The following is a 288358-nucleotide window of genomic DNA, read 5'->3' on the forward strand; positions in this document are numbered from 1 at the left end:
AAATAATCAAATAAGTGCCTTTTCTTTGAATTGGCCAGATGAACTGCTTGCTGAATTTTTGACCCACATGCCACACTGCCTCCAGGGAAGTCTCTTGCTGATGCGAGGAGAAAAGCAAAAGGAAAAAACCTGAACCATTTATCGGCGGAGAGCCGGATTAGAACTGCCTCGCCTACAAGGAACAAATCGAGCAGTCGTCCAAAAGATGGCTTCATTTGCAACCAAGCCATGATAAAAAACGTTTATGAAGAAATATGGGTGAAAATACAGCAACTCTCATATACTGGAGTATTTAAGAGATTAAAAACATGAGATTAAAGATCTGTAATTAATTGATCTAATTAATTTCTTTTAATCTTATCTAAAATTTGTGAAAACCCCCAATCAGTTTATTTTTTATTTTACAACACATTGGGTTATTACAATAACATTGGGTTATTTTTGCAGATAAAATGATTGATATGTAAATGATTAAAAAAAAACAAAACGTGTCATTTATTTCCTTGAACAGATGCAATTGTACCATTTACCTTCTGGTGTATGAGACTTGTCCTTAGTGCTGGATGCAACCTTATTTTTCACCATCAAGAAGAATGCTGCTGTCTTTCTAGCAAAAATAATTCAAAATCAACATTAAAATATGTTATTACAATAACATTGGGTTATTGTTGCAGATAAAATGATTGATACTGTATCTGATTACAAAAAAAAAAGTGTCATTTATTTCCTTGAACAGATGCAATTGTACCAATTACCTTCTGGTGCATGAGACTTGTCCTTAGTGCTGGATGCAACCTTATTTTTGACCATCAAGAAGAATGCTGGTGTCTTTCTAGCAAAAATAATTCAAAATCAACATTAAAATATGTCCAACCAGTCCATTGTATATTTGCCAGGTGTTCTTGAGTTTAGCTTGGCAAAAAGCTTTGGGATAGCTTACTACATTAATGCCTTTGTTGCTAATGTTAGCTGTGGCAGCAGTTGCAGCTGGATGCTTTGCATTTATGTGGTAGGCTAAACCTAAACTGCATCTGTGGTAAGCCATTTCATTCTAAATGTATATCTCTCTATATCTTTAGTAATCATGCTGTTGGGTGTGTTTTTAAAAATTTAATTTCCAAACTCAAATGCTCTTCCATTTTCACGTTTTCCTTCGCCCTTCACACCCACATCAGGAGCCTATCAGGTTATGCCAAACACGATAGCCAATCAGAGTCCACTTCAGTGGTTTGATTGACATGTTGACAACTCAAGCACAAGATCCGTGACGCATGAAAATGGACGTAACCATCATACAGAAAAGTTTGAGATTAAAATTTAGAATCGCACAACGCAAAATAACACTTTACCTATGACTGCAATTAATAGATGACAATTATACTTTTATTTTAACACCCTTAGTATAAACTTATTCATACCGGCAAATAAAGCTTTTCGCTGCTGTTGAATAAAGCATTTCAGTGGTGGTCTCATGCAATAAAGTTATTTTTGCCCTCATATTTTTCAGCTCACCTTATTTAACTGATGGGGGCTTTTCATTTCCTACAATAGCAATTCTTGGAATTGGGTCAAGAACTCAGGGACACGTGGAAGACAGTAATCTTATTCTAAAAAGAAACCTGAAATGAAAATCCTTGAAGCTTTGTGAAAGACAAAAAAAAAGAATAATGGTGAATATAAATGCATAGCCAGAAGTATAGGATGAAGAAAACCCCAAATCATCCAATTGCTGGTAAAGTCACTTTGCGTCACATTTCCTCCACAATTGACAATGACGGTTTTGACTGAATGGTATAACTCATGACTTAGAAATTACTTTCCTCAGTTTTTGACTTTTCCAAGCTGTACTCAAGTTCCAGGTTAATTAAACGGTCATAATTGGGAAAATAATGAAGGGGGGCAAAGGGGAGCGTTTTCATGGAAACTGGTCTAACCTTTCTTGACAATTGTTTGCCCAAGAATCATCAATTAAAGCGGTTTAAATGTACGAGCAGTCAAAGATAATCTCACGATCATCGTTTCATTTAATAAAACGTCTAGATTTTGGGAGCTGTAAAAGCAGGAAACACCAGTGTATCGCTGGCAGATAGACAGCGCCGCATCTGTGTTTTAGGGTCTCTTTATGGCTTGTCTATAAGAGAATTTATTGCTGATCATCTTATGGCTCTGTGGGGTCTTAAACACGCTATCTTTTGGAACATTTACTCTTTTATGAGCTTATACGCTGCCTGCGGTTGTTGGCGGACAAGTCTGAAAAAGATTTCTGCACCCAGGTTTCATTGCACAGTTGGTCACCAGAGCCATCTTAGACCCAAACACCCGGAGGACACCAGACGATGAATGGATTGGCTTGTGGGGTTTTATCGCCAACATCGCAGTCGATGATATTTAAGGTTTGAGGGGAGGAAAACGATCTTCCATCTTATCAGTCTAATGAAGGGCAATGAAGAAAGCCAACCGAGATCATCTGGATTCAGATGATGACATGCAGATGCGCTTATAAGTTTACATACCCTCTTGGCAAAGTTAGAGAGAGTGTAAAGTTATGAGCACAATAACATATCAACTAGTTTGACGTGCAGTTCTGCTCATTTTTACACACCTCAAGGGGGCATACAGTAGTGCTCATTAAGTTAGGGGTATTTAAACTTTTGAGCACAATCTACTATATCCCACAACATACCACCCGTTGGAATGTAATTGTGCTCACATTTACATGCCCCAAGGGGGTGTGGACTTGTGAATGCAATATACAGGCTCTGCTAGTCTATATACTCGAGGGGTATTTAAACTTATGAATACATCTATATATTAACTCTAATCAACACTAGATGGAAGACATACAGTTGTGATACTGACATATTCTGAAGTTATGTCAACTTATGGGCACAATATAGTAATTTAAAATGATGAGCACAATTATACATCATTATTTGTCAGACATTTGTATTCATGTTGACATACCCCTAGGATATGTAAACCTATGGGCACAACCTACTATATGCCACAACATACCACCCGTTGGAATGTAATTGTGCTCATGTTTACAAGCCCCACGGGTGTGTAGACTTATAAACACAATATACAGGCTCTGCTAGTCTATATACTCGAGGGGTATTTGTACTTATGAGCAATATCTACTATATCCCACAACATACCATCCACTGGAATATAATTGTGCTCGTTTACATGCCCCACTGGTGTGTATACTTATGAACACAATATACAGGCTTGGCTAGTCTATATACCCTAGGGGTATTTAAACTTATGAGCACATCTATATATTAACTCTAATCAACACTAGATGGAAGACAAACAGTTGTGATACTGACATATTCTGAAGTTGTGTCAACTTATGGGCACAATATAGTTATTTAAAATGATGAGCACAATTATACATCATTAGTTGTCAGACATTTGTATTGATGGTGACATACGCCCAGGAGACGTAAACCTATGGGCACAAAATAAAGCTTTGCTCATGTGTACATACCCTAAGGCAGGTGTGTCCAAACCCGGTCCTCAAAGGCCGCTACCCTGCATGTTTTTGAGTTTTCTGAATTGAATCAGCTGCGAAAACATCAAAAAAAGTACAGGATAACGGCCCCCGAGGACATGCCTGCCCTAAGGGTATATACACCTATGAACACAACATACTCGTAGGCCAAAACCTAGTTGTTCTCATGTTTACATCACCCCAAGGGTATGCAATGAAGGCAACTGTATACATCACCATTCACTATTAGTTGTCACTGTTGTGCTACTACGTGTACATACTCCAAATGTATGTAAACAAATGAGCACAGCTGAAAGAAAGCTCAATAAGGTCTATCTGACTAAGTACACACCATCACAATGCCATCCCAAGTAGTTTGGGTTGGGATAAATAAAAAAAAATCACTTTGGAGTCTGCGGAGTGAGAGAATTATTAATCTTTATTGACAGCTTGGATCAGTCACAGAAATACAAGGCCACACTAGAGATGAGGGGGAAGTATAAAAATTAAAATATAAAGGAAAGGTGCGTTCTGGAGTTGAACAGTAAAGGTGATGGATGTGAATACTGAATATCCTTCATAGAAGGAGCATCACGACCTTTGGATAAGTTCCAACTTTTAGAGACTGCGAAAGCAATACAACAAATGCATTTGAGAAGTGAAAAAAAAAAAAAAAGAACCGTATGATCCATCATCTGACACTGAGCCACTTTGTCGGGTAGGCGGTCCAAGTAGATAGCTCGTCTTCAATGGGTGACTTTGGACAATCTGACTCTCAAAGATGAACCAATCATAAACAAAAGGCGCTGAAAGAGACTCCAACTGAGTAATCTCCTGGAAATTGTTGAGTGTTGTCAGTTAGTTGATGGCCAAGATGTTTTCAGGACGTAGGAGGTTGGAAAACCTTTGATGAGGCCAGCATGGCACGTACTTTTGCCATTAGGTCCTAAACACAGCGTGACAAACAAAACAAGGTTCTTGTCAGTGAGGGGGGAGGGGAAAAAAACAAAACAAAACAATGTCTTGAATAGCCATGGCGGGCTCTAATGATGGCAAAATAATGATGTGCTTCTGGGGTTGGCTTTGACCTTTTTTATGCATGTTTTCTATTGCTCTGCTTAAAACTGCTCCCTATTGACGCTTTCCCGCTGGCAATATCTTGTATTGTTTAAAGTATGTACGTGTGTAGTGACATAAACTACTGCAGGTCGATGCCATAACATTGTAAAATTTGAAGATACCGTACATTCCACCCAACGCTCTCAAATAAATAATGGACAAAAAAATAAGCACTCATGCTAACGTGTTAGCTTACCCGCTTGCTTTGTCTTAGCCTTGGATGCTTTATGACTGTATTCCACAATCTTCATTTTGCTGCAGTGGTCCATTTTCTTGCTGCACTCATATCTTTCTAACCACAATAGCTTTGTTAAAAAGTAAATAGAAATGATGTGCCTCCCTCATCATTTTTCTATTGTTAACTGAACTCTACTAAGCCCTGATATTTTTTTTTTGGAGGGAGTGGGCAGTGTGGTTGTCAAAAGAAAGAAAATGTTCTTTACAATGTTACATGTGCACACAGTTGTCTAAAATCAGCATTCCGATTAATGATGTCTTGTGAAATATGGATGAAGTTGCAAAGTTTAGTCATTTTTATTTGTAATATTAAAAAAATTGTGTACAGTAATCCTGAAATAAAATCCTTAAAATGAACCCCAAAAGCTCATGACATCAATTTACAAAGACAAAAACAAAGGATACTTTCAAAATTATACTGTGCTATAAACTTAAGATCTTGTTTCAATTTTATTCATTTAAAAGCCAGTTCAAGTTGTTTTGTTAGTTTCCGTAAACTATGGCAACTTTTGCCTTGATCAAAACATCAAAAAAATAAAAAATAATTGTCAAAATACAGACTGAAAAACGTTTTTTTACTGCTGAAAAAGGGTAAAAGTGTTGTAACTTTTTAAAGGAAGGTTAGCTGTATTCAATAATAAATACCGTGCAAAATGTTCAGACAATAATAATGAACACTGATTAGTAATTAATTAAAACAGTTGATTAGTAATCAATTAACCAAAGTAATCAATCACCTACGATCAGCCATTTTTAGCCCATTCTTTAGCAAAATCGGGTGGAGGGACAAGTACCCGGGATGCAAAGTCTGCACTCTTAAACGTAAAAACACACTTTGGAATTGGATGTTAAAACACCGTTTTATCCATGGATTAAAAGCGGTCTGCTAAAAAGTAAAGATTGGTAAACAAATGCAAGGGACATCATCTAATGATGTTCTGTATGCATGATGGGAATTCATACAGAGTTCTCCACAGTTTGAACAGAGTGACCGAGGGCAAGCGTATATCTTCTACGGCCTGTGACCAAAACGAGTTCGACATCCCTAATGTGGGTGCTCTCTCGTCCACCAAGTTTGAATTGTCCTTGGTTGTTGTTTTCCCACCTTCGCCTGGCTCTGCGCAAACTCATTTAATAAGAAGCTGAGAGACCTCCTTCAGCACCAAGCTTTGCCGAAGCAAACCGGGGCTTTACCAGCTTAGATTGAAAGGGCAGAACTGCTCATATTACAAACGTGCAAAGCACTTTGCACGACCGATGAGCGATATGTTTTTACAGCTGTTGTACGGTTTCTTTCTTTCGGAATGCACTTCCTGCCTTTCGTTAGGCACACGCATCATATCCCTGGACCCTTCTATAGATGGGCACGATACCCCCCCCCCCCCCCGGTCAACGAACGTCTTCGCTTTGCGCTTTCACTCCCTTTCTCCGGGGATGTGCGAGCTCCCATCTCGGGAGTGATTCATTCGCACATGGACAAATATCCACCCCTGAGCTCTGCCGAAAGACGAGACAAATTAACAGCTGTAATCACAGAGGGTGTGGAACTGTCACATCACATCGCTCAAAAGGCCATTTCATTTCACTTTTGCCCCCCCAGTGACTGGAAATGTACACTAAACACACACTTTTCAGTGATGTCTGGCGCTGACATGGTTGCCTATGCAGCGCCTGTAGCCACACTTTCTTCCTCCCAGCGTGAGAGCTCGCTGTCGAGGAGTGCGCGAGTCAGGCCACCAGCCTCTGTCAGTTTGCCATAAAGAGCAGCTAGCAGGCTTTTATATTCTCATTCCTTATTCTGCCTTTGATTATCATTTCGCCTACGCCTGCAGCTAGTGCCGCCTCGACAGTTGTCTCATGTCGCGCTTCAACCTTCTTGGTCAGTTACTGGAAGATGGCATTTTTCTTTGCTTGAAGGAATTGCTTAAACTATCTTGACTCAATTTAAGGCAATTAGTGAGACCTAACAAGAGATTATTAGCATAAAAGTCAGAGGTCACAAACATGGTGCTCACAGGCAAGTAGCCAGTAGCCAGAGACGTGACGTAAGGATTTCTGAGTAATAATGTAAAAGGGATCAGTGAAAAATGTGTAAATGGGCACTGTTGCACTGTAGTATATACCGTATTTTCCGCACTATAAGGCGCACCTAAAAGCCTTAATTTTTTTTCATAAAGCTGAGGGTGCGTCTTATAATCAGGTGCGCCTTATATATGGATCAATATTGAGATTGGGATTCGTAGATGGGAAACGAATTGATAAAGTAAGCTAAAATATATATATGTCTTTGTGATTTCCATCCATTTCAGAACATTTTGACATTCAAAACTGAAAGATCGTGTTCAACCTGCTAACTAAAATGGGACGTGAACGCCGTCTACCGGCGATTGTGCACTGGTAAAGTTGTTTCCAAGATTCAAATTTACAGTGGAATAATTAACATCAAATGCTCTCTGTCTGTCCTGGTTGAAAAACCAAATCGACTAGAATTGGCGTATAGTCATCAATGGCAGTGAATGGGCGCTGACCCCTGATAAGGATCAAAATCCTTTAGGGGAGGGATACGGTGGGGAACTTAAGTCTAGATCTGCAACAATTGCCTGATTAGTCGAAAATTCCACTAATAATTTGAAATCAAGTCCTGTTTTTTAATAAAAAGACAAAAACAACATCTTTTTAATGTGATTGAACAATTAACTGACAAAATGATCAACACATTAATCCCTTATAAATAATCATTAGTTGCACCCCTACTTGAATTATTTTGAGGCAGAAGAAGCACACACTTTCCACTAAACCGATTGCCAATAGAAGTAAAGACAAGACATATCTAAGAAAAATGTTCAAGGCGTGTTAAACCGGAGAGAAAAAAAAAAAAAGTAGATTTTGAAAGTGAACAACAGAGGCTCATAGAAAGGCGCTTTTCTTTGCGTGGTTTATGTCACTATGCATCCAGTTCTGTCCGAAAGGCACCGGGGAACAAATGTCAGCTCCTGTTTTGAGTCTCTGATGTGCTAATTTAGTGGAAAGGCAATGTGGAATGGGAGCGAGAAAAGTGAGGTTTCTTTCGGGTACGCTTGCACAATAACAACCTAGACTCACTTTGTGATAACGACGCATAGTTTGTACACTGGCCTGGTTCCTTCTCAACTCATTAAAATCCTGTCAGAACAGCACTGCCTTTACAAAACATTTTTTTTTTTGTATTGAACAACCTAGCCTTGAACCCGGCTATGTCGGCGATGAAAACACGGTAAATTAAAAAAAATATATAGCATGTCAGGCAAAATGCTGCAGGACGGTTGCTTAACACTACGTATGAAACGACGCAACAGCGGTGAGGACGAACAGACGGGAAGGCAGCGACAAACCCGACGGCGACGAGGCGGGACGAGACGACTAGCAACAAGGCTATTAGACGGCCTTGAATAATTCAGGGTGTGTTTGTAAGAATCACAGGTGGGGGTTTAAGTTGTAATAAGTGGCTGTGACGACAATCACTCGGCAGAGAACAGCGGGGGTTTGGCAGCCGTGGTGCCAATACGGGCAAGAGGAGCCCTGAGTTGGCAAACCAAAATAATCCGGCATTCCAATTTATATCCTTCCGCAATCGCACAATACATTTTTCTTTCAGGAACGATATGTGCGGACGCATCCGATTATGGAAAGCAGCTTGATGAGGGCCATAAATTTGACACTGTAATGTTAAACAGGGCGGAGCGGGGAGAGAGTGTTGACCAAGGTCACAGTATATTTGGGAGAGTGAGAGCACGATTACACTGACTAATGTGTTGTGCTTTCAGAGGAGTACTACAGTGAAGCAAACACACAGGCGACACACAACCCGGTGAGTCTAGGCTACACTTTGACAATTTAAAAGAAGCCCATTTCTATTAGTGTGCTTTGGACCTCTTATTTGGAGTGCCCAAAGCTGTAATGCGCATCCAAAAACACTGCACAGGTTTTCCTCCTAGGAATACTCCAAATTTGGGAAGTGTCACTCATCATTCTTCATGATCAACATATTCTACTGATGATTAAGATTTATATGAAGTTTCACACCAATTGATTTAATCAAGCCAAGTGAAAATCCTATTCATGTTAAGGAAAAATGATACCCTCTAAAGCCCCTATTCCACAAATGGGCGGACGGTGGTTAGTGTTCACCGTCTCTTTTGATCTCCTCGGGATTTGATCAAGGTCCCCAAAATGTCATCTGTACTGCTCACGTTGCACAGTAATTTTGAGCACGTTCACTATTTCAATGCAAAAAGAGCAACATCTGGCAACCTTTTGTGGACATTTAACGACCTTGCACAAACCCAAAGGAAATCAAAAGAGCTGCTACCTTCAGACACTCACCAGAATTCTTCCTCTGTGGGATAGGGGCCTAAGACATTCTGATAGTCTAAATGATACAGAAGCTTTTTCTTTTTCATATGTGACACGAAAAACAAGTGTTCCAGAAACTCTTAAGAATGCCTCAGAAGAATTGCGACCTTTAACGAACCCTGACAAATCCCTGACATCAATGCGCAATCGCTAACTCAGTATTTGCAGATATTTACATCCCGGGCGAATGGGGGCTTTAGTCAAACAGTTGAGCCAATAAGTTTTGTTTTTGATGCTGGAAAATAATCGCCTATAGGGCTAAACGGTCACCATCGTAAATATTTATCAACTGCATATTATGAGTTTTATTTGTTTGAGCTAATTCAGTGTGAGCCACTTTCACTTCTTCATCCTAACCACTTAAATAAAAACAGTCAGTAGCGAAATGTAAACAATCATGAGGTGCAATTCACTATCGATCTGAAATGGAAAAAAACAAAAAAACAAAAAACAAAACACCACAGCTTTGAAGTGAAGAAGCACATTATGACTCGGCAATCTTAACACTTCATGAACCATTTGGAAGAAGACATGTTGAGCAACCTTAGTGGCATATTTTATGGAACATTTTGTTTGATCTCTGAATTTCACTTGGAAATGTTCTGTTGTACTACTGTCCGACATTGGTTGGCATTTTTTTTAGTATCTGAAAAATATTTTCTTTACTCCTCAATGATAGCTGAATGATGACAAATCCTAATTACTGTCATTTCTAGGCGATATCAGATGACCCTCAGCTCAACCTAACCCTGAAATTTAGGGTTGGACGTGTTTATGTTTTAAGTAATGAGCACAATACCTGAGTAATTTTGGTCTGAACAGCAGATACTATGGAGGACGAAACGGGCTCTTTCTCCTGAGAAGCACCCCTGCAGAGACAAGAGGACAAGTGGTGTTCCACAAACGCAAAACCAGAACATAGAGGAAGAGAAAGGAACCAATCAGGTTAATGGGAGGAGTCATACAATATGCATGACATGTTCTAAAATGTTCAAAGCAACACAGAAATCTGGAACAGTGAAATGAGGAGACAAATAATAGAAAGGGAAGTATCTGCCTGCAGGTAATCAACCAACAAACATCAGATATCGCTTCAACTGTGGTCAACATTGCTCAGAATATCACTATGCAAGCGATAAAAGTGAAATATTACATTTTATTTCTGTAGAAAGAGAGAGAGAGAGAAAATGTTTTGATAGATGAGCGAGGAAATTAGACAACAGTCTTACCTGGACAGGACCAGACTGGAGGCCGGGCTTGAAGATGGTGACAAAGCTCTATTGGGTGATGGGTAAGGTGAAACAGAGGAACCTGTGATCTTTTTGGTTCCTAAGGATATGGAACTCTTCCTTTTTACAAGAGGAGACCTGTGTGAAATAATTGTGACAAATAGAGGGCTCTTAAGCCTTTTGAATGCAGACAGCAATAATTCATCTAGGAAAGGGGGCTGGGTTTCTATGTTCAGCAAACCGGCTTTTTAAATTAATGCTGGAGAAAACTGCCAGCTCCATTTTACATCAAAATTTTGGTAGCATGTCGACAAAAGCACATTACGCACAGTACATGCACTAATAATAGTTGTCTGTCAAGCATTCCCATTATTTCAGTAAAACCTTGACAAAAAATATTAAAAATTAATACTGAACATCTGCTCATGACAGTGCTCCCCACTCTCCAGAAAAGGGGAAGATGTCTACCACTGTGCCAAGGGCATACCTTCATAAATACTACATATAAAACACTCTTATTCGTTTGACATTTGTGGATTCATGGAATGTTGTTGACAAGAGCTGATCTGTTTTTTTTTTTTTTTTTTTTGATGAAATAGAGCTGAGGGGGTTGTATGAGTGACTTTCAATTGAGCCACATGTATGATTGAAAGGTGCCTTAATTGCTTAAACAAGCATAACATTTTCTTTATTAGTGCAGAAGGTATTCAATGCGTGTTCCACAAATGTGGGAACATTAAGTAAATTAATGACCTGCCCAATAGGGTCATACCTCAAACTCCCATTATGATCGTGGGAGGTGGATTGGTTCATTGAGAATAAAGTGACACTCAAATGCCATTTTTCTATTGCACAGTACTGGCTCAGCTTTATTTAGCTCAGTTTGGGGTGGTTACTTTTCCACAATTAAAACAAACAAACAAACAAAAAATAACTGTAAAACAATCATGCTGTACTAGGTTAACAAAATAAGGGAGTTGTTGAGATTTAAAACTAAACCAATTTCAGGGATATCTTTTTTTTGAACACTCAATACCTGCTTTTGTATGGTAGGTCTATTGTTTGTAGTGTTTGCTAGTGTTGTTGCATGGTGGCTTGTTGAGCTGATTGGCCTGTAATCAATGTTACAAACAGGCCTTGAGCAATTACCATCCAGGTTTCTACACAGTTTACCGTCCTTTTCCAAACACTGAAGCTTGTCAGGGTAAAATACCCCCGCATGGCCTGCTTACTTATTTCAGGCAGGGAATGATAAGGTATATTTGCAGGCAGTGACAGAAGTGTATCATTGTCTGTAAACGGGACACCCAAGGCTACGTTTGTACAATTGATTGCGTCTATTGATTTACTGTTGAATTTAGCATGAAGCAAGTTTCCCCTTCGAATTAATTTGATGTGATTGTTACAAAAGCAAGTCAAGGGGTAGATCAGTGCAGACTCTGCACAATGATTAATTACCTTTCACACTTCAGGTGTCTAACAGTCAATCACCTGATGAAACAAAGGCTTTCTCATGAGTAAACATGTAGCAAAGCATTACTTTCAATGTTGTATTTAGTCTACAAATGTCTTGAAGCTGCTAAAAGGATTTTTATTAGCTTAAATTTAAATGAGATGTTTGGACTGTTGGGGACATGGGTACAGCCAACTTATTTCCGATAAATGGAAGAGTGTCTCTCATTCCCTTTCAGCAAAAGAGAGGTGCAGAGCGAGAACTGACTTGCTGGAGTCCACGCAGGAGAAGGATATGCAAAAGGTGTATTTTAAAGAAAAAAAAAATCATCATGCCTTTGTTGTGAAAGGAATGAGAACGTCAAACGACGTATACTCAATTTTGAACTTCCATCACTGGGTATACAGGGAGCTATGTAATAAATTGCTCAGGAAGTGCTCACCTGGATTTTGAATGCTCCCTGGGCAGGCTGGAGCTGCTGCTGTGATGATGGGATTCTCGATCCCTGACATCATGTCTCCGTTCTGGTGATGGACCCTCCCGGCCCCTTCTACTAGGCGAATGTGAGCGGGATCTTGTCAGACACACAAATAAAAGACAGCATAAGATAGAGCTAAGAGAAACTCAGGACTGAAAAATATCCCCTAATGGTGTGATTAGGTGGCAAAAAATAGGTTGGGAGGAAGAAGGAAACCTAATATGTCTTTTCAAAGTGTTATGTCATTTGTTTTGAGAAGGTGTTGGTACATAAGGAAGAAAACACAAACGACTTATTGTGTGTGTCTTTATTTAATACAAATAAATGCCTCAGTCAGCCGGAAAAAAAAAAAAAAAGTGGTAGGAGACACCTCAGGATCAACGGCTCCACGTTGTTTTAGATTTACACTCTGCAACTAGAATTTAGCTTTGCTATTTCTAATCATTTTAAAATTACAGTGCATTTTATTTTGTTGTAAAAATGACTTTTAATTGCTTGGCTGGGTCTGGAGTGTGTACCCATCAAATGTAAAATTACACAGTCACATACAGTATACAGAGCCTGTATAAGTCAAATGATTAATAAAAGTTGTATGTTTAGTTTAATATGCACAAATGTAAATGGATCTTTTGATTTTCAAATTTGTCTCGCTTTCCTGGCTGCTTCCTTGAACCTCAAATTGAGGTTGGCATTTTTTCCCCGCAGATTTCCTGCAGGGAAGGAAGTTATACTTTGTCTTCAGTCATAAGGTTGGGACATACAAGATGAAACGTTGTCAGGATAGAATTATGCAATGCGTAGAAAGAAAAACTTGAACAATTATTTAAACGGGACCGTTTGGGAGTGGAAGTCATTAGGAACATGAGAAGGTTGGGATGTGGGTCATTTTCAGTGGGAAAGGAGAGGACTTTTTTGTTTGTTTATTTTTAACTATGGTTTAGGTCACGAGTCTAGTCTAGTCTCTTCCAACAAAATGAGTAAATTAGCTAATTGGACTTTTCAATCTTTTTTTAATTTTCTGACAAAAAAGTCAATACATTTAGTCATTGTTTAGTCCTTGGAAATGCATTCTTATTAAGTTATTGCATAATTTAGTCAGGAAAAAGGTCATTCCGTGATTAATGTTAAAGTTCACATTGAAGATGAAACCTATTTGGACAGAACTGATTTGACATTTGAACTTGAGATCGTGTTTTGGATCCCATTTGAATTGATAAAAGTTAAAACAGCATGGAAAGGGTAAAAATTTTATATAGACACTTACCGTGACCTGCGCGACCTCCTGTTGGAACTGGAAAAGGAGTGTCTGCTCTTTGACCTTGACATAGATCTTGACCGTGACCTCCTTTTGTGTTTTTTCTTCTTTTTGTCCTTTTCCCTATCCTTGTCTCTATGTCTGTCTTTCTCATGCTCTCGATCTCTGCGTCTCTCGCGATCACCATCTCGGTATCTGCCTTTTTTAGAGTCTCTGTCTGCGGCTCGGGATGAGTAGTGTGATGAGGACGGCGAATCCCTGCTGCGACGGCTTCCTCGGCTCTCTGTGTGAGACCTTTGATCTTCTCGATAGGCAGGTGTTGTGGAGGACATTTGCGACAGCGGCAGATCAGACAGCGCAGAAAGAGCCTCTTGCATCTATAAGCAGAAAAAGAGCATCTTTTTGAGGCACAATTCCACTGAGGTCTTTTAATAATTATTCCAAAGGTACAAAAAGAATTTTCATTGATTGAATTCAACAGACTCTTTGTCAATTTGATGTTAGGGAGAGTAAAGGAATTCCCAAAAGCCTTATTTCTTTGTATACAATCAATAAAAGGGCCATCCATTCAGCGAGACGCAAGACATTAGAGTAAATGGAAGGCTAGGCATGAAAGAGTGTACACAGTGGATAGACGTTATTCCAGAGCAGTATTAATGTTTAGAGAAGCAGTAAAATCTGTAGAAGAGTGAAAGACATGGTAAGAGGCAAACTTGGTTTGGGAAGTAGTGTTTTTAGACCATTATCTATTTGAGCATACTAGTAGGGTAGCTCCAATGAGTCCAAAAATAAACCACTCAGAATACATAATAAAAATTGTTGGAAAAAATGGGTGCACAAGTTTGAATATATTTTGCCCACAGACTTTCTAGATAAAACATACTAGCTTAAAGCATACATATATTCACCTCAACATTTTAGTAAGTGATGATAGACATTCCAAAATTTCCCAACTTGGCAGGGCAGAGCCCTCTAAACTTTGATGACCGTGCTCAACTGCGGAACTATTTATTTATTTAACCTCACTATTCTGTATCAGTACAAGGAGGAATGACTAACTGTTGTTTATTTATTCCTTGAATGGGAATCAAATCGTCTTTTGAGCCAAAATCCTAATTCTCTTGCAAATGCTATTACCCCAAGTGAGCTCTGTAAAATTGGTATTACTCTAATTGAAAACCATTGTTTATGGAACAATAAAATGGTGTGGCCTGGCTAAACTGCAGCACGCGTCTAATTACTCCAAGTGCTGCCCTGTCTGTTCACATTAGTTAGACAGACTTGGATGGATAGTGAAAAAATGGTCTGAGTCCATCAGTGGATTAAACATGACCCTTAATCTTGCAAATTCATATTTCATCTCTCAGGGTTAAAGGAACACTAGATTTTGTAAAGTATTTTTAATTCATCGTTGTAATCGTCACCAACTGTGTTGCGTGTCACCGTTCGCAACACTTTGCCACCTCATCCAGTTACATTTTCCAAGCACCAACTGTCACGTTTTGGTGACGTTATGATGGAAATACTGTTAATAATTGGCTGACAGACCAACAAAATGACGATTATAGCATCGGCAAACTTACAAAAACAACATGCCAACGACGATGGGAGGGGGTCCATGCACAGACAGCAATGTAAATGACGTACTAGCAAAAAAAATAAATTGTAAAATGCCCACCTCTGGTAACTACCAATCATTGTGATTGCCGTGAGCAGCCGTGATTGCCGTGCTAAAACAGCACAAAACGACATAACAGCACGTGGTCCAATGTTCTTTTTTTTTTTCTTTCAGCGCTCTCTCTCGCGCACGTCAATCAAACGAACTAACTCTTAACACATACACTTATCACAAAATCTTGCCTGTGTGGAGTTCTTTTTCTTTCTCCTGTTTGGTGCTTAAGCCTTATAAATGATATGAAATTATGTATTTCACATTCGAATTTATGTTATTCAAACAGAGACATGGAGAAAATTGGTCTGGCTTTGAGTTATACGGCTTAAAGTCGACCCCCCAATATGGAGGTTGAAAATGAGGACAAAAAACTCTTACACGGAGAAATATGGTAGTTACTGTATCTATTATAAACTTCTAGTAAACCACACATCCTGCATTCTGCCATTCATGCAAAATCCAGATTTCACAATTTTTCTGCCCTAGGTACAGAAACAAAAATGTATTAAGTTGATATTCGTAAGGGTTACAGTATGGCTTTGTACAGGTTACCCATTCTGAATCAATCCTGTGGCCTTCTCCCAACGGCCACGCGCTTGTCAGCTCTTTGTCTTGTCAAGTTTATTTTGCCCTTTGATTTTTTTCATAAACACGAGTGCCATTTATCTATCAACTTCTCTCTAGGGAGAGCTAAGTGAGCTAAATGCCAACTCCTAAAGAATTGGAATAAACAAATTAAATTGACATTAATAACAAATGTTCAAGCTGAAAAAAAGTTAAGACTGCTATATTATTGAGGCTTCATACATTCATATGCAAGAAGTATTTTTCCATAACATTGTACATTAGTATTTTTCCATATGTTCTTTGTGCATATTTTAAGTGATAAAGGAACCACTTTAACACCCCTACCTAAAATAATGTAGCGATCATAAACACTCATGATCCAAGTTAAGTGTATCTTGCCCAAGCAGGTGAGACACCCTGCATTTTCTCAGCCCGATGTTGGGATAAGCTTCCCATAAGTCAGATCTAATTTTAAACAAACCTTGCTTCCCGTCATTTCATTATCTCTGCCTTAGCACCGACTCCCGATAAGGCGCCAACAGAAAGGTGTGATAAATATTCCTCTCCCGACTTTCCTGACTGTTTGTTAAATAGCTATTGATTGTCCTATGCAGCTTGCGCTCCACATTGCAGACGTTTGCCCCTTTATCTCATTTGCCTCCTGCTTTCATCTGCTTTCTTCGTGTTGTGCTTCATCCAATCCATGCCATTGGTTAAGGAATGTTTTGTCCATTCCACAGTATTTTACCAGATTGGGAATGGTAAGGGTTGACCCAAAACACCAACACAATTATAATTTTAATGGTTAATAAAACAAAGAGATGGCACAGAGCTCTTTTTTTTTTAAATCCAAAACATCTTTGTGCTGATTAGGGGGGTATATGGTTGAACAAAATATTTCAAATGAGGGTGCATCATTGAAAAAAGGTTGCCAACCACTGCCATACCTAATTAAGTTTTGAAATACTGTTGTAAGCGTCTGAAAGTTCATACACAAAGTACAATTTTACAGTGAAGGTTTTTTTCCCCCCTTCTCATGGCTGCAGAACAAGTCACTGAACATCTGGAGAGGTGCAAGAGAAATGGCACCATAGTTACAGAAGAACCCGCACACACACACCTGGCCTACGAGGCAGCGATCCAACTTTACAGACAAAAACCAGCGGGCTCACAGCGGGAATTGGCATCAATCAAATAAAGTCATTTGCTCATTAAAAGCCTGCCAGCAATTGTATTTGCAAGTCTGGATTTTTCACCATTGGTTTGACTATTTTTAAATTTAAACTTTGCAACACCCTTATGAAACTGAAACAACAATAACAAGTCGATTGACCTGTTAATGCTGCATTATCAAAACTAAGGAAGGTACAGTGCTTTCAAAAGACTACCACTTTAAAAATGCTGTTTCTACTTTATTCTTTCTTACTATACTACCGATTGAGCAGGTTTTCTTAACTAAAATGACTAGAAATGACAGAATGCTGGATGGGTGGTTCTCAAGACATGCCTACAATAGGTACAAAAGACTTAATTGTGGAATTTAAAGGGATACTCTCTTTATTTGTAATTTTTTAGAAGTAAAAAGGTAAGATTTTGTCCATAATTAACTCTTGAAGTTAATTGGCCATTTTTAGACACTCCTTTAGCCTAACACTTGAAATGTGCTGAAGGCTCAGGTAACAACCAATCACGAATCAGCTTATAAAAGATACGTCTAAAAGACGAGTAATGGTTTGCCGTTACCCTGTTGTTGAGCAAAAGTCATGTCATGTTCAATTGACAGCAAATGAAAAATGTCTTTTTAAAAGTATTGATTGTACACAACAATTTAGTTATCTGAAACAAAATCTATTTTTACTGCTAAGAATGACAACAGACTACCCATTTACGCAAGTTATGCACAAGATATGAATGGTGTCAGGGTGCAAAGAACATAGGCCATTTTTGGTTTCGACTCTTCCTTAAAGCTGTAGAGCCATTTCCACAGTAAACACAACAATTCAACAAAGACTAACTAAATGAAAACGTTAGCTAGTTAATTGTAAAGGGCTTAGGCGATTGCAGACTGGGAGTCCCACAGCCAATCGAGCATTGCATTAACATGGCGCCCCTAACTGTCACCACAGCTGCTTGTTTCAAATGTTAAGTGGCATGCGCTAGGTATGCCTGCCACAGCCAATTATGTCTGCTGAATTTTGCAGATGCAAACATGATAATTGAAGCAAAAGTGTCAATCTCCAACGCAAGTGTTTATAAGGAGACTAAAACCATAGTTCTGCCTTAACTCCTTGAAAGAACAGAATCAAAACTTTCTCTGCCATTGATGGAAAGCTGCTCAGGGAGACATCACCAGGACCACTCACCGGGGTCGTTTGCCCAATCAGTTTCCCAATACGCTAATGACTGCCCCAGACTCTCAACCACTACTGTTGGTCTCAGATATTGCTAACACTTTGCTCACATCACGCCTCTGTACTCCACTCAAACTCAAATCCATGAAAACACAACAGATGGTGATAAAAACAAGCTATTAATGAATATTGTTGAACTCATCTTTGTCCACGTGCTTTGTGTCACAGCCGCACAAAAATGAACAACATCACAGAAAACAACATACCCGATAAATGAGCACTTTGCAGCCATTAACACTGACAAAGTGATTTCTTGTTTACCTGCTGTTTGTACAGTATTGTTTGCTTTTTAGGGCTATCACCATTGTGTGATAAGTTCCAAGTTGATTTGTGAGCTACAGTTTGGTTGTGCTACAGGGGCCAGTAAAGGCTATTGAAACATTTCTTCACCAGATATTGCGTGATAAACAACATTAAGGTTGCATAATCCGAATAATACCCTAGAAATTGGCTTTGTCAGTCCCGTATCTAAATGATTTATGCATGTCATCACGCAGAAGAGATTTTTTCCTTCCAATATTTGAATATGGGCAGTGGTCTTGTATGATTTCATACGGATACCCAGTGATAATTACACATGCGTTAAAAAAGCTCATAACTAACTTTTAATGAAGCTACAACATACATGGTAATGAATAGCATTGATGTCTGTTACACCTTAAGCAAACATCTGAAGATATTACTCATATCAGGTTTATAATTATTTACTGTCTACAAAGAATAAATATTATTACTTCATCTTACAAAGAAGCAAAAGATGGCTACATTTTTGTATATCTGCATCGTACTGCTCAGAGGGGCCCATGCATCAACAACAGATGGAGCTGCAAACTATTTAACTGAAGCAAAACATTTTTGGGGCATGTCGGGAGCGAATGAACAGCATTTCCATTCATTCCATTTCAATGCCAAACCATAATTTGAGACGCAAATGTTTAACATTATGAGTGCAATTGATCATGTTTTTTAGGGGGTAATATTGCATGAATACGACAATTGCTTTTAATTTGCAAAGATTGTGTTTTTACATTTCAGATAATCAAAGTACACAATGTTGCAGGCAGTTTTGACTGTCCATGTTGCAATTACCAAACTTTGACATGTTAAAGAACATATGGCACCACAGGAACATAAGGGCTAACTTTTTTTTTTTTTCAAATGCGGACCTCTATAGGAACAAAGAAGCATTATGCAAGAAGATGAACTAGCACTGGCTCATTCAGGTGCCAACAATGTGTTCCTTTAAGACTTGCTTAGCCATGATTTCAGGGAGGGTGAGTAGGTTAATGGTGCAGTTAAATTATGTACGAACATGAACACAATGACAATTACAGAAGCTCCTTTATCAAACATTTATCTACCTCAAGCTGCGTGGATAAGTCTAGTTCAGCTCTCTTGGCCTCTGGCTCCCCCATTAATGGGTTGCGGAGAGTTTGGAGGAATAGCGCTGCCTTCCTCTTCCTCTCCGCCTGTAGCTGTTTCTCTTTGGACTCTTTGGATGCTTGCGCCAGCTTCTCTCTGGCTGCAGCTGCTAGACGATCCTCCAGTTTCTGTTTGGCTGAGATGAAAGAGTGAAGACAGAAAAAAAGACGGTAACATTTCCACAATGCCTTTTTTTTCCCACTGTTAGATGGTGCTGAGAGGAGAGAGAAATTAATTTTTTTTTTGCAACATTACAGGGGCAGCAGGAGAATTGTTAGATGCTGTAAATAATAAGGGAAAAACTAAGGCCAGGAGGAAAATACAAAAATAAGTAAGAAAGTGAAACAAACAGAAGATAAAACAAAGATATATTTACCACACCTAAATAAAAGTTGATGTTTTCTTTTGAGCCATTCTGTCTTAATGACAAAAAAATACCATGTTATGGTGGCAGATAATCTGAAGCGATTTGAGATGGCATAGAAAACGAAAAAGTAGGCATGTGGGAAGCGGCGTGGAGAAATCTGCATGACAATGGGGGTGGAATAAATTCACAGCCCCGAGAGCTGAGAAAAAGAGACGGTGACAGAAACGGAGGGAAGATGATGTGAAACAAGCTCACAGAATGGTAAAAATGAGACGAGACAGAAAGGGACAAAGAAAGCCCATGTGGAAAAACAAGCACAAGTTATAAAAATTTTAAGGGTTGCCTTATCAAAAGGAGCAAATGGGTAAGTGGAGCCAAAAACCGAAAAGATAATGATCCTGTTTGACTTCATAACACATAGAATGTAGTTGTGCAGTTTCAATGAAAAATACATGTGTATTATTCAACTTGATCAACTATGCCAGCAATTCTCAAAAAGTGATAGGCGTACCCCTGGAGTTAGTCGAAAGCAATTTAGTGGGTATGTGACATTTTAACAGGTTTCTACATATGTCAGCAAATCTCATTTAATGTTTTTTATAAAGAGCCTTAAAGGAACCATACTTTTTCAGATTAAGAGCAAATTAATTGGAACATGAGAAACATATTGCTGGATTGTGTTTTTAATTTATTTAACGGAGACACTGTACATGCGCATTCTGTAAATGCACCAGATTAACCCAAGAGGCTAATTTTCATCTGCAGTCCCAGGAGCAACTGGGGGTTCAGTGATCAAACCCACAATCTCTCTGCCACTAAGCCATGCTGTCCCCAATAGTAACTCATTTGCAAATGGTTGTAAAAAATTTTGTCAAGATTTAAGAAGACCTTTTCATGAGTGACCTTTTTTTGTCAAATGAGTGAAAAATATACACTTCAGCAGTTTCTAAATTGTTGAAAAGCACTGAGTGATGTAATGTGGAAGCACCTTCACATAGTGAAAAACATGCGACCTCTGAAAATCAAGCAGTCTAAAGAATTGGGAGTACTTATCACTGGGAACCACTTAAGGTACATGTGGCCATTTTCCAGGCCATCGATACAGATTAGCATTCAGCTGTCTGCCGCTGATTTTCCCGCTACGATATCTGATCAAGTTAGGCTCGCTGACCGACGGCCACTTTGCCATACAGCCCAGCAAACTCAATTAGCAATTTATTAGGCTTTTCAAGCCTATTTCTCCGGTGGTCCGTCAGCCCGGAAAAGAGCGCATTCCACTTTTGAGACTTGCCTGTGGAACCCTAAGTGGACCTGTCAGCTGCCTCCATGCTGAAAAGTAGCATATTTGTCTGAATGGTCTGTGTTTTGTCTTCGTAGGCTCTAGTTAGCATTAGTCTTTATGATCTAAAGCAGGTTATTACTCTCTTGCTCTGACCCCTCGTTATCTAATAAATTGTAAAAACAGCCCGTTTAAATATGTATACTGACTTGAGAGACACTCGAATAATTCTCTCCTGGCAAGCAATCTATTACTGTGAATAATTAAAAAAAAAAAAAAAAAAAAATGCTAGTCAAAGCAGAGAGGCACACGTTTAGTACCAAGACATTAAATGGCAGTGTACATGTCTTGTGTGTGCATAACTTTAATGTATGTTTTTTCCCAACCATGCAGCTTTTACAAACAACTGCGCCAGCAATTTTAAACCTGACATGAGAACTGTGAGACAAAATTCCATTTGGTATTTCAACACAATTACTACCATAATTAGTGACCCTGTCAGGGATATGGGCCCGAGACAACATTTTATTTCTAAACTTTTAAAACTATTTTAAAAAACTCATTCACTAAGATTGACAGAAAATGACATCAAAGATTTGCTTTAACTAGACTAGCAGTGAATGGGTTAGCTCATTCACTGCCACTGACAGCTACAGTTCATACCTGTAAATCAAACATCTATTTTGACTGGGCTCAAAATGCATCAGTTGCTATATTTGCATCATACGAACAAAAACAGGGCTTTTAAGCACTCCCGTTTTCTTTTGTCTATGAATCACATGATACATTTTTTTAATGACTGTATATGTTGAGAGGGATGACAGACCTCAGGCTCTAGTATGCAACAGAAAAGGTCAAGAATTCTATGGGTTATCTTGAGTTCATCCGTTCCACATTCAGGGGAATGAAAATCAGCTTCGGCCTTCTTTAAAATATCCCACAGATCAGAGACTTGATGTCAAACTATATGGAGGATCTCATTGGATCACCAAAGATCTGCAGTTTTCAGACATCCATCCAGACTGTAGCTGAATGCTGATGACAATGTTGGGAGAAGAATCAATGACCAACACTTTCTGAAATAATCTAGTTCAATCCTACTATGGATTTTTAAATCACTGGATGGCTTCAGGCCAAAAAAAAAAAAAAAAAAATCAGGTATACTGGTTCAAGATTATTCGCTGTTCCTGGAAATATTTGCACCACTTTACAGACGTAATACAGGACACAGTGCACATCTCACACTATAACTAATCTAAGAGCCTGACACCTTAGGACCTTTTATTATTGATTTTATCATTTGATATTAAATGCTAATGCACATAATAGAATGATGACATGAGCTCAGGATTAAAAACGCTGAAACGGAAAAGACTTAATTTTGTTACCTTGTTTTGCCTCTAGTTCCTGCAAACTAAGACATGGTCTCTTCTCCTCTGGTGCACTGACTGGTAGAGGTTCCTTTTCAACCAGTTCTAAACCGTCATTGACAACTGCTTGGAGCCTCTCACTTTCTAGCACCTGTAAACACATATTCATTTGTTAAAGTAAACTATTTCAAATCACCGAGCATAAAAGATTACATTTATAAGGTAGAACAAAACCTTGTCCTCATCGGAGTCGTCGTCCAACCTAACTCGGTTTTTCTCCAGCGGCAGCATTTCATTTTCCTTTGGCTTGATGGCGAAACAAATTGGTGCAAAAGATGCTGGGGCAGAAAAGAAATAGATTTTTTTTAAAAAGTTACTGGAAAAATAGTTTTTAAAAAAGCCAGTTATCCATTGACAGTATGGACCAACACACAAACAATTTGTCATTGGTTGGCAAGCATGCATGCTCAAGGACTACATTAATTATGTAAACCTGTTTATTTTAAAAATGATGTTCAAATAAGGCAGAGAGACAGTCATTAATAACTTTCGGGAAAACTAAAGCCGTATTCTTGTATCCCTCCAGGAAAAAAAAAAATCAAATAAAACCTTAATGCTTCCTGTGTATGGCTGGCCATTCCTTTTGTATTATTACCAGCACCACAGCCATTCATATTTGCTGGCCCACTACGTGGCCTTGTTGCCTGTTGATAGCCTATGTGAAATACTGTCTTCATTTGCTAATGCACACAAGGTTCGGCCAACTATATACAGTTTCAGCCTCATACTACAAACTGAAATAACTTGTTTGTATACCAACAGATTTACGGTTGATAAATCGAATAAGCAGAAACTTGTTTACCAAGGAAGGAATGCTAAAAAGGAAAGGACATATACCTTTGTTCATTTTGGAATCACAGCCAGACTGATCCACATGAAGTTTCCCACCTTCAATCATCTAAATAAGAGGTATGAGAGGTCACAATTACAAAATTGTTTTCCAAGGTTCATAAATAATGTAAATACAACAACATAAATATACATTGCTGAATGAAAAATAGGAAATCTCAGTCCCATCACTGGTGATCTTGATAATCATAGGGGATTGGCGAAGGCTTAATTTAATGCCTGTGGTAACTTTTTAAAATGTATTTTTAACTGACAAACTTATTTTCAAAGACCTCACCTGAATCATAAGTTGTACACAAGACTTGCCATCCTCTGATGCAAGTGCAAGTTGTATTTTTATTATTAGAGGTTTTCCCTGAAGTAGGGCAGGGTGTTTTTCTTTTTTACGGTTTACTAGAAGTTCGAGCATATTTTAAGGTATTCAATTTCATCACAGGAACATTGACTCCTCAGCCAAATCAGCAGCAGCACTAGATCCATTCCAAGTAAATTCATTTTTTTACCGGAAAACGTACTTAAAAACAAATGTCCGACCTGGCAGAACAACAGGGAGCGGCATCCCGAGTTCTGCCATGATGGGTCACACTCCTTTGCACTCCGACAATTAGATTGATCAATGCCAAATGGCGCCGCAGACAACGTTTGTTCACTTCCACTCTCTTGTCCTCACCGCACGATTAGCATGAACATAATGAACACAGCAAAGGTGATGTGCTCTTGATGAGGACTATAGAATAAACAGCAGGGGAGGTGAGGGATTTGTAGGTCATTTGGCTTTAAAGAATGTAGACTCATCCAAGTTTTTTAAATTTATATCCAGGGATCCAATCCCAGATATTTTTTTTACAGATTTTTTTTCAAATAGTTGTATGAAAGAGGTTATGAAAATAGCTTGCATTGCATGATGTAACAATCAATTTATAATTCACAAATGATTGCGTGCACAATATATAAGGATGGGCTACCTTTATATTAAAACATCTTGTATGAGGAACGACAATGGAACAAACACAGTGACTTGCCAATGCTAATGCCTACATGTCAAGAGAGTGCCAGGGCAGACTGACAACTACCAATCACAGAGATGTTTTTTTTTCCCCTTGACAAAATAATTTGTTGAAGAAAAGAAATGATTTAAAGATTTGGACCGCTTGCAAAAAAAAAAAAAATATATCGCCTCCAGTCTGGTGAGTGGCAGGCTTGCAAGATGGTTCAAAATATGACTCAGCTTTCTCTACCATGTTGATTGTGGGTAGGAATCCTTGGATTTCCAATGCTGATGAAAGAATGGCTGCATTGCTTACAAGTGCACAGATGATAAATGTCAGACCACCCGAGTTTGTGTACGCTGGTATAATCAGAGAAGTTAGATAGTAGTGCGATTCTTGTCAAACTGCACAAGGGTCTAAATTCAAAATGGATATTGTGACGAAATAAGTATTTCTAATATAGTTAATGTGCAGCTCATTGCTCCGATACAAAATATGCATTTTGGTTACTGTGTTAATAGCAGGGCATCAGTACAGAACAGCTTGCTCAGAGACACATCTTCAGAAATAGATACATCTTTAATAATGATTGGAATAATAGCACATTTTTATATTTAATAATTGGGCAGAAAATATAAGACCAAATAAATAGTAAAAAAAATAAATTCTCCATATGTCACATTTATTGAATCTCTCAAGGGGATGGGTAACATTTTGATTGTTGGTTGGCTTGTCACTGCCGATCCAACAAATTCATTGTGAATGGTATGAATGAAACGCTATTCATCCGTGAGAATGGGGAAGAAAAAAAAAAAATCCATCTACTCCTTTGACATATTTTCTCTGCACACAAACTGTTCTGTAATGTTTTCTCAACAATTGGGCCTTGTTGGAGATTTTCGTGGTTGTGCATCTAAACAAAACAATCTAGTTTTGTTGGGATACAATTTTCATAATTTCAACTTGTGTATGTGTGCATGTCAGTGATGACTTGAGACCCAAGCGAATGGAGGCACTTTTGTGATACACATTTTTTTAAGAAGCTATGTGAAGGCGGAATGTTCAATAGTTTGACACAGCTGGGTATAAAAGCTGAAAAGGGCCTTTCCTTGTAAATTCACTCAGCAAAGACACACGGTCACGTCAAAAGCTTATAATACCTCTGGCAAGCCTTTTCCTTCTTTCTGCATGAAGTAATTCTTCTTATACTCATAATAGGTGTTGTACTGATGCCAAGACTGCAGAAAGTCAAATCTACAGTGGACAGAGTGAAGAAGACACATTGGATGAGAATCTGTCTGGAAGACTCAGTCAAAGGCAATGAAGTGCTTTTATGCTATGAAATTGGGAGAAAAAAAACCTGTAAATACAAAAAATATGCAAACTCACCGTGGGTCATTCTTGGCGCGGACACTGGCTTCAAATTTGAGTCCGTTCCTGACAACATACTCTGCCAGCTTGTCTATAACTGCCTGTATGTCCACCGGTGGGGGAATTATAGCGGGTGCTGCTGATGCTGCTGCCGTGGCGACTGGAGCTTCAGCCTTGAAATTACTTTCAGCAGAAATGAAAGAAGGTTCGACAAGTTAAACCCATTAGTGACCTGTGCGCTTTCTGAGTCTGATGAGTCACTCCAGCTACATGTCTATAATCCAACCAAGACCCGATTTATTTATTACATCATATCGTCATAGCTCTACCTGATTCCTGCAATGGTACCAGGAGCGACAGAGGTCGTGACCTGAGAAGGGTCAACAGCTGGTGATGCCATGGCAATGTTTCCAGAGATGGTGGATGAATGAGGAAACGTTCCAGAAGCAGTGGTGGGAGTCATTCCAGATGAGTGTACGCTGCCATAGTAGGAGGTGGCATCGACTCCCGGGGGAGGTGGGGCTACGCAGTATGTTCCATCAGGAAGCATGTAGTAGCCATAATACACAGCAGATGCGTTATCTGTAAACAAAGCAGAAGGCCGTGTGAGAGAAATACTCCAAATGTGCTGCTTCATGTGTGACAGTCAAAAAAAGAAAACCGTGGACCGCATTGGATGACCGATTTCTAGATCACATTAATACCTTTGTGAATTAGATACTGCCATTTAAATATCTTGAGGCATGGAAACAGCCAAGAAAGAGAAGATGAAACTTTATGAGCTGTAAATAATAGATATCATTCACATGATAAAATTTCTCTTTAGTCAGCTCTGATTAAATGGCAAAGAATAGAAATGTAGTCATGTATGAAGTATTGAAACCCGTAAAGTCAAATTGTTAGGATTTTAACAAATTCAATGCCATCCATCTCAAGTTTTTTTTTTATTATGCAACTGTTTAGTGCCAACCACAAGTTTACACATTAACTCATTTACTGCTATTGACAGGCAGCTCTATAAATAGCATAAACCATGCATTGATTGAGTTCAGAATACATTTCGCCAAAGTAATAATTGATTAGTTACTACAGCATTATTGTCAACAACTTTATTATAGATTATCAAATGATCATCATCTGTGCAAGCATCAGATGTATTATATTTGTGTTGAATAAAAATAAAACGTGAGAAAATAATTTCACTTAGGAGGAGGGAAAAAACAAAACATTTTTTTTACACCTTTGTCTGACGTTATGGACCAAACCAGTATTTGAATCTCAGTTTACTTATGTCATCGTACTGTCAATTTGAAATAGTGACCTGTTCTTCAATAAAAGGAAGAAAATTAAACTTTTTTTTTTTAAATCCAATTTGGATTATTTGACAAAATAATTGACAGATTATTCATTAGTTGTTATCATTAGTTGCAGCCCCAAATTAAAACCAAATAAGATGCTCCAGAATCAAACCATGCCATCCATTTTTTTTTTTTTTTTTGAGCAAAGAACCAAAAAATCCAAATCAAACTGCAGCGTCATCTTAAGATTTACGGTTGTTTGGTGGATGGCGGAGGGCTTGTAAGTGCCGAGCATAATCGAGTCGAGGCGGTCGTGTGAGCAGCTGCATTCAAATTGGTCTCCTGTGAACAACATCACAGTGCGCTGCCTGTGTTCAGCCCTCAGGAGGAGAGCAAAGCGGAGGTGTTCATTACGAGGCTGTGATATTTTCGCTGTTGCTTAGGCTTTCTTTGTGGGTTGTGCTTTATTGTTCGTTGTCATGTTTTTAATAGTTACGCAATAACGTGTCAGTTACAAGAACTAATTTATATACAAAGTAGTAAGAAAGTGCGACTTCAATGCTAAGTGTGCCCATCACGCGTGTTTTCCTAAAGGAAGTGAGAATGAGTGGTAAACAGAGGAAATTAATGGTCGGTGTCAATGAGGGTATGGTGATATGAACACATTAGTCACTGAACTAGTTAACTTTAAAGCCAAATCCAATTTTCTCTAATCAGAAAATGGAAATGCAACACTAGAAGATGTCATTAAAAAAGTGTGTTGGTGAAATGAAGACTTTTATGGTGAAGAACAAAAAAGCCAAAAGGGATTCCAATGATTGTCTGGCGAAATAGATACGGTGAAATGGAACACACTTGGCTTACAGAGTGTTCAATTGATGCACTAAACTTGAAATTGCGGGTGAATTTGGAATAGTACTGTCAACAAACCAAATTCCTAAAGATCACTACTCTGGGCTAAAATGACCAAAGTATTAACTCATGTGATCTTATGTTAGATTCCAGCCTCACGTGTCCATCTGTGGTGTCCTGAAGGATGTTTGATCTTACAAACGATGGATATAAGTGAACAGTCACCTGTGCCCCCCTCAAACCATTAATGCATTCACTTCCACAGACAGCTGTGTGTCAAAAATGCATTTTGGTATTGCATGAGTTAATGAGACCTATTATCTATCAAACATTGAAAAAAAAACTGACGGTTGGCAAAAATAAACAACTGAACCAATGCATGCATATCCTCCGAATGTTTGTTTACATTCCTAGTTTGCGCACACAACAAGCTTGAGGCTGTTAGTTAATGGATTCATTTAAGAACATATGAATCACCATGACCGCGTATGGAAGCCTTACTGTTTTCACCCATTAATAAAAAGATTGAAATGTCATCATGACTGAAAAAGACTAATGATATGAGGCTTATGAAAACAAAATCAATAATAAATGTGATTTGTCACAGCATTTAACAGAGCCATAGAATGCAAGCAAGTATATTTTTGGCCACAAAGATAATACTCACGGTCAGGTGTGTACTGCGTTACTGTGGTGGACACTGCAGGATCTGAAACTTCCTCAGTAGTAGGTTGTACTGCTGCCATGCCATTCTGTTCCTCTTTGGCTTTACGCACCAGTGCTGCAAGGGGGTGGTCTGGGTCCATCACCTGAAGTGGCTAAAAAAGGGGAAGTTTGCAACAGTTAAATTCTTAGCTCAGAAAGTTGACTTTTCAATATCATTGTTCCTTCAATATCATTGAGAAGAATTTTGCTTTTGACGTTGCCGTATTTACTTTCATAAGCTCCTCTAGTCGCGAGGACTTTTTAGGAGCAAACAAACTGGGATGAAGGTAGTTGCCATCCCCATCGTCATCAGAATCATCAGAATTGGATTCTGCAGTGAAACAAGAGTAAAACTGGCATCATAGTTTGTCCAAAAGTTGAATTTACAATGGGTGTTGCTGGGAGACAGAGTATATCCCACCTTCGGGCTGCTCTTGTTTGTTGGTGGAGGCCACGTTGTAGCGACCTTCTTTCATGGCCCTCAGGATGTGTTTGTAATATGGGTTCAAGTAATGGTCAAACCGAAGAAAGTCAAACTGGGAGTTACCAGCCTGTTTGGCTTTCAGCACAATCTCAAACTGAGCACCCTGCTGACATACAAAGGTGGCTGTCCGCTCTATAATGTTATGAGTCTTGATGGTTGCTGGCTGAAATGATAAAATTTTAATACAAAACAAGAAAGTTAAGTCATTTTTCCATAATTCATATTCTGAACCTAGAAGTGGAATGTTTCTAATTCTAACCCTAAGAAGTTTCTAAATAAGAAGTTTCATTTTGGTCGTTTGCTTAAATCCTGGTGTTGTAATATTTTCCTTTTTAGGTGTTCCTAAAGAATAAAAATGTGACCACCATGAGGTCACCATGCCAATCAGGTTCCACCGGCAGAAGAAGAAAAAACACGACCAAGGACACAAGCCATTTGATCTCCCAGGCATTTTCATGCAGAGCACCCCAACACCCATTCTGATCACATACATTTTAGACACACATGGGGGAAAAAAAAAATCATTGGGGAAAAAAAAAAAAAGGGCCATCATTAATTCATTATTGTTCCCCGTGTGCTTTCAATGATTAATCTTTGTCATTACCTAGAGAGCACATAGACGTGCCGAAATGTCCGTCCCGACACATATCTCACAGAGACGGATGCCGTAATAAATACTATTAAAGACTCCGACTTAAAAAGGTGTCAGGGTCAAACAATGAAAGCCAATTATGGTGCTCCGAGCTGCCATGGATTTTGTGACCTAGAAGGTTGAAGGGTGCACTCATTTATGTTCAGCACTGCGGATCAATTTACATTACTGTATTTTGCATGGAAGTATAACATTTGATGTGCATTCTGGCATGTACCAATCTATTGATGCTATTCCAATGACGGGATAGTTAACACTCACCAGTTCCACATCAGAGGGGATTTCAAGTCCCTGGGGCGCAACAAAAGGTTCTTCACTCTCCTCGGGCTCTGGCTCTTCAGTTGAAGAAGTGAAAACTATGATTAGTTCTTCAGCACAGACAAATTCACATATGCATGTCACCATTTTGACTAGTTATGTTCTCTGAATTAGTCAGTCAGGAAAATTGCAATAATATGTGAAATGAGATGCATTTTAAGTATTTAATTTGTGTAGATATGTGATATATAACCAAGAATATCAGAAGACAATCACAATTTAATATCCATATATTTTATGGCAAGGCAGCTCATCTGATGGAATTGAAATAGTCCCTGTTTTAGTGGCCAAAGTTCTACTGTCTCTTTAAAGCAAAGGAACAAAAGGACATAGTCCCAATGCGCTGACTGATGTTTATGATAAATGGGGGAGAAGCAGATAGGGCAACACAACCAATATGAGACAGGTTTTGACAGATGACTGTTAATTACACTGGAATTAACCTTCTGGCGATATAAGACCCACTTCAATTTACCTGCAATTACCGATGATGACAATTTGATGTATGTCATTATTATAAGTGTGTGCGAATGTCAGCCCTCACTGCACCCACCCATCATAGGCACTTGAACTTAACTGGTCATGTAGCTCCCCATTCAATGTGACTGACTTGACTTCTTACCAGTGTGTTTCTTAGCATCCTCTTCCTCTGTGGGTTGGGATGGGTCATAGTAGTCGGCGGTGTACTTGAAGGCCACGGCGTTGTAGGTTCCTTCATCGGCAAGTGCCTCACTCAGACGTTTGTACTCCTCCTCTGCGGGGGAGGGGAAAATATGTCAAGCATCCGAGTACATTCTTAACACAGTTATTAATCCTGGTAGCTAATCTGAATGCACACTGGCGCTCTGAGATAAAAACCTCAAAATAAAAGCCTGATAAGGCTATTGCTTTGACATTCATGTATTATTAGGTGTGTTTATTTTTAAATTGGTCTATGTAGCATGTTACGTTATGTTGATGTGGTGACATGACGAATAGTCTTACTCTTCCTCCCCGTCCTCCGATGGTGACCTTAACAATGGCGATTGTTCTGTACAGATCGCCGATTACAAAACCTGGCAGTCTAGAACTCAAATTAACTATCGTTCACAAATCTCTTGGGACCGTCACTGATCCTAAGTTTAGCGAGTCCATGTGTTTAAATGAGATGCAAAGTCCAAATTTTACACCGCAAACAGTGATGAAAACCCGCTTATTTTGACCCTTGAAATATGAAACATAGCTGTGATGTTCCTTAGGTAAGAAACCAAAGTGAATAATCATAGACTGGTTTCACCTGACCTGAACATTGCCTTTCTCCTATTGGAATTCATACCGCTTTCCTCATTAAAGACGCAAGGACAAAATTCCCACTCAAACTATCAATATCGCCATTGTGGTCTCTCTTGTGGCCAGATGGGCAATAAGAGGAATGAATGGGAGTCAAAATCCCAAACTCCAAGGGCAAGCCAGTCTTAAGGGATGAACTCATATACTGTATATATAAGCATGCGTGACATCCATCGTTAGTAAAGTCATTCCATCCTGTCAGTTTGCCCATAAGACATCATATTTCACTCAATATGGTGGCTTATTAATTTAAGACCCAATATGTCATTCAGGAGGGTGCTTTGTCATCAAAATTCCCCGTTTCATGAGGATGTCAAATGAATCAGATCTAGGTGTTGCAGCAGTCCAAAGTGATTCCTGTAGAAATGGATTCTGAGCCTTGTAACAAAGTCGTTTACATTTTTTTAGAACTCTGAAGTAAACAAACCCGATTTGGCCTTTAAGGGGACAGTGTGTAAGATTTTGAATATTTTTCATTAAAAAGAAATAAATTAAATGATAGTAATTTTCAAAAACTAGCAAATGTTGACCTAATGAATGTGTTCTTAATGGCCAACAGTATGTTTTAAATATAATCATAGGTCTAGTTATCATTAAATGATATTACATGGGGGGGTGGCACTTCTCCGGAGGCGGCCATGTTTGTTATAGCTGCGGACAATGGTAAATGCAACACCTGTAGCCCCTCCTGCTGTCCGTAATGAAAAACTGTCTAAATATTACACACTGCCCCTTTAATTCACAATAGCAAAAAAAAAAAAAGAAAAGAAAAAGAATTGTCATCTGCATGAACATCCATATCACAATTAGTTGCAACAGTCTCGTTTCAGTGATCCAGAGATAATTAGTGGGATGGTTTCATAATAGAGAAACAACAGCTGGATGCGACATCAGGATATTTGCTCAGGCAAAACGCCATAATGACGGCAGCTCACCATCATTAATCTTGAAATAAATACAGTAATGGAAATATTATGGGCACAAATCCAATAGATCAATATAACAGCAGTGTTGTCACTGAAAAATTGATTCATATTGACACTGTCTTCTATCACAAATTGAAAGCGGGGTTGTGACCCTGGGACAATGTTAATTATCTGTGAGGATTTTCGAATTTAAAAGAGCAGAAGTATATTTATGAGGGGCGTCTGTTGAATTAAACCTCATTTTCCCCTTGTCGTATTCATTTATTTACCAACTTACAATACTTCATATGTACAATATGTATCCTTCTGAGAGCCAGCCTAATCATGTGTTTTCAAAATTCATTGCATCCCACTCAAACATATGAGATCACTCACTGAGACCAAGATGCCCTTTACTGAGCAGAATAAGACATAGTAGGATAGCTCAAGTAAGTCAAAACATTTTGATAAAAATAGACCAAAAACAAATGTCCAGCTATAGAAATAATACAGCATAGCATAAAAGTGCAACTGCAAACCCACTCACCCAATTTAGGATAACATCTTGTATCAGTTAGCTTTGTCAGCCAATAATCGGATTATTAAAAAAAATAAAAAAAACAGCCATTTTCTAGTAACTTTTGAATATTCTGAGCAGGGCCTTATGTGTAAAAATGAAAATTCAGACACGGAAAAGAAACATTTCCTCAATTTAACTGTGATTTTCACAAGATGAAAAAGAAGACCCAGAGTAAAATAACATCATAAATTGAGTTCGTAATTGTGTTCATGCTGAACATAGGGTCAGCCTCTACCTTGCCTCGCCTCTTCTTCGAGCAGGTCAGTGTGAAAGGCCAGATATCGTTCTTCATCGCAGAGCGCCTCGATTCGAGCCTCTTCCTCCGACAGCTGGTAGGATGTGTTCCACGACCCACTGTCATACTCTGACAGGTCATGTAAGTGACCACGCCCATCATATCTGTTGAATGAAACGACGCATTAGCGAGAGGGAAATTGACACAAACTTATCGACATAAAAGACCTACTTACCACGGGCGGGTGGTCTATTACACCCCTAGCTATCATATGAAATATTCTGGAGACCTGCTTAACGTGAGTGCGCTTGTAAAAATGCTAAAATGATTTTTGAAAGCTAACCTAAAAGTGTAGTTAAAACCAAGAACCCAGTATCAAAATAAAAGCAATTAAAGCAACTCCCCTTACCTTACAGGGTTCCCCCTGTAACACTCATCAATACTTCTACATCTGTAAAGAGAGTTACATTCACACAAACCCGGATACATAAATACCTATCCGTAAGAACGCAAACGGACGACATTTTCCTGGGTTCGTCCCTCCATCGCTCTGATGCAGTTTCTCCAGGAAGACAAAGAAATGGGGTGCTGAGATTGGCATTCAGGGTTTGTCGTGACCCTTTTAGCCTATCTTGCTGGGGAAAGAACTGGGTTATGTCATAAAGACAGACATGTAAAAGTTGTACAGATGAAAGAACTTGAGCCACTGCAGGTCAAGGTGATCCAAAATAAAAGGTTAGTGTGTGTTGCAAAAGCCTTGTAGGTAGGACATGCTCATTGACAGGTATTTTTGGCAACATTTAATTGGGAAAAGAACAAACAAAAACATTCACAGTCTCTACTACATCATCTTCAGCGTAAATATATGGCAGAAGTAAACATTTCCAGAGATCTTCCAACATGCCAAATGCAAAGCCCAATTGACAGTAAAGCATAAGAAATTGGTCACCAAATGTTGCTTATGTGACGTACAATAACATAATAGTAGCATTAGCTGCTAACAATTGAGAACAGCGTAAACGGCTGGCAAAAAAAAAAAAAGAGAGAAAAAAAAAGATTTTCACATCAACATGTTACTCTGGAAATGTCATTTTCCTTATCTTTATCGCGCTGTAGAACGTCCAAAAATACGATTGCACAGGTGTAAACATTCTCAGCAGTTTTGGGCATCCCCGGGCTTCTGCAAGACTAACTCCAACCAGTTCCGTCAACTTTGAAACAGGCTAACGGACAGGCTAGATTGTTAGCATAGCGTTTCGGTGAAAGTGTTCAACCGACCTATCAATCATGATGTTCTTGTCCCCCATCCATGGGATAAGATGCTTTCCACGTTCGTGGTAAAGAGCTCTTTCGTCGTCTCGGAACAGTTTACAGGCATAGCCGAACACCAAAAGGTCGGCGTATTTGTCACTGTCACTAGCTTCTGTCGCCGGTTTGTTGTTCGACTCCTTCTTTGTGGTCCCGCGGCGATACATCTCCAAATAAATGATAAAAATACGTTAATATCTCTATCGAAATAGTACTTGCATAGAAACAAAGCCGCCAGCGTGATCATAGGTCAAACTAATCGTTGCTTCAAACGCCTCTCGGGTACAAAATGCTAGCTACCGTCGGTCGCCATGTTGAAAATAAGTAAATGTGGATGTGTGTCTTAGATTGCACTTACGTCACATCGTTGAACTCCACGAAGCGCAAAATAAATATGCCGTTTAGATTTTTAAAGTTAAGTTTATAAATTATGCATTGAAGTTTGCCAGAAATGACTTCATATATTTTTAAATGTTCGTTTTCCTATGTGGCAAATGTGCGATTACGAAATCAAGCAAGTCTGATCTGCCTGTCGTAGCGACACATGACATCGTACAGTTATGATAATGTAACCGAACTTTTTAAGTCTTTGTTCTTTTTTCGTTTGTTGTTATATTGAAAAAGTACATGATTATGTGTTATCAACTTAAATGGCGTTTATTTATTGTTTTTTATTTATTTATTTGTTTTAGTCTTCATTTTTCTGCATACCAAGGTTGTAATACTGTCTCAATATAATTTTGAGCGCATTTCCGTGGGTTTTTATTTATTATTTAGCAGTATACATATTAGAAAAGAATTCCTCAAATTCATCGCTTTAAGTTTAGCATTTTACACGCCTTTCACAAAAGTAGTAACCACATGTCTTCTTATAAATGTCTATGACATGTTGCTTATATCAAAATACCCGTTATATTAAATATTTAACCTGCAAAACGAATACAGAAAATAGTATTTAAATGGGTCTCTTTTGAAAGTCAAATTCAATTGAGATCTTAATTAGGAGAGGCAGATAGAATAAACACGCTATTTGAACTGGGAACTCAAGTACAAACACACAAATTTTGATCATAATTCAACCATATAACATCTTATTCAGGCAAAAAAAAAAAACATGCCTAATCAAAAGTACAGGAATGCACTTTTATATTCCATAGTCCAAAAAGGAGCAAAGATTTGTAAAGCTTTTATCTCTCCTTCTATTATTTAGTAGCTCTGCTAGTGCTTTGTTAAATTCCACCCATTGCCACAAACTAACTCCCTCATGAAGGTAGTGAGAAAACAAGGTGTCAAAAGGCAGACTTTCTCTAAGTCTGCCTTATTTAAATGCACAGTGACTTTGTCCGTGGCCACAGTATGCCCAGAGCCATAACCAGGACAAATGACATACTGTATCATAATCTACTCTACTAAGTGAGTTTCCTGTCGCCCTGATGTTGTACGGTTGCGGTTGCTCATCTATAAAGCAGGTTTACAGATTGGAATGGATTGTTACCAGCCCATTAAAAGGCTGTTATGAGTTGTAATCAGAATAATAGAGTATATTTGCGGCAGTGGGGCCTAATGTATACCGTATAAGCAAATTCCAGGAAGTGCAACCTAATTGTAGACGCAGGTTCACAGCATTTCAATTATAAAGGTTTCAGTGTAGCGCTACGAAAAAAAATTAACAGTCAGGTAAGTTGACTTTAATAATATCAAGATGAAAACTATCCGCCTGAAGGCTTCACCACAACCATTTTTTTTTTTTGCACAAAAAAAAAGGGGTATCACAATGGGATTGTTTTCAGTTATTAAAAAACGGGGACAAAAAACAACCTGCTGTTCTAAAAAAGCACTGCAAAAAACCCACACACAAATGCAAAGACTGTCTTGACAGAGCGCCATTGCTTGTTTCTGTGCACCACCTAGCGGCCGAATGGCTTGATGTTTATGTGTGATTAAAACATTAACTGATTTGGAAGTTAATGCAGTTTCTTCATAGGCAATTTTAACACGTGGAGCATCCCAAAATAAAGGAAAGAAATTCCCCCAAAACACTTGGTTGTCTTATCTGAGAACATCAACAACATCGTTGCTCGATTTTAGGTCTTCAAATTTTAAGACAGGCACGAATAATGCCCATTCTGTACAGTCTGTGAAGAAGAACAGGAAGTTATTGACCTCATAGCTCTTAAGCGCCTTTAAGGACACTATTACATGTCTAATGTACATATGAGGATATGTGAGTGTACAAAATGATAGTGTTTGTCAAATGGTAATTGTTAGCGCGCTAATGCTAATCGTGATTGGTAACCCTTTAGCATTGGCGAATATTGCTGTCTAAACAAATGATATATATATGTGATAAATAATGAGTAGTTATCTACTCACAGAGTCCTACTTAACCTAATAATATCGATTTTCAAAAGATTTGATCGCGACAGCCCTGTTCCCTTATACATAAGCCACACGCAACACCTTACCAGCACCACACAAAGTTAATTTAGTATAGGTGCACTTTAGTTTGCCCTCAAAATTGTCAGATGAGAAAGAAATGGGCCCATGTTACAGCTTTGGTAATAACGGATCATTTCACCTTTACAGGCTCTCATAGGCTGGTACCGATATCGAGTTTCCCTCAAAGGCATCGTAATACATCAGGAGTTAGTAGGAGCTGACTGCCTGACTGAAAGCTACATAGCAAAGCCCCTTATGCCCAAGGCTTTTATGAGTATAATTTATGTCTCTACTGCTGACTGCCACTTTTAATGTGTAGATGTAGGTGAAAAATGGGTCTGGCCTGCACGATTATAATCATTCTAAGGTAATCATTTTACACACATGAACATTTGTCCTCCACACACACACACATTTCTATCCATTTTACAAGAGGTATAAATATGAAGTCTTCCGATAAAAGCACCGTTAGATTGCCAGAAAACGTTCAAAGTTTTTAAACATCGTTAGTTGCGGGGCGATTAGTGTTTTGTTGTTTCACTATTAACATATTTCCTGTAGGTAATCAGAATGCGTTTAGACTAGTGGGGCTTCATAGAAGATTTTATTGTGAAGAACGTTTTGAGGTTGGATTCCCCTTTGCGAAGATTTGCTTTGCTTTGAATCAGTTTGAAAAATCTTGATGAGTGCAACATCAATTCTTCTAAATGGATATTGCTTAGTTGTTTTGTTTTTTAATCACTGAACAATATTAAACCAAAAAATTACAACGTGGTAAATAGAAAACGTTTGTCGTACATGCAAAATTTCAATCTGATTATTAGATAAATTGATGGAATAATAAAAAAGAATTGACAGCCATACTTTAAACGCAATCAGGGTCAACTATAATTAATGTTAAACTTGTTCAATATTTACATTACATACACCAAGTTTTAGCAGATGTTCACTCATTCACTACCATTGAAAGCTATACAAGTTAAAAATCCTTTTTATATTGAGCTGGTAGTGATTGAGTGAACACGTTGAACGCCATTGACGTGAAATGGCGTCAACAGAAACCCTACCAAGGAGTGCCGTAGATGTCAACTGACATCAACTTATTTTTCTATGAAAATGGAGAAAGATTTGGCCTGATTACTAAAATAGGAAATTCTATCAGTCAAAATCCTCAAAATTCGTTGAAATGTTCCTCCTTTTTTTTTATGTCCAGCATTAAAAGAGTTAATAATTGTCTATAGTATTGTGAAAATGGGCATCTTTTGAAGTCATTTATAAGATTCTGCTTCATTTATGGATCCTCAGAGGAAACATTCCTATAATATTTTATTTTACAGGGTGAAATTTTCTCAAACCTCCTGGGCTGCATTTTTTTCCTACAACTTCTCCTCTATATTGAAGCCGTAAACATTTTCAGACTCTCCATATCAGGACTCATTAGAAGTTGATAAATTGATCAGAAATGCTTCGAACCGGAGCAAAAGTTGTCCGCTTGTGACATCATCAGCACAAATCCTTTATCAAGGCTTAGTCGACCCCAAAAATTTCTCATTTGGACATATTTAGAGACGTTTTTTGCACACGTTGATTAAGCTACGTTGATTATTTACACCGACGTCGGTTATCGCGTTATTCCGACAGGTCCGCCCTCGTGCGTTCTGGCCATCAAAGTCTGTTAGCTGACTTTTCCATTCCAGACTCCCAAGATGAATGAGGCTGTTGCTTTGCACTGACCACAGCCACAGTCACTGGCACTGAATGCTGCTATACATCATTTACTCAAGGAACGGTTCACACGTTTCAAAGATTTCCCCACAGGGGGGTAAAAAACAAATTTCCCTTAGATCTGTCCACTGCCTGTTTGTCGGCCCATTTATTGGTTTGTCTCAGACTGGTGATCAGCTTTTGGCATCTCCCCGCCTGTCTCTTGCTATTTCTCTCTTTTTATTTCTTAGTCCTCGCCATTGTCGGGTTTTTTTTGCAGCTTTATTGACAAGCGGAGCGGAGACATAAGGGTTTTGTTTCTTGTGCTGTTTTGTGTTTCTTCTTGACTGGTCACAGGGTAGATATAAACAGTTTTAATCGTCACTTAATCAGGCATTCCAAAATTGACTATTAACTCATTCATTATCATTAACATTGATGGCTATGGACGTCGAAGATCCATTTTTACAGGGCTGGCAGTGATTAAGGTAACGCGTTCACGGTTATTAATACAAGTCAAAAATCCATTTTAACGAGGCTGGCGCTGAATGAGTTAGTGCAATATGGGCGCTTGCGAAGATCTGTCAATTTTCCTACACTGAATCGAAATGAAGGACGACTTTTTGCATGCGTTGATACCAATTTTTATTAAAGGGACAGTGTGTAAGATTTAGACCGTTTTTCATTAAAAAGGAATGAATTAAATGATTGTAAATGTTAAAAACTTGGTTCTTAATGACTAAGAGTATGTTTTAAATATAATCATAGATCTAGTTATCATTAAATTGTATTACATGGGGGGTGGCACCTCTCCAGAGGCGGCCATGTTTGTTATAGCTACGTACAATGCTGTCCGTAATGAAAAATGGTCTAAATCTTACACACTATCACTTTAAAGCAAAAACAAAGTGCAAGTATGTCTATTATGAATGCAATGACTAATTATTTATGATAATTATTTAGAGCCAAGTTTTAATTAAAACAAATTCCAAATCCTCTGAATTCAATCTTCACATCAATAAACATGTTGTCCAATGAAAAACAATGAGCAACTTTTGGCTTTTTTGTTCCTTTCAAATCAAAACCTGAATGAGAATTAATTTAGCTTTTTGGCATTGTACATTTGATATAATGTGCTGTTTTTGACTAAACAAGTGGAAAATAAAAATCATTGCTTTTAAAATCTGATTAATTGACTGACTATTATTATTATAATGAAACACTAATTATTTATGATGGTTGATTTGAATGCAGTTTTTAAAATTCTCTAAATCCTCAGATTTTCATCTTCACATCATAAAATATACTTTAAAAAAAATAAAAAAAATATAAAAAAAATAAGAAAAATGCCATATTTTTTAACATGATACGGCCCTAACCAATAACTAAACAAATGGAAAATAAAAACCATTGTTTTTAAAATCTGATTAATTGAATGACTATTATTATTATAATGAATCACTAATTATTTATGACGGTTGATTTGAATGCAGTTTTTAAAATTCTCTAAATCCTCAGATTTTCATCTCACATCATAAAATATACTTTAAAAAAATAAAAAATAAAATAATAATAACAATAAAAAATAATGGTAATAAAAAAAAGAAAAAATCCATATTTTTTAACATGATACGGCCCAAACCAATAACAGAATGACAACCAATTCATTTTTTCAGCATTAAATGTCCTGATTTTCATTTTTATCCTCATTTTTTAAATCAGATTAATTGATAAGTCAACAACTAATAGATTATGAAATGAATACAGTTCAGACCATTTTTTAAAATAGAAAAATCCCCAAATGGTTGGAATTCCATCTACTCATTAAAAATGATTCCTCAATTCCTGTTTTCCTCCACGGAAAAACAAAGAGCAAAATTTCTGCCTTTTTTCAACACGATATGACCCAAACCAATAACCGAACGATAGCAATGTCATTTTCGATGCGGTATGAAACATTTGCACATGAGCTCCACGTCCGAGTTAAGTTGCAGAGAGGAGAACACAATCTCCCAGAGGCTTGCTCAGTCAGAGGTACTTTCTGTGATTGAATAGCTGGAACCTGCAGCCCAGCACGTAAAATGCCAAGTCTGGGCCTTCACGTAAGCATGTACACTCCAAGGCAGTGCTGAGGATAAAATGGGCTCCATGCCACACCAATTTCATTCTGCCAAGAGCTGCTGTCACTCCGGATATCAATTATTCATGGGAAGGGTCCATTGGAAAAGGTCAATGAAGTGAAAGGATGCTTCGATTGTCTGAATCAATTAAAATGGCTGTTAAAATATACATTTTTATCACTCAAAATCAAGCTTTATCTTGAAGATGTGATGTTTTACGTTAGTTTGATAAGCGCAAGGCGGATGACGAACGGAAATGACAGAATGACAAACTACAAGGAGTTTGCATTATCTCCCCGTGCCTGTGCAGGTCTTCTCTGGTTTCCTCTCATTGCCCTTAGGAGTGATTGTGAGTGTGGATGTTTGTTTGTCTCTATGTGCCCTGTGATTGGCTGATAACCAGTCTGGTGTGTCCCCCGCCTACTGAGCGAAAATGGATGGATGGACAAATTACAATTGTAGTGGTGTCTCTAGGCCAGATGTGTCCAAAATATGGACCACGGGGCCATTTGTGTCCTGCCACCCCCATTTTTGCAGCATGCACTAAAACAATTTTGGCATGTCTCGATGCAATGCTATTCAAAAAATAAATAAACAAGAAGAATTAATGCTAATTTAGGAGGGATTTACCATAGGTGTCGAACTCCAGTCCTCGAGGGCCGGTATCTTGCAGGTTTTCCTGTTTTCTCTCCTCAACACACCTGATTCAAATGATTAGCTCATTAGTAAGCTAGGGAGCTTGAAAATGATCCTAATCAGGGGTTTTTAGGAGAGAAAACCGGAAAACCTGCAGGATACCGACCCTCGAGGACTGGAGTTCGACACCTGTGTATTAAACATATCCTACTTTGCTTCACTCTTCACATTGGTTTTCTGGTCCCCACTAATCGGGAAAAACGAGGGAACAGTATAGAAAATATTTACTGCATGTTCCAATTGATTACATCTCAATTTGAAAAGAAAAATGCGTTGTTCCTGTCCCAGCGTTTTATTAGATTTTCAGATACCTACAGACACTCTGTTAAAATAGCACATAGCCTGTGACTTGCTTTCGTGTACCCCCAGGGGTACCCGTGCCCTAATTCCATGGATACATTCAACTGTAGATGTGATATTTGGGAATGGCGAGATCAAAAGACAGATGTGTGTGAGGGAGTGTGTGTGCGGGGGGGCTGGGGAAAAAAAAACATGGAGTTACAGGTGCTTTAAAAACAGGACCAGTTTTGTTTTTCTCCGCACTCCACATTGATCCGTTATATATTAAACACAAGACAGTTTTATCTGCGGGTCTTGACATTGAACTAATGTAAATGACTGTCTATAAAGAACTGGAGTAAATGTAAGCCAGATTGGAGGATTGGATTTTCCGTAAACACACACACACACACAGATATGATGACCCGCTGCATAACAGAACCGATTGTGTAAATCTTTGCCTTTGGACTTTTTAAGGACTACAGTAAATAAATAGACTTGAAGTCACCAAATTCAAAATACCTCAGGGTTCTAAAAAAATAGATTTGCTAATTGAAATCTTGATCCTGTTAAGATGCTGACTAATCCCAATAAATGGATTTGACTCAGCATAACAGTCAAACTTGATTTGTATCGCTTCTAAATAATTCTGGCAGGTGCAGGAGCGAGGAGTTTTGGCCTTGGTGGCTGGATTCTAAATCCTAACTGTCAATCAAGAGATAGCTTGCCCGATGATCGTATGGAAGGAGTCTCGTGGAAAGCCTTCGATGTGTCGCTTGTCTACTCGCTGTGTAAAGATGAGGAAGAAGTCATTTGTGACAATAAAAAAAAAAAAAAAATTGTCGCATTATGGACAGGTAACGAGTCCTCAAAAATTTTAGACGCTACAATTAATAATATCACGGCTCTCCCCTGAGGAAAAGGCATGAGGACACCTTAACCTTAACCCTGCTGAACATGAGCAAAGCACACAAATTAAAAAAAAAAAAAGAAACGTTTCTTCATGTTTTTCCTCACAAAGATGCTCAAATTCCGAGTGCCCTTTTTTCCTTATAAGTTTAGATTTTAGTGATTAAGACTGATATTTATATAGATCATTGCATTGATTAATTGAAAAAAAATGCATATGAGTGTGTTACTAACTCAATTTTTCTCATTTAGAGATTTTTTTTGCTAATTATTGTTGTGTATTTGGTGTTTTATACGCTTGTGAGGTATTTTGAACATTTTGGGTCATTTTCTTCCACCATTTTCATCCTAGTAGTAGTGTGATAACTAAGTGGTTGTGCCATGTTCAACTTTGACATGCTGTCACTATCTGGATGAAATTTCAGCTCCGTGGTGTCTTCTTTCAATGCTTTCCCTTTGATGTGAAATGCCTTTTATGTAAAGATAATAAGATTTGATAAATTAATACACAAGGGTTAAAATAACTGTCAGTTAATTTGATGATACATTTTTTTGAATTGATAGATCGATTTCTTCAAGCACATTTCAAAAATTACAATAACTTGTATTGTTCGTCATCCGATATTATTGTTTGTACGCTGCTTTAAAAAAATGAGCAGCGGCAAAGTACAAAACTTGCACTTGTACCCTTTAACCAATCAAAAGCTTTCCCCACTATCTTTAAAAAGTCATAGAAAAGTTGCCAACTCATTGCAATAGAATGCGCAAAAAAATTACATTAAACTTCTTCCCTTCAGGTATTTAATTAGGTGACAATATATTCTCCCTGCTGCATCCTCAAAGATTTTCCTCTGCACTTATAGTTAGCTGAACGTAAAAAAAAAAAGGTTCCCCTCTAGGTCCTATAATTAAATATTTGAGCTTCACAGTGAAGAATGATGTTTGAAACAAGTTTGACATATGATTTAACATTTCTTGATGCCAGAGTAAACTTTCCCTGACTTCCTCACTAGAAATGAGGCAAGGCCTTGAAGCATGATGTATAACGTCACAAATAGTTTGGGAGCCAATTTTGGTCCAATATTCAGCGTTCAAATATGAGATGTGGAAATTTGATGCATCTAGCTCAGGCACATCCATATGATTATATCCTGCAATTTGAACTAAAGGAATGAAAGTTGGGAAAGGAAGTCTTGTTCAGGACTTAGGACTGACATATGATCCTGAGACAGAGCCAAATTATTTGTGTCCACTGTGGTGGACATTGGTTTTTAGCTTTTATTACTGTAAACTCAATATTGTAATTCGATAGCGTCTTTTTCTGTCACAGGGCTCAAATCATGAGAAAAAAGTTTCGGCTTGTAGTCTGAAATTTACGGTAATAACAGCATTGTTGCAGTAAATGGATATGGATATATGGATATTGTATGCAGTAAATATCAGGCATTTGGTTGATTATTTTTTTTAATTCTTTTAGTGCCAAGTGTTATCGGAAAAGGAAACCTCTAGAAGGCCAGTATATTTAGCATTTTCGCTCATTTTTGAAGGGCGACAGAATATTGTGGGCTATGTCTTGGCAAATTTATGTGCTATCAAATGAAACATTGACTTCCATTCTTCAGTTAGAATTGATGTAGTGAACCTAGTGTTCACCGTTAGTATTGCAGTGCTCAATTGGCTTATATTAGGTAAGCATTTGTCAAGGGTGTTTGCTACCCTTGGTAAAAAAAAAATGTATTTTATGAGAATTTTATTAATTGTTATTGTTATTACTATTTTAAAATATGCGAATTTTCTTCCATGGTCATAATTGGCCGCCCTATTAATCGGTCAGGCCCTACGTAAGAGTATTTTTGCCCCCAAACTTCCATGTTGAAAACAGGTACTTGGTTCATGAATAATTGGCGCAAAATTCCACTGAGCAAGACGACTGACCACAACAAACACCAAATTGCCACAAAATTCAATCTGTGAGATCTTCGTAACAATACTGACTTTGAGCTGTCTTCAATGTGGCACATGATTCTTTATTTTTCATGTTTCCTGCTTTGTGGCCTGAAATATTTATCTGCGTGCGTGCATGTCGCTGATAGCATAAATTCATCCGCCCCCCTTCGTTCGTATCGTCTTTGCTGTGTTTTATGTCTATTCTCCTTGCGGTATAATGCTGAATAATTCAAGGTAACGCACTGTTGTATATCACTAGCGATGGTATGTATCCCATAGGAGAGGCCATCAATCCCACAGGATTTTTTTTTTTTTCGATTTTTCACAGCGTTTTACTTTTAGTCTCATTCATTTTCAATCACCAAAATGATTTCCAATCACTTTGCGTTTCTTATTTTGATAAAGTACAGTAATCATTCTATTATCGATGATCAATGGGGATTTTCAATAATAACACTGCTTGGCTTCTGAATTGTAATCAAGTTTTAAAGCTCAAAGGTCTAGTAGCGCAAGAGAAAGTCTGTGAGTGAGGCATTGTTTACAGAGAAAAAAAATTCGAGTTCTCATCTTGCTCATTTAGCTGCTCTGTTTGCTAGTGCGAGCGCCACAGAAGTTTGTGTTTGCAGTAGATGACAGCTTTGGCTCTGAAAGTGTAAAGCATTGCACATCGGGGTGGATCACAAGGGAACGTGTGAACGTGCAGGTTTTTATGAACAAAGACAAAAAAAAAATAGAGAACAATGGGTACGTTACTGGACCCTGTTTTTTTGTTTCTGCTTGGTGGCAATGAAGATATTTATATGAATATATCCTGTGATGTTGTGGGTCAAACTGACCCATCTGAGAGTTAATAATATTTAATGGGGATTTTTACTTCAAGACTTGGCTTATGTATATCCGGTAAACTAAAAAAAACATGTCAAAATGACCCAGGAATATTATTGATTTGTCAGAAAGGAGGGAATCAGGAGATTTTTTAGTTAGCAGGATTACATACAAAAAACATGACACAATCTTTTGGATGACACATGACCCCGGGTCAAAATGACCCAGAGTGTTTTTCGTAACCCGAAGAGATGAATGTACTATCCGAGCATTAGTTAAGGATTGCCTTTGTTACGTTGTGAGTGGCTTTTCAATCAAAACAGTTTTTTGGAACTTTTGGATGAATGCACACACCTCTGGGTCATGTTGACCCAGAGAAATTATTGATGCTCTTGAAAAATTAACATGAATCACTGTTTAAAAACAAAATATTGGATTTGGATCACAGACATGTTTGTGTGATTACATAAATTAAGGTCTTCATCTGTTCATAATATTCTCAATGGCGTGATGGCCATCGGGAAATGTGGGAAAATCCCAAACCGCTTTTGTATCATTTTGTATGTTTTATTTGTTAATTTTTGAAGTTGAATCAGTATTTTTGCCCTTCATTGGACTCATAAGAATTCATTTAAACATACAGTATAATACAATATACAAAAGATATCGTATACTACAATACTACATTTTTTAAACTTTTTGAGCACAGCCATTGATTGATTCGATTGTTGCATAAATTGACACCGAACCCAAACCGATGCGCATATTTGCTTTATCAGTGGATCCTCCATTGGTGGCTATTAGGCAGATGGTTCACACTGGGCAATAAACCGCAGGGCTCAAATCATTAGAAAAAAAACTAAACTTGTTTATATTTAAAATTCCTGTTAATGTTGTGACAGGAACAATGCATCTTTATTTTCAAATTAAGAACACATTAATTGGAACATGAAGCAACCTATTGCCGAATTGTGTTATGGCCACGCCATTGCATTAAGTTGCATGCTTTTATTTTGCCTTTGTCTTAATTTTGTTAAGCTTCTATGACTGCTGGATAAAATACATCATGAAATATTATTCCAAAGTTTCAAAGTTATTTTTTTTTCCACACTCATTTCTAGAGTGAAGTGCCTTTCCTAATCAATCATTTGAAGCAGCTCCAATCAATGAACGTGCACTCCATAGGCTCTAGTAGTTCTCATCCCCAGGTCAAAAAAATTGCTCGGCTGTCAAGTGTAACTCACAACTCCCTACATGTGAGTGAGCAGATGGCTGAAGGTTGGACAAGAAAAATGATGGTTATTAGGCAAAGAAAAAAGTGTTAACTCTGAGCCACAGGGTACAAGAGTAGAATTGTCCATGCAGTCGCCACACAACTATCCGTGTGAGTGAAGCTCTTCTGTGACCGACGTCATCAATCAGCAGAGCATCCAATACAAAAGTGTGTCACCACATTCCAACAATGTTGTTGCTATATAATTGATATTTTGTACAGTGATTCAACTGTAAATTGAAAATGAGAAAAACATTCATTTTTGAATGCTATTTTTGATGGTATTTGGTTCAGCTCACTGCAATACAATTCCTGTATACGTGGGTGTGGCAGGCAAACTATGTCAGCAAAAAATTCTTTGTTGACTTATGTTTCACCTCAAGACAGTAGGTGGCGGTAGAGGCCAGTTTTTTTTTTCACTACATGATATTCTGCACAACTTTATTAGCACCATTGTCTGTTTGTTGATTATTGCTATTTATTTATTGTTCAACTATGGAATGTAGTCTGCTGCTCAAAGAAGTGAACACAATAAGTATATACACACATATACATATACATATGACAAAAAATGTCTTGATTCTTGATTGATTCATTAATGGCTTTGTCTTGAAGCATAATCATCGAGGCACAGACTCCAAAGAAAGACAATAACATTTAATTTTTTTTTTTTTATGGGTGTTAATAAATTGAACCTACATATGACACAGGAAAAAAAAAGAGTACAGTGGACCCCCGTGTTACAGCGTCCCTGGCTTACGTTTTTTTCATGTCGCGATGTGGAATACTGAGTTTTTTCGTCCCCTCTTTATGGTATTTTCCAGACTTTGCGACAAAAACAACTGTCATGACCCTAAGGGGTTGGTTGTATTTGTGTTGTTTTGTCTCCATCTGCAGGCATTTTTAGATAATTGCACTTATTTTCTGTTGCGGTCTAACTGCCTCCATGCAACACGTCACTACAATGCTGGTCTGCTATTGGTCGGTGTCTCCACACGAAGATGCTGGTCTGCTATTGGTCGGCTTCACTCATTTCAAAATGGCGGAATGGTAAAGATTTGTTCTATTGTGAGTGGTTACAAAACCATAATCATTGTGCATTTTACTGCTTAATTCAAACTTGAATGGGTTAGCCATGGGTTCCAAGATTATTAGTGAAAAAAATAAAAAAATATGAAGCTAGCCTAGCCTAGGCTACCCTTACTAGGGAATATAGGCGTAACAAGCGCCACAAAAAAATGTAAATAAATCTTTCTTATATTTTTTATTTATGATGTTTTCTGATTGTATACATGTATAGTGCACTTACTATACTATTTTGGTAACCATTTTTAATATGAATGTAAAATTTTGACTTTTTTACCCGGGGTTCTAAACATATTAGCTATTTAACATAAGTTCGCATTGCCCGCCATAAGGTGAATTCGCTTTACGAGACCAACCGCGGAACGGATTAATCTCGTAACACGGGGGCCCACTGTTCTCATAAATAACTTCAATTATATCGCAAAATTAAAACGCAGTGTGTTTAGTTTGCAAAGTTTGTGCACAAGGGTTAAATACAGACAAAATATGAACTTTTTCCACTGGCCAAAACAGTTTATTATCCCTTTATAAAACACAACGGTGGTATATTTTGCACTTTGAAATTACAATTAGCTTTCTGTTGATGAATTTGAGAAGCTTAATAAATTGCCCGCCTCCATCCTGAACTGAGTCTTTACTAGACAGTACTGCTTTGCGAAAACCTTATTTACAACTCAAACTGCATTTATATATTTAAATCGCTCCAGTTGATATAAAAGGACAATTTACGGTCATGTGTACAACCTAATCCGAGTGTATTTACGGCAATACCACTTTGTCATTTAAGAGCCTTGACTGCTTGTGCCAGAAATCTGTTACAGGTAAAATGATCTCGTGGGCAAGGAAGTGACACAATCTCGCCGGTACGCTTTCCTTTTTCCATTTCTAATTAATGCAATGATCAAGGCCACGTGGCAGCGTCACATGAGATGTGCGCACTTATACTTTTCCATTCGGTTGTTTTGCCTGCAGCTCGATTGATTTTGTAAAGGCTCTCGAGAGCGGCATAGCAACGCAGCCAAAGTAGAGACATTTAAAAAGAATTGAACCTGTCACTTTTGATATGCAGGTGATTCTCAGCGCTGCGACCAATCAATAGAAGACTCGGGGGCAAGTAAAGGTTCGAAAACACATTGCGCACTTAACATGAATTCCACCATTCTGCTGCATGAAATGAAACAAATGCAGTACAAGTGAATTCCCTTGAACTGGAGTTGGACTAAAAAAAGACAATTTTCATTCTTAGATAACTGCTGTTTGCATTTCGTCTAAAACAAACTTCTGTTTACTCCCTATTGCCGATATATTGTAACGTATCGAAAAAAAACAAGAAATAGAAGCAAAAATATGACAGTATCTCTCTGTCCATAATTTAGAAAATCATTTTCAGCCACCTGTCTGCTTTTATTCACATCTATCGCTCAGACCACATTGTGGGAAATAATTAGACGCTCACAAATGATATACTTCTTCTGCGCCACCATAGCAGTATAATGACAGGTAATTGGATAATTAGCACCAACTATTGCATATTAATAGTTGCTAGATGGACGAAACACAATCATGATGGCTAATTCATACGTGTTGAATTGTAGCTAATTGTTGGTAGGAAATAAATGACTAGTGACCATTTTCTTCTACGTGGGTACAGACGTAGGAGCAGACCACTTTGTGAAAATGCAAATTTCACAGGGGAGCGAGAAACCAAGAAGTAATGTCGGAGACAGTGAAGTGGTTCATTTTTCACGCTATTTTCTAGGAAATTCACTGTTTTGAAGCGTGAAATACAAAATTTAACTGGACATTACGGTGCAATAGATTGCTTTGAGGTTTGGCAGTTAAAAAAAATGTTGAAAAAAACCCATTAGATTTTGCCTTCAGGATTTCAGCACATTGTTTCTCAAAAAAAAAAAAAAAAGCAATTGCCTGCAATTAAGATAAAAAACTAAATACAGTGGATCCCTGGGTTACAGCGTCCCTGTCTTACGTTTTTTTCATGTTGCAATGTGGAATACTGTCATGACCCTAGGGGGTTGGCTTTTTGTGTGTTGTTTTGTCTCCATCTGCAGGCATTTTTAGGTAATTGCACTTATTTTCTGTTGCCATGAATGCCTCAATGTAACGCGTGACTACAAAGCTGGTCTGCTATTGGTCGACGTCTCCTCACGGAGATGCTGGTCTGCTATTGGTCGGCCTCACCCGTCTCAAAGTGGTGGAATGGTAAAGCTTTGTTCTATCGTGAGTTGTTACGAAACCGTATTTATAGTGCATTTTACGACTTAATTCAAACTTGAAAGGGTTAGCCATGGGTCCCAAGATTGCTAGTGATATTAAAGAGAGAAGAAGATGATTTATATGGAAACGAAGCTGGAGATAACCAAGAAAAACAAAGCTAGCCTAGCCTTGGCTCCCCTTAATAGGGAATATGGGCATAACAAGCGCCACTCTTTCTATATTTTTATTTATGATGTTTTCTGATTGTATCCATGTATATTATATATACGTAGCACTTACTGTACTATTTTGATACCATTTTTTAAAATGTATTTACAATTTTTAGGTTTTTACCTATTACACCCATTAGCTAATTTACATAGGTTTGGATTGCTCGGCAAACGGCGAATTTGCTTCACGATCCCAACCGTGGAACGGATTAATCTCGTAACACGGGGGCCCACAGAACTTATTTTTCAATATAGCAACAAAGTGACTGACTGAAAACCCCTCTCATCTTTTTTGTTTCTCATTATTCGTCAGTGACAAACCCATTGTTTGTCAGAGGTGATGGGATTACAAACCTCTACTTATCATTTTTTTTTTATATGACAGTAATAAAAGTTCGGGAAAACGTACCTCAGCCAAGCGTGAAAGCGCAAAAGGCGACAGAGATGTTGGAGCTCAATGTCACTTATTCAGCATATATATTGGCATTTGTGGCATTTCTGGTTTATATTGGTCTAATATTTGTTTTTGCTCTACACCTCTGCAAAACAGGAACACGGCAGTAAAATACGGGTATTTACACATGGGTGACTCCGCAACATCTTGCAGGCATCGTTTGTCATGGCTGAGATACAGTATCGATGTCCAGGCCCCCATGGGTTATTTGGCCATGTTAGCGTAGAAATTACAACAACATCAACATCCTAACATGGTGTTGCTTCTTTGTCGAGGTTTTTAGACGTTCACAAATAGGCGCTGCGAGCGCCGAAAGTCAATACTCGTACAAGACGGAGAGGTAAAAGCTTTTCGCAATGAGGTAGGAAGCGTCTCATTAAAAATACAGGCGGCAATCTGTTGGTTTCAGTCAAGATTTGTATCTGCGTGTCCGACTGGGTTGTGTGATACATGCAAAGTGGTGTTTATACGTTCGAAAAACAGAGCTCTGTTGTTTTTGCGGACTTAATGAGGTAATGTGTTAGCTTTCGTAATGTACATGCGTGTAAATTATTCACAAGGTTTGTCACGTTCATTGCGGTGATCTACCCATGCTGCTATCCTGTAACTTTTGACTGATTGAAATTCTACCCAATGGTTACTTTTAAAATGATTGCAGATGTTCTGCATGAAATAACTAAGCGCGTATGGAAGGAAACAAATCTCCACGGGTAGCTCGTCTACTGGATGTCCTTCACACTTTGCTGAGTGAGACAAATGGGAGCTTCAACAGCAAAGTCGTAAATCAAACTATACTATGATACTTTCAATGCGGGCCATCTTTTTTTTTTTTTTTTTTAAGGGGTGGGAGGGGGCATAAAAGTAATGCGTCCTCAGGAATGACAATGTCAGTCTGTAACTTTTATCTTTCTTGACAACCTTGCTAATGAAATCTTTGACACATATCCATAATTCTAATCACATGATCCATAGGAGTAAAATCAAGATTGCCAGGACTAAGGTCAAACTCTAGGTAATACTTTATATATGTATGTACTTTCAAAATTAATGTTGTAGATTGTGTCTTACTGAACAGAGGTTAACAGCTGGAACGTTCAGAGTAAGATATTGTCACTAGATGGCGCTAGACGGGGCTGGAGGTGGGCGAATTGCATTTATTCATAGCATTGTTATTTGATATTATAAAATAAATCCTGCTGGGACCTAGGTGATTCGTTTGTTCGCTGAAGTGGACATTTGGTTTTGTTCTTTAGTTACTTATATCTTGTGAGGTTTTTTTTCCAGCTAGTTTACTGAGTCCTAGTGTACTCAGCAGTGGACATCTTGGCCTTTCCAGTGATCTCATGTGTGAGACAAAATGGACAATACAACAAAATACATGACTAGGCTAAATCAGGATTTTTATTTAAAAATAATTTTCCTAGCCCCGCCCCTTTTACCAGGAAAAAAATTCTGAAGCAGACAAATCAAATAATAATAATAATGGCATTACCTGCCCTGTCAAAATTGAATTACAGGTGTAGAAAAAGAAAATGAAATATGAAATAAAACAGATTGAGAATTTTTTCTAATTTTTTTTTAGAACCGATTTTTTGATCCATTAATTATTTAAATTGAATGAAATTTAATTTGCATTAAAGTGTATTGCCCCAAAAAGAAATGACATTTTATGAACAAATGAGTGTTTATTTAGTTTTGTTCATTGAAAAAAAAAAAAAAAAACACCAATTACCCATTGCCACACAAAAATGATTGATGTGTTCACTTTTTTTTTTGGTTCGGAAAAAGTTTGCCAAGATGAATGCAGATATATATTTTTTTTAATTAGACACAAAAGCTAATCGGTCTGCCTTCATGACAGACTTAAAGAAAGCAGAGAATAATTACAGCTGAGCCTGAAATCAGAAGATTTGGACAGGTTAAACAAAAACGTTTTCCAACTACTAAAAAATCAAAATAATTGACGATTAATTTGACAATGGATTCCTTGTTGATTAATCAATGAATTCTGACAGCTTGCCATTGATCCTGCAGTATGTAGAGCAGGAACGGTTTCATTTCATGAGGGAGGATTAATCTCTCAAAGGGGGCTAATTTCAGCAGAAGAAAAAAATAGTGTGTTAAGTATTTCATTTTTCATTGTTGAGTAGCATAATTATACCTCTACTTTTAAACTACAGTATTTATTGTGGTTATCAGCATCGTTAAGCAAATACACCAATCCATGTAGGGAGTGTTTTAACACCTGTTCAAAGCTTGACTTTGGTAAACCAAAAATGTCTGAATCACCAGACTGTAGCCGTTATTGAACATCTACCAAAAAAAAAAAAAAAAATGTCTGAATCACCAGACTATAACTGTTATTGAACACAGATGGTGAGTAAATAACATAATGGCATGCAGTGATATCTGCGGGCATCGTACAGCATGGTACATTATTAGCCCATTACTCTCATCGCGGGATGTTTTTGGCTCACGAGAGACATGGGACGCAGCCAAAACTGTACCATCGACAAATACAAAACAATGGCTGGAAACGTTGTTGTTGACAAAATACACAGAGGAAAATGCCTGTAGACATAAGAAAATAATTAACAGGATCTAATTTCTAAATGACTTTTGGCTTGAATGTTTGAACTGGATCTGGAAGTAAGCATTGTAAAAACATTAAAAACCCCATTCAAATAATGTGATGAATTCTCATTGAATGCATGAGAGGGTTGAGCTTGGAATATGTGAAAAAAACGCACGGTGATGTGCCAGTAAAAAGCTGGCTTTAAGCAACGATTAGGTCCCAGGATATTTTAATTACGGAAAACAATAAATCACATTTTTTGCAAACAATGTCCCTTTGACTGAGAAGGCTTTTTGAGCGGGCATAAAATACCGGTAATTACGATGGGCAAAAACGTGCGCAGAGTAATTCATTTGGGGTGAATTTGCCCTCACATGCCCCCTCTCTGCCATCAGTCTGTTAAAAACATGATCTGAATATTGGGATGTCAAATCAGGTCGAAAGTGTTGACAACAACAATAAATGGCCTGCCATTTAAAAGGGTCCTATGCATAGTTCAATTTAGTGACTTTTCATGCAATTCCTTTAGTCATTGGGGCATACCCGCTTCCAGTTCATACTTGTGCACTGCTACTGATGTTTACACGGCCATTTTTGAAAAATCACTCTGATGAATGTGGCGGGTGCGAGTTGGTAACATAGAGCTTAATGGTGTCACAGACAAAATGTTTGGTTTTGTCCTTTTTGGTTCCATTTGGTTGTGCCAAAAACCTGAAGTCAAAAGCAACAAAAATTAGAACTCCATAGTTCCCAGAACCCTATTTTGAGAAAAACACACCAAAAGAAATGTTTGCAGTGTGGTGTTCACTTTTATTCTGTCTTTCCCACTTCAAAACTGGAAATTTTGAAGAAAATAGCATAAAAATGAATAGATGTTGTTTTTGACATTGCTTCTTGGTTTTTCACCATTTTCTCGCTCTCTTGAAAAAATTGTGTTTAGACCAAGTGATTCTCTCTTATTGGCCCAAACCATTAAGTTAAATGGCGTATGAAGTGTGTCAGACAAGTACCAGATCTATTGCAAGATATAATATACTGTGTTTTGAACATCTATAAATATTCCACACCAGGGTTCTGTGGAGGACACACAACCTCATCAGGGACAACACTCACCCACAACACAACCTATTTGAAATGCTGCCATCAAGCAAATGCTACAGCATCCTGAGGGCCAGGCTGGCAAGCAGCTTCTACCCACAGGCCATCCGCATTCTGAACAAATCTCTCACACATCTGCCTCATCACTAGTCACTTTACTGCACTAAAGCACCTTACAAACCCTGCACAGTGCAGGAAAGCTGTTAAATACATCATATTTTGCACTATCATCCTCATATCTATACCGTTTCTTCTACTCCATAATATGCTCAGAGTGTAAGTCTACTCATTTATTAGTGCTTCATTATTACTGTCCTTATTGTTCAATGATTGTTTTTTTTTTGTTTGTTTTTGTTTGATTGCCTACTTTATCATTCGCTCGATTATGGAATGTGATTTGCTCAGGGATGTGAATAGAATAAGAATTTCGTCGTGTGGTATTAATATGCATATGATAATAAAAGTCTTGAATCTTGAGGAATAGGTAAATATAAAATGATCGCAGCATAATGAGTTGTGGAGCCTGCAAAGCCATTTGTGGCGCCGGAAAGGACGTTCGACAGGAAGTGAATATTCTCAGTCCTACAGGCGACCAGTTCAGCTCACTGTCAGCCAGGATACGCTTGGGCTCGCCAGTGACCCTAATGAGGACAAGCGCTATAGAAAAGTGATGGATAGATGGATGAATATTGTCAAAACCTTACAATCTGTGAGGCAGCCCCAGGTGGGATTTCCACCGGGCTACGCTTTCAGGTCTATTTATTTTTTCCCGCCAAGTTCAAGCTTCTCGAATCCTCGGATCTTCTGTTGCGGTCTGCCGGCTCTAGCACACATATGAAGGGTTACTATTTAAAGTCTGTGCACTGAAGTGCAATGCACATGTGGGAAGCTCTCGAGAGAAAGCAAAAACAAACAGATGCTCTGCCCTGTATAGCCGTATGTTTTCTTTATGAATCCTTGTATAAATACACTCTTGCTTTAGGAAAACAAATAATGATGCTCCTGCCTTGTACATAATTTGATTTTTTAGACTATTGGTGCCGAGTTGACTGTGTTTTCCACCCTTTCTTTACTCATTTACTGCCGGTCCAGGTAAAATAGATCTCATCAATATGTGACGGTCCACTACCGTATTTTTCGGACTATAAGGCGCACCGGCATATAAGCCGCAGCAGCAAAATATCAGCAAAAAATGGATTTTTGTCATGGATAAGCCTTACTGGACTATAAGACGCAGGAAATAACATCAGATTTTTACGCAAAAAGATAGTATAGGAAGTTTATAGTTTTTTTTAAGTTATTTAATTTTTTTTGGAATTGTCTGAAAACAGCAACATCCTGTCTTTAACAGACTGAACATGCCTGAATGTTTAATCCCATTAACATTCATCAAATAAATTAATCTGCCATTAATTTATTTATTTCCCAATTTTTCAAAATGGGTCTCAATTGACAATTAGCACTGTATAGATTCGGAATCAGGTGAGAAACTCAACGCCATTTCACTTTGGTAAATAACATATTAGGGGGAGAAAAGCAGAAGCTTTTGTCATGCAGCCGTGTGGGAAACATTGCCCCCTGGTGGTAGGATGACAAATTTATTGATTTGATATGTAAAGTAGACGTATTTTTAAATGTTCTCGACGAGAATCATCTTAATTAATCATGTCAGCCAACTCTAATACATACATATACATACATATATATATATATATATATATATATATATATATATATATATATATATATATATATATATATATATATATATATATATAAATAATGGATGGATGGATAACTGTTAGCTAAATAGCAGTTCAAAATCGAAACCAATACTTCAATAGCATCTTTTTTGTCTCCATTTGTTTAATAGTTTATTTTAGTGAACATAAAAACACTTTCTAATAATTCATGTACAATCATAAGTAAATAAAATCACACATACTGTGCACTGTCGATAAAACTGCATAAAAATTACACACATTCTCTTATTAAATTTAGACAAATAATTTTGTCATAATTTTAAAATAATATATTGTTTGAACTCTATTTGAGCACAGCCATTGATTCACATCTTTTCAGTTCTATTTGATATTTGTTCCCTAAATTGACACCTCGAACAGATACACACATTTGCTTGCTGTGGCTAGCAAAGACAAAAAAAAAAGCAAAACCAATAAAACACAAATAAGCCGCACTGTACTATAAAACGCAGGGCTCAAAATATGAGGAAAAAGTCACGATTTATTGTCCGAAAATACGGTACTTTGTCTGCATCGGCGATGTGGTGAAGCCACAAAACTTGAATCGCGGTATAGAGAGTGAACGCGGTATCTCTATTTCTTTGAGTTTTATGAAAAAATTAAACCTTGTGTTTCCAAACAGTAAACTAACTGTCCTCTCCAGCTCGTCAAACAAAAAGCCAAAAATTGGGTCAGCTTCCTGATATCCTTTTGTCTGCCTATCCACTGAGAATTTCCACTTCGTGTTTGATGTCAGTTAGGTTTTATGGAACGTCATTTTTGTGCACAAGACTGCAAATGCAAGTGGCGCTTTATCCTTTGAGCGCTTTTCTCTTCTTGCTATCGTGGTAAATCTCCCTCTCTTTTTCAATCTGCCCCACAAGATGCTATCTTGGACTCCTTAATCTGGCTACCAGTCACGGCTGTTTATGCTCCTGGGGGGGGCTGGGTCTTGTCAACTGTCGGGACACATTGTTCGACCTGTGAGGAGGAGATGAAGAGATTAGAGGGAAATGCTCACGATGTTACCGAGACTTCGAAATGGGATGAGAAATCAGAGCGGTATGAGAGAAAGTGGTTCAAATGGGAAGTGGGGCAGGAAAACATCCTGACAGATTTATTGGACCATTGGTAATCCAAAATCATTCAGAATGTTTCTTTGATGGTTAATTCTAACTGTGGAGAAGATCTTAAACTATTTTTCAAAATGAGCTGTCAAGAACCAGACGTGATAATCCAATGTATTGCAAATTTTTGGCTCTCCATGCAGTGGTGCTTTGAGATACGAGTACAACGGGGAAACATAAGTTGTTTGAGGCGTTGACTTAATTTTTTCATGTAAAATACTTCAGTGAATTCACCTTACGAGCCCAACCTCGTAACACGGGGGCCCACTGTAGCTTGGGCTCACTCAAATGACTTATATTCAAACAGTGACTACTAAAGAACGGAATAAGGTAGAATTTTACTTTCTTTTTCAAGGTAGAGAATGGAATCCATTCATTCCTATGGTTCCACCAATATCTGCATTGTCACTCAATACTATTTTCTGCCGGCCTTGAAAGAATGTCAACATGCTCAAGATCTGCTGGCACTCTCAGGATTGTGTTTTCAGATTCCGCTTGGCACCGAAAGCGTTAAGAGCAAAAAATGTAAGATACGTATGAGCGCTGTATAGTCAAAGAAATAGAATTGCATTTGTATTTGAAGCATCCACATAGCTTTAGCAATGTCGGTAGTTGTAAACAAATATGTAAAAATAAAATGCTGCAAGCTATCAGCATTACACAAACAACCCAACATGACATGAGAAACTGGAACACAGACACTAACAAATGAGCTAGCACATCAATTTATCACCGACTGAGTAACAAATTTGCATCGCTGCCAGTTTTAATGTATTCACCAGTGAGCAGATCGATTTTTCATCACTGCTCCAGTGTGTAAACACCTTAATTCTTCAGTTTAGATTCCTCAACCGTCAAACTCATATCCTAACACCTGCTACCCGCGACGCTAGTTCAAATTTAATAGTCTCCCAAAAGTCTGAGACTGATGATGGTGCTCTTATCTGCGGTGCATTCGCATGTGAGGTCAATTACTAATATTGGCTTACTAAAAATAAAAAGGGGTGAAAACTAAGCTTGTACTGACATACGCACAAACAAACATTTGTTAGAATTAAGCAGTAAAATGCACTATAAGTACAGTTTTCTCGCGATAGAACAAAGCTTTACCGTAACGCCATTTTGAAACAAGTGAGGCCGACCAATAGCAGACCAGCATTTCCGTGAGCAGACGCCGACCAATAGCAGCAGGGCATTGTAGTGATGCGTTGCATGGATCCAGTATGACGGGCAACAGAAAATAAGTGCAATTACTTAAATACACATTCAGATTGAGACGAAACAACACAAATACAGCCACCTCCCTAGGGTCATGACAGTTGTTTTTCTCACAAAACCGGGAAAATACCATAAAGAGGGGATGAAAAACACTCAGTATTCCACATCGCAACATGAAAAAGACGCTGTAACACGGGGGTCCACTGTAGTTCTCATCCTATTCACAAGAAGGCTCCAATTTGTAAACACAATACACCTGAGCAGATTGTCGGAAACTTTAATAAATCCAAGTAACGCAGTACCGTAAATACGAGCGTTAATGTCGGCACGGTGTATATGTAATAACAGGCACCGTGAGAACAAACAAAAGCAGAATGATGAAGACAGGCGCGAGGAGGAAATGAAATCCGGAGGCAATGACTTGGGCTGCACTAAACGTCTTCTGCACAGAATTTCTTTTATTTGTTTCACTAACGGCTTTTGCCGCGCTCATTTACACTAGGTAATATTCCTCCAACGGTAATCTGAGTTTTCCAATAGATGGCTTCCCACTGCTTGCACTGCAAATATTTGTTTTCCAAGCAACATTGCGAGACGGAGGCCGTAGTTATCAGCCGTGAATCTTTAAAGAGCCATGTAAAAGCATGCTAGTGCAGTGGCCCCGGGGGCGCGGGGAAAGATATTTATAATGGGACAAGATTGATTTATTCAAATGTAAACAACATTTTAAAGAGTTGCCTCTGCTTGTTTTCCATTTCGTTCCTACAGGAAATAGTCACCCAGGATGTAATTGAAGTTAAACCAAGACGTCACCGATGTATGAATTATTCATCTACTGTAACTAAACTGAGAGCTGATGAGATTTCAATTACATCTAAAGTAAATAAGGGAAGCGGGGAGGGAGTGTTGGCGTGTGGGGATTGAGGTGGCGAGACGAAGTGAAAAAAAAAAAGATTAAATAGCGGAGATGTACAACAATCTGTTTCTGGGACGAAATTTGATTTGTTCTTTTTGTTCAAATGAAATTTCCCGATTGTAATTACTGAAAAACATGCAGGGATGAGAAGTAAATGTAGCCGTCATTCAGCTATTGCATTTTTAATTTGTTTGCAGGGTCCATCGTCAAAAACTTTAGTGGGGTCAAGAAGTACAGAGATTGAATGGAGGATTTTTTTTAACGTCATCTATCAAGAATAATGAAGAATTTCAAAAGAAAGTCTGTCAGCAGCAGCATTTATCTTAAATGGAGTTATAAAGGAAGTGGTAAAAGTTAGATGTAAATTCCCTGGCGTCGAGCCAAATCCTTGTATCTCCTAAAACATCACTTTGCACTCTCAACCCTGAGAGACAAAAAGTAGATCTTTGGCCAGAAAAGTACGGGCACCCTTGGTGTACATTTTTGTAAGGAAAAAAAAAGAAAAAATTCCATCAAAATGTGTCTAATGAGGTAAACATTTACAGGTGAACTCTCAGAAAATTGAGCATTTATTTAAGCGATATTTTCATCTAATTCTTTAATCTTTAAATCAAAGCCAATTCACATCAAAGGGAAAGCATTGACATTAGGAAGCTGAAATTTCACCCAAATGATGATATGTTAAATTTCAACATGGAACGGCTACTTAGTTATCTTAAAAGAGTGTGCCAAAAATTTCTCCTTTTTTGTGCTTTTTTTTTTTTGTCCGTTGCACATAGTGAAAGAACATACCGAAAACTTGAAACCTTCATTATTTATTTCAATTTTTTTTTTTAACTCTTTTGCTCTGGGAACCATCCTTTTGAGAAAAAGGCAAAATACATTTTCGCTGCAAATATCCAATATATTCTGTAAAACCGAACATTATGCTGCGAAAATTTCATGAATTTTGTAGAAAACGTGCAAAAACTGAACCAATACCGCCAAAACTGTCTTTTTTTTAATTAGTGAATTCAAACGCAATGCTAACACAGTGGATTAGCCCCCTATACCCTAGCCTATTAATTTGTGTCCACTGCAACGGACCACCAAAAATCAGGTTTAAATTCATGATAAATATGCAGTATTGTTGCAGAATAAAAACTCCGCCTATCTAGGAAGTTGATTTTCCTTTTCCTCAATTGGTATTTAGCTGCTTAAAAAAGTAGATAAAGAATAAAAAAAAAATAAAAAATAACAGGCCATTCTGTAATCTCCCGAAATTCCCAATGGCCATCACACCCCTGCACTCAGTAACAAATTTAGCCCGAAAAGCCAACAAAGGAATTTTTACTATGGCTCTGAGCAGCATAAATATAATACATGAGAGATTAATAGCTGCAATTAAAATATATTCCATGTAAAAAATTGTGGTTAAAAGTGTGCGGGACTGTCGTGGTTTTTGCTATTTTTGTCTTTAACATATGACTAACCAAACCAGGAGACGAGCCAACAGAATACAACATAGCAAGCAGAGACAGATGGGCACTATTATGCAAGCTATAATTTCCCTTGTCAGAATAATGACTGCTTTACCGGGTATTTCAATTTCTTAGAAATTCTACGTCACAAATTCAGCAACACGATGCCATGCGTATGTGTTGCGACTATGTCAGTGGGCGTCACACCTGTTTTCTTACCTCACTTGAAAATAAGCCATTTTTACCATGATTATGCTGTGTCAATCATAGCGTGACAGTGTGTGTGTGTGTGTGTGTGTGTGTGATTGCGAAATTATATGTAATGGGCTATTACTGCACAAGAAGCTATCTCCAGCAGTGAGCCCATGGGATATTCACCAGAGAGCTGGGAGATTGGCAGAAAGATGCCTGGAGGAAATCAGAGCTGATGAAAAAGGCTCCGGAGACATGGGATCAGTACTCCTTTCAAGATGGGGGGCCGGGGAGGAAATACATATTTGGTGGCCCTCTCATGTGTCTCGAGGCCCGATCTGCGACTTGAACGATCCAGAAATAGTCCTGAAGATTGCGGGCTTTGATGAACGTGTTCACGCATAACGCTTGAAAAGTTTTACACCAAATTATCAAAATGGTGTTCAGGGATGTAGTTGAAACTGAAACTGGGACTGAAGCCACTTGAATTCAAATGCAACCCTTTTCATTTATTGATTTGTGTTCTGAACTGCTTGTCCTCATTAGTCCTCATGGGTGAGCAGTAGCCTAGCTTATCTCAGATAATTTGGGACAAATGGCATAATACACGCCGGAAAATTTTAATTTGTCTGTATTGGCCTCTTGTAAATAATGAGGTTTTGGACGTTTTGACTCTCAAGCGCTATCGTAATGTGTTTTACCCCTGGCAATGCTTCTAAAGAGCTCGATGCGTTGACCGCGATCCAACGCCGAGGGAGTGTTACATGAGGGTTAGCCGAGAAAAAAAAAAAAAAAAATCAAAGTCTATTGAAAAAAATGGAAGCTTACAGACTATTACCCTGAGTAAACCCTTATTTTGGAAGCTTAGCAGGGTTGGGTATGGTTAGTACCGTATTTTCCACACTATCAGGCGCACCTAATAGCCTTAATTTTTTGAAAAAGCTGATGGCGCGCCTTCTAATCAGGTGCGCCTTATATATGGATCAATATTGAGATTGGGATTGGTAGATGGGGAATGAAGTGATAAAGTGAGCTTTACCTGTTTCTTTTGCGTGTTTACAGTTGAACAAGGTTGCTCATATTGACAAGAGTTATTATGCTATTGAGTTTATTTGCGTTTCAAATAAATACGGATTATTTGCGTTATTACTGTCATTATTTTGAGTATTACCATGTTGTGATTGAAAAAGTTTTAAAATATGTCATTAATTGAGGGTGCGCCTTATATATGGAAAAAGTTTTAAAATGTGCCATTTATTGAGGGTGCGCCTTATAATCCGGTGCGCCTTATAGTGCAGAAAATACGGTACTTGGATTGGAAACCACAGAGGAATACCAGGTGCTGGAATCTTCCAGGTTGAGACCACCTCAGGTTTCTCAGGACTTTGGGGCGCATTGGGCCACCTAATCGCCTCGGTTATGGTAAGAGAAACAGAAGCAACAGCAACTATTTCTGTCCTATGTCTTGCCCAAGGTCAAAAGGAAATAATTAATCAAACTGTGTTGTTTACAATGTTTCGGCAGGAACGTCAAAATAAAAACGTTTCAAGGCCATTTGTGAAGGTCAAAAGGAACTAACTAATCAAACTAACTATGTTGTTTACAATGCTTCCGGCAGGAACTTGGAAATAAAAGCGTACCAAGGCCATTTGTGTGATACAGTATTTGTTATAAGAGTTTATTTTGAAGCACTGTCTAGCCTTCTCACAACGTTTGACTGGTTTACTATAATGGAGTCGACTGACATGCGGCGCATTCTCCATGTGTATTTCAAGCCATTAGAACTACAAATTGTAAAGACAATTACCATATCCTTCTTAGAACCAGTTTATTGATTTGTGTCCACTGTAGTGGAGATTTGCTTTTGGGCTATATATATTTCTCATTCAATCTAGTCTACAAAGTCCTAGTGTCCTCAGTAGAGGACATCCTGGCCTTTTCAATGTTTGGGTGGGATGCAATTCACTGTGTTGAGATAAAATGGACAAAACAGTGGGCACAAATGAATAAAATGCATCTCAGGAGCATATACAGTAACATTTTAAAAATTGCCATCACAATAGTTCAATATTCTTTTTTTTTTTCGGGTGATGGAATCCCTGTGAACTTTTTTTTTCCAGCATAATCCAGCACAAAGGTTTTTTGGTAAACAATTTGGAAATAAGAAACTAAAACAAAGAAATACATATATATTAGTGCTCACAAAATGTATTATCAAAATATGAAGTTCTCTTTGGGATTATAGTACGGATTATAGTCTCAAAAACAAATCCTGAATTTAATACAAATCAAGTTTCCAAAGGATTGACACATATCAGTTTATGTTTAATACGGGTAGAGGTGGCGGGGGACTAGGGGTTTTAGATAATAAAATTTAGTCGCCTAAGACTGAATAGAAAACTTTTTATGAACGTATATTTACCGGACATTTACATAATTTCATTTCTATGTTTTTCATGTATTTTTGCATGCATTATTAGAATTAAAACATAATTTAAAATCTCACGTGCCCCCCGGTAGGCCTTGACAACCATTGTGGAGTAATAAATCAGAATAAATAATCACAGCGATGTTTAAAACGACATCCCACACACTCAGAAACTCTTTGCAATAACTTATATTAGTGTTTCATAAAAGAGTTTTTGACTCTCAAAATCAGGTACCCAAAGGACCTTGGGAAGTGAAAAGATTTGTTTTGTTTTAGCATCCTGACGACGCACTTTGAGAACAAATAAACGTTATATAAATCTGCATTCAGAACCCTTGATATACATCAGAAAAATATTACTTCTCAAAATAAAAGTGCATTTTTTTATTGTTAGGTTGGAGGTTCTTTGTGACAACTTTTTGGTAACATTAAGACTTTATGATGGTAGTTTTATGAGGGTTTTTTTTCTGTTATTTTTTACTTTTTGGTGTTACTCTGAAAACCTGCAGTTAAAATATTCCAATAGTTCTCCAAGACTCCAGAATCCAACTTACCAAAAAGCAAAGGTGACACCGATGCGCAAAGTTTACATTTTGTACTTAATGGGGAAGGCTGGGTCAGCGGAGTTCACGGCAAAATGTGATATTTGAATATTTCATGCCTCCCGTCTCTTATCTCAAGCCATTAAACTAACACCTCAGACGGATAAAACAGATGTACGAAGAAAAAAAAAAAATTCTTCTTTCACATTTTGAACTGTGAAAATCCAGCTGGCTCGGGCAGCGTAGCGTCCGCTTCATGTTTTTTTTTTTTTTTTTCCAGCTGGTGTGATATGGAGTTAGAATGGGAAATTGTGAAAACGCACTTTAAACCGTGTTTGTGTTCGTGCGGGTTTTTCTTGAAGGTACGGTTTGATCATGGGAGCAAATGAGATCAGAGAAAAAAAAATAAAGAAATAGTTGAAAGCAGAGACCTCATGCGACTCCCCCCCATCAAGATCAAGCGTGTGCTCATGTCGCAGAGTAATAGCAAAAAGGACGCCACTTCAAAAAACCTTGTTCGTTATGTATCGCTTATAATCGGAAATAATTAATGATTACTTTGAATGACCTACTTGTGAGTTTAATGTCATCTCTGTTTGTGTAGTTTGGTGGACAATGTCCACTTTAGAAAAAAAAAAAAAAGTTGGCCTTAATTGGATGCTACTTCTGAGCTGGTTTAACTAAAACAGCAGAAGAATGACCTAACACTTTAACACACAAACGGCCTTTGAAGGGGATACATTATGGAAAATAGACTTTTTAATTAGTTGCATACACACACAAAAAAAAAAAAAAAGTCTCTGGTGTGGCTACCTACCGATCAAGTGTGAAATTAAACAAGTAAATCTCTTCTTATGTGGCTATTTCTGAAAATGTGACTAAAAGCAAATTTCAGGAAAGATCGATACAAGCTCAAAGCAGACCGCTATGGGAAATTGCAGTTTTAACTCTTTTTGAACATTCCAACTGAATAATTTATTTGTTTTATCGTTCCCTCCCTGACTATCAATCTCAAAGACATATTTTCACATTTTCAAGAATCCAGAGATGAAATCCTAGCTATTAATTTATTTTTAAATATATTTTTTTAAAGGTTTGGCTAAAGGAGGGTCTCAAAATGGCTGCTACAAAATGAATCTTTGAAAAAAAACTTTTAAAGGAAGTGTTAATAAACAGCTTGAAGCCCCTTTTCAATATTTACTATGTGCCGTGGCAAAATCCTACCGATGGTGAGGTGAGTTTTGCTGACACCATCTAGTGGTTGTATCTCAAAGATTTGCGTGACTAATCTCAGTTGGATGACTCTTAAGTCAAGGTTTCACTTTGGAGTAGTCAAAAATTTAAAACATCTCATAAAAATGTATTTTTCAGACTATAAGCCACACCTTTTTTCTCACCATTTGAGCCCTGCGGTCCATAGCCCAGTGCAGTTTATCTGCAGTTTTGTTTTTTTTTTTTAATTTTTTGCCACAAGGAAACAATCCACTGGTAAAGCAAATGTGTGTATCTGTTCAATGTGTCAATTTATGAACCTGAAATAGAAATAAAAAGATACAAATCACTGGTTATGCTCCAAAAAGTTTTAAAAATACAATATTACAAATATAAAAATTATGTATAAATTGAATAAGATCTTGTATAACAGGTCGTGACGTGTGATATAGATGTATATGATAATGTATATATGGATTTATAATATACAGAATTTTATATATACATATATATATATATATACATATATATATATATATATATATATATATATATATATATATATATATATATATATATATATATATATATATATATATATATATATATATATATATATAGTGTACAATGTTTTTATGTTCATTAAAATAATCAATTAAACAAAAGGAGAGGGAAGAAGATGTTATTGAATTACTGATTTTGAATTTGGGTTATAAAAAATTTCCATATTTGTTTGATCCTGCGTGATCAGTGTAGCTCATCTGTAACTTTTGTTTTGTTTTGCTCATTTTTTGCTGCTGCGGCTCGTATACCGGTGTGGCTCATTTTCCGAAAAATACGATACTATTCAGGACTGAAGTTACTAAACATGTTTATATTTGTTTTGCTGCACATTCTATTGTCTTTAAGGATAAAAGTCAGCATTTTTTTTTTGGCATCAGCAGGCTTCCATTGGGCATAATTAATTAGCCTACAGTACAATATTGTATATTAAAGTTAGATTCCGGGTTTTTTAAAGCGAAGACACGAAAGCATTGAGGCTAGAGCGCAGTCGTAAGCTATTTTTGTCCGACTACACCGGAATACAAAGTGCTTATGCAGATAGTGTTGACAGTGCCATCTTGTATATTTGCAGACGATTCTGTCACAACTTCCGAATCAGGTCCAGGTACTTATTTGTTCAGGGGGAACTTTCAGCTCAAAATAAACACCTCTTGTCAAAACCTATCAAACGAAACGAGCAAATCTCAACTTTGTGCGGTTATATCAACGTGGAATGTCAAGTCAAAGGTGACAAGAGCAAGCGGGGCCAATTGTGACTATTTTAAAACACGCTATTCAAAGTACCCTAAAAGTGTGAGCCTTTAGGGGAGAATATCAACGACAGAGGACATAAAACGGAAAGCAAAAAGCAGAAGCCGACCAAAGTGAAGCCGACAGTGAAAGAAACCAATGTCTTTATTGTCGTTGCTACAGAAACCGGGCATTCTTGAGATCCTTCTGTGATTAAGCACACTATGGGATAAAATACAAAGTAAAAATTTCAGCCTTCATGCCCTCTTTAGATGGTGATGGTAGAGTATTTTTATATGGCCTCAAGGTCCACACAAACCTTCTGTGGCGCGAGACTGACCATCTTCGGAAGGTATCAGACCTGAGGGAACTTGAATAAAAGGTATTGCTTAGTCTACGTTTTACTGAGTTGAGCTCTTTGGAAGATCTTTGGACATTTGAATCAAATATCTGGAGTATTTTTTTTTTTTATAACACCTCATGGTCCACACCTTTTAAAAATGTTTTAGACTGTTTATATTTACACATACATACATATCACTCTCAAAAATTTGATTGTAAAATAAAAGCAAACTACTGGCAGCAAATACGCCATTAATTACTTTTTTTTTACAGTACACCTTACTGCAATGTATTTTTAGCCGTATTGTACTGTATTTTGAAATACAGTACAGCGTTGTCATCATCTTAATACCCCTGTTTGTGAAAACAGGATGGATTCAGACATTGGTTTGGTCTGCTTGCTTCTTTTAATGAAAATAATGTGGTACAATCTTGGTTAGTAAAAGCTGCTAACACAATAAAAAAAAAAAAATATATATATATATATATATATATATATATATATATATATATATATATATATATATATATATATATATATATATATATATATATATATATATATATATATATATATATATAAATAAAAGCATAAAAGCATGGAAAAAAAAACACGAGGTGACCAAAAATTATTATAGATTGTATTAACAGGTAGAGATTGAAAATGGCTCCATGTGTTCAATCCTAAATGCTTGCACATGGGATTTATTTGATTCCACTGCGTTTTGGATTCCCACAATACACCTGTATCTTTTCTTGGCAGACTATATAGCTGGAGACCCGTATTTACTTCCATTGATAGGCTGATTAATTATTAATATGAGTCCAGCAACTATAATGGAAGAAGAGTGCTGCGTTCTTTTGTCTTTTGTGAATATGGATCAAATGTTGCCTTGTCCAAGATTGCAGACGTTTGTTTTTCCCACAGCATGAATTGTTTAGAGCGTAAGAAAGTTTGTGGTAAAGGAATGAGGATGCAGCACTTCGTCAGAGTTAAAAATACGGTAGTGAGGACGGATATTTATGGAAAAAAACGTTTTTCTCGCTGCGTTCTGTTTTTCCTGGCACCGCTATGTCCTTTTAATGATTTGTTTCTCCTCAAAAGTGTTAGCACTCTTCACTTTGTCAAAGGTTGCAAACAAGTCTGCACAAGTTTTAATAACGCTGGAAAAAAAAAAAAAAGAAGAATAATCAAAGTTGCTTTGGGGAACAAAACTCACATGCAAAGCTTGAAAATGAGAGTCTTCGAAAACAGTCTTTATTTTGTTAATGATCTACAACTAAACTAAATACAGTCGACCCCCGCCATGCGAAATTAATCAGTTCCAGAGTTGGGATCATGAGGCGAATTCGTCATCTGGCGGCCAATAGAAACCTATGCTAATTTAGCTAGTGTGCAAAACCCCAGGTAATAACTACAAAATTGGATATACATATTAAAACTGGTAAAAAAAAATAGTATAGTGAGTGCTACTTATATATAATATACATGTATACAATCAAATTACATCATAAATAAGAAATACAGTATATAAAGGAGTGACGCTGACTTGAGCTACTTAGAGCCATAATCTGTAGTGAGGGTAGCCTAGCCTAGCATAGCCTTCTTCGTACTGTGCTGTTATTTCTTGATTCTCTTTAGCTTCGTTTCCATACTAATCATCTCCTTACGTTTACCTTTTAACATCACTAGTAATCTTGGGACCCATGGCTAATCAACTTTTGAATTTAGCACTAAAATGCAAAATAAATACGATATTGTGTGCACTCACACGAGCTCAAGTCTTTAGCATATCAGCATCTTAGCGACGCCGACCAATAGCAGACCATCATCTCAACGACGCCAGAATGCACAGATTGATGACGCCACAAAAAAAGCCCTGTGTGCAGGCAGTTTGATGCAACCTGAAATACCTAAAAACGCCTGAGGAGGGAGGCAAAACAACATAAACACAGCCAACTCCACTGGTCACGACAGCTGTTGATGACGTAAAGTGGGAAAAAAGCCATAAAGAGGGGACGAAAAAACGTAGTATTCCACTTTGTAACGTGAAAAAAAACATAAACCAGAGCATACATAACCTGGGGGTCCACTGTAATCAGTAATTATTTTTATTAAAAGTGTCAAGTTGACTATGTTTACAATTGCTTATTCTGTTGTTTTTTTAGCCGTTAATCAGATTATTTTTAGATTTCACATGAAAGTAACGTACAAATGTTTTTGCTATGTTTTTCAGATCAGCCAATAATTATTGTTTATTTGGTATTATTTAGTGATTAAAAAGGGGACTAAACAGCAATTAAGTAATGTGCCAAGGGATTCCTGTTGTATCCATCACTACTACCGGTGCAGTTATTGTTTTTTTGAAGTCAAATCAGGTGTCGGCAATTGATTTGATTAAACACAAAAAATAATCAGTCTGCTTTCATGAATGACTACAAAAAATGAGGAAATATTACTATTGACAGCCCAACAATGTGAACAATTTGAATTTTAAAATGTCTCCAGATGATTATTCGATTCGTAACGTTCTTGTAGTTGTCGATTAATTTTATAATCAATCTTGCGGACCGAGGCATTAACTGAACACAAGGGAAGGAAAACGCTCAAATTGGCTGCAATTTTTGTACCTCCTGCTTTAAAGGCCCATTGTGAGCGGGACCGAAGAAGTGACAAATAAACCAAACCAAACACAAAAAGCTCCGTGTATTTTTCAGGTCAACCTTGGTGGAGGTCTATTTTCTCTCAGTGAAAATCAATTGCACTTCAGCGTGCGATAACACAACTGTCAGTGGGGACACATCACAATGAGATCAAGCAATCTGAAGCCGCCCCACCCCTCCCCACTTCACCTGGGTTCTTCCTCCCGACACGACGACTGACGCAACGAGCCAAAATGTCACCGTGACGATGAGGCAAAAAAGTAGCTGCCTCGGGGACGAGGACACGCAATAAAGATCGGCGGGAATGTTATGTAAAGGTCAAAAGTACATGACACCAAAGGGAAAATAAATTATGTGAGTTCCGGGCCCTTGTTAGTTGCGGGATGCAATTGCCTTTGAAAGAGCTCAGCTTTTTTATCCTGTTTATTTTCCAGTCATTAGCATATGTCTCCTAGTTTATAGTAGATCTAGCCCCTCCATATAAACCGAGTTGTTGTGGGTTGGCACGATGGTATAAAAAGCATAATTTCCGCTCACTATTCATGCGGAGGCTGTAAAAAGATTTTGACATTCATATTAGCATTCCAATACATATGATGTATAAGCAGCGATTGGCCATTGGGATTTCAGATTACCCTTGGATATTTGAATTTGAATTGAGAGACTCACTCATTAGGGTCTTTGCAATGGCCAATTTGGTGGGATATTGATCTTTTGCATCTAAATGACTTCAATTAGGGAGGCACAGGAAGAAATCCAGACATTGGAACAATGCCACCGTGGACATAAGCAGAGGAATATGTATACCTACTTCAGTGGAAAAACTCAAAAAGCTTTGTAAAAGACCCAAGAAAGATATTATATTGCCGATATATATATATATATATATATATATATATATATATATATATATATATATATATATATATATATATATATATATATATATATATATATATATATATATATAAAAAGCAAAGCTCATGTCTCGTTTCCATTCCTACTGATAACTTTTTAACACACCAGGCTGAGTCAAATGTGTTCTATCGTCACTTTGTCTCCAGCCTTCCGTATATCCATTTTCTATTGCTGTTTCTGCTCCAAAAGGTCACAGGCTTGCTGGTGCCTATCACAGCTGGCGGGGAACACCCTGAACCGGTTGCCAGCCAATCGCAGGACACACAAAGACAAACAAGAATTCACACACTCAATGAGCAAAATGTATATGGAGAGAGTTGTCTCAGAATTCCAGTTTATAATTAACTAGAAAAAAAAAGAGTTTGGGGAAAAAAAAATATGAAATTATTGGTAAAGTATTAGTAAAGACAAATAAACACCACAAAAAAACATCCTACAAAAACTAACAACCCACTGGCAAGCTGAAAATGATCTTGACTCCTTTTATTACTTGTCTAGAGAAAAAAACCAATGAAAACAGGAATGAAAACATTTATACCAGGCATTATTTTATATTACAAATTTCACAAAAATCTAGTCTTGTTTTCATAGGCTCATCCCATCCCTAATATATATTTATATGAATTTGTATAAGTAAAACAGCATCACTGTCCAGGACCAGTATTTAAAGTACTTAATGATTTACGACTCAGTACTAAATGAAATAAGAACGAAAATTATGCTGGTGATTGGATCGCGCCAGAGTTTAAAAGCGTTGACATCGCTAATTAGGTGGAAAATTAAACAAAATTGTCCTAAAAAGTGAAGGTCCCACTTGGGGTTTGAAAAAAGTAATGCTTGGACTTTTCATATCTGATTGAACGGCAACACAGTGTGGTGTCCCACAAGGGTCTATCGTTGAACCCTTGTTGTTCTTACACTTGGGTCAAATGCTTCAAATTGTCAATTTTGGCTGTCATGTCCAAGCAGTTGACAAATTGACCAATTTTTCCAGACAACAGCATTTCGGTTTTGCATGTTGAGTCTATCTGTCCAAAAGGAAAAAAAAAGTGAAAGAATATGCAGGTATAATTAAACGAGCTCAGGTTTAACTGTCTTTTTGAACACATTTTCATTTGGAGCAGTTATTATGATTTTTTTTTTCCTTGACTCTCTCTTGAGTTTTGATTATTTTTATTCTGACTGCCGAATGACTCACGCGCCCCTTTTAATAATTCATGAAACGCCGAAGTTGGAACCCAAATGGAATTGTTTCTTTATCTGCGGTATGCGTTAGCGCCACGCAAGTGTCAGACCATACGAAGCCAACAATTTCCTATTCTTTTTCACAAATTAGCATTGAATTTAGAAATGTGAGAGGAATATATTTAGCGAGGCCTTTGACAAGGTTTGTTTCATATATCGGATACAGAATTTCAATGAAATTGTACCCAAACGGACTATGTTGGAAATCTAATTGGTAAGGGAATAATTTGTCTTCTGTAGCTCGACTTATGATTGATGAATACGGAATGCTTTCAGATGCGCTGTAAATATTTTACATGCACCAGAAATATACTGCATAAATATACTCTACGCTTGGGTGTGTCTTTATCTAAGTAGAATAAAAGCCTTTTGTTGAGTGCTCCACCATAAATAACAATAGTAAAGTAGAAGGGCGGCAGAACCACTCAAGAGGGAAAAAAAAAAACAAAAAAAAACTGTACTTGTTTTGTCTCCAAATATAGTTTGTGTTTCACTGTTCATTTGCCCTTCCCTGGCCCGGATTACCTTTTAAAATAATGAAAACTGTTTCTGTGAGTGTATGAGTCATAAGACATGGAGTAAGGCGTTTTATTTTGCTTCACTTAAGTAGGCGGAAAGTTCTTGCCCAATTCATTTTGTCAGAATACGACTCGTAAATGTCTGGCTGTGAAACAACCACGTCAAAAAAAAAAAAAAAAAATTCAGGCATTTAATAGTGGAAGCTCTTAGGTTAATTTTTTATTGATTTATTTTTTGGGAGAGGGGGGAATCTAGAGTCAATCTGTCCCAAAGGAATTGAACTGAATATGAATGACAGATATACTGTACATGTCCTTGTAAAAAATGTGAAGACAATTTTAACAGGGACAAAGAAAGACATTTTAGTTACGATTTGTGCATTAATGTTTGCTGTATAATCTATTTATTACTAAGAATTCTGACAATTTATACGTAGTGATACTCGATTAAGGATGGGCGAGTACCGATACCAGGTATCGGTATCAGGCTGATACCTGGCTTTATTTCAAGGTATTGACACTTGCGATGGAAGACTATACTAGTATCGGCTGCTGTCTGAGATATTTTATGATCACTAACTAGAAATTACAAATGATAAGAGTAGAGAATTTGCAATAATATCATGAAACTTTAACGAAAAATTATCTTGGAAAAAAATTCTTTTGTCATTGTTTTTCGGCGGGGAAATTTTGTCTATCAAAAGTACCAGGTGTTGGTACTTGCTAATCAAGAGTGAATACCTTATTTTTGGCATTATAAGGCGCAGTGGATTATAATGCGCACTTTCAATAAGCGGCCTATTTTAAAAGATTTTTTCGGATATAAGGTGCAACGCATTATAAGGCACGTAGAATAGAAGCTACAGAAGTGGCTGATTTTGCATTAAGCATCCACTAGAGGGAGATATGCTAAAGGGATTGTCAACAAAACAATCAGATCAGTCAAAGACATTTTAGTTTTGATCAAGATGACCAGAAATTAAGAATAGAGGTGATTTGTGGAAATTATTGTTTGAAGACTGAAGAAAAAATACCTCAATTCCATTCAAATACTGTTTACATCAATGCCAAGATGAATCAAGTGTTTGAAAGAATACAATTATAATTCAATTAAATAATAAAGTTAAATCTTTTTTAATCAAATTTCAACCAAAAACTTGAAAATATGTTGTTTTTGGTGTAAAAGAGTTTCTAAATTCATTTGATAAAAAAGCGCTTTCTTTTACAAAAACCTGCGTTTTTTCGCACCTTGTCCCCATACAAATTGCTTCAAAATTGGAGCATGAAAAAAAGTGTTATAAAAATTTTAATTGTAAAAAATACATTAATAACTGAAATACAGGGGTAAAAATTTACATGTTGGTTAAGTTATTTTATTTTTTTCATCCCCCAATTACTCCAGGTTTACGCGCCGTATAAGGCGCACTGGATTATAAGGCGCATTGTCAACTTCAGAGAAATTTTCTAGCTTTTACGTGCGCCTTATAGTAAATCGGAATAAAGATAATTGAAAGAAAACCAATTCGCAAAACGATTATTTGATCAGATGTTCCCATTTTCAACCAAGAAAAAAAAAGGCTGAATTCCTCAGTTTGGACCTCACATCTTTTCCCCTCGCACAGAATTAGAATTTACGACTTCATTATTTTTCCTTTATATTTGCCATGTGTCTTTTTTGTTAAGCGCTAAGTCTTGTCTCACATGTTTCTTTTAACACGTGTTTATGGAAAAGTGTGCAAGGATGCAAAACACGTTGCATTATTGATTGCAGCTATGGAACTGTGAAGTTGTTAATGGCGGCGATGCTTGAATAAGCGTTCGAGCTGTAGATCAGGGTGAGGAAAAGATGCAAAACACCACAGAGGACCTTGACAGCAACGGAGATGGCAGATGGTGCTTTATGATTGAGCATTATTTCAAAGCGCCAGAGCTGCATAAAAACAATGAAAACTTGCCAGATGCTTTGTTCGGAATGGCTTCCAAAATTGGAATAATCAAGCATATTGCGCTATTCTGTCCTTCAGTGTTATTTACATTGGAATATTATTTCCATCACTGCCGGTCGCACCCAAAGGCTTTCCCGGATCACGCGGTAGAGATTTTAGACAATTTACCCCCGCTGCGGTATTTTGACCATTTTTGGGTCATTTTCTTCACATCATTCTCACAGTATTTTAGCCAAGGGATGGAACAATATTGACAAACAATAACTTTGATGTATTCTCGCCATCTGGGTGAAATTTCAGCTCCCTGGTAATCGAATTTCAGGCATGATCATGATATTGGCTGCTACGATTAACTAAGCTAGATCCCCGGCGATCATTTAAAAAGCAGTCGGTCGTACATGTCAAATAAAGCACTTGCAGTCATCCTACCACCAGGGGGCACATACAAGGTTAATACTTTGTTAAGCTTACAAAATAACAAGCGAGCAAATCCTGCAGCAGCGGCCTCAAGTGAAAGTTTGCCGAATGAGCGTAGCGACGTGATATTTCGCGTCCTAGAAAGTTGGATGCGAGCACGACGCTGAAGTTGGCTTCGCGGCTGAAATTTCAGCTTTCAATTCCACCTTAAAGGTCAATAGACGGCAATTTTTCCCACATGTTTGCGTAACAAAAGTCTCAGCTTTTCCCACCCCCTAAAATACCATGCTAGCTATCAATTGAGACCAATTTTGAAAAATCCAATTAGCAAAAATTGGAATGAATTAGTTTTGAAATGACCAAAAATGACATTTACATCCATACTCAGAGTGAGTCTGGTACTTTTGTACTGTTTTTTTTTTTTCCCCCTCATTGGTTTGCACTGGTGAATTAGTAAATTAAAAAAAAATATGATTGACTTCATTTTAGTGTATTATTATTAATATTATTAATATTATTATTATTATTATTTATATTTTTAAGTACCAAGCCTGGAAGCTTTGTTTATTTACTGCTTGTTTAACCCTTGTGTGGTAAATTGACCATTTTTGGTCATCTTTTTCCACATTATTCTCACGGTATTTTCGTCATGATGGTCGTATGATAACTTGAGTAGTGGTGCTACGATGAACTTTGATGTATGTTTAAACATGTTTGTGCATACTTGAAAGTTTTTAATTATGTTTAAAACACTTTTTGAAATATGTTAAAACATACTTTTAAATACAAACATACTAATCCTAACCCTCAAACATAATTTAAAACTGTTTATTTGAACATTGTTGTAAGCTAAATGCTAAAAACAATATAGCATTTGCTCCCATGATGCCTTGGGGTGTTGACAAAAATACCCCTAGCATTATGGGGAAAACATACCGTTTTAATGATTTAGTTTACTGGTACATTCCAACACATTTTTCAGTACATTCAAATATTTGAAAATACATATATTTGAAAATACATTTGAATATATATAAAAATGTGTTTGAATATGTTTTAAAACAAAATAATAAGCAGACTTGTAATTATGTGAGAACGTGTTTAAATATGTTCAAAGTACTTGGAAATACATGTCACATTGGCAGGTGCACAGTTATGTAATTGAAAAAAAAAAACAACTTAAGTGTTTTGATGACAGATTCCATTCAAATGGAACAAAACACCTAAAATCATATATTTCCAGTCACAACATTTTGTGCTTTTATTTATTTTGTGCAGTGCTTCTCAATTCATTTTTGACAAGGAGCGAAAACCTTTTGCCCCCCCCACTCACACACTGACTGTAAAAATTGACTATAAAAATGAAATGTATACCTAAACCTTTATATATATATTTTTACAGCGTTTGTACAGGTTACAGCTTAGTCTAAAACAGATAAAAATAACCAAGTTTACAGCCTTTGTACAGGTTACAGCTTAGTCTAAAACCGAAAAAAATAACCAAGTGCATCCAAATGCTTGGAAAAAAAATGATGAAAATTCCTATTTTATTGCAATTACACTTGACTTGCACATGACAAAAACAAAGCCTCTTCCCTGGGGTCATTCGCGACCCCCCCAGAGCGACCTATCCCATTATTTGAGAAGCACTGGGAGGTGAGGGTCACCGCAACTCTCAACTGTTTAAAAAAATAAATAACTCGTTGACATTTTCATTTTTTTTAAACACTGCTGTCATTTTATCGAGCAATGAAATGCAATATTGTATCAGTGTTTACATTTTTATATTCCCGTAGTTCGGTTATCCCGTTTCGCGCTCAGTCAGTTGGGATAGGGTCGACTTAAGGCACAACCCTAACAAGGACTCTCGCCACAGAACAGGCTCCCCTCACTTTTAGTATTTCACCAACAAAAATCCATAACCTATTTTGAGAGAGAATTCCTTTTGAGTTGAAAAGGAAAAAAAAAAAAATCCATTCAATCAATCCGAAATGATTTTCAAATGAGAAAAATGACCCCCGATCATTTGAAACTTGCAGTGGGCCTTGTTAAAGATGAGTGATGGCCACGATTGTGTGCCCGTCGTTTTCCACTCCCAAATATTATGGGATGCGTGATTAAGATGCTTTGCTTCCACGGGTGGCGTCTGCATGCTGCACTTGAACGAATTAAACAAGGGGCGCATCACCTACAGTAATTGCATCACTGATTTCCGGCAACAAAGCGAAGGACGCATGGGCATGAATTTTAAAAGCGTCTATTGAACCCTTTCCAAGATTTATTTTTCTACCCGGTCGGTGATCATGACCCTGTTTTATCAGCTGTAGTCATCAGCTGTAGTCAATCAACTAAAAGCAAAAGGAACATTTTTTGCTACCTTTTCGGTTTTATTAGAAGTTTTCAGCATGCAGCGTTAAAAAAAAAACATTTGCACGTGTTTCCATGTCTTTTCAAACATCAAAAAATACTGTTTAAAATATTCCCAAATTTAAAAATAAGTTTGAACATATTTGAAAAGACGCTTTTTTGAATACAATATTTACTAAATATTTGTTTTCTCAGCTGTAGTCAATCAACTAAAAGCAAAAGGAACAGTTTTTGCTACATTTTCGGTTTTATTAGAAATTTTCAGCATGCAGCGTTAAAAAAAAACATTTGCACGTGTTTCCACGTCTTTTCAAACATCAAAAAATACTGTTTAAAATATTCCCAAATGGAAAAATAAGTTTGAACATATTTGAAAGGACGCTTTTTTTGAATACAATATTTACTAAATATTTGTTTTCTCAGCTGTAGTCAATCAACTAAAAGCAAAAGGAACATTTTTTGCTACATTTTCGGTTTTATTAGAAATTTTCAGCATGCAGCGTTAAAAAAAAACATTTGCACGTGTTTCCATGTCTTTTCAAACATCAAAAAATACTGTTTAAAATATTCCCAAATTTAAAAATAAGTTTGAACATATTTGAAAGGACGCTTTTTTTGAATACAATATTTACTAAATATTTGTTTTCTCAGCTGTAGTCAATCAACTAAAAGCAAAAGGAACATTTTTTGCTACATTTTCGGTTTTATTAGAAGTTTTCAGCATGCAGCGTTAAAAAAAAAACATTTGCATGTGTTTCCATGTCTTTTCAAACATCAAAAAATACTGTTTAAAATATTCCCAAATGTAAAAATAAGTTTGAACATATTTGAAAGGACGCTTTTTTTGAATACAATATTTACTAAATATTTGTAAGCATGTTGGAATGAGGTCCCCAACCAAAAATGTTTACCCCACATTGGCAACTACACGCTTGAGTAAAAAAAAATGAATAAAGCACATTTGCGTATTTATGAGGTTGTTAGCATGTAAACATATGAGAAGAGGCCTGATGGATTATTGATTGACTGCATTCATCCCCATTTTTCTTCAGTGGAGCTCAAGGTTATAATCACGCGGCGCACAAGAAAATCCGCGCTCCCACGCAGGTTATTTCCACCACTTCAGTCTGATTTGCTGCAAATACTCAAACTTAACATTCTGTAAATTCTAGGTTGATATGTCATATTTTGTAATGAAATTACAGCACCCTAAACCTAATAAAGAATTGCTTTGCTACCTCCCGATTTCCCTAACGTCCCCGTCAACGTTTCTTTATCTCCGTTTACGTTTTCTTCCTGAGGCGTGTGATTGGAGGTTCATTTTGCAAAACAAGAGTCCTCTCAGGAGGAAAGAAGTGACATTAAGAAAGAGGGATTTTTTAATAAGGCCCAAGCAAGCAGCTGTGTGATGCCCCCACCCATCTAGCACATTGATCCATGACCAATTTGATCATCACTACGCAAAAATGAAATCATCAGTTTAAATAGCTCTTTGCTTCTTCCAGCTTCTCCCTAAACGTGGGATGGAGATAGCGTTCTAGGATTTATTGAATAGCCCCGTCCTGAGGGGAGATCCATCTTGCATGAGCATAAAAATATGTAAGAAGGATGAGTGAGTCGTTTAGCTGTTTTTTTTTCTCCCTCACTTGACTTTTATTTTCCGTCAAACTCAATCTAGCGTCGGTTCACGCTCAGCATGCGTCTGTTCCTTTAGCCAATTATCGCTGTTTTGTCCTCATCTTATCTCAACTTTTTTTTTTTGTAAGCCGATGGATCGCTTAGAATAGAGGTCAAATTGTTTCCCGACTGATGCGCTGGGGGCTGCATTAAAAAAAAAAAAGAGAAAAATCGCAATGACAATCGGAATTTTTGTGAGGAGATAAAAGGCGGCAGCCAGAGGCGTTTGTTGTCTTCAAAATGAAACGGGAAGCTTGTAAACAATGGCGGCTCCTGAAGAGATTAACCCCGATGCACCGAGAGCAATTACTGTTGAGAATTTTCACTATGTCAGGAAAGTTCTAATTAGTTGAAGGATTAATAAACTGGAGCCGAGTGTAAAGTCTTCACATTTACGGTGCGTCTTTTGGGCATTGAAAAACATTTTTTCTCTCTCTCTCTAAAAGACTGAGCTGGGCAATCAGATGGGTTCGGAGGAGTGGCTGATGGAGGAATGTGACATTTCATCCAAACAAGAAAAAAAAACTTGACATATGCTCCTGCCACAACATCAAAAATTGACCATTTTGAGTCATTTTCTCCCACATTATTCTCACAGTATTTTTGTCATGATGGTCGTATGATAACTTGAGTAGTTGTGCTATGATGAACTTTGATGAATTGTCACCATCTGGGTGAAATTTCAGCTCCCCTAGTGTCTTGTTTCAATGCTTTTCCTGTGATGTAAAGATTGAAGGAATTTGCTCAAGAACTGCACAAGGGTTAAAGGACAATAAAGAGATTGTGATTTAGATTTTGTCAACATGTTTCTTTTCGGGAGCAAATGACTATATTAATAATTTGAGTGTCAATATAATTGAGGTAAGTGAGTACCTAAGTTATTACTTTTGCTAGTAAAATACTGAAGTAATCCATGACAAAGTACTAAAGAAATTAATCAAAAATTGGGTAATTTCATTCTTTAGTACCTAAATTAATTTATTACTTCATTATTTTAGTCCCTAAAGTAATCATTTACATTATGATTTAACCAACAAGAGTAATTTATTACTTTTGGCACTAAACTACTGTAAGAACTTTAAAAAAAAAAAAAAAATCAGTTACTTTTGTACATTAGTATCATAATTAATGTACTATGTCATTATTTTGGTCCCTAAAGTAATCAATTGTTTGCATTTATTTACCCAAAGTCATTTATTATTTTTGAAACTAAATTACTGAAGTAATTGATGACAAAGAACTAAATACCTATATTTATATCTAAATTAATTTATTCAGAATTAAAGTAATCAATTATGTTTTTTAATTACCTAGTCATTTATTGCTTTTGGTACTAAATTACTGATGTAATCAATGACTAAGAACTAAATAAATAAATACATAAAAAGTTGCATTTGTGCATTAGTATCTAAATTATTATTTTAGTATTTTAACACCTAAGTATGTTAGTATTTAATTACCTAAATTCATTTTGGCACTAAATTACTGAAGTAATCGATAAAGATATACATTTTGAAAAATCAGTTACTTTTGTACATCAATATTGAATTTTTTTTTCTTTGTTTTTTAGTACCTAAATTGATATATTAGTATTTCATTTTGATTATAATTGTAATTAAAAATATAGTACTTGACTACCAATGGTCATTTCTTATTTTATTTCTTCGTAATTGATTAATTTAGTACCTGGCTCATTTAGAGGAGAACCAGATCATTTGAGATCCTCCTTTGGCCAAACACTTAAAAAATGTTTGACAAAAAAAATAAGTACTTTGCGATAGAATGGGTGAACTTTATCGCCAAAAAAAAAAAAAAACTTCCTTGGGATTGAATGAATTCAACTCCATTTGGATTCTGCAAGATCGATGTGTTTATAAGGGGGATTTTATTCAGTTGTACATTCTAATCGGAATTCAAGGCTATCTGTAAAGCGGTCTTCCATCAACCTCGGAAATCCGCCTCGAAATTCACAAGTAGGTTTGAGGCATAGTAAATCTGACGGATTGAGATTCATTTGTAAAATAAACAAGTTCCATTGTCTTCTTTTGCGGAACCACGCCAGCGTATTGTGCGTACCGTACGACTACCAATTCCGCAGGAAACGAGAACGCTGAATCTCAGCAGAGTCAACCAAACAACATCGTTCGCGGACTCTTCTTGCGCGGGCTTTTAAAATCTCACTCGCTCTTTACGTCGCTGCGAGCAGCGATCCGGCACTAATCCGAATCCTGCCCATTATGCAGATTGGATCGTCTATGGCGAGGAACTAAAATTCCTGCAGCAGCAGAAACAGAAGCGACGAATGACGTACGTATAAATGAGAGGCATATGGAGAGGGCTGTCATGATGTGTGAGAAGTCGTTCATAAAAAGGGTCTTTTCATCAGATTGTACAGATGGCTCTTTCGGTTCTTTGCTACGCGCACCGGGACAGTTGTCCCGTGACGGGTCAAGACGGTAATACCCGCAGATTGAAGTCAAGTGGCGGCGGGACGAGGTGAGGCAAAAGAAGCTCGGAGATAAATGAAGCGATGCGGGATGAATGTGAAAGTGTAAAACGGAGAGAATGAAAGTAGCGGGGGTGAGCGAAATAAGGCGGCAAAGGAGATGATGACCATCCATCACCGGGAGGTACTCTCAGTGCATTATGGGGCCGACGTGAGTGATTACCGGGCGTGTCTGGATGCTTTAGACTCCATCCCGGTTTCCTGGTTTGACTCGCGGCCGTGAGCGATGACTGTTGGCTGTGGGGGCAGCGCAAACCTTAGCGATGGCGATGGATAACCACGACCTGACACCTAAACCCAAGGCTCTGCATTACGGATCCGTGAGCTGGAGTTAGATAAGCTTTGCTTGAGGCAGGAGAGCATAGGATGTGATCGGCGCGATTAACGTAATTCCCTAAATGCATCGGCGCAGCTGTGTATGAGACACACCGTTAATTTTAGGGTCAAATTCTGAACAGTTTGGCGCCGATGTAAAAACTATAGAATCTCGCCTTAACAACGAGGACGGACTCGGACGTTGGTTCAGACTGCTCGCTTCTTTTATTGAAAATAATGCAGTAACAACCTCGGCTGACAACAAGACACTTGCTCACTGCCAATTGACTTCCACCCGCTAGCTAATACCGTGATGGTCATTATTGTAAGTAAGAAGAAGTCAAACATAAATTAAAAAAAAATATCTAAAAATCAATCTTCCTCAAAAATGTTTAAGTTACCATTTATAAAACACACACATACTTCTGGCCTTTATTTTCAGGTAAAAAAAAAAAAAAAAGTCTTATATTTGGGGAATTACAGCGGTTCCTTTAGTGGCTGCTGTGATGATGGTGACCCTTGCAGAGTTCATTTCATATTTTTCGGACTATAAGCCATGCCATTAAAAATCTAACAAAAAATTGATTTTTATCATGTATTGCCCACACTGTAAGTCGCAGGGTTTAACATCGGGACATGGACATTTTTTTAATTTTTGTTTTATTCAAAACCGTTTCTGCTTGAATATTGCCACATCATGACTTCAAAACATAACACGAGACACTCGGATAAGTACAATACTGCACCAACATAACAGTAACATGCCTGTTTTACAACACTTTAATAAATCATAAGTATATTAAAACAGTATTCCATGTGTTTATATGACTACACACACACACACACACACACATATATATATATATATACATATATATATATATATATATATATATACATATATATATATATATATATATATATATATATATATATATATATATATATATATATATATATGAAATTCAAAAATTCCATTGTATTTTTTTAGCTAATCTCGTTAAATCTATTTATATACTTTGACACACTCTCCAAATGTTGTTCTTCTAACGATAACGAGAAAGCAAATTTTACCCCCAACAAAAACAAGCAGGATGCTTATTTTGGGCTAACAAGCTTTAATTTTGTTTATGCGAATGTGCTCTGTGGCCCAACATGCCAGAAATATTATGCTGAGCAAACAATGCATGTTGTAATTATTCACTTAATGATGAAGCGTAAGTGCTTCTCCCTGTACGCTGTGAAGTGTGCGCGCGTGTGTTTGTGTTTCTAAGATGGCTACAAAAGGGAAACAAATTCCTGATTAAAGAGTGCAAAATGTTGTGGCGGAGTCCCCCTAATTAAATTGTTCTCCTACTGAGCCCCCTGACTAATTCATAACTTAGCCTGTGGAAGTGTCACAGCTAAATGCTAGAGACTAAAGTAGGGCAGTTAACATTAATTTACTAAAACCGAGCGGAGGAAAATGTGCTGAGATTCATCAAAACGGAAGCAAGGAAGCCAGAAGGGGAAAAAAAATACTTCTTTTTTTTAACTTTTATTTCCTCAACTGTCATATTGCTTGTGATTTGTCTGGTCATGTTAGATTTGTTGTTAGATATTTAGATTTTTGCGAGGCTTTATGTGCTACTTTTTTATCAGGTTGCAAATGTTTTGAGGTATTAGAAGTGTATCATCTGTATCACAACATACTGGTTGTATAGTATGCCTAATACAAGATCAGAAACCTTAATTACAGTGAATAAAGTCTCTCATAAAAATGCAGTGGAACCTTGGAGAGTTGAGCTTAATTTGTTTTGTTTTGTGACCTTAATACTCATATCTGATATCATCTTTCCCCATTGGATTAAAAAGCACACAAATATATATATATATATATATATATATATATATATATATATATATATATACTATACTATACTATACTATAAGACCCACCGGATTATAAGGCACACCCTCAATCAATGACATATTTTAAAACTTTTTCAATATATAAGGCGCACCGGATTATAAGGCGCACCTCAATTAATGACATATTTCAAATCTTTTTTCCATATATAAGGCGCACCCTCAATTAATGACATATTTTAAAACGTTTTCAATCACAGTATAGTAATACTCAAAGTAATAACAATAAAAACTCAAGTAATAACTCTAAACTCTCAATAGCATAATAACTCAACGTCAATATGACCAACCTTTTTCAACTGCAAACACACAAAAGAAACAGGTAAAGCTTACTTTATCACTTCCTTCCCCATCGACGAATCCCAATCTATATATTGATCCTTATATAAGGCGCACCTGATCATAAGGCGCACCACCATATATATATATATATATATATATATATATATATATATATATATATATATATATATATATATATATATATACACTATTTTCCACACTATAAGGTGCACCTAAAAGTCTAAATTTTTTTAAAAAGCTGATGGTGCGCCTTATAATCAGGTGCGCCTTATATATGGATGAGGCAGGCATGCTAACCACTGAAGCACCTGCACCGCCTTTGGAACAAATTCACTTGAGTAAAATCTTCACCTAAAATCTTCGAAAAGCTTCGATCCTTTAATATGGTTCTTTTCCTTGAACAAATCTACTGAATCGGACGCATCGCAACACGTGATTTTTTTCACTTTTTGAAACAAATTTTGAACCTGGCTTTTCAAAATGCATAAATTGCTCATTTTTCTTAAGCGCGGTCGAGCAACTTTTTCCAAATAAAACTATGTAAAGCAGCCATCTTTGCCTATGTATGATTGCAAAGGTAAGTTCAGCTACATGAAGTAAATACATCTCTTATTTTGGTAATTCTTAATTCTTTTAGATAATGGCCCCCAGGGGGCAGCACATGGACACAAACAATAGAAGAGTTTTACAACTCTTTTCAAACTATAAAAGTTTTAAAACGGAAAAATATTACAAGCTACTCGCGATTCAAAAATGGATGACTGGAAGTCGATACGCAATGAAGTCTTCTTTGATATGATGGACTTTCTGTCTACCATGTTTAACAAACAAAAAACATGATTACAAAAATGCAGGTGTTTGGTCCGGGAAGCTGATTTCGTTGTTGTTATTGTTTCTTTTTAACAATCGGTTTGGATGAAGTCCAATGTATCGTCTGCAATCCTCAGACGGATAATTGGCTTTCAGCTGTCTCCAAAACTGAACCCTGCTCCAAGCCAGAGTGATGAAAATAACAGAAGGCTCTGCATCTTAATCATTTCACACGGATGAGTCTTTTTTTTTTTTTTTTAACAATTGCAGATGTTCACTGGTGATGTTTCCGTATGTCCTCCAAACATCTAAAAATCTCGACCGCTGATTTTTCGCTCTCATCGTATTTCTCTATTGCTTGGATTAGGGCTGCACGATTATGGCTAAAATAATAATCACGATTATTTTGGTCAATATTTAAATCACGATTATCAATCACGATTTTTCCTTATGTTTGGTCAAGCATGTCTTTTATTGCCCTTTTTTTTAAACATGCAGTGTATAACCAAGGCTTGAAGGCTTGATACTTACAAATAATATTAATAAACTAAAATAAAGTAAATAATTATAACAAATTCACCCGAGAAATGGCAAAAAATTGGCACACAGGTAACTTACTTGCTGAGTGCAAACCAATGAAAAAAAATGAAGCCTACTTAGAACCAAGAACGTTATTTACTTGTAGGCAAATTTGAATCAATTAGCAGTCAAAATTTCGCTCTTTTCACACCGAATTTATTCGGATGTTTCAAAGCGGGTCTCAATTGATAGCTAGCACTACATAAATTAGGAATCAGGTGAATAAATGCCATTTCACGCTGGTAAATAATAGAGTGAGAAAAGCAGAGGCTTTCGTCATGCAAAGATGTGGGAAACATTGCCCCCTGGTGGTAGGATGACAATACTTGATTTGACGCGTCGTGTCGTCGGCTTTTTAAGTGTTAATATTACAGAGGATCAGCTCAATTAATCGTGGCAGCCAATATCGTGATCACAATTGAAATTTGATTAATTGTGCAGCCAGAGTTCGCATAAAAAATACAATCATAGGGGATTGCCTTTGACTTTCTTTTGACTCCCGAAGTAAATTTTTTGTTAGTTTGGAATGGATGTTATTTCTCAGTTTCTTCAGAGAGGGTCGTATTATTAATGTTATTTAAACAACAAAATATTACTTTCAATTAGCTGCTACACACGCAAACACATTAAGTGCCATTTTCTCAGGGTGCGTTTTTGTAAATAGGATTTTTTTTTTTTTTTTTTGAGCTGACAATATTCAAAAAGCTCTCACTCATGAATTCACTTTGGTGATTTTCAAGCTTTAAAAAACACTTTTTGTCAACCGGAGCACTTTACCTTGAGCGAAAGTTGCAGTTGCAATACAAGCCATAAAAGTTTAATTATTATTTCGCTGTGATTTAATAACAACAAACCCAACGGCCTCACAATACCTTTTTGTTTCTTCTCATTTTTTTTTTTGGTCCTCTCCTGAAACAAACTTCACTTACTTTCTTTTATATTTATCTTATATACAGTAAATACGCATGAACCGATAATTTCAGAGGGAATAGATTAAATCTATTGACATGTAAAAAAAAAAATCACTTTCAGTCCTCCCAATATGTTCTTAAGGTTAGAAAATACAAAATACATGTGCGAACCAGAAATACCTGCAGTTGGGGTAATCTGCCGGTTCAACATAAGACAGAATCAATTTGCCATGCACACAGTTTGAAACCCTGAGTGCTTTGCTTTTCTCCTCTTCCTTTGTGTTTTCACTCTTTTGTGTTCCTGTCAAGTAGGCCAGTTGATGTGGGATGGCAAAAACGGCTCTCATGGAACTGGCGGGCTAGTTTGTTCTAAATAACATTTGTCATGTGCTGTATCCCTCTTTTCAAAAAATGAATATATTTTGTGTAGTATAGTTTAGAAATGTACTATTTTGAGTGTCAAATTTGTACTAGAGACATTTTCACATGATAATCACAAGAATTCACGCTCAATTTTTAGCTTTGCTTTGATCATTGACGCTTGTTAGCGGATAGTAAGCTAAGCTAGCAACACTTGAGAGGTTATATTTATCAGAGGTGGGCATTTTACATTTTTTTTTTGGCTGGTCATCAGTCCCCCCTCCCTCCAGTTCCGTCACCTCCAGTCCACCATTTTTTTCAATCTAAAAATGGTGATCGTCAGTCCGTCAGCCACTGGTCGGTCAGTAATTCATCACAGTCATCATCCTCGCGCCGAAGTCATCATCATTGTGTAGATATTAAAGCATAGGGTTGAACTTCTTAGCTTGAATTGTTTTCGTGTTACACTTATATTACAGTGCTGTGTTTCAACTGCAGTGTAACTGTAGAACCACAGACATGCTGTTCATATTAATTGAAAATAATTTAACTGAAAAAAAGAATATGAGAGTAGACAGAGGTAGACCAGTGCCTGACGAATGATGGATCCGTGGGGAAAAAAAAGTGACGTGTCGCCCTCTAGTGGTGGTGGACGTTTGCGCAAAAATACACCAACGGACTGACGGACGACAGTTAAAATTTCGTCCTGCTTGAAAAAATGATGACGGAAAGGAGGAACAGCAAAAAAAAATGTACGTTGTCCACCTCTGCTTATAACATCCAATCGGGAGGATACACAAGTAAAAAGCAAGGTTTTCCTGAGCTGGATGTCTTTTTAAACGTCTTAGTCTTCACAATAAAAAATTTACACATATACACCTTAGCTATGCATTGAACCACAAATGCTATATTAGCAGCTAGCGAGCTAAATTAAGCTTACTTGTTTCAAAGGTTGACAAAGGTTTCATTTGCCACTAACAAATATCGGTGCCAGCAGCTAGCAAGCTAAGCTAAGAGTGCTTAAAACATTTACCACAAAGACGTTTCTATTGTTAGCTAAGCTAAGCTAAAGTTTCAACGTATCATGAAAGGAGTTCGTTGACTTGGGACTAATCCCCAGCTAATTTCAAGGAGTACTTAGAAAAAAATAAACGTTCACATTCTAAATTTAAGACAATTAACTGTTTTAAAACTGAGCGCTACTTCAGTTTGCTGCATGCTTTTGAAATAACATAAGCTAACGTCATCCAGTTTCACTTTCATTTCTTTCTGATCATGTTCAATTTGATCAAATATAGTATAAGAAGCAAGGTAAAATTACTTCCCATCTAAAAGGGAAAAAAATCCTCATCAGGTCCTCCCAAGTTGAATTCTCGTCTCCATTTTATTCAATTCAATTTAAGAATGACTTTTCTTTAATTTCTCGTCCTTGTGCACCTCTGGGCTATGTTTTTTTTTTTTTTTTTTTCTCAACCTTATTTAATTTTGGGGTAGTTAACAGTGATTCAGCATCCTCCTAAAAGCATCTCTTGGGAATGAGGAATCCGTTTATTCTCGGAATCGTTCATCTGGTTTAGATTACTTGTGCTCATCGGTTCTTAAGAAAATGACTTTTAATTGTCTCATTTGTGTTTTTTGTGTCTCGCTTCATTGACTACTTCGGCGCCTTTCCTTTTGCCTTCCTGCTTCCGAGAAAGTTTCTGTGTAATCGTGTGGCTATTATTGTCCAAACAGCTCTTTGTCATTGTTAAAGTTGTTGTCAATAAATCTGAGCGCTTCAGTTTGTGTCTGCCTTCTGTGATTGATTCAGTGTTTGGACCTGCCTGCCGCTGCTCCAACCCTGGAAATTTTTCCTGACAGTCAAATTCAATATCTCCTTACATTCTTTTTTTTTTCTACCCCGCTCAAATAAAAACATTGAACCTACCTAACATCGAAATGTTTTTTCAGTTCGTAAACTTTGACAGTTGGATGGCTAAGGATGAATATTATCCCCGACAGGGCAGGTAGAAGTAATATTTTTCTCATACATATAGCATTTATTATGTTCAGGGTCATGGGGTAGCTGCAATTTATTGTAGCTGACTTCAGGCAAAAGGTAGACGATATTATGGACGGGTCAGCGGTCAATCACAGGCAACCTTTCACACACACATTCGCATTGAGTGGGAATTTAACCCACAGGTAATTAGAGAATTATGTTATTGAAATTTTTTTTTTCAAGAAAAATCATCAAAAGAGAAAACTGTAAAGGCTTTAACTGTTCATACAATGCTTTAAAGCAGTGCTTCTCAAATAGTGGGGGGGGGGGGGCTAGGTGATGCCAGGGGGGGCACGGATGATCCCAGGAAAAAGGCTTTGTTTTTGTCACGTGGAATGTAATTGCAATAAAGAAATCATTTTCATCATTTTCTTTTAGTTTCAGGCACTTTGGTGCACTTGCTTCTTTTTTTTCCGTTTTAGACTAAGCTATAACCCGTACAAACACGCTAAAAATTATTTACAGTTGTTGAGAGTTGATTTATATTGCGTTTTTCTGTTGTTAATGTTAAAAAGGATACATGTGTAGGTATACTTAAACAAATTTCAGCGATAATAATCTTATTTATATTCAGGGGGGGCGAAAAGTTTTCTTTTTTCTAGTATATAGTTGAGAAACACTGCTTTAAAGGGACACTGTGTAAGATTTAGACCGTTTTTCATTAAAAAGTAATAAATTCAGTGATTATCAATCTCAAAAACAAGCAAATGAATGTGTTCTTAATGACCAAGAAAATGTTTTAAATATAATCATAGGTCTAGTTATCATGAAATTATATTAAATGGGGAGGAAATTACCGTATTTTCCACACTATAAGGCGCACCTAAAAGCCTTATTTTTTCTAAAAAGCTGATGGTGCGCCTTATAATGAGGTGCGCCTTATATATGGATCAATATTGAGATTGTGATTCGTAGATAGGGAATGAAGTGATAAAGTAAGTTTGACCTGTTTCTTTTGTCTGTTTACAGTTGAACAAGGTTGGTCATACAGACATTGGGTTATTATTAGAGTTATTATTTGAGTTATTATTGTTATTACTTTGAGTGTTACTATATTGTGATTGAAAAAGTTTTAAAATTTGTCATTCATTGAGGGTGCGCCTTATAGTGTGGCAAATATGGTACATAAAAATCATGTACACAAAAGGTATGGTTTATACTTGTTTTGAGATATTAGAGATGTTAGAGATATTAGAGATGTTTCTAGATGTTTAGAGATTATTAGAGATGTTTCTAGAATCCTTTGTTTTTCAATTGACATCTTATGAGATTTCCTGAAGTCTGCATGACTTTAAAAGACTCGAGTTTGACAAAAAAAAAAATGGAATCACTCAATCTTTGGCTCTTTTGCCGTTACACTGTTTGAGCCCAACTCATTCCCGCCTGTTGAAATGCGGCGGTGTGAAAAACGGAGCACAACTCATCTTTCCATTCAGACGGTTTCCATTTCAATGTGTTTTCTTTGTTCTCTCTATTTACTGTAGACTGGTTAAACTCTTGATTTATGTGAACTTGTTTGTGACCGGCGCCATCTCTCAGATTGCCTTCACAGGTTGATTGCCTTGATTTATTACACTTGTCCCCAGTTGATATGAATCCGACGCAGGTGATTTCTGTGTTTTCTCCCCGAAGAAGGCACTTAGTCAATTGTTGATCTTTAATCTTGAGCGGGCATATTGGGATTGCTGGATATGTCGTCAGTCAGAGTACGCGGCTTCTCTGGCTTATAGCTACCGACAGCGTTTGCTTAATTTAAATAAATAAAACAAACAACAAAAACGTTTTGTTTTTAAATCGAATCTCACAAGACAATATGTCTTGTGTCAGCCTACAGTCATGTTGTTTTCGTAAAACCCTCGGTTTCAGGATGATAGAGTCGCGCAGTCGTCTCGGATTGGAGATATTTTTTTTGGAAAACAAGGCCGGAACCCTATTCAACATTCCATATCAGCGCTGCGGAGGGAACGCACCTGCAAGCAGATTAGATCAACCCCAGGCAGTGGAATTGACTAGTGACAAATAGACACAGCTCATTATTTCTCAAAGACAAAAAGGAGGAGTCGAGGGATGCCGATGTTTGTAAAAATTACAAATCACATGCACCGTTGTGGATTTGTAGCTCATCATTTCAAGAGTGAGGTAATTACAAAGAATGCTGCCAGCCTGTGCAGGAGATTTACTTTGTAATTGCTGCTGTTCTTTTGTTAACTTCTGCATGTCGCATTGTCCACAAATGTAGTCCAATGTGATTGTACTCACTCAGTGGAGTTTTTAATCAAACAACATTGGCAGGCAGGGACATTTCAGGGGGTCCCTGAATTGACGGAGAGACAATAAAAGTTATGTTTTATTGTGGCTAAGGCTAAATGCTGTACAGTGATCCCTCCTACTTCCCAGTCTCAGATATGCGGTCTCAGGAGTGGGTTTTTCCAGGAAAAATTAAAAATATTTCAAAATAAAAAATAATTTTAAAAAAATGGGGAAAAAAGGAAAAAAGTACATTACACAGTACTGTATTCATCAAATAACTAATTAATATGAGTTAATAACTATGTTAAGAATTCTTCAAGCGTTAGAGTTCGTGACATTATCTTATTTTGAAATGTATGCTTTTAATTTGTCAGGTCGCGCTGCATTTCCGTTTCCTGTTTTACGTTCTCCATGCGTCATTCAGCTCATTACTGTGACGTAGTGAATGATAACGTAAGATCGTATTTATAGTTTATTATTATTTATGTTGATAACGCACGCTACTGCCTATGTTTAGTGAGCGATGAGTGTTTATTCTGTTTACGTGTTCGTTTGTGAAGAGGTTGCACTTTATAGTTAGTAGTTGTTGTTAGTTGTTGCTAACCGGCTAATGTCGGCTAAAAATACAGTAAATTCATAGATTAAAGTTCGGCAAGTGTTTATATGTTAGTTTACTGACTTTAAGATTGTTTTTGATTTATTATCCAACACATACTAAATGATACACCATACATGAGCCAAAATAAATGTGAAGTTCAACGTGATGAACTCTCACTGGAGTCTTGGTGCAGATAACCAGTCCTGAGAACAAATTCTCAACAAACTAAGTACTATTAGTTATTTAATGAATATACAATAATGTTAATAAGGATAATGTAATGTTAAATAATAGGAGAAAGGAAATAAAATACACAAAAAATACAAAAAAAAAAGATTGTTTATGGTTACTGCGGCTATATTGGGGCGTACATAGATATCTAGGAACTGATACCCTACTTCACGGATTTCAGACTTCACGGGGGGTTGACACCCCCTATTAACAGCGAAGTAGGGGGGATCACTGTATTCGTTTAGCGTTCAACAGCTGTAAAAATTAAACAAGTCAATGCACTCACCACTATCAAATCTTTCTTTCTCTGGAAGCCGACTGTCATTTTCCTCACACAGGTACGGCATTTACATTAAGGCTAATGGTGTGCTGGCCATTAAGAATGCCCATGGAGTCTTTCCATTTCTAGTGGAACACACAAGCAGTCGCAGGCAATGTGAAACCTTGCATGACAGCCCCAACTCAGCATGTTTAAAACTCAAAAAGAGTAAATGACTTCTAATAAAGTATTAATGCGCTGTGGCCACTTTGCACTCTATAATTATGATGAACTGTGTATATAAACAGAGACCGCTCAAAGTTAATTTTGCTGCAGACCAATGTTGATGTTTAGCAATTGATCTCAACAACTCAATTAAGGAGGTGTCCCGCAGTAATGAGGTGGGTTGTGCGGTGGCCAACAGGGCTAATAAGTGTTAATGACCACATTTATGATGGCCAGGGTAACACTTTTGCTTTTCAACTTTTGGTTCTTAACCAAAGGCGCTTTCTAGGAAGTGGATGAGCTCTCGGATCACAAATCCATGAGATTTCCCAGCATACATTTAATTTGATTGTTGTTTTTGTCTTAGACAACAAAGGAACATGTGCTAAACAAATAATATTATATCAAATAAACCTCACCATACCATATAATATGACTTGAATTTGTTTCTTTTTAATTTGACTTATGTTTAATCTTTAATTGAGGGTACTAAAAAATAATTTATTTATGCTAACGTTGGATTATACGGCGCCTGTTGTCAGATGTTAGTGTAAAACCTAGCATAAATTAGGCGCTAGCTAACAGCGTTCGAGTGCCCTCCAGAGCAGTTGGATTACTTTTGAGAAGCAGGTTAATAGACGCAAATTACTCACTTTGATGTTGACATTCTGACAGTTGCCGTCCGTACTGATCACTTTTGAACAAAACAAGCTGACTGAAAACAAGGGGTAGGACCTGAAAAGTTCTTGACCTTCTTATTACTCTTTTTGAACATGTAAACAACTAAACTGCTATATCTATTGTTTATTTTTGTCCTTTAATTTTATTTTTTAGTTTAAATTAATTTTCTCCCTTTGTATTGTTTATATGTTCCATAAATATTACTAAAACGAAATTAAATGTGGATTCGCTGGCCGTTATCTATTTGAGCACTGTCTAAAATCTATGTTTATATTGAAAAATAAAAAGTAAAATAAAGAAATGTTGATTGTCTTCAATTTTATTTGGTCTTTGTGTTTATATATTTTTTTCTGTGTTTATATTTGTTTTTTGACAAGCAAAAAATCTAAATAAAATGGAACACACACACACACACATACATATATAAATATATATATATATATATATATATATATATATATATATATATATATACATGGTGAAATTTTGGTTTTGCAGCTGAAGCATTGTATAATATTGGCAGATCATTTTTAGATTATTTTTAATGGTATTTGAATTTGAATGGTAGATTGTTTACATTTGTATGCTAGCTTGTTATTTTTTTCTGCTCAGTCAAACAACAATTGAAAAAAAATGGAAAGTTTATACTAAGCATTGTTATACAGCGTATGACGAATTTTGCAAAAATCTAGTCTCGTTCCCATGGACTCAATTTTGTGAGATATTTCCTCTCGTGGGATTTGTGTCATATTTTATATATTTGTGTAATATTTGCTCCATTAAATTGTTGGCCAGCACAAACCAAAAGCTCATTTAGATATCTGGCACACATTTAATAATCGGACTCTCTGATGAATATGAGGAGTATATTATTTATGCTTTTGTTGTCCTAGTTCATAAATAAAAATAGAGGGACTGTCGTGTGCTGTTACGGGTTTTTGCACGGTATTGTTGTTCTCTATAATAAAGGTATAGCGGTGGGAGTTGGGACCAGGTTCCATGGAGTATATTCCATGTTCTTGCGAAACCTCCGAAACGTAAACACGAAGATGAAATTCATACACTATAGTCGTCCATCAATTTGCCGCTGCCGCCACAGATGACTCTCGACTACACGGCAACGATCTTCAGTCTCCCAGTCACATGACAGCGAGACCAAATTGTGCACACAATAGCATATTTATTCTCACTCGACTTCCTTCCTCACTGAAACACCCAGTAGGATTCTTGCCTCTGCATTTCTTTCTTTTTTTTTTTCATCTTCTGCTCTCTCCCGCAGCTACCAGGGAATTATTCTCTTTGTTGTTCATCCTCCCACATCCTGCTACCAGCTGTGGGTATTTGCCTCCCTACGCCGTCTCCTATTCTCCGTGGCTGACTCGACTGGTGAACTTTTCCCTCGTCTGGTTGCTTTCCTCACCGCCCGACCCCTTTCTTTCGGGTTTATTTACTGGCCAATATCGTCTCCTAACGATCGGCAAATGGCGCGTTGGGACAGATACAAGTTATGTTTTTGAAGGAAGACAAACAGGGACATTAAATTAAAATGAGATTCAGGTTCACGCTGGTTTGCTTATGCAACTTTTCGGTCTTTTTGTTGGGCGTTGGGGAGAGCGCATTTTGGGTTCAAAAAGAAAAAGCGAAAGCCGTTTTGCGGGATGAATTCTGCGCTTCGAAACAAAGTTATTCAGGGTGCGGCGAGGTCAGGGTGTGAAAAAGAGGCGGCTGCACTCGCGAGACTAAGTCGGCTCCCGAGGAACTCCACGCAACACTTTGCCGGGCCCGTTCTGTCATCGGAAACAATTACGAGAAGTGTGAGCCTTCCGTGAATCGATACGCTCCGTGAATAATTCAGCGTGAGGGGCTCTTGTTATCTTAACAGGTTAGCAAAGATACAAGTGGAAGTACCTAGGGGATATCTGCAGGCTGTATGTACTCTCCGGTATGACGGCGTGAAGCAACACATGCGACCGGAACACAATAGCTATCAGCAGAGAGCAGACCTTGGAATAAGGCCCATTTCTGCCTTGGCCCGTCTTGCTTTGTTTGCCTGTCCCCGTGGCTGTTTGGTATTGTGCTGCAATGATATCGCAGTGAGAGTATCTGGTGGATTGTGAACCTTTCTATGGCCAGACCCTGGAACATTTCCAGCTTCTACGCAGAATTTTTGTGTGCACTTGTTATCGAACAGTGGTCCAGTTCATCTAAATTTCTCTAGAACCGGCACATTTGGCATTAAAATGTATGACCAACGACTTTTATAGATGAATTCTTTTGAGAGGCTCTTCACTGGGAACAATGGCACTCGAGTTTTTGAAGAGCGGTTCATTCCCCTCTCCTGCCATTTAACTCCACAAAGCAAATGAACCAATCACTCGCTTGTGCAGCGTGCGCCATGTTGGCCTTTTAGCGCCTTATAGTTGTAAGTATTTTGGGTTTTTTTTAAGATCTGGAGCAAGCGCGAAACAAAGTTACAAAGGGGACAGAGTAAAGTAATCAGTCAATGAAGGCCATTTTGGCAGTGTATCAACGCCTTTGTCGTTAGTTTGTCGCGATATCATGAGTTTGTAAACTTGGACAATTAGCGCTAGCTTGCTAGCATGACGTGGGCGACACGGATGAATTCAAAAGTTAAGAAAAGTAAAACATAAATAAAAAAACTAACCCCAGCCCTTCACCAGTGCATTGCAAGGGTTTTATTTTTACACATTTTTGGCCCAACAAGTGTTAAAAAAAAAAATCATCTTGTCTATATCTCGATCTGATACATTTTATGCGCTAACACATTTGACCAATTGAGAAAGATACATTATGGTTCACCAAGAACTTCAACTTGTTAGAGCAAATTTCAGTTAGAAGTGGAAAGTGTGGTTAAATTTGACCTGCCTGTCCATGATAAGCAGGTGTAAAAAAAAAAAAAAAAAAAACATTAAGCAGTCTCCATTCGGCTTGCCAGAGAGAATTAAATTGTGCGCAGTGCCTGAGTTAGGCCACATCAATAAAACATAGCTTGTCTACTAGCACTAAAAGATTCATATTTGTGATAAGAGCGGCTTTAATTAATACGACATTACTTCCTGGGAAGGTGATATCGTCTGTGGCAGTAGCCAGACAACCGAATGCAACTCCGACAGAGAATTTGAAAAGTTTGAGGTATCTTCTCAAAATATTACACTTTATCCCTCGTGCATTCATTTTAAAAAGACTACTCTTGCGTTTTTTGTACCAACGTGGTACCTGCTTTTGAGAGCTAGATAGCTAACATTTTTATTTAATTATTTTTTTCTTTAAACCACTCAATGTTCAGCGGCATGAGCTCCATCCATACATATGTAGTTTGTATGGAATGCAAGGCAATATACATAAGTTACATAAGCATTCGCATTGGTTTGAAGCAAGTTGGTTTTTTCGTGTAGAAGTTGACACGAGGACAAAAAAATAACCATCAGGTGGTCTTTGGCGCCACCTACTATCTTTAAGTGTTATACACGAGTCATTCGAGAAATTTTTATCCGTTGGCCTATCTCAACCACCGCTAAAGAACTTGGTTCAAAAATCGCAGGAAATGCAATGCATCACATAGATTTAACGTCCCTGGAAAAAACGTGGATTATAATGAGTGTGGGTATGTCCAACCTGGTACCCATGAACATATGTGTAGTACTTATTTAGTACGCCAAGCTGCAACAGTTTAGAATTAGCAGCATGGTTGTTCTGAACTATAACATGATTAGAGTGAAATCTCAACTCCTTAGTGTTTTTTTTTAATGCTTTTTCCTTTGATTTCACAAAGAAATCATCAAAAAGGTCCCAAATTCGTACCATGTATGCACGAGGGTTAAATGTGGATATGAAATGTCTTGCTGACTTTACAATGACATGCTCAGATTGCACAAATGCACGGAGTAAAGCAAAAAAAAAAAAAAAAAAAAAAACATAGCATGGAAATAAAGATGTATGAAATTTATAGGTTGCGTGATTAAAAAAAACAAAAAAAAAACTGCACAGCAGAGCATTACTGTACTCTATTGAGAAAAATAAGTGTTGTGGTCGTTTATTATGAAGGTCTAAACAATTGTAACACAAAAGGTTTTCTACCACCTGCAATTACTTCCCAGCTGCTAAATAATTTTACACTGAGCAATGCTAGTCACTTTTATTTTATTAACTGAAACATCTCCGTAATTGGTCTCAATTTTCACTATAATTGAAAATGGTGAAAATCAATCAACTCTTCTCTTTATTCTCTTTCAAGTGCCTTTGTCTTAAATTTGTAGACTGTAGAGGACACAGACAGCATGCTGCAATTAGCGGTCTATTACAGGACAAAAATATTGAAGTCGTGTTAGAAAGGAAGGAGTTATTAATGCCCTGAGCAAAGACACAGTAACGCCTCTTTTAACAGATAACGTATAGCCCAAAAAAATATATATATATGTATAAATATATATATAAATATATATATATATATATAAAAATATATATATATATATATATATATATATATATATATATATATATATATATATAAAATATATATATATATATATATAATATATATAAAAAATATATATATATATATATATATATATATATATATATATATATATATATATATATATATATATATACACACACACACACACACACACATGCAAATTATGCCATCATTACAACTGACTAGTATGCGTTTTCACAAAAGCAGAATTATGTCACGGAGTTTTGAGTTATTGACGAAAATACAATTTTGGGATGTCTCAACTTCATTTCCCAGCAGCCCCAAGGTTCAAATTGTAATTGATGCAACCGATGTAACTTCCACTTTTTAGGTACCCCCGTGTATCGTTTTTCACGATATTAAGCGTCGATATATAATGAATCAATACCTTCATTTTAATTTTCAGAGACATAAAGTTTGATTTGATGAAAACAAATGTCATTTTGCAGTTTCTCTGCTCCATTTACTTCCAGGCAAACATCAAATTACGGCACTAACTCTCCTGTATTACATGGTGCTCTTTGGTGACCCATAACAAACCTTTTTATTACATTCAGCACAGGTGCCAAGCTGGTGCAAGGTAAGCAAGGGAAGTCTCATTATTATTATTTTTTTTCCTCCTCCGCCAGCTACCTCGTGCCAAAAGGTTACTCTGATGTTACACTGCAGTGAATTGCTGCAAAAAAAGCCATTTGCACTTTTGCAGAGGTCTTAAAGCTATCAAGGAGAAGGTGCCATGGTGACCAATGGGTTGCTTGAACCTAAATTTTGCAGGGCATCTAGCTCCTCCTACAAATGCATATTTGCGGTAAAAATTCACGTACAAGCATGCTGAGAGTTAGCTATAGCCTTGTTGAATCCAGATGGAAGATATCCATGGAATTGTCTGTCTGATTCCAGGATGGATGGAAGGACGGATGGGTAAATGAAAGAGGGACGGACGAAAAGAACGATGGGACAGAAGGAAGGAAGGAAGGATTGGTGAATGAAAGGAATGATGGAAAGGAATGAAGACGAGATGGAAAAAAGAAGGGAGAAACAGATGGAAAGTAGGAAAGGACAGACAGAAAGGAAGGAAAAAGACTCAAGGGATAAGAAAGGAAGGATGGAGATTGAATATTTTTCAGTGGACAAATATTTATTTAAAATAATATTTTATTTTAAACATCTGACACTTTATGTTGATTTTTTTTTTTTAGGGACAAACATCTATTAATAATTAAAATATTTTTTATTTTTTTGTGGACAGATCTCTACTGTAATCCCAAAAGAGGATGCTTTATGTTGAGTATTTTTCTGTGGACAAATATTTATTTATAATTATTTCTTTTTGAGAGCAGGTCTGACAATTTATGTTGATCATTTTTTGTGGACAAATATTTATTAAGAATTAAGTTAATGCTTTATTTTTGTGAACAAATCTACAGGGTGCTTTGTGTTTAATACTTTTCTGTGGACAAATATTTATTCATAATTATTTCTTTTTGAGAGCAGGCCTGACACTTTATGTTGATAATTTTTGGTGGACAAATATTTATCAATAATTAAGTTAAAGCTTTATTTTCGTGAACAAATCTCTACTGTAAACCCAAAACAGGACCCTTTTTTTTCAATATTTTTCTGTGGATTGTGTATTGAGATTTTATATATATATACATTGTATATATATATATATATACATACATTGTATATACATATATATATATATATATATATATATATATATATATATACACATATATATATATACACATATATATATATACACATATATATATACACATATATATATATATACATATATATATATATATATATATATATATATATATATATATATATATATATATATATATATATATATATATGTAAGCTATTTTAAAATGCAAAAAAAACAAATATTTTGTACAATTATTTTTCTCTCACATCAGCATGTTTGCCCCTTGCTTGCATCCTCCCTCGGTGCATCTTCCGTATATTTTGTTTATCTCAGTTGTTTGTCATTTTTACACACGTTTTCCGCATATAATTTTAGCTACTGTTTAGTTTTGCTCTCCTGAATGATGAGAAAGTAATTAGCTTGTTCTTCATGCGCTTTGTTCTCAAGAGTTTTTACCAGACTGGTGATTATGTTAATCATCAGACCACACTGGTTACGAATAAACGCGCGCACACATAACTGCTGATGTAAAGATAGCATAGAAATGCTAAACTGTAGCACACTCATTAAAAAGTTTTGTATATTAAAAAACTTAGCAGCCGAGAGTGGATTAGTTGAAGCTGGGTTCCCTCTCGGGAGACGTTTCGCCGGATATTCAAGCAAAAAAGTGATGCAATGTAAGTACAAAAATTGCCTTCAGGATTTATCATTTAATTTCACAAAGAGCTCCGCCGAGGCTTCAAATGTGTTTACGACTATTCATTCATCACAATTCGAACAAATCACAAGATGGGACATGACAGCAGCGGACCAGAGGTTGGCATTGGCGCCAAAAAACTAAAAACACTGTAGCTTAGAATATATGTAATAGCAAAGTGTTATTCAAGGAGCAAAGTGCGCAAATGTTACGTAATTAAAAAGTCAAAGTCAGGTATTTTCTACATTACCGTGTGGAGGACACACCAGAAGATTGGGGACAGTGTAAAAACGCTAGAAAGATATATATTTTAGATATATATATATATTTTGTATATATATATATATATATATATATATATATATATATATATATATATATATATATATATATATATATATGTGTGTTTATGGCGGTGACTGGGGCGGCCAAGAATCACTTTTTTCTTAAAAGCTACTGTCATATTCCTGTGTGTGAACTCGGATGTTGGTTCAGTCTGCTTGGTTCTTTTATTGAAAATAATGTGGTAAGAACCTCAGTTTACATGAGCTGCTGTTAGCTTCACCTCAGGCACTGGATGCTAACATTTACATTCTAGCTCGTCCCATTACCATAATTTCTGTAAAAAAAAAATGAATACCGGATTCTCTGCGCTATAAGGCGCACCTAAAAGCCTTAAAACACAAGCTGATGGTGCGCCTTATATATGGATCAATGTTGAGATTGGAATTCGTAGATGAATGAAGTGATAAAGTAAGCTTTTTTTGTGTGTTTACAGTGGAACAAAATTGGTCATATTGACATTGAGTTATGATGCTATTGAGAGTTTAGAGTTTTTATTTGAGTTATTATTGTTATTTCTTTGAGTATTACAATATTGTGATTGAAAAAATTTCAAAATATATCATTAATTGAGGATGCGCCTTATAATCCGGTGCGCCTTATATATGGAAAAAGTTTTAAAATATGTCATTTGTTGAGGGTGCGCCTTATAATCCGGTGCACCTTAAAGTGCGGAAAACACGGTACATCCGATGCAAAAATGGGCATCTGTACGTCAAAACTAGGCTTGTTGCTGACGAATCACCCTTGAATGTCATTGGAAAAAATAAAACAAATCTTTTAATTTATAGAACGCAGCCACACTTTTAGCCTTCAATTTTGTGGGAAAAAAACACTGAAAGTGTGTCTTATATTTGGGGAATTACTGTCGTTATAACTGTGCGCTGGACAGTGACTCCGCTCACCCTGGTCCACTTTTTCTCAGCGCATAATTCATACAGACACTCACGTTGTCTATGGGGGCAACGTTAAGCCGAGGTGTGCAGTCGGCGAGACAATACAATCGAACAAAGCAGTCCTTCAGGGATTTGAATCTAGAGCGCAGGGCGGGTACCTTTCGGTATTAATTGCGAACCGTCAGGTTGGAACAGCATTGAAAGAATTCATCAATCTAATGAAGGTCAAAATCAATACAGTATAGTTATATAATAATAATAATAAAGAAAACCAATTCCCATTACGCGCAACACCCAAGAGTGTCGTGTCCTTGCCGTTGTAAGCTCACCGAAGAAAAAACATATTATGCAGTTGTTATTTTTCGACAACTTGAAATAGTTCCTAGGAGTAATACAAGGTCTCCAAAAATGTTTGGTTGAATTCAGGGTTTGTGGGCTGATGATTTGTTGAGAATCCTGATGGCTTGTGGGTAGAAGCTGTTTGCCAACCTGGCAGTCCTGGGTCTCGGGGTCCTGTAGAGTTTGCCTGATGGCAGCACTTCAAACAGATCGTTTTGTGGGTGTGTCTTGTCCTTCAGGGACTAAATAAAAATAAAAAAAATCGAGTGGCATTCTCTGCCGTGATCAACTCATTCAAAACTCTTTTATGTCCTTTTCACACATTTTGTGTTCGGCTAAAGATGTCTAAAAATGGCTGGTACTAAATGAATTAAGAACTAAGGTAATCAATTACCGTATTTTTCAGACGATAACCCGCAACTTTTTTCTCATGATTTGACATATAGTCCAATTCCCTTATGTGCCTTTTTTTTGTTTGTTTGTTTTTTTTTTTTTTTTTTGGGGGGGGGGGGGGTTCTAGGGGGCCGTCCACCAGTGAAACAAATGTGTGTATCATTTTGTTTAATAACTATGAAATAGAAATAAAAAGATGTGACTTCAACAAATGTTTTAAAAGTATTGTATTAAAAGGATAAAATATGTATAATTATGCATATGGATGTGGATGTTTGTAGATATGAATTGTGCAGGCAATTAAAAAGTTTTTAGTCAAAATAATTTGTAAAAAAGGTATGAAACTTACCATCTAATACCATATCCATGCCAAATTTTTTTGTATTTTTTGCTCAATTTGTTGTTTGTGCCGCTTATATACCCGTACGGCTTATCGACAAAAAAATACGATACTTTAAGTTTTTCAAGTCTGAAAGTAATCAAATACTTTATACATTAAAATATTCAAAAATTTGATCACTTCAAGCAAAACACAGCCACTTTTGTCCATGTGGCGCTAGCTCGTTTTTCCATTTTCTATTTCTCTCTCCCTATCTCTCATTCATCCGCTCCACTGCGATCCAAGTGGATGTCGTTCCCGATTCTCTACCTGGGACGAGGCGCCGACTGCTTTCATGTCACCCATTATTGTGCCCGGCCTGCTCCTAAATTGCTTGGGATCTGCGCGAGGACAATCGAATGGATTAGGATGCGGAGAGCATTTTGTGTTCAAAGCATAATACTCGGTGACTCACAAGTATCAAGTCCAAAGGAAGAGATGAAGCGCTTGAGATGAATAACGCAAAGTGTTGCGCTTTCAAATGCAACACGGAGTGTGACTTATGTGTCGTCGGCATATTCTGTGACGGAAATGCTGATTGTATCTATTGAGGCCTTCTCGTAGTCGTCTTTTGAACGGCGAAGATGTTATCACGCTTCAGTCGCAAGAATATACTAGGAATTTAAACGACTTACTCACTTTAACCCCGGAGAAGAATGAATCATTGCATTTTTATTTGGGATGATCTCGATTTTCTCCCATCACTCTGGATGATTTCGATTTTAACTCATTCCATCCCAAAGACGTATTTTTATGAAAATGGTGTGCTGTAAATATGGGTGCTGCCATATGAAAGATTGACTTCCATTCTTCAGTTAGAATTGATGTAGGTAATAGCTGTGTTGTGACTGCCAAAACGCTGCCACCCATTGGTCACAATTAGTATTACAGTGCTCAATTGGCTTATATTAGGTAAGCATTAGTCAAGGGTGTCAGCTACCCTCCAGAAAAAAATAATTTGACCAGAATGTTATTATTTATTGTTGTTATTACTATTTTAAAAGATGAGAATTCTCGCTGCCACCCATTGGTCACAATTAGTATTACAGTGCTCAATTGGCTTATATTAGGTAAGCATTAGTCAAGGGTGTCAGCTACCCTCCAGAAAAAAATAATTTGACCAGAATGTTATTATTTATTGTTGTTATTACTATTTTAAAAGATTAGAATTCTCGCTGCCACCCATTGGTCACAATTAGTATTACAGTGCTCAATTGGCTTATATTAGGTAAGCATTAGTCAAGGGTGTCAGCTACCCTCCAGAAAAAAATAATTTGACCAGAATGTTATTATTTATTGTTGTTATTACTATTTTAAAAGATTAGAATTCTCGTCCCTGGCACTGAACGAGTTAAATGCCACAATCAAATAGCTGGTACCTCTCATAAACACGTCTTATATACCATCCGTCCAGCAGGCCACTTTTGCAAAATCTCGATTTCACAAATTAGCTAAGTTTCAAATCTTATTATTTTTTTCAATTTTATTTTATTTGTATCAAATGAGTTTGCTTGATTGCCCCAGCCCTAATGTGTATGCACACTACTGTGATGTCCTCAGGCTGTGAAAGGCTGAGTTTACCAAGGGATAAATCCGCAATGTGTGACTTCGGATCAAATTTAATCTTGTGTAAAATGAAATACTGAGGATTCTCGCTCCGCTTAATTCAAAGTGACGGCTCCTCCTTTCATCGATTTGCCACACGTGTAATCGTCTGCACGGCGCGCGCGCACACACGCAGGCACACACCGCCACAACCACTCCCCACACAAGAGCCATATCAAATTTCTTTAAATTAAAATGTCACCTTCACCTGCGAAAAAAAGAAAAACAACAGCGAAAAAAAACACCTTATCTCTTTGTTATTGACATTTCCATTGAACAAATTCCACATTTCCTCAACAAACATTGAAGAAACAAAGATATTTATAGATTTGGAACCCGCATTCACCTCGGTTTGTCCTGCACAGAAGTTTACCCAGAGTTCATAGCTCCGCATGGTAAACAACTAATCGCAAATAGAGACAAAGTTTAGTAGCCTGCTCAGCTGTGAAATAGACTGCAAATTGCATGTAATTACTGTATAATGAGCTTAATGCATTATATACAAGACCCCTAGCATCATCCTGTGTTAATTAACAGACCGCGACAGAGTTTGTTTGCTTTATTTTCCTCGGAAAACTTTATTGCGAATTAGCACTAATGAGTGACATTCGAGCTAACATTCCGTCCCAAATTCACAGTGTGGAATTTTTAACGGTGGGACATCGTAAAGGCAATCCTTCGACCAGAGAGCTTTTTCTCTTTGCCTTTTCTTTTTTTGTTTGGTGAATTTGTGAACTTCACATGAGCAAACCCAGAAAAACAGAAGAGCCAATTTTATTCGACAGTAAAACGTATTGTAACCTTTGAAAATGTTAATTCAATTTTTCATTTCGATGAAATTTGACAATTATTGTTCATGTAAGATTAATACCTTAAAAAACGTGTTTTATTTTGGATCACAAGTCCACAGATAACAACCAATCAGGTTTCACCTGTTTTTGGGTTTATTCATGGGTTTATTGCGTTTTGCAAAACGAGTCGTGATTGGTTACCCTTGAGTGTGCGTTTTTAAAGATGTTTAATTTATTTCCACATTCATTTTTGCTTTTTAAAAATTATTTTAGTTTATATTTTTGTTTATTTTGAATTTTTGTTTATTTTACATTATTTTTTATTTTATATTTTTGTTTTATTTATTTATTTATTTTAATTTTAGACCCATGGAAATGGCAAATTAAATTGGGTCATATTGACCCAGGGATATTACTGCTATACTTGAAAAATTTACATAAATTCATCATCAAAATAATAGAGAATTTGGGTTTTAAACACTTCTTAAAGTTTGGGTGAGTAAAAACACCCCGGGTCAAAGTGACCCAGAAACATTGTTGCTGTTCCTTGCAAACAAACAAAATAATTCAGTGAGACAATGAATATGAACGAATCCATCAATTTTGTCTCAACTATTCATAGAGCGCATTGGAGTTCAATGTGAAAAATAATAACGTAAAAACAGTACACATCCTAAAAACCACGTCGAGATATCGAGCAAAGTTGCCAACATAAAACTGTTGAAGGAAATTGAAAAGGACGACTGCGTATTGACTGAAAGTGATTGCAAACATTGTATGTTGTATTTGTCTCCAAGATCCCAAAACTGAAAATATGAAGCAGCCTTGAGCAACAGACAATGGGAATGTTTCCTTCCTCGCCTTGTCATCACTGCGCTCGGGTTTGATTGAGCGAAACCGTTTTGTGCAGTCCAAGCGGTATGAGCATCTCCAAGGTAGGCTTGCACTGTACAATTTCAAATGGATCTAGTTTTTTCCGAACAGCTGCACTCTATAGAAAAAATATTTGTTCTGTGGTAAAAATTTTCCGGGGTCAGAGCGAGGCCATGGCCATGTTTTCTCGTTTGCCCATTGATGTTTTGTTTGCTGCTTGTTAACCTGGTTGGTCTCCGGTATTCTAAAGGGATTTTGGAAGGATTTGGTCTTTTACAGCAGTGGTTCTCAACCTTTTTTAAGTGATGTACCCACTGTAAAATATTTTTTCAGCCAAGTATCTCTTAACCAGTGCAAAACACTTAAAAAAATATAAATATATTAAAACGACTTAAAACATGCCATCGGTGTCTGATTTATTTAAATTTGGACCCTTTAAAACTTCATTTGTATTGGACCACAAAAAAATTATCAACCTAAAGTGTCCTTTTTTGGATCATGGAAGAAATCTGTTATCAAAAAGAAATAATTTGAATATGATTAAATATTTTTCACGTAACATTGATCAATGTAAAGTGTAAGACCTGTTCTGAAATAAACAAATACAAATGATAAAAATGCACATACATATATATATATATATATATATATATATATATATATATATATATATATATATATATATATACATATATATATATATATATATATATATATATATACTGTATATGTGTGTGTTTGTTTATGTGTATAGTAAAATTATTCAGTATAATAATTTAAAAAAAATCAGTAATCGAGAAATTTCATGCACATTTGTGGCTTTGATTGCTCCTTCGTCTTTTTCTTAAGTTTGCTGAACTCCCATTGGTACTCGTCAAAGTTCGAACAAATTGAAACGTGCCCCTTTTCTTTAGTCTCTCAACGCCACGCAGTTGCGAGAAGCCTCAAGCGAAACCCGACGTCAGAAAAGTCACAAGCGGGCATGTGCGTCCTTTTTTTATTTTTGGTTGTCACGCTGACAACTTTTCTTTTCGTGGCTGACTCAAAATAGAATGTGTACATTTTAATATTACAGGAAGTGAAGTGAAACGAGCTTCTCCTGTCAAGCTGCTGGAAATGCAAAAAAATAATGTTAGATTTTTCAACAATACATTCGCTATGACAAGGATTAAAGCAGGCGGAGGAAGGAATGGCCTAAGGAAATTATTTTATACTAAAAAAAATGTGTGCTTTGCTGTACAAAATAGGTCTTTTTTGCCTGTTGTGAATGGTTAAAGGAAATACTTTGAAAATCAACAGTTTTTGTTCCGTTTCTTAGTGAGGAATTTAAAAGTGGAGAGTCAAAATAGAAATATTGTGATCTTATCTAGATGCTTTAAACATTAAAAGAAAAAACTTCAAAGGTTGGTCTTTTAATGCCAGGTGCTGGGTCTCAGTTTTAATGGCTTTGATGCCTCATTTGTAAGCCTGTCATCACATATTAGGCAGAGCAAGTTTGGTGTCCATAACTTGGAGCAATTAACCTGGAGCTTAACAAATACTGCTGGCATTGTATCTAAAATGCAGCTTTTTTTCCACTTTGAAGTTGTATAATCCATGTCTCTTTTTCAAAAAAGCTATTCAAGCACTTTTGGTCTTAATTTACTTTGGTTGATTCGTGAGATTTTTCCCTGTGGCCGTAATGGTTTGAAAGAAGAGGAAGCAACTTGATTTCAAAATAAAACTTCCCTCAGACTGATATTTTTGAGAGGTGCAACTGATGGATTCAATCGAAAGCGATGGCTAAGTCATATGGCCAAAATATAAACTCTCGATTTTCTCCCTTTATGCTCGATTATTTTAATCGAAGTAAGACACTCAACAAACATTTACTGTAATTTTGGCACAATAAGAAAGATAGAAGCTTCTTTAAAAAAAAGGAATAGCTAATAATAAATTTTAAAAAAGCAAAACAAGGATTTCAAGGATAAAAAGTACCGGAATTTCTGCACTATAAGGCGCACCTAAAAGCCTAATTTTTTTTTAAAAAAAGCTGATGGTGCGCCTTATAATCAGGTGCGCCTTATATATGGATCAGTATTGAGATTGGGCCTCATAGATGGAGAATGAACTGATAAAGTGAGCTTTACCTGTTTCTTTTGTGTGTTTACAGTTGAACAAGGTTGCTCATATTGAGAGTTTAGTTATTTTTTTGAGTTATTATTGTTATTAATTTGAGTTAGTAATACTCAAATTGAAAATGTTTTAAAATTTGTCATTAATTGAGGGTGCGCCTTATAATCCAGTGCGCCTTATATATGGAAAAAGTTTTCAAATATGTCATTTGTTGAGGGTGCGCCTTATAATCCGGTGCACCTTATAGTGCGGAAAATACGGTAATAAAAAGCATTCCTCATGAAAAACAATGAAATTTTGTCTAGATTTGAAGTACGTATTTTTGTGAGAGAGTAAACTGCTTTTATTTTGAACAATGATCACCATTTGTCTATTTCCTGATTTCTTTTTATTTATTTAAAAACTATCTCACAGTCCACTTCTGGACCTTGCAGTGAAAACTTGGCAGCTTGCGAAGTAGCTTCACTTAAAATTTGTTTGATTTCCTGCTAAGTACATGACGGGGAGAAATGAGGCTGCTAGCATTCCGGCAGACGAAAAAAATAAAAAAACTGACAGATACTATAAGTTAATAACTCATGAAATAGACTCCAGCCAGTAATCATATCAGCAGTGGCGATTGGATCCCTGTTGTCATCGCCAGTAACCTTCTTGAGTTTCAGCACCAAGGAGAGAGCCGACATCCTCAAAGGAGCACAAACGCTTTGCTGAATAATCCTGACGCCATTTTGCTTGTCTTCGGTGGAATTGGGAATTTGCATAGGCTGCTCCAACGCATCGACGAGTCAATACCGGCGTTGGTGGAAGCCGCGCACCTGTTAGCCTTAATTTATTGGAGGAATTCATCATGGGTCAATGCAGAGCAGCCACCCATTTAAAACATTTTATATTAAGTTTGACGCCGTTGGAATTATTTCCATAAGCACAAAGGATTGCAACTTTTTATATTGCTTTATGTTGCCCGATTATGTTACAGGACCGCAAATGATTTTCTGCCAAGACTCTGCGACAAATTCTGTGCTTCCCTTCTACTTGAAATGGATTCCCAAAGTGAACTTTTGAACAGGTCGCTTTCGTCAACAGCAGCACTGTCGGATATGAAAGAATGGGTACGAAATGTTACAAATATCATTAAAACATAATCATGTGGTAGCGAGGACAAAAACAACTCAAATTATCTTGTCAGAGGTGTCTTTCCCTTAGGGAGTAAATTATAGAGGGCAAAATTGCAAATAATGTTTGTTATGACAAGTCGCAGTGGTCCTCAAAAAAATTCATAAAGTTAAAATATTTTTTCAACTGAGACATTCCGACAATATTCAACAAAACTTGCTGTTATGAGACATTCAGTATATTGACTATATTTAAAAAAATTGAAGTTCTCCCAAAGACCTGTGTAATAAACCAAATATAACAATATGCTAATAGGAATATACTATAATATAAAGTGACAGCGTATTACATTGGAACATCTAATTTATTTAATCATTTTCAAGGTCACCAATTGAACAAAAGGTCGTCAGAGGTCTCCAAGAGGTCACCAGAGATTTTCTGTGAACATTTTCAATGGTTCCTTGCAGCAAGAGCAGCATCTGTCAAGATCTGGTGAGCTTTTGGCAAACGTCAACATTTATGTAACATCTAGTGACCTTTTGACAAACTCTGGTGACCTTTTGGCAACCTCTGATGAGTTCCTGGTGAAAGGTTTTGTTCAAGGTCATCAAATTTCCTTGCACTAAGAGCAGCATCTGTCATTCGGTGACCTTTTGATAACCTCTGTCTACATTTTGGCAACATCTGGCGACCTTTTGACAACCCCTGGCAACCTTTTGGCAACCTCTAGTGACCTTTTGACAACCTCAGAGTTTGTTCAAAGTCATCATTTTTTTTTGCAGTGAGAGCAGCATCTGTCGAGGTCTGGTGACCTTTGAGCAACATCTGGTGACCTTTTGGCACCCTTGGTGTTTGTTTGAGGTCATTAAATTGCCTTGCAATGAGAGCAGCATCTGTCAAGATCTGGTGACCTTTTGGCAACCCCTGGCAACCTTTTTGGCAACCTCTAGTGACCTTTTGACAACCTCTGACGACCTTTTGGCAACCACAGAGTTTGTTCAAAGTCATCATTTTTTTTTGCAGTGAGAGCAGCATCTGTCGAGGTCTGGTGACCTTTGAGCAACATCTGGCGACCTTTTGGGAACATCTGGCGACCTTTTGGCAAACTTTGTGTTTGTTTGAGGTCATTAAATTGCCTTGCAATGAGAGCAGCATCTGTCAAGATCTGTTGACCTTTTGGCAACTTCTGCCGACCTTTTGGCAACCTTGGTGTTTGTTTGAGGTCATTAAATTGCCTTGCAATGAAGACCTGGTGACCTTTTGGCAACCCCTGGCAACCTTTTTGGCAACCTCTAGTGACCTTTTGACAACCTCTGATGACCTTTTGGCAACCTCAGAGTTTGTTCAAGGTCATCATTTTTTTTGCAGTGAGAGCAGCATCTGTCAAGGTCTAGTGACCTTTGAGCAACTTGTGGCGACCTTCTGGCAACCTCTGGTGACCTTTTGACAACCTATGGTGACCTTTTCCCAACCTCTGGTGACCTTTTGGCAACTTTGGGGTTTGTTCAAGGTCATCAATTTATTCTTGCAGTGAGAGCAGCATCTGTCAAGGTCTGGTAACTTTTGGCAACCCCCGGCAACCTTTTCGGCAACCTCTGGTGACCTTTTGACAACCTCTGGCGACCTTGGGGTTTTTGCAAGGTCATCGAATTTTCTTGCAGTAAGAGCAGCATCTGTCAAGATCTGGTGAGCTTTTGGCAACCTCCGTCAACATTTTGGCAAGCTCCGTCAACTTTTCGGCAACCTCAGGGTTTGTTCAAGGTCGCCAGAGGTCACCAAACGATCACCAGGGGTCCTCAAAAGGTCACCAGATGTTCACCTGAACGTATTCAACATTTCCTTGCAACAAGAACGACTGCCGACCTCCGGCAATATTTTAGTAACCTCTGCTGACATTTTGGCAAAGTTTTGGCCACCTCTGGTGATCTTTGGAGAATCTAAGACAAACTTGAACGAATCCTGAGGAGGTCAAAAGAATCACTACTTTCATGTACACTCGAAAGCATTCGCCCCTCAGTGGGATTGGGGCTTTACTACTTACTATATTTTGTTGCAGTTACAGTTAAGTAGTAAAGTATAGGAAGCATCTTGTAGCTATGGGCTAAGGAATTGTCAGACCTTGTATTATAAAGTCAAATTTATCATCCCTTGCAATCCATAGCGGATTATGAAGCGATTATCCTGTGGGGTTGGTTATATTATGGACAATTCATCCTCGCTGGTCTGATGGCAAAACAAGCTCATTATTGGTGTGGATTCCCTTCGGGGCCATGCTGCCTATCACTGTCAGCGCTGATTCTACCACAGAAGTTGCGACGTGTGTATGGTGCGCTCCGTCGGACCGTGCAACACACAGAAATTCGCCGCTCATTTAAAAAAAAAAAAAGGCATTTAAGATGGTAAAGATTTGCTGTTTCAAGGCATGTCTAATGTCCATAGACGAAACTTTTTGAATCCGGCTTGAAGGTCCAATTGCTATGCAGGAACCGTCTGTGTTTTGGCCTCTTGTCACCTTCATGACTTTGATTCATGCAGTAACCCCAATTTTATCCACTTGTCTACCTCTGCCCACCAGTCTCAACGCGCGAATGTTAGGGGAATCTTAATGCATCGCTACACATGAGAATACAAAGAATGAGGTTAGAAAGTTAGATAGAAGTAACCCTACAATCAACAGCGACTGGTTTTCTCTCCAAAGTTGGACCGACTCAAAATTTCAAGGAGCGCATACTTTGAAGAAATGTGAAGTTGAGAAATCGAACAAACTATTTTAAGTTTGCTCTTGCAATTGCTACGCTTTGAATCAATGGTGGTACGCGGAAGCAAGTTTCAACAGGTAAAAAATAATTTATGTCTTTTTAACGCCAATGTCGGAACATTTCATTTTTCTTTTCAAATTGAGAACAAATGAACTGGAACATGTCACATATCTAAATTGAGTTATGATGACCCCTTTGCAAATTGTTATATTTCTACTTTAAGTTATGTACAGACGCATATTGTCATTAACGACACAAAGCAGATTGTTACACTACTTTCCTGAGTTGCTGAATAAAATACTCCAAAATATACCACACAAATATAGATATAGATCCAGAGTTTAATAAATCAGACATGAATGGCTAGCCCCCCCCCCCCCCCCCCCCCCCACACACACACACACACAAACACACACACACACACACACACAAAATGCATTGCGCTGGTTATTGGGTACTGAAAAAGGAAAATAAAAAATTCACAGGGGGTACAAGAGAAAAAAAGTGTTAGTCCCGTGTTTTAAATATTAATAATTAAACTTGGACGCCGCCTGCGAAAATAATGTCTGATGCATGATATAAATTAGCAACATTTTCCCATGTGCTTAATCTGCACTTTTATATAGCGCATTTGCTAGCAGCAGGGTTCTTCTGGCGGTTCCCTCCTCCAGCCAATCCTCAGCAGACGGTTTTAATAATAAATGCGGCTCACACCGTTGCGCTGTTGGAGTCTTCCCTCGCAACAAACACCGGAGCGCGGCGACTTCTCATCGCTCATTAAGCTAATATAAACAGCTCAGCCGCAGACAGCTTGACAACATCATTCTGAAGGGTCGTTAGAGGACTCCAATCAAAGCATTTAGATAATTGGCTCCACGACTTTTGCGCTGTTTGTACTGTACAGTAGTCGCGGGCTGCGTTTGCAAGTCTGCACTTCTTGGACCTTTTGCAACAGGGATTTCTGGCTATGCAACGCTGTGAGATGGAATTTTGTAGTATAAGGTATATTAAAAAGTCTGAGGAGCTGAGGGCTACGTCCGTCAAGAGATGTTTCATCTTTTGAATGATTTGACTGAATTTGGAATAAAGCTGTATATAGTTAGTCACATTTATCTGGAGCTTTCACGTGGCAATGACTAAAACAGTAGGTCATTTTTTTTTTCATTCAAAATTTTACCCCCCCAAAAATTGCGGAGCAGTTTTGTGAATCATCAACTTAAATTGAGGAGCAATTTTCAAATTTTGCATAGCATTTTTTTGCAAGTTAATCCCAGGGATTTGAATCAATATTTTTTGTTAGACAGTTAATATTATCCATACATCCATTTTCTTAAGCCGTTTATCTCCACTAGTCTTAAATTGAGGAGCAATTTTCAACTTTTGCATAGTAATTCTTTGCCCAGGGTTTCAATCAACATTTTTTTGTTGGACAGTTAATATTATCCATACATCCATTTTCTCAAGCCGCTTATCCTCACGAGGCTTACTTAAATACATTAAGTATGAAAAACACCTAATATTATAAGTAGTTCAATATTAAAGCTAAATATTAGCACTGACAGTTAAACTTCAGATGCATTTGAATATTATTAGTACTTTATATACTATGTAATTTTATTGACAGCTGTCTTGCCTCTCTCATATTGTGAATCCTTGAAAATTAGCATTTTCCACTCAAGTCAGTTCAAATACCGTATTTTCCGCACTATAAGGCGCACCGGATTATAAGGCGCACGCTCAATTAATGACATATCCGAAAAAATTTTCCATATATAAGGCGCACCGGGTTATAAGGCGCAGCCTCAATTAATGACAGATTTGAAAACTTTTTCCATATATGAGGCACATCGGAATATAAGGCGCAGCCTCAATTAATGACATATTTTCAAACTTTTTCAATCACAATGTAGTAATACTCAAAGTAATAACAATAATAACTCAAATAATAAACTCTCAATAGCATCATAACTCAACATCAATATGAGCAACCTTGTTCAACTGTAAACACACAAAAGAAACAGGTAAAGCTTACTTTCTCACTTCATTCCCCGTCTATGAATCCCAATCTCAATATTGATCCATATATAAGGCGCACCTGATTATAAGGCGCACCATCAGCTTTTTTAAAAAATTGAGGCTTTTAGGTGCGCCTTATAGTGCGGAAAATACGGTAATTTGACGGCTAATCAACATCTTGATATGCTACACCTCTGCGGCGAACGGTTTTCGTTAAAGGCTTAAAGCGCTCCAAAGACAAAAAAGGCCTTTTTGGGTAGATAATCATCCCATGAAAAATGGGAACAAAACTAAATGTGTTGGGTTTATTTTTCAGGAGATTTGAACAAATAAACATCCACATTCACACCTTCAGGCTTTTTGATGACTCAACGCAGCTTTCTCGAGAATGTAAACCAGGCGCGCTAACCGAGAATGTGCCAATGTAAAAGACTTTTCATCAATGCCTCTATGGCGCTAAAGCACTCGGGAGAACAAACGAGAGACGTAAAAGAATAAAAAGAGCATAATGGGTGGGCGTCGATGACGCTGCGGGAATGCGTTATCTTGTTTGCTACGCCTGCTGTGAACTATCTATACGGTGCGCTGTGTTGATACGCTCTTGACAAACAATACGACTTACACACACGCACGCCATTAAACATTTTAATTTCGTATTCTGTTGCCGTGCTGATGCGGAAAGTGGGGAAAAAAAAAACAATTGAGAAAAAAAAAAAGCTCATATTAGGACTTGTTGCCGAGTTGAGAATTGTAAGCAATTTCCCTCCTAATGAAACATATCCACATGAATAGCGATAGAAACAGCAAATCAATTATATTTTTTAGGCCTCGCCGTCCCTTCAGGGTTTCCACCTTCATGTGCTATTGCATATTCCTATTATTATGTAGCTGCTTTACAATGAGTTTGTATTAAAAGTTGTGCTGTTTTCATTGTGTTTTTAATTTGACGATTGTAGCTCGGTGCGTTCTTGGTATTCTGATGGCATATGCGGCAGAAAAATATGGCAGAACCTCACAGGGGGACGTTGAATACTCGAGTAATTTTGGTTACGAATGAAGACTGAGATTATTAGGAGGATTCGTTGTGAGCGTTTTTTTTTTCTCCATAACGAGCTCAAGAATGCAACGGCAAACTTTATTTAGTTGTCAAATGAGGTGTTTGGTTTATTGGAAGTTTTATTTTAACTGCGCGGTTAGTGGGCAACTTTTAGTAGTGATTAGTAAACCAGATGACGGTCTCAGTGCGTGATTATGCTAACTTGAAGGAAATTAATTAAATGTTCCTCTTAGAAAGCTTCATGGATTACATAGTTAAGGACCAGTCTCGTTTGTTAACTCGTTAAGAAGTTGATTCAAAATCTTACTTAAAATCAAAGTAGAGCAGCAGCAGCAGATTTTTGAAAATAAATAAATTATACACACAAAATGGGGAATATACATACATACATATATATATTTATATGTATATATATATATATGTATGTATATGTATGTATATATATATATATTTTATATATATATATTTATTTATATAAATATATATATATATTTTTTTTTCAAAAGTACCGTATTTTCCACACAATAAGGCGCACCTAAAAGCCTTATTTTTTTAAAAAAGCTGATGGTGCGCCTTATAATCAGGTGAGCCTTATAAATGGATGAATATTGAGATTGGGATTCATAGATGGGGAATGTAGTGACAAAGTTTCTTTTGTGTGTTTACAGTTGAACAAAGTTGCTCATATTGACATTGAGTTATGATGCTATTGAGAGCTTAGAGTTATTATTTGAGTTATTATTGTTATTACTTTGAGTATTACTATCTTGTGATTGAAAAAGTTTTCAAATATGTCATTAATTGAGAGTGCGCCTTATAATCTGGTGCGCCTTATATATGGAAAAAGTTTTCAAATATGTCATTAATTGGGGGTGCGCCTTATAATCCGGTGCGCCTTATATATGGAAAAGTTTTCAAATATGTCATTAATTGAGGGTGCGCGTTATAGTATGGAAAACACGGTAATGTAAATTTCATAAAGTGTTAAAAGAAATGTTTTTTTTTTTTACTTCCTGTGGCAGAGAGGACAAAAAATACTAAATAAATACCTGTTAGAGTTTTCTGAGAAAAAAGGTTGTTGGAAAATGCGATTAATCATGGACAATTTGGTGATGAATTAGGTTTGAACTGGATTTTGGTTTAGTTTAGGGTAAGCGTTAGGAAATCAGCCGTGATGGTTAAGGTTAGGGACAAGGAAAAGCACTCCTGTACTGCTATACTTGTGAGAACCAATTTGGGTTTTCAGCTAACATACTGAGAACAATCTGGAGACATGGGGACATTTAGGCCGGTCCTTACTTGTTCAGACCTCTCTTTGTGGATCAAGACTTAGTTTTTTTGAGTATAGGTTTGAATTGGGTCATGGTTGAGGCTAGGGTAAGGCTTCGGCAATCATTTCTGATGGTTAAGGTTAGGAGTTCGGAAATGCGTTACGTTAATGAATGTCCTCACGGGTATAAACGTCTGTGTGTGATACATATTTACGATTTCTTATAAACAAATTTAATTGAGCAATCCCATGTGTTGAAAATCATTTGGCAACTTTGACGCCGCAATGCTATTGGTTGAACAAACTTGTCATTTTGGAGAACAAAGATTTGAAACATCTTCATCATATACAAAAGGTCCAAAAATATTCAAGCTTCCGATATTTTAACAAACTGAAAATCATTCCAGGTCATAAAGCAACACCTGCATAAAGAAGCTGACTGAGAAATTATCAAAAATCTGCAAAGCCGCTATTAGGTGAAAGGTGCTTACTTGGTTTGAGGAAATTTTTTAACATTAGTAAATAATGCATTGTTTTTGTTTTTTTTTCTGCCTGAACCTTAGAAGCAGTTTGCAATGTAGGAAGATATTTGTTTCCAAACTTTTGACTGGATATCGAACCGAGTACCTGAAAAGATACTGTCGCAGTTTGGAGGATGAAGGTCATGATCTTGAGGCTGCCACCTTTTCTGCCTGTTTGATTTGATCAACAGCGATTGGAATTTATGTCCAACAATCGCCGATTCCTAATTAGACCCCCGAAATGTAATCGAATTGCGATTCAAGTGCTCTTTTTTGCAAACCTGAATTATTATCCACTCCCTCCCCAATGCTTTCCCCCCCGTAGCTCAAAACGAGCACGTAAACAAGTTTGATCTGCAACTATTATAATAAAGAATGAAATAGGACGATTAGTCTCGCTGCTAGAGGAAATCTTAAAGATGATTAACGCAAACGCACAAAGTTTAATATTCCAGACTGATCAGAAATCAAAGTTGGCTCAGGCCAGTTGGAACCTGAACGGAATAATTACAGCCTCAGTCACCAAACAAAAGCAGTTACCGCGTACAAATTCTCTTCTGTGTCAAAGTGCCATCTAGTGTTCACTTTTTTTTTTTTTTTTTAACTGCGTTTCCTTTGCCATATCTGTAAAAGTCAGAAGAATCCTGTGGAGCAAATTCAAAACACAGTCAACATCTTCAAAAGCTGTCATTTGTAGTTTCTTCTATTGTAAAAAGCTCTCAAGGAGGAATGTATTGAAAAAGAGAGCAGCTGTTGTCCCAAATTTGCATTTCAGTTTTTTTTTTCTTCCTGCCACGTTTTCCCCTCAATTTCTGCTTTGAAATCAAATGTACCAGCAAATGGAGCCGAGGCCCAGGTGCTGATTTTCCCCAATGGTATTCTGGCCGAGTGGTCCGACAGAAGCCTCAAAAAGACTTCGCAATAACGTCAAATGGAAGGAAATGAGTTGAAATATCAGAGGATAGTGGCGGTGAAAAAGCGCAGTTGTTCAATTGCTCGACACACTTAAAGAGTTTAATTTGAAAAACTTCCAGAATAGCAATGGGCAAAATAGGGCACGGGGGCCAAATATGGCCCATTAAGCTTTTTAATCCGGCCCGCTGGATTTTTGGAATAGTGAAAAAAAAATGCTTTATTTTGTTCATTTAATATTCCCTTGTTGTAAGATTCATTTCAATAAATAGTTAAAAACATGAGACTTGAATAAAACTGTTGTAATGCTTTTGATAATTTTCTATAGAAATATCCCATTTTTTTTCCTGATATCAGGTGGATTACCAAAGTGCTCCATCCATCTGACCCGCTTGTCAAATTTTAACTCTTTTTGCCCCTTGAGTCAAAATATTTGTCCACCTCATTCTAAAATTAAAAAAAAAAAACTTTAAAAATGTCATCAGTGTTTGATTTATTAAACTTTAGAACCCCTCAAACTTCATTTTTATTGGTCCACATAAAACAAAAAAATTCTACATAAAGTGTCAGACCTGTTCTCACAAAAATAAATATTAATATTTGTCTACAGAAAAATATTAAGCATAAAAGTGTAATCTTTTGATATTACGGTAGGGATCTGTTCACAAAAATAATTGATTAACTTAATTATTCATAAATATTTGTCCACAAAAAAATAACAAAGTGTCAGATCTGTTCTCCAAAATATAAATATTAATATTTGTCTACAGAAAAATATTAAGCATAAAAGTGTAATCTTTTGATATTACAGTAGGGATCTGTTCACAAAAATAATTTACTAACTTAATTATTCATAAATATTTGTCCACAAAAAATAACAAAGTGTCAGATCTGTTCTCCAAAATATAAATATTAATATTTGTCTACAGAAAAATATTAAGCATAAAAGTGTAATCTTTTGACATTACAGTAGGGATCTGTTCACAAAAATAATTTACTAACTTAATTATTCATAAATATTTGTCCACAAAAAAATAAAAAAGTGTCAGATCTGTTCTCCAAAATATAAATATTAATATTTGTCTACAGAAAAATATTAAGCATAAAAGTGTAATCTTTTGATATTACAGTAGGGATCTGTTCACAAAAATAATTTACTAACTTAATTATTCATAAATATTTGTCCACAAAAAATAACAAAGTGTCAGATCTGTTCTCCAAAATATAAATATTAATATTTGTCTACAGAAAAATATTAAGCATAAAAGTGTAATTTTTTGACATTACAGTAGGGATCTGTTCACCAAAATAATTTACTAACTTAATTATTCATAAATATTTGTCCACAAAAAAATAACAAAGTGTCAGATCTGTTCTCCAAAATATAAATATTAATATTTGTCTACAGAAAAATATTAAGCATAAAAGTGTAATCTTTTGATATTACGGTAGGGATCTGTTCACAAAAGTAATTGATTAACTTAATTATTCATAAATATTTGTCCACAAAAAAATAACAAAGTGTCAGATCTGTTCTCCAAAATATAAATATTAATATTTGTCTACAGAAAATATTAAGCATAAAAGTGTAATCTTTTGATATTACGGTAGGGATCTGTTCACAAAAATAATTGATTAACTTAATTATTCATAAATATTTGTCCACAAAAAAATAACAAAGTGTCAGATCTGTTCTCCAAAATAAATAATTATAAATAACAATGTATACACAAAAAAATATTAATCATAAAGCGTCTTCTTTTGGTAGAACATTAGAGATCTGTTCACAAAAATAAATTATTAACTTAACGATTCATAAATATTCTCCACAAAAAAAAAAAAATCAACATAAAGTGTCAAGAAATAATTATTGATGAATATTTACGGAATAATATCAAACATAAAGTTTCCTCTTTTGGGATTACAGTAGCGATGTGTTCACAAAAATAAATCATGAACTTGACAGGTAACGAGTAGTGACACGTGACAAGTTGGGCCAAACCATTCGAGTATGGGTGAGGATCTGGGTTTTTAAAATAATAAAATCTAAGAACCTACCAACATAAAATGTCTTTTATGAACTTATATTATCCTGAAATTAATTCATGAATTCAGCAATAATAATTTTAAAAGGATTTTTGCCTGTTTATTTGTTTCATTGAAAATCTCAAGTACCCCGCTGGAGTTCCTTCTAGTACCCCCAGGGGTACCCGTAACCCCATTTCAGAACCACGTTTCTATAAGGTTTTGAAGGATCCTTTTTGGCCCTTATGCCATATAATTGTTTAGCACCAGTGCCTCCCTTAGAGATATTTTTTTTCTCCCATTAATTATTGCCAATGGATACACATGAGTGTGCTTGACAGCTAAGTGGATGGGATGAGAGATGGGAGAAAAATAATCCTTTAATAAGAAACTCTGATTTTTAATCCTTGCCTTCCACTGGAGGAGGCACGAGTTTGATAGATTGATTTTTATCTACTGCCACGACAACACATTACTGCCTTTTTATTTTTTTATGGGGGGGGGGGGGGGGGGGGGTTAACTGCAGTTCATCTCATTATAAGATTTGGTGACAGGAACAATAACAGCAAAACTTTTCTTGCTACATCATTTAAAGAAATATTTAACAAGTGCACAACATCTTTATGTGTTATAATTATAATTCTCATAAAAACGTCAAGATATAACCGATGGATGGCTCTTCATATATTTATTTCCTAGAATGCTATTAGCATTTTCTGGTAGCATTGCTAATAGAGTGTGATAATGGCTTCAAAAATCTTTGAATAATTGCTTACTTATCCTCATGTTTGTGTTGCAAGAATGCGCTTAAAGTATCCAAGAAAATCGCACTGGTTTGTCAAGGTGTTTGCATGCTACGTGCTAGCCACTAGCTAGCTTGCAAGCTAGGAGGTTTTTGCCTCCTCTTGTCCTCCAGATTTTCATTCAATCCAACATTTTCAAAGAGTTGGACTGTATAACTAGCTTGCTAACTAATTAACATTAGGAATTATTTATAACAACTTTAATCGATATTCAGTCGAGTGGCTGGTGGCTTTGTTTGTACTTAAACTAATAGCTTAACTCGTCAATGTATTGCTGCTAGCTAGCCACTAGCTAGCTTGCAAGCTAGGAAGTTTTTGTCTCCTCTTGTCCTCCAGATTTTCATTCAATCCAACATTTTCAAAGAGTAGGAATGCATAACTAGCTTGCTAACTTATTAACATTAGGAATTATTTTTAACAACTTTAATCGATATTCAGTCGAGTGGCTGGTGGCTTTGTTTATACTTAAACTAATAGCTTAACTCGTCAATGTATTGCTGTGTGGATTTTGATTGATCAAAAAAAATTATTATCAAATTGATATAAAAAATATATTTTTTCTCGTTTCACCATTTCAGTCATGAGAAAAGCATTCTTTCAAAAATGGTGGCGAGCCCTAGCTGTTAATATTTTGCTAACGTCTTGTCATTTTGCATAAATAAGACAGTAGCGCTATCAAACTGACAAATAAATCGCTACCGTCTCATTTTGCTGTCAGTTGAAAAGTGACATTCAAACACAACGCAAAAATGGGCAAGCATACACACATACATCCATTTATAATGTCCATCTACTCGAAAGTAACACACATGAGAGTCTCATATTTTCTGTTAGTAAATTGTTGTTTTTTTGCGCATGCCCCGATTAGGAAATGGTACCGTCCTATTGTCTTACGTCATTCTTTGCCAAGTATAAAATAGCTCTGTCTGGAAATATAAATTAGTAATAGTCTTACTGTGAAAAAAGGTGTCAAAACCTCAAACTAAAGTAGCAATTACCCGTATGGTGTCCTCTTCAACATTTCATACAGCAGTATTTTCGGATTATGTGAATTTTGAATGTAAAAAGGCAATTATATTCGGAATAAATCCATTTCCCTCACCCGTTCATCAGATAAAACGTAATAAGAGCCACTCCTGCCCTCTAACGGTCACAAACGTCATTGCACTTACAGTAAACGTTCAATTATTTTACATATTTAGATTTGATCTGTACATCAGAAATGAAAAATGGATGACGATGTGGAGGAATTGGAAAGGAATACGATCTCTCAGCGAAACTGTGACGGACCGAAATGCTTAATATTGGATGTGAACAGGACCGTTTTCTTCTCAATTACTCTAGTAGAAGTAATAACAAAATGTGTGTATTTACTGTGACGGACTACTGATGATAACTTCAATTGCAACTATCTGAAAACTATGACGAGGGTGAGCTTCTGCTGTAACGTATTTATATTTAAAGATAGTGGAATCCACATCAAATTACAGCGAGTCAAGTACAAATCCAGTTGAAAGTTATTTTGAGGCGAGTCATTTATTTCACGCTTGAGCGCTATGGCACATCCAAGCCAAATCCCACTTAAAGCTGCCCATCCATTTCGAGGAGAGATAGTTTGGGGATCTGTCAAGCAAACATGTAGTTCGAAGAGGGCAGGCGCAATGCATGGACAAATGTTTGGTCCCCCCCCTCACAAGAAATATAGTGACCTGCATGAAAAAAAAAAGAAAAAAAAAAAAGAGTCGAAAAAAAGCTGGGTCAAAAATATCACAAATGGGTCAGAATCAGAGTGATCTTCCTGGATTGTTTTGAACAAAGAACCCACAATTTATTTGCTTATTTTGTGATTTTAAGAAAAGGAAAATATTTTATTTAAATAATGTTTTGGGGACGTTACTTTTTTTTTTTTTTATTGCAATACAATCCAGAAGGTTAGGTCGAATTAATCCGTAATCATTCAAGTATTGATTCAAATGGTTATTTTTAACCTTTTTTTTTTAATCATTTTTTTTAGAATGATTTATAACTATAATTAATTACAGCCATGTCATACTTGAGATTTTGGTATCGATTGATACCAAGAGAATACCAGTGCCTTGTATCGCCGATACCAAATACTTTAAGGCTCATAAAGTATTAAGGTCTTGTAAATCATTTGTCCTATTAACAATTTTTTTTAATTCAACGTTCTTGTTGAGTTTTTAACCATTTCATATTATTATTAGATTTCTAAAATTAGCACTGATAAATAAACATGAAACGAGGAGATTGGAGCGTGAGAAAATGATAGCTAAGGAACCCAAGAGAAACCAAAATAAATAAATGTAAAGGTCGATACATCCTCATTATTATCGATACACTGTCGATATATTTTTGACCTTATTTTTACACGCGGTACAATTCAAAATTGTACTGTTGATAGTTGCACAAACCATCCAGTATCCTCCTGAGGCCAAGCGTATTCGTTTGTGTCCACCGTGGTGGACATTCGTTTTTTTTATCTAGATCTTTTGAATCTCCAAACACATCTCCAAGCATCTAATAAGGAGTTAATGACTACAAATGATAATACGCTTGTAGTCCGTCAAGTAAACACTACCTTCAATGCCCGACAGAGGGCAACATTTGACACTTACAACTTCACCGCTCATCTGCGCAAACTTTCAGATGATAAGCAACATTTAGCTCAGCTCATTTTACATTGAAAAAAAAATCTAAAAGGCAAACCACATCACAAAAAATGCCATTAAAAAAAGTATGGGTACCGAAATAGAGTTAGGGTTATAGCTCCAGTAAATCTTTTCTTTTGTCTACAAAAGCTTTGAACTCAGCAAGGGTGCGAAGCTTCTGAAGTTTCGTCTGTGTGTGATGCATTTTCTCACTGAAGATAAGGCTTTGACGACAAGCCGCAGTGCCTTTGGTACACCCAGCAGAAATGGCAACTTTGGTGTCGTCCAAACAAACTGATTTAGTGATAAGTCTGTGTATAAAAACATGAAAAAGACCTCAAACAAACTTTAAAAGCAGGGAACATGCAGTATTTATGAAAATGTGGAGGAATTCAATATGAAATATACTGTAACTTGTTTTGAACTATTTGCTTTGAAGGGCACTGATGGAAATACATTATGGAAATACATTATGGAAAATGAATTGGTGAAGAAGAGAAGAAGAAAAAGAGGCATCTATTATAATGCTAATTATTATGGTTTTTGTTGTAGCATGAGTGTGTTAATCTCTATTAAGGGTCAAAAAGACTATTAAATAAGGGGGTGAAGGAAAACTATAATTGATTAAAAAAAAAAAAAAAAAGTCTACACACCCCTGCCCAAATGCCAGATTTGTGGGACTTACGCTGGTAAGGGTCAGACATCAAAACAATTACACAAATACACTGATGTAGCGTACAAATAAATATAGATCCACACAAATATATTCATACATGAAATACACATGCGTATGAATATTCATACACAAATGTGTGTGTGTATATATAGATTCACACAAATATATTCATACATGAAATACACATGCGTATGAATATTCATACACAAATGTGTGTGTGTGTATATATAGATTCACACAAATATATTCATAAATGATATACACATGCATATGAATATTCATAAACAAATGTGTGTGTATGTATATAGATCCACACAAATATATGCATACATGATATACACATGCATATGAATATTCATACACAAATGTGTGTGTGTGTATATATATAGATCCACACAAATATATGCATACATGATATACACATGCATATGAAGATTCATACACAAATATGTGTATATCATGTATGAATATATTAGTGTGTATATATATATACACTAATATATTCATACATGATATACATATATATACATATATATACATACATATATATACATACATATATATACATATATATATATATATATATATATATATATATATATATATATATATATATATACACTAATATATTCATACATGATATACACATACATATGCATATTTATACACAAATCTCTCTCTCTCTCCATCTCTCTCTCTCTATATATATATATATATATATATATATATATATATATATATATATATATATATATATACACTAATATATTCATACATGATATACACATACATATGCATATTTATACACAAATCTCTCTCTCTCTCTCTCTCTCTCTGTATATATATATATATATATATATATATATCTACACTAATATATTCATACATGATATACACATACATATGCATATTTATACACAAATCTCTCTCTCTCTCTCTCTCTCTCTCTATATATATATATATATATATATATATATATATATATATATATATATATACAAAAAAATAACAAAATGTGTGTATTATGTATGAGTACTGACGCCCACCTTGTTTCAAGGTGTCGGAACTCTCCCTCGTAGTCAATAGCAGTATGAGCCACTCACCGGGCGCTAGAAATGAGGAGAGTGAAAAACTGACATGAAATTCTTAGTTTTGAAAGAAAATTGCAACGTTGTGACAAATAGGTCCATGTTTTTAAATGATCCGTCTTTCTTTCGTATCAGTACTCGGTATGGGCGTTTCTCTCAAGAATGGAACCCCCGCACCGGTATCGGTCGTGAAAATTCACCTCGGTCGAACACTCGCGTTTTTACCTTTTGCCTCCCTTCCGTATCGAGAAGAAATTCTGAGAACATAGCGCTCAAAGACAAATCAACAGTTCCCACTGCTTGAAGCTCGAAATAAACCCAAGGAGATTTCCTAGGTAAATATACCAGGGACTCAGTCAGCAGAGCACTTATTACATGGGTCTCAGTAACATGCCGCAGTGACTGATGTACTGATAATAGCCACGCTTAGACACACACTGAGCAGAGCTCCGCTGGCAAAATAAACCCGACTTGTTTCAACGGCGCGCTCGCTTGACCTTCTGAACGCGGGGACCGGCTCCGCCGAGCGCTGGGCAAAATCATACCTTCAACTAGATTAGTCATAATTGGACGACGGAAGAAACAAAATCTCGATCCAGTGTGTGAGAATTGGATTAATAACAGGAAGTCATCAAAGTTGTGAAAGCCAGGAACACGCCGTGTATTTCCAAGTCCGTCGCGCCATAAATGAAGCTATTCATCGCTCTTGAACGAGGGCCGCGAAGCCGAGCGATATTTCGGGGAAAGGCGAGCCGGAATCATTAAGATTCCGGCGAAAATTAACAATTTGGATCCGTCCTATTGGATGCCGCGTCTTGCTAAGAGCCAGCACGCAGGAAACGGACGTCTGAGCGGACATCTGCTTTCAATTCCCGGCCTTCCAGATTTACTCGTCTGCGGCGTGTGGACTTTTTAACACCTCCTTCGCCTTTGATTCTGGTTTCAAGAGAATTTGTTTTGTTCTGTTTATGAATGGTGACGATTGCAAAATAGTAGGGAATTCTTCATCACTGCTCTTTTTTTTAACAAAGCGTGTGGGGATTTTCCCCTCCGATTGTCTTAACTCGCTTTATAGGGTCGGACCGATTTTCATTTTTTTTAGGCTGATGATCATTTTTGACCCCCCCAAAAAAATACTAATTTTTATATATATATATATATATATATATATATATATATATGAATTAAAAAAAAAATATATATATATATATATATATATATATATATGTACAATTCAAAGTTATATAAATGAGATCATTATTTATTAAAATGTATCTAAAATTGTATCCTTTTTACATTAGGAAAAGGTGAGGTCAATTTTCAGGGGTTTTTACAGGTTACAGCTTATTCTGAATCTGAAAAAAATATAGCTTAGAGTGAATCAAAGTGCCTGGAATTTAAAAAAAGTGTCAATCCTTATTCAAATTGGGAGAATGTTTGGGAGAATGATCTGTTTGATCTTGAAAAAATAGATGAATAAATAATGTGGAAATTGACATTGAACAATAACATCACTATCTTAAATATTTTAAACCTGAAGAAAAGGACTTAAAACAGTGATGATTTTTTGTTTAAGGCAATTTAAAAAGCTCCCAACTTTGTCAATGAAAGCGCCACAGCACCACCTAGTCTCGTGATGTGTAATTACACCACCCAGCACAAACGCACATGCCTATATACAAAAAGTTTCAGGGTTATTTATTTATTTATTTATTGCCAATGGCAAAAAAAAAAATCATGGTGAACACAGATGAAATCCAGCAAATGTTGCACCTTATATAGCACAAACAAATGTCTTCTGGGCTTGATAATAAACGAGCTGCTTCTGTCAGCAAAAGAAGGCTACAGGAGGCAATTAGACGGCCGAACAGCATTTTTGTTTGTTGATTCTTGCCAGAGTATGAACAAGGTATGTTTATGCAGAGTGTTGTATTACACGGAGTCAAAGCATCGTCTGAAGTCACACACGATGATTAATGCGTAGTGTGTTCATTTTCAATGCCCTTTATATTCCACTTACACATTTTCCAATCCGAACACGTTGTTAGGTTACTCACTTGGACATAAAACAATAAACCTTAGAAGATGTGTAGTGAAGAAGGGCATCAAGACAGATTTCTTTTCTTTAAGATGACCTTTTTTAAGTGATATATTTATATTAGGGCTGCACGATTATGGCCAAAATAATAATCACGCTTATTTTGGTCAATACTGAAATCACGATTATTCATCGTGTTTGGTCAAACACGTATTTATTTATTTATTTTAAACAAGCGGTGTATAAACAGGGCTTCAAGGCTTGATATTCTCAAATAATAATAATAAACTAAAATAAACAAATAATTTACTTACTTGCTGAGTGCAAACCAATGAAAAACAAAATTAAGCCTAACCCGACTTGGAACAAAGCACATGGTGAATTTTAAGCAAATTTTTAATCAGCAGTCAAATGTCACTTTCGGTCAGTTCAAACTGAATTTATTATAATTTCTAGTAAATTTGCTTTTATTAATTATGGGGGACTATGTCATTTGTGGACGGTCCCTTAAAAAGCAACTCAACGTCAAACTCCCAGCTGACTTTTACTCGCTTCTTTCAGCAACGTCAATTGGCACTCAGATGAATGAAAACACGATGTGCTTTACCTTGTATTGCAGCCGCCGTTAAACTGGTTGAAAAAAAAATAATCCAGAGATGTTTAATTTGAAATGACACCACAGAAATTTCGATTGAAATAGCCTCTCTTTTCTCAATTGACGGACAAATTGTTTGCTTGGACAGATGTCAAAACTGTTTCCTGTTCCGGTTGAAATTCCTGGGAACGGAAACTTCCCACATAAATACAATTATCAATTTAAAAAAGCGCAACATTATACACACATTATAATTTTCTAGATGCGTATTGTGCTACATAAATATAATACAGTATTATAACCAGCAGGGATATCAATTCCAGTCTTTATTTATTTGTTTGTTTGTTTGTTTGTTTTTCGATGCAATACCAAGTAATACCTGGGCCAAATACCGCAATATCGATTAGGTATCATATGAAAAGTGATTTATTTCGAATGAAACCTTATCAAATATGTTTTTTTTTTTTTTTAAATTACTACCAATTGAGACGCACGCATCATGAAACCAAATTGCTTCATTTTATTACCACTCGGATGTCACGACTTAGATTGCAAGATAATCTAAATGGAGAGGAGGAAAAGCATGCTTTGCGGACATAAAAGTGCTCAAAAGAATGCAACTTGTATGCAGGAAAATATATCAGGAACAGAAAATTTGAAAATTAAATTAATAGCATTTTTTTCAAGAGTAATAAGAAAAAAAATCCTAGTTAATTATTCTTTTTTTGTTGTTTTTTTTTTAGCTAAACACCAGGGGAAAGTATAACTACCTAAAATTGAATGTCTAGACTCTTAAATAAAATATATAAATACAATTTTTTTTAAAAAATGTTATGGAGTTAAAACTGTCACTCTGGATGAAAATAGCGATTATTTGGCATGAGGATCGATATTTAGTTGGAGGACAATGAATATAAAAATCGATTCTTTGAGAAATGTTATTTCATTTATTCTATCCCAAATACATGTTTTTTATACTTTTTTTAGGAATCCAAAAATCAAATCCCATGTTCTTATTTATATTTGTTTCAAGTGCTTTGGTAAAGGAGGGGCTAAAAAAAGGCAAGTTCGAAATGAAATACAAAAGTAATCGATTACTTAAGGTAATTATGCACTGAGGTAAACTATGACTTTAAGTAATTAAGTACTAATGAAAGTGATTACTTCAGGTGATGAAGTACTAATTATTACTTTTGGTACAAAATAATCAATTACTTCAGTTCTTAATTCATTTGGTATCAGATATTTTTAAATATTCTTTTAGAGCAAAACACTTGGAAAAATAAAAATAATTATTAGACGCAAATATATGTCTTTGGGATGAAATTAGTTAAAATTGAGCACTCTGGATCAAAATACCAAATTTTTAGCTTGAGAATCGTTAAAGATGGAGGTTCGAATTATTGATATTTTATCAAGAAAAATGATCATTAAAATGATCGCGTATGGATTCGCCCATCTTTAATAACCAGAAATAAAGGTGAAAATGAGTCATGTGACTTCTATGAGGTAACTTGTAATTTTCGTTTACAACACAAAAAAATATTTTAAGATACATACTTTTCATTTCAATTCATGACTGGATGGAAAATTTTACCATTAAGACCAAATACTATTGTCACTCAAAAGTAAAACTAAGGCAGTTAAATAAATTAAACAAATACACAACAATACAAAAAACAAGAAAAGTCCTTTCATTGGACATATGGGATTAACACGATACATAAAAGTATACAAATTAATAAAAAAAAAAAAAGCTTTCAAAGAGACACAAATTTGACTTGAAGTTACTTCCCGATTTTGTCCAAAAATATACTGCAGATCTATTTATATACTCACAAACATAAACAACAAAATGATATTCCTTTTTTCTTTTAATAATTCTAAAATACATCAACAACTTTGTATAATATTAGACAATATATACATATCCCCCCTGAAGTAGGCTTTTAATAACAAATTCAGATTCTTCTAAAATGGAAGAATAAATTAAAATCTGGAAACACTGCTTCCGGCATGGCCAGGGGACGTAAGAGCTGATAGATTGCCATACACACATGTACAAACACACACACACACACACACACACAAACACACATACTGATGTACACAGTTTATAGATTTTTCACAACAGAAAGTGTATCGTTTAACCCTCCTGCTCTGTTGTGGGTCAAACTGACCCATTTAAAAGGTAAAAGGTTATACTTATTGAATAAAAATGGCTTTTAGATATATTTTGGTAAATGTGTTTTTTGTTACTATGCAATTTTAATATTTTTGCAACATTTTTAATGAATAAGCAAATCCCGGGTCAAATTGACCCAGGGGATAGTATTGCTGTTTTAGGGTGGCTAACAAGAATTGTTGGTTAGCAGGATTACACGCAAAAACAGACTTCTGAAACTTTTGAGTAATTGCACATGACGCCGGGTCAAATTGACCCAGGATGTTATTTCTATTCCCAGAGAAATAAACGTAAATCACAGTTATAAATTGTTTAAGTTTGTGAGTGGGTCCTCACAAAACAACAATGTTTTTGCCAAATTTAACACCTTCGGGTCATATTGACCCAGAGATATTACTGCTGTTCCGAAGAAATTAACCCGAAACACTGGTTAAAATGAAACATTTCATTTGGATTACATACATTTTAGACACATTTTGGTGACTAAATACCCCTCGGGTCATTTTGACCCGGGGATATTATTGTTGTTCCTGGCAAACAAACATAACAGGAGGGTTAAAAGGCAGGCTGTGATATTGCCCACACATTCCATCCAAGGCCTCATTTTGTTCAACAGATGATCCAGCGCCATCGATGCACCACATCGTCCCAAATATTTCATCTTTTTCTCCGTTGACTTGGCGGTTGGATGACATCATCCCCGCACGTTCTCCAGAGGACTCATTCAGATTCTTTTTGTTGTATGGGAGTGCAACAAAAGCTCAGAGAAGCATCGTCCACGTGTGCTGGATGAGCGCAAGCGCGGCACTCAGGAGGAACAGTGAACACGAACACGGCGACGAGGCGGACGCCAAGTTGTAATAGTCGTAGTGGTCCAAGTCTCCGCTGGGAGGCTTGACGGTGATGTAACCGTTGATGATGCGAGGGGGCGGAGACTGACCCATGGCGCTGCGGAGGCAACAACATAGAGACAAATGGACAGTTATAGTTTAAATGGCAAACCCATAAAATAAGACATCAAGAGGAAGGCCATCTATAAAATTTTCCAGGTCCTTCATTCATCGATCATCAGGAGCCGTGGGCCGACTTCTGTTATAATCGGTCCGCCATTTTTTTTTCCAAGATGAAATTCGATGAATTGTACAACCCTAATTTGAAGGTACGATTAATCAGCATGGGCTTATTGATCACTTTGCTCATCCCTGAAACAGCCCCGTTAGAAAAACAATTTTTTCTCTCCGGTTTTGATGTTGAGCCCTTGAAGCTCGTTTGTTTGGACTGAGACAGGGCCAAGCATAACAAAAATCCCCCGGAGACGGAACCTCTGCATAGAAGCGGCCAGGAACAGCAACTGGACAACATTCTGATAATGGTAATCATATGATGATGAAGATAACATGTCAGAACAAGCGTCTGAGGAAGAAAAATGGAACCAAGAATGAATTTGAATAAAAGTACATAATATTCACCTCTTTGCTATTAATCATCCAGTTTGAGGCTTATGACCTTAAAAGTTTCCAAAAGGATTTTTTCAAGTGAAATGTGTGACTAATTACGAATTTATTTTGTATATAAATGAAGCAGGTGTTTACACAGAAAGCCTGTATTTTCATTTCGTAAGACTTGACATTTTTCTTGGCGAGCTTTGTGATGGCACCGGACATTGATGAGAACGGGCTACCTTTGCCATTCGGGCTTCTGGTCAGACATTTAAATATACAAAGATGTCAGCCTTGTACGCTTTGGCATATGTGGAAACAAACAGTCCATTTCTTTGACGCCCAAAAAGACAAGGTCTAAGAAAAAATGAAAAACGTGAAGTGACCAGATGAAAAGAAGAACCCGGAAATATCCTGGGTTTCCAGTTTTGGATGAGTCAGATGTCTGTGGTAGTTTTTTATCCCGACGAAGAGCCGTTTAACGCTTATAAAAACGACGGAAAAAGAATGTCGGACAAGCCTAGCGGCTTGGCATCCTTGTAAGTTAATAAAACTGTAATACGTGGATTTGTGTAGCAGCATTTTAATATAAAAACAAAACAAAAAAAAACTATATTGACAGATTTTTTTTTATATATAAAAAGGGGAGAATTATCCAGGTTTATCCTGGTTATGTGTAGACACGGCCTAAGGGGAGTATGAGCGCTTGTTTCTTCCCTACTTCAAAGACTGCTGACGAAGATGTGGGTATCATTTGGACTGATAATTACAGTTTGGGTCAACTTGAAAAAAAAATAGCAAAAACGGCACAGGGACGAATGGCAGACTAAAAAAAAAGGTAAATCTTCCCATTTGGTGGTGACGAAGAGATAAAAATACATAAAAATAACGACGGACAGACAGAAGGATGATTACATTTTGATGGAATGATGGACGGACAACAAATATATGTATAATGCTCACCACTAACAACATGTTTTAATTCAAATAATTCTCACATAAATGGCTGGGAAAATGGCTTAAATCTAATTTGATTTAACACAGAGCGGTAAACAAATGTAGCTCCGATTTCTTCCCTCCATCAAGGTGATATATTGCTGGATAGAATGTCGGCAAATTAACTTGGTGGCCACATGGCTAATGACTCACAAAATAGTAGTGGACCACACCTGTGAAGTGGTCTCATTTTCATCTGAAAGGTGAGCTCGTTTCCTTGTCCGGTTAGTCCCCGCCCGAAGCTACGGAGAGACCAAAACCGGATTCTTCCGAGGAATTCCCAGGCAGCTATTTTCACCTTTTAGTCACCTGTACCAGCTGGGAACTAGTCAGGACTCATTTGTCACTGCAGGGTATGTTGTGTGTTCGGCTCCAGTGAGTTTAGAGTGCATCAAGTCAATGGCGATATGATCCGGTGCCTGTTTGAGCCTCCAGCATCACGGCAGGAAGTGTCACTTTTGTTGTATGGGTTACCGGGGTGTGTATGTGTGTGTGGGGGGAGGTTTGGACCTTTCCCCCTGATTCTCCCATATCACTCACTTCATTGACTACCATGGTTACTTCCGCAGGGGGTGGATATGTCTCTCTGTCTGTCATACTCATATCTGTCTTATCTGGCGCACTCACCGGTTGGGAAGCTAGCTAGCTTGATAACAAGTTGTCAAGCTGGCTACCTACCTACCAAATCTATCTATCTATCTATCTATCTATCTATCTATCTATCTATCTATCTATCTATCTATCTATCTATCTATCTATCTATCTATCTATCTATCTATCTATCTATCTATCTGTCTGTCTGTCTGTCTGTCTGTCTGTCTGTCTGTCTATTCGTCCATCCATCATCCATCCATCATTCAATTATCCATCCATCTATGCAATCATTAGCTCTATCTATCTATCTATCTATCTATCTATCTATCTATCTATCTATCTATCTATCTATCTATCTATCTATCTATCTATCTATCTATCTATCTATCTATCTATCTATCTATCTATCTATCCTCTTGCTACTTAGCTAGCTAGGTAAAACAGCTATCTATCTATCTATCTATCTATCTATCTATCTATCTATCTATCTATCTATCTATCTATCTATCTATCTATCTATCTATCTATCTATCTATCTATCTATCTATCTATCTACCTGCCTACCTACCTACCCATCTACATACCTACCTACCTACAGTACCTACCTACCTACCTACCTACCTACCTATGCCGCACTAGATAACTACCCTGATAGCTAGTTATCAAGCGAGCTCCTACCAACCTTCTTACAGTACCTACTTACTTACCTATTTACCTACTTACCTACCTATTTACCTACTTACCTACCTATTTACCTACTTATCTACCTACCCACCTACCTACCTACCTACCTACCTACCTATCTATGCCACACTAGATAACTATCCTGGTAGCTAGTTATCAAGCTAGCTCCTACCCACCTACTTACAGTACCTACTTACTTAGCTACTTACCTACTTACCTACCTATTTACCTACTTAGTTACCTACTCACCTACCTACCTAACAACCTACCTACCTACCTACCTACCTACCTACCTATCTATCTATCTGGCCTGTGATAAAATTGAGTTTGACACCCATGCTTTAGGGTGACAGATATACAACTACGGGTCAATGTTTTTCTTGGATTTATCTCACCTCTCTTCTATGCGAACCCAGAGGTCATTGAAATGCCTGTGCCGCTGTTTCTTTTGCTTGTTCCTCCTTTTCTTCTTCAGCATCTTTTTCTCCGCTTTCTCCAGCAGTTCCAAGCCGTCTGACGGCAGAAACATGTGGGTCAACCGGCCGTCTTCCAGGGAACGCCCCTGATCCTTCTCTCTGTCTGGAAGTTCGTGGAGAAAAGGCTCCAGGAAAAAGGACTCGTCATCCTGGTCGTCTGAATCACTCGAATCCGACCTGGATGATGATCTCCTAGACAGAATAAGAAATTGTTGAATTGTTGCGATTAACTCATTCAATACCAAAGAAGTATTTTAGGTCTTTTTTTTTTTTTCATGAATAAAGACATTCAACCCCATGTACTTATATTTTTGCAACCGTTTGGCTAAATAAGGGTCTAAAGAGGGCTAGTACTTAATGAATGTAGTAATAGATAACATAAGTAATTAAATACTAAAGTACAATTACTTTGTAATCAATTACTTCAGTACTAAAGAACCTTTAGACTAAAGTGCTTAAGGAATCATTTATTTTTTTTACTAATATAGTAAAGCAGTGCTTTTCAATTACCGTATTTCTCAGACTATAAGCCACACGGGTATATAAGCTGCGGCATCAAAAATTCAGCAACAAATATTTTGTTATGAAGAAGCTTCACTTAACTATAAGGTGAAAATGGTATATGGAAGTTTTTTTTTTTTTTTTTCAAATTTACATGTCACAAACCTTTATACAAGAACTTATTAAATTTTGACGTGATTTTTATGATTTTAATAATCAATCTTTGAGAGACTTTTTGACCATAGCCATTGTTTCACATCATTTCAGTTCCATTTCATAATTTTTCCTTAAATTGAAACCTTGAACAGATGCCACATTTGCTTTACCTTTGTCTTCTGGTGGCTGGCAAAAAGAAAAGAAAAAAAAACTGCAGATAAGCCATAATGGACTGTAAGCCACAGGGCTCAAATCATGAGTAAAAAGTGTCGGCTTATAGTTAAAAAAATATAGAATATTTTGCTAAGCACCCCCAAGGAAGGAGAAAACCTTTTTTGTATTGTTTTTAACATTAACAAAAGAAAAAAAAATATATAAATCCATTTTTAACAACTAGTTCAAGCTTAGTCTAAAACTGAAAAATCAAAGTACCTGAATCAAACAAAAAAACTGAAAATCATCCTTTTATAGCAATGACACTTCACATGACAAAACCAAAGCCTTTTTCCTGGGGTCATCCACGCCCCGCCCCGGCATTACCTCACGCCCCCCCGGGGGGCCCGCCCCCACTATTTGAGAAGCGCCCTACGATCTTTTGTGCGATAGCTGCCTTCATGCTATGCTATTCCACAGTGCATGACGTGCCTCACATCAGAGTTGGATGCCACGCTAAGTCGAGCCTTTCTACAACACTTCATAGGTGGTCAGTGTAATCATTGTGGTGGTCCGGTTTATGAGGTAGAAACGGCAGGGACTATAAATAGTCATTTTTCATCACACCCTTCGAACCTTCTCATAAACACTTAGCCACTTTCCTTATGAGATGGTTTGGCTTCTTTTGTTTTGAATATGGCTGTCATGTGCATGTGGGCCTTGTAGAAGAAAAATGACGGAATTTTGCACGCTAGAATTTGGTGTCCAAACTACGGCCCGGGGGCCGTTTGCGGTCCGCCAAACACGTTTTTGAGGCCTGCAGCATATACTGAAAATACATTATAACATGGCCCGCAATGCTATTTTAAAAAGTTTTACAAAGATTTGATGGTGCACAGAAGTGTGAAAAATATCTTTACTCGCCTCAGCACCTCGAACCGAGTTCCTGGACGGAGCGGTTTTTCTTTATTATATAACTACTGTATTTTTCATATAAGAAATGTTCGCAACAATAAAAACGTAAATGTTTTTTTTTTGTTTTTTATGTCGTGCATAGGGTGCACCAGACTATAAACCGCAGGTCGTAACATCATATACATCATATTTTTTTTTTTTCTGCCTGTATAAATTAGGACATTTATTCAGCTACTAGTAACACAAACAAATAATAAAAAATAATGCTCTTATAACTTTATAAATTTGCCATGTAGTGCATTCTCTGACCTGAATTTTATTTACTTATTTTTTTTTAATAGAAATAATCAAAAAAATGTTCACCTGTTGAAATGCATAGAAAGGAAACAAGTCCTATTTTATTAATAATAATTGTTTCAAAATAATCAGCCAATTAATCGGTAATCGGTTTTTGGCTGCCAAAAATCAGCACCGGCCTAACAAAAAAAAAAACAAAAAAAAAAAACATATTTGTTGAGCCCTGATGTTTGTTTCCAATTTCCATGTGCCATATTAAAAATATATAAAAGGTTTTTTAATTTTTGCGGCTTGTAGGTAGGAAAACAAATTTTGGAAAATCATATTTATTACAGCCACTCCATATACAATTAAATCCTCCAGACACATAATAATGTATAATAATGTTATTAACATAATGGTGGTGTACAATTTGATTTTTTCATTTTCCCTTTCCGGCTGTTTGCGCAAACACAAAACGTATTTGTAGATGAGTGATTCATTGAACATAAAAAAAAAAAGCATGAGAGAAGGAGTCATGTTTTGGGCCATATGGAGGAAGTGCGTACTGGAAGAATTGAGAATGGATGGGTGGAGAAGTGCCCTGCGGCCGTTATGTGATTCTTTGCAGAATTACACCACATCTGTTTCAGGTCTGGAGATGAGCGCATAGCAGCTAGGAAAGGCGTTCATAGTCGGAGAAAATGTTGGAAGAAATATTGCTGGTAGGAACCACAAACTTGTTGAAGTGATAAAACATGATGTTTTACAGAAATAGGTTTTTTTTATCTGTTGCGTCTGTCTACTTGTCTTTTGCTTGATATGTGGACAAGGGTCATAATATATATATATATATATATATATATATATATATATATATATATATATATATATATATATATATATATATATATATATATATATAAATATTTTTTTTTATTTTTTTTACTGTACTTAGTTTATATTTTTCTATTTTAAATATATCAAGTATTTTATTGTAATTGTTTAATTTTTTTGTATTAAATGTTAAAGATACTTTGTCGGATGTTAATGGTTAGTTTTCAATTTTAGAAAATGCTTCATTTAATATTCATTATAATTATTGGCCGTTTTTATGATTGTTTTTATTCATGGTTTTTTTTCAGTGTTTGCTGAATGTTTAAAAAATGATGTTAAGAACCTGAAACTTTGATTGCTGCATCATGACGGTTTACAGAAATTTACCTGTACTTCTATATCTGTGTCTTTGTGTGTGTGTGTGTGTGTGTGTGCGTATTTGTTGTTCCCTGGTTATGTGGACTTGCATGGATTTTTTGTAATTTTTTTTTTTTTTTTTAGTTTAGGTACTCCATACCTTGCTATGGGCTGCCCGGCAGGCGTGTGCTCTACTTCATACCCTTGGCGACGGAGCACATCTATTACTGTGTTGTTACCCAGGAAGTGACCTGCAATCAAAAACTTGTTTTTACTTCTGTTGATGAGTAAATGAAACTTATCTTCAAGAGACGAAACATGCTTGCATTATTAGCACCAAAATATTAATAGAAAATGGATGGATATTTTCAATTTATCACCCAACAGAATATTGCAGAGTTCATCCTTAGGCCCTGAGGTTATGGCCTTGTGAAAAACCTTGTACACATTTATTTTCATTTCACATTTATTTTCATTTCACATTTACGTTTATTTTCTTCCCAAAAACGTCACTACTTTTGAGGTGTCATAAAAAGAAAAAATCTGACTGTTTTTTTGACTTTCATCTTCTTAAAATATTCCGTGGCATCAGACCTATCAATAAATATCTAGATTAAATAAAAAAAAAAAATGGATAGCCCCTTTATGCACAATAATAGCATAATTATGCTAATAGCAAAACTAACAATCTTGTGCATATCCATATAAAAACAAAATAGTTGTGGATCATTTCATATGACATAGTTAAAGCATTGAATATGTCAATAAATCAGAGTAACAACATTTTGTTTATGCATGCCCAGTTTTTGACAATGTTTGGACAAAAAAATTTGGGAAGTGTCACAACAAAGACACTTCTGAATATTTGTTTACTTACATTTTTTACACATACACACACGCATATATATGGATGGATATTTTCTACACAACACCATCAGAGTTAAATAGCAGTTAAAACTCCAAAACAATAGCAAGCAAAACAAATAAAAAAAAAAACCTGCAGAAAAGCTGGATAATCAGCTGGCAGGGCTCAAATCATGAGAAAAAAGTTGCAGCTTACAGTCCAAAAAATATGGTACGTTTCCATCCTTTTCACTCGGAAATGGAATTTCTAGGCCATCCTTGTCATCCCACCCCCTCCCTTTCTCCCCATCCACACCATCTCTTCCTTATCGCGAAATGGGCCCGCCCCTGTCATTCACTGACCCTCTCCGCTAGGTGAAGTGGGACCATTGAGTCTTCAGGTTGCCGTGTCAAGAGGTCTCCATTCTTAGCCCGCCTGTGACAAAAGGGAGCCGGGAGCCATTGTTTGGACCTGCTCAGCCGTGGCACCATAGAGCCGTGCGAACAATGAGACCCGCCATTTTAATCCGGCCCGCAGCTATTGCCAAAGAGCCGCCATGATACTATCTCCCGTCGCCAAAATATAAAGTGATGAATATTTCATCCTATTTATTTGCACTCGCTTGTTCTTACTTGATTATTATTTCCACGGCATTCGGTGGTTTATTGGCACGGTTTCACAGTGTTTTCCTTGAGCGGTATTAATGGGGTAGCCGGTAGCCCGTCCGACATTCTTTGCGAGTTGGAAAGCGGAGCGAGACGGCGCGATGAAGCTCTCCAGCCAGCCGGCGTTTAGAAACATCTCAATGTGATTTATGTGCGTTTACGTCAGGGGATTAAGGTGGCACAAATGGAGCTGTTCAAGCACAATGTCGGGCTTCAGAAGGGTGGGCGGATTTCCAAACTTCAAAGGGGTGCACGCGCACACACACACACACACACACACACACACACACACACACACACACACACACACACACACACACACACACACACACACAAATGCAAGTAGATGCAAATTCTTACATCTGAACTTTCAATTCTGACAAATTTCAGCAGGTGTGAATGGCGTAGATGTTAATGTAACTGTGCTCCAGCCTGAAAAGTTTAGTAGTATAAATTTACACTTTTTCACGATTAATAGATTGTGCAAACATGGCATTTTTGTGTTTTTACACTCCGTCAGTGGTGGCATGAAGGATGTTTAATGTTTTCAACTCATACTTAAAAAAACGACTCATAAAAAAAAAAACGTGAAAATACGTCCCTGGCATTGAATGGGTTGGCAAGAATGAAATAATCAATCTTGCAACAGTGTCCAAATGGGAGGGCTGTCATGGTCTTGGTCAGGGTGTTTTAAAATAAAAAAATCAAACACAAGAAGAAACATAAAGCTTATATTCGTTTCAGTAAAATGTGTTAATTTATCCTTTGTGCCGTATTTTGCCCAATCCTTTGATCTTTACGTCAAAGACATTTCATGTCCAGGGGAAAGAATTGAAAGAAGACAGCGAGAAGCTGAAATTTCACCCAGATGGTCACAACTCTTAGTTATCACACTAGCAGGAGTGTGCCATCCCTTGGCTAAAATATTTACCCAAAATGGTCAAAATACTGCATTCATTCTTTCTTCTTCTATCTTCTATTGTGTAAATTGGAATAAACTATTATGCACTGATATTTTCTTCAGATTCAGTCAATTCACAATCGACATTGAGCTAATGTCAAGTTTATCCACATTTTGGTGATGGGATGAACTGATTTGAATCAGTAATAGATCTGACGGTAGCGTTTGCGCTCAGCCCGCCAATACAATGGCGGGTTAAAAATATGAAGACATATGGTAAGTCTTATAGACTATTCATTTTCCTTCCACATCTATATTTACATTACAACTTGTAAGCGGGCCTCAGACGGCACTTCTCATAACATGACGACATGTTGGATAAACAAACGCCACAGGCGGCATTGAGGCAATTCTGACCCGTTTGGCTTTTTCAAGCCGTGTTAAATACACATGTTCCCATAGTCAGCTGTTTCCAGCAGCCCATTATCACCAGAACTGAATGGAACCTTCTATTCCAGGGGTGTTCAAACTTTTTCCTCCGAAGGGCCACAAATGAAAAAAATCAAAGAAGGCAAGGGCCAGTTTTAACAGCGACATACTCGGATTGTTAGAATATCGCATCAACAGAACAGTAACACGCCTGGTTGCGTTGCGTGAGCCCTGGAGGTGAGAGAAATCAATACTTCGATAGCGTTTTCTTCTGTCTCCCGTTGTTTAGGTGGAGATTGCCCTCTGGTGGCTAGGAAAAAAAAGATTCTAACCGAGCTGGACTATCAGCTGCAGGGTTCAAAGCCAGGCCTTTTATGATCTGACATTTATGGTAACATCAAAAACACCAACATCCGTCAACAAAGTGTTTATTACAGTGTTTTTAAAGCTGAAAAGTTATTCTATGAGGCATATTGTTCACAATATTACAATTTTGTGGCGGCCAGAGAATCTGGACCGAATCCCTTTTCCATATTTAGAATTAAAATACTTTTAGTGTCATATGCACGGCAATACTACACAATAAAATTCTTATTCTGTTCACTTCGACCGGAGTAGACTGCACTTCACAATTGAGCCGACAATAAAGTAGGCAATAAACCAAAACAAAACAAAAAACAGTATGAGCAATATGGGCAGTAATGATGAACCACTGAAAAACGAGTAGACTTACATTCTGAGCATATTGTGGAATGTGCAAAATATCATGCAAAATATTATGCATTTAGCAGCTTTCCTGCACTGCGCAGGATTTGTAAGGTGCACGTGTGCATGCCTTAAAGTGATTGGTGGTGAGGCAGATTAGCGCGTGAGGGATTTATTCAGAATCCAAATAAAAGAAATCTGTCTAAACCTTAATGATTTTTTTAACCATTTCTTGGTATTCATCCGATATGTTCATAATTTTGGAACTTGAAACAAATGGAGGAAACCGGTTTTTATTGTAAAAAAAAATAACGAAGCATTATTCACCACTGCTTCTGGTTCTTCCAGTGCAGCAATCCCCGCCAACGGTAAAATGGAATATATTGCGTGACATGTGGGCAACGTTGCCCGCATGAACTTAGTCCATCATGTTAAGTGGTCTCAGCCACAATTAAATTACTGTGAGTGGTGGTAAAATATTATTTCAAGTACTGTAAGACTCTCATAACTTGTGGTGCCGATCCTTAAGAGTCTCTTAATGTTAATCTAATATTCGTCCTTACGGAAAATATTCCGCACCGCTATATGGGAAGAAAATGAATATTGGATTTAGTTTAGCGTAGGGTAATGAATCAGAGTTTTTTTTCAGTCATGGATATGTGATATGTACTCAAACATACTGCCAGCCATTTACTGTAACATTTACTGTATGTGGCGTATACTGTACAACAGTATACAGTGTTTCCTTGTTTATCGTGGAGACTACGTTTAAAAATAAAAAAAGTAGAATCAACAAAATAGAGGTTGATATTTTTTTCATTTACTGTATTTTACTGTACATATTTTTGTTTCATTGACAGTATGTTTTTATTGTAAATACTTTTTTCTAATTTATTATAAATGTTTTTAATATTTTAATTTAATACATAAAAAATACATCATTTAATAATTTCTTATATATGTTTTTAATCATTTATTATGTGTGTTTTTGTTTATTCTATATTCATTTTCAAAGTTACAGGATTTTATCATGAGTGAATTGTTTTTAATCAGAAATGTGTTTTTTTATTTTGCTGTATATTTTCTTCCATTTACAGATTTTTTTCATTTATTCTTACTTTTTTTCATCCATATTATGTTTTAAAAGAATAACATTTCTCTTGCAGTTCATTTTCTCAAAGAAGCATTAGCATTTTCTCACATTTATTCAAACTTCAAACTGTGATGGACAAACGAAGCTTCATGAAGCACTTGTGATACTTTTCTGATGGTACTCTTGGTTCACATAAGCAGGAAAAATGAAATATAGTGGACCCCCAGGTTACAGCGTTCCTGGCTTACGTTTTTTCGTCATGACCTGTGGGGTTGGCTGTGTTTTGGTTGTTTTGCCTCCCTCTTCAGGCATTTTTTAGGTAATTCCTCTAATTTCTCTAATTCTTTTTTTGATTGCTCAATCAATAGTTGCATCTCTAAGAAATGAAACCATCTAATCCTAAAAATCTGCACATGCTAAAACTCTGAAGGTCTTGCGATTCCGTTCCAGTAATCATAATATGTCACTTTAAATCCGTCCTTTCTGGACAAATATTTTGTTTCAGACTGTCATCGGGAATACAAATTCAAATCCGACGTCTTTTATGTTAAACTAATAAAAGAAAATTGTACCCTCTTAAAACTACATATGACTTAGTCATCCACTTAGGGCCGCAATGGAAGAACATCGGAACAACACAGTAGGTTGACGTAAAGCCGTAGTGAAGTCCAGTGCAAGGGTGAAGCCGCAGATGGAGCCAAAGCAAACGGCCTTGTGTTGTTTTAGCGCAAACTGCAGCTCGGCGGTTAATGGGCGACTCGCCTTGTTTGGCAAAGTGATGTCAGAATTTCCCAGTGAATCTGGTGACAGCTTGGGGAATTCAATCTCAATCTTTTTGTCGGACAAGTATCTCTGATCCAGCGCAAAGCATTTTTTTTGGGGTGAAAAACAAAATGGAGGATTAAAAGAGGATGCTATGCCATCTGTCTGCTTCATTTATTTTTTATTTTTATTCCTGGCTTGTTAGCTGCAAAATTATGTCACTAATGACAATGCATATTCGTATAAATTTCGCCAAAATGGTGTGCTGTCACATTTATTTATTTTGCCATTTTCAGGAGTAAAATGTTATTATTTTGACTAACTTTTTCAAGCCATTCAAATCTCATTTAGCCTAAGACTTGAAAATAATTGAAAAAAGAAATGTATGAATTTAAGTTCTAGGGACTGAATATCTAGACTCTAGACTATTAAATATGTAAAATTACGTCCCTGGGTTTGAACGACATCATTTAAATTTTAATTGATTCATTTTTTACGTACAAATAATACTTTCAAAAACACTTGCCATGTTACCGAAAATGACTTCGTTAACATGGCTCAGTTAATGAGCAATCAGGTTTCAGTTTATGTGTCACATGACTAACAGTTGAGCCATGTCATTCGACAAGCAGAAAAACATGTTTTTTAAAGATACTAATCGAGTGTGAAATTTGATTTCGTAATAAAATTACAGGCAATATATGAAAGTTTTACTGATAAAAATGTCAAAATATAGAGATTGTCCCACCAACAAATTATGAGAAATGACTGTTATTGTTACATTAAAACTCATTTTAAATCAGTAGTCATTATTTTTGTCTGAGATTTTTCCACCGGATTAAAAGAAAACAAAGAAAAACATACTTTTAGATCTATTTTTGCTGGGTTAATTTCTTCCATTAAAACCCATTCACTCTGAGCTTATTTAAGACCCTCGTCAAACCCAAAACAGAACAATTTAAAACTATATAAAAACAGATATCTTGTGTTGAAAAAAACATATAAAAACGTTTTTGGGAGTGAATGAGTTTAAACATTTTAGACCTAGTACATTTATCTTTGCTTCCTGAATATTTTACCGCACGGAGACCGATCACTTCCATCGAAATTCCAAACAGAAGTTTTGATGAAGAGATACCAGAGTGAAAGAGAGAGCTGAAAACTGTAAACAGAAAACGCGCAGCTGAATCATGATGCGTAGCATGCCAAAGCCACGGGAGCACTCTTCTTCAAGACCACCAAGAAATAAAGCGAACATCTCAAATGGCTCTCTTGTTTTTCCATTTCTGTCAAACAGGACGACAAAAATCACTGATATCCATCACCGCTACAGATGAGGACAGACTATTAAAGGAGACACCCAAGTTGAACAGACGAAAAAAACAAAAGGAGACAAAAAAAAAAACATTGTTGGAGGTATTGAAGCCAACAAATTTATAAGGCTCGCAATTCGTAGTGGTTTGGAAAATCTGTTATTTATTTTAAATATTTTTTTTCTAACAATTTTGACAATAATAGCACTAGTGTTACGGTATCACTAGTGCTTGCAGGGTTGAGTGTGCAAATAAGTAGCATTCACAGCTTTTTAATATGGATCTCTTTGTTTTTAAAATCGCAATTACTGTATTTCCTCAAATATAGGACACACATGTATATAGGATGCACCCTTAAGTTGAAGGTTAAAATCCAGTAGTTTCTATGTTACCATGTATAGGATGCACCAATATTTTGGCGAAATTTTAGCAAGATAGAATAAATTATATTTTTATAATTTCATCAAATTTTCTTGTAAGGTATATATTTGTTGCGGGGAAAATGTTGTATAGGATGCACCCTTAAGTTGAAGGTCAAAATCCAGTATTTTCTATGTTACCATGTATAGGACGCACCAACATTTTGGCAAAACTTTAGCAAGATAGAATAAATCACATTTTTTGTAATTTCATCAAATTTTTTTGTAAGGTATATATTTGTTGCGGGTAAAATGTTTTTTTCTGAGCGTGAGGGGGACAGCCCAGAGTCTTACATAGCAAGAGGAGTATTTTAGGCCCAACGAGCATTGGGGAGAATTTCATGGAGTTCCGTTGAAATGAGTGTAAAATCTACCCCCTTGAAATTCTGTTTTATTGGCTATGGGCTCCACTCTAAGCCACCATGTGGGGGCCGTTTGCCCGTTAGCCCAAACCTTAAGACAGCCTCATGGTCTATAACACAGGTGTCAAACTCAAGGCCCGGGGGCCAGAACCGGACCGCCACATCATTTTATGTGGCCCGCCAAATGCTGATTTGAATTCAAGTTTCTTGCTAAACTTGCAGATTGCCTTCAAAAATAACCATTTTCTGTTCCCGATCCCGAACAGTTTTTATCGGCCTCTGTATTCAAAACTAGGTAAAGATGCAAACCAGCGAAAACGGCGTTTATTAGACACGTGTTTTTCTATTTTTAAGTCCTACATTTTCTGGATTTTAGAGAAATTAAAGGGGTACGTTAAAATTGAAGCTTTTTTAGACTATTTTTAGATTGATTCCGGCCCTCTAACAGACACTATAAGTACAATGTGGCCCGCGATAAAAAAATCAGTTTGACGCCCTTGGTCTATAATCTGTTCCGCTACAAGAATCACTTTGGTCTTGAAAACTACTGTCATATTTCTCTGCGTGAACAAGGATGAACTCGCACGCTGGTTCAGTCTGCTCGCTTCTTATATCGAAAATCATCGTCCCATCACTGTAATCACCATGAATAAAAAGAATTCCAACAGAAATCTGCATCTGTATGTCATAACTTGGCTTATGCGTCTGACGGATGCAATCTTCCTCAAATCGGAAAAAAAAAGTTTCTCTCTAAAGACATCATTTTGGCCTTCATTTTGGGGAAAAAGAAGTGTGTCCAATATTGTAGTGCTTGTTTAGTTTCAAAAAGCTTAAGTAGTAAATTGGCACAATCTCCAAAAGCTTTATGGAAGGATAAAATAGACTGATCATTAACCGCGTGTAAATTTTTAGCCGTTTACGAAAATTCTCTTTAACGGCCGCGCGGTGTGAGAAAGGCAGCAATGTCTGCTAGCGCTTTTTTCAGATCGGTCCGAATGACTGGCTTCGAATTTATGATGAGAATAAACCAGCACACAAGAGGTCTGTGGTGTGAGGTTGTTTTCTAAATTAACTCTCGCTCTGAATGTGTGGCGGCGCGCGGCGTTCGGGAACCCTGTAAGGAATTACTTCTGTCAGGTCGGCTATCGTCCAGTCGCGCTCGCCGTTCCAGCACGAGCCTCACTTCTGCCAACGACTTGAGGCGCTCCAACACACCGACTCATTCAATGCAGCCTCGTCAAAAAACGATCAAAGATGGACGTTTCTGTACGAGCGAGCGCTTTTGACTAAATCAAGCAACGTGCTAGCCAGCCTCTAAATGCCGCCGGAAGTCTCGTTTTTCGTGTAATTGCTCTCCGGGGAATTTTCGGCAGCGGCTAAAATAGATTTTATAAGCGCGTAAGGTATTACTTTGGTACTCGTAATAAATGCTCTTTAGTTCAAGCTACCTAAAATTCTAAGCTTTAACAAAAGAAGCACGACTAGCGATGCTTTGCTAACGTTAGCGGTGTAAACGAGCCAACGTTAGCAATGGAGCTTTACTACTATAACTAGAATGACTAAATTAAAATCCGGGAGTATTTACCGCAGATTTAATCGCTAGCAATCTGGTGATCGGTAACTGCGTTATAACTTTAGCAAACGCTAAAACGCTATTTCGGCTGACAGAGCTAAATTTCGTCAATGCAGTTAAAGAATTGTTGTGACATGCTTCCGGGAAAAACTAAATAATAGCGTAGCAAGTCGTTTGTGTTATTTACGACGGTCAGATTTATTTTGAAGCATTTGGTGGCCTTCTTACCACATTTGGCAGCGTGTTTTACTTTTCCTGTGTATTCCATCGCATTTGTCGATCAATAGGGAAAATAAATACCGTAATTCGCCATATATAAGACACACCCGTATATAGGACGCACCATTCTGGTATTTTCTTTGTTACCGTTTATAGGACAACAGTTTGGAGAAAATGTAAAAACTATAGCGAAACAGAATAAATCTCATTTTTGCAAATTCTTCATTTTTTTTGTGGGTATCCGTGAGTTATACATTTGTCGCGAGTTAAGTGTGTTTCAGATTTCCCACATTGTGAGCAATCAACGAACGTCTCGCCAATGTAAGAGTGACTCAAAGTCATTATTCTCCCGACGTAGCCCGAGTTCCTTTTGCCATGAATACTCGAAGTGGTGCACCATCCATGTTCCACAAAATTCATGATTGTGTGTGTGTGTGTGCCAAAAGACCACAACTAATAAGGAAGCCGAATGGAATACTTTTCCGCGTTTTCCCTCTAACCAGTGCACTCTTTATTGAATCAAATGGAGAAATCATAACTTTTATATGGTCCTCTCTGTTTTAGTAATATTTCTGTGTGTGAACAAGGATGGACTCAGACGTTGGTTCAGTCTGCTTGGTTCTTTTATATAAAATAATGCCGTAACAAACTCAAGCTATCAAGAGCTGTTGTTTGCTACCCTCTAGTTTGTACCATTAAGGTAATTATTGTAAGTAAGAATAAAGGCAATATAAAAATGCACTTTTGTGCATCAAAACGTATTTAATGTGGCTGATGGATTCATCTTCTTTGAATGGTGTCAAAAAAAATCAACTTTTTAAGTTTATAGGACCCATACTTTTGGCTTTTATTTTTGGAAAAATAACTAAGTTTGTCATATATTTGGAGAATTATGGTCAATAATAATAATAATGCGTTGTACAAGATCCCGTCCCAACCTTGACATTTATACATTACGATGACTTCAAATTTGCACAAGCTGGACTTTACACAAACGTTTTAATCATTCCTAAACCAGTCTGGATTACAGTTTCTCATCCATCATTTCTTCAATAAGGAAAGAAAAGAGAAAGCGGAGAAGAGCGGAAGCCACAAATCAAACGTGTCACGCAATGAAAGGGAACTACTCCTTCAAAGTCATTCCTGCATGCAATCTTCAATAAACGCACGGCTGCTTGCCAACTGAATATATCATTTCCTTTCCCTCTTCCCTTTTCATAGGAGAACCAGGTAAGCGTAATAAGCGAGTGCAGCCGTTGGCCGAGCGCGTAAAGTGCTCGCTCCAGGTGCAAAAGGAAGTACCGCTTGGGTTTGAATGGGGTCAAAGGTGAGGAGTTCAATTCTTTCAATAAATTATCCCGAGCTGTTGTGACAAGTTTCTATGAGCAGGAAAGAAGTGTGCGCTGTATAAAATATGTCTTTTAAGTCCGCTGGCCTTCGACCCCTCGAGTGAAAGAAAATGTACACGTTTTTAGGCGTCGTTCACTCCCCGGCGGATTTATTCTTCAGAGGGGCTGACAGGTTTATTCTTCTGTTTAACGAGAGTGAGCGACGCTCCACAGGAGATGTTACAGATGCTGCTGACATCTTCAGCTGCAGCGATGATTTTCATCTTTTTTTTTTTAACCCAATCAATACCAAAGACGGATTTTTACGTTTTTACACCCAGACATTCAATCCCATTTTTTTTTTTTTCAATTATTTTTAAATGTGAGACTAAAGGGGTGACTAAAAACAGGCCTGGACTAAAAGAATTAAACAAAGTGACTTAATACGAACAGTAATCGATTAATTTTGACAGCTGTAGTTAATAGCTAACATTTCTTGACGTCTTAATGTCTCTAAGGCCCGGCTGGTATTGTACAGTATGTCTCGTTTATTAGGCTGTATGTTCTCAAAATTTGAAGCCCAATATTTATCAATAACAAACAGAACGGGGCCACATTGTCTTCCGCAGGAAATCAAGCCCAAGTGATTGAAGTTGAAAAAACAAAATCAAAGTTAAGAATAAAAACAAATGAAGCACAAATGTGGTTTTGAGACTTCGGGCCCCAGCCGGTCGGCGTCCCAGCCAAGTGTGTGGTAGGTCGGGTCTGGATTTTAATGGTACTCCATGACATGTGTGTACTCATGTCAAACGTCTGCCCCAAACAGTTGTAAACTAGCTGTTTATGAGGGGGAGTTGCTGCGGGGAAAAAAAAAAAAAAAAAAAATCTCAATTTTTTTTTCACACCATCTGGCGAAGGAAAAAAAATGTGGGGGACGATGGTGGCCCCAACAGTCTTGTGGGGCTCTGTGTACAATCACACTTGTGCGATTTTTGCCGCAGGTTATTGCAATGTTTCATCGAAGGATTCAGGAAACGTTATAAAGAAATTTTCATCTCACGATAATCCTCGATGAGTATATCAGTATATTACGAGAGTAGTCAAAATAAACTCATTCAATGCCCAAGATGTACTTTAAAGTGTTCGAACACTTGAAAATTTTGAAAAAAAACAAGTATGCTGGGATTTAGTATCTGGACTCAAAAGACCGCATGAAATAAATTCTTTGGGATTGAATAAGTTAATCGGCAATAATCGAATCCCAAATTAATCAACAACTTTTATAATCGAGTTTAGAGCCATCGTTTACCTCAAAATTAGTATCTGGACTCAAAAGACCCCATGAAATAAATCTTTGGGATTGAATGAGTTAATCGACAATTAATCGATAATCAACAACAACTTCTATAATCGAGTTTAGGGCCATTGTTTACCTCAAAATTAGTATCTGGACTCAAAAGACGCCATGAAATAAATTTGGGGATTGAATGAGTTAATCGACAATTAATCGATGCCCAAATTAATCAACAACAACTTCTATAATCGAGTTTAGGGCCATTGTTTACCTCAAAATTAGTATCTGGACTCAAAATACCCCATGAAATAATTTTTGGGATTGAATGAGTTAATCGACAATTAATCAATGCCCAAATTAATCAACAACAACTTCTATAATCGAGTTTAGGGCCATTGTTTACCTCAAAATTAGCATCTGGACTGAAAAGACCCCATGAAAAAAATTTGGGGGATTGAATGAGTTAATCGACAATTAATCGATGCCCAAATTAATCAACAACAACTTCTATAATCGAGTTTAGGGCCATTGTTTACCTCAAAATTAGTATCTGGACTCAAAATACCCCATGAAATAATTTTTGGGATTGAATGAGTTAATCGACAATTAATCAATGCCCAAATTAATCAACAACAACTTCTATAATCGAGTTTAGGGCCATTGTTTACCTCAAAATTAGCATCTGGACTGAAAAGACCCCATGAAAAAAATTTGGGGGATTGAATGAGTTAATCGACAATTAATCGATGCCCAAATTAATCAACAACAACTTCTATAATCGAGTTTAGGGCCATTGTTTACCTCAAAATTAGTATCTGGACTCGAAAGACCCCATGAAATAAATTTTTGGGATTGAATGAGTTAATCGACAATAATCGATGCCCAAATTAATCAACAACAACTTTTATAGAGCCATCGTTTACCTGAAAATTGTCCAAATGTTCTGATTTCAGCCTTTTAGCCGTAATTATTCATCAAAGACGTTTCATCAAAGACTGACTGTCTTTTGTGTTTAATCAAAGTAAGACACTTGCAAACATCTGCTTTGACTTTGAGAAACGATGACCGAACCAGTAACTGAATCGCTTTTGAAACGTTTCGTGGGTTCAACAATAATCCCTCTCTTGTGGCATTGCATAATTGTTTACTTGGTTTTTCCCACCAAACAATACAAAATAAACAGCAATTCTCTATTAAACAGTAATTGGGGAAAACGAATAGTTTTGCAATACACTTCAATTTAAAAAAAAGGTGATATTCGATTATTCGATTAATCTATGAAATAACCGATAGAATAATCTATTCAAAAATATTCAACGACGACAGCGGAGACATGGTATCACCCATCCTTGTTAATAATCAAATTAAATAGGGAATAGCAACCTGCTAAGCATCTTGGGGCTGATCTGTAAACACATCACGTTATTAATGTCAGCAATATGGCAGACATTATGAAGGGAACACGGGTTCAGGTTGTATACACAGATTGGGTTACTGTACCTATAGAGTGTGAGAAATAACCGCTTCCATATGCCGGTCGGAACACATGGCACCTTTTCAACGTGGTCATTTAGCGTGAGCGATGACTACGGACAAACACGGACAAAAGACGGCTTCTCGGAGGTATTTACTCACGGCGCGGCGAAGGATCGCATAGCTTGACAAAACATTAATACAAGTAAAGGACAAGGTTTATTTTTAGTCTCAAAAGAAATGAAAACCTTTCGTTTGGTAGAACTTCAAAGCGAAGCGCTTTAATGGAACCCGACCAACGTCGAAGGGACAGATTTTTCGGTCAAAAATACTTCTTCCAGCTATTGGGGTTGTGTTGCTTTACAAAAATAAACGGCTGACTGAGAGCGCTGTCGTATTTCCAAAACATAGATTTCAAAATAACTCAAGGCACTGATGCTGCTTTGTTGGAACGATGAACTGGAATGCCCACATTTTAGGGGTAATGGTTCGATCCAAATTTTGTTGCGTTTTCGCTGGTACCCATATAGAATAACTGACCTTTTGTTTCACTTTCACTGGGGAATCCATCACGTGGGCGGAGCCAAATGAGGCTGACTGCTTTTCAGGAATAATATCTTTAAATGCATAAATTCTTCTTGGTAAAACTTTTTTTTTTTCATTTGAATGCATTATTTCAGTTGAAAAATATGTGCTTTTACTTTGCTTATGATTCTAATTTCTGAAAAATATTACCAACAGTAAATCTGCCGAGACCTCAGTTTTACTGTTTTTTGTTGTCCTTGTTTGTTTGTTTTTTACGACATGGCGACCACAGAACTGGAAACTCAACTTATTGTGAAACAAGCAAGTGGTCAACATCTAATAAAAAAAAAGAACAGAATGCACCTTTCAAAGTGGATTGTGCCTTTATGTAAGTTGACACGTTTATAATACTATTGCTAAGTACTGTCAACTTAGTTTATCCAGTTTTGACGGAATGTTCAATTGAACTCTAACCTAAAACAGCAGTCGTCTTATGATTATCAAAAGATGCCAATAAGTAGAGATTTTTGTTGGAAACGTGAAGAATCAATTTTAGAATAACTTCCGCTGTCTTTTCTGCCTTTTTCATTTAATCGTCGCGCTCAGTATCCTGATGCCGTTGCAAATCAATTATTTCCTCGCCACTTTGCGCTTCACTTTTTGCTGCTTCAATGCATCAAATTTTTTTCTAAAGACCCTCTTTACAGCAGCGTCTACCTGATGTACTGCAAAAAATACTCCCACGCTCAGTCCTAACATAGAGTCTGAAGGAGTCTAACAGCCTGTTAATACTCGATCCTGTTGAGCCGCAAATGAAGGCACTTTTGCTGATAACTAGACCACTGCTCGTCCTACATCGGTATATTCGTGGCATTATATAAAGGCAACAAATCTTCCTGGCGCTTGTGGCTGTGAGTGAGTGAGCTGTGCGGAGGGGTACATACGTATGTGGATGGGAATGACTTCACAAGACTGACTGACCCTTTAAGACAAATTGCATTATGGGAAATGGGCAGGTGTGTGTGTGTGTGTGTGTGGGGGGGGGGGGGGGGGGGATGCTCAAGGCTTCGGGGAGAGTTAGCGGCACTCACCATGCTCTGATGCACTGTGTACTGTCTGTCGTAAAAGAAAATAAAGTTTGTGCTCAAAAAAAGACACCTGCCTGTTCGGCTTTTGTACTACGATTAGAAGATCACGATGCATTGGAAAAAAATGTCAGGTAGGTTTTAAAAAACACATTTCATACGCTTTATTTTAGTACGTACAATGTCCGCCGGTGAGGGCTAATCCCACTTTGCACGATTCACTCAACGAGGTGGTTTTCCGGTCCCCATTTAACGCAAAACACGAGGGAATACTGCATACCGTATTTTCCGTATCATACATCACACCCTAATATTAGGCAGAGTCTGAATTACGTGTTCCGTACATTTGGTGAACAGGATTAAACGGTGCATGCTCAAATACGGTCGGCAATAAAAGGTAACGTACGTAACTCGTGTTTTCTGGTTTATCGCAGCCAGTTTACGTACTACACTATGTAGTAGCATTTTTACGTATTTTGGGACTCACACCAGATTGTAGAGCGAACCATTTTGGAGAAAATTCAAGGCTTTTTACGAACGCCTTTTGACATGAAAAATATGGTAATAACCACATATTCCCACAAAGTTGTTATAACACACATTTTGTGTTGTAGTATAAAATCAGATGTAAAAATTTCTCACGAGGTGTTGAGGTGGCCAAAGGAAGCTTCGTAGTGTAAAATGCCCCCAACAAAAAAAACAGAACTGGAGGGTTGAGCGATTGTAAGCAATCTCAGCAATTGAATTTTTTTTTTTTCAGTCATCTGAGATAACATCTCGGCGGCAGAAACGGTCCACTTGCCCTCCACTGCTACATCACTCATCGCGCAGCGTTGTGATTTTGTCGCAACTCAAGCGTGAAGATGAAGTTTTTAGATTGTGGTTCTCCAAGGAGCATTTTGCTGCCAAATACATTTCATTTGTCACTGGAACGGTTGTTTCGGGGCTTTTTTCGACCCTTTCCATCACTCCTGACAAACACAAATACAAGCTGACAGAACCCAAACACTTGTGCGCTCTGGAATTTGGCGATCTGCTTATTTGAGCCAAAACCCAATCAAGATTTAAATCGTGCAATCTGATGTTGAGTTTTTTTTTTACAGCACTTTGCAAGTCAATGTGACGATTATACGAGAATAGAAACCAAATAACGGAATATTTTTCTAGATTCTGAGGACGAATTATTCAGACAGGGTGTTACTTGAGGTCGAATGATTCATTCGTTTATATTTGGTAAAGTTCTGTGCCACACGGAATATTCTAAGTCAGGGACTTTCCCAAAATGAAGAAATCAATGCCAAGAAACGTGACATCATGTGACTGTATTTTGTGCTTTCGTTATATTCAGTTTTACTCTATTTTCATGATCATCCTGATTTGCTTGTAAGGTTACCATTTGGGGTAACATTTATTTAGATTATTTCATTTAATTAGTTACTTTCAAAAGAAAAGTTAACATTTGTTCGATAATAACTTTGGTAACTATTTTTCTTCTACAATAAATATCTTTAAATACGCATTTTTTCCACTTGTGAATTAATGAGAGTACATACTCGAAGCTCAGGAAATTATTATTTTTAAAGGTATTCGTTGTCCATAAAAATATACTTCAAGTATATATAGTACTATAGGCAAAATATTAACATTTTAATGCTGATTAGGGTTAGGGGTTACGTTTAACACATCCAATCCCAAAGATATATATATATATATATATATATATATATATATATATATATATATATATATATATATATATATATATATATATATATATATATATATATATATATATATTTTTTTTTTTTTTTTTTTTTTTTTTTTTAAAGACCAGATTAAGTCTGTTTTCAGTCTGTTTTCTCTTTTTTCAATGGCAGAGGAATTCATTCATTCAATGCCAAGGACGTATTTTCACGTTTTTTTCAAGAGTCCAGACATTCATTCTCACATATTTAAGTATCACTTTAATACTTAAGTATCGGGAAATTAATGTCCTAATGTACCTATAAGCATCGATTTAATAATTAAGTAGAAGTAAGGAGAAGTAAGTACCAAAGTAGTCAATTACTTTTGCTATTTAGGTATTAAAATAATTGAGTACTTTAGGTACTAAAAGTACTAAAGCTTTAGGTACTAAAAGTACTAAAGCGATTCAGATGCAAAGTACCGTATTTTCCACACTATAAGGCGCACCTAAAAGCCTTATAAAAGCTGATGGTGCGGCTTATAATCAGTTATTATTTGAGTTATTATTGTTATTACTTTGAGTATTGCTATATTGTGATTGAAAAAGTTTGAAAATATGCCATTAATTGAGGGTGTGCCTTATAATCCAGTGCGCTTTATATATGGAAAAAGTTTTAAAATACGTCATTAATTAAGGGTGCGCCTTATAATACTGTGCACGTTATAGTGCGGACAATACGATAATCAATTACTCTAAATAATTATAAATTGAGATAATTGGTTATTTTATGTAAAAACTACTAAAGACATTGATTACATTAATACTAAAGTATCTAAAATAATTGATTCTTGTCTTAAAGGAATTGATTATTTTAGTGCCTAATTAACAAAGTAATGGACTACTTTAATACTTACTGTAATCAAGTTAGTATCAGCCATTTTTACATATTTTTGGCAACTACTTAAAAACAATTTAAAAGCTATGAATAAGTACCATATTTTCCACACTATGAGGCGCACCTAAAAGCCTTAATTTTTTTTAAAAGCTGATGGTGCGCCTTATAATCAGGTGCGCCTTATATATGGATCAGTATTGAGATTCGTAGATGGGGAATGAAGTGATAAAGTAAGCTTGACCTGTTTCTTTTTCGTGTTTACAGTTGAACAAGGTTGCTCATATTGACATTGAGTGATTATGCTATTGAGATTTTATTATTTCAGTTATTATTGTTATTACTTTGAGTATTACTATATCGTGATTGAAAACGTTTTCAAATATGTCAGTAATTGAGGGTGCGCCTTATAATCCGGTGCGCCTTATAGTGTGGAAAATACGGTACCTGAGAGTGAATGTCTGGACTCTTAAAAAAAAATAAAAATAGAACCATGTCTTTGTAATTGCTTATAGTAAGATTCTAGCACCTGACACAATCAAATGCTCTGATTATAATATGGCCTAAATGTTAAAATTAGAAATTATGGCCGTGAAATGAAATGAAAAATGGACAGTATGAGACGGTGGTGGTCAAAGACTGAAAACTGATCAGAGCTGTCCCTCAACTGATTGTAACAGGGAAGTTGAGTAAGCCGCCATAATGAGCTCCATTGTGGTGTGTGTGTGTGTGTTAGAGTGTGCGCATATGTGTGTACGTGTCCTTTGACCCCTCCATGGATAATTAAGGACACATTTTTGCCTAGTTTGTCTTCGGTGTGGTTTCGGGGGGCTTAGGTGCATGTGTGCGAGTGAATGCACCCTAATGTCCCCCGTGGAGTTCCTTGTCCACGCTGACCCCCATTTGTCTAAAACTAGTGCTTCTGGGCTGATTGGCCGTATCGCTTTCACTCACGTACGCACACATGCACGCACATGTTGAGGCCCAACCCTTGTGAAGGTGCGTCCTTGGGGACTCGTGGTGAAAATGTATTCTCGTTTGTGCGTATGTGTGTGCGCGTCTGCTTTTGCTCAGCTGTTTCCTGCCGGGAGCCGGCGAAGGCCTCTCTCTTACCCCGACCCCGTTTCGAGACGCTTTTTCCACGACGGAATGACCCGGTGTGAAATCCTGGTTGCCGACCATGTCATCCGGAGGGAGGGAAAAGTGACGGCAAAATGGATGGCACTAAAATATGATCCTCTCACCGCCAAAAAGTACGCCCATCGTTAGAACAAAACAACATGCTGAAACGTTTCCGATGCCTTTCGGTGTTTGGGTACTTTGGATTTGGCGTTTAAGAGTTAAAAAGTTCAAGCACGATTTCTTTTAACCCCTGTGGAAACAATATGCAAATTATACACTCGGTATTTTTTTACAAATTTTGTAAATGCTTTTAAAGGCGTCATAATTCAAGTTATTATTGAATATTTTCTTCAACCACTCAATTTGGTCAACAGTTCTTTCCATACACCCACATAAAATTGGAAAATTGTATGGGCTGTCTTTGTAGCCTGTGAAGTGACAATGACACTTTAAATGGTCTTTACCGCCACCTACTGTCTTGAAGTGAAACACAAGTCAACAAAGACGTTTCAGTTTGCTGACATAGTTTGACCGCCGCCCATTGGAATGTTGCAAAAATTGCAGGAAAATCTATGTCACAAAGCTTATTAAAATGCATCTCAAAAATTGTGATTATAATTTTGGTCCAAAATGTGGAAATTTATTATTTTTACACACAAAATCTCGCACGTCAAGCTGCAATCACATACTGTAGAAATGTCAGAATTGTTGCATTTTGAAATTTGACATATTTTAGTCATCTGCTGGAAATCACCAGAACCCATCAGCTCCCTAGTGTTTTTTTTTCATTGATTCTTCAATGATATCATTAAAAAAATCTGAGGATTTCCCATAATTTGTAACATAATGCCACAAAGGTTCATTTAAATAAACAATGACATGATGATTATTTTTTATTTTTGTAAATGTTGCTAATTTCCTGCATGAGGCTACAGTGATTTATGATTTTTGGAAGCCATTTATAAAACTAAAAAAAAAGTTAAATAAATAAATAAGATAAGCTGCAGGGCTCAAATTATGAGAAAAAGTTGAAGCTTAGAGTCTGAAATTTATGATACTCAGCAGGACATGAGCACAATTCAAAGAAATTAGCAAGAAATTAGGATTTTATCGAAATTGTGGCACACTCCTGGACATGTGATAATTATGTGGTGATTCCATGTTGAAATTTGACATGTTGTCACAATCTGGCTGAAATTTCAGCTCCTTACCGTCTTCTTTCAATACTTTCCTCGTATGCATGTATAGAACACTGCGCATGGATTAAAAACACTTTGAGGGGAGTGTGAGATTTTTACAGGATTTTTCTTTTCAAATTGAGAACAAAATAATTAGAACAACAAAGCACCTTATCGCTAAATTGCGTGATGGTGATTTGGGTTTAAAATCGTTCCGCATTTATTTTGATATCATATGAAATCGTCAAATAAATTACACCTAGAGACGCAAAGTATCTCCATACTTGGATGGCACAACATTGTGTTCAGATTTTTAGCGTTTGACTTCAACTAAACAATAATCAGCCACTCGCCCGTCTGCCATTGTCGCTGATAATTGTTATTGTTGTGTTTGTCCCGAAAATGTCTCGACATGAAACCGGTCCGTGGCGCGCAGACTGAAAATGCGCCTTAGTAAATGATTACAAACCCCGCCTCGTCCGCTTTACAAGACAGGATCAATGCTGGGGTTCCTGACAGGATAAAGACTGTCTACCTTAGATACACATCGGCCAATCAAGAAACACGGACGCAAACACTAACCACGGCTGTTATCTTTCGTCTTTGTCCAGCCGGCCGTCTCTTATCACACTTAACAGCTTGTTGCGTAGTTACACAGGAATTCAGAGTATTAAAGTGACATTTATGAAACCTTGCAAAAGACTTCAAACAATTGCCTGTTTGAAGTCTTTTGCGCCGTTCTGCTTGACGCCAAGCTAATAAAAATAAAAAAAAAAGTTTATAGGCACTTCTGTTTTCTAGAAAGATCAATGCGGTTTTGATTTATTTGGGTCCTAAATTTCTGTTAGTTGTGTAATCAAAAGGTGGCTTGCGACATTTAAAAATATGATGTTTTTGCAGTAAATAGCTTCAGAAAAAAATGAATTATTAAATTAACATTTTATAATCGTTGTCTTTTAATCACCGTGATATACAGTACAACTAGTTTGATGGTTACTTTACACTATTAAATTTGTTTAAAAAAAAAAAGTGCCGTATTTTCAGAGGATGAAACACATCGGCAAAACTTGAACAAAATCTACATTTTCTCGTGGGTAAGCCGCACTGGACTAAAGGCTGCACGTTGTAACATCAGATGTTCATGCAAAAAGATCGTATGGCGAAGATTTTTTTTTTTTTAACTGCCCGGTTCATCATGGCTTTCAAGAGCAGAACCAAAATATATTTAACACAATACCGGCACACTTTGAACATTAGAATACTGCAACAACACAACAGTAACATGCCTGGTTATGTTTTATAGCAAAGAGTGCCCCCTTTCGTCAGGTGAAAATAGCAGTTGAACTTAAAATCACTACTTTGATAGTCTTCTGTCTCCATTTGCTTACTTGGATATGGCTCCCTGATGGCAAGGAAAAAAAACTGTCACACTGGGCTATAAGCTTATAGTCTGAAATGTACGGTATATCCTCCAAAAAAATAAATCCCAAAATGGAAGCGATGGCAATCTCGAACTTGTTTGGCCTGATCCTAGACTTGGACCACAAGCATAGGTCAGAACAGTGCTAAGAAAACTTTTTTCAATGATGTACCCTTCTGTAAAATATTTAGAGCCAAGTAGCCCACTACCTAGCGCAAAACATTTTAGATAGAAGAAGAAAAAGCTCAGAAGAATCTCATACACATTTTCTTCAGAAACCAGAAGTTAGCTCATGCAATATCATCCATTTTACTTTTGTCTCATCTGCCGGAAAATTAAGTTACTGATAACAATCCACAATGGCCTACATTTTGCTGAGTGGTCACTACAACCAGACATTTTCAATAGGATGTCTCGTGTTCCAATTAATTTGCTCTTAATTTGAAAAGAATCGCATTCTTTAGCTTTTAAAGCATTGAATTAGATTTCTTGATAACTGCAGGAATCCCGTTCAAATTTTAACCTTTGCGTAAACTCATTTGAGAAGCGCTGGACAAGAAGATAGAAATGACACCAACCTGCACCAAACGCAAAGAAGAAGCTCTTGTCCGTGTTCTCTTCCAGGAGCGCTTTCACCCTTTTGCCCATCCGCTCATTTCTCTTGTAGATGAGCTCCTGCCTGAAGTAGCTGTCGATTTCCTGGGCAGTCACCTGCTCGCTTGGCGGCAGCGTTACGTTATTGAAGTTCGGGACCTGCAATGAACAAGATGTTTTTTTTTTTTTTAAGATACAAGTGTAGCAAAATCGATAACATTGCAATCACTTTTAAAACGAAGCATGTGATCATTATATTAAGCTCAGAAAATTGAATCGCAACCCCAGCAGGAGATTTGGGGGGGGGGTCGTCACGGAGGAGGTTTAGCGGGATGGAAAGGTTAGGTAGAGGGGTTAAGGGTTACTACAAAAGGTCAAGGGCCGTGTCATTGCAACACTCCATGGGGTGGAAGGGTCAAAATGACTTTTATTCGAATAACGAGAGGGAAAGCAGCTGAGGGTAATATCCCAACAAAGATCCTTCATCTGCACCATTTTTTTTTTTTTTGGCTGATGAACCTCCGCTACATAAAAAAAATGAATTAACAGATATATAAGAAAATTGAAAGTTTGACGAACCTGTGAGGTGTCATGATTGAAGATGATGGAGTTGAGGTCTCCACAGTTGTAGTGTCTGATGAGGTCTTCCGTCGTGTACGGGACCTGAAGGCTACCGGCCCTTAAAGACTCCTGCTGGAGTAAAGTCTGGTTGAGGGCGAAGATCACCTAAAATGAAAGAAAGGTGAATGATCGGTTTAGCTAGTTTACTCACAAAGATTTTTTTGAATGAGAGATCCCACATATTCGATTAAAATCGTTCTCTATGTTTTTCAGTGATGTATGTACACTCTGTGAAATATGTTTTAGTACCCCTTAAATCCTTTTTTGGGTTAAAAAAATGTAAACAATGCCATTAGTGTTCGATTTGTTCAACCCTTTCAAACTTCTATTGTATTGTTCCACCAAAAAAACAAACAAAAAAAACAACCTAAAGTGTCCTTTTTTGGATCATAGAATAAATCTGTTATAAAAAACAAAAAACTCAATTATTAATAAATATTTTTCCATAAAGAAATTATTATTAATATATATATATATATATATATATATATATATATATATATATATATATATATATATATATATATATATATATATATATATATATATATATATATATACACACACACAATATATACACACACAAACAATAAGTGTCATACCTTTTCTCAAACAGAAATAATTATAAATAAATATTGGTCCAAAAATATTCGACTTAAAGTGTCCTCTTTTGGGATCATAGTAGAGATGTGTTCACAAAAATAAACCCTTAACCTGACAGGTAACGAGAGGTGGCACATGACAAGTTGGGTCAAACCATTCTAGTATGGGGAGGATCAAAGTTTTTACAATAATGAAACTGAACACTTTTTTTTATGAACTCATATTTTTCTGAAACAATTCATTAATTCAATACTGTTTTTAAAGGGACCGTGCGTAAGATTTAAACCGTTTTTTCACTACTGACAGCAGAAGGTGCTGCAGGTGCTGCATTTATCATTGTCCGTAGCTATAACAAACATGGCCGTCTCTGAGAAGTACCACCCCCATGTAATATAATTCAATAATAAATAGACCTATGATTATATTTAAATAATCATTAATAACACATTCATTTGCAAGTTTTTCAAATTTACAATCATCTAAATTATCCCTTTTTAACTAAAAACGGTCAAAATCTTGAACCGTCCCTTTAAAGGATTTTTGCATGTTTTATTTAAAATCTCGTGCGATCAACTGGTCAATCGTGATCGCCTCTGAACACGCGTGCTATAAGATGACAAAAATAAGCGTTAGAATAATTCATACATTTTCTTTTCAAAGTGTTCTATGTAACTCCACTAGCTTAAATACGGTATATACTGTATATGTAAATGGTAAATACGGTATATGTAGAATATGAATCAAGTAGCAAAATCTGTTTTAATTTCTTTCTGGACGACGGCCATTTTGCTACTTGCCATCGACGGTTGTTGGGGTTTCGTGGGAGTGACCAATCACGGCTCAGCTTGCAAATATCACATGACCGAACACGGCTAGCAGAACCGGTGATAGTGATAGGTGAGGGTCAAGCATCTCGAGAACTACGCACCAAGGCGATGAGAACGCCTGGCAAGAAGACTCGCTAACACCCTCATAAACCCCGAAGATTTACTTCGCAACTTCTCAAGACGACCGAGACGGTTCGTCCCGCCAGCGCCTTCGCGCTCCATCGCGGCGGAGATTCCGCTTTTGTGCGAGCGTGAAATGGTCCAGCGTTTGGCGAGAGGACCCCGGGAAGGCGCGCACCCAATTTCCGCGCCCCGGCCCCCCGTCTCGGAAGCCGCCGCTCACCTCCGCGCACGCTCTCTGATCTCATCGGCGTCCAAAGAACGGCCGAGTGAAATCGGTGGGAACGTCTCTTCAAAGTGAAGACGTGTGTTGACAGCTGTGGAATTAAGTCGATGTGTCCACAATATGAATGAATGCTTATGCAATTCCCTACTCCAAGCGTCTGTTTTGTTCCCGCCCCGGCCTCCGAGGTCCCCCCGATGACACTTTTCCCTCTCGGCCGCCCCATTGAGGGAGCCTCGGTATGGCGGCGTAGAGGAGGGTAGCGTGGAGCAGATGCCTTCTTGTCAGGGGACAAAGAACCCCTCCGTCACCCTGTCCTCTCCTCTCCTTTGCGCTCGATCCAGCTTTCATCAGCCGCGCATCAAAGTGGCGCTCTGCATATGAAAAGGGCCCCCGTCTTTATGCCACGCAAATTAGCCTATCGCCACCCCTCCCCGACTTGCTTTCACAATAACAACCTCACATCTGTGCCCCGTCCGTGAAGGAAGGCCCTCATCTGCAGCGTCTCCGCTCTCTTTCTCCACTCGCCGTGCCTTTCAGCCCCTTAAATTACGGCTGTGAAGGGAGAAGGAGGGCGGCGAGTGGGGTAAAAAGGGGATTGGGGGGGGGGGCTCGGTCTCGGCCGGATAAAAAGGATGGAGGCTAAATACGGGGGGGGGGCGTTTAGAGAAGGACTGAGATGGAGAGGAAGCAAACAAACATGAAAGTGAAGACGGATACAGAATCAGAAAGAAAAGCCCCACAAATGATGTCTTTGTTTTTGCCGGTGATTCTTATTCTTGTTTTGGTGCACTCTGGGTCAGCGGGTGCACTTTCCCACTCTTTTCATCAGGTCCCCCTCCTCGTTCCTTCTTCTCATCCGCGCCCGCCCCCGGCCAGCGCCCCTCCAGCATCCACACACAGACACACCCCTCGCTGATATCAAAGCAAACGGAGCCAATGAAAGTCAATAATTGTCCATTGTCATGGAAATTGGCCCTCTTGTTGAGATTGAGTGGGGTGGGAGCGCGCATGCACAGCAAACATTATCGCACTCCGATTCCCACATGTGGAGATTTGGAGTGCTGGACGGTTCCGAAAAAAAAAAAAAAAACAAGACAAGTTGGGTCGAAACATTCCAGTATGGGTGAGGATCCGGCTTTTTACGATAATGAAATTGAATAACCTCCTGAACATAAAATGTGTTTTATTTTCAAGAAACAAAGTCAAAAATTGATTTTAAAAGGATTTTTGAATGCTTGTTTGTTTTATTTAAAATCTCAAGTACCCCCAGGGGTACTAGTACCCCCGTTTGAGAACCACTTCATTAAAGGATCTAGATTATTATATTTCTACACTTTCCACAATTAAATATATGCATACAAACGTGTGGCTGCCACGCCCCCTTTATGATGTCGCTCAACGCCACGAAACGTCCGCCCAGCCACCATCTTGACTACTTATCCCACAGGTGTCAAACTCAAGGCCCGAGGGCCAGATCCGGCCCGCCATCTAATTTTATGAGGCCCGCCAAATGCTAATATAAAATTCAAGTTTCTATCTTAAATACAAAATTTGCATGTTGTCTAACCCTAACCCTAACTTTTACAAATTCTTCAGAAACAAAAAAACGTTTTATTTGGTACCGATCCCCGTTTTGAACCGTTTTTCAAAACGAGGCAACTGTGTGACAATATGTGACAAAATGTGTGTCATAACGGCACGCCGACAGAAACTGTAAGGACAATGTACCCCATGATAAAAATGAGCTGGACACCCCTGGCTTTTCCCCACAGGGGTCACGGAATGAACGGAGCCAAAAACAGGCGTTTTCCTGACCTTAAAATGAAAACCAGCACCGATATATCACACTTATTTACACACGTTCCTCTTACTAAAGAGGAGACTGAGTTATTACAGTAAAACCTTGTCACTAATATGTAAAAATTCCAGCTAAAGGCATCCAGCTAACTCCGGCCTTCCTGTGTGGAGTTTGCATGTTGTCCCCGAGCCCGTCTGGGTTCTCTCCGGGCACTCCGGCCTCCTACCACATTCCAAAAACATACACAGCAGACGTATCGGACATAAATTGTCCTAATAGGAATGTTTGGGTGTGAGAATGGTCGTTCGTTCAGGTGTCCCACGCTTACCGCCCATAGACAGCTGGGATAGGCACCAGCAAGCCTGCGACCCTTGTGAGCGGAAGCGTCTATGAAAAAATTGATCTTGATGAATAAATAAAAAATACCAGGGTCAAAATATTGCAATTTTGTGATAGATTTTAGATAACTTTTGGAAAGTACATGACCTCGGTTCAAATTGACCCAGAAGGTCAACCATTACTATTCAAGAGAAATAAACATAACAGACAGGCATAAATCAAGTATTGCCTTTGTTACTGTACTTGATTACGATACAAAAAAAATATTAGTTTTCAACACTTTTAAGAACTAAACACACATTCGGTTGCACTGAATTATTGGAATTGCATCACACACACACACACACACACACATACACACATATATATATATATATATATATATATATATATATATATATATATATATATATATATGTACAATTTTATTCAAATTCTGATTAATCGACAAAATAATCGATGGATCAATCGATCGATGGATAATGAGAGCCCTACCTTTTTTTTTTTTGGTATAGTGATAGTTTCTATAACAGCGTGGTGATGGTGATTTTAAAGTAGGATTTCAAATCCCCTTTCAAAAGTAAGTATTGAGCTGCATGGTTTGTTGGAAGCTTAGTTCTACCATTTCTGTCCATATGTTCTTAGCTCACAGTCTCCTAAACCCCAAGACCAGTTTTTCAGTCCCTAAATAATCTATCAATCATTCTCGTGTCGGCGGTTTCTCCTCTGATGATATCGCGGGAGAATATGCGGTTGGCCGTGAGCTTTCGCTCCTCGTTTATTACCCTTTGCAGACGGACGACGGCGTCAAGAGAAGCGAATGTCCATGGCTGCTCCAAGTTTCATTCAGCAGCTTTTTAAGCGACTGCGCATTCACAGGCATAAATCTCTCAACGCGGCGCGAGCGGGCTTTCGCTTTTACGCCGAAACCTCAGCTTTTAAACGCTCGCCGCATATAAACACACACACTTGTCTGTTTAGGTTAGCCGTACTGTTTCCACACTTTATCCTACATCCTTTTTTAATCTTCCTGCCTCGCCTCCCCCCTCGACTCTCACCAACACGTCGGCGCGATGATTTCATCCCCCCCCCCCTCCCCCCCCCCCACTTTGATGGAGCACGTTGCCTCTCCTCCCTCTCCCATGCCTCTTTCCATCCATCTCTCCCTCCCCTTCTCTACGCTTTGATCCTAAACATCCCCTCTATCAGCCGGCTCTCTTAAAGACGTGACCCCTGCATTCCTCGGGTCACTAATGACCTCCTCGCCGTGTTCGCGTGTGTGTATATTTGTGTGTGTGTACACCTGCGTGAGATTAGCTCTTTGCCCCATGTGTAGATGGAGTACGATTGTGTATATGTTGCCGTGTGCGGATGTATGTCTTTTTAAATGCTTGGGGATTATTGCTGCCCCCTGCAAAGACAAAGGTGGACCTTTTTTGGATTAATTAACTTTCCACCGGGGGGGGGGGGGGGGGGTGAACGGAGAAGGTAACACTGCTGTGAATCTAAAAGACAAAATATTGAAAATTGACCACATAACTTATAACTTCAGCAAACGTTATGTAGGTTGTGCAAAAGTAGTTCTGTAGATAAGATATGGACAAACTTGTGCTCAATAGAATAGAATAGAATAGAATAGAATAGAATAGAATAGAATAGAATAGAATGCCTTCAAGGGAGGCTCAGTGGGTGAATGGTTAGTTTGAGTTCAGTGTCCTGAGTTCAAATCCATCTTGCTCCCGCCTTCCTGTGTGGAGTTTGCATGTTCTCCCCGAGCCTGTGTGGGTTTTCTCCAGACACTCTGGCGTTCTCCCACACTCAAAAAAAATGGCATGGCAGGTGTATTGGACATTCAAATGGTTCTAGGAGTAATAATGGTTGTTTGTCTCTGTGTGTCCAGCAATTGGCCAGCAACCGGTTCAGGGTGTCCCCCGCCTACTGCCTACTGTGGGTGAATGTAATTTTTTTTCTTCTTTTTTCGAAAATTTGACGAATTCTGTGAATCTGAAAAATTAATGAAATGGCTGGAATGATATGAAATTGGAATCCTTTGCATTAATGTTGAGGGAAGAGTGAAAAAGGTAGACGGAGAATTTTGTGATGGGGGGATTTTAATCACCACGGGAAACCGTGAATTTTTGTACTGAGAAAAATAGAAGCACACATGGCATGATTTTTTGGAATATGTTGAAGTTAGAATGGTGAGAATCGGTCAAAAAATGTGAACGCAGTAGCGTGTCAATTAAGTGAGTAAACGATAATAAATATGAAGGCATTTAGCCTTTAAAAAATTAAATAAACAATGAGTTGGCCATATTAGGGAACACCAGGCCAGACTTGGTTATGAATGATATTATTCATAGCATCAGCCTTTCAACTATTTTTGGTTTCTGAAACCCAGCCTCTGAAGCATCAAAAACGGGGTGTTGTTCGGGTGTTCAAATGTTAATAAACCATTTCCTGGATTTGTGCGCGTGGCTTTTAAAATAACTAAATGCTCCTGGAGCAGTCACTGTGTGAAGTTTCTTTGACGCTGAGCTCACAAAGAAATAGTGTGAAGCTACCCGAAACACGAGTGTGTGAATTCTAAGACGAACACTCGCACTCTTGCTATCGTACATGGAATCAAAGATCATCGGCGACAAGATCATGATCCCATCTGTTGGCAAAAAATGGGATGAAAGGGTCATGTGACTCACCTGTAGTGTCAACGAACATGAAAATCAACATCCATTTTGTCTTTGCTTGTTTTAATGAAGGTGAACATTTTAGCCGCTGTTCAAAAGTGACCCCGGGGGCCCGCAGTCAAATATACAAAACCACATTTAATAAGAAGCTAAGAGTCCTGTCATCCTTTTTACCGTGGCTTTCCCTTCATCCAAAACCTCTTTCTCTCTCTCTCTCTCCCTTTGCGTCTCTAAGTCGCTCACCCTGTAAAAACATTCTGGCGGGGTGCATTTACCTTGGTGCCCTGACGCAGCCAAAATATTTAGGCTGTCACTGGGAATCAGCCTCAACCCAAATGGCTTGGAGGTCCGCGTGTGTGTGTGTGTGTGTGCGCGCACGCATGCGTGTGTCTGTCTGTGTGTATATCGGGGTTTTGTGTTGATTGAAATGTCAATCCCTCGATCCACCCCCACAACACTATCCTTCCTCACTTGCACCCCAACAAGTTGTTTAAGGGCAACCCCCCTTCACCCCCGGGAATTTTAATGGTACATTTCTCGGGAGAAAGTGAAGGAAAAATGACGATTGGCAGGATTCTCACTTTGGGATCAGAATTCTGACTTTATTCTCAGAATTCACACTTCTTAATGAAAATTCTGACTTGAAAATGAAATGCTGAATTTAGACAGTATTTTATTCCCAGGTTTGGGAAATTAATGTAAGAATTCTGATTAGTCTTAGAATTCTGATTTTCCTCAGAATACTGACTGACTTTACAGTGAAAATTGTGACTTTTATTCGGCTTTTTATATGGGAATGTTTTCTCTTTATTTTTGGAATAGTGACAGTAACAAAACAGCAAAGAAAAATGCTGTTATGGAATTGGTTAAAAAAAGAAAGTAGTCACAATTTTCACTTTAGAGTCATATTTCTGATAAGAAATCAGTATTGGGACATTTTTGAAGTGGGGACTCTGGATATGAAAAAAATCTAACTTGAACTCATAAGTCTGAGAATATAAAACTCACCCTTAATTTTGGGGTCAAATTTTCTGTTATGAGATGCGCCAACATTTTGGTAACAAAAACTCAAAACTATAGCAAAACAGAAAAATTCGAATCTTTTTGTGAACACTTCATATATTCTTGTGTCCATATTCGTAAGTTGCATATTTATTGCGCGTTAAATTAAGCATATTTCAAATTTCCCACATTGTGAGTGGTCAGTGAACGCCTTGCCTGTGTTGTTGAATGCCTGTTTTTAAGCAGTTGTCTTTCCTATTTCTAAATACCCAAAGTTGAGCAGCATCTGTGTTTCACCAAGTTTATGATTGTGTGTACACGCCAAGCGTTTGACCGCAACTAATAAACGGGCCAAACGTTGGTTCAGTCTGCTCGCTTCTTTTATTGAAAATAATGCTGTAACAACCTCAGCTAACAGGAGTTGCTGTTAGCTACAACAGGTCAAACTAGCTCATCCTGTTACGGTAATCATTGCAAGAAAGAATATGGCCGATATTAAAATGCACATCTGTTCGTCAAAACTCAGCTGATGTGGCCGATCAATCTTCCTTGATTGGGGTAAAAATAAAAAGGCTTATATTTGGGAAATTATAATCGTCCGAATTTCTACTTTAAAGTCAGAATTCACAGAATAAAGTTAAATTAAAAGAGTTAAAAATTTGTTAAAATTCTGATATAAAAAAAAAAAACTCACTTTAACCCATTCAATGCCAGGGACGTATTTTCACATTTTTTTTTTAAGAATCCCGACATTCAATCGTAGATACTTAAGCATCAATTTAATACTTATTAGGAAATGAAAGGCCTTAATGTACTTAAGTATCTATTTAATGCTTAAATATCTGGGATTCAATTTCCAGACACCTAAAAAAAAAAACGTGAAAATACGTCTCTGGCATTGAATGAGTGAATTCTTAATTTAAAGTCAGAAATGGGGTTTTACACTGAGACTGAGATTAAAGTCAGAATTCTGAAATCAAAATAAGAACCCGGCCACTTTTATTTTTCGCTCTTCACTGGCCATAACCCTCTTTCTGATGCGATGGTTTGTGCTTTATTTTTGTTTGTTTAATGACTTTGATTGTTAGTCACGCGCACCAAAAATGTTGAAAGAGCCACTTTTTGGCCGGAGAGAACACTCTTCTGACGTCTTAGACTAAACAACCGAGGACGGACAAGTTAATGACAGGGATACTAATAGTTATGGCTCGGCTCATACTGTGGTCTCCTGATATAGAACTGAGGTCTCCGTTCATATTGGGATTATGGTTTAACCGTGGTGTGAAAATTCGGAATGAAAATGACGGTTTAACAATCACAGAGCGGCGGTACCGATCATCACGATATAGGGAGTGATCAACCACAGAAGTGAATTTATTTTTTTTACGATTTTCATGTTTGTCTATATTAGAGCAGCGAGACACTGCATGTGCTCACAAAGCCGTCAGTAAATAAAAATTCGACTAAAGTATAAATAGTATGCACAAAGCTTTAAAAAGGATGTCATATTAATCATTTTATTGACGATTATATGTATTATGCGGCCCCGCGAGACTAAAGGAAGCATTCGGGTTAATATTGCATTTGTGGAATATGGATTAAGCGAAAATCCAACCTCTCAGAGGGCGGCCATTTTGCCACTTACCGTCGGCTGAAAATGGTCATTTGATGTTTGCAAGCTGAACTGTGATTGGTTGTTAACTGAGCAACTGTGATATCGTTTGAGTATGACCCAATAGAGGAACACTGGGATCATTTGCATCATTCGAGGAATGATAAGGGAAGAGTGAAAAAGGTGGATGGATTTTGGATTGTGAAAAATTGGGAATTTTCGTGACGTGCAATATTTTGGCATGTTGAAAATTATGAATAGAATATTTTGACGTTTTGACTGGAACAATTTTAATCCTGGGGCGAATTTTGACCCAACTTTGGCTTATTGATGTTTTTGATGTGTGATATCAAACAAAAAGCATACAAAAAAAAATATATATTGCATAGATTGTCAAATCATGACTTTCAATCTTCCACGCTGCTCTTCCTTCTACTTAAATGCTTTCAAATGGGAGGTCAAACGGTACACCATACAAAATTTAGCCCATGTCGGTCTCATTTACTGCCATTCAACAAACCTTACCAGTTTTGTACATATTGAAAACTCGTTTTATCATGCATTTCCCCAAAATTTTCCATTAATCCTTTCAACAGCAACTCGCAAACTTTTTGTGTTGACACCCCAAAGACACCAAGTGGCACTAGCAGTCAACTTATATTTTCAAGCCTTTCAATGATATTGATGATTGGCTTAGCCTGGACCTCCATAATGCAAAAGTCTTCAAAAGTCATAATACTATAATTAGGACATAATACTATAAATATAAATGATATATTTTATATATATAATATTCCAATTTCAATTTCCTAACCTCATAAATTGACAGTGTTTAATATATTTCTACAATTTTTGTGTGTGTATATATATATATATATATATATATATATATATATATATATATATATATATATATATATATATATATATATATATATATATATATATATATATATATATATATATATATATATATAATATATATAAACAGGTTTATTTATTGCCTAATTCACATGCTAAAATCCAATTTAGAGTTGAGACGTTGGAAAAAATCGTTTTGTCTTCAACTACGCAGCCCAAATTCATGAGTGTGATAAACAGAATAATCATGAGCTAAAATAAATACAGGCACATTTTGAAAAATTATGCACTTGGGTTTAAATATGCAAAGGCAAAACTATTTTGAGATATTTGCATATCTTAAATTGGAGGTATTTGCGTATCTGAAATTTCACAAGTTTGGAATTATAGTTATTTGAGATTTTATTGGCTAAAAATAGTTTTGAAAAACCGTCATCAGTTATATAATAACATATTATAAAACTGAAATGTGTGCCTTTTAAATTTTTATGCCTCATAAAATTTGTTCTTATTTTTCTGTGCTTTTTCTACAACTGCACTATTTAATTGGTATTACACTGCAAAGGCAAGATTTTTTTTTTTTTTTTTTTTTTAATGACAGTACAAAAAGCACTCCCCAAAATAAATGTGCAAACTTTGGCTCTTCAGAACAGATAGGGCGACAGCGATAATCATAGCACAAATCCGGACAGCAAAAACCACTGGGCCACACTTGGAAGTGAAGCGCCTGCTCGGCACACCAAACCTAATCGACGACGCGCACGCAGCAAAACACGTCAGTGCAACATGCGTACAAGCATGTTCAATCAGCTTGCTCCATAAAAAAAAAAAAAAATACACACACAGTTTTACCACTGACCACAACTTCTCAACCGCACATGAGCAAAATGGGAAAAACACCCAAAAATGTTGAATTTGTCTGGTTGAGCAAAAATGTGAATGCACCAGACAAAAGTGTTGTTAACAAACCTACAAAATGTAATTAATAGAATAAACAATCAAGTATATAGTAAACACAATGAATCCCCTCCACATCAAATCCATTCTGGAGTTGGGATCATCAAGGCGAAATCGTTGTAAATGGTAATTAGCTAACGCGTGCAAAACCCCAGGTAAAAACATCTTATTCGTATATACATTTTGAAAATTAGTAACAAAATAGTATAGTAAATACTACTTAGGTACAATATACATGTATATTATTAAAAAAACATAAATAAAAAATATATAAGGGAAAAAATTACAATTTATTTTTGGAGTGACATTAGTGTATATATATAAATATATATATATATATATATATATATATATAAAATTAAAAAACATAAAAAATATTTAAGGGAAAAAATGACATTTTATTTTTGGAGTGACGTTAGTGTTTCCATTGAGATATTTTTACTTTTTTTTTTGTGGCTTTTGCACATCGTTATTAATCTGTGGGGGGGGGACCAAGGTAAATACAGAGCAAAACACAGAGAATGGCAAAAACAATCGGGGCAAAAGGCGCAAAATCCCAGTTCCAACAGGAAGTCTGGTGACCCTAAACTAGCTAGCTTGCTAGCTAAAAGATCGCCACCTAATTTTGGTGGAAATGTGCCGAATTATACCTATGGAAATTGAAATTCTCCATGTTGCCACTGATGCGAATAAAGGCGCTCGAGTTTCGAGTTAACCCTAACCCCCATTTGAATCATAGCCATAGTCCGGAAAAAAAAAAAAAAACACACAAAAAAAGTTTAGGCTAATGCATACCTAGTGCTAAACGGTCTGATGCTATCTTTGGGAAGTTACAATTTTATGTTTGGCTTTTACAGCTTCTTCGCAAGAACTTAAGCATGTATTTAAACAAAGCAATTTATTTTTGTCTAGTCAGCTTTTTTGTCTGCCAAGCTAGCCAATTAATAATAGATAAGCAGTCCAGCGCAACTTTGCTGTTATGGTTAAAAACTATCACCTAGATGGAAGACATTCCCGTTGATGCTAAAGTCGACTGTTGCTTTCACTCTTCAAGATATGTAACACTGAGCAAACATTTCCCTGTCTGGTCCAAACATCTGTGGGGATGCAACAAAATGCCTCCTGTGTGGTGCGCCCATGTGAAATTCCACAAAAACCACCAAAAATGTGCACTGAACACATAGGAGGTTTATGGTTAGCTTAGTTCAAATACCATAGTGGAGCTAAACATATTTACATACACTCACACCACTGCGTAATTTCATGGGAGCCAAGAGAAGAGCTGCAGAAACGATTCGGACTTTACAGTAGACGAAAAATTTAATGAAAATGAAATTTTCACTGTTTGCGATTAGCACGAAAAATAGAAATAAAACTACAAACACTTCTTGGCGGTGATGTATTTTTACATGTTTTTTAGGAGTCTATTCTATACATTCATTTTTTTTTTCCAAAGTGTTGGCAAAAGAAGGCTGTAAAAATGGCTGATGAATTACATACTTAATAATTTAAGTACTGAAAGTACTAAAGTCATTGATTACTTTGGGTACTAAAAGTACTCAGCTGATGATTACTTTAGGTACAGAGGCACTAAAGTAGTCAACTATTTTAGGTATTCAATTATTAAGGTAATCGATTACTTTAGGTAAATAAAGTATCTAAAGTAAATGATTATTACAATATATAAAATGATTATTTTAATTGTAAGTTGATTGCTTCAAGTAAAAAAAAAAAGAATTAAAGTAATTGATTACTTTAGGTACTAAAAGTACCAATCAATTACTTAAGTTTCTGAAGTATTGAATTAGCTTAGGTATTCCAGTATTAAGATAATTGATTACTTTTGGTAAATAAAGTAAATAATGTAACTGATTACATCAAAGTATAAAATTATTATTTTACTAATTATTATTTGAATAATAGGTTATCTTAAATAATAATTATAATGAAAGTAATTGATTACGTTATTGAATGAAGTGGTTATTTTAATATTTAATTATCTAAAGTACTGAAATAATTGATTTAGGCACTAAAAATACCAAACTAAATGATTACTTTTTGTACTAAAGTATCCAATTAATTTGGTGTTCAATTTAAACGATTTCTTTATGCTTTAAGTCATATAATTGGTTCGTTTAACGTATGAAATTATTTTTAATACGTATGAAATTATTTTTAATACTTAATTCCCTTGAGCCACTGATGACACAATTAAAAAAAAATTAATACAAATATATATATATATATATATATATATATATATATATATTTGTATACATTTTTTTTTAATTGTGAATGAATTCATGACTTAAAAAAAAACAATCCAAACAGATTCACATAGGCACACTTTGAGCCAAACGCTTGAAAAATTAAAATAATAATTATAATAATAATATTTATGATAATAATAATCATAATAATAAGTAACTGAGATTGAATGGCTAGACTCTTAAAAATAAAAAACATACGGTATATGTAAAATACGGTATATGTCTTCAGGATTGACTGAGTTAATGATTAAGTGCACCAACCAAAAAACAACGACCGAATTATGAAAAAAACAACGAGGAACAAAACGCAGGAGACAATATTTCGTATTTTCTCACATCTCCACACAAACGAAAAGAAACCAGGTGAGTTTGCACAAGGCAGCAGAAACTGTTAAAGCCCTGTGCCGGTGGCTCGCCGACAACTTTTGGCCGGGGCTCCCCGGGCTCGAGTCCAGCGAGGTTTGGCTCATTACCGCTAAGTGCTGAAGAAGCTGGATTGAAACCAGACCAGCAACAAACACGGTCAGTATGGAGCGCTCCGAGCAGACATTTCGATATTTCGACCGCATGTCAGGTTAGCGCTCATTTGAAAAACTAAAGCCTGTCAAAAAAACAATCCTCCGCCGGAATATTTTTCTGACATTTGTGGAAGCTATTTATCCCAGAAGCAAAACAGCTTCGGTTTGTGGCTTGATTTGCTCGGTGCATTTAAATTTCACGTTAACCAGAAGCGGATGAGATACTTTGCGACCGCTTTTCTTTTGTTTCCATGTCATCGTTTATCCTATCCTATTTTGTCAAGGCATCCTGATTTCCAGTGTTTATTTATTCCGCTTGTACAAAAAAAAAAAATAAGAATAGAATAATAATAGAAAAATATAGCAGAACGCTACTCATCTAATACACCATTGTACAGTCAAAATAATTTCAATATTCATACAATCATTAGAGTTAGTAATAGATCAATTTTTATTATAATTTTTTTTAACAAATATTGACAAATATTAACGTTCTTAATCCCAAAGACATTTTTTACGCGTTTTTAAAGAATCCAATACATTGAAGTCTAACTGATTCTTTATATTTCTTTTTTTTTTCTCAAGTGTTTGGTTAAAAAAAATGTCTGGTACTAATCAATTACCTAAATAATTACTTTTATGATTTACTAGGTTTATTAAAAGTAGGGGTTCGTGAAAAAACAAAAAACAAACAATCGAAACAGATTCACATGTTTTTAAAAAATTAAATAGACCCCAATCAAAATCAATCCACGATCAAATAACGTATTATTCCTGAGGCCGGGAGGGAAAGTCGACCAAGTGGGGTATGTCAGCTTCAAAAATAGTTTGACTAAAAATAGCTCCACTAAAACCATGTTTGAACTACTGTTTTCTACATGGATCATGTTGCAACCCCATAAATATCTGGGACTGAAATGTAGGTCTCTTAAACACGTCTTAGAGATTGAATTTGTTAAAACGATTGAATTAGTTAAAACGGTGTTAAACGGTTTTAAATTGAAATTTTCAATTTTCTATGTACCATATTCTATTGTAACACTGCAATTTGTGTTTTTGTTTGAAACTAAAACTGATAAAGTCGACCAAGTGGGGTAAGTAAAAATAAAAAAATAGCTAAAAAATTTAAAAATAGCTCCACTAAAACTATGTTGGTGCCACTGTTTTCTACACAAACTGTGTTGCTATAGGAAAAAAAAAAATGTATATCACAAGATGTTGCTCAGTTATAATAATAACAACAATAATAATTGAAGAAAAGTCAAGAATAAGAAGGAAAATATTATGGCATTTTATGTCATTACAACATGGAAAAGGTAGTAGTGGGTGGGGGGGGGTCTTGGTGCACCACCTAGTGGCTGAATGCCAGATGCTATTTGTGTGCCTAAAAACAGCTTACAGACAATAATAACACATGAAGCTCCAAATAATCTCTAGAGGCCTGATTTTCGCTGTTCATACTTTAACCGGAAGATGGCAGTAAAGCACGAAAAGTGCATCAAAACTAATATTTTGCGGAATTCACAAATACAATATTCCTTTCGGAAAGTAGCGTTCTAACCGTGTGCTCAGCTTTTCTTTAGGTTTATTTGTTGCCTTTTTTATCCGCAAGTAATCATTTGGCTGAGCTTTGATGACAGGAAGTATAAACTTTCCATCTTTAATTAGAGCACAAGCTCTGTTTGTCCACTGCGTCCGTAATTGCGTGCGTGTGTTTATTATTGTTTGTGTCTGGGGAGGCATGCTTGTTTGTGCACGTGTGCGTTTACGTGCACATTTTCATCTCGCTCGAGGTAATTACAGATGGGCGGGTATGTGTTAGTATACTAAGTGTTCCGTGGTTGAATTTCGGCGGCGCCCTCACAAGTTTTGCTCGGAGCGCCTGGTATCATGTCACATGACGGTGCTTGATTTCCTCCCTTCTGTTGACCAAACATTGCCATATAAGATGTCAGCCACTTCCTCTGACATTATCTGCCCATCACTCAGGATACGCGACACCGAGTTCCTCTTTTTCGATACTATGCATCCTTTTCTGAAATACTTATATTCGGTACCGGCCTATTTTAGACCCCACTTAACAGCACACACACACACGAGAGAGCGAGAGAGAGAGAGAGAGAGAGAGAGAGAGAGAGAGAGAGAGAGAGAGAGAGAGAGAGAGAGCGAGCGAGAGAGAGAGAGAGAGAGAGAGAGAGATGGTGGATAGATTATTTGGATTATTGACGACCAATCAAAGTAATCATTATAATATTTGATAACGAACAAATGATTTAGATACGTCCTAAACCTTCTATTGTAAAACTTAATTTGAGCCCGATAGGTTTAAAATTGTTCGAATGCTTGAAATTTCAGCTTCTTGGCGCCAAATAATTCCATTTCTGGAGTCCTCCATAAAAGTAGACCGAATATCCCTGTGTTGAATCCAAATAAAACGAAAATAATGTTGAGTTCATGTTTATTTTCTAACATGTTACACAACCAAAACAATAACTGAATCATAATTAATTCAGCGTATTTTTTTTGCACTATCAAATTAACATAATGAATACATTCGAATAACGGGATTGAAATCAAAGCATGCTTTTTTTTGACTTATTCAAAAAGAGAGACTAATCCGTGATTGAAATAATTGTTTGTTGCAGTCCTATACGATGCAATTGAATTCTTTTAAAATGTATTTCATTATTAATAGCACAAAATAATGGGGGTGGAATTGGATTTGCAAGTTTACACACTATTTAAATGTCATATTTTATTATATAGATAATTATTAATACTGTATCACATTTTACCCCAAAATGTAGTGTTCATATATATATATATATATATATATATATATATATATATATATATATATATCTCCAACACAAACACACTATTATATGTGTGTAGGATTTGCAAAATTATGCATGTTTTCTCCATTAATCTCTGTTGATATTTCAAAAATCAACATGCATTTTAGAAAATGTATCTCTGTAATACTTTTGGGGCGGAATGAATTCATGGAAAATCATCAAAAGAAAAATCAGATAAGCCTACAAATAAAAAAATGACATTACACGCTTCCACCTGTGCCATTTTGCAGACTAAATGTTTGTGTTGTCAGAGGACAAAGGAACCTAGTGAGGCTTTTACAAGAAGTTAACAGTAAACAAACCCACCACCCTGAATTTGGCATTTCTGCCGAGCAAACTGCAGAAATCCATACAGTTTATACGTGATACTGTGTAAATAAATGTTTGTTTGTGTTGAAATTGAGCGGGGGACAAACTCTTCGTACGTGTTTGCTTTGCGATTAGTGCGGATTTTCCTTCCAGTGCGTGTCCACTTTTGCAACTCAAGCATGTTTTGAATTTTTTTTCTGTGTATTACTGTAAATGTCCCCCATGTTAGTGTCGATGTCTCGTGTCTGATCGAAATGAGATGCGGCATTTAGGAAAATGGCCTTGAGTTGACTACATAAACTCAATCTTCCCAAGGGCAAAAATCTGCCATTGGATTTGACATTTAAATAGAAAAACCTTCCAATGTACAATAATTAAAAGCGACCCCATTTATTTAAATGCAAATCAATGCCTGTTATAACGTCGGATTCATTACAAAGGTCATTTCAAAGTGTTTGGCACCCATCAGTTTTCTATTGTTGTGCAAGTAAAGATTTTTACAAGCTAAGTGACAAAGACCACGGGTCATTGTTATGGCAAAGCAAAGGCTAATAAAAATGGAATTAGTGATGGCTGCAAACTACATGCTTCATCATATAAACAAATACCATTTAATTTTACTTGCAACACACATTTATGTAAGAAACAGGGACTGCCTTGTTTTTAATTCTGAAAAAGTAAGATGGTCACATTAAATCACTTTTAGTGGGTTCATGTTTTTAGTCATTTAGCTTGCTAACTAGCTTAGTTAGTTCATTCGTTAGCTGCTAACTAACTTAGTTAACTTGCTATCTAGCTATACAAGATAACAGGCTGCAAGTGAGTTATCTAACTTACTTAGTAAGCATTCTCACCAGGTTAGTTACTGTGCTATCTAGCAGGTTAGCACCATGGCAACTAGCATAGTTAGTTAATAGTTAGTTGCTAGCTAGCTCAGTTATCTGGTAACTACATTGGTTAGTTAGTTGCCTTGCTAACTAGCTAAATACACACCAGCCACTTAGCTAGTTACAAGTGAACTAGCTGGCTTCCTTAGTGAGCTTGCTACAACCTAAGTAGTTAGCTAGTTAGTTAGTTAGTTAGTTAGTTAGTTAGTTAGTTAGTTAGTTAGTTAGTTAGTTAGTTAGTTAACTACTCCATGGTAGTGAACTTACATTACAAAATTTTGTGGGTTAAATTTTTGCAAGCTAGCTTGTTAGTTAGCTTGCGAACTATCTTAGTCAGTTCATTAGTTAGCTATCTTAGTAAACTTCATATCTAGCTATACAAGATAACTAGCTGCAAACAAATTATCAAATAGTTAGCTTTCTCACTACCTTAGTTAACTTGCTAACTAGCAAGTTAGCAACAAGCCAACTAGCTTAGTTTGGTAGTTTGTTGCTATCCAGCTTAGTTAGCTGTTAACTAGACTGGTTACTTATGTCACTTTCTAACTTGATAGAAACTTGTTAGTCAGCTTGTTTAACTTGTTAACAAGTAGACTACATAGATTCTGGAGTGCATGGAATAATTCAGTAGGTCGTTTAACTTTTAGTGAGCGTATGGTGCTCCCATATTGCCATCACTTTGTTTAGGTCCCTGTTTCCGTTCTTTCTAACTTAGGATTTATAAATAAATATGTCCCTACGCTAAAGCTTTAAGAGGTAAGTTCATCCACTTTTTCATGTCGAAAGATTTTGCTGTGGTTTATCTCTGAGCAAACTTGCCGCTGTAAATAAAGTCGCTATCTGATCATGACAAAGGCAGAGACAATGATCTGGCCACGCCATCACGTTCTACCTAAATTCCAACGGATTTCGTTTGGCCGCATGTGCAAATTTGGGGTATTGTGCCATGGCAGACTTGAACAGGATGTGATTCTATTCAGTGAGATGTAATCAGTTTGACTGCCTGTGTGTTACAGTGAGATACTGTCATCGTGCCAGCATGGCTGTAGAGCTGCAGCACGCTCTTCCGGACACACGCATGCATGAGTTCACACGCTCAGCTATCTGCTGAGGGACACTTTGTCAGAGCGCAAAAAAAAAAGTCTTGTATTATATATTGTTGCTGAAATACTGTGAGCTAATGTTTTCCGCATAACTGAATATTATAGACTAAATCAGCTTTGATTGTGATATCAATATCTCTAAACCTGATTCGAACGCCAATAACATGCTAACCGCTAGCTCATTGCGCAGCCCTTGTTATGATACATTAGTCTCAAATTTTCGAATACCCCTAGTAATATAAACCATAACCTCGATTAGTGTTATATTTATCATAAATGTTGGTGTTTCGCTTTCTATAGCTACGAGTGAGATAAAAAGACGTTTTCAAGCTAACAGGCATAGCTTGTGTTGCTATTTAACAAGAAGGAATGACAAAGAAATGCTTCTTTAGGCTAAAGCATTGGCAAAACTGAAAGTCGTATTGTCTTAACCAAATTGAAGTACCACCTTACTATTTTACCTAAATGACCGTTGCGCAATACGTCAGGACAACAGCATAGCTAGCTGACATCTGCCCAGATTTGTACTTGGCAAATGAGCAAGAGATCTCAATTGCTCCATCACATGTGCGTTATTCGTGAATGATGCATTATTTTCAGCCAACCGACCTTGTATTACTCCTGGGTTATGAATCTGGCTTTTGTTTGGATTTCATCAGACCTTACTCTGTGAAAGATCCAAAGATGTGAAGCGTGACCTCAAGTCAGAAGCGAGCAGGTAAGATCATGACGCCTTTTTAAAGACGCAGATGGAGTCACGCCTTGTCCTCCCTAATGACTCTTCTTGAGATCCAAGATCTCTCTCTCTTTCTCATTTTTTTTAATGTGCCAATCCCTAGTAGTCATGAATAGAGCAAACGGGCTTCAAACATTCCTCATAGACCTGCATTCATCCGGGCGCCATGCACCATTACTTCCAGTGATGGCAGGAAAGAAACAACACTTTCATTAGCAGGTCTGCTCCAGTGAGACGCGGAATGTTCCGTGGCTTTCTAACAACACGGAACACAGAAAGGAGGCCTTCATGCACCCATTGTTGTCGTCAACAAGCTCACTTAGTGTAATGGGGTTGGTGGAGCTCGCTCTACAAAAGACAAGGGGCACAGTGCACGAATAAGAGCAGTCATGCTTACACAGATTAGAGATCTGAGAAAAGAGTGGATCATTTGTTGGGGTTTAAAGAGTGAGAGCTCAATGGGCCTCCTTAAATTCAGTAGACCGGTTTAAAAATACAGAGCTTGGCAATTCGTCGCCAAAGCGATAAGTCGCCGACGTTCCATCAGCGTTCCTTCCCCGAGCGCTTACGCGCTTCCGGTGAGTGTTCTATGATGGGAATCCTCATAAAAATACTAAGGTTGGGGAAAATGTTGACCAAGTTGGGTAGTCAACTTTACAAATTGGATGGATGGATGGATGGAATCCATGTCAAAGCTCTGCTAGAACCATGTTTTCCCTACCGTTTATGACATGGACCTTTAATGCAATCGTCCATATCGGTGCAATGTATACCAGGGAGAAAGATCCCAATTAAAAAAAAAAAAAAAAAAAAAAAGGGGTATATAACAGGTTTGAGATCATTACCAATTAAAAAAAATGAAATCATATGATAATATTAGAGATAGGCATACCACAACTGCACTTTAGGAAAAAAAAACAAAAACAAAACAAATGCAAAGACCGTCCATTAACTTTCTTAGTTAGCAGTCTTTTACAATATTAGCACACGGAGTTTCCCAAAATAAAATAAACTACGAGAATCCCTGACTATAAAATGTCAATACAAACAATCGATACTGGATCGGTTTAAGATGCACAAATTATAACCACTAGGGAGCAGTCAAGCACAAAACGTGCCCCAAGTTGCTCATGGTGAAGCAGAAGGAGGACGGAGAAGAAAAGAAGAAGAACAACAGGAAATGTGTAGCACATTGTAGCTAAGAAAACAGTTCCATCCACGTTTACTCATGGAATATTGTTGAAAAAACATCTGTAAGTGACTCTCAGGAGGACATTTGTACATATATCTCAAATATTAATGCATTCATGTTTGTAGAAACTGCATAGTGACATTTGGAATACCTTGCATATAATTTTATAAACACGCCTAATTTATAATCGTACGGTATGATATGAAATGCACATTACTTTTATGAGTTTGGTTTAACGCTCAATGTAATTTTCCTGTGAAAGCATAACTGAGCCTATCAAGATATTATGAATATTGCGCTTCAGTCATAGTTGGATAAAACAAAAAAACGAAGCCAAGAAAGCATAATTGTCCCTTTGGGAGTGCATTTTACTTGTCACGTTCTACCTCCAAGTCTTACAGTTGATTTGAGCTTAGAGGATTTCAAAGAAGAGATTGCCCTTTTCAACTAAACACTGAGTTGCTGGGGGTGGGGGGGGTTGTTTATTGAAATATTGAGCCGGCCGCTTGATGTGAGACGGATCTGAGGGTACGTCAAACCGCCGCTGATTAGCCGAAAACTGCCAGTGGAAGGCAGTGCCAAGTTTCGCGGTGTGTTTGCGTATTGTCAGCGTGGAGGTTATTTCAGGGACACAAGAATTCATTGTTTACTTCTCTGGAGATTTTGTGGGTTTAAATGCAATGAGCGCTGTGATTACACGGGGGTTTAAGTCAGCATGCATGGCGTGTTACTGTAACACAATTATTGGCAGAGAGGTTTATACTCGTGTAATTAGGGTTTGAGAGATTGTTAATTAGATTTACGGAATGTGTATTGACTGCAAATTGTTTTTTTTTTACTTTTTCTTTTTAGGAAAAGGCATGTGTGTTTTCTTAGCTTGCTAAGTCTCATTTATATGAAATGTAAACAGTCTTTTTTTAGGTTAGCGCTAGCTAGCACGACATGGACGACACGGATGGATTTAATCCTTGGGCGGTATTTGGTCCAATCTTTCCATCGAAAGCATTTCACATAAAAGGGAAAGTAATGAAAGAAAACACAAGAAAGCTGAAATTTCACCATGGTGGTACATGTCAAAGTTAAACTTGGCATGACTACTTGGTTAGGTGTCAAATTAGAACACAGTGAGACCCCGTGTTACGAGATTAATCCGTTCAGCGGTTGGGCTCGTAAAACGAACTCACCATATGGCGGGAAATCCAAACCTATGTTAAATAGCTTATGCGTTTAGAACCCCAGGTAAAAACATCAAAATTGTACATACATATTAAAAACTGGTACCAAAATAGTGTAGTAACTGCTACATATGTATAATATACATGTATATAATAGGCTTGTTATGCCCATATTACCTAGTAAGGGTAGCCTAGGCTAGGCTAGCTTCATATTTCTTGTTTATCTTGATTATCATCTTCTTACTTCTCTCTTTAACATCACTAGCAATCTTGGGACCTGAGGCTAACCCTTTCAACTTTGAATTAAGCAGGAAAATGCACTATAAATACAGTTTTGTAACCATTCGCGATAGGACAAAGCTTTACCGTTCCGCCATTTTGAAACGAGTGAGGTCGACCGATAGCAGAGCAGCATCTCCGTCATGTGACGGCAGCAGAAAATTGGTGCAATTACCTAAAAACGCCTGCAGATGGAGACAAAATAACACAAATACAGCCAACCCCCTAGGGTCATGACAGTTGTTTTTGACGCAAAGCCGGAAAAATACCATAAAGAGGGGATGAAAAAACTCAGAATTCCACATCGCAACATGAAAAAAATGTAAGCCAGGGACGCTGTAACCCGAGGGTCCACTGTATATGGATATTCCAATTTTTATTTTCGGGGTATAAACCTGATTTTGTGAAAACACCACTAATGTAACAGGAAATACATGTTGCTTTTCCTAAAATGTATTGTAAAAACCCAGTTAAAATTTGCAGAAAATTCTACTTTTTCTAAATATTGAGTTAAGTCAGTTAGAGATCTTGCATCCAAAACTCTCTTAATTTGTTGTTTCTGGCTTTTAATGTCCTGAACTTGAGGATTTGTCAAGAATCAGGATGTACGTTGGCTTCTTTAGACATGTGAGGAAATCAACCATCATCACCTATTTAAACTACATAGTTGAAATGCTATGAATCTTTCCAGTGCTACCCCGAACTTTAAAGTGCATCTCCTCTCAGGCGCCACATGTTGACCACAAGCGCTGCGATTGGCCGCTTCTGCTTTCTTTCACAAGTTCCTCAGATTGTTGTGGAGATTGTTGATGAAAACAAAGTCGAGGAAGTGGAAGGAAAGACTCGCCGCTCCGCTCCATTTGCGTAACGCGCGTCTCCTGAGCAATCTTCGTTGTAAACCTTCTGACCCAGCTATCTAATTTGAGGGAAAGTATTACAGCAACCATTAATTGCTCGGGGGAGTTTGAGTTTAGCGAGCGTTCAGGAACATGTCACAAAACGAGTACATTGCAAAACTTCAACGCAAATTTGGAACCAAATGGTAGAATACCACCAGTCCATTCCATCTCTAATGACATCATTATCCATGAAGCCAAGCAGGCAGAGATGAGAGACATTTTTGAGTTTTTTGCCTTTTATTGTTGTCTCCTGCCTCATTCTTGTAAAGTACACACTGCAAACTGTGCTCACCGCAATGTGGTTGCACAAACAATTCGACCGTGGTGGATGGCGGCGCTCCACTGGGTGCTATTCTAGTTCCCATTGTAAATCTCCACATGGCTCCCGAAACACATCAATGAGAAATTGTTGCTAGGTTTATCCATCAGCATAAGCGTGAGATGTATATTGGTGCAAAATGTGAAACATATATTAGCTGTAATTCGGGCGACGCAAATTATATGCTGGATGGGCCACAATTTTTCCACAAAATGGCACAAAAATGTAACGGCAAAATAAGTGCTCTCAATATCGTCCTAGGTTGAATAGGCGGGGTCTCGGGAGGATATAATCCTATTAATTTTTTAAAAAATACTTCCTGATGCATGTATCCAAATGAAGATGTAAATAAAGCTCCACTATCCTACCCCAAAAAGGTTAGGGCTGCAACAAAATATATTTTCAATAATCGACTAAAATGTCAATTATTTTAAGGCATTATTAATTGGATGAAAAAAAAACTTTTATTTACATCCCTTTATTGTGATACTGAACTTTTTTTAACTGCTGATTTTTTTGTTTTGTTTGATTTTTATGAATGGGCTGCTGGATTGGTCCATAAATATTAGAAAAATTAGCTAAAATGTTGCTTGGAGTTTTCCAAGGTCCTACTTTAACTTGGTGCTTCTCAATTATTTTTTTACAAAGCGCCCCCCCCACTTGCTGGTGACTATAATCGAGATCCTCATCTATGAAAACTGCATAAATGTACCTTAAATTCCCTCTATTTTTGAAATTAACAAAAGAAAAAAGCCATTTAACAACCTGCAAATGTTAACTTTACTTTTTACAGCGTTTATACAGGATACAGCTTATTCTGAATCTGAAAAAAAATAGCTTTAAGTGCATCAAAAAGCCTGATATAAGAAAAGCATTAAATCCCTATTCAAACTAGAAACATTTTTGACCAACTGAACCGTTCGATGCCGAAAACAAATGGAATGAATAAATAATAATGAATGTAAATCGGTCTGGAACGTTAACATTTTGACCTGGAAAAGTAATAGCTTTTTTTAAAATCATATCAATCTTTATTTTGATTTAGGAAAAACAAAATGTCGATGACAGCGCTTGAAAGTTGAGAATACCCGCATAAGACAAAAAGGGCACCACCTGGTGGCATAGTTTTGTAATTACACTCGCAAAAACAAAGCCGATTTAACTCAACGAAAGTCTTCTTTCATACCAGACTAACGAAATCTGACAATATTTCCGTCTGAGAGGCTGAAATCCTGATCATCCCGGCAATATTAACGAATCATCAAAAATAATCATCGATCCATGAGCTGATTTGGATCATCTGCTTCGATTCTCTATCGGGAAACTATCAAAGAGACGTCGTACAACTTTTACTCCCTTTACCTGCGAATTGTCGCCACCGAGGATCAAAACTCAAACCCTGCTGGGTGGTTTGGGGAAGAGAATTACATCGGGGAGGGCCCGCTTTAAAATAACAGCACTTAAAGCTTCTGGGTGTTAGATTAAATGGCGGCGTATAATCCCCTCAACTCCCAAGCAGCATTAGCTGAAATTCCTCAATAATAGGCAACATGACTCTGTAGGGACTCGTGCCTTAGTGAGATGTTTGTAATACTGGAAGGGTCAGCAAAGGGCGCGGAGAGACAGGCAGGCGGACAAGGAGGCTCAAGTGTGCCTCTGGTTTGGGGAACAAGGTGCCTCTTTTTTTTTTTTTTTAAAAGGCCGATTTCAGACCTGAGCCATTAGGATCCATTTTTCCATCAAAACAAAGCTGGCGGGGCTGGTTTGAATGTTTGCACAGCTGATTATTAACACCGCACCTCGCTCCGCTCAAAACGAGCCGCGGGAGGAGAGGGGGAAGCGGCAAGGCCGTAATCCGGCTCTTTGTCTATTATATTGAAAGTCTTTGGGTGGAATCGATTTGCGAGCGAGGCCTTGACGTCATGTGCAAAAAATTCACGAATCCAAAGGGGGCAACGCGTGTTGCGTGGCAATACGTCAGGTGACACCCGATAAGCGGACATGTCATTAAGACCTGAGCGCATTTACGGTCATTCGGCGCAATATGTACCGTGAATGCATCATCATGGCTTCTCACGCTATGAATAATGACTAATGATATCCAGTGGGTCCACTTATTGGGCCACAAATAACACATCCCAGCACTTACGAGCTGCTAAACCGCAGAACATATGTTTTGGTTCTTTACACGTTTCAGATAACCGGAACAGTTTGGTTCTGCTTGATAGGGTACGGTTAGGAAATTTTGACCGGGATCTAGCTCAGTTTCTACCGTTTTTTTTTCTTTCCCTGAGTTCAGGGGTGTTAAACTCATATTTATCGCGGGCCACATTGGAGTCTCTGTGTCAGATCATTTTTATATGTGTTTATCACACTTCTAAATAGTTTTGAAAACAGAGGCAGGTAAAAACTGTTCAAGAGGGATTTGGAACAAAAAGTGTGTGTTTTTTTTCAAAGAATATTTTTAAAAGTTGAAGACAACATGCAAATTTGGGGTTTGAGCCAGAAACCTGAAGTCGAATCAGCATTTTGTGGGCCACGTAAAATGATGTGGCGGGCCGGATCTGGCCCCCAGGCCTTGAGTTTGACACCTGTGATGAGCTCAAGCAATTGAACAGGGAAAAATGGTTGATATCAGGAAATAAACGTTTGCTCTCTGTCATAATCAACTGTACAGTTCTAAAAAAAAAACATTGGGGTCAAAAGTAACCTAATTATGGGTAAAAAAGGGACCCAACCCCACTTTTTTGGTTATTCATGTATGCCTAAAAAATCATGTCAAATGAACAATTCACAAAACTAGCTTTTTGGAGAAATTAAAATCAAAGAGTTGTCAAACTGCCCCAAGTGGCACTTGTTCCTTTTTTTGATGCATAATTTGTTTGTTTGTTTTCAGACATGAATTTATATGAGGATTCAAAGGTATAAAATCATCCACTTCAACCTGTTGTGCCTGGCTCCTCCCACCTGTGGTCCCTTCTGAAGGTTTCTGATTTTCCCCAAATTGGGATTTTTGAGTTTTTTCCTTCCCTTTCTGGGAGCTTTGATCAGGGGATGCCGTTGTGTACTTATGATGAAAAGAAGTCGCTATACGACTTATTTTTGCAAAGTCTCGATATGTCTTCTTTTCAGTTGTGAAGCCCTTTAAGACTTTGGTGATTGAGGGCTATACAAATGATCTTGATTTGATTTGTTTCAATGGGGTTAGAAACTGATTCCATCGGTATTGATTTGGTTAACAAGCTGCGTGATATAAATAAAAAGTGTAGCGAATGATTCAATCTCACCTGGGAGAAATTGAGGCCGTTGAGGGGATGACACTGTTCCTCCACCTTCTCAACAGCTCCCGTCCTCTTCCTCATCCTCTCCGCCTCCTGGGCCAGGTACAAGTCCAGCACGGGAACTCCTCGAGTCTTAATGTCGGCCTCGGTGAGGGAGTTTACCATCAACATAACCCAGACGGGCCGCTTCCTTTCCCAGTTCCCAGCGATGGCGTTGAAGAGGTAGTCGGCATAGAGTCCCTTCCCTCTCTGATCTGGCGTCATCCACGAAGGCATCATGAGTTTGACGTACTCCAGGTGCCTCTTCAGCCTGCGATAGATGTCTTTGGGGAGAACGTCCTGCAGGTTCTCGCCTTGAGGAAGCAGCTGGCAGCTGGTCAGGGCGGAGATGGTGTAAGGATCGGTCAGGTCGAGCTCAAAATAGACGATGTTGCTCTCCTGGAAGGCCTGCTTGGAGTTCTCGGGGATGAAGTCCCACACCCGAGTGTAGGGAACGTGGATCGTGCCGTAGAAATAAGAGGGAGGGTCACGTTTGATAGTCCACAAGAAGGAGTTTAAGTCCGCTTGCTGCAGGAAGAAAACAAACGTTACCTTATTCAATTCCAATAATACTAATATATATATATATATATATATATATATATATATATATATATATATATATATATATATATATATATATATATATATATATTAGGACTGTAGTCAAAGTCCTCCATGATTGCCAAATTCAAGTCAGATTCAAGCCACAAAGGTCCAAGTGAACTCAAGAATCCCAAAAAAACAATTTTCAAAAGTTCAACATTACAAATATGTCATTATGATGAACAACAAATGGTGGTTGGTGATGAGGTGATACCAGAGGTGATGCCAGGGGGCACGCGGATGACCCCAGGGGAAAGGCTTTGTTTTTTGTCATGTTAAGTGTAGTTGCAATTAAATAAGAATTTTCATTTATTTATTTATTTATTTTAAGTTTCAGGCACTGTTTGTCTTCATTTTACTATTTTAGACTAAGCTGTATAAAAGCTGTAAAAAATAATTAACCGTTGTTGAAATATGATTTATATTGCTTTTTTTTTGTTAATGTTAACTCATTCAATGCCAGGGACCTATTTTTACGTTCTTAAGAGTCCAAACATTAACTCCCAGATACTTAAGTATTGATTTAATACTTAAGTATCTGGGATTGAATGTCCAGACACTTAAACAAAAAACGTGAAAATACGTCCCTGGCATTGAATGAGTTAAAAAGGGTATATGTTTAGGTAAACTTATACATTTTTTATAGATGATAATCTTATTTATAGTCAGCGTGTTGAGGGGGGGCAAATTTTTCGCGAGAAGCACTGTCCTATCATAACTCTTGGCTCTTTATGAGAACTTATTGTTAACCCATTCAATGCCAGGGACGTATTTTTACATTCTTAAGAGTCCAAACATTAAATCCCAGATACTTAAGTATTGATTTAATACTTAAGTATCTGGGATTGAATGTCCGGACACTTAAACAAAAAAAAAAAAACGTGAAAATACGTCCCTGGCATTGAATGAGTTAAAAAGGGTATATGTTTAGGTAGACTTATACAATTTTTATAGATAATAATCTTATTTATAGTCAGCGTGTTGAGGGGGGGGGGCAAATTTTTCACGAGAAGCACTGTCCTATCCTAACTCTTGGCTCTTTATGAGAACTTGCACGCATTGAAGAGAAAAAAAAAAAATGATAGTTTGGATTTGAAATACAACTCTTGTGACACCAGTCCTGAAACATTTGACACAGTCCATGCATGTGTTTGGAATGTGATTGAAAGCCAGGGAAAAAAAAAAAAAAAAACAGAAGCACAGAAAGAACATGCAAACGCCACATGGGAATACCAGAGCCGAGATTCCAGTCCCGGACTTCAAAACTGCAAGGCAAGACGTGCTAACCACTAACAATAGGCCTCAAACAAACTTTGAGACTTTTAGGCCTGGGTTCAGTTTTTTCTAAGAATCTATTTATAAATATCTTGTCCGGTTGGAATTTCTGCCCTTAATAAAATTCAGCCAATGTCACAAAAGCGAAAGTTGCGAACGTCACCTGTAGCTTAACTGAATCGACGCTAAAATTAGCATTTCATCAAGCTAGCCGTGTAAAAAGAGAAGTTATTTCATGCCCGGCACATCAAACAGCGGGGCTGTCTGACACTTACCCAAGAGACTGTTTATTAGCCAAGCGCTAACAGAGCCATAATGACTTATTAACAGGCCACTCGGGAGCAAAGTGTCAAAGCGACAATACGCATGATGTCACGTGACCAGACTGCGGATTAGTGGTCTTGGTGCTTGCAGCCAAAATTGACTTGCAAAAATAAACAGGACTGAATGTGGATCATTAATTTCTTTCTTACTCAGAGTCGCTACTATAGTTGTCGCCAAATGTTGTTGGAATGATTTAAATCCTTTGTGCTTCGGCATGTATTTATTTTTTTAAGTGATCAAAAGTACATATTTGCAATGTCATATTCCTAAAATTGTTTTAAAAGTGCACTTAAAATAATTTTTGTTTTATTAGTATAGATAAAAAGTTATTTTGTCCTTTATTAATTTGATGACTCTTAGAACTGAAATTTTTGCCACTTGTCGTCAACTGAAAATGACATCACATGTGCTAAGGCCTCAGATAATGACCAATCATAGCAAAGTGTGTCACATGACCATCAAGCAAGCCCTCATTGGTTGTTACCTAAGCCTTGAGCACAAGTGATGTCATTTTCAGTCAATAGCAAGCGCCCTAAATTATTTCTAAAAGTCATCAAATTAATTAGACAGAAAGTATTTGTACATGAAAAGGTATCAACTTAATTATAGGCAAAACGTTTTTACTACTGAAAATGGCAAAAAAAGTGGACTATCCCATTAAAAAAAAAATTCCCCTTTGACAATTGAATATAAGACGTTCTACACTTTGGACATGACCAAAAATATGTATTTCGTACATTAATAGCATATTGATTGAAGCTTGTCGTGTTGTTATTTTCATTGTTAGCACAATAAATTTTTGTCTTTTCCATACAATGGCACTTCATCATCATCAGTTTACAAATTGATCATTACTTTATGTATAGTATTGATAGGAATGACCGAGTATCTATACATAGTATCAGTCTTTGTGATGGTGGTCGATACTAGCGTGGAGGCATTTTACAATGACAAACTCCGGAATTACAAATGAGAACATTAGAAAATTGGCATTAAATTCATGAAATTCTTTATCTGCTTTAAACCCAGCATGTTCATTGGTGTCCACTGGAGTGGACATCTGTTTTTCTTCCATAACTTTAAAATTATTGGAGCTACCCATCTAAGTCCTTGTGTGCTCTTGAGAGGACATCCTGGTCTTTTCAATGACGTATCATGTGTTTATGTGGGATTCAAATCCCATTTCTGTCTTGCAGAGATAAAATGGACACAACTATGGACACAAATTAATAAATTGAGGCTTTTAGATGAGGTAGTTCTTTCTTCAACCCTTGTGCAGTATTTTGTCCAATACTTTTATCCACATTTCAAAGGCAAAAGCATTGAAAGAAGACAATAGGGAGCTGAAATTTCACCCAGATGATGAAAACATGTCAAAGTTCAGCATGGCACGATCACTTGGTTACCAAATTACCAGAAAATGGTCAAAATACTTCACAAGGGTTAAAATGTATTTTTTTTATGGGGGGCAACAAAAGTAGGACTATTCAATATTTGAGTACTGGTACAGTTATGTGAGTATTGATATTTATTTTAGGAGTCTCTGTATATCAGACTTACTTTCTTGTTGAGCTCACAGTTGCCTGAATCCGGTCTGATCCTCCACGGATCACTTCGGACCAACAGAACCAGGCAGGAAAGGATCAGTGCGCTCAGGGTGCCGCGCATCTTTGTGACTCTCCCCTCCAAAAAAAAAAAAAAGTATTCCAAACTATTCCACTGAAGGCACGCGTGAGTTGGAGCGTCCTCTGCTCCAATAGTCCACGCAAAACAAAGCACTCATGCTCACACGTTGAGCCCGAACCGGGACTCTGGTGGTCATCTGGTGGACTCCCCCCCACCCCCCCACACCCTCACATCACATCGTCTCCTTCCATCGCCTCCTCCTGCGGTGCGATCCAAAGTTGGTGCGTAAAACCCGCGCGTCAAAGTGGACCTAAAAAAAAAAAAGTTAAGCCTGAGGTTAAAAAAAAAAAAGTCTCCCTACTGCTTCTCTGTTTTTATTTGCATCTCTATGAGTGTGTGGACATCTCCGCTGTGAATGTGTGTCTCTGCTGTCAGGGATCTACCCCCTGTGTCGTGTGCACCCCCCCCCCCCGCCCACTAGCCCCCTTTTACGCACACACCAACACACCCTCTAACCTTACTTTAACCTTCCAACAGTTCTCAAGCCCGCTAACTTTTAATGATTAACGTTATAGGGACAGTGTGGCGGTGCGAAAAGATTTATGACCCCACCCCCCCCCCCCCCCCTCTCCGAACTACTGTAATCTGAAAACTTTCTCTGAAATCATGATTTCGATAGCAAATGTGAGAAAAAAAAAAGGATTTCGCGCATGGATTCCGTGAAACTAAGTCGCCAAGGATGCCTGCAGGCAAAAAGACGAGAGGAGCCAGTGGAGATGCGGCGAATAGATTAACATAACGGCCGAAAAAAAAAGTGAGCGCGATTAACATGAGAAAACGTGTAATAACGAGGCGCTTTGCTTTGCAAATTCGCGAGGATGCTTGCAGACACTCAATTAGCGCACTTCTGGAGTGTTGTGGCATTAAGGAAATTTAATTATAAAAGACTGGGATTTAAAGAGAACTAATTGTGAATTTGAGAAGGTCCAATTCGCTTCGTTCAATTTAAATTGCATTGATTACCTGACAAACGAAACGAAAGTTGCTTTAAGTTGTTTTTCAATATGCTTTGCTGAAATTGAAATATATTAGTTGCAATGGGGTAGCGGGCATTGCATATATCATATTTTCATCAGTGAGACAATAATTATGTCTAATGTTAACAGCACCGGAACGTCTAACGTATGATGCGACGTATGAGTGTCCATTTGTTACACGTTTGCAAATTTTGCACAGCGCTCAAATTTGTGTGGAAATTCACTACATATGAACGCATTCATATATTTAATGTTTGTATTTGAAAGTGTATTAATACAATGTATTCAACTTGTTGAAGACTAAACACACCAAGAGGATCATTTCATATAAATATTCATGAGTACAGTTTATGTGGACTTTAAGTGCATCGCAATATTACCAAGTCTGCTAATAGCTCCCTCTCGTGGACACTTATTGAATGACCTTGACATACCTCAGTGAAGTAAGGATCGCCGTAATTCTGAAATTAAAGACCGAACGTTTAAGCATAAGAGCAGCATATTAGATGAGATAAAAGGTTAAAAAAAATGGCTTTGATACAGCTTGTCATAGCATATTTCAATATTTGTGTTTTTTTAACGGTCACTAATCTTTTTAAAGTTATATATATACTGTATATATAAGCTAAGCAGCACATCACATGCTTGCTACACAAAATGCCACTTTGGCTTAATGGCACACGGAACAGCTGCAAGAGAGGTTATTATAACATAACAAAGGCAGCGGTTATGCAAAAATAGTGTGAACATCTCACTACCGTAGAGCCAAATGATAGCACTGTGAACCAAATCAACATGCGTCCAAAAATGCACCCGCATCTTGAAAACGACATCTAATTCAGTCTTTGATTGAATGAAAAGGATTGTGTTCAAAGTTGGCCTTCATGGCGCTGTCAATAGTGATACGCCGCTTCATCTGTACATTTCCACATTAAAGTAGCAGTCCTAAGCAAGGATCAAATAAATCTTCTGAGGAATCCAGCGCAAATATCTCATTCTTCCTTGGCCATGGGAGAGAGCTTCAAAAAGGCTGGCACAATATGGAAATAAGCACATATGTTTCGTTTTATACGGGCCGGGAGGTGGACCTATTTGATCCCGTCGGGCCCAGGTGACCCCCTCTGCATTTGATGCCATGAGAACACAAATGTTTGATGCTAAATAAGTGAACCTGCTCCCTGGCGAGTCTACTTGGATGTCACACAAAAATGCAATGAATCACAATTAGAAGGGAAATGGCAGCTGTTACATGAAAAAATGCTTTTGAGTGAAATCCAGGGTTTTGATGGGAAAATAGAACAATCAATGCAGCTTGGTATTAGCTGGAGGAAACAAATATGAAATTTATTAAATCACTTTAAATGGTAGAAACCGTCAAACCTTTAATACTGTAGGTTTTGTTACAAAATATAACACTGTTTAACAGGTAGACCTAATGTCCAACTTATGACATTTGCATGCCTTTCAATCACTTTGATGGTTGGCTTACCCTGGACTCCTAATGCAAAAGTCTTCAAAAGTCATAATACCGTATTTTCCGCACTATAAGGCGCACCTAAAAGCCTTAATTTTTAAAAAAATCTGATGGTGCGCCTTATAATCAGGTGCGCATTATATATGGCTCTATATTGAGATTGGGATTCGTAGACGGGGAATGAAATGATAAAGTAAGCTTTGGCTGTTTCTTTTGTGTGTTTACAGTTGAACAAGGTTGCTCATATTGACATTGAATTATTATGCTATTGAGAGTTTAGAGTTATTATTTGAGTTATTATTGTTATTACTTGGAGTATTAATATATTGCAATTGAAAAAGTTTTAAGATATGTAATTAAATGAGGGTGTGCCTTATAATCCGGTGCGCCTTATAGTGCGGAAAATACGGTACTGTAATTATGCCATAGTTAATATTCCTATTTTATTTTCAAAAATAAAAGTGGTTGTTATTTTCGCATTTTTACAATTTTTTGGAAAAAGGTACAAACAAAACGCGACAAATGTGAAAGGTGGAGACACGGTTGGGAGTCCAATGGGCAGCAGCCCCTAAGAGTTTGGTTCCCTTCCTCAAAAAAAAAAAAAAATGCATGGATAGGGCTGATGCCACTGTTGAAAGTAAATATATATTTACATTTGACGATGTTATGACCCTTTCAAATTCAGCCCAAGTTTGGTGATAATAAGGCCAGACTAGTGAAAAAAATCCCGGATGCCAAGGGGTTAAGGGACATGCAACGCAAAAAAAAAAATTAAAATAGTGCTATAGGAGAAAAGATTGACTTCCCTACATCCCAGAAAAGAAGTAAGGTTCTCAGCAATAAACTACACAACAAGCAAATTTTCGCGTTTGGTGTGAACGCAGCATAAACCACTGGGCTCAAATCATGAGAAAAAAGTTGTGGCTTGTAGTCTGAAATTTACAGTAAATAATAAATAAACTTTACATACCACAGAATAACGGCAATACGTTTCGCTACCTTTTTTTTTGGAGTAGACTGAAATCCTCCACAGGCGTAAACTGATGTTTGTCTATGAGTGCGATTGGCTGTAACCCTCGCCAAAGCCATCTGGGCTAAACTCCAGCTCACCCACGACCCCAATCAGGAAAGCAGTAGTCTAGAGAAGACGGATAAATGGAAAAAACATCCCATTATTATGTTTTTTGAACACATTTTTCAATATTGACTCCTTGAATCCAAAGCAAGTACCCTCAACAGAAATAAACAAAAGTAGAGAATACCCTTTGCGTCTCTGTGGGCCGAGATCTTAGATTTCTATCTCTTGATTGCACGGTTATGTGCGAATGCACCCCTCCTCGTTTTCTTTTTCTGATCCTCACAAGTGACCACATGAGGACATGACTTTCGCAAAAAGAAGAAGTCTCTTCCAGTAACAACATCTTATGAGTCAGTCCATTACAGATGGTTAGCTATATGGACCGTGTCCCCCTTCTTTCACAGTGCATTAAATCCTGATTGAAAAGCCGTGACTCCGCTGTGTGTGCGGTTGCTTAGAAGTGAGACTGATTTCCTCCACGTGGGGGCCCCGAGTAGTTGAAATCAAGAGGTCCCCGGTTGTTGCGCGAAGGTATCACGTTAGTGCAAATTGGGGAAGACGGTGGATTGCCCGGATGATTTTTGACGCCGAGGTGCGGGCTTGAAAACTGCAAAATGAAATAAGCGTATTTAGGAGTGACAGTAAAAGAATTTTTGGCAGCATTGACATCACATCTGCGCGGCCGTCCCGAGGAAATAAAGGCAGAACGCCAAATGCACGTTGTAGTGCCGAAATCGTTTAAAAATGCACAATCGTATCCACAAAGTTGGCAAATTGGTTCATGTTGCGACCATACGAAAAATAACATCTCAGGGAGGACATAATTGAAGTTTAAGCAGGAAATCATGTCACTATTGTGAGTATCAGTGAAATAAAAAATTCAGGGACATCACCGAGCTTCCAATATGTCAAATTAACTCTTATGAAGTATTTTGTCCAATTGTTTTATCTTTATAACGAATAATCAATAAACTGCACACGCCTCAAACTTTGTGCAGTATTTTGAGCATTTTTTGGTCGTATTGTTTTGCATCATTCTGGCAGTTTTTTAGTAAGGGATAGCACACTTCTAGTAGTTCTAGTTCATGTTGAACTGGGACATGTTATCACCATTAGGGTAAAATTTCAGCTCCCTAGTGTCTTGTTTCAAGGGTTTCCCTTTCACGTAAAGATCAAAGATTTGGAGAAAAGACTGTACAAGGGTTAAAGTGAGAATGTTTACTTTGTCTTTAGAATTCTCACTTGGTTCTCAGAATTATTCCTTGAAAGTGAAAATTGAAGTAAAAAAAGTATTCTAAGAATTCTCACGAGTCCGATTTTTTTCCTTCAAAATGGAAATACAGATTTTTTTTTTATCTGAAAACTCAGGCAAGAATTTTGACTACTACTTTAAAGTCATATGAATTCTACAATAAAAGTCTGAGTTCAAACTTTTGAGAGGAATTTGAAAATCGGACTTTTAAGTTAGATTTTTAAGTCATAAGTCTCAGGCTTCTAACGTTATAATAAAGTGAACATAAGAATTCTTCAACGAAAAGTGACTAAGAGTAGCATTTTGTATTTAAAGTATTCAAAGAATTCACACTTCATTCTTAGAATTCTCAAAAGTCAGAAAGCTGGCTTTAAAATGAGCATTTTCACTATTGTAAAAACTCAAATCAGAATTTTAAAGTGAAAATCCTCACTTCAAAGTCTAAACATTAATTCTGAGATACATTAGAATTTGTATTTTAAAGAGAAAATTTTATGAATAAATCTGGATTTTGAGACAAAATCACACACATTTTTTTTTTCTTCTTCATTGGGCCCTAATGCTCTTCTGTAGAATTGCTGCTATAACAAATATTATACCTACGATATAACATATATTACACAAAGGCACTTCAGGTACGTGAGATTCCAACAGGGTTTCAGTAAATCTTTTCATTTTATGCTTTTTAATGACATAACAGAACGAGCAAATGTTTATTTTCAGATTAAGAGCAAATTCATTGGAACATTCGCAAACGCATGTTAGTGGCTAATTTGCAAAGCATTTGAAGTTTTATACGGATGAACGGATTTACTTTTTCGTCTAAAAATGCGTAGCTTCGGGGTACTTGGCTGAAAAAGTATTTTACAGGGGGTGCATTTAATAAAAAAAAAAGTTTGAGAAACACTGCGCTAATTAACTACATAAGCCTGGATCAAACCATTGGCTCTTTAGTGTGCGTGGCATGTGTCAGACCACAAAGCTATCAAAACATGGTGGCTTCCCGTAAACGTTTTTGTACCGTGAACACCACTTGGCTTTGATGCTGTGACTAAAACCGTAGTCACAAAACCACTTCCGTTCCAGCTGGATGAAGTGTGAAACTTATGGTCCTAAATGCCATGTTCGTTTTTTTTTTTTTTTTTAACCCAAAACGATATATTGGAATAAGATCTTAAATCGACCTAGTGACAAAACTCAGCCGTGATTGGTTGTTACCCGAGGAACTGTGATGTCATTTTTAGCCGACCTCAAGTGGCAAAATGGCCACCCCCTGAGATGGATCAAAATCAATTGAGTTCCATTGATGTCCTGTTTATTCATTTATGGACGGACAGTATTTTTTTTGTATATATATAATAATAATATATAATACAAAATATAATACAAAAATATAATAATTGTTCATTGCAGCCATGTTGATCACTTGATTTAACTAATTAAATAAGTAAACACTTAACATTGCCATGCAATAACAAACACTGTATTGAAAATATTGTTTATAAATATAATGATGAAAAATTGTAGAACCTTATACAGTCTCTTTTTGATTGAACTATTCTGACTTTAACCCCTGGGGGAAATTTTGACCCAATTTGTAACATCCAAAAAAACCCACTAGGAAGCTAAAATATTGCCTAGATTGTCAAACCATGACGACTTTCAATATGCCACGCTGCCGTCCCTCCTACATGCTTGCAAACCGGAGGTCGAAACGTCCGCCCTATAGGTGGGAAATTTAGCCCATGTTGGGCTCATTTACTGCCATTCAAAATTGGAAATATTGTCAATTTTGGACATTATTAAAACCCGATGTTTTATCATGCATTCCCCCAATTTTTGCATTAATCCTTTCAACGGCAAATTTCAAACGAGGCGCTTTAGTAATTTTTGTGTTGACATCCCAAAACCACTGAGTGGCGCTAGCGGGCAACTTAAGACATTTCCAAGCCTTTCAATGACTTCAATGATTGGCTTAGCCTGGACTCTGGTCTTCAAAAATCATAATATTGTAATTATAACATAGTACATATACCTATTGCAATTTGATAAATATATAAGCATACACTCAATATCGCATTTTTACTATTTTTGTACATAAAGCCAATGTTATGAGCCTTTTAAAGTCAGCCCAAGTTGGGTGTTAATTAGTGGGAGGCTAGTGAAAAATCCCCAGACAGCCAGGGGTTAAAGTGTGAAATTGGAAAATAACCTCAAATTTCTAATATCAAAGTCAGAATCTGCCAGCCTTTTTTCTTTCCTTCTCATTCACTGGTCCCACTTTTGTACAGTTCAGTTTTGTCAAGGAGCTTTAGCATTTTAAAGTCAATATAAATGCTCACCGTTCTCATCAACGTCGGTACTCTGCCGAGCTTCGTTTTGTCTCTGCGGTTGGTCTGAATTGCTTCCATGATTCAGGCCACGTCTGTCAAGATTGAAGCATTTCAGGAAATAGCCTTGTCCAAGAAAAAAAAATAGTTGAATCACTTCATGTACTATAGCAAAAAAATTGAGCCTTGATCATTGTGACTGTTTGATTGGCCTTGACTGCATGTGTGAAATTCTGTAGCGAGCCCTGAGTGTGTGTCACGCATGTGGTTAATGCCCCCCCCCCGTGCCCTGCGTTCCTGATGACCCACCTGCAAATGAAATCACCGTACTATTTCATCTCATCAGCAAAATCCCAGAATCCTCTGCAAACCGCATCTTTCCTTTTGTTTCAAATGGCGTTTTCTAATCCCGGTTCGGAAGGCTGCGGCCAATCAATCCCGCCTGTCTTGAAGATGATTGCCCAGCTTGTGACATCTTGCGCTGCATCAAGCTGAATTTAGCCCAGATGAGGTTCAAATATGTGTGCTTTATCCTCCAATCAAAGATGATTTTTGCACTGATGGCTAAACTAAATGCTCATCAATCCATAGATAAAATCCCTGCTGTGGCTCTATGAAGAGGTTCAAGCTGCAAGTACTACAACGAACAATCGATTCAAATCCTTAATTTAGTAGCAAAAGCTTGTCCAATCGAAACCCTATTTTGTCTTTCCACAAAATGCAAGAATCTGCTCCTCTCTTTGTAATGGATGATGAATCTTTCAGCTGATTTTTTTTTGTTCCACAGCTCCTGTTTAAAAGCATTAGGCAGTTGATGTCTTCATATTAGCTTGCGTTATCACAAGGCAGAGCAAATACAGTGGAAAGTTTGGAAGCGCCTTTAAATTGAGATAGTCGAAAACACACTGTTAATCGGAGCAAACGGTTCCTCCTTTGATTAAACTAATTCATAAAACATTGTTTTGACGAACATGTTTTGCCTTTCAAGATTTTGGTTACTATTTATTTGGTTGATTATGCAATTTGAGATTTTTTTTCCAAATAATGGAAAAAAAAACCCCACATTTCTCAAGAGTGTTTACATTTTGACTGGTATTCTATTAAAATTATTCTAGTCAATCCCTTAAACCAGTTGGTGCAGTTATCTTTTACCAGCCAGATAGATAGATAGATAGATTTGAGCTAGCTTGATAACTAGCTATCAAGCTAGTAAGCTAGTTATCTAACTAGCTAGTGCGATAGATAGATAGATAGATAGATAGATAGATAGATAGATAGATAGATTTGAGCTAGCTTGATAACCAGCTATAAAGCTAGTTAGCTAGTTATCAAACTAGCTAGTGCGAGATAGATAGATAGATAGATAGATAGATAGATAGATAGATAGATAGATAGATAGATAGATAGATAGGTTTGGTAGGTTGGTAGGTAGGTAGGTAGGTTGGTAGGTAGGTGGGTAGGTGGGTAAGTAGGTAAATAGGTAGGTAAGTAGGTGGGTAGGATCTATTTAGCTAGTTATCAAGCTAACTAGTGCGAGATAGATAGATAGATAGATAGATGATAGATAGATAGATAGATAGATAGATAGATAGATAGATAGATAGATAGATAGATAGATAGATAGATAGATAGATAGATAGATAGATAGATAGATAGATAGATAGATAGATAGATAGATAGATAGATAGATAGATAGATAGATAGATCGAGCATTTTATTGCAAGACAGCTAGCTACCGGTTTTACCTAGTCAGCCAGCTAACCATCTGGACTCCAGATTACAGTACCGGTACTCCTTTATAATCTGTCATATAATTGGGCTGCTGTTAGACACAGAGCACAGATCTAGACTACAGGAATAAAGGGCTATAGTATATAATGAAGTGTTTGATTCTTTGATTTATGAAAGTGGAAGAATTTGAAAGAAAACAGTTCAGCAAAGTTGGACGCTGGGTTAAAAAAATAAAACATAAAAAATCCAGCACAGTAGACTACTGTACATTGTGTTTCGAAACCATACTGTCCAATTGTGTAAGTGCATTGGAGAGTATGATTCAATGTGACTCACAACACACTTACCAATGAACCCAAAAAGTGTTGAAAGGATGTATGAATGATTAATACTGTCTTTGTTTTTGTTTCTTGCCCTCACGGTTTTAGCGGCGAACTTATCAGCGTCGCAGAGGGACGCGAACATGGCAGCGGGAAAAATCCTATCTCTGTTCTTAACCGGCCCATCATATCCTATCAACACCTCGGCTCGATGTGTTTAAACAGCAGGCGGGATGAAGAGGGCGAAAAAAAAAAATGAAAGAACATCTTATCCCGACTCGACCTGGGTGCAGCATCTTGGTTGTCAGTCACGGCCTCCGGCTTGGCCTGTGCTCTCCGAGGTCAACAAAATCCGAAAGAGGCACGCCTGTCTTCCTCTCGCCTCCGACTGTGTCAACAGGCCGAGCGAGAGGTTTAAGTTTCTTTCACCTGCGTCTCTGTGAAGCAGCGCCAAAAAATGATCACGAGCGGCGGCGGCGGCTTGTGCGCGGTGGAAGTGTTTATTTTGGAGGGAACGCATTGTGCGATCAAATGCGCGAGTATGTGTCAGATGCAAAGTGCTGAAATGTCGTGTCTTGATTGTGTCAATGCGAGCATTGTGTTATCGCGCAATGAAGGCCACATTGTTGCGCAGGAATAATACGAGGCTCTCTCGTTTGCGCTGAATTTCTTCCCGGAGGAATGTTTCAGTAATTACTTTGATATTTGGAAAGAGGAGTGTTGAAAAAACAAGAACATCTGGCATGGATGGGAACTTTTGCTTGAAAAATCCAAACGCGCGACACTTTTTGGCTTATGTTCTAAGGTGGTCAAAAGTGTCCTCAAGGATGGATTTTGATGCAGGTGATAAATGTCTCCAGTTTTCCCTATCTGCTATGCATGCTCTTTATTTTTATTTTTTTTTAATTACTAGAATTCCCCAAATATAAGACACACCTGTGTTTGGGATGCACCCTTAATTTTGGGGTCAAATTATGGTATTTTTTTTGTCACCGTGTATAAAACAAACCAATCCTTTGGCAACAATGTAAAAAATAAAGCAAAACAGAATAAATCTCATCTTCCCTTACATGTTCTTGATATACTTGTTACGGGTTAATTTAAGTGAGTTTCAGATTTCCCACATTTTGAGCAGTCATTGAACGCTGCACCAGTGTAACATGAATGAACTGAAACAATTTTGCAGCATATCGATTTGGAGATGACAGATTTAAAAAAAAAAAAACATGATTTGACAAAAACCTTCTATCCACCCATTTTTCCATTTGAGTTAATTGAGTTTCACATTTGAATTTTAACTTACGTAGCGTGCATTTATACCATTAAAACGATACTACTTTACTCCTGAAAAACCTTCATTTTAATTTCTGAAAATACTTCAATGTGCATAAACCCTCCACATAATCCTGGTTGTCGTTTTTGTTTACTGCCCTCGCCTTTGTTCCACGTTTCAAACAATTGAAATCACAAAATGAAATTTGCGACTGATGTGGTTTATTTCACAAGACAAAAATCTGTCTTTTATCTATCACGACATGTTTTTTCGATTGCAAATCGTTGCGTGTAATCGATGGCGAGAGCAACCGAGCTACAGGCGCCAGGAATAAAAGTGACGCTCGCCCTTTTTGGTAGACACATTTGACACAACTGGGTCTGAACGTCTAAAATATTATTCACCACATTAAAAATGACACTGAGAAGCTTCTACAACCACAGTCTAGTTCCTTGATAAGCTAAGAATTAGCCTGCCACATTTAAAATGACAACAAACATTTGCAATCACAGTGTACTTAACAGATAAGCTAACTGTTAGCCTAACACATAAAAAAAACCCGACAGGGAATTAAAAATCAGCATCATCACCTGGTTTAGAAGCATCCACCGAAGTGATTCTCCTCCTTGTTTCTGACCGGTGAAGTCAATGCAAATTTGGCAACAGAAACTGCCTCACTTCGCTGTTTACCACTTAAGAGCTTTTGAGTAAAGGGGAGAAAAGAGGGGGGAAGCGGAAGTAAAACAGGCCAAAATCTCGAGAAGTGGGTGAGACAGAGCAAAAGACAAGTTGCATAGAGGTATGGTTTAATTAAATCCAACTCCCGAAAAAACCTCGCTTAGACATAATACTTACTATAAAATTTATTCCTTTGGAAGGTTTCCACTTTGAAAATTCCCTGGAAATTTTGCAACCCGACTTCCAACTTTGCGGGAACAGTTTCGGGACAGGCCTTTTCAGTTCCAGCGTTACTGCAGTCACGTGCACGACCTGTGGAAGCCTCGCAAACGTCTTCTGGATGAACGGGCGGACATCTTTTCAGAATTGAAGAACCGACTCCATTTTGTTTTCCATTTTCACTCGTCGTTAGAATAATGCAGCGGTGTCCCAAAACTTTTGCCCACTTTAGAGCATCTCAGCACATGTCTGGCTGTAGCGAAGTGATAATGGAACACACAGACTTTTGTGGTACTTCCAGTAGCCACTAAAAATGAGAGGCCTTTGAGGAAACGTGGCAGTGGTTCGAGTCACTATATTTATATTTGTCCCTGTCTGGCTGCGGTGTCTTCATGCGCTCAATAAATGTCTCTCACTGTCATTTTTCCTTCTTCTGATGAATATGATGATTCTTTGTGGCCTAAACCCATTTGGAATTGAGATGAACTGTAAAAATATGAGGGGTTTGTCTGCCGCAGCCTTTTGGATGGAGTCGGGCGTCGCTTTTTGTCCGAAAAAATGTGTCGTGTATAAATTGTTATTTTCAGGGGTGTTTCACTGAATTAGTTCCAGAAATAAAGGGATGTTTTTTTTCCTCTTTGTGAGACACTTTGACTTCATGTTTGGACACTCACTGTAGTGGCTGAAAGTGTTTCATGAAAAAAAAAAGAAGATATTTTATTGCAAATTTAAAATCAAGGCAGTCCACTAAATGAATTTGAATAATTTGTCATTTTAAATATCGAAGATTCGAAAATTTGTTCAACCTTGAACTTGATGTTTTGCTGTTGTGGCAGAATTCGGGATGAGTGTTTTGAAAAACATGTTTACAATACTTAGTTACTACATAACTCATTCAGTGCATTCATTTTCCAAGCTTCCTTTACCCTAACACTTGAAAATAATTATTTAAATAAATAAGATTGAGTTAGTTAATTGTGACATTTATGCATATTATACACAAGGTACAAATGGAAAGTTTCGCATTAAATCTGATTTGGATTGGGCTTGCATCATCATCTAAATATTTTACACAGGGTGGATTTTTTATTATTATTATTTTTATTTTTTTTTTTTTAATAAATCAAACATTTAAAGGGACACTGTGTAAGATTTGGCAGTTCTGGAGAAGTGGTATCCCATGTAATATAACTAAATGATAACTAGACCTATAATTCTATTTAAAACATACTGTTGGTCATCAAGAACATATGAATTTGCAAGTTTTTGAAATTTATAATCATTTTATTTATTCCTTTTTAATGGAAAACTGTTTAAATCTTACACAGTGTCCCTTTAAATACATTTTTCTTTGGGTTTATTACTGAAATTAAACTCATGCAGAAAGACCGATGAAAAAAAAAAAGATTTGATATTTTGATAATATCAACAAACCCTAAATAATAATAAATAAAACTTGCAGGTGTGAAGGGATATAAGACTTGTATGCATGCATGTAAAAAAAAATTGTGTGGGGTGGCCAATAGAGTAGCCAGAGAGTGATCATGTTCACCCCTGGACACCATGTAGCCCCGCCCCTTGGCAGACGCTAACTTTGCAATCTAGTCATGCACATAAAACATCTTTTGAACAACTGCACATTCATGTGATCATTCTATATGAAAAGGTTAAGAGAGCTCTTAGCTGAAACATCTTTCTCCTTTCAAGGACCTTTTTATGTAAACGCCCGTATATCATCTCGACTTTGTGATTGTAATTGCTGTAATTGAGGTGTGCTGCACAATAAGAATTCAGAAAACTAAAGTACATAATTTGACCCTTCGGGACAATGTTTAGTCACTGCGGTTGGATGTTACAAAGCCTTGACATTTATGAGCATTCGTGCCATTCTTCAACCACAGAAAAGAGATTTTAGAAAACTATCTAAACGAATATACTAATTAGGTTGGTTAAATTCGAGTATAAAACTGTTTTTTTTGTATTTTTTTTGGATGAATTGACATGACAAGAAAACACAAGAGGCTGTTTTAAAAAAAAAGGGGGAAAAAATCAGTATGGTTATGATGGACGTGCGAAAAAACAGATGAGTGTTTCTTTTATTGACTTTGGATCGTCGCTTTGACGTGCCAAGAGGACACACCCACACACACAGAAAGAAAGTTCTTCAGAATGAAGGATACATAAATGATGACACAGGCAACTTTTTCATTTTCCATTTCTGAGCCGAGAGAGAATTCAAGTTTTGTTCTCGGGCATGCTCATGAGTGGCTACAAATCAGGAAATAAAATTCAAAGCTACTTCCATCTTTTGCTCATTGAACTCAGTGAAACACAAAAGCCCGGTTTGTATTTTGTTAATCACTCCAAACACTTAATTGACTATATAAAGTGATCAAATAAACTTAGACCAACATTTAAGTTATTGACTCACTGCCCGTCACCTGAAAATGACTCGTAGTTGCTTAGAGAACAACCAATCATGGTTCACTTGTTAAATCAGCTTGTGCATTCAAGCTGAGCCGTGATTGGTTGTTAACTGAGCGCGAGCGATCGCAAGCAAGAAACAAAATAGTCAACTCAAGATGGATTTTGCGTCTTATCTTTTACATAAGTGGTAATAATCCAAATGCTATGTTAAGATTATTGCAGGTGCATAGAACATATTTAAAAAAAAAAGGGGGGGTGGGGAGTTGATTTTCCCTTTAAATAAATGAAATTCAGTGCAACAAAAAAGAGAGACTAGAACAAGAAATAAATGCTTAGAAACACCTTTGCATTCAAAAATACCGTTTGCTGGAGCCCCCTTTGTTGTTCTTCTATACAATTTCAAAAAAATAAATAAATGGAAATTTAGCCACATTACAGTCTGGTGGTCATGATATATTATTAGTGTAATTGTTCAATCAAATCAGATAACTGTAAAATCTTAAGAAATATTCAGAAAGTCACTTTTGTTTATAATTAGGGATTCATCAGCTAATTAATTCAAGGAATATATACTGAGTATTTTTTTTCCATCAATTCTACCAACAATATGAGTTAAAATGAAAAAATTAACTATTTTACAGTACTTTTCCCTTCAGTAAGTGTTTCATTTTAAAAGAGAGAAATTTAGGGACCAAAAAATAAGAATAAGCAAGAAAAGATAGGGACATTATTCAATGAAAAAAATTACACGGGCACACGCATGATATATACTGTAGATGTATACAAAACATAAAAAATATAACCTGTGAACGGGAACACGTTTTACCTTTTACAAGCTTTTATTGTTTTTATACCACAATTCTCAAGGAAAAAATATATAACGTTGATATAAACCTGCTGTTTAATGAGAGGCGAACAATAATATAATAAATGTCAAAATTTGGGCTGATGTCGATTATTTTGGAAACCGATTAATAAGGCGGGCCGTAACTTTAATGTAAAACACTTTTTGCTTGTTTTTTTTTTTTTTTAAATAACATTGTTGAAAAATATACGCTACCGTTTTTTTTCCCCCCCTTCGGACTGCGCACACGTGTGTGCATGCGTAGTAAGACCCATAATAGCCATGCATATTTTTATATAAGCTTTATTTACAATGTCGTCTCCAAATTTGACAGTCGGAAGCACATTATCAGATAGATGCTATCCATCTAACCACTTTTATTACCCTCCCTAAAAACGTTCAAGGCCTCCTCTTACTGCAATTACAAGATGTGATTATGTACATAGTGGGTTTGTATACAAGCAATAGAAAACTTGGCAAATGGAAAGTTAGTTTCAACTTCATTGTCCAAATAAGTAACAACAACAAAAAAAAGTAAAAACACTGCATAATGTAACAACTTATTAACAACTTACTGACAGTGTAAGAGGACATTTCTCCTCTGTACACAGTTAGCAGTCCATTAGTTTTCGCTGCATTTTTAGTCCGCTTACAATGACCGTTTGCCACTAAACCGTTTTATTAATTTCCCAAGTCAGGAAGCAGCCGCACGAGTAAGAAATATTTTCACTTGGAGGCTGAGAGTAAATCCGATATAAAGTAATTAGAGGTTTAAAATGTGCTTTTCTTGTAACAAGACTGAACAATCTTTTTAAGACCTGAAACCGTGTCATCCCTGTAAAGAAAAAAAGTAACACTCTGTCCACTCTTAAGCTTTGCGTCGTGCCAACAAAGGAAAAGATGCACTGCGGGACACCCCCCTTGTTGTGTAAGACAATTATTTAACGTCATAAGAAGTTATTGTGGTAATATAATACGAACACTTCTGCACATAACAAAAAAAGAATAAATAACCGCGTAAGATTAAAAAACTGCACTGCATAAGATAAAACGTTAACTCAATTAATCCCAGAGACGTTTTTATGTTGTTTTTTTTTTTGAAGGGTCCAGACATTCACTCCCAATTACTTATTTATATATATATATATATTTTTTTTGAGTGTTTGGCTCAAGAAGGGTCTATAAATGTGTGGTGCGAAATGAAAAAAGTGCCAAAGTAAACAGTTACTTTGGGTATATGGACTCTAAAAAGAAAATAACCTGATTATGTGTTTTACCAAATTTTCTGGGTTTGAAATGCAGAAAAGAACCCCCAAAATGGGTCATTTTGTACAAATGTTTTGCCAAAACTTGCGTCAAATTAACCAAAATATTGGGTTGGTCCTTTTTTTGGTTCATTTTGGCATCAAATGATTGTTAGAGTGTAACTGCTAAAGTAATCAAGTACTTTAGGTAATTAAATACTATGGTATTTAATTATATGTATATAAGGGCTAAACTAATTATTTCATTTAGTACCAGCTAATTTCAGGCCGTCTTTTAGCCAAATATTTGGAAGGGAAAAAGGTGAAAACAAAAACACGAATAAATACTTGAATGTATGGACTCAAAAAACTGAAATTTACGTCTTTGGGATTGAACATGATTGGGTAAAATGGGAAAAACAAAAGCGCTCATCAACACTTGTTTTTTATTACAAACTATGACTAGGGAGGTGGTTGATGGTCATTTCGTATTATTTTTTATTTTTACACAATAAAAGTGATGCTTAAGGTCAGGTAGCGCGACTGCCTTAAAAATCATCGCACCGAAAACAAAGGCACGTCTTGGGTGTCAAAAATTTGCATTTATGACTGTAACATGCATGTCGCCGCCACTTAAATATGTCGACATTTTAAGCCCTGCAAATGAAATATAAATATGCATTAAAAAGCTACAAAAAGTACAAAAGATGGTGCGTGATAAAGTTGACCTATGATCTTTTTTTGTGATTATTGGAATTACTTGCGCACAATGTGGGAAAAAAGGGGATTTTTACTTTAGTCTTTCTTAATTAAAAAAAAAAAAAAAAAAACACACATTAGCCTTCATAAGCTACTGTAGTTTTCTCAAATTTTCACAGATGCCTGACAATGGTAAATACTTGCTTTTGGCTCAATACTGGATTTTACTTCCTTGGACATACACTGTAACACGCAACGGATGCCTGCTTTATGTTCAAGTACAATATATACATTGTGTATCAAACCTGTATTACGTCACAAAATACATACTAACCAGACACATTCTATCTTAGAAAAATACTTAAACATGAACTTGTGATTTTTACGTTGTACACAAACATTTTCCCGTCCTATGCTTATCTGCTAAAACTTGAGGTAAAAGCCAAGGTAGCATGCTCGAGTTTTTTGTTGTTGTTGTTATTGGGTGATTTTTCTTTGGATTATTTTTCTCTCAAACACTGACATTAATTCACTACTGAACATGTGGAAATATGCTATTGAGGTATTCAGGACAGATGTGCCGTTCTGGCCCTGATTGAGGCCTTTGTAACAGCTGGAGTCGTAACAGACTTTATGCAGTTTCGAAACAAAGAGCAGGCATGTCCGTTCGGAGCACCAAATGAATAGTGATGGGAGTTATATGAGCGCAAACAAGCGGTGAAAGACTAAAAGTAGCTTGGAGTGAAATAGTTTCCTTTCTCACGGCTCCCTCTACTGGCAAGTCTGAGCATTGCAATGCCGCGGGGTGATGTTAGTGCTGATGCTGTTTATGCCGAGTTAACTCACAGTCAATGCAAAGTCATGCAAAGAGTCAGCAGGCAGGCATTTCATGCAGCGTGCGCCTCGGATTTCGCCAGCGCAGCGCGCCGACGGGCCAGGCCGTATCAGGCCGGTCGATCATGCTGGGATATTGCTGTTGGGGGGGAACAGGAGATAACTGTCAGATAGCAGGGAATGTTAGCAGCAAATTTTGGCAGGGATTTAGCCGGGTGACTGCAGAGCCTCAGACGTGATGTGGGGGAAAAAAAATAAAGTTATGGACATTGTTTGGATATAATATGTGCACAAAATTAAATCTAAAGGGGGAAACTGCAATTTACCAGGCCCAGCATCTTATCATAAAATTCCTCGGTGTGACTGTTTTGCTTCTAAAAATAATCAGGAGCAAAAATTATTTGTATTTTGCGCATCCATAACACATACTTGGCAGGCACAATTATTTTTGTGCAAACATTATTATCTAATTCGTGGCCAAAACAAGTTCTTTTTGGTAGTTTGGCCGATTGCAGCCTTATTTCGAGGTATCGGTACTTGCCACTAAGTGACCATTTTGATCAGATTTGAGAAAAAAATGCTATTTTGGAATAAGTGGGATTTCTGAATCAAAAGTACTCGTGGTGCCAGTGCTTGTGACCATTTTAAAATGGTATATATAAAAATATATGTAACATCTGTGGAGCTGGGCAATGTATCAAATTCATTTGATTCATTAGATATTTTATCAATCAAAAATGTGAAAATTAGCTAAATTGCGAAATTAATGCTGGTTTTATCAGGCGTGTTTGGAATGGATACCAACTACTTATCGTAATTGTGGTATTTAAACAAGTTATGCACAAGCTTTGAGTTAACTATTTTTTTGGCAATATTGCCCAGCCCTACCTTTCAGCTACATTTGTTAAAAAAACAAAAAAAAATCCCCATATCACGTCTGGGTCAAATTAAGAGTTTTCATGTTTCCAGGCCTGCGAGTAATATTAGTTTAAACTGAAGACTGTAAGCCACAAAAGTGTTGCATTAAAAAAAAACATGAAAGCGGTGCTCCACTCTAATCTTTCTTCAATTTCCACTTCCAGGGGATGGAGGTGTCCCAACACTTTTGATTTGAGTATGCAAATTTTTCGATTATGGCACTGAATGTTTTAGGAGATAACCATGTACAGTATACGCTGGTGAAACCTTTGACCCTTTTGACATGATTTCAACACTTTGAGCGCGAATACACAAGAATGTGTGTTTAAAAAAAAAAAAAAAAGGTAACGGAAACTGTATGATATAGGCAGAATCGTGCATGAGTACTGCATGTAAAGGTTGAGGTTAAGTGCTGTGTGATTAAAAACGCCAATGATAAAATAACGCTGGGCTGCGTGTGGTCTGTCATCACTTGAGTCGGGGGGGGAAATAAGTTTAGACGGGAATAAAAGCGGTGACGTTTTTGGCAGTCTTGCCTGGCATCTCTACCTCACGGATCTGATCGGGAAGAAAATCAAGGAAAAAAAAACACAAAGAAAATCAATAGGCAGAAGTTGAAACGAACAGTTGAGGGCTTTGTAAGGTAGTTTTGCTGGAGGTTTTCCTGCCTTTCTACCTTGCGGTAGCTGGCTGGACGTGTCCTGGGTAGGAGCGACGGGAACTGGTGGCTTGCCTCTGGCGGGCCAGGAAAGACTGACTAGAGCCCGTGTTGGCTAATCTGTCTTCAGCCGCCTTCTTCTGGAAAGTCATTCCCTGGGAAAACAAATGAAAAGACGAGTATAAAACAGAATCAGCACAATCGGCTTGTAATTTATCCTTTTTGTAACAGACGCCGCAGCGGGAATCAATTATCACCAGCCCGCTAATGTTGATGAATTGGGTGGGGGGAAAATACATTAAATATACATAAGTGTTAATTTAAGACATAAAGACCATTTCCATCAGATCAGCTGAACATCTGTTATGTTTAGCCTTGTACTGCCATCTTGTGATGAACATATGAAAATTGAGAGCGCTGTCAGTTTAGCTACCAAAATTAGTCACTGAAAGAATTCATCCATTCATGCATCAAAATGTGACTTCTTTATTCATTAGAATTAAACGGTTTGTCAAAATCCTATTCATTCTAATTCATTAATCTAAAATATACATTTGTAATAAAATCTGTGTGTGAGTTCCTGTATGGCTATAATTGTGAGAACCGCTTTGAGTTTTCTACCGACATAACGAGGACATTTAGGCCGGTCTTCACTTACTTAGATGTTTTTTTGAGGGTTTAGGCAATCATTTCTGATGGTTTAGGTTAGGCACGAAGAAAAGCGTCATATCAATGGATGGCCTCACAAGTATAGCCGTACAAAAATGTGTGTGTGTGTGACAAAAAGGGTAAAATGTGATCGTATGGATTTATGTCCGAGAAGAAAAGTTTTTTTATGTCCACTGCTCCCAACATTTTCGTTTTTGTGAGTGTTTTGGGGACAACTGTGAATAGATTATTTCAAAGACCTCTTTTTCAAGCCGTTGATGTCAGTCTTACCATATTGTACCAGGCGGACACAATGAGTTTCTCCTCATAATCCCTCTGGCTCTTCGTCTTATCCATTTCTTTCTGTTGTGGAAAAAAAAAAGACACTTTAAAAAATGTTCTGAATTAAACTGATCTGAACAGGATCGCACAGTTCTTATCTTAAGTCACTCGTGATCTTTTGTCGAAAAAATGGCCACCCCATATTGGTGATGAAGCTTAAATGATTACCTCCAACGAATGCAACATCCGCTCTTTCTCCTGAAGCTGGTTCTTCAAGGCCTGAACTTCTGGACCAGAGCCCTGGTTCTGCTTAGGATCCAGCGTACGAATCACCTGAGAACCCAATGTGAACGGTCATACATGTTCTCTGTTCATACCTCCAAATGAAAGAAAAAAAAAAAAAAAATCCTCACGCTCTTGGCTTTCTCCAGGTATTTCTTATACCGCTCCTCCATTTGCTTCATCTCATCATCTTTCTTTTTCAAGGCCTCCTCCAGTTCATCCACTCGTTGAGCTAACGGAAGGGGAGAACAATTTTAACCAAATGCATTCACCCGTTAAGTTGCATTAAGCTCTAAACTTACAGCTGGCCGTGTATTTGGGCTCCATCTCATCAATTATGTTATTCTTCTTGATTAACTCGTTGTTCAACTCTTGGATCTTCTCTCTGGTATAAAAAAAACAAGCAAACAAACAAAAAAACAATTACAAAAATATTCAACAAATATTTCACATGTATACTTATTATACATCTAAATACTTCATTTTGAAAAAAGTGCAGCCCGTAAAAGGATTACTTACATGTGCTCCGCTAATTTCTTCTTCACAATGGAGGACTGAAAGAGAAAATTGAGAACTGAATCAAACGAATATTCTTGATGAACTTAGTCTCAACTCATTTAATTCCAAAGACATATTTTTACGTTTTTTGAGAGTGTGTGTGTGTGTGTGTGTGTGTTAGCATTAGAGAGTTTAAAATGACTAGCACTGAGTGATTAAAATGCAACCGAAACGTTTCATTCCGTACATCATCTGCTTTGGATCCTTGCTCCTGAAGATTCTTCTGTAGCTCTTCGATCTGACTCTGTTCCTCCATCAAGCGCTGATTTGTTAACCTGCAAACAGAAACCAGTCAGACAACATAGTTTGGAACAAGGCACAGAGTTTATAATCTGATATTATGAAATTCAATATCACAGAGGTGAATTTGAGGTAAAAAGGTTACTGTGTTACTAGTTTTTTTTTTTTTTTTTTGCACTTATCAAAAAACACAAGCCAGAATTGTTACATTTCAGGATATGCTTCATTTTTGTGTGTGCATTTTGCTAACCTGTTTTCAGTCTCAAGTTCACTTTTCCTTCGATCCGAGTCTTCCAAGAGACTCTGTAGAAGTGCAATTTTCTCGTTATCCGAGCCCTCTTGAGCCAGCTTCAGCATTTTGTTCTCATGCTGAAGGCGAATTAAATGCTCCCTGTGTGAAAACGCATCGATGAAACGTAATTACGTTGAGAACTCGGTTCTTTTCACTGAGTTGCGGTAATCCCGTCTTTAAACACTTCATTGGCACCCAAGCAACGTTTGATAGGATTAAAACTGAAAGCGATAATCAAATTAAGTTTTGAAAGTGGGAGAGAGGGGGAGGAAATTTTTCAAAGTTCACATGTATAGTGGGGGTATTTAAAAATGCAATTAAATATCATTGGCACAAAATCAAGGCCTCTTGGAAAGCAGCAGTCAGGCTGATGTAACTGGAACGTTTCTGTTACATAACTCAGTTAGGGAGGAGCACTTTTTAGGCCAACCTCATAAAACAAACAACGGCAGGAGTGGAAAGCGGAATAAGCTACAAAGCATGTGGTTGCAAAATGAACTGCAGCAAAGAAAATCTGTCAATTTAAAAACAAACAACAGAGAGGTGACGAGAACATACCGAATTTCTGGCGTTGTGATCTCAGCTGCCAACGAATCTGAGCCACTGGCTAGTGGAAGAAGACCTGAGCAAAAAGATGGTCTTGTTAGTATTATTTCATACGTTTTAAATAGATCAGTTAAATTGTGCCATTTTTTTTAGCATTATACTTGATGTAAGCTGTCCCTCTTGAGCTTGGACACAATGCAGTTCCTCAATCGTCTCCTTCAAAGAGTCCCTCTCTGTCCGCATTCGCTACAATAACAAAATTGAAACGTGCCTTTAACTAATGTAATGTCAGTCTTGACAATTTGGGGATTTTTGACGCATATACTGTGCATACATCTTTTTCCTTCTGTAAAGAGTCTACTTTCTCTTTGACACGTTTGTACTCAAACTCCATCTTGTCAGCCTTTTTGGATTCTTCTGACAGTCTGTTCTGAAGTTCCACTACCTGCACAGACCGGAAGAGACGATCACTGCCACTGCAAGTCATGTGAGGACTAAAATGGGTATGGACTATTTAAGTTACCTGTCTCTTATATGTCTCCAACTGGCCCTTGGTGGCATTAGCCTTTCGAAGGTCCTCCTCTAAACTGATATTCGTTTGCATTAACACTGTGTTCTTTTCCTCCAAAAGCTTACTCTGTGGAAACAAAACAGATTGCGTTTATGCAACAGAGTTTCTAGCAAGGTGGTGAAAGATGCCTGAGCTACATAGAGTATTGTTACATTAGCAAAACACAGCAGAGAGACAAAGCTAGCAATGAAACACATCAATTATGTCCTTTCTTTTTAGGGTGTCAAGTTATGCATGAGAACAGGTTTCAAGCAACCTTTGCAACATTTAGAAAATGGAAATGCAATCAAGTAGATACATCCTACTGAGATCCAGTCTATTAATTAGTCCATTGTTGTGTCCGCTTTGTTTCAACAAGACGGCAAAGTTAATTGCAACCTAACTAAACACACGAAACATCATTGGGAAGGCCTAAAGGTCTTCTATTGAGCACAGTAGGACTTAGCAGGTTAACTCAAACGAGTCAAAAGGTATAAACCAAAAACAATGCCCGCTGCAGTGGACACAAGACAATAGGCTGGGTCTCAGGAGGATGACAAACTTAACTAAGAAGGTGTTTGCATGCATGTACCTGTCTTCTGAGAAGTCCCAAGTCCTCAAGTTTCTTCTTGTAGTGTTCTACTGTGCCCTCAAGCTTTGACACCTTGTCTGAAGAATGCCTGGTTGGAAAATGATACATGGTTTATTCTTCATCAGATATTTCTAGACAGGGGACATTGAAGGCATCATCACAAACAATGGGGTTGCTTACCTGAGCACATCTATCTCATCCTTCAGTGACTGGGCTTCATCAGCCAGAGAAGTCAGCTCTTCATTCTGTGACCTCACATCCAAGAGTTCTTTTTCAAGCTCCTCACAGCGGATCCGGTAGTCATCTTTTGATGCTTCCAACCTGGAAAATTAGGACCCGCTGCGTTAATCAATTCCAAACTCTTTCATAAGATCAGTAACTTTTCTTTGTGGTGAATCCACACCTGAATGTTTCTTCCTGGAGCTGCTCTAGTTGTGTCTGGAGCTGAAGGTGTCTGCGGCCAGCTGGGCTATTTATATCCTCGATAGAATCTGACTGATTGAGTCGCTCCATTAAAACCTGATTTTCTGCTAGCAAACTACTCTTTTCCTCCTGCAGGGCCGCCACCTGAAGTTCAAGGGTAAAATTAATGTCATGACATAAACGAGACGGATGACAATAAATTCAAGTCCCCCCCACCCAGCCCTATATGACACCTAAAAGAGTCGCTACAATGCAATATCAGTTCTGGTAAATACGTAAACACACGGCAAATCTTCACGCAAACCAACAAAGAGGGCTACATCTTGTTTGATGTTGTCTTCTCTGTGTGAAAGACAGGGTATCAAACTCCACACCAAGCAAAGCACAAGCTGTATCCTAAATTTAGTTCATGACTACTATACCGCTTGTCCCTAAATATAGATTTATCTTGAAATTTACGGCTGTGTCCACGCAAACAGAGGTATTACTAGAAAAGCAATAAAGTCAGTAATGTGATTGCAAATGAAGTGGCTCATAATGTAATGTGATTCATTATGTCAACAAAATATTAACTTGTTCACTGCCATCGACAGCTACATCAGTCAAAAATCAATTTTAACTGGGTTGGCACTAAACGACAAGTTAATCACGGCCAGCGCAGTAAAAACGATTTTTTTTTTTTTTAAACTACAGCCATCAATGATTATGAGTAAAACCTATTTGTGACCTAAATACAGTCCTGTTGTGTGGGAAGGCATGATACAGAGAAAAAGACAGGAGATTAGTAGTGAAGGACTGACACATGACACAACTCTGTAGTTATGGTCAGTGCACCTTAAGTTGTGTGTAAACGTGTGCATAGTTGTACACAAATGTGTACACACACAGATAACACGGAAGGGGTAATTTGATGCAAGCAAACTCAAAAAACAGAAAAAAAAATTGGGACTTTTATTAGACACACCACACAGATAAAAATAAGCAGAAATAAAGTTTGAATTTACCCTCTCTTCTAGCTCATTAAACTCTAACCTCAGTCTATCGCGCTCCTCTTGGACATGGAGGGCCTTTAAAGCAAGGCACAAAGTATATTGAAATTGTTAGGAAATTAGACGAAACAGATTGAACACAACAGGAAATGAGATAATCCTTTAAACCACGGCTCATTTCTGAAGCTGGCGGGAAATCCATGTATCCAAAAAAAAAAAAAGTTAATTCTGATCATCTGTCATGATGACGTGCACTGAAGGCATATAAGCATTTTAAGGAAAGTGATAAGAACCAGCAGGAAGGAAGCAAGTGACGATACCATGTCATCATAATTCAACAAAATAGAGGGGCGCAGGGACAAAGCTAGATCACGTAATGGCAGATGTGAAAAGACTAACTGCTCACAGTGTGATTTACAAACACAATAGGTCTTTAATAAATACAGGATTAGAATTACATGAAACCAACCTGCATATCTAGCTCACGACACCTCTGGGAAATCTCCTCTTTTGTGGCCAAAGCTTCATTCAGCTCCTCAACTGACTTCTTCAACTAAAAATGCAAACAAACAAACAAAAAAAAAAGTTTATTTCATTTATTTGAGGATAAACTTTCTAACAGAATTTCTCAGTCAAGCACACAATTGTCAAACCTTGTCAACAAAATAGTAAGACAAACTATGGCAAATTATGTAAATATACGCATGTTAAAAGTGGTGATATTGTACAATAATTGTAAAATCATTGCTATAAACATGTCTAACTGGTCATTTAATTTGCTTCCCTTTTCCAAAACAACAAACAGACTTTCAATTTTGAGGTGAAATCATTCCGCGAGGCTTCCACTGAGTCAAAATGAGGAAGTTATAGGACACTCGTCACACTTTTGACATGCCCAAGAGAGTTAACTGATTGCTCCTAATCAATTTGGTTAGAAAAATGTTGAAAAAAGAAAAAAAAAAGAAAAAATAAGGCTTATCATGAAAAAATGCTGAACTGAACCATATATTTGGAAACACAAGCCTTCTACTGGACAGCCACAATTAATTAAAGCATTTGAAATACATTTTCCAAAAATGAGAAGCATTTTTCAACTTGTGGGAACATTTATTAAGCCACATTAAAGCACATATTACATTTACATCTCATTAACATGCGGGCCGTGCAACTTCGTAACGACAATCGTTAAACAAATAGTTCTGCGAGCGAGTCGAGAAAGCGAGAGTCAACAAATGTGCATACCTGTCTGTCTAGATCCACGTAGGAGTCATTCCCTCCCGTCACTGGCGTCTCTTTACTCATCAGCTGACAAACACAAAAACAAAGGATTGAAGGTATGACTGACAGTGCTCAACCCCAAAGAAGAGAAAGGCTTTCGCAACACCCCACTCGCTGCGCTGAGCATAAACAACATTATTATCTACAAAAACGGCATAAGTTTACCTTAAACTGTATCCTTTTTAACATTAACACGACTTTCAAGAGCTATTAATCACTTTTTATAGTGTTTGTACAAATAAAATAGTCTAAAACGGCAAAAAACAAGTGCAATAAAGTGCCTGAAAAAATGCTAATCCTTATTTTATTGTAATTATGCTTCACATGCCAAAAACAAAGCATAAATGGCTAAATTCTCATCAATCTTAACCATCACCTAAAAGCACCAAAAAGACTTGAAAAACTACCTCTTGGATGGCTGTCATGACGACATGCTGAACCGATTCCTCCATCATCATGATGGTTTGAATGTATTCTAAAGAACAACACAAAATGATTACGTTGAGTGTCGATCAACTGGACAGCGTAATAATATTTTGCAGGACTTTTGTCACAAAACGTGTCAATTTTGTGAGCACCTTGCTTCTGTTCACAGTTGACAGCACAGCCTAGAATGAGTTGAAGCATCCTTCCAAGTTCCGCCGGGTCGGAGTGTTCGCCGATGAGAGTGACGTCAGGTAGCGTGAAGTCGTTTATGTGTTGGCCGAGAATCTTAAAAGGAAAGGCAGACAAATATTTACAATTTTCCTCATCACTCAACACAATTATCTGTCCCGTGAACATCACCAGGAGCAGATTTTTGAATATTTAAAGCTTATAAAAACAACATAAACAGCCACGGGACATACATATCCTAATAAAGTCTTCAAAGTAAAATGGTTCTTTATGCAGCAAGGATGTACAGAATTAAAATAAATATGTCTTACCTCCTGATTATAATCCAGGATGCCTTTGAGAATTTTTTTTAGATTGCTGACCTGAAACAAATGAGCATTTATGCAAACATCTTAACATTTGTACGAAATACGATGCAAGGAAAATTACTATTGTAAAAAGAGAGTTCATCATTTCCTCTTATAGTCCAAATAATTAGAATACCACCACTATGTTCATTTGGTTGTAATAATGATCTACTTTGAAAGAAACTTATTCACAACCCTTAACGTGTGCATCATTAAAAAAAATGCAAAGAAATGCCTCCTCACCTTTAACCTCCAGTTGTCCCCCACATCTGGCTTGATTCGACTGATCCATGCATCATTAAAATACACTTCGTCACTGCAAATTAACAAAAAAAAAATTCTGTCATTAAAGGGAATAATCAAATGTGCATTCCAGTAAGATTCACTCAATATTTAGCTGTTTCCTTTGTAAATGTAAGTTGCAGCCTCCGGGGATACAACCGGAAAAAGAATGTGGAAAAAAAAAAAAGATTCTAAACTTACATTTTTTGTAGCGCCTGAGCCATAACGACACCACTTGTCATGTCCTCTACAGTCTTGCATTGAGCCTGCACCCCGAATGTTTGAACCTAAACAAAAGACAAAATTGTTGAATTGGATTATGCCTTATGCAGGATATAATAACATTGTAGAGTGTAAAATAAAAAAAACAAAACACTTGAGGTAATCAGTGGTTTATTAGGTAACTTTGATTTAAACTTAAAGACATTCAACAAGGCTTTGAGCTGTACTACAAACATGATTTATATTAAAGCATGCTAAAGTATAAAATTATGCATGGCTATAAATTCCTAGATAACACTGTAAGTCATTTATTTCAGTCATTTACTGAGTTGTGTCTTTTCTACTTAAAGCAAAAGAAATCTGTTGCACAGAATGGCAAGTCCATGCCTACAATCCATGTGACAAAGGCGGTGAAATTGAGAGCAGGAATGTTGGAAATCTGACAAGAAGGAAATGACTAGATTGAACCCCTGCTTATATCAATTTCCCTCTTTTTTTTCCCAATAACATGGCTCAAGAGAGCACATTTTTTTCCCAAACAAATCGTTAGAAAAAATACATAAAAAGAGAAAACTGAAGAGGATTTGTTAAAATGCCCACAAAAAAAGTTGGATGTCATTTAAGGTGGAAAATTAACCACCCCCAAAATTCAATCAATTGGTAATGATATTATCTATACCAACAACAACATAGATTGTGCTGCACTGATGTGATTAACTGAACCGAAAAGGCCTCAACTCATCTTAAAAGGATTTCTCATTTGAGTGGCTCCGTGTCCGGCAGACAAATATCTCAAGACTGCCCGCTGGTCCACAGCCAGTACACAGAACCCAAACAACATCCCTTTATTACGTAACAACTTATAGCAAGGAAACTGAGTCAATTTCACCCGTTTTCATCATTTCAGACTGTTATAGTAGAATTCTTTCTATGTAAAGATGTATTGCATGTGTGACTTTTCTTGGCGATGGATTATCAATAAAAAATCAAAAAAAAACTTCCTGTTTTTCATAACTGGCATGATTGGCCAAAAATGGTTGTCAGAGCATTTTACTGTGGTATATTTGTTGTTCAATTGATTTCTGGAGCAGCTCAAGGATGAAAGTATGTAATAAAATAATTTACAAAATTAAAAAAAAAATGCAAATCATACTTCACTGCAACATTTGGTCGTTTTACACCCTTCCTTTCCCAGGAAAGAAGTGGAAGGGAAAAAAAACAAAACAACAGCTAATGCAGAAAGACTCAGGGTAGCCCAAAGAGACAATAATATTTAAAACATTTCCCAGCTGTCATCAGAACGTGGAGCATTCTTTACAATTGATGGCCGTCACCATATAATATATGGGGTGCATGATGACAACACTTATTTTTGAGCGGTGTTGATGTCACCCCCCCCCCTTTTTTTTTTAACCTTCTAAATCCCAGGCAGCAACAGAAAGACTAAGCCATGCTATAATGCTAACAACTAGCTAGCTTGGAAAAGAGGTCAGAGATGGGGGGTTATCAACAGAGGCACTGAAAAGGGGGTCATGGAATTAAAGTCGGGGTTAAGCAAAAAAAAAAAAACACTTGAGTAAAAATAATTTTGCTCTTCCTCTGATACAAAGTACCCAAATGAAATGGGATGCAAGTTACTAGCCTGACCCTGTTTATAAATGCCTACAAAAAAAAAAAAAGTGCAATTATTTTGGTATGATACCAGAGTTTCAGGAACTACCTTTGTAATGGTATTGCTTAGCGTGTCTTATTCAGCGACTCAAGAAGATAGATTGTGTGACATCCTCTCTTTTATTTTGAGCTCGTCTGCCAAAAAATTGAGTCAATAATGCAATAATCTGAATAATTCTTAACAAAATAAAGGCATATAACAGAACATTTGTGTAATCGCGAAAAAGAAGTAGCCATTGCACACATTAGTTAAATTTCTCAATGTTCTAACTACATTGCTTTTATTTTGAAAAGAAGACTGATCTGTTCTTATTAAGGCATTAATAAGCATTAAATTAGATTTACCTGGAAAAACCTTGTAAAAATATCATGTGCCTTCACAAATCTCCAAAGGTATTTGTCCCCCATTTGAGAGGTGCTGCTCTTTACCACTAGAGCATGAACCCGCAAATAATGAACACCTCTCTCATAAGTAATAAATATTACCAACTATAACATTATAGAGCCAACTATTGTACACGATTAAATTCCACAAGTGGTCATACAGTTGTGGTTGGGTGGCGTTCACAGGTATGTTAGGAATGTTTGCCCAAGGCTAAAATGAAGAATGGCTGGAAGTTTCGATGTGATATACAGTACACTTGCAGATTCTTAAAACGTTTTATGGCCAAAACTGAGCGCATGCCAATGACATAACTTGACCCCCCTAGAGTATTTACTGCACACAAGAAATACATTGGAATTAGATTTTTTTTTTTTAATGATTCGTATAGCACACTTAATGCATCTCTTTATTGGTGATGAATTTGTTACATGATGTAAAGTACATTCTGATTTATTTATGTTTAAAATGACCACTAAAATATTTCCCACAGTGGCACCTACCTGTGACAATTTACTTTCATTGCAGTGGCCATGACACCAAGTTACCTTTTAGCTTCAATGGGTGCTTTCACACTGGCGCCCTTTGTTATTTTGTTTTCACTCTTTGTACAGTTTGTTTGGGATGGTTTGACCAAACTTACGCTTTTAAAGTCAATTCAATTATTTTTATCATTTTTTTTTAATGAAAAATTTGCTGCACAAGAGAATCACTGCTAATAATTTTTTTAACAGTAACTCAGCGCTGCTGTTAAATGTGTACTGTATGAGTACACTAGGGGAACAAAAATGAAATTATTGGTAATATTTAAGTATGCTAACATGGCAGCTTGGTTGAGAAGCAGTACACTATGCCAGACAAAGCACTGTTTTAACACAGTGCATATTTTCACTGTAAACTACAGACAATGCAGGCAGTGTATAATCCAAAACATGCCATTTCTCTCCTCTGTTGACAGTGTACTAGCGGGTTGGTATTTATATTTATACAGTGGCATTACATTCTTGTTCAAATTCCTAAGATTAAAAATGATTGGTATTTATGGTGTTATAATAGTGAATATAAAGGGACTATGCACTACTTGTTTATCACATGTTTTTTGCCGATAAAAAAAATCATGCTAAATCATTTCAAAGTTTTCTGTCAGTGACCTAAACTGTGTGATGTTTTCTTTATTACTAAACTGAAATGGTTGCATGTATGCACACCCTCTTATAAACTGTGATGTGGCTGTGTTAAGTATGAATCACAAAGCCATGCTAAATGGGAGCACAAAATTTAAAGTCTCTTTCATTATTCAAATATAAATCTCGGATGTTTGAGTAGGTTTTTCCTGACCTGCGGTCAGAACCTCTGGTCTTACATTCAGTTTTTGCTCACACATAATTAATAAAAGCACAGCTATCTGCACTGATATCAGTGTCTTTATTAGGTTTCATATTACAAGATCTTCAACTAACCCACACTTTTATGTGTTTTCTATTTTGTATACATTTGAGTCCATTGTGCTATTTCATGAGTGTAAACAAAGAAAGTTAACTTTCGGTCACATTTCTTGTGAATTCGTTTTTGAAGGCCTATCCCAACAGTTTATTTAAAGTGGATGATGCTGTGCAAAATCTGGAGTTGCACATTTGCAATTTTTGTCTATTTATGTGGTCATTTATGCTCAGAGGTTACTCAGCAGTTACACTTTCATTTTACTTTTACTTATTATTATTATAAAGTATAAGTGCACTTACTTAAGTGTGATATATTTCTGTATATTACTGTATAGTGTAACGATGCCACAGTATTTCGTTTTTGGACCAAAATGGGAAGCATTAACACTATTGACATGTAATGATTATAAATGAAAACATTGGAGCTAAGGTGTGAATATAAACATGAGCACATGCGTGGTTCATAAACAAAATAATAGGAATTAATGATCGGAACTAGTGAAGCTGAACGCAAAAATGATCAAAATAAACAAAGGGCGAACGTCCTGCGATCGATCCCACGAGTGAAAGAATCTTCGAATGTATTTTCAGAACCTCTAGACTTGCCTGTCACAAAACCGCTTGACATTTATCAGGAAATTTGACCTGCCCAAATATCCGCTTGCCAAAAAAAGATAAACCTCACTAGATTAGACGGCTTGCAAGCGGCTAGCTCACAAAACATCAGCAGCTCAGGCAGCCAACAGCTGGCCTGCATACGTCAGCGACGTGCGCTCGTGTCATTTTTCCTACTGCCGCCTAGCATTACCACTGTAAACCCACTAGCTAACGTTAGCATCGTATGCTAGCTCTCTAGCTAGCTAGCTAGCTAGCTAGCTAGCTAGCTCTCTGCGCCGGAGGAAAAAAAAAATTCCAGACATGACGGTCGATGACCTACCCATGTTAGAAGGCTTTCACAGAGTTCCACTCGATCTAAGGATCCCGATGTAGTCATTGTAAAATAAAAGTAGATGGAATCTAGAGCCTAAAGTTACTAGCAACCTCAGACGCTCCCGAGGTCTCTCGCTCTCTGGGTGTCTCACAAATTAATTCACACGGGCGTCTGCCTGAGGCGGCCTGAGTGGGCGGAGTCTAAAACTCCATTCGAGACAGTACTGTAAACTAATGTTTTCCAAAATACACATTAGAGAAATGTCAGCAAACACAAACACAAAAATATTGTTCATCAGTGGAAAGTAATGAAGTACAAATACGTTGTTACCGCATGTGCATAAATTGATTTTTTCCGATGTATGCGCATGATCATTTTAAAACAGTAACTGCCATTCTGGATGGTCTACTCTAAATAATAAAAAATAAATAAATAAAAAAAAAACTACATGAATACATAAACAAACGATGAAGGGATTTTTTTTTCCAGCATTCTCCATTATGAAGTATCACAGTGAGCGACGTTGTGTAGTTTATGCCACTATGAGTTTTACTTTTGAACCATTCAGTCCCCAAAACATTTTGCGTTTTTAAATATATATATATATATATATATATATATATATATATATATATATATATATATATATATATATATATATATATATATATATATATATATATATATATATATATATATATATATATATATATATATAACTTAAGGTATTAAAAGTAATTAAGTGGTTATTGTAGGTGCTAATTAATACCTTAGATTAGGTTATTAAAAACTAGAATAACTGGTTAGCTATGATTGCATCACTTTAAGTACTAAAGTATTAAGCAATAAATTACATTAGGTGTTTAAATACCTATGGTATTCAAATTATTTTGTTTTGAGTAATGCATCAATTTTGTACCCAGGTACCTAAAGCAATACTTTAGTTGAAGTACTAAAGTATTAAAGCAATTAGTTGTATTATGTGCTTAAGTACCTAAAGTAATTGATGTCTTGAATGCACACAATATTTCATTACCTAAAGTAGTTGATTACTTTAGTGCGTAATTCATTTAGTACAAGCCATTGTTGGACATTTCTAGTGGCAAATATTTAATAAAATGAAAAGGATAGAAATAAGTACCTGGAATTAAATGTCTGGATGAAAAAAAAAAAAACTAACTAAAAATATGTCTTTGGGATTGAAAAAATTCCTCATCAATAGCTACAACATCACCACTTTTTGTTAACCTGTAACACTTGTGGTACAGAATGCACCATTGCCTTGACTCATTTTGTGAACAGGTGCTTGCATACTCTTGTCCAACCAGTTTAAAATATCCAAAACACCCAAAGGACAAACTGAGTGACAGGTACAACACACGAGCGTCAAAGGAACCTGAATGATTTTACACTGTATGTTACCACACTAATCTCAAGAGCAGATGGTCCACAGCCATTTCTGGCTCAGAGGTCATGACCCCCTTGCAGCCCCCCACTACCTTGAGAGAGCCAAAAAAAAAGACCAACTGATGAATTATTTATTTAAAGTAGGAGTCCAACCCAAAAAATTCTTTGCAGCAATATTTTCTACGTGCCACCTATAGTCTAAACATGACATCATGGTTAATACTGTCTCTGTGGAATATTAATTAGGCATAAAAATGTGGGGGTTCATGAATCGCAATTTCCTGTTTACACTAGCATAGAACAAATGGTTGTAAGGAGATTTTGGTAGGGGGATTAGTTAAAAAAGAAGGCCACAAATGTATTAATTGCACATTGCTCAAGCGTCACATTTATTTCTCAAAAGTAGGTTACAAAAAAAAAAATGTCCAGGTTATAATAGGCACCAGTTCACCGCAGGTGCAACATAATAGAAAGAAAAAAACTTCTGAAGGTAGAAACATTCCATGTTTTATAGGTACGGTATAACTTGTTATTTTACAACAAATTTATGAGCCCCATATATCACAAATGTGTGGTGTTGAATCCACTGTAAACAAAGTCCCATCATACATCACAAAAGTCCAAAACACGATGCGAACACCCAACTTCCTCAAACTGTGGCCTCCAGTCTGATTGAAACTATTTCCAAAAATTATCTGGTTGAACAAAAATTTAACACACCTTAAATAAACATTTCCTTTTGACTCTGCAGAACTAAACAACTTCAAGTCTGAGTGGCTGTAATTTTCTTTATTTTAATAAATACCACTACGTGTGGTATTTGGGATTTCTTCAGATTTGATATCTTTAAAAAAGGAAGTTATTATAACAACTCCTCTGGACAATTTAAGAGTTTTCAATGCACCTAACATGGAATATTTTTAATGTGAATGGAAGCTTGTGAAAAGAAATGAAAGCTGTAATGCAGGCATGCTAACCATTAGCCCAAATGAGATATTATTTACTTTTGCTTGGTAATAAAAGTTGCAGAACATTGCACCCCTGCCACTATTTGAGGAAATAAAGTAAACATTCTATGTTTGATCGTGTTCTTTTCCGATCACACTCCACTGAAAATTTGAGCCTGACGAAGCAAAATAAACCAGCAGTGTTGATAGTCTCCCATTTGGTAACTTATATGCATAACTCCACCATAAATGAGCAGGAAAGTCTTATAATATCAAGAGTCGCCCTAGCCATTTAGTCTCTGCGTGACCACCTCCCTGTACATGATGGAGATATAGACGAAAAGAAGGAGGATGACAAAGAAGTCATCCATGAATCCAAGAAGGCCGAAAAGCGCCTCTGGGAGGATGTCGAGGGGTGAGGCCAGGTAGGTGAGGGCCCCGACCAGACAGAGGAGAATCCGGATCCGAAACATCCAAAACAGGCCCCCCATGGAGAACATCTCCCTGAAAGCGTGGCGGAGGAGGGTGGGCACGTCACGCAGCCTGTCCATTAACTGAGAGATATGGAGGGATTAGATGAGAAGGACAACAACAACAAAAAAATGTGCGTTTTTACGAAAGAACTTGAAACTCACAGATCTCGGCTGGCCTGAGAAACGGCGGTTGTAATCGTTAATGTCTCTTAAGATGAGCTGAGGTTCTGCTTCACCATCCTGGACCCTTTGAGGACCGGCTTGCTCATTGAAAAGTGGGAAGAGCAAAGTCACCTGAACAGGGGAGAAGAAAAAATATCTATAAATTATATGGGAATATACTTCTTGAGATTAAAAAAAAATAAATAAAAATAACAAAGGAATACATGTGACAAGTCTTACCATTTGTCTGCATATTGGACAGTTAATGGCACCTAACCATGCGCCATACCTCCAGTAGGCTATAATACAGGAACCTAAAAGAGGAAAATTTATATCAACTAAATATATGCAAATTTGGGAGGAATTGTGTGGGAAAAATAAGTGAAGAGATAATTCATTCATAAATATAATTGAATAATAAAGCACATATTCTTACCACAAAATAGATGACCACAGTTGGTCTCAACAGGAAGAACAGCTTGTTGTAAACACACCGGGCAAGACATGTCTCTATAATACTGCTGCCTGACTTCTGGCTGGGGATTTACCTCCTGGGATACATATGTTAAAATTAAAAGATACAAAGATCCATTTTTGCCAACATTTGGATGACCTATATTTAAATATAATGCCAGTGAATTTGTGCAGTGGTCCAATTTGAGTGTTGGAAATTCAGGTGGAAGTTCAAGTAGCATTATCCTATAGTGATGAGTTTTTTTGTTTTTGTTAATTTTTTTAAATATACTTATGCGATTTTAACGTGTATTGTATCCATATATATGTATTACATGCGTTTTTGCCTGCAAACCTGCTCTGTTTGAAGCTGCAGTCGGACAGCTCGAACATGCTCTTGGTTCTCCGGATGAATATTCTGCTGCTGCTCATCTCTAGAAGGTCAATTTGTAGAATTGACAGTCAGTGTAATTATAGTTACTGCACATTTTCTGCTGTAATTGCTTACCTGCAGAGCAGCGTTAGGATGCCTGCCAGGAAGGTGATAGTGAGCACCACGACAAACAGAACTTGGTTGCTCACACCTTCTATTAACGTGTCTTCATCTTGGATGAGGTAGTCCACGTCTCCACACTGATTGTCTTCCATCACCCAGATTCATAACCCAGTCATTAATTCCATTACTGGGGTAAACAAAGAGAAATATTGTGCAACTGCTCAACACATTACATGTAAACATGCACATGAACATACTGCATGCCCCTAAATTTCTTTTGTCATTACACTAGGAATGGTTACAGCATTTATAATCGGAATATTTAAAGCACCAGTTAAACTACCCACCTTTTACTTCCTCTGCAGCAAAGTATTTCTAAGTCGATCTATAAACAGGCTACTTTCTAGTATTACTATACATCGTCCGCCAGTAAATAAAGTCTGCCATGATATTTGGGTTAAAATTGAACGACAGTCATCGTTGCAAAGCTTCGCAGAAGTCGTCGGTCCGCTAAATAATTTACGTGCTGTAAATTTAGGTTGTTGTTAGCTTAATGCAACTTGCTAGCTGTTAGCATTTGTCTGGTAAGCAAGGAGTCTACCGAAGATCTGCGAAAGAGATTTCCTGGTTCCACGGAGCACGACGCCCACTGGAAACATGAGGTAATAGCATTCCATCGTTTGCACATTGTTATCGTTTGAATTTGAGAGCAATTTCTGAGCGTGTTTAGCGAGGAAAACAATGCCCTCTTCGGTTTCGATTTCTGCCTTTTACATTATTTTTAGGTTTGGGTTTTAAGGTGCTTGTGTTTAGCAAACTTTAAAAAAAAATCAATTATTTCGGTTCTTTTGGAAGAGGTGTTATTTATCGCTTTTTAGGCCCTTCTTTACCAAAGATGACTAAATCTGCGAATAATTTTAGCCTAGTATGAACGTCCGTAGTGATAACATTGACGCAGTTTGGTCACTAGATGGCAGTAGTTTGACTTAACAATATGACTTCCGTCAAACTGTCGTGAAGAAGTCCTCGCACTCCAGTCGCTAGAGAAAAACATGCTTTTATATCCAACAGGGGGCTAATTTTAAAACAATAGATATTTATTGTTTTGTAACAAAAATGCCTCGTTACGCGCAGATAGTGATGGGTCCGGCGGGTAGCGGTAAGGTAAGTTATTTGACGATCATGGTTTAAATGTTAATTTAAGGCAGCATAGTTTAGCTTGTTAGCCTATAAGCTAACAGCATTTGAAGACGCATTTTTTAATTGTTTTGTTTTACTTCACAGAGCACTTACTGCTCTACGATGATCCAACACTTTGAGTCCTTGCGTCGTTCTGTTCAAGTGGTCAATCTGGATCCTGCGGCGGAGCATTTCGACTACCCTGTTATGGCAGGTGAGCAGCACCAGAACACGCTCCTGTATGGGGAGCGCAGAAAGGATTGGGGGGAAAAAATAATAAAACATTACGGTATCAATGTTGTCAGACATCCGAGAGCTCATCCAGGTGGATGACGTGATGGAAGATGCATCTCTCAGATTTGGCCCGAATGGCGGTCTGGTCTTCTGCATGGAATATTTTGCCAACAATTTTGACTGGCTGGAAGAATCCTTGGGACATGTAGAGGATGACTACATCTTGTTTGATTGCCCAGGTGGATGTCCATTGCATTTTCAAATGTTAAGGATATAGGTAGATGATTTTAGATGAACATATTTGTTTTTTTTCTCTTTTAAGGTCAGATTGAGCTGTATACTCACCTGCCCATCATGAAGCAACTGGTGGAACAGCTTCAGCAATGGGAGTTCCGGGTGTGCGGAGTCTTTCTGGTGGATTCCCAGTTCATGGTGGAGTCTTTCAAGGTTGCATTTTGTTTTCCATATTTAACACACTATTCTATGTATGTATTTATTTGAATGTGAAATTAATTCCTGTTTTTCTAACTGCAGTTCATCTCAGGAGTCATGGCGGCCCTGAGTGCCATGGTGTCATTGGAGATTCCTCAGATAAACATCATGACCAAAATGGATCTGCTCAGTCCCAAAGCCAAAAAGGAAATTGAACAGTAAAATGCATTATTATTTTTTTTGCCACAAATAACTAATTGAGATGCACCATGTTTTCATGCTGTTGATTAAACCCCGGTGACAGCCCCGATTTCCCTTGAATGCTAACTTTTTTTTTCCACAAGGTACCTTGATCCTGATATGTACTCCATGATGGGGGATAACTCTGACACTATACGGAGTAAAAAGTTCAAGAAGCTTACCAAAGCCATTTGTGAACTGGTAAGACAATTTATCAGATAATGTAATTTAGGTCTGCCACTAATAATTATTTTAATTATCTGTTAATTTGTTGATTGTTTTAAGTCTTAATTTCTTTCGTTTTATTCTATCCAGTATGAGTGATTATTTCAAATTGCCAGTGCAGAAAGTGCATATATTATATAATGGATTTGTTAGCGTTTCGGTCTGTAGTGTGTCAAAAACTAGGGAAATTGTTGATCTTTGTTTTCCCAAATAAAAGCAGGCTTGCCACATGGGTTGATGACACTCAAGTATCTACTACTGTAGAAATTAAGTTGCACAAGATTTAGTATGGGATCTGAAAAGATTAGATGATCCCAACCCAAGAGGACTGTGTGTAATTGAGAATTTCCTGTTTGTCTGCAGATTGATGATTACAGTTTGGTGAGATTTATGCCATTTGACCGCACAGATGAGGAAGGTATCAACATAGTACTGCAGCATATCGACTTCTCTATACAGTATGGGGAGGATCTGGAGGTCAAGGAGCCAAAGGTAACTGGCATCTTGACTTTTATAGGAAGTCTTTTTCGACAAAATTCAAACCTGTATGCAAGCCGAAACACTGGTCAAGCACTAATTGATGTTAACAACCTAAAGACACTTTAAGGCCTTGAATAGCAAACAAAAAAAACATTAAGTGCAGCAATGCTGTCTTGACATGCTTTTTTTTGTACTTGCTAATTTGCAAACACTTTACGCAGCAGCCCATTTGTGTTTGCTATGTGTATAATTGTATACACTCTCAATTCCCTCCTCTTTTACAGGAGATTGATGAAGACCCCAGTGACAGCAATTATGATGAATTTTTTAATCAAGGTGAAGCAGAAAGCTGAGCAATGTCTTTTCAGGACCTGACAGGTCACATGACTTTTCCAATAGAACGTCATATAAGGCAACTGAAGAACCAGAATGTGTTGCCCTGTGAATAAAATACTTTGTTGTGGTGTTACCTATTTTTATTATTTATCATGTTTATTGTAAACGTGGCGTTTTCTTGAAAATATGATGGAAATGTTATATTTTAATAATAAATAAAATACCCTAACTGACACTTTGGCATTGAGTCAATGAGCGTTTATAGCACCCCCGTGTGGCCATTTTGCAAATTGTTGCGTGGCCTCTTCCTGTTTCATTAGCAGGGTGGGACAAGCGGAAGCAGCATCTTACGGTGCTAATATTTTATCGCCGAGTGGTTGAATTGACCCATTTATCACTCAACATGCCGGTAAGTGTATCGCAAGTGTTTTAGACAGTCAATAACCGAAACATCTCAAAAGGAGGCTGTGTTGAGTTTATTATCTTTGATGTTAGCATCTTTGGCTAGTAGGGTTAGCATTCGGCTCTCAGATTCGGTTAGCATCGACTGATGTTGATCGTTGTTTAGGAATGTTGGGCTAATGTTTGGTTCGGCTTAGAAGCGGGGAAAATGTGAGTCTTTTCTGTCGCGATGCGAGCAACCGCCGAGAATTGTGGAGTATGTCAACAGCTGAGTTAAACCTCTCTTGCCAGGCGTATCACTCAACCATGCAGGAGGATCACACCAGAACGGTGGGGAATATGGCTTTACTGCCCCTTAAAACGCAATTTAAGGGACCAGCAAGAGGAGACGGTGAGTTACATTCAATTGTGGTTTGTGCCCAAACGCGAGGCATTTCCTGTTTTTTTTTTTTTTTTTAATAGCCTCATTGAATTGTGCAGTCAACTTCCTGTTTTCAGTAAAATACCTAAAATACTACATATCGACCATATTTTTAAAAAGTCAATAAACAGTGAATGATTTGAATAATAAACCAATTATTGCATTTAAAGGAATACTGGGATATTTTTGGCAGTACAAAAATGTTGTCTGAACTTAATTTGATGATTAAATTGCTTTCCATGTAAAAAAAACAAAAACAAAACTGTCGACTGAAAATGACAATGTGCTGGTATCGTGCAATCACAGGTCAGCTTGTACATGTCACATGACCAACAGGTGAGTAGTGATTGGTTCTTTCCCGAGCCAAAAGTACTGTCATTTTCAGTCTAGTTGCTGGAAAAAAGTGTTATTAAATGTATTAATTGTGCATAAAAAATACCTACAAATTAATTAGACCAGAATTTAACATTTTTACTGGCGAAAATGGCGGAATACGTAGACTTGCTGTCAATTAAGAATGAGCTCAAGCACAGGGCTAAGGTAACCAATCACACTTCAGCTTGCTAATGTCCCATGGCCAAATAGGGGAAACAGGTGAGCAGTGATTGGCTGTCATCTGAGCACATGTGATGTCATATTCTTTGACAGCAAGTGTCATTTTTAAAATTAATACTTAGAAAATGTCTATTTATTGTTAAAATATGAACTTTTTAGGCTTAAAATTGCTAAAAGTTAATCTTTTAAGTTACATTTTAAAAATGATTTCGTAACTCATTATGCCTGCTCTTTGAAAACAAAAAAAAACCCCGATATATTCTCAAAGAATAAAAAATAGCATGTCCACATGTGTACTTGTTTTCCCCCCAATATTCTCACTAAATGACGAAACAGTGCAATGTGCTTGTATAATTGCCGCATGACACATGATCGAGGAATTAGAGTTTTTAACAGTATTTTTGTCTATTTCAGGCATAGATTCTGACATTATTGACGAGGCGATCTACTACTTCAAGGCTAATGTGTTTTTCAAAAACTATGAGATCAAGGTGAGTTGTTGCACTTGCATTATGCGGTTCTGCCAGGTTTCAAGTTGTCAGAACCAATGTGCATTCCTTCACATGTCCTAACTTGTTTCCTCTCACTGTAAGCCCTAGTGGAAGTTCATATATGTTCTTGTTTGAATGAAATAAAATGTTTTTTTTAATTTGGCACGTCATGTTTTTTTGTTTCTTTTAGAATGAGGCAGACCGGACATTGATCTACATCACGCTCTATATTTCTGAGTGTCTAAAGAAGCTGCAAAAGGTAAATGATCACCTGCAGTGATCAGCCATGTCATTTTAACACTTTAAGGCCTAAGGGTGTCAACGTTGTCCACAAGGACCTGTGTGTCCTACATGTTTTCCATGTTTCTTTTTGCAACACACCCGATTCAAATGATTAGCTCAGCAGGAGCTTCATAATGAATCTAAACATTTCAATCAGGTGTATTGAAAAGAGATGCTTGTAAAAAATTCAGGTTGCAAGCCTTCATGACCTGGAGTTTTGACACTTTTAGACCTCAAAGCATAAGTGTCAAATGCCATGTTTGGGTGCATGCATGTTTTTGAAGTTTCTTTCTCAACACATCTGATTCAACAGATTAGGATAATTCTCAAGCACCTGCAAAGCTTGCTAATGAGTTATGGTGTGTTGGGGAGAGAAACATGCAAAACATGCAGGATACTAGCCCTGGACCGGGGTTTGGCTTATACACCTAAAGAGTTAACTTATGGGAGACCGATTTGGGCCGCCCACCCCAATGAATTAATTATTCATATAGTGAAAACAACAGCACAAGTACTCAGGGCTCATCTTGCGAATGTCACATGACCAAAGCAAAATCTATCAATTGCTAAAAAAAAAAAAAGATTATACAGAGTAATACAAACTCCATAGTTTAATACAAACAGCATGACTTTTTTTTTCCTTTGTAGGCTTTGCAACACGTTATGTTTTTTAATATTAGAAAATGTTTGAGCTTACCAAGGGGTCTATGTGGCACATGTTCAGGCTATGGAAAAATGTTCCATCATGTTCCAATGTAATAGCTTCATGATATTCCCATGAGTGAGCGTGTTTGTGTGTTCCTCTTTGCAGTGCAGCTCTAGGGGCCAGGGGGAGAAGGAGATGTACACTCTGGGCATCACCAACTTTCCCATTCCTGGAGAGCCTGGCTTCCCGCTCAACGCCATGTATGCCAAGCCCGCTAACAGGCAGGAGGAAGGTGAGACAGGGCTCCAAAAAAGCATTCAAGAAACAAATGATAAAGCGGCAACAGTACAGTTTGCTTAGAATTTTTCAAATGATGTTCTCTGAACTTGTCCAGACACGATGAGGTTGTACCTCCAGCAGATCAGACAGGAGACCGGCTTGAGACTATGTGAACGCGTGTTCGACCCCCAGACAGACAAACCCAGCAAGGTGAGTCGATTTTACATCCTTAATTCAGTGCGTGTTTTAAGCCTCCCATATTTTGACTTCTACGAGCTACCCTACTACTGTTAGAAGTCCTAGTTTGCTCAGTGGAGGACATCCTGACCTTTCCAAAGATTTCTCATGTTATGACATTGCTCAAACCAGCATTTATTTTTTAATGGTATTTCATCACTAATGCCCAATGGTTCTAAACATTACTGTTTCTTTTTTTTTCCCTTAGTGGTGGATGTGTTTCGTCAAGAAGCAGTTCATGAACAAAAGCCTATCTGCTCCAGGACAGTAAACGTGCAGCGTGCAGTGTTTTCATCTGTGCCTGCCAGACGGAATATTTCTTAAGGTCGGATTTGTGCTTTTTGTGGTGCAATTTTATACTCTTGGAGTTGATAAGGGTGTGTCCTCACTTAAAAGTGAACGTTAAATTGAGCTGGTGCTTAATTCAATAAAGCATATTATGGATGTGGGACAATGTTCAAGCATTTTTTTTTTACTAGTAGGTTTTGACTACACAATTTATAGCACATACTAGTAAACAGTTTGATAACATGGTCAGTTTTTCCCCTTTTGTCATGGTGACTTTTTCGGGGGAGAGGGATCGGCTTAAACAGTTTTTAGTTGACTGAGTACAACTGTTCTTTGCATTTCAAAGCAATGCTTGTGAAAAAGCACAAAAAAAGTTGGAAGCAAAATTGATTAAAACGATGCGTCACTTTATTTCACACCGAACTACCGCTGTCTTAAACGTCACTTGATTACTCTGCATTTATGAACACTTGCCAGAACAAAGATGGTACATTAAAACTGCATACATTATATTCTGATAAGCCATTTTTGTTCCTCCACAATGCTTGCCCTCAGTTATTTATTTCATTTTTAGAAAAGGCACTGTAGGCTGTATGGCTCAATGTGGCAGATATGCTGTTAAAAAAAAAACAAAAAAAAACAGCCCCCCCCCCAAAAAAAAAACAAAAAAAAAAACGGCAGTTCTCATTTCAAAATAAATAGTTAATAAAGACAAACTAAGATTTGAATGTGCTAGGAAAAAAAAATGAGATGGCTTGTGCAGATTTGCAGTTATGTCTTTTTGAAATCCGGAAACATGACTGTCATGATCACCTGGGTCAGAAGTGGACTTTGTTTTCCCTCTCAGCATTCTTGGTCCACCTCAGCAAGTTGTTGAATTCCTGAGCTGAAACGTAACACAACGCAATCAAACTAACATGTTGTGAGTGCCACTTGATCGTATTACAAGTTGTTGCACTTGCTTAAGAGATGTCAGTCGTAAGCCATTTCTTGACTTTTCCGCACACATCGTGCAACCTTTTTCTTAAAAACGCCCCTGGGATCGTCCCGCCACTCTTTCTGCAAAGTACAAAAATCAGATATTACCCTTTTTAATAAGAAGTATTGACTTGAACAGGAACTACTTACTGCTGCGTCAACGTTAGCAGGAGAGTCGCCGTTTGGGTCTGCCAACATGGAGATGACACTAATCATTATGGTTTCCACCGTATGGATCGGCAGCCAGCGCTCTTCGGGCTTCTCGTAGCCGTACTTGTCTTCTCCAGGCTCGTGCAGGATGGAGATGCATACGTCGCCGTTTTTTGCAACTGGCCAATAGAAGAGGTTTCATTACTGGGATTCATATAGAGCAGGAGTATCCAAACTTTTTCCTCTTGAGGCTCACATAGAGAAAAATGGAAGGGGCCACATATTTCATTTTTTACTCTAACGAAACATGGTAAAAACAAGGCAATAAACAAGCAATTACTGTACACCTTGTCTCTAAAGTATTATGGTATCATGTATTCCCCACTTCTGTCAAACATCAAACTTGTTACTACTTTTATAAAATCGTATAGTGGGCCATGTTAAAATCTATTTTTAGCAGGCCGCATAGATGTGGATTGCGGGCCTGAGTTTGGACACTTAATAACGCTCTAAAATTGTCAATACAGATTTCCATTTGTTTTATTTAAGACCTGGAAGTGGTTTGCATACAAATATTTACTATAGATGTTTTGGGTCATTTATAAGTGAGGCAGAAATGAATTGGGTGTTGCTTAAGCCTTGGTGCCATTTCATCTACGTGTTAATTTAAGTGCATATTGTATAATCTTTCATGAGATATTGGTTGATTTGATTGGGTGATTTGACTTTAGCCACCACATGTACTGAAGTATAATATTTCTCTCCGGTAACAGACAAGGATGCAAATTATGAAAGTGAAGATGATTGGAGTAACTCATTAAAGGTTGAAAGGCAGTAAAAAAAAATAAAAAATCTCTACAATAATATAAGGTGGGCCTCAGAACTCAATATTTTGGTTAAGCAGCAAAATCCATCTCAGAGAGTGGCCATTTTGCCACTTTTCTGCCATCTGAAAATTAGTTACTCAGGCTCAAGTAACAGCCAATCACAGCACAACTTGCGAGTCTCAAATGACCAAACTCAGAAAACAGGTGAGCTGTGATTGGTTGCTACCTGATCAACTGTGACGTCTTTTACAGTTGACAGGAAATGGCAAAATGGCCGCTCCCTGAAATAAAGTTGACTTCCCCTATAAGTATAAATAAAAATTCACCATTACCATATAAATCACCAATATATAGCCACCAGATTTTACTGCAGCCATGAAATGTTCTCTCTCTTCACCGAAATGGAATTAGGATATTTTTATAATGGAATTTTTTGTAGGTGATTGATAGACCACAAAGGCATTTGACTCATGTACAGATCAGGTTTACACTGGGTATCCCATGTACATAACTGTTTCTAAATTTTACTCGACTGGCAATTTTTTACACATCGTGACAGTAAAGAATGTTAACCCAAGATATGCGTGATGTGACGCACAAATCGGACTAAAGCTGAAGAAAACAAACCGTTTGGATGCCAGATTTCTGTGATGAACTTCATTTTGGGTGGTCTCAGAGGATAATCCTGGGGGAAGGTTAAAGTGGCCTTGAAGAACCCCCCTTCACTAAAATAAAAGAACAAATCCACACATCAGATGCTCTCAAATGAAATGAATGCAATTATCAACCCTTGAAAACGGCAATCGACGTCACTTACAAGAGTGTATCCTGAGGTCCGATAACAACCACTTCCCACTGAAAAATATCATTGTCATCCACAAGACCTGCCGAGAAGCCTTCTACGGGGTTCTTGTTCAGATCTGAAAGGTAACATTTGATTTTTGAGACGTGGCCACGAATCACAAGTAAACAACTGATGAATACAGGCAACAGCTGCGGTTAGGGTTCGAGTCCTCGTGCCTGAGAACTTCACGTGTGAGCCACCGATTGAGCAACGGCAGCTAGCTTGTAAGTGTGAGCATTCTTTGTTCACTAACTGGCAATTATATATGTATATATTAAAAAAAAACTCAACCGAGCAAAAAGTTAATTCCATACGTCTCAAAATAATACGTCATAGCGCCGTGCCCCTAGTTAGTGCTACCACCGCTTTGCTAGCTTACCTGCTAATTGTTTACGTAGCAACAATGCCGACTGACCCGTCATTTTCCAACTAAAACTTCCCGGCTCTGTTATTTTGATAAACTTTCTCTTAAAAAGGTGTCAGTCAACAGACCTCGCTAAATAAGACATTTGACAACATCCACGTTTCGTCGTTCTCTAATGATGCCGAACACACGAGCTAGCGGTGAAAAAAGCTCACAGGAAGCTGCTGCTGACGCGCAAAAACATTTACCCTCCGGAAACACGAGCAGGCAACCCTGTTGTCAATATTTTCAATAAACGTGTAAAAAATACCAGTTTAATTAACTGTTATGTAATATTTGTGTTCATGAATTTCATTTTTTATTGTTGTGAGCAAAAAATATTAAAAAGAATACACAAGTAGTTAAGAAGCCTGTAAGACAAAATTTTGAGCAAATACGGTTGAAACCTTTGAGTATATTTCTTTGTAAAACTGCTTGATTTCCATGGCAAATAAAGTTGTAAAATTAAAGTGTGTATAGTAAATATATAAAAAAGCTATGATAATACTTCTACTAAATTAATTTTCGTGTATCCTTTGACATTGAAGTTGCTTAGTGCTTGGGTAATGCCCAATCACAGCTCACCTAATCATGTGACGTTCGTGGTTGTTATCTGAACTCTGAGCACACATAATGTATATTTCAGTCAAGACTAAGTGGCAAAATTAGATTTTGAAGGTATTGGACATGAAAAATAATGGTTATGAAATCAGACAAAATGCTACACAACTGCTCAAAACGATTAAATAAGTAAAGTTGTCCTTTAACTTCTATTACTGTTATGGATGCCTCATCACATGTATGGAACTTAGACCTGACGACATAATTGTTTGCTGAATGGACTCCTGGGAGAGAAAAAAAACCCATCAGACTTTATTTATTTAGTTAGTTCTAAAAAGGAACAAAATGCCAACATAAAACATAATTTGTATACTGCACAAGTCTAATATGAAGCTCGCATCATGTGACAATCGTGGTGTTTTATTTGGTTGATATAAAAGGTCTCATGTTGGAATAGTTTTTGTTAAAAACAACATTGACAACAAAAAAATCGGATGCATCCTTCAATACCTTGCTGATATATCAGTTTCTGTATCAGCAGAAACATCCAAATCTGACTCGAGTGTAAAAAAAAAAGATGTGATCGGGACATCCCTAATTATTATTATTTCAAATATCATGCACAAAATATATATTTTTTTTCTTTCATTAATAAAATGTACATAAATAAAATGTAATTTTAGTTTTAAGTTATGTCTTTTATTAGTTATAATTGATATGCGAGGTAGATATGAGTTGGATATGCTTCTTCAGTAATAGGTAAATAGGTAAATGTTTCCCCATTGTGGACCAAACAACCCTCACAAACATTTGAACTTTTTTTTTCCACAACTATTTTGCCAGTCATCACCCCATCCCTGCTAAAGTGATTTTTACTGGACGATTTTTCCTCCGCTCTATTTTTGACCTACGTGAGGAAAAAGCCATAGGATTACGTATTTTTGTTATCCATCACATTTCACATTCCCTTTCAAGAATGCGCTGACTTTTTACACCCTCTCAGATGTTTACCCCACTGCATTAACGTATCGACGTCTTTTTATGCCCATTACGACGCCAAAACACAACAAAGCAAATCTCTACTCTGAAAAAATAGATTCGATTTTCTTTGAGTTTTCAAACTAGAGTCAAAAAGGATGCACGGTACATTTGCATCATAACAAAAAGATCTTCCAAAGATGACAACCTGTGACTCGGTAGGGAAGTTCTCGGGCAGCTCCAACGGTGCTCCGCTCACTTCAGAGCATTCCCCCTGCGGGCAGACCATCTTGAATGCATAGAAAAGGCAACACCCTAATAAAATATATATCAGAAAACATTTTACTTACTCCTTGGGGGCGCTCTCTTACCGCCAGCTGCTTTAATCTTCTGCAGGGTTTCAAAGGTTGGAATGGGTATGTTTTTGTCCACCATACCTACTACCACATAGGACAGCAATACTCAATTGGGGATTACGAGTACCCCTGGGGGTACGTGAAGGCACTTCAGGGGTATATTAGGTATTAACAGGCCGTCTGGGGTTATCATTTAAAGCTTTGTAATACCATGACAGGAATATTTTTTTCTTTTCACATGAAATAACTTCTTGCTAAATTGTGTTATGGTCACACTTTTGCAAAACGGTATGTTAAATTTTATACAAATATCGATTGCCAACAACTAATATAATCCCAGATATATATTTACGTGTTTTTTTGGAGTCCAGGTACTTATCTATATTTAAAAAGATAAATAAATAAAATCAAGTTTGGCTAAAGGATGGTCTAAAACTAGATAAGAAAATGTAAGTCATTGATGAATTAAGTGCTAAAGTAAACAATTACTTTAGATACCTAAGTATGAAACCAATTGATTACTTTAAGTCTTAAAAATACCTAAAGTAATCATAAATAAGTGCTGAAACAATTATTTTAGGTAATAAGTACGATAGTAATCCGTTACTCTATGTATTCAGTTCTAAATATTTAATATTAGTTATTTTATAAAGTCATTGATTAGTTTGGTACTTAATTACCTAAAGTAATTGATCATTTTAAATTTAGCACCAGCCATTCAGATGCTTGTTTAGCCAAATAAAAAAAGCTATAAATAACTACCAGGGATCTAATTTCTGGACTCTTAAAAAATGTAAATATACGTCTTTGGGATTGAAGGAGTTAATGTCTAAATTTGATGGCAGACAAGCCAGAAATAAAACAGATGATGCTACTCGATCTTCTGGAATTGCTGAATCAAATACCCCTACAGAACCACTGCTAAATAGAGAACCACGTAGTCCAAACAAAAATTGGAAGAGGAAATAAAAGCTCAGTATCTTTAGAATAATAATAATAATAAACTCAAATAAAAGTAATCGTGCAGTTAAAAAAAAAAAATCAGGTAAAGTAGCAGAATCACTGCTCTATTTTTAATCAGCAATAATGTCAAATGGCTCCAAAACTAAAGCAGGAATTAACATTGATTTTAAAACATTCATTGGATTTCCGAGGGCAAAAACTTGTCGCATTATTATTCCTCACGCAGATTCAGAGGTTGAAAATTTTCTCCCTAAGAAAAGGTTAGGCGTCTTCAATAAAGGTTGCCTCAAAGGTCACTGAATGTTGTTCATTTGTACCCGCCGTTAATCATCATCACTTTAATGTAGAAACAATTTGCTGGGATTGAAAGTTTGTTGCTCTTTAAATTGGAACTAGATTGGCGCTATGAATTTTGTATGGAATGCAGTGTGCTGTTTTAGGGCAGGGATTTTTATTTTAAAGTTGATTCATCTTTTGCATTTGGATCTATTTTCCTGAAACTCAGCCTATCCATTTGTGTCCACTGTTGTGGACATTTGTTTTGAAATTATTAGGAGGTGTTGCGTAAAGATATAACCTTTTTTTAATATAACTTTTATCTCTAACTCTTTACTCTTTGGAGCTATGCTACCGACTCCTAGTGAACTCAGTAGAGGACATCCTGGCCTGGTAATGTTGCTGACACAAAATGGACACAACAGTGGACAGGACCGAATAGGGTGGGTCTCAGAAAGAAGTCACTTTTTCATATACGGTCTTAAACTTGGAATATTCCAACTCGTTATGTGATGTTTTGTCCAATTTTGAAAATCTTTAAATCAAAGATATTTCACATCAAAGATAAGGCATTGAAAGAAGACACAAGGGAGCTGAAATTTCACCCATATGGAGACATCAAATTTCAACACAGCACGGCCACTCAGTTATCATACGAGGAAATGATGCGGAAGAAAATGAGCCAAAAATGGTCAAAATACTGCACAAAGATTAATCTCCAAGTGTAATATTATTTTCTTAATCCAAAACATTAATCGTATCCTTCTGGGACAAATTAATTTGTCTCCACTTTAGTGGACATCTCTTTTTGTTCTATATCTTTTGAGTATGACATTTTGATTTTATTATTTTCTGTGGCTTTATTCCCCTCTGGCAAACAGGACATAGATGACGGACCAGACAAATGATGGCTCAAAAAACCCTCATGATGCACAGACCTGATGGATGTACTTTAGCTTTTCTGCTAACGTTTCTGCTAATCCGACCCCAACCTGGATGACTTTAAGAAGACGGAAGCATATTCATTGGTAATTCTTAAACGCGTATATATGATGCTCATTCTGTATAGGGCATTCATATTCAAACATTATCAAGTTTAAACACATAAAACAAAATGTAGCCACATTTATTCTTTGGGCTGTAACAGAATTGTTCATTTCCAATTACTAAAAGAACATCTGCTGTGGAAAATTGCTCAAAACAACAAAAGGGCAACTTTAAAATCAGTTTTGTCAGTTGTTGCTACTGCGAGTTTTGGGATGATTAACTCTTGAGAATATGATGGAGTGGTAAAAAGCGCTCTTGTGATTTATTGCCTGAAGCCAAATACTCCCCCTCAAATCAATAGAAATTTGGACTTTATTGGGCTTGCACCTTAGGCTGGTTAAAAAAAAAAAAATCTCAGCCTTGATGTTTTCATTTGAAAGCTTGGACCTTGACATGTGATTTTTCTAATATTGCATAGCTAGTCAAGGTAAATTCACAACAGTAAAGCAAGCTATGTGAGTCCTGTAAAAAACTTGACTGTCCAATAAATGAGAATATGAAGTTTAAGTGCGCTGCAAAAATCATCATCATTTATATAGAACAACAGGTCAAAATAGAAGGAATTTTAAATGTTTTAAAGAAGCATTAAACATCACATAATAAGACAAGAGGGGGGAATTAAATTCAAATAAAAATGAACCTGCATTGTTGGTAGCTCTCAGTAGATGGCAGCGTGTCCCAGATTTTGGATCAGAAAGCAGTAGAGCCGTTCGAGCAGTCAAGATTACCCTCAATTTTTCATGCATACATTTACTTTCTGTATGGCTTGTCCTTTTAGCGTGATTGACTTTGGGGGTGGAAATAGGATAGACCCTGAACTGGTCGCCACTCCATCGAGAAGCTTCACTGCAGTTTACAGAGTCGGAAGAAGTCCTGTTCCCCGTTCTTGATAAATTGTTACACATATCACGTGAATTCATGCACATATGTGAATTGAATTTTTGACATCTTTAGCCATCGTTGGCAGCCCATTCAAAATGGATCTTTGACGTCTATTGTCGTTAATGGCAATGAATGTGTGGACTGTACAAAAGTAGGAGACAGTTGAGTATTCAGGAAACCGCATCCATGTTTTAGGACTATCCTACTAAAGCCCAGTCTGTTTGTGTCCACTGTTGTGTCGTTTTGTCTCAGCGAGACGGGAATATTAATTGCATCCCATCTAAGTTAATTGCCTCACATTCAAACTCACGAGACATAATTAAAAAGGCCAGGATGTCCTCTATTGAGCACAATAGGACTCGGCAGCGTAGCTCAAAATAATAGAAAAATAACATACAGACTGAAAACAGATGTCCACCATAGTGGACACAAATAAATGTTTCTTTGGAGAATATGATTAAAGTTGTGGATACAAAAAAAAAAAAAAATCTTCACTAAGCAATTAAAGTTACAATCTTCCAAGTTTATGACTATATAAGAAAGTCATGTCCTCCTAAAACAATACCTATTCATTTCTGTCCACTGTTGTGTCCATTTTGCCACAGCAAGACAGCACAGTGAATTTCATCCCAACCAAACATGAGACATCATTGGTAAGGCCAGAATGTCTTCTACTGAGTACATTAGCACTTTGTAGGTTAACTCAAAGGAGTCAAGCAATATCCAGCAAAAACATACGTCCACTACAGTGGACACAAATGAATGCGCCACAGGATATGATTGTTGTGGATTTAAAATACAATACCAAGAGATTAGTTGTATTACTCCATGACTAAATATAAAAAGAAAAAAGTCATAGCCTCCTGAGACCCACCCAATTCATTTATGTCCACCGTTGCATCCATTTTGTCTCAGCGAGACAACAATATTAAATGCATTCCATCCAAACACTTGAGACATCACTGAAAAGGCCAGGATGTCCTTTATCGAGCATGCTCGGATTTCAAGAAGTAGCTTGAACGAGTCAAAACATCTTGACCAAAAACGAATGTCCTTTACAGTGGACACAAATGAATAGGCAGGGTCTCAGAAGGTTATGGGAGGAAGCTGGGGTACCCAGCAGTGACTCAAAAGAGATTTAGACCCTCAACTGAGGCAGACATGCTTACCACAAGTCCACCGTGCTGTCCTTGACTTCACTTTTTGCTATCTCCTTTTTTCATCATTACAAACACGGCTGGTGAGCTTGAACGATTTCTCTACATTTGTACAAGTCAAACACACAGGAGGGGAAAAACGCCAACAACCACAACACTTTTTTTTTCATTATCCCCACAAAGTAAATGTATGTAAGATAAGGACATCACTTTTTACATCCGGTATAATCTTTGCGGAGAGCGCAGCAGCAACCCTGCAGTCTCACTAGAAGACTCCAGTCTGCAATGTTTATAGAAATATAAACGCAGGTTCACAGCACAAGAAAATTCCACACAAAATTTAATTTGTGCAGTTTATTCCGTCCGCGTGATTACGGGTTTGTTTTTCTAGTTCTAATGAGTGCATTTTGGGAAAAAAATATACATTTATAATTCAGTAGCTTGACCGGCAATCACGTAAATCGAGCATTTTTGAAAAGCTCCAATCAAGCCTCCTGAGTTTTCGAACATCTGGTGTTTCTATTTGATTGACCTGCCTAACCCGTTGATTGTGCTTATTTTCCCATTGATATGCCCTCATTTAAATAATGGAGCATTAAACCCCTGCAGGGGAGGAGCGCAACCCCCTGCCAGTCTGATTGCATCCTACCATGATGTAAAACTCCCCCTGACATAGAGTAGGGACTACATAGAGTTCCCTGATCTAGCCAGAAACGATCGACCTAGTCAAATATGATTACGGAATAGCCGGTAATTCAACGGAATTATTCTGGTCACTATGCGACAACGCGTCTCACGTCGGTGTGGAATATCTGCTTACATAACAGTACGTGATTTTAATATGGAACACCAGATGGTCATTGCACTTGTGGGTCTAGCACATATTATTAACAAAATAATGGAATGCTGTCAGAAAATCTAAAAAGAGATAGGTGTGTATTGTGACTTTTTTTTTTGTGTGCGTGGATTTATCTATGAAATGAAAATGGACAACCAGGACATACGTAACAAAGTCAGTAACGATCTATAAATACAATGTAGAACTGGCATCCGTTAAGAGCATTTCGATAAGATCAAGAGTGGACTCTCAAAGCCGGTGGTTCTCAAATGGGGGTACTTGAAGGAACTTCAGGGGCTACTCGAGATTTGAAATAAACAAACATGCAAAAATCCTTTAAAAAATGATCACAGACTTAATTAATTAATTGGTTCAGGAAACTATACGTTCATAAAACAAATTTAATGTTCGTTAGGTTATTCAATTTCATTAAAAGTAAAAACTCAGATTCTCTCACATACTAGAATGGTTTGACCCAACTTGTCACGTTCCACCTCTCGTTACCTGTCAAGTTCATGATTTAATTTCGTGAACACTTCTCTACCATAATATCAAAAGAGGAAACTTCAAGTTGAATATTTTTCTGTATTTCTAATTATTTCTTTTTGAGAACAGGTTTGACACTTTATGTTTTTTGGGGGGGTGGGCAAAGATTTATCAATGATTACGTAAAAGATTTATTTTTGTGAAGATATCCCTACTGTAATCTTAAAACAGGATGCTTTATGTTGAATATTTTTCTCTGGACAAATATTTATTTATAATTATTTCTTTTTAATGATAATTACTTTTGTGGACAAACATTTATTGATTATTAAGTTAATAGTTCATTTTTGTGAACAAATCTCTACTGTAACCTCAGTGTTAACCTCTGTAATATTTTTCTGTGGACAAATATTTATTTATTTATTAATATATGTCTTACAGTAATTTGAAACCATGATCAACTCCTGATGAATTAATATCGTGAATGCGCATTCGCAAGCATTAGCAGTTTCTTTTGATCTCGTCAGGTTTTGTTCAAGATCACAATTTTTCTTAAGACTTTCTCAAGATATTCTGAAAAAGTCTTATTTGTCCTGAAACAGGCTTGATGGCTTTAAATGTGCCAAGGAAATTTTGTCCTAATAGATTTTTGTGTCACAGGTAATTTTTAAACATTCTTAAAATTCCCTTGTGATGCGAAAAACTTTTAGGAAATATTGCAAATTTCAACAAAACGACTGAAAAACGTAATTGACAAGCATACCGTGAAATACGGTATTTTCCGCACCATAAGGCGCACTGGATTATAAGGCACACCTTCAATTAATGACATATTTTAAAAGCTTTTTCCATATATAAGGCGCACCCTCAATTAATGACTTTTTAAAATTTTTTCAATCACAATATAGTAATACTCAAAGTAATAACAAAAATAACTGTAAACTCTCAATAGCATAATAACTCAATGTCAATATGAGCAACCTTGTTCAACTGTAAACACACAAAAGAAAGCTTACGTTATCAGTTCATTCCCCATCTACGAATCCCAATCTCAATATTGATCCATATATAAGGCGCACCTGATTATAAGGCGCACCATCAGCTTTTTAAAAAAAAATAAGGCCTTTAGGTGCGCATTATAGTGCGGAAAATGCGGTACAATGTTTTTTTTTGTTTTTTTGTTTTTTTTTTTGCACAACGAAAAGTAAAGCAGAGGTCAGGAAATACTGTAAATCCTTCTATGATCATACCGCTCGCAATTTGAGCGCACATTATGTCCCCACCCCGAGGGGTCCTTTTCGATGTTTAACTTCGGATAAATGAAATGTCTCTGTAAAACCTAAATTTAATGGGTGTTGCGGGGTTGTTTCAGTACAGGCCCTTAATGGCGCCACGCGTGGTGTTTGGCTCATTTTAAAACGGAAGGTTGTAAAATAAAATATGGGCCCTTAAGGCTGAACACCCGAAATAGATGCCCTTGTTGTCCTCCCAGTTGGTGTCTGGTGGTGAATGAGAGCCATTCGTTGCATTATCAGTGTTCCAATTTATGTGCATGTAAAAAGCGACAACAACATTGATTTGCAAGATTACAGGATGAAAACACAATTGGCCTGGTTAATGCATCATGTTACACGGATCATCCATGCGGAAAGAACGAGGAGACAGCGAGAGCTTGTGCCAGCCTAAAAATCATCTAAACAAAAACGGCAAACCGCACGCACATAAAAGTAAGGTGTTTTTTTTTTTTTTTTTATCAGTAGAGAAGTTGGCTCTACGGGCACAACTAAACGCGTTGTTTTGATAGCATTTTGCTAGCTACCACTTAAATGGGAATTCAAGACCTAAATTTTCGTAGTAATAGTCACTTGTCGGAATTCTGATTCAGATTTATTGTATTTGTGGAATATAATTTAAGGAGCAAAACTATGTGATTACATTGTTTTGATAGGATATCGTTAGCCGGCTCTTAAGCGGAAGCCAACACCCAGATTTTCTTAGTAATATATCTGCGTTCCTACTCATCTAAATTCTGAATCTGATGAGTAATATTAATCTCATTAGTAGATAGTGGTAGTAAATAGATAGTATTGCATTTGCGGAATATGAATTTTGAAGCAAAATCCAGCTATTTTGGTCAATTTTCTGCTGAAATCTCACCTCTATTAATGATGAGGAAGACGACATAAGAGATTGTTACGCAGAAATCTACTTGGGTGTGTATTAATTGTTCTTTGATGCCCAATTTTTTTTGGAGCCAAAATATTCAGTGTTTTCTCTAAACAGGTGTTTTCTCCCACGGAATCTGTGCAAATTAATTTACCAAATTTACCTGAGCATGCTGCCATTTATTTTTTCAAGTAAATTCCAGATTTGAGAGGCAGGAAAAAGATTACGGATAATCTCTGTCTGAGACGCTGAATTTGATGTTATTACTTGACAACATGATGAGCACAGGTGTTGTAATCAAGGCGAGGGTTAGCATAATCACATTTAGGCGTTCGTGCCAATAAGACTTGGCACTCAACTTATTTTCGAGGTCTGGACAAATCTGATGGAAGTCACACATTTTACATTTTCATTTCCCGCCTTCTGCTTGCTTCCTTTTCTATCATCTTGGCCTGATTTTTTTCCCCATCGCAATTCTACTTCTAAGTGCTGCTCCCTCCCCCCTTTTTTTTTTTGCTTACATAGTACAGTGAAACAAAATAGATTTACTCTTTCACATTTGTGCATCATGATGCAGTTTTCTCATTTAACCTTTACTAGCGATTGTTTTTTTTTTGTTAGTTCCATCCATACATTTTCTATAGCCGCTTATCCCCACAGGGGTCGCAGGCTCGCTGGCGCCTATCTCAGCTGGCTTCGGGGAGTAGGCGGGGGACACCCTGAACTGGTTGCCAGCCAATCGCAGGGCACACAGAGACGAACGACCAATCACGCGCCCAATCACACCTAAGGACTATTTAGTATGTCCAATTCACCTGCCATGCATGTTTTTGGGGAGTGGGAGGAAGCCGGAGTGCCCGGAGAGAACCCACGCGGGCTCGGGGAGAACATGCAAACTCCACACAGGAAGGCCTGAGCCAGGTGGATTTGACCCGGGACCTTTGCATATACTCTATTACTTGTTTATATGTCTAGGATACTTGGAAAATTAGTTAAAAAATTCCCACTTCCATAAATTGGGTTACAGGCCCTGAGATGTTTTTTGTTCCATTGGTATTTATAATATAATAATAATAACATAAACATGACAAAGAAGTGAAAATCATCACCAAACGCCTACAATACATAGTCATGTATTCAGTGTAATCTACTGTATATTAACACTCATATATTGCGCACATATAGATGTTTTTCCGCAGTCCTAGATTGATGAAAAAATTGACAAAAAATTGTAAAATGCAACCTACCTTGTTGACAGTTGGCCCAGCACCGGCTTGTTGTGTACGGAAAAGTTGATGAATGCCACTAGAATCTGTAGATAGGTGTGTAATGAACCGCTGGGATGTCATTTCATGTTATTGCTGCAATTCCTATACCCACTGCGATTTTTTTTTTTTGAAAAGCTATGGGACGCATTGTCCCAATGGGTATGAAAGGTTTAAAACGGAACACATATGGTCCAGTATGGTCAATAGTAACATAAATTGGGTCAAAAAGGTGCAGACCTACATTTTTGCGTCAAATAAATAATAATCATTATAATTGTGTCTATCCCTTCTTGGTTCAGTTTGGATCAACGGAATAACCAAAAGATGTGTGTTGAAAATGAACTGACACAACTTTTTGTGTTATTCATTCGACCCCAAATATTTTAAAAGTGCACTTTTAAAAGGATATTTTACGTCTATAACGAGTTGATTGAATGTTTTCATGATACTTTCAAAAACACGTTGCCATTTGCTGTCGACTGACACGATGAGCTAGGGGCTCAGGTAACGACCAATCGCAGTTTAGCTTGTGAATGTCATACGACCAGCAGATGAGCCACGATTGGTCGTTACTTAATCCTAACCCACTGAAGGTCGAGGTCCAAAATCACAGTCTACCACGGTTGGATCATGATTACACTAAATAATTGTCGGGAATAAAGGAACCAGTTTGACGAAAAATGTGGCAAACTCTGCCTTTTTAGTGGAGAATTTTGAAAGGCTCTTAAAATTTAGAGAAACACATTTTTTATTAGGTTATACGTTTTGCACTGTTCCCGGAGTACAAACTGGTGTAATCGAAGCAGATTTTTCAGAGACAAGGACCAACGAGCGAATAAATCGCCTTGCCCATGGCCAAGCTCCCCTTGTCTTCAAACCAAAGCAAATATGTTCCTAATTACAATGGAAGCGCTGTAAGGAACCAACGAGGAAAGATGTAGCTCCCCGCGGCCTGGGCCAATATCGGGTGCCTGACTCGGTCCAATTGAAACGATATATATGCAGCCCTTAAGAGGCAACATGTCCCCACTGAATTCAAGCAATGCGCATGTGCCTTTGGTGTAATTTAAAATCTAAAAGATTGATCCAGGTACTTTGGGAGAAAAGGCAGATTTGTTTTTCCATCTGACAGCGCACAGCCAGAACGGGTCGGGCATCAAATCTTTTGCGTTTACTGATTTTTAGATTACAGCGTCTCCCCCTCGTCGTCGACGGTTACCCATTGGAAAGAGAAGCTGTCAGGTGAAGCTCAAGCGAATCGCCCTATTTGAGTTCAAATGGGCCTATTGATTTGGCCGCTTGATATCTAATGTGGCGCAGCCTGGATTATTTTCATTTCGATTCCTGACGTTTACGTTCGAATGTTTGTCTTTTAAAGAAAGCGAATGCGGCGTCGCCATCAAACGCGCTCATCGGTTCTGCCGCGACCGTTTTGGTTTTGACTGTCTACTTTGCATAACGAGCCATTCCGCCCTTCGGCCTTGTTTTGCAATGAATGCATGGTACTGCAATTTCATTGCTATTGGCCCCTTGGTAAATTGGCCCTTTATCAAGCTCAGGCCCCATTTATCAAGCCATAGACGGGTATTGAAATAGCCCCACTGTCCACAAATCACGCCAATGGATCCGGGGTTTTATCTCCGACAAGGCCGTCATCACTCTGGAGTGGCTGCAAGGGCTTGGAAGAGGCTATTTAGGAGTCCATCCGCTGTTTTCTTGCTGACGGATGCGGCTTGCTTGACCTCCTTGTGACCACGAGACGCTGGACTAGGAGCTAAACGTGGACCATTATTTGCAAACATAGACATTTTCATTTACTTCCTGGTTCGGTCTGTGACGGGCACTGTTGAAGGGATGCAAAACTTATTTCAGTCATCGCACCAAGAACAGGAAACAGATGTGAAGATGTTATTTGAAGTCGCCAGGAATTAGAAGGGTGTGTTTTTGAAGGTATTAAAAGCATATACAAATAATGTTGTTAGTGGAAAAGTGGTTGCGGGTACCCCTGAGGGTACGGGAAGGCACAAGTGAAATTTTAAGTGGATTTCTGTAGGTATTGGCTCATAAAATGTGTTGCTTTTTAATGTTGTGACAGGAGCATTCCAGTTTTCTTTTCAAATTAAGAGCCAATGAATTAGAACTTGTAGCTACTTATTTTCATGAGCTAGTATAAATTTAATACGGATGTACATTGTCATTAGTGATGCAAATTTCCAGCAGATGATGCCAGAAAAATAAGATGATGTTACACAATTTTTTTTTCTGAAGGTGCTGAATAAAATATGCCCAGAGGTACCACTTAAAATTAGTTCAAAAGTTTATTAAATCAGACACATCTGGCACAGAAGTGTTTGAAGTTGTTTTTTGGTTTGTTCATTTGTTGTATCCAAAAATGCTTTGGTTAAGGGGTACATGGCTATGAAAATACACGCGCACACATAAAAGGCGTAATAAAACAAAACACTGCATTAAACATCAGATATTTGAACACAAATGGCAGAGCAGCACATATAGACAGATAATATGACCATAATATATTTTTAGCCTCTGTGAAATGAATACGATGATAGCTTGCTGAGGGGTTAGTTAGTTAATGCATTAACAGCATTTTTTTTCATTTACACTTGGACAGATCATTTATAAGACAATTTTTCTTCTCTATATATTTCCTCCTCTCTTTTTTAACCTTCTATAGTTGAATTCCTGCCATATCTTTGTCTCCTGCCCCACTGCCTATTCCTAAACGTTCCCATCTCCGCCATCATTCATTTTACATAGCCAATCAACGCAAATGGAGATAGACAATTATGAAGGACAAGACAAATAAGTCAGCGGTCATTGCAGCTGCGCTTCTTATCATTTCAAACATGATTCCGCCCGCGATGATTGATGCCAAGTCGTGCGGGAATAATAGCTCACGCTTGCCACCTCATCCTGCATGCAGCTGTCACAACAAACAGCTTAAATCATCATGTAAATTATCATATTAAGAATAACATAATGTTATGTCATCCTGTTATTAAGTTTTAAGATCAGAAGTTATTGTGGTTGCAGCTTTGAAAACACAAGTGCACAAGGCAATAATGCGGAATCTAGAATATATATATATATATATATATATATATATATATATATATATATATATATATATATATATATATGTATATATATATATATATGTGTGTATGTATGTATGTATATGTGTGTGTGTGTGTATGTTGAACATACTTGTAAGCTAAATGGTAAAAACATAACTTTTTTCATCATTATGCATCAGGGACTTGCATACATATTTCCTGTGGCATTATGGGGAAAATGCCAAAAGAAGAACATAATAAAATCATAAATACTCATAGACAGTGTTTACTTTCTTAAATTTTGAAAATATTGCTCTAATGTGAGCTAAATGGTAAAGATGTTTTTTTTAATCTTTACTTACACATGGGAAATATTACATGTTTTTAGCATTTAGCTTACAAGTTTGTTCAAACGTATCATTATATGACGTTTAGTGCTTGCAAATACGTTTGAACATATTTAAATGCATTCGAACGTACTTGCCAATATATTCTACCGTACGTACGAGTACATTTGAACATATTATATCATATAAAGTACTCACAAATACGTTCAAACATATTTAAATACATTTGAATGTACTTGCACATACCGTCAAATAAGTTTGCAACTATGTTGGAAAGAGTTCAACTCCGATTTTCGAGCAAAGCACCCCCATGTTCACGATGCAAATGATAAATGAAGTACCAAAGCCAGCAAGGCTTCAGAAACAGCGGTGGAGGACACGCAATGTGAAAAACGCCAGGAAATTTTCAACTATGCACAATCAGTTGCAACGGCCATTGCAATCACAGTGTGACTGCTTGCCAATCAGTCCGGAGCGTCCCCCGCCATGCACCCTGAGTCATCTAGGATAGGCCATGTCCGCGCAACCCTGAAAGGACAAGCTGTACAAAAAACGGGTGGACGCAATTGCATCTGTAATAAGAATGAGTTGTCGACTTTGATGAAAGGAAATATGGCGGCCGTGATGCATATTTGGATGACAAGATATAAATAAGAGTGGTGGGATGAGACACAAATTTCACCAGATGAGATTGAGTCAAAAAGAACCAAAATTGTGATATACTCTAAATACATTGCGCCCCCGTGTTACGAGATTAATCCGTTCCGCTGTTGGGCTCGACGAATTCGCCATATAGCAGGCAATCCAAACCTATGTTAAATAGATTTAGAAGCCCAGGTAATAACATCAAAATCGTACATACATATTAAAAATCGGCACCAAAATAGTATAGTAAGTGCTGCGTATATATAATATACAATCAGAAAACGAAAATAAAAAAAATATAGAAAGGATTTATTTACCTAAGCGGCGCATGTTATGCCCATATTCCCTCGTAAGGGTGGCCTAGGCTAGGCAAGCTTCGGATTTCTTGATTATCTCCATGAGATGAGACAAAAATTTCACCAGATGAGATTGAGTCAAAAAGAACAAGACGTGGACGCCAAAATTGTGATAAACTCTAAATACAGTGCACCTCCGTGTTACGAGATTAATCCGTTCTGCCGTTGGTCTCGACGAATTCGCCGTATGGCGGGCAATCCAAACCTATGTTAAATAGATTTAGAACCCCAGGTAATAACACCAAAATTGTACATATATATTAAATATTGGAACCAAGTAAGTCCTGCGTATATATAATATACAATCAGAAAACATAAATAAAAAATATAGAAAGGATTTATTTACCTTTGCGCGGCGCTTGTTATGCCGGGTAGCATAGGTTAGGCTAGCTATCTCCAGCTTCCTAATAAACAAACAAACATATGTATTGTTTTCATGTAACTAGAGCACCATAGTTATCAAATTAAGAACTACATCTGGAAAAAAAACCAAAAAACGGACAAATCAACCGCAATTTCCAACGAAATACTTATCGATTATTTTCAGAGGGGCTGGCGGGTTTCCGCCCTCCGACTTAATGCATTTCTTTCGTACATCGGGCACATGTGAAGTAGACCGCATAATCCTACTTCTTGCCCTTGGAGCAGAGTGAGAAAATGGAACGGCATGAAATGCTAATCAAATTTAAGAAAAAGCAATTGTGAATTCTGAAAGCCTTATCCCGGCCCATCCCCTCGACTCAAGAACGCGTGAGGTGTTATCAGTCCCACAGGGGAACCAAGGGACCCTTGGCCCCCACAGTGTTGGCTAAGGGAAAGACAGAAGTCTTCCGGGGCGGAAGAACACCCACACACAATGGACGCCGGCGGAAAGTAAAACAGGTCAAGACTCCAGTGGTCTGATAAGGCAGAGGACTCATGAATTAAAGAGTGGTGGAGGAAATATGACATTTTGCTTTTCCATTTTGTCTATCGGGACTACTCGCGCGGCGGTGAGATCTCCAAGAGCGAGCTGCGCCGATAATAAACTGCCAGACACGAGATTCATTCAAGTAATTTCTCTCCACTTGCACAGGCAGATTGGCACTGTAAAATTCTAAACAGACTTTCCCGCCTTTTGGGAAATATAACCAACAAGAGAATTACTTTATCGGAACGGATCGTTTGTATCTAAATACCTATTCCGTTCAAAGAGTATTCACTTTGACGCCAGTCACTCCAGACTGAATAAATATTGCCTTTAGAATAATCTAGCGTGCCAGATGGATTGCTGGAAAAAATGTTTTGTTTCACGTATCTATTGGGAGAAAAGCTGCCGGAAAATGTTGAAAAAGGGCTAAGGCCTCGGAGACTTTCCAGGTGATCGGTTGATTGTCTTTTGTTCCGATAAAACTGCTCACGTACTTCCCTTCCTACCTTTCTGGCATTGATTACGAGACTTTGTGAACGGAATTTAAAAGTCACAGCTTTATAGGATTGATGGTAGGGCAATGAATCCAAATAGTTGATTTCCAAAGCAGTTATTTTGAAAATAACAATAATCATGAAATTATGGTGTTTAACAAGATGTGTTTACTAACTACTTAACACATTCGATGCCACAGACGTATTTTTACGTTGTTCAAGAACCAATCCCATATATATATATATATATATATATATATATATATATATATATATATATATATATATATATATATATATATATTTTAAAAAATGGCTAATTATAAAGAAATCAGTTACTTCAGGTAATTAACTACTCAAGTAATTGATTGTTTTCCGTAATTTAGTACTCAAGTACTTTAGAAGTACTTAATTACATTCAGCCATCAATTACTTGAGTACTTAACCGCCTGAAGCCATCAATTACTTCATTTATTGAGCACCAGCCATTTTAGGTCCTTCTGTAATACCGAAAAATAGGGAAAAAAAATCATAACAAAATGATCAAACAGTAAAAATAAAATTTTGAAAAAGCAATCGCACATTGCCTATACAACATAGTTACATAGTAAAAAACAGCTATGTCTTGGCAAATTAGGATTTTTTTTTTCATTCTTCTAACACTGTGTACCATCAAAAAAATTCTGTAATAATATTTTGAATAGCATTGCGGGGCAATATCATAATGTTCCCTAAAAGACAAAAAAATAGCTATGTCTTGGCAAATTAGGATTTTTTTTTCATTCTTCTAACACTGTGTACCATCAAAATAAATTTGTAATAATTTTTTGAATAACATTGCAGGGCAATATCACAATGTTCCTTTAAAAAAAAAAAAAAAAGCTATGTCTTGGCAAATTAGGAATTTTTTTTTCATTCTTCTAACACTGTGTACCATCAAAATAAATTTGTAATACTTTTTTGAATAACATTGCGGGGCAATATCATAATGTTCCCTAAAAGACAAAAAAATAGCTATGTCTTGGCAAATTAGGAATTTTTTTTCATTCTTCTAACACTGTGTACCATCAAAACAAATTCTGTGATAATTTTTTGAATAGCATTGCGGGGCAATATCACAATGTTCCTTAAAACAAAAAATGTAACAGCTATGTCTTGGCAAATTAGGAATTTTTTTTTCATTCTTCTAACACTGTGTACCATCAAAACAAATTCTGTAATAATTTTTTGAATAGCAATATCACAATATGACCGTGATATCATCAATGTATATAATGTAATATAATATCAATGTATTTTTTTGTAAATGCCGCGGACCGCCAAAACTCGGGTGGCGGGCAGCAAATGCCCCCCTGGCCGTTTGGACACCTCTTATCTAAACTATTAACATTCAATAAATAAATACCTTTCTAACACTTAGTTGGGAGCAAATGAGTTTCGAACGCCCAATGATCTCTTCGTCATAAAACAATTCCAACGATTCTTGTCGCGTCATGAATACGCGTAGGCTCAGTTTCGACCGATCGCGCACTCAATTAGACAAGATAATGGAAGCCTTCATCATTCATTAGTAATATCTGTTGCCTCCATAGTTGAAATGTCTACAAAGGAGCCCTTCTCCAAGCTGTAACCATTGTGCCCGGCATAAAAAAGCAAACTCTTTTCTTCTGTTTCAGTGTAAATGAGGATCCTTTGCTCCTTCCAAAGTGATGTAGGTGATTAATGGTTTAAGTGTTAATGTCAGGGGAGGGCTGGGATGCAATAGGCCTGCTTGTTCTAATGATGGTTATAACTGAGAGCTGCACTGGGCCGGGGTGCCAGGCCCAGGTGATTAATGGGTCTTTTTTCCTTCCTCTGTCACACCATTGCGAGCTACTAGTGGAACGGATGGCGCCGAAGCAGAGTTTGGTCATTCTTTTGCAAGGCTGCGTAAAATATATATGCGCACCCGATGTATGGATATTGCACTTTTTCATTCCGGCAAAGCCAAGGATCCTGCATATTTATTAGAGTAAAAGGGCAAGTGGTTTTGTTCCAAGCTAACCTTTAACTATGTGTCAATGATGCCACTGGGGTATAGGCTGGCAACGTAATGAATGGTGCACACCGAGTGGGAAAAGTGCTCCCCAAACTCAAACTTCTAAGAGCGTCTTCTCCGCGGGGTTACCTCAAAGCGCCATCCCCGAACCCGATTTCATCCGAAGCCGCGTACATGAAAGAGCCATTTCTCACTTTGAAAAAGCTTGTAATTGTCCTCCGTGCTGTGTTTTTGGAAGGCAAACAAAATGTAGGGGGGAGCCCGCGGGGATATAAGGTGGGCAAATAGCCTGTCTAATGCAGTTTTAATCTGCTGATGCAATCTGCCGAGAGGTGCCCCTAGCTGTGTCAGTCGGGATGATGAGACAGGGTTGACATTGTGGCAGTTATTATTAGTGCTATCATTGATCAGACAGCCACTGTAGCGGAGTTTCGCAAGATTGATGGATCTTGTGGCTGCGGCCCAGCTCCGACATCAAGGCCTTGAGGAGGCCTCGCTCTCCCAATGAAACATCCATCCGTCCGTCTGTCTGTCTGTCTGTCTGTCTGTCTGTCTATCTATCTATCTAAATATCTAGCTAACTAGCTAACTATCTATCTATCTAGCTAGCTAGCCAGCGATCGATCGAACTATATCTATCTATCTATCTATCTATCTATCTATCTATCTATCTATCTATCTATCTATCTATCTATCTATCTATCTATCTATCTATCTATCTATCTATCTGTCTGTCTGTCTGTCTGTCTGTCTGTCTGTCTGTCTGTCTGTCTGTCTGTCTGTCTATCTATCTATCTATCTATCTATCTATCTATCTATCTAGCTAACTATCTATCTAGCTAGCCAGCGATCTATCTATCTATCTATCTATCTATCTATCTATCTATCTATCTATCTATCTATCTATCTATCTATCTATCTATCTATCTATCTATCTATCTGTCTGTCTGTCTGTCTGTCTGTCTGTCTGTCTGTCTGTCTGTCTGTCTGTCTGTCTGTCTATCTATCTATCTAAATATCTAGCTAACTAGCTAACTATCTATCTAGCTAGCCAGCGATCTATCTATCTATCTATCTATCTATCTATCTATCTATCTATCTATCTATCTATCTATCTATCTATCTATCTATCTATCTGTCTGTCTGTCTGTCTGTCTGTCTGTCTGTCTGTCTGTCTGTCTGTCTGTCTGTCTGTCTATCTATCTAAATATCTAGCTAACTAGCTAACTATCTATCTATCTAGCTAGCTAGTCAGCGATCGATCGAACTATATCTATCTATCTATCTATCTATCTATCTATCTATCTATCTATCTATCTATCTATCTATCTGTCTGTCTGTCTGTCTGTCTGTCTGTCTGTCTGTCTGTCTGTCTATCTATCTATCTATCTATCTATCTATCTATCTATCTATCTATCTATCTATCTATCTATCTATCTATCTATCTATCTATCTATCTATCTAGCTAGCCAGCGATCTATCTATCTATCTATCTATCTATCTATCTATCTATCTATCTATCTATCTATCTATCTATCTATCTATCTATCTATCTATCTATCTATCTATCTAGCTAACTAGCTAACTATCTATCTAGCTAGCTAGCTAGCTAGCCAGCGATTGATCTAACTATCTATCTATCTATCTATCTATCTATCTATCTATCTATCTATCTATCTATCTATCTATCTATCTATCTATCTATCTATCCATCCATCCATCCATCCATCCATCCATCCATCCATCCATCCGTTCAGCACTAAAATTCAATTGTCTCTTGTTAAGTGTATTTCATACAGTTTTTACACAGTTTTTATTTCTAAATTGATAACTTAGAAAAAACAAATAAATACATAAAAATAACTCAAATTAAAAATAATGCTACGATTAATAAAACAAATTAAATGACATTAAAGATACTTAAAGTAAATTAAATTTGGGGAAAAATAATTAAGTTTGACCCAATTAAAAAAACGATTAAAAAAAAGTCACATACTACTGACATATACTGAACAATTTTCGGTTTGGCTTTTCTACTGTGCTTAGTTACATTTGAATGATAAATTCAACAGAAGCCTTTGTCTTCCAATACCTTTGCAATGACGCCGGTAAGGAAACGGCCTTATAACTAAAATGAATGTCAAAGAAAAAGAAAAAGTGCCTTTATCTTGTCAGGGAGCTTTCACACCCCCATGGCCTCAATTATCCTCCTGTACTTTCCCTTTCTTGTTGCAGCACCTTGTCATTTAAGCTTTACACTCTTTCCCAAGATGTCTTTTGCATTATTTATTTAACATTATGCATGATGTCTTTGTACTTTGTTCTTCTTGCGCTAACATTTTTATTCTGAAGAAAAAAGAACATTGTCTTACTTACTTCGTTCCTAGATTGCTTTACAGTCCAATTCTGCTGCTTTTTTTTTTCTTTTCTTTTTTTCCCTCTTTGCGATTGTGCATATGATGTTGAACATCCCCTGCTGGGTGGAAGGTGCCGCGCTCGCTTGTCTTTCCTTAATGATCGCTGGAGGGGGAGATGGCTCACTCCGTCATGATGCAGATGCTGCCTTTCCCCACTGAACTCCGTGGCCCATTCGAATATCTTTAGGAGAAAAAAAAATACTGAATGCCCAAACTTCCCACCATAACAAAGATGGAGACAGTGTTCTTCATCGGCTTGTTTTTTTGTTAATGTTTCTATTGTCCGATCAACATATTCTGTAAAATATCCAACACATTTTTGATGTGCCTTGACATGTATGGAATTGGTGAAATTCTTTGAACTGAATATTTTCTAAGTTACTGTATTTTCCGCACTACAAGGCACACCGGATTAAAAGGCCCACCCTAAAATGTTTATCGCATATAAGGCGGTCTGCATTTTAAGAGGCATAGAATAGAAGCTACAGCAGTGGCTGGGGTTGCGTTAAGCATCCACTAGATGGGAATGTAAAAAAAAAAAAAAAACAGCTAAGTCTCTCAAAGACATTATGATTATGAATAAGACAATCAGAGATTAAGAATACAGATGATTTGCGGAAAGCACTATATGAAAAAACGGGGAAAAATACCTCTTAATTACATTAAAAGACTGTTCAGATTAATGACAAGATGAGAAAAAAAGAAAAAGTTATAATTAATTTTATTCCAAATCTTTTTTCTGTAAAATGTGATGTGTTTTCACAAAAGCAGGCTAACGTCACCAAGATAAGCTTTGAGTAATTGACGGAAATATGATTTTTCCACAAAGATGACCATTTTGGGATTTTTGCAAAAACGACCTCCTGAAGGTCTCGACTTTCATTTCCCAGCAACCAAACGGTTCAAACTGTAATCAAAATGTATGAAGAGAAGAGATTAGTAGATGATGTGCACTCTCATGTCTGCCAATCAGCTCCCTGCTCCAATTGTGTCCTGCCCTGGTGTTCCTGTTGGGTGTATTTAGTTTCCTGTTTCCTTTCAGTTCTTGTCGGGTCATCGTCGATGTTGTTATGGTTGCTGTTAGTTCCTCGTCGTCCTCGTGAGTGATAGTTCTTTGATTTTTGAGTTTATAGTCAAGTTTTTTTGTACTAAGGTAATTTCTGGAATTTTTTTGGTTAGCTTTATATGAAATTACAATTTTGAGCACAACCTGCCTGTTGCCTGTTGGATTCACGACCTTTCACCACCTCACCCACCACGTTTTAACTCAACACAATTAGAAGATATCAATTTTCAGAAACATTAGCCCGATTTTGCGAAAATGCATCATATGTTTAACTGCGTAACATTTTAAATACCACGATAAAGGTCTTTTAAAACAGATAAAACCAACATTTTTAAATAACGCGAGGATGAGCAGTATAGAAAATTAAGGAATGGATTATGAGGCTTTTCAGAACATGCTGTATAAGATGCCACACTCGAAATCAAATGTCCCATTGTTGCATAATAAACCGAAGCTAGAGGACACTAGCATGGTCGCAGCTGCCAATTTGAACTAATTACGTTTCATCAAAATATCCATTACTGCATCGTGGCTCTTGAATTAAACAAGCAGGTAGATTTGTTACACAAGATGGACTAATAGGTGCTTGCAGTGAACATAACCTGATTAAATCTCGCATTTGTGATTCAGCGTCATCTTGCCGCAGGAATCGTTCCACGTTCCTCTTCTGTTGGGTAGCTCCTTGTAATTAATGAGATTCTTAATTACTTTGAATCCGGCGTGGCCGAATGAATCATGAAACGCACTCGTGTGTTATTGTGTCACGGGCTAGCGGTGTTACGTGGCAGCTCATTAATGCGACAAAGATGCACGATCGTCCTTTATCGGTTCCGCGTCGAGAGATGCTTCGCAAATATATTGGGGAAATTGAATAAAAACAGAGAACGTGTTTTCGCTTGAGATCTTTTTTAAATGCACCTGACTCGGTGTCTTCTCATGCAAATGTGACAACATCTCCCCAAAAGCAACATTCTGATTTTGCATATCAAGCATGACCGTATCAAAGTAATTTACATGTTTGTATCTGATGAGAGGCTCGCAAAAGAAGAAATGCTGTTTATGCAGGTAAATCCCTGAGATTGTATTGGCTGAAAGATAGTGAGCTCCTGGCAAATGTGATTAGTCTAAGGCTTTCATCTGCTCCGTAAACCACTCCAGACGTTAATGTGCAACAGGGCCCCTCTTTCTTTATGCTGCTGCAGTGCGCTCTACTCTTGCCGACTCATTATGAAACATGCTGCTTCTGCAGTTCAACACTTCTCCAATGTCCGCTGTCCTCCGCCACAAAAAGGTGTTTCGTAATAGGTGCTCACTGTAGAGCCAGACGCTTTTTGCAACGAGAATATGGCGGGGTTGGGGTGTTGGAAAACAACTGGAAAGTTATTGTTGAGAAAAAAATGCAGTGCAGGGTAAGCTTTTGGGAAAATACTACGAAAAGGTGGCACAAAAACGTGTGAGCTCACGAGAACTCAGTTCAAAAAAACATATTTGTGGTTTTTGTTTTGGCTTTTTATGCTTTAGGGCCTTGATCAATGGTTCTCAACCTTTTTTTTCAGTGACAACACCTGATGAAATATATTTTCAGCCACGTAACCCTTAACACAAATTTTGGGGTTAAAAAAAAACAACAACTTAAAATATGACGTTAGTGTCTGATTTATTAAACTTTAGTCCCTTTCAAACTTCATTTGTATTAGTCCACAAAGAAATCATCAAATTAAAGTGTCATATTTTGGATCATAGAAGAAATCTGTTTAAAAAAAGGAAATAACTTAATTATTAATAATAATTTGCCCACATAAAAATGATCAAAATAAAGTGTCAGACCTGTTCTCCTCTTATGCTAATTTTTCAAAATCTCATTTAGTCACTAGATTCCTCATAAACTTCGGGAATAATAACCAACACAAAATTTCAAACATGTTATCCATCATATGTATCCCTAAAAAGTTCGATCCCTCTAAATTAATTTTTCAAAGGATTTCTTAATTTGTCACAATGGGACTAAAAATAACCAACGATTGTGTCATGGACGTTTATTTAACACTGATTAACAATAAAAGTTAAAACAAAACAAAAAAACAAGGGAATTGGAAAGTTCGCGACTTAATGTGTCGACACATTAAAAATGTGACAAAAATAGTAATATTTGGTTTTTGGCAACATTCCATCATGAACAAGTTATGCTAGCAGTAACGCGACATTGCTAGCCTCCAAAAAATCTGGCTTCTTCTGACTGATCGAAAGGAGTGGCGATGTGTGTATGCCACACACTCGACGAGTCAATAATTGAGCGGCAAACACCGCATCAAGTATCTGAATGTTTGCTTTTGGGCAATATTCCATCATGAACAAGTCATGCTAGCAGTAACGCGATATTGCTAGCATGTAGAGACATCCAAAAAAATCTGGCTTCTTCTGACTGATCGGAAGGAGTGGCGGTGTGTGTATGCCACACACTCGACGAGTCAATAAGTGGCAAACAGCGCATCAAGTATCTAAATGTTAGGTGAAACGATCCCCTCAGGTTCAACCTGTAGCTCATAGCTCAGTCATAGCAATCAATATAACAGAAGGTAGAATAGCACTGACCTTTCCATACCCACAAACCGTGGTGGTAACATTTCCCTAACATTCATTCTTCTAAATGAAGGTCTACATAGATAATATTTGTTGCTCTCTGGAATTCCGCGTCACGCAATTAAAATTTGTTGTCATTATGACCTTGTGATAGTATCGGAGCTCACAATAAACTCGCCCTGGCGAGAGTGTATCAAAATTTTGCATTAGTCTAAGTGTTTCAATCAAAGGAGGGTCTCATTTCCTGTTCCGCAGCTTATTTGATTTCTGTAATAAGCGAGGAGCCGTCATGTGGCACGGTTAATGTTGTCTCATCAGTACGAATTACCAGCAGCAGCCAATATAGCAGTTTTCAAAGGTATCAATGACGCAAATTCAAATTAAAAGAATGCTGAATGCGCCACTGACCTTAAACAAGTAAGTGATGACAAAGCAAGAGATTTAAAAAAAAAATTGACGTCAAAGTCTTCTGAGATTGTACTTTCACCTAATTTATTCTTTGAGTCAAACCAGAAATAATGCCAGTATATATATATATATATATATATATATATATATATATATATATATATATATATATATATATATATATGTGTGTATGGAGAGAGAGAGAGAGAGTGAGTGAGTGTTGGGCAAGTTCCTTCAAATTATTTACTATTTATTACTGTCATTTCAAAGTAATTAGTTACATTCGAAATTTTGCTCATTACGCTCATTACACATCCAATGGAAGGGTGGCTTTAGCCTAAAAACAGTACAAATCATTTGATCTGGATTATATGGTAAACCGTTAAAGACATGACAAGATGCGAAATATTTTTTACATATTTGAATCCCTTTATTACTTTAGAAAACTTTCAATGTTAATATTTAAATTCAAGTTCAGTCGGCTAGGTAGGGACAGACGTTTCAAAAATAGATGGTTTCGGTGGGGCTAATGTTAGCGGCTAGCTTACATCATCGTTATTGTGTGTAACGTACTGTTTAACGTGAGTTTTTGTCTGCTTCATCTTCATACGCCTTAACCAGAACTATTTATTGACTATTATTAACAGCAATTGTACAGTGAAAATTAGCGTTAGCTTACCTTGTCATTATTGCTAGTTACGACAGGGATCTTGCCTACAAGGTTTTCAAATGCTAGCGAATCCACTGTGGAAAGCGCCAGCATATCTTCTATCTTCTTTATCTCCACTCCCAATCCTCCACATGTTTTCTTTTGGCTAATTTCACGTTACTATGGCACCGCTCTAAATGTGTGGACAACTCTTTAGGTGTCACGCACAAAGTGCAACGAACTAATACAATCTTCTTGTCTTTATCTCGAACGAACTTAATGGGCGTATGTCCATCTTGTGTACGTATTCAAAATATTCAACCTGCTGCAGCGTTCATCTCCGCTGCAGTAGATGCTAACAACAGCAAGTAAACATTTTGCCCAGGACTTCTCCGACCTCAGTGTTTTGCTCATTAACTCAATTTGCAGGATAACTGATAGTAAACTCCAGTATCCGGTAGCAGACCATTAGACGTTCGCCAGCAAATCGGCGTTAGCCGCGAAATAGCTGAGGGGGCCTTGATCGGAGCCCTCACCCGAAAGGCTAAAAGGGTGAGGGAGCGTTGCAACGGGAGAGAGAAAAGACCAATGCAGGTTGCACATCATTTTCTCCTCTGTGGGAAAGGTCTGCTTGAGACTGATAAATGTTAATTACTCCACTCTGACATGAGCCAGAGAACATAACCTGGCACCTAGAAGAGAACCCGATAACATGAGATTACTGATGAATATCTTTTGTTTTGCTCGTGTGACTGTTTTAGTGTGAATATTAATGTATGTGAGACTACCGTGCATGCTTTTGATAGTTTGTGCTTATCAAAAGACTTTTTTGTTTGTTTTTATCACTGGTACCAGACAGGTGATGAAAAAACTTTGTCTCCTGTGATTGGGACCACTTTAAGAATGACCTGTTTATTTACAATGTCAAGTTTGTCTGCTGACAAGTATCCTGACAAATATATAAATGAATATTTAAATCATACGCTACAGCTCAGTATTAAGTTCTATAACAAACAAAAAGACACACAAGCTAACCCAAACATTACGCGCCACAGTTTTTCAGTATTGCAAAAGAAGTAATGGTTTTACTCTTCCTTGGTAGGGAAAAAAAAAAAGAAACATAAGGTATAAGGAACTAAATCATACATACATAAGGTATTTGTTGTCAGTAGGATTCATAACTCTATTAACGATAATTTATGCAAATAAAAACCTACCATATTTGCTGGATAGTTTTGGAGGTTTTTTTTTCCTTTAATAAGGTGACATTCTGTTAGCTATAAAGCAAGTTAAGCTTCTGACTGATTGCTAACTAGTTGCTAATATTAAAAGTGAATGTAAGTGTTAATTGCCTGTAGGAGTTTTAATCTAGTGTTAATGACTAATTTATGCTGGTAAATATCAACCATATTACTTATATCGTTTTGAAGGAATTTTTTGTACAAAAGGAGTTGCTAAGTTTTATAAATTATAGCTAACTAGTAGCTAGAATAAAGTTCAGATGTTAATTACAGGTAGGATTTATAATTATAGTAATGACTAAATTATACTACGCAAAATCTACCATATTTGCTGGATAGTATTTGAATTTTTTTTTAATTTTTTTTTTAAACTGATGGGCTGTTAGCCAAAAACCAAGTTCAGCCTCTGACTGATAGCTAACTAGTAGCGAGCATTAAAACAGAATTCAAGTGTAGTTGCCAGTTGGATTTTTGATCTAGTATCAATGAGTAATTTATGCAAGTAAAAATGTATCATATTTTTTTATAGTATCAAGTTTTTTTTTTTAAAGGGAATCTTGGTGTTAACTATAACCAAGCTAAGATTTCTGACTCATAGCTGACACGTTGCAAGCGTTAAAATAAAGTTCAGATGTTGGTTGCAAGTAGGATTTATAAATATTTTAGTGCTTTATTCATGCAACTGATAATCTGCCATATTTGTTGTCTAGATTTGACCATTTTTCGTACAAAAAGGATACGCTAACACACTTTGTTATCTATAAATCAGCCAAGCTAGGTGACTGATAGCTAACTAGTAACGAGCATTAAAACAAAGTTCAAGTGTTAGTTGCCTGTAAGATTTATAAATATTTTAGTGCCTTATTCATGCAACTGATAATCTGCCATATTTGTTGTCTAGATTTGAACATTTTTCGTACAAAAAGAATAAGCTAACACGCTTTGTTATCTATAAATCAGCCAAGCTAGGTGACTGATAGCTAAAGTTCAAGTGTTAGTTGCCTGTAAGATTTATACTGTAAATCTATTAATGACTATGATGATGCCTATAAATGAATATCTACCATATTTCAGCAATGTACGGTATTTCAACTTTTTCCCTCATTTTCCAAAAAAAAAAAAAAAAAAAAAGAAACAGCTCAAATATCTCCTCAATGAACTTTCGCACCGCCTCTCTTCATCCAGTTAGAACTCGGATGAGAGGTGAAACACTCGAGACTAGTTGCCCTCAATTCCACCCTTGGTGGCTGTGTGACCAGAATCACAAAGCATCCTCGCAGACATTGGGACACGTTGAAACGAGTCCCTGGCTCGATATTATAACAGCGCCTTATGAATAAATTGCACTGTAGTCGTGATTAGCTTTGTCGCAAGCTCAATCACAATACGCGCTTCCCATCCAGCTGCTCCCATTCCTCGGTTCGTGCGCGCTTGTGTTTGTTCCTCTGTGTGTGAACAGAACGTTATTTAAAAGGCGCATCACACGGCGAGCAAAAATGTGTTCCGCCGGAGCACTTTATTTCTATTTACAACATAATGCTGTTAGCGCGCATCCACCCCGTGTCACCTCATTCATCAAGCTTTACGATATTGTTCCGTTTGTGATGCCCATGCTGTGTGAAGGACACGGGACAATTTTCAAAGCGCAATTCATGAGTGGGTTGACCTATGGCAATGACCCTTAATTAATAAATGGGTTTGAGTATGATGGAAATGATTAAAAAAAAAAAAAGAGAGGAGTCAGCTTTGTTGTGGGTCAACTGCCCTCCTTCAAATCTGCCCAGTTCTAAAATTTATGGAAAAACACCAATTTGATTAATACCTCATGTGCGCATTACTCTGAGCCTTTTAGGATTACTTCGCCATCACCTCGTGCTGTGTTAAGATAAACGGCTCAAAGGAGGATGAGCTGTTAGTGTACGTCATAATACTGTTGTGCCCGGACAAGCTACTTTGCAAACGTTACACAATATGCTGAGTTTGAATCCAAAGAAGAAGGGCCAATCTTTATGGAGTTGAAAGACGCCTAAATTATATTATGTCCTATTTTTTAAATATTTTTTAAAGTTATGAATAAAGATATTTTTACTAGGGGCGATCAAATCGATTTATTGCGATAAATTAGGTCGTGGTGAAAACATTCAATCACGCTAATCGTTTTTTTATTTTCGAAATGTATGCTTTCTGCATGCGGATTAGATGTGTTGTTATGCATCAGGCTTCTTGTGATAAGTTGTTGAGGGTTGGAAGACAAAGTTTAGTCAAACCTTGGACAGTGATTGGCTGTTATTGTGTTTGGCATCACCTGATTGGCTCCTGTAGTGGGTGGGAGGAAGACGTGAAAATGGAAGAGCATTTATTTTTTAAAAAGTCCCTGATTACATTCTTCATGAAAATGAGCTTGCTTTCAACAGAAGCAGCTCAAGTTTAGCTTACCGCATCAGTGCGAAGCACCAAGCTGCGACTTCAGCCCCAGCTAATGCTAGCAACAAACACGCTTAGGTAGCGAGCCTTAGCAAAGCTATTTGGCAAACTAAACTGGAGAACACCAAGCATTTGAGCAAGTGTGAGATGGGCAGGATGAATGCTGTTTTTTTTATTTACGTTTTCTTTGGCCATTGACAAAATCAAACAGCACAACTCCACATGATGGTCAAAATTAAGCACTAAAGTAATCAATTACTTAAATGTACTTAGTATGAAAGAAATCGATTATTTTAGGCAATGAAATTGCTGAATCCATTATTTTAGGTACTTGAGTACTAAAATAATCAATTACCCGGGGTAATGAACGACTAAATAATCAATTGCCCTAGGTAATAAAGTACTAGAGTAATTGATTAATTTAGGTAATAAATGCTAAGGTAATACATAATTTTAGATACTAAAAATAATCAATTACATTCAGCACTAAACTACCTGAAGTAACTGATTGATACATAAAGTAATGATTACTTTAGTACCTAACTCATTCAATGCCAGGGGTGTATTTTTACGTTTTTTAAGAGTCCTGACATGAAATCCCAGATACTTAAGTATTATATCGATACTCAAGTACGTAAGGACATTAATTTCCAGATACTTAAATATTAAATAGATACTTAAATATGTGGGATTGAATTTCTGAACTCTTAAAAAAATCAAAACTTAAAAAAAATGTGACTAGTCTCGAATACAGCAGAGGGTAAATGGTTACAACTCAATCTGTTAAAATCAGCTAAAAAAAAATGTAAGGTTATCTAAAATCCCGACAGCACTAATTACAGTATTGTTTACTTTTCGTTAAGTCCCTACAAAATTGATGAACATTCTCTCTCTAGCTTCCACTATATTGGTTCCAGCACACCACCAGAAGTCATGAACTTTTGTTGAGGGGTGGCACATGTGCCAAGAAAGAGCTCATTAAATTTTGGAAAGGATCCTGCTAAAAGTGTGGTCACAGTAATTGATTTTCACGGTTTGAGCCCCTATGCCGTCAACGGTGTCCACAATTGAAAATGGAACTGCATGCTGTCTTTCATCATCCTCCAAAAACCAAGAAATAGCCTGTGAACTAAACCAACCCCCCCCCCCCCCCCACACACACACACACACACCCTTTCATTAACTCCTTCACTGCCCTTTGTTTTAAAGCAGTTAGACAATATAAAAAAAAAGAGTACACTAGACTCTTTTTTTTTCACCAAAAAAAATGGTTTCTGGCTTTTTTATTCTGTAGTAAACAGCAGTAAAACATACGCTAGTTTCTGACATAGAAGTGACAAAAACAAAAAAAAATAAAAAACCTTTTGGTAAAAGATACACCAATCAGGATGGTGTTTGTGATACTCTACTTTTTTTGTTTGTTTTCCGTTTCTTAACACCCATATATATATATATATATATATATATATATATATATATATATATATATATATATATATATATATATATATATATATATATATATATATATATATATATATATATATGTATAGAGAGAGAGAGAGAGCGAGAGAGAGAGAGAGAGAGATTTGTTTTCATTTTTTAATAAAGTACTAAAGTATGCTTTTCTCCTTTAATTATTTTCGTCCCTGAAGTCAATGATTACTTTAGTTCCTTCAGTACCAAAATCTATTGATTACTTTAGCATTTTATTATAATACATCAAAAATTTACTTGGGATGAATTTGCTAAAGTCATGGATTACATTAGTACATATTTCATTTTGTACCAGACATCTTCAAAAAAATTAAAATAAGCACCAGGGATTGAGCGGAAAAAAAAGTTCAAATATGTCTTTTGGGATTGAATACGTTTTTTTTTTGTGACCTCAAACTTTAAACGAAGAGTGTGTACAATTTATCCAGTGTTATGTAATCATGGTTTATTTTTTTAGTTTAAAAAACAAAATAAAGTTAAATAGTACGAAAAAAAAAAAAAATATATATATATATATATATATATATATATATATATATATATATATATATATATATATATATAATTTTTTCAGCACAACTCCCTCTTCGGCCTCTAACGAGCTTTTTTTTCGTTTCCAGTCAGGTGGACAACTCTTCAATGACTTCATTGTTATGCAAGTCCGTCACTTCTCCAGACACATTTGGAAGCAAAGGACTCACATGTGACCGCTTTGGATTATTGATGGCTCTCCGCTGGACAAGTAGAAGCCACAAAGCCTTTCGGATATATTAGGTGAAATGTCTTCAACTAAAAAAGAAATCCTGTCGTGTACTATTCTGCTTTAATAGTTTAGCATGACCCTAATGACGAAGAACCCATGCAGGCTTTTAAGCGGTAATGCGGCTTCGCTGCGATATGACGTCGCTTCATGTAACATCTAACAGATGGCTTGTAAAAAGGAAACGGCCATCGCTGTTGCTTTACATGCAGATGTTCACATACTCCCATTACCGACCGCTATACAACAAGAATATGGCGTATTGTTGTGAGCAGACTTAGAGGTGACCCTCGTGGAGGATGCGTAAAAAGATTTTGTGTGATTGAGTGGAGAACTACAAAAAAAATCTCATGTATAAATTAGATTAATAGGAAATATTCAGCAGGTTGGTCCAGTAGTGGAAACTCACAAGAATTTTAATTAAGCAAATTTGTTGGAGTTTATCAAAGAATACCAAGGATTTGTCTCGAAGGTATTCACACGACTATGATCGGGATTTTTGTGATTGATTTTGAGACCCACAAATATACTCGCTATTTTCAGGTTTTAAGATCCACGATTTCCTCGTGTTTTGCAGATGCACGTACTGTCTATATCTGAGATTTTCACTCGCTCTGAAAATAAGTGGTATCAAGCATCCCAAGATTTGACATATATTTTTGCCATATTGTGACGGCAGTCAGTATGATAATGTTGAAGTAGGCATCGCTGAACAAAATACTGTATTTTCCGCAATATAAGGTGCACCTAAAAGCCTTATTTTTTTGAAAAAGCTGATTGTGCGCCTTATAATCAGGTGCGTCTTATATATGGATCAATATGGAGATTGGGATTCGTAGATGGGGAATGAACCGATAAAGTAAGCTTTACCTGTTTCTTTTGTGTGTTTACAGTTTAACAACTTTGGTCATATTGACATTGAGTTCTGACGCTATTGAGAGTTTAGAGTTATTATTTGAGTTATTATTCTTATTACTTTGAGTATTACTATATTGTGATTGAAAAAGTTTTGGTATATGTCATTAACTGAGGGTGCGCCTTATAATCCGGTGAGCCTTATAGTGCGGAAAATACGGTAAATTGTTTGGCTATGCATCATAATCAATTGAGACAAGAACCACTATGAGCCTCGCCTGAGTTCTAACATCCATATCATCTTTCATAACCCTTCCGAAACCTGATTATAGCCTGCGTGTCCGCGTGATATTCTGAATGCAGCTACTGCACTATATGTCAGTATATCAAAGCTAGTCATAATTCATATTTTACATCCACTCCTCCGCTTGACTCAGCTTCCTCGAGTGACGTCCTCCGAGAGGGGAATTGTGAATCCGATACACATTTGATATCTCATTCTGCTTGTGTTGAGCCGATGGAGCCCAGAGTTGCGAGTTTGAGAGGCAGATGAAGTGAAAGCCCCTCTCCTCCAGGGTCCGCTGGGTCATCGTGCTCCTTTGATAACCTTTAACCGCTGTTTAGCACGGATATTGCTATGCCTCGGCGTCCGGGCTGTCGACCGTCCCAACGAGCGGGTGACCCCGTTATTGCGTACTCTGAAGCCTGCATTGCGCAGGTTACACGCTAAAGGATCTGATAATGTACTTAAAGGGTAGATATTATCATTTTTTCAATAATGTACCCCAAATTAATTATCACCGAACTAGAGCAAAGCAATTTAAGGTGATAGAAAAGACTTTTGACTTTGGAATAACAATTGTAGAGGTATTTGTAGTTTATTTTATTTGGCAACTCCAGGAGATAGATGTTTTAACTTTTTGATGGAAGGAAGGAGGGAGGGAAGGAAGGAAGCAGTGAAGGAAGGAAGGAGAGAAAATGAGAGGAAACAAAGGAAGGAATGGAAGGAGAGACATAGAGGTAGGAAGGAAGGAAGGAAGGAAGGGTAGAAAGGAAAGGGAGAGGAAGGTGAAGGAATTGAAGAAACACTGAAGAAGGGAGGGAGTAAAGGAAGGGAAGAAAGAAGGAGGGAAGGAAGGAAACAGTGAAGGAAGGAAGGATAGAAAATGAGAAGAAACAGGAAGGAAGGAAGGAAGGAATGGATGAAGAGACATAAAGGAAGGAAAGAAGGAAGGAAGCAGTGAAGGAAGGAGAGAAAATGAGAGGAAACAGGAAGGAAGGAATGGATGAAGAGAGACATAAAGGAAGGAAAGAAAGGAAGCAGTGAAGGAAGGAGAGAAAATGAGAGGAAACAAAGGAAGGAAGAATGGAAGGGGAGAGACATAGAGGAAGGAAGGAAGGAAGGAAGGAAGGAAGGAAGGAAGGAAGGAAGGAAAGAAGGAAGGAAGGAAGGAAGGAAGGAAGGAAGGAAGGAAGGAAGGAAGGAAGGAAGGAAGGAAAGAAGGAAAGGGGGAGGAAGGTGAAGGAATTGAAGAACAATTGAAGAAGGGAGGGAGGAAAGGAAGGGAGGGAGGAAAGAGGGAGGGAAGGAAGGAAACAGTGGAGGAAGGAGAGAAAAAAGGAATGTGAAGGAAGGCAGGAATGAAGGAGAGAGAGAAGGAATGGCGAAAGAGGAAAAAGGAAAGGCAGGATGGAAGGAAGAAAGGAAAGAAGCAGAAGGAGAGAAAAGGAGACAACTTGGAAGTCAAATAGTATTTCGCGGGCCACGTGAAATGATATGGCGGGCCAAATCTGGCCCCCGGGCCTTCAGTTTGACATCCGTGATCTAGTAGGTAGGCGGACAGCGCATTATCAATGCACTATCAACAGCGGCCAGAGGCGGCGCCAAAAACAAAAACTAACCCAAGCAAGGCACAACTCTTTAACTGTTAAAAGATAAACGAAATTTTGAGAATCGCTGACTTAATGTACCTAAATCAATTACTAACACCACAGGTTCTAAAGTACTAAAATAATCAAAGCAAACACGTGACAAAAATAATTTTAAAAAATAGGTGCTTGGTATTAAATGTCCGGACCCTCAAAAAATATAAATATATATCATAGAGATTGACTGATTTAAAATTTCACATACCACCATTTGAGAACCACTTTATTTGTATTTGAAAAATTTACAAACCAAAATGTATGACAGTTCCTCACAATGTCGGGGTGCCCCCGTGTTCAGCGAAAACAAACATTCTGCTTCCTGTTTTTCTTGAAATTGGCTTTTCACATCCACCAGCCTTTCTCAATTTCACTGCAGGTTTTAAAAAAAGACCTGACCCGCTTGACAGGACATTATTTTCTTTCAATCTGTGTCACCACAGAATTCCGTTTTACCGAAAGCTGCCATGAAACTGAGTGATGGTAAAAATATGAAAAAAAAGTTGAATTGATGCCTAGCAAAATATTATCCCGTTGAACGCAAATGGCCCCCGGGTCTCAAGTTTGTTTGACAGTAACGGCACTTTTTTTTTTTTAAATGACATTTATTGACTATGTCTAACGTTAGCTTGAATGGATAAATGTACTCTGGCTTACTTGGCTCACTTCTGCATTGCGGAAGACAAAGAAATATGGTGGCCCCGAAGGGTTGAAATACTTCCAAACAAGGTTCATTACGCGACCGGTGCATGAGAGCGGGAACAAAAAAAAAAAAAAGTTCCGAAAGCTGGACTTTCCCCAGGCGCTGGCAAACAACACTGGAGTTACGATGTCTCTGTGTGTCTTGTAGGGACACTGTGAGGAATTTAGGGCCTCATGAAAGAAATATCACTTTGGGGCCCCACTATTCCCATACCGCAAAGTGAAAATAGCCTTTTCCGCGGCAGTCAAACATTAGTTAAACATTAGTTTTGTCATCATTGTATTCTACTTGGGGAGGGGGGGGGGTCATATTGTACAAACATGAACGCAAATTACATTAAGTCAATCATAAACTGAATTTTAAAAAAAGCTATTAATTTCAAGGGAAATGCCTGGCACTACAAAATGTAATATCAACAGCGGCCAGAGGCGGCGCCAAAAAACAAAGATCAAGCCAAACAAAGCACAAATGAATGAACTGTTCGACTAAATCAGTTCCAAAACATTATTTCGGGTGCGGCCGGTACCAGTTGATCCACGGACCGGTACCGGGCCGCGGACCGATGGTTGGGGACCCTGCTTTACCTTATTATACTGTAGCTGTCATTCCTTTTTGCATAGTTTGTGCTGCGTTGTGTGTCGACCTCTCAAAAATATGAAAGCAATATCACAGATAAAACCAAAGGCGTCAGAAATGACTCATAACAAATAAACATTTTTCCCTCTCTCTCTCGCTTGAGCTTTCGCCGTCACTGTCTATGTCTCTCCTATGTCTTTTCCTCCTCCTCTCGCTCTTCCGTTGTCTCTGTCTTCCTCTCTTTGTCTCTCTCTCTCACTGTCTCTGTCTCGCTTGGTGTCTTTCTCCCTCTTTTTGTCTCTCTCTCATTCACTTTCTATCTTTCTGTCTTTCTCGCTGTCTCTCTCCTTCCTCCTCTTTCTCTCTCACTGTCCCTCCCATCCTTTTTGTCCCTCTCATTGTCTCCCTCTGTCTCCCTCTCTTTCTCACTCACCGTTTATCTCTCTGCCTCTCTCTCTTCCTTGCTCATTCTTTGTTTATCTCCCTCTCTCTTTGTCTCTCCCAATGCCTCTGTGTCTCTCTCTTTCTCTCACTCCTCTTTCTCACTCTCCATTGATCTGTCTCCCTCTTTCTCACTGTCTCTCTCAGTGTCTCTCCCCTCCCTGCTCTTTTTTTCTCTCTCACTCGGTCCCTCGCTCTCCCTCACTGTCTCTATCGTCCTCTTTATCTGTCTCTTTCTTGCTTTTTTTCTCTGTCCTACTCTTTCTCTCGCTCTCTCTTTCTCACTCGCTGTCTCTCCGTCTCTAGTTGTCTCTTTCTCTGTCGTTATCTCTGTCTGTCTCTCTCTCTCTCTTTCTCTCACTCTATTTCTCTCTCTGTCATGCTACTGTTCAAAAGCAGGCTCACTAGAGTTTACAGTGCTGTCTGTCATGAGTCATTGGAGCAAACAGAGGACAGCTGCTTGCATTTAGAGTCGCCCTCTAGGGGGCACTGTTGCTTCTCACAGCTATTGAACCAACCAGTTGCAGCAATCTCTCCCATAATGATACTAATGATTCATCCAATTGTGCGAGCGTTTTTATATTTTTTTTCCCTGAGACTTTTTTTTAATCCAGAGTGTGGTCAGTTATGATAGTGTTTGAAGTAATCAATATTTTACTAGATGGCAGATACATTAAAATTCTGATGTTTATGACTGCAAGGAATCAATCTGCGTGCAATTTATGCACATGGATTTTTATGTGTATTACAATTGATTAATAAACACGAGGCATGTTTAAGCTCCCTCTGCATGTAAATTTAATATCGAAAAGTAACAAAATGAATTCATAGGCAAAGATTTCCGTTTGATAATATTAGCCTGGAATTAAATGGCCCAGCAGTGACGTGACGCTCCAATTTGCCAATCCGAGGCTGGAATGCGTTCAAGCTCTCAGTTTGTGCACCCGCACTCTCGGATTCGGCGCCACAGGGTGCGGGGAGGATCCAAACCCACGGATCTGTGCACGAATGGTTTGTTCTCCGCGTGGAAAGTTGACGGACTTTTTTTTTTTTCCTCCATCCCCCAATTGTTTGGCCACACACTTGTGCCTCGGAGCTAAATGAGGATGACGTTTTTTTGGGGGGGCAATGCATGAATACTTTTTTGTGCACACTTAGTGGATGAAGTTTAATTTTAAAGCAAGTGACAAGAGAGAATCGACGATCAAGGTAACCGGCAATTGCGTTTTTACGCACGGCCAGCCGACATTTGTTGATCTATTTCGGTTACTTCTTTCTAATATGCGGCTAATTGATAAATGCGCACGTGACAAACAAGCGTATTAAGTGAATGTTTTTTTTTTCGACTTCAGGTGGCGGAGGACGCCGAATATCACTTTCCATCCTTTTTTTTTGCGTGACATGGCACAGCGAGTAGATCTGCTCACTTTCAAATGGAGACCAGCTTCGGGAGAGGATAAATTGCGTGCCAAGTAGAGAAGCTTCTGCGCTTTTGTGAGCCAACCTGCAGGCTCCTGCCGAATAAAAAGACGAAAACAAGCCCAGAGATATGGAGCCGCTTCGATGCGTGGGACTCGCAGCACTTTTGTGCACAGGTAAGAAAGCTGCAGCGAGATGCCATGCACTTCCTCCTCGCGTGATAGAAGCAGTACGCGAAGACGCTACGTAAAATATATGGCCACATAATACGGAATAGTGCACGTGATTTAACTTTTATGGAGTCGTTGGAGTCGGTGGAGAACAATCATGAAATGCAAATGATTCTCTTTCAGCCAAGCGGACGTAGATAATTTATGAGCCTCGTAATTAGCTGTAAGCTGTTGTGGCAGAATACAAAATGACTTGTAATATTAACATGAATGCGCTGTGACAGTTGCCTGGAGTGTGTGCGTGTGTGTGTGTGTATGTGTGAGAGAGATGTGATGCAGGAGGGCTGCAGTTCAGCAGACTGCAACATAAGACATACCAGAAATAAGATCATTTTGAGTAAACACACACGCCTCTTTGTTTATTGTGTGTGTGTGTTTTAGATAGGCTGACTGAGGTTGTATTTTGAATGCATTTTTAGAGTATTTTAAAATCTATGATTAAAAAAAAAGGCTGCTTACCTGGCTCTCAACTTGAACAATTATTTTTAGGCTGTTAAGCTCTAAGTTTCTTAAATGTTTTTGGAGAGGAGCACAATGCTTGCAGTTTTCAGTATCACACCCAATGTTCGTTAGCCTTTTCGGGGTCATGGCAGGGGTGCGCAGAAACCCTATTCTATGATTATGGGTGTTATGTTCTGTGTTTTGGGGAATTGTGGTTGGATTTTTTGTGTTTTTTGTGTATGTGTGGTTACGTTTCGTCAGGTCCACCTGTGCTTCTCAATTGGTCTCTGTGTCAACCAATCAACCACTTTGTCTTGTCCAGATGTTTTGTTTTGTCAGTTTTTTTTTCTTCAGTTCAGTCGTTAGCCTCATTGTTGCCTTAGGGTTTTCTGTTTTCATCAGAAATGTTCTTTCCTGTCCTACTGAGCAAGATGACACTGACAAGTGCGTAGAGATAGGATTGTCCAAATTCTCAAAATAATTAGGAAAGGTGGCTGTATGTAAACTTTAAGTCAGTTTAATCAAAGGTTTCTTCTGACGAGAGAGACTGATAGTCGGCCCAGGCATCAATTAGAAAATAACCCTCATACAAAATACTAAAATATGCAGTTTTGGAGGAAATTTACTTGCCCTGGGACCAAATCTAAAAAAGCTAAGATAAGAATGCCTGAAAATAGACAAGTACAAATGCGAAGTAAATCTGGAAAATGCCATCTTTTTTTTTTTGTGTCACGCCCACTAATCACCAAATGAAATTTTAAATACAACTGTTAAAACAATTCGTTTTTTTCTTTTTGTATTTTTTGTTTCATTCCAGTTGCATTAAACTTTAGGAACATTTGTTCTTGTAAACATTTCAAATATTATTCATGGAACGTGTGTACCACAACATGCAACTCTTATGAAAAACATGCATGGTAGAAGAAGAAAAATGCAGCCAATCACATGATGCCAGCTCTTCTAGTTTTCATATTTTTTATACAATAGTGAGTATCACTTTCATGTCTTACTATATATTAGGGCTGCACAATTAAATGAATTTTAATCAAGATCACAATATTGGCTGCCACGATTATGCTGATCCTCGACAAGATTAACATTTAAAAAGCCGGCAATACATACGTACATGTCATTCCAGCACTTTGTCATTCTACCACCAGGGGGCAATGTTTCCAGTGTGTTTGCAAAACAAAAGCTTCTGCTTTTCTCATCCTTATACATTTATTTACCAGTGTGAAATGGCGTTGAGCTTCTCATCTGATTCCTAATATATAAATGAGACCCATTTTGAAAAATTGGCAAAAAAAAGGAATACATTCTATTTGAAATGTCCAAATGACATTTTAACTGCTAATTGATTACAAATTTACTTAAAAAAAAAAAAAAAAAAGTGCTTGTTTCTATGTAGGCTTCAGTTTTTCATTGTTTTGCACTCAGCAAGTAAGTTTATTGACTTTATTTATTTTAGTTTATTATTTGTAATTATCAAGCCTTAAAGTCTTGTTTATATTCTGCTTGTTTAAAAAAAGGCAATAAAAAGACATAGTGACAATATGATAAATACTCACGATTAATTATGATCATATCAATATTGACCAAAATAATCGTGATTTTATATTTTGGCCCTGATATAAATAATGAGTTTGTCTGGGCACCACCTTGCTGCGATTCTACATGTTTTCTGGTCTTGTGCGCACACTTGACGGTGAAGTGGCTATACACTTTATTGGCCACTAAAACACGTTTACAGACTTCACAGTTGTCTGCTATTAGTCCGCTAGCCCTATGACACAGTTCTCGGAAGCCTCGGGCCCCGGCCAATAACTAAACCGGCACACTTCAGCATCCAGTTGTAGCGCAAATATTTTGTGCCAGCCTGATCCTCACAACTGTCTCCAACATGAGGGATTGAGAGGTGGGGAAGGCTGAGTGTGTAATAGATGCAGATTGTGGCTCGCAGGATAAATGGGTGTGAGATCCCAAAAGGATGTATTCAAAATGACTCATTCCATCCCAAAGACGTGTTTTGAAGTGTTTTTTTTTTTTTTGTCAGAGTCCCGACAATCAATCCCATGTACTTGTTTTTCAATTTGTTTTCGAGTGTTTGGCTGAAGGAGGGTCTAAAAGTGGCCGCTAGTAAGTAATCAATTACTTTAAGCCCCTATCCCTCTGTGGGGCGAACACTGGTGCGTGTCCGCAAAGGTAGGGGCTCTTTTGAGCTCAAGCTTCATTCAAAGTCATCAAAGGTCGCTAAAATATCACCAGAGGTCGCCAGGCATTCACTAGTACTGCTTTAATCCCAAAAAAATTTTGTTCCACATTTCCTTCTGATGACTTTTTGTTGACTTCTGGTGACTTTTGGTGACCTTCAAGATTGACATCAAGAGCCGTTAACTTTGCGGACACTCGCCAGTGTTCGTCTCACAGTTTGACGGTGTTGAGCAAACCTTTTTGAAATCCAGAGATCAGGTATTTAAGTGCTAGAACCACAATTAGTTTGGTTTGTTTTCAAATGGGTGTACAGGTACCCCTGGGGGTACTTGAAAAAACTCCAGGGGGTACTCGAGATTCAAACAAAAAGTGCTTGATCGGGTTGTTTAACACATCGGAATTTAAAAGCTGGATTTCCTAACTTTTATCTTTTCTTTTGAACCCTGAATGTAGCCTGAGTAAAGCAAAGAATTGACCTTGCTGTTCCAATACTTTTGGAGAGGACTGCACGTATTTGATGGCGGTCCAAATGAAGATGGTTTGGCCCCACCATCAAATTGTATAACCTCCCCTTGTCTCAATTGAGTGATTAACCCGAATAGATTGAGTTTCATTACACTTAAGTCTTTGTTGGATCGTGATCTTTTGTCGTAGTTATTGTGTGGCGTGTCGTCATTGTTGGATCACACAGGGGTAACCTTGGAGACATTGAGGTCATCTTCTGTCACCGCTGATATTCTTTGTGGCAGAACTCGGGTTACAATTTTAATTGGATCCTGTTTTTACATTGTTATTGCATCGGATTGTGAAACACGTTTTCTAACAAATGCGCGATGACAAACGCATGTCGTGCATCACAATCTGTTTTTGATAGTCATTTTTTTTCTCCTAGTTTCTAAATATTAACCGCCGCTGTAAAATGCTAATAGACCGAAGAATGATCCAAAATGTCTTTGCTCAAGGGCGAGTGATATGCACTCTTTGTAAGATTGATCGTGCTTACCACAGAAAGAGCTCAAGTTTAGCTTACTACATAAATGCAAAGCACCAAGCCAATTCCAACTAAAGCGACAAAAATGCTAATGTATAACAAAGCTCTTTAATGTTTTAATTTAATATATTTTAATTACTTAGTGATTGACAAACAAAACAGCACCACTCCACCTGATAGTGAAAACTAAAGCTTGCAGTAAGCGTATGAAATCAAATATACGGGTGTAACCACTTTGTTGTTGTGTATTAAAAATAGTGGAATTAGATCAATTCATTACATTTCGTAATTCATCTTATTTTTAATCTCTTCACAGCGCTAGTTGCAACAATCCATCATACCAAATTGAAGGTTTCTCCATAAGGTGTATACAATGACAGGCGAAATGTGGAGAGGATACTTTCAGGCGTGCTGTCACACAAACCGTCAAATCATTTGGAAATTTTCCCATAAAGATGACTGGCCACGCTGTCAGCTGTCATATATGCAGGTGTATGAAAGTCTAGTGGCTGGGCACTCCTTTGTTGAACAGGAAAAGGTCTCAGGGGAGATGGTGACCAAGCTATGACTTGTCAGCAAGACAGAAATTGAAGGACGGTTTATTAATAATTGCAAAAAGTTTCCAACCGTACAAAAAAAATACTTCTCTAAATTCTCTGGTTCTAGGTTTCTCTTAGCAAGTTGATTCTTCCAATAGTAAACACATTACTATAACCGAAAAATGATTTTTCTTCGTTTTTGTTTGGTCCAAGGACCGGTAGGAATGCGGATACTAGAAAAACATGTTTTGCGAATGCTGCATAGTTTTAATTACTTGTTGATTGGCATTGTTCCATATTAGAGTAGGATTGCCTTGACTGTGATTTAATGATGCGTCTTCGAGCTATGTAAACAATTGATGCTAAAAAAGAGCACTGATGTGGTATATGTATATACGTGTGTGTGTGTGTGTGTGTGTGTGTGTGTGTGTGTGTATATATATATATATATATATATCTTACATGTCTTCAGTTCAATAGAGTTGAAACCGCTAAAATGTCACGCTTCACCTCAAGGTTTGATCATCTGAAGCACTTTTTTCCAATGTTTTATTCCTCATTTATTATTGGCATGCATCTCCTTCCACATCGTTCATCAATTCAAACCGATGCAATTTTAAAATTATATATATATACACAATACAGGCTAGTATTTTTCACATTTTAAATATGCGTAATTTTCCCCAAATTCAACCTTTTTCGCCCACAATTTCCCCATTTATTCCTCATGAGAAAATTCTACATTTACAATTTTCATAATATTTGAAATAGTTTTTGGTCATTTCAAACCAAATTAATTCCAAATTTTTGCCAATGGGATTTTTCAAAACGTGTCCCAATTGACAGCTTGCATTATACGTAGATATTGGGAATCAGGTGGGAAACTCAATGCCATTTCACACTAGTAAATAATGTATTAGGGTGAGAAAGCAGAGACTTTTGTCATGAAAACAATTGCGAAACATTGCCCCCTCTTGGTTGGATGACAAAGTGCTTGATTCGACATGCATACTTTTTAAACGTTAATATCGCCGAGGATCATCTTAATTAATTGTGCAGCCCTACTTCACATCATCAAAATCATTTTAGGGTTCAATATTGTTTTCATCCACTTGCAATTACTCTAGAAATGACCAATGTCTTGTTTTTGAATTATTGGTACACTTGCCACTTTACTTGAAGTGGTTGATTGCTTCATCTCCTGTTTCTAATTTTAGAAATAAATGCGTTGTCCAATTTAGTCTAAATTTAAGATGCACAAGATGAGACAAAAACAAAAAAACAATCCTGGTCAGATGGATCCGGAGAGGGTATTGACGCAACACCTGACTAGTTTTCTGCAGTATGATAACGGGAGAGCATTTATGTTTGATGGGTCGTTCTTGAATTAAAAGGCTTTAATGAGCCCCAATTAACACATTTCCAATGAGCCCCCAGTCAAATCAGCCTTGCATAATAGCGCTCGCCGCGCTTTCTTTTATTGCATCGTACATTAAGGATTTTGTCTGTTCAGCTTTGTTTCTCGTTAATATTCTCTGCTTGGTTTCACACTCGCAGTTCACCGCCCCTGCCCTTCTTTACTTCGAATCTTCCCGAATGAGATGTTTATTTATTTGATTTTCGGTTCAAGTTATTAAGTTTTTTTTTTTTTTTTCTCTTTAGGCTGGAGTGGATTTTGAGGATTATGCTTATTCCAGGCCGCTTCACACGAGTTAGCTCAGTGGGAGACTGACGAAAGAGGTGGAAAGCCCGAGATTTAAAACAGATGATCTTATGCCAACATTACAGCTGTGAAATATAAACTCTGGAGGTTAAAGTCTTGGGGGATATTACTTGAACAACTCCTCAAGTTGAAGGAGGGCGTTTGCTATTATAGCTGGAGCTTGAAATATAAGCTGATTTTCTGACATTCTTGCATAGTTACTCTGCTGCTTAAAGGGGAATTGTGCGGTGTTAAAACTGCTAGCGATATTTGAGCCCCGTGTCGCTAACTCCCTTACTATTTGAGTGCCCCCCCCCCCCCCCCCCACACACACACACACACACACACACACACTATTTAGTAGTTTTTACTTTAGGGTGAGGACATGTACAAAAAAAAAAAAAAGAGACAGGACGAGTTTGCTGAAAAAAAACTTTGTTTGGAAGCTCACTCACTCTAAAAAGACAATAATTAATCTATGCCTTTGCGGTATTTCTTTGCAATAATAATAACATCCTGGGTCAAAATGACCCGAAAGTTTAATTATCCGAAAGTGTCAAAAACTATGTTTTTGTTTGGAAGCTCACTCACAAACTAACAAGACAATAATGAATCTATGTCCTTGTTATTTCTTTGCAACAGTGATAACGTACTGGGTCGATTTGACCCGAAGGTTTGTTTAATTATCCATAAGTGTCACAGACTGTGTTTCTGTTTGGAAGCTCATTCACAAACTAACATACCAATAATTAATCTATGCCTTTGCAATAGTATATAACATCCTGGGTCAATTTGACCCGGATGTTTGTTCAATCACCCATGTGTCAAAAACGGTGTTTTTGTTTGGAAGCTCACTACCAAACTAACAAGACAATAATGAATCTAAGCCCTTATTTATTTACAACAGTCATAACATACTGGGTCAATTTGACCCGAAAGTTTAATTATCCGTAAGTGTCACAAACTGTGTTTCTGTTTAGAAGCTCACTCAAAGTAACAGAACAATGATTAATCTATGCCTTTGCGTTATTTCTTTGCAATAGTAATAACATATTGGGTCAATTTGACCCGGATGTTTGTTCAGTCACCCATGTGTCAAAAACTGTTTTTTTGTTTGGAAGCTCACTCAAACTAAAAAGACAATAATGAATATATGCCTTTTTGTTATTTCTTTGCAAGAGTAATAACATCTTGGGTCAGTTTGACCCGGGGCATATCTAGTCACCCATAATTTAAATCCATTTATTCATTTTACACAGTGTTATATTGTTTTTAGGGAACAGCAATGATGCCTATGGGTCAGTATGACCCAGGAGCTTGTTTAATTATCCAAACGTTTCAAAAACTTTTTTTTAGTGACATCCTGGGTGAAACATATGTAATTTGAATCCATATTTAATTTTAATCGGTGTTGTGTTTGTTTTTTAGGAACAGCAATGATGTCTGTGATATTATGACCTGGAGGCGCGTTTAATAATTCAAGTGTCAAAAACTTTACTCTCAATTGGATGACATCACAAGTGCTCAATGCTTGATCACGACCAATTATGTGATTGTCACATGACCAACAGCTGAGCTGTGATTGCTCAGATGTCATTTTTAGTTCATTTTATGGGTTTTATTAATCATGGAAAATAGGGTAATTCATTTCAGACAAAATAATAACTTTTTACCTCAAATAAATCGATGGACTAACACTTTAAATTCTGCCTAACGATGCAGAATTGACCCCAGATTGGTCGCCAGCCAGCAGCACATTTGCACAAATCGTAATTCAGACTCTCATGTACACAACTCACATATACACATAGCAAGTTTGGAGTTGGTTTTAATCCAGAATCATGGCAACGGAAATGAACATGTTAAATACAGCATCACAATTTGGTCTTTTTTTTTTTTTTTCCCGTGAATACATTTATCATCGTCCCTGTTAGCGCAGAGAGGGAACCGAAGAACTTTTCCCTTGCAATTTCCAAACTCCGATGCAAGTGCGGTACCATGCAGTGATGGATGAAGGCTTGCTTGGCCTGTGTGCAGCAGTGTATTGTACGCCGGGCTCCAGGGAGCAGTGTGAGCAAACACTGCGCCGCCGAGCCATATGTCATAACTGATGGCTCATAACGCGGGCACTGCTCGAAAAACAAAAACTAAATGTGCATTAGGAATGAGTTGACATTCGTTTAAAACTTAAAAAGAAAACCGGTTCGAATTAAGATGCATTTAATATACATACTGTGATTTTTTAAAAAACATTTGTCAGATCTCGGAAGGCCCATGGAAAATAATTCTAGGCCAGTTTTTACTGTTAATAGCAGCTTCAAAATAGTTGTCAGCCAAGATGAAATCGAATACAATATAATACATAAATCGTACAATGGAACGATATCAGTTAGAGTACTCGACTCTTGAGTCACCGCTACCAAATGCCGATACCATTAGTCGTCTTGATGTAAATTTCTATTCTTCTAATAGGGGTGGATAGTAAACCGAATTAGTCATTTTCAATGTTCATTTTACCTCTGAAAACTGTCGGATCTCCGGAATTTGTAATACTAAAAAGCTGTGTTACCCAACAGGAATTTTTGAGTCCCAAAAATTGCGAAATAAAAAGTCGACCAAACCGTGGATTCCGCATACTGCGTTGTGTTTTCGGTCCGCTGCGCCGTGCCACACAGTTCATTGAAGGTCAAACTGTGCTTGCACGGGCACTACCAACTTGCGTGATTTAAAAATAAATAAATAAACTTACGGAAACAAATTTATTTTTTCCGCCCAGTTGCTACTTTAATTTGTAATTATGTGATTGCAAAACTGCATCAAGAGAGCGTCCCGCACTGTCAACTCCCCATAGCGAGTACCGAATCCCTAAATTAAGACTAGATATCAACATGATATCGATACTTGGTATCGGTGTAAAAAAAATGAACAAAACGTCAACAATTTACAACCGTTCAGTGTCATTCGATCATAACGTAAAGAATGAGAACTGCAGTATGGCGTAATATTTCTATTTTTTTTTTTCCCGCCATAAGGGACACGCTTCTCATTACATGAAGCATTTGAAGGATTGATAATAGAAATATTGATTGGTGCCTGCTCAGGGACCTGACAAACATTGAACTACAAAGTGGACATGGCCGTAATTAATTGAAGGACACTTTGGAAATATGTCCATAGTTGTTTCATTCTGAGGGAAAAAAAAAATCCATTATGGCACATTTCATTCAACCTACTTGATTGCTGATGTTTCAATCATGTTTTTCCCTCCTTGTAGTTGTTCTCCTACCAAGAGTGCTCATATTATGAGGTTTTTTTTTTCATCTCCACAGGGGGGAAAAAAAATCTCAGCTTTAATATTGATTGGGTTTCAATTAAAAGCAGAAATGCTGTATACCGCATATGGAATGTAGTACAAAAGACATATTTGAAGATTCTATTGAATACTTTGCTATTACCTTAGTATGAGGTTAGTGAAAATTGGGTGTAGGGGCATTATTGAAAAAGTCATACAGGAATAATATTCACACACCGCATATTCAGAGCATTTTGTAGTCAAAACAGCCCAATGAGTGGACTGACCCAGAAAAACACTTTTTTTTTGTGAGAGCGCACAAAAACGAGAACAATAACGTATTATTGCAGTAATTTGAGTAGAAATTGGCTGATGTGCCTTTGAGTTCTTTTGTGTTCCAAAACCACACTTTTCTGAGTATAAAACCGCAGATGTCTTGGAGGGGGTTTTATAAGCTTTGTACATTAGCTGATTACACTAGCGGACAGTGCTAGTCATTTTATTGACGACCATCATAATGGCTAGTGTAACTTTTATATGCATTTGTTTTGTTTTTTATTCGTAGCTTGTTCCGTCTCCTGGAGTGCTTATAAAGGCGCCAACAAATACAACATATTGTTATTGTGCCCCCATGGGATTATGATCATAGATAATGACAATATAACTTTCGAGAAGTTACTTTAAAAGCAATGCGCACAACTCTGAGCAATCACGTGTAGCGGTTATGCTAGTGCTAGCACAGCGTGGGGAATATCCTGGCTGTTTTGTAAATATCCACCCCTAAAGTGGAAGTTTCACAATAAGAAGGGGAATATGTGCTACTTAGCTAGTCAATTACCATCTGCATATTCTTCTAAAGAACACAAATAAATAAAATAAATTGGAACAGCTGCTTACTTGTTAGCATTCGCTGATTGTCCTGAAGTGCAAATCACAAAAACAAATAGAACAGAAAAGCTAATTGCAAACAAGAAGCCTGAACACATTTCAAAAGATGGAGCACAGAGCTCTAATCAAAAATTAAACAGAAACGAACAAAAATATCATAAATTGCAAACAAAAAGCAAAATCAAATTCGAGACAAAATATAGCCACCAATTAAAAATTGCTAACAAAAAGCAAAAACAGTACAGACAAAATATTGCCACGAATTAAAAATTGCAAAAAAAAAAAGCAAAAACAAAATATAGCCACAAGTAAAAAAATTGCTAACAAAAAAGCAAAAACAAAAAACAGCCGCAGATAAATCAGCAAAAACACGTTAAAAACATTTTAAAAACAATTTAAAATCAGGAAAGCTGAAACACGTTACAAAAGAACACAGAAACACAGACACAAATTGAAAATCGCAAACAAAAAAGTGCAAAGATTGTTAAAAAAAAAACAAAAACATGGCTGCAAATTAAAGCCGAAACACACCCACAATTTTTTTTTTGTCGCAAACAAAAAAAAAATCAAAACATGAGTTTTGTAACTTTTTTTTTTGTCGTTGCTATTTTTAATATGTGGCTGTTTTTTCTTTTGTGATGTGTTTATGATTTTTTTTTTTAATAGCGGTTGATTGTGATTTTTATTAGCATTTTTGTTACATTATTTTGTAACGTGTTTTTGCTTGTTTGTCTAACTTTTTTTTGCGTTTTTTTTTTTTCTTTCATTTGTTCACAATAGTTCTCCCTAACGCCGACGTGTTTCTGCGATAGCATCTCGGGATATTTTCCCAGCCAAGCTTCCCAAGTAAACAACCGTTCTTGGTTTTAGGTAGCTAACAAGAACAGTACTTGGGCAGGATGGAAAAATGGACAAAAACTCGCTTTTACATTCCAGTAGACCACGTTGCGGCCATTTAAAACCTTGCTACGGCACATTAGTGTGTTGGGAGGTAAATCGGTTGCATTATGCAAATTCACATAATGGGTTCGAAACTGATTTATTTACGAGAACTAATGTATCCTCTCTCATCTGTGCCAGCGACCTATAGTGACAAATAGAATAATTACAGTAAATGTCAGAAAGGACCGGGTCTCACTCTGAGTACTTTGTGTGCCGTGGCTCACTCACTAAAATCCCAAATTACTACCTTGAATAATTACTTTCAAATCAAGAGAAAGACTATTATCAAAACCGCAGTAAGACACGAAGCGATAAATGATTATGGACGAGCGAGTTAGCGCTTAAGCTTTGTTTCTTGTTCACTTGAAAGTGGTTCTCAAACCTTTTTCAATGATGTAACCGATGTGACATTTTTTCTGTGGACCCCCTCGGGTGCCAATACTAATCTGTACCTTCAGTTTCCTAATCTGTACCTTCAGATTACCAATATGTTCCATCAATTTACTAATATTCTCCCAGTTTACTGAGCTATACCCGCAATATAATCGTCTATCTGTTCCCTGTTTTTACTAATATGTTCCCATTGTTTCCTAATCTGTTCCCAAATATGTTCCCATTGTTAACTAACCTCTTCCCTCTGTTTATTAATATGGAACCGTTTAATAATCTCTACCATCAATTTATTTATCTGTATCCTTAATTTACTAATCGGTTCCGTGCGTTTTCTAATCTGTAACCCCAGTGTACTAATCTTATCTATCTAATCCTATGTTTACTAATGTGTTTCCTCATTTATTTATTTTTTTATGTTCAACCTCAGTTTGTAATCTTTACCATCAATTTACTAATCTGTTCCCTCAGTTTACAAATATCTAACATGAAAATGAGCTTTTTGGAGCTTTTAACCATGTTCCAATGTTGATTTTCCACCTTAAACTCTCCCAATCTGTTATTTTCCTACGATGATGCATTTCAAAGCATTCCTTGTTTATTCTGCGCTCTCACACCGGCCCAAACTGCTTCGCTTCTGACAGGAGAAATTCGTATCTCCCCTACACCTCCCCATACCGCGCGCGCACCAGAGAAAATACACGCGAGCTTCTCCGCGTCTTTTGTTTTGGTTCCTTAGCTGAGGAGGAGAGATTTTGGCCAAGGAAACGGCAACGTTTCATTTAATAGCGACAGTATTTTACTCTAGAAAATGCTGACGTGGCCAAAATGTGTTTGCCAGTGCACAGCCGGACAATCAATGTCAGTAGTAAATAATTCACTCGCAGGTAGAACTATTGTCATGAATTCTTGGTTCCCAAATGGACTGATTTGATAGGAGGAATGTGTGTTACCGAGAGCGGTGTATTCATGCTTTTATGCATTTTAATGTGGGTAAAACACCAGATTTTGGCCCTGTATTCACGCTGTTGGAATATAAGTTGTTTTACTTACTGGTTAGAAATATCGAGACCATAAAACTCGTATATAATAAGATATATAACAAAAGTGCCAATGCGTATATTACACAGGTGAAAAATTAAAACGAGACAATGCACTGCTTGTCGAATTACTGTATCATAGTAAAAGCCAAATGTTGCGAGGAAGCTAGCCAATGCTTCAAAATAAACTGTAATTATGGTACAAGTAACATATAATAAGAGTGACTTTGGGAAGCTTTTATTTTGAAGTTTATCCCAGGAGCATAGTCACATTACACATTCACATGGTGTTCTGAAATGTTCATTAAATGTGATAAAAAACAAAAGAATTAATGCAATGGCTGACGACCTGTTTTTTTACATTTGACCTTTTTTTTCCTCAATCTGTTTTCAGCTTTGTTTTTTTTTTTGTTTGTTTTTTTGGGGGGGTGCGACGTCATTCAGGCAACCAAAAATAGCTAGGCTGTAGACTGGTCGACACATTTAGCACCCCTTGTATACCTATACGTACCTTGGCTCTGCTAATACGAGCAATTTTAGGACATTTTATTATGATATGAAAATCGTGATTGTGTGAATCAATTTGTTTTTGGCACATAATGCACATTTTTATAAAACTTCAAATAAAGGCATACAAGGTTTCACCGCTATAACACAATTTCATAATGGGTTGCTTTATAATCCAATCAGTTTGCTCTTAATCTGAAAAGAAACCTGTTTCTATCAAAGCATTAAAATGGATTTACTGATACCCGCACACACATTTTTGTCATTATATTATCGTTCAAACAATAGCCAATATATGATAAAATTATCGTGAACTATTTCTCGGTGTGTACCAAACCACAGTTGATGTTTGAAGATAAGAGCCGATGTACCTCGACGCCGCGAGTAGTGGCTCCCGAATGTAAACATAGTTACAGAGACGAACACACAGACTCGTCTCTGCGGGCAAACATCTTCACAAGGCTCCAACTGGGAAGGGATCGCAAATCAGCGGGGGGGTCCGTCGACTATTAGCATAACTAACGTAACGCTCGCAAGCGGAGCTCGCCACACACCCTGCAAATCAAACAGAAATCATAATGAACCAAGGCAATCACTGGAAAGAAAAAAGGTTCACTTTTTTTTTTTTTGGGGGGGGGGGGGGGGGGTCTAGTGACATATCTCGCATCACCAGGGGTCCCGGAGACCATGCCCTCTTATTTCACAAGTCTGTCACTCGACACTCTATCACTTTTATGCATCTTACTGCATTTTTTTTTTTTTTTTTTGTGAGTAAATGTACCAAAGAAGAGTCAAATATAGTAGTGATAGGAGACGTCAGCCATTTTTATGAGCAAGAAGCTATTGCCTTGTACTATTTGGTCCATCAGGAGAAGATGATTGATTCCATCAACAAAAGTCCCGGTGGGCTGTGCTGTCATAAAGTCTGTTCCTGCTCCTGCGAAGCTCCACTGCCATAACAACTTTTTAGTTCATCTGTCATACTGTCTGCTAGCTCATCAAATAGTGGGACATTTCTTCTTTGAGATTTCTTACCTTAGAAAAGAGTGGAAATTGGAATAATCCATTCTGGGGTCAAACGCGCGACTATAAAATTTGTTCAGACTTTTTTATGGTTGTTTACCATTATTGGCTTGTATATAATTGTTCAAGAAATTGTTGCTTTCTTATCGGTTTTGTTGAACTCGGTTTTTATTATAGTTGGCTTTTGACTAGTCAGCAGGCATGTTTCACATTTCGGTTTTATTATTGGTTTTGGCCTGCTATGAAATGGCACTGGCTCAGATCAGCACTACACTCATAGAATATATACAATTCAAATATTTGGAGCGTGACTGTGACCGACTCTGTTTGCGACAGTCTGTTTTCCGCTTCATTTAAACGCATCACTCTGAACAATCTGCTGACCGACAACAGCAGTGGGGGAGAACGGTGGCCTCCTGTATATACGGTCAGGACCTTTTTTTTTTTTTTTTTTTTGCCCGTTAGAGGAGACTCAGCAGACGAAGCGATAAAACAGACACCTGCAGCAAAGTGGAGAATGGAGTACTGCAACGTGCAGATCTTAGCCACGGCGATAGAATGAGCTGATGTTAGCATTAGCATTTCCGTCATTTCTATTTGTGTGTAAGCACATATATATATATATATACACCATATTTTCTGCACTATAAGGCACACTTAAAAGCCTTAATTTTTTTAAAAAGCTGATGGTGCACCTTATCAGGTGCGCCTTATATATGGATCAATATTGAGATTGGAATTCGTAGATGGGGAATGAACTGATACTGATGAACTGATGAAGTAAGCTTGACCTGTTTCTTTTGTGTGTTTACAGTTGAACAAGGTTGTCATATTGGTATTTATTATGCTATTGAGAGTTTAGAGTTATTATTTGAGTTATTATTCTTATTACTTTGAGTATTATTTTTGTGTGTAAGCACATATATGCGTGCGTGCGTGCGTGTGTGTGTAATTTTTTTTTAACCCCATATATGCTTTGCACTGGTTAAGGGGTACTTAAGGGGTATTTCACAGGGGGTGCATCAAGGCAAAAAGGTTGAGAACCACTGCAATAGTACACAGGGTCCTCCGTGTCTGATAGCATCATGCTACAAACAGAAAAAAAATGAACAACTCAACAAAAAAAGTAAAAGATACTTGAGAAAGTCTTGCGCAAACAAAAAAAGTAGGTAGGAGTTGATTTTCCACCATTGCGGTCCAATTTCAGATAGCGTGACAAAGCCTTTCAAGGTTCCTT

At 37.2% G+C, this 288358-nt stretch overlaps 8 protein-coding genes and 1 long non-coding RNA gene across 13 annotated transcripts in view; 3 read left to right on the plus strand and 6 right to left on the minus strand.

Moving 5' to 3' along the window:
• Positions 1-3917: 3917 nt before the first annotated feature.
• Positions 3918-127010, minus strand: sfswap (splicing factor SWAP). Of its 2 annotated transcripts, XM_088434879.1 has the most exons (21): positions 126875-127010; positions 124188-124250; positions 34653-34849; positions 33375-33538; positions 30948-31079; positions 30269-30342; positions 29293-29518; positions 29102-29202; positions 28834-28984; positions 26346-26598; positions 26035-26199; positions 25806-25899; positions 23645-23705; positions 22982-23085; positions 22766-22898; positions 19671-19867; positions 13669-14036; positions 12369-12500; positions 10474-10611; positions 10044-10113; positions 3918-4442 (listed from the first exon to the last, which is right to left on the minus strand). In XM_088434879.1, the coding sequence occupies exons 3-21, from the start codon at positions 34847-34849 to the stop codon at positions 4377-4379; spliced, it is 2826 nt and encodes a 941-aa protein (XP_088291005.1). In that variant the 5' UTR covers positions 124188-124250; positions 126875-127010; the 3' UTR covers positions 3918-4376. The 2 variants fall into 2 exon arrangements, with proteins under 2 accessions (XP_088291005.1, XP_088291006.1); XM_088434880.1 differs by lacking the exons at positions 124188-124250; positions 126875-127010 and adding an exon at positions 35041-35150.
• Positions 127011-128358: 1348 nt separating this feature from the next.
• trabd2a (TraB domain containing 2A) lies at positions 128359-189874 on the minus strand. The gene is made up of 7 exons (XM_088434881.1): positions 189598-189874; positions 185800-186360; positions 158894-159040; positions 158299-158473; positions 136592-136682; positions 133156-133428; positions 128359-129995 (listed from the first exon to the last, which is right to left on the minus strand). Exons 1-7 carry the CDS (start codon positions 189703-189705, stop codon positions 129809-129811), a joined length of 1542 nt encoding a protein of 513 aa, XP_088291007.1. The 5' UTR covers positions 189706-189874; the 3' UTR covers positions 128359-129808.
• A 15-nt stretch (positions 189875-189889) lies between these two features.
• Positions 189890-198676, minus strand: LOC148411753 (uncharacterized). The gene is made up of 4 exons (XR_015867940.1): positions 198580-198676; positions 196847-196960; positions 193174-193312; positions 189890-189973 (listed from the first exon to the last, which is right to left on the minus strand). It is a non-coding gene; the product is annotated as an uncharacterized LOC148411753 (long non-coding RNA).
• A 4459-nt stretch (positions 198677-203135) lies between these two features.
• On the minus strand, positions 203136-221402 carry hook3 (hook microtubule-tethering protein 3). Of its 4 annotated transcripts, none has more exons than XM_088435179.1 (25): positions 221258-221402; positions 216805-216890; positions 216565-216637; positions 216286-216336; positions 215938-216070; positions 215767-215834; positions 215324-215386; positions 214551-214634; positions 214097-214159; positions 213073-213236; positions 212850-212990; positions 212670-212757; positions 212051-212164; positions 211862-211972; positions 211689-211773; positions 211540-211603; positions 210940-211080; positions 210637-210724; positions 210411-210445; positions 210194-210276; positions 210023-210123; positions 209838-209942; positions 209619-209690; positions 208698-208834; positions 203136-207242 (listed from the first exon to the last, which is right to left on the minus strand). In XM_088435179.1, exons 1-25 carry the CDS (start codon positions 221312-221314, stop codon positions 207227-207229), a joined length of 2223 nt encoding a protein of 740 aa, XP_088291305.1. In that variant the 5' UTR covers positions 221315-221402; the 3' UTR covers positions 203136-207226. The 4 variants fall into 4 exon arrangements, with proteins under 4 accessions (XP_088291305.1, XP_088291306.1, XP_088291308.1 ...); XM_088435180.1 differs by having other exon boundaries at positions 203136-208579; XM_088435182.1 differs by lacking the exon at positions 214097-214159.
• A 1617-nt stretch (positions 221403-223019) lies between these two features.
• Positions 223020-226122, minus strand: rnf170 (ring finger protein 170). The gene is made up of 7 exons (XM_088434799.1): positions 225537-226122; positions 225202-225376; positions 225049-225127; positions 224677-224791; positions 224481-224554; positions 224241-224372; positions 223020-224159 (listed from the first exon to the last, which is right to left on the minus strand). The coding sequence occupies exons 2-7, from the start codon at positions 225339-225341 to the stop codon at positions 223890-223892; spliced, it is 810 nt and encodes a 269-aa protein (XP_088290925.1). The 5' UTR covers positions 225342-225376; positions 225537-226122; the 3' UTR covers positions 223020-223889.
• A 66-nt stretch (positions 226123-226188) lies between these two features.
• On the plus strand, positions 226189-228555 carry gpn3 (GPN-loop GTPase 3). Its single transcript, XM_088434798.1, has 8 exons — positions 226189-226353; positions 226474-226582; positions 226674-226841; positions 226925-227049; positions 227137-227252; positions 227379-227475; positions 227863-227991; positions 228264-228555. Exons 1-8 carry the CDS (start codon positions 226306-226308, stop codon positions 228330-228332), a joined length of 861 nt encoding a protein of 286 aa, XP_088290924.1. The 5' UTR covers positions 226189-226305; the 3' UTR covers positions 228333-228555.
• A 37-nt stretch (positions 228556-228592) lies between these two features.
• Positions 228593-232082, plus strand: arpc3 (actin related protein 2/3 complex, subunit 3). Its single transcript, XM_088434800.1, has 7 exons — positions 228593-228724; positions 229009-229108; positions 230108-230184; positions 230375-230443; positions 231278-231404; positions 231507-231601; positions 231837-232082. Exons 1-7 carry the CDS (start codon positions 228719-228721, stop codon positions 231897-231899), a joined length of 537 nt encoding a protein of 178 aa, XP_088290926.1. The 5' UTR covers positions 228593-228718; the 3' UTR covers positions 231900-232082.
• A 220-nt stretch (positions 232083-232302) lies between these two features.
• On the minus strand, positions 232303-235314 carry ube2g1b (ubiquitin-conjugating enzyme E2G 1b (UBC7 homolog, yeast)). Its single transcript, XM_088434802.1, has 6 exons — positions 235095-235314; positions 234689-234791; positions 234499-234596; positions 233045-233223; positions 232879-232975; positions 232303-232802 (listed from the first exon to the last, which is right to left on the minus strand). Exons 1-5 carry the CDS (start codon positions 235135-235137, stop codon positions 232889-232891), a joined length of 510 nt encoding a protein of 169 aa, XP_088290928.1. The 5' UTR covers positions 235138-235314; the 3' UTR covers positions 232303-232802; positions 232879-232888.
• Positions 235315-272422: 37108 nt separating this feature from the next.
• The window catches only part of LOC148411759 (transmembrane protein 132C), a 169375-nt gene continuing 153439 nt past the window's right edge, over positions 272423-288358 (plus strand). Inside the window, exons 1-2 of the mRNA XM_088435716.1 lie at positions 272423-272715; positions 272859-273101. Coding sequence (XP_088291842.1) covers positions 273056-273101 — 46 coding nt within the window. The 5' untranslated portion in view covers positions 272423-272715; positions 272859-273055. The remainder of the gene's footprint in view (positions 272716-272858; positions 273102-288358) is intronic.

The sequence above is a fragment of the Hippichthys cyanospilos genome, chromosome 15 (genome assembly GCF_059441005.1).
Source record: "Hippichthys cyanospilos isolate Australia breed blue-spotted pipefish chromosome 15, RoL_Hcya_1.0, whole genome shotgun sequence".
Classification (NCBI taxonomy): Eukaryota; Metazoa; Chordata; class Actinopteri; order Syngnathiformes; family Syngnathidae; genus Hippichthys; species Hippichthys cyanospilos.

Excerpts from the sequence above, each read along its gene's own strand:
- rnf170 (XM_088434799.1), bottom strand. The coding sequence starts at position 225,341 with ATGGAAGACAATCAGTGTGGAGACGTGGACTACCTCATCCAAGATGAA. Across the intron at positions 224,555-224,676 it reads CTGTGGTCATCTATTTTGTG|GTTCCTGTATTATAGCCTAC; the intron begins GTAAGAATATGT and ends TTCCTCTTTTAG. Across the intron at positions 224,160-224,240 it reads TCTCAGGCCAGCCGAGATCT|TTAATGGACAGGCTGCGTGA; the intron begins GTGAGTTTCAAG and ends CATATCTCTCAG.
- gpn3 (XM_088434798.1), top strand. The coding sequence starts at position 226,306 with ATGCCTCGTTACGCGCAGATAGTGATGGGTCCGGCGGGTAGCGGTAAG. Across the intron at positions 226,583-226,673 it reads CGACTACCCTGTTATGGCAG|ACATCCGAGAGCTCATCCAG; the intron begins GTGAGCAGCACC and ends CAATGTTGTCAG. Across the intron at positions 227,050-227,136 it reads TCATGGTGGAGTCTTTCAAG|TTCATCTCAGGAGTCATGGC; the intron begins GTTGCATTTTGT and ends TTCTAACTGCAG.
- arpc3 (XM_088434800.1), top strand. Across the intron at positions 230,185-230,374 it reads TCAAAAACTATGAGATCAAG|AATGAGGCAGACCGGACATT; the intron begins GTGAGTTGTTGC and ends TGTTTCTTTTAG. Across the intron at positions 231,405-231,506 it reads CGCTAACAGGCAGGAGGAAG|ACACGATGAGGTTGTACCTC; the intron begins GTGAGACAGGGC and ends GAACTTGTCCAG.
- hook3 (XM_088435179.1), bottom strand. The coding sequence starts at position 221,314 with ATGACTACATCGGGATCCTTAGATCGAGTGGAACTCTGTGAAAGCCTT. Across the intron at positions 211,081-211,539 it reads ATCACAACGCCAGAAATTCG|GGAGCATTTAATTCGCCTTC; the intron begins GTATGTTCTCGT and ends GTTTTCACACAG. Across the intron at positions 210,446-210,636 it reads AAGGATCCAAAGCAGATGAT|TCCTCCATTGTGAAGAAGAA; the intron begins GTACGGAATGAA and ends TTTCTCTTTCAG.
- trabd2a (XM_088434881.1), bottom strand. The coding sequence starts at position 189,705 with ATGCGCGGCACCCTGAGCGCACTGATCCTTTCCTGCCTGGTTCTGTTG. Across the intron at positions 158,474-158,893 it reads TCAATCATGACACCTCACAG|GTCCCGAACTTCAATAACGT; the intron begins GTTCGTCAAACT and ends TGTTCATTGCAG. Across the intron at positions 136,683-158,298 it reads CTTCTTTGCGTTTGGTGCAG|GTCACTTCCTGGGTAACAAC; the intron begins GTTGGTGTCATT and ends TTTTGATTGCAG.
- sfswap (XM_088434879.1), bottom strand. The coding sequence starts at position 34,849 with ATGTATCGCCGCGGGACCACAAAGAAGGAGTCGAACAACAAACCGGCG. Across the intron at positions 31,080-33,374 it reads CGAAGAAGAGGCGAGGCAAG|AGGAGGAGTACAAACGTCTG; the intron begins GTAGAGGCTGAC and ends CCTCCCCCGCAG. Across the intron at positions 25,900-26,034 it reads CGCGCCAAGAATGACCCACG|ATTTGACTTTCTGCAGTCTT; the intron begins GTGAGTTTGCAT and ends TGTCCACTGTAG.
- ube2g1b (XM_088434802.1), bottom strand. The coding sequence starts at position 235,137 with ATGACGGGTCAGTCGGCATTGTTGCTACGTAAACAATTAGCAG. Across the intron at positions 234,792-235,094 it reads GCTACGTAAACAATTAGCAG|ATCTGAACAAGAACCCCGTA; the intron begins GTAAGCTAGCAA and ends GTTACCTTTCAG. Across the intron at positions 232,976-233,044 it reads CTGCTAACGTTGACGCAGCA|AAAGAGTGGCGGGACGATCC; the intron begins GTAAGTAGTTCC and ends TGTACTTTGCAG.